This window comes from Oncorhynchus mykiss, chromosome 24 (assembly GCF_013265735.2).
Source record: "Oncorhynchus mykiss isolate Arlee chromosome 24, USDA_OmykA_1.1, whole genome shotgun sequence".
NCBI classification, from domain to species: domain Eukaryota; kingdom Metazoa; phylum Chordata; class Actinopteri; order Salmoniformes; family Salmonidae; genus Oncorhynchus; species Oncorhynchus mykiss.
This window is the reverse complement of record NC_048588.1, coordinates 7,543,053-7,778,052: the sequence shown is the minus strand read 5'-3', so window position 1 is coordinate 7,778,052 and position 235,000 is coordinate 7,543,053. Positions and strand designations below refer to the sequence as shown.

Sequence of the window (235,000 nt, the reverse complement as noted above, 5' to 3'; positions counted from 1 at the left end):
CAAAGCTGTTTAGCTTGAAAACATTTGATCATTTGGATCTCATGGACGGTCCCATTCCTCAGCTGTTAACCAAAAAAAGTGGCAGGGTGTCTTGCTTTGTGTCATTAGACAAAAAGCCATCACATTTTCTGCACTCGAGATTAAAAAAAACGCCACTAGAGAAACACAAACAGAGTCCTACAGATGAGAGGACAACAACACAAAGCAACTCATTGACAACCATCTGTGATCATTCCCCCTGGTAGAGACAGTACAGAGACCGAACAGCAGCCAAGCAAACTGCTGCAGAAGTGTTGCACACACACACACACACACACAAAGTGGAACAGACAAAGCCCTCCACCCATCCTTCCTTTCAAAACACATTCAGCTCTAGTCTGAACAACGGCAGCCTGCTGAATTCACACACCCACGTTCACACACGTTCACACACACACACACACACACACACACACACACACACACACACACACACACACACACACACACCTCCAGCCACCAGCCGTATGAGAGTTAAGGTAACGTACCAGCCGTATCCCCCAAAGGATACACTCCTCTTCCTTCTCAGCATTCTGACAGGGGCAATGGGATTGTCACTCTCACTGTTTTTTTTTATCTCGCTCCTCTCTCTTTCACTCTCTCGGTCTTTGAAGAAGTGTAGACAGTCCTGCTCTGTTTCCCTCCTCCCTCACCTGTCCTGCCGCTGCGCACAGTTTGGCACTTCAGCTTCTCAGCACACAACTCAGCTCCACTCCACACAGAGGGGAGGAGAGAGTACGGGGCTGGGAGGGGCCAGACAAAGGGTAAGACATTCTCATCTGTTGTGTGTGTGTGTCTCTCTCTCTCTCAATCTCCTCTTTCTCTCTCACCCACACTGGACTCCTCCCTCACACTTACTTAAACAGATTCCAGCACACACACACCACATATGCCTACGTACGCACACACATCCACACTGACTTCACACTCCCTGTGTATTCACTTGTCGTGTAACTACTGGTCTTTTTATTTGATCTTTAACTCTGCACTGTTGGAAAAAGACGCGCCAGGTTCACTATTAGTCTACACCTGTTGTCTACGAAGCTGTGAGAAAGAGCTGAACTGAAATGTCCCTCACACCCACATTCCCTCCTCTCGGAGTCACCCAACCTGCCCCACAAGAAGGAAGGAAGTGTTGCCACAGCCGGTGTCACTTCCTCTGTTCTGGACTTACCAGGGCGGTCTTCATCAGGAAACAACTTTATTTATTTTTATCAACGTGGCCCTTGCCAATACAGTCACATACGACGACACACACTGTGAATATGTACTGTACATTCAAATGTACTGTTTATTCATTGCTTCAGACATTTCAGACACTGTCGATTTTGCATTTTGAATGGAAGCCTGATCTGGTCTGATTTCCGGCCTGGTCTGATGAAGCCAAGATTGAACTCTTTTGGCCTGAACACCAAGCTTCACATCTGGAGGAAACCTGGCACCATCCCTACGGTGGTGGCAGCATCATGCTGTGCGGATGTTCTTCAGCGACAGGGGCTGGGAGATTAGTCAGGATCGAGGGAAAGATGAACGGAGCAAAGTACAAAGATCCCTGATGAAAACCTGCTCCAGATCACTCAGAACCTCAGACTGGGGTGAAGGTTCAACTTCCAACAGGACAACAGTGCTAAGCATACAGCCAAGATAATGCAGGAGTGGCTTCGGGACAAGTCTTTGTATGTCCTTGAGTGGCCCAACCAGAGCCGGGACTTGAACCTGATCGAACATCTCTGGAGAGGCCTGAAAATAGCTGTGAGCGACACTCCCCATCCAACCTGACAGAGCTTGAGAGGATCTGCAGAGAAGAATGGGAAAAACTCCCCAAACACAGGTGTGCCAAGCTTGTAGCATCATACAGAAGAAGACTCGGGGCTGTAATTGCTGCCAAAGGTGCTGAGTACTGAGTAAAGGTTCTGATTACTTATGTAAATGTTAATTATAAATCAGACAACATTTATAAAATCCTGTTTTTGCTTTTTAATTATGGGGTATTGTGTGTTGATTGATGAGGGGAAAAAACGATTTAATACATTTTAGAATAAGGCTGTAACGTAACATAATGTGGAAAAATCAAGGGGTCTGAATACTTTCTGAATGCATCTACATACAGTACATACTGTAGGAGCTGCAAAGTTGCCGCTCTGAATGAACCAGGACCCGTGAGACAGCCAGGATGTGTAAAAAAAAAAAAATGGCACCCTACTCACTATATATTGCACTACTGTATATAGGGAATAGGTTGCCATTTGGAACACAGCTCTCAATTGGACTGTGAACAAAAGGAGGGTCCTTCCTGCTCCAGCTCTGCCACATTCTTAGGACTAAAATAAACAACTATGATTATTACTTGTTTTCTTTGTCTTGAAATAAAGTTTTTTTTCCAATATTTAACATAAGAAACACCACTGCCTTTTCCACACTGTCTAGTATCTGGTATCACTGTAACCCAAAGTCATTTTTTGTTTAAGTCAAAGTCAATGATACATCTTTATTACTTTAAATATGAATGTGGTACTTGACTCAAAACTAAAGGAGAGGTTTTTTTGATGCAAATTCACTTTTTTTAAATGGGTACAACTTTGTCACAGCAAGTTCAAACAACTTGATTGTAAGGTTTAAACTGTTTAAACATAAAACATGTTGTTATTGATTATGGAGCATTAACCTATGAAGCATTTCTAAATCTAAATCTGTCAGGACAACTAGGTACTCACGTTTTCTTGGTAATATCACATAGAAATTATATTTTGGTTAAGCAGAGGTTAGTCAAGTCATTGTTTACATTCATTTAAGAAGAACAAACTATCATATTTCCCAGCATGCTCTACTTCATGTAGATTTTTTTTTTTTAAATGTTTTTTAATATCTGTGTTTTTGCATATACAGAGCATTCGGAAAGTATTGAAACCCCTGGACTTTTTCAACATTTTGTTTCGTTACATTTGATAGTTGTTTGACATTCATACTATACTTGGTGAGGGATACATCACGGGTAGCCTATACATGAGGGGGATATACTGTACATTGATTGATTGAGTCATCTTATACTACACAAAGATAAATAACATTCAACTAATCCCCATCAGTTTGTTTGATTGTTTTGCACCCGCGTCTGAAACGGCTGTTCCAGATTAAATGGTTTAGGTAAATGGTTAAATGGTTTAGGTAAATGGTTAAATGGTTTAGGTAAATGGTTAAATGGTTTAGGTAAATGGTTAAATGGTTTAGGTAAATGGTTAAATGGTTTAGGTAAATGGTTAAATGGTTTAGGTAAATGGTTAAATGGTTTAGGTCTCCTCACAATGTTCCTAACCCTGGCAATCATTACGAATGCAGGTTGCGGTTGAATACAAATTCCAACTGTTTTGGATATGGTTTTGCAAAATTCCGGGGACATTTTTTAAAGTTACCAGGTTTTCAAGAAATACCGGTCATTTGATTCCTGGAAACGGGAGGAAATAAGCAGGAAATCCTTCAACCAGGATTTTGTGAAAATCTTGGAATTGTGAGAAAGTTACTTGAATTTTGCAACCCTACTTGCAGCCCTGGTGTGGCCTGTAAAACTAGGCCTCAAAATAAGGCCTTATGAGATGTGTAATGAGATGTGTAATGAGATGTGTAATGAGATGTGTAATGAGATATGAGATGTGTAATGAGATGTGTAATGAGATATGAGATGTGTAATGAGATGTGTAATGAGATGTAATGAGAGGTGTAATGAGAGGTGTAATGAGATGTGTAATGAGATGTGTAATGAGATGTGTAATGAGATGTGTAATGAGATATGAGATGTGTAATGAGATGTGTAATGAGATATGAGATGTGTAATGAGATGTGTAATGAGATGTGTAATGAGAGGTGTAATGAGAGGTGTAATGAGAGGTGTAATGAGATGTGTAATGAGATGTGTAATGAGAGGTGTAATGAGAGGTGTAACGAGATGTGTAATGAGATGTGTAATGAGATATGTAATGTCTCTTCTGTAAGAGTTTACAAAAGAGTATTCTAAGTGCAATCAACTTCATATAAAACATTTCTTAACGTCTGTTTAGAGTTCAAACCGCTGATAACTTTTGTATTTAATGATCAATGAGCTTAAAGTTAAATGTATCTCCATCCTTTTTTGACTTACTCAAACATTTAAAGCTGATACAACTCAAATCTCGACCCCCCTATATGGTCACAGTGACTCGGTTTGAGTAATGACGACAAAATCGCATTAAGGAACAACGTTCCCCTCAACGTCAGCAAGACAAGGGAAGCTGATCATGGACTACAGGAAACGGAGTCCCTGTCCACATCGACGGGGCTGAAGTGGAACGGGTCGAGAGCTTCATGTTCCTCTGTGCCCACATCACTAAGGAATTAACATGGTCCACACAAACCAACACAGTCGTGAAGAAGGCACAACAACGCCTCTTCCCCCTTAGGAGGCTGAAAAGATGTGTCATGGTCCCTTAGCACCTGAAAAAGTTCTACAGCTGCACCCTTGAGAGCATCTTGACTGGCTGCATCACCGCCTGGTATGGCAACTGCTCGGCATCCGACCACAAGGCGCTGCAGAGGGTTGTGCGTACAGCCCAGTACATCACTGCCATCCAGGACCTCTATACCAGGCGGTGTCAGAGGGTTGTGCGTACAGCCCAGTACATCACTGGGGCCGAGCTCCCTGCCATCCAGGACCTCTATACCAGGCGGTGTCAGAGGAAGATCAATTAAATGAGATGAGCATCACTTGAACTCCAATCTGCAGCGCTCCCAGTGAAACTGTACCTCCGTCTGTCTGCCTTTCTGTGTTTTAGATGAGCCAGACTGGATGCCCGGCGCCTTTTCACATTATGACATGAATCACCACACAACGCTCAAGTAGATTGTTATTGTCTAGTGGACGGACATGAGCTGTGTCAAAAAAACAAACGAGGCAGATAAACTCATCAAATGTGTCGTGTCACAACTATTGTGTCAAATGTGTTGTGTGTCAGTTGTACAACCCGAGGCCCACTTTCCATCTGTAATGTAATTTCTGCTTGAGCCGACATATTACGCAGTGTTTACTATGAATGCCATCTCCGCAGCTGAGGGGACGTTGCTTAAGGCGCATTATCGGTTGTACAGTATAGCACGGCTTTAGTTACCCCAGTAAAAATTCACATGAAGGAGACCAGGCAAGCTCTGACCTGATGACACATTCTAAGGTGTACACTTCAACACGGGCACAATGTACTGTTGTACTGTACAATACTGGCAGGAAGGAGCTCCTTATCACAAGCTACTTTTACAGTATAGCAGCCCCACACACTTCAGCATATTTGAAGAAGAATGGCCTTTTCAGTTCCTTGACACACATGCTTCAGATATATGATCAGAAACACCCTGAGGCTACAGTGTAACCAGCAACACCATCAGCCCGTTCACGAAACCGACCCAATGCTTTCGTCCCCAAAAAATAACTTATTTGACGTGAAAGAACGGGACTCAGCCACTGTCATTCAATTCCTTTTGTCCTAACTGCCATCCTATTCCCTTATTGTGCTGGTCAGAATTAGTGGACTATGAAGAGAACAGGGTGCCATTTGGAACTGTCCCGTCTAAGCCACTCCCCCTCTATACAAACCAGCAGTCCTGGCAACCCTTCATTAGGCACACCTGGACTTCATCACGTCCCTGATTACTTCCCCTTTATTTAGCCCTCTGTTGTCATGAGTCCTTGGGTGCTGTTGGTTTGTAGAGTTCAGTACGCGGCTCATGTTTGTTTCGTTTGTATCTGGTCAGTATTAAAACTCGCCTTCTGCACCCGCGTTCTTTACCCGGCGGGTACTTTACGGGAACACACACCGTATAAAGCGAGTGCGTTTACACCACGTTCACGTAATCATCCCACAGAGGGTACAAACTGCCAGAAGTACGTTGAAGTCCTGAGCCAATTAGATGCAGTAATGGATTAACACAGTTTCTAATATCTCCCCAGTGGTGTGTGTCCTCACACATTACTAAAGGATGTAAAGACGTGACACGTGGTCAAATAGAATTGTATTTCTTTGCACATGGCAGCACGCGCAAGACGGGATACATTGTTCAAGGCAATATGAGAGTGCTTTTCCACTCCATTCCTGTGTCTCATTATTTGGGCCAGGAGTTTTTCCTGAGCACATGACCTGACCAGAAACAACATCACAAATGAGCTTCACAATGCCAAATAGCCAGCGTCAGAATTCCCTGACACCCAACGGAGACAGCCATCAATAAACCTTTGTTCCAATGTCAACACCATCAGACACTCAGCCTGATGCCTGCCTGCTCTGTAGGAGTGAGTGACAGTGACAATGCTCAGTACCGATGTTTCAGACTGTCTCTTGTCATGGTGTCTTTTTGTCTAGCTTAGGTAAGCAGCTTTATCAAGGCTCTTTCTATCAGTCTCTCAACCAGAGTTTTACCCCACCTCCTGCCACTGGAGATTTAAGAGTCATGGGGGGACAAGCAAAACAGAGCAGGGGGGGGGGGGGGGTCTGAGGGAGAGAGAGAAACAGAGAGAAAACCAATAGATAGAGAGAGAGAGAAAGAAAAAGAGAATCTGGCAAGGGCCAGGCGGCACTGTTGCATTGCACTCAAAGTACATCCTAAAGTAGAAAGGAAGTGGGTGAAGGGAGGAAGAGAGGGAGAGGGGGACAGACGGAGGAGTGCCGGAGATTAGACTTTAAAATCAGGCGGATACAATATGTTACATGAGTGAGCAGTGAAACCCTCATTGACACATATGGGCCAAGCCCTTAAATACGCAGTTGGACGTTAATTAAACCAGCTTTTAACATGTTCACAATGACGTTGCACCTGAATATATACTGGAGGCAGTATGTATAGTTATGCCAATAAGCTTGGAGCTAAATGGACTGCGGTTTTGCAGTGCTGAATAGGGTGTTGTGTTGATGTCTGGTGGATTGATGGCCTTGCCTTTTCTCTCTCTCTCTCTCTCTCTCTTGTTTCTCTCTCTCACACACACTCCTCTTTCACACACTCCTCTCTCACACACACACACTCCCTCCCCCAATACTGGAACCCCACCCCCATACTGGACCCTCAACACTGGATCCCCCATACTGGACCCCCATTCCACCCCTCTTTCCTGCCACCTCATCCCCCTTTTCACCACCTCATCCTCACCCTTTCATTCTCATCACTCTTTTTCCTTTATTTCATGCTAATCTACATCTCTTTATCTTAAATCGCCCTTCAACCCAATACTGAACCCTTACAAAAAAGGGTTCGCAAAGAGTTCTTTGTGGAGGGTATATGGTGTTACATGGAGCCTTTTTGGTAGAACCTTTTTGGTTCAAGGTAGCACCTATTTTTCCTAAGAATGATGTCTGACAACTTTCCTCCTTTCTCCCTCACGCCGACCTTACTTCCCATTTCACCCTTACTCTTTCCTCTCCCCTTTTCCCTCCTTTCATGTGTTGATCCTCCTTTTGTTACCCCTGTTGATCCTCTCAATACCCGTGTTGATCCTCTCGTTACCCGTGTTGATCCTCTCGTTACCCCTGTTGATCCTCTCGTTACCCCTGTTGATCCTCTCGTTACCCCTGTTGATCCTCTCGTTACCCCTGTTGATCCTCTCGTTACCCGTGTTGATCCTCTCGTTACCCGTGTTGATCCTCTCGTTACCCGTGTTGATCCTCTCGTTACCCGTATGCGCATAGAGCCCAGCGATTTTCTCCACTGATCTTTCATAAGGCCCAACCATACGCCCACACAAACTGCCTCTGTACCAACCACACACCACCACCATGTCACTTTCTACTGAGCCTTTTGCCATGCTCATCTGGTATTCATTCTTCCAGACAGAACACACTGATGAGAGGAGAGAAAAAGTACCTTTAAACCATTCAATAAGCAGTTTTGCTGTTTTTCGTCATTATAGCAAGATGGGTGGGAACGCAGTGCCCTGCCGCTCCAAACACACACACAGCACACACACACTATGTGCTGGATAGCCACATATTATGTGAACGATGAACTTGAGATTTGGAGAGACAACTGCCCTCTGACTCATCTGACAGCTTATCAAAGTTTGCGCTTATCCCCCAGGAGTGAAAGTGAGAGAGCAAGAGAGAGAGAGAGAGAGAGGGGGGGGGGGGGGGGGGGGGGGGGGAATGTGAAAGAGGGAGAAGAGATGAAAGAGCCATTCAGGGTGAAACTAAGATAAAGGACAGGGAGAGGTGAAAGGAGAGAGATACAGCGAAAGAGAGACAGAGAGACAGAGAGACAGTCAGAGAGAGAATTGAATGAGGGAAAAAGGAAATGAAAGATCCTGAGATTGAATGGAAGCCAATCAAATAGGGGAGGGAATGACAAGCAGGGCGGTGAGGTGGAAAATGGAGCTAGCGGATGAAGAGAGGTTAGAGAGAGAGAGGATGTGAGAGAGGACGTGAGAGAGAGAATAATGAGAGGGAGAAAGAGATGAGGATGACAGATGGAATGAATGAAAAGAAGAGGATCACACGTAGAAGAGAACGAGTGCACTCCAAATTGACCTTTAGACATCCAGGTACAGTGGATTGGGTGCACTCCAAATTGACCTTTAGACATCCAGGTACAGTGGATTGGGTGCACTCCAAATTGACCTTTAGACATCCAGGTACAGTGGATTGGGTGCACTCCAAATTGACCTTTAGACATCCAGGTACAGTGGATTGGGTGCACTCCAAATTGACCTTTAGACATCCAGGTACAGTGGATTGGGTGCACTCCAAATGTACCTTTAGACATCCAGGTACAGTGGATTGGGTGCACTCCAAATGTACCTTTAGACATCCAGGTACAGTGGATTGGGTGCACTCCAAATGTACCTTTAGACATCCAGGTACAGTGGATTGGGTGCACTCCAAATGTACCTTTAGACATCCAGGTACAGTGGATTGGGAAAGTATTCAGACCTCTGCACTTGTTCCATATTTCATTATGTTACAGCCTTATTCTAAAAATGATTCCATAAAAAATCTACACACAATAACCCATAACGACAAAGCGAAAACAGGTTTTTAGAAATGTTTGCATATGTATATAAAAACAAAACTTCGTTATGACAATCGAAATTGTGCTCAGGTGCATCCTGTTTCCAATGATCATCCTTGAGATGTTTTTACAACTTGGAGTCCACCTGTGGTAAATTCAATTGATTGGACATGATTTGGAAAGGCACACACCTGTCTATATAAGGTCCCACAGTTGACAGTGCATGTCAGAGCAAAAACCAAGCCATGAGGTCGAAGGAATTGTCCATAGAGCTCCGAGACAGGACTGTGTCGAGGCACAGATCTGGGGAAGGGTACCAAAAAATGTCTGCAAAATGGAAGGTCCCCAAGAACACAGTGGCCTCCATCATTCTTAAATTATAGAAGTTTGGAAGGACCAAGGCTCTTCCTAGAGCTGGCCGCCCAGCCAAACTATGTAATCTGGGGAGAAGGGCCATGTCAGGGAGGTGACCAAGAACCTGATTGTTACTCTGACAGAGCTCCAGAGTTCCTCTGTGGAGATGGGAGAACCTTCCAGAATGACAACCATCTCTCAGCACTCCACCAATCAGGCCTTCATGGTAGAGAGGCCAGACGGAAGCCACTCCTCAGTAAAAGCCCATGACAGCCCGCTTGGAGTTTGCCAAAAGGCAACTAAAGGACCCTCAGAACATAAGAAACAAGATTCTCAAGTCTGATGAACCCAAGATTGAACTCTTTGGCCTGAATGCCAAGCGTCACATCTGGAGGAAACCTGGCACCATCCCTACGGTGAAGCATGGTGGTGGCAGCATCATGATATGGGGATGTTTTTCAGTGGCAGGGACTGGAAGACTAGGATTGACGGAAAGATGAACGGAGTCAAGTACATAGAGATCCTTGATGAAAACCTGCTCCAGAGCGCTAAGGACCTCAGACCGGGGCCAAGGTTCACCTTCCAACAGGACAACAGCGCTAAGCATACAGCCAAGATAATGCAGGAGTGGCTTCGGGACAAGTCTCTGAATGTCCTTGAGTGGCCCAACCAGAGCCGGGACTTGAACCTGATCGAACATCTCTGGAGAGGCCTGAAAATAGCTGTGCAGCAACGCTCCCCATCCAACCTGACAGAGCTTGAGAGGATCTGCAGAGAAGAAAGGGAGAAACTCCCCAAATACAGGTGTGTCAAGCTTGTAGCGTCATACCCAAGAAGACTCAAGGATGTAATCTCTGCCAAAGGTGCTTCAACAAAGTACTGAGTAAAGGGTCTGAACACTTATGTAAATGTGATTTTTTTTTAAAATGCTTTGTCATTATGGAGTATTGTGTGTAGATTGATGAGACATTTTTTTTATGTTATCAATTTCTGAATAAGGCTGTAACATAACAAAATGTGGAAAAGGTAAAGGGGTCTGAATACTTTCTAAATGCACTGTACAAATTAAAAAGGGGGAGAGGGGCTTTATATATAGCCTTGTCCCAGATCTGTTTGTGCTACCTTGTCAACTGAAAGACCATAGGAGTTGGCAAGGCAGCACAAACAGACCTGGGATCAGGCTAGGCTGTACAGGCTTACATCAAGTATCAAAGTCTCATCTGCTGTAATTTATAGAAACACGATGCCTGCTTAGAAACAGCCAACACTTTACCAAACATCTAAATGAATCTGTGGAGCGTATTCCTTATCTATGCCAGTGGAGGCTGGTGGGATGAGCGATCGGAGGACAAGCTCATTGTAATGGCTGGAATGGAATAAATGGAACGATATCAAACACATCAAAAACATATGGATAACACGTTAGACTCCTTTTCATATATTCCATTACAGCTATTACAATGAGCCTGTCCTCCTATAGCTCCTTCCATCAGCCTCCACTGATCTACGTATCACCTCCCATAGCTGGAGGCTGGCTGGCAGAGATCTGAGAGGCAGCAGTACACCTGAGAAGATCCCATTATAGGTCTATTTCCAGCTGTCACCAAGAGGATGGCGATAAAGAAACCATTACGTTGCAGAACATTACAATGGGAGATTTGCATCTACAGTATCACACACACACACAGACACGCACAGTGACACACACACACACAGTGACACAAGTGCACACACAGTGACACACACACACACACACACAGCGACACACACACACACACAGTGACACAAGTGCACGCACAGTGACACACACACACACACACACAGTGACACACGCGCTGTGACACACACACACACGCACAGTGACACACACACACGCACAGTGACACACATGCACGTGACACACTCACACACATTCTCTCTTTAGATGAATGACTGGGTGTATATATTAGACAGAGGAAGCTCAATCTGCACTTGATGTACCAGAACGTGGCTAATGCTGTTAATTTCCATTTCCAGAGATGAATCTGTGTAAATTCATTTTTTTTAAAAAATGGGCTGGCTTTCAAAAGCTAAGAACACTATATTCCCTCTGTGTCAATGGAAGCTTCTGAGGGAGTGTGCTCATTAAGACACACACACAAGCGTGTGCATGGAATCACACGCACAATCATACACACAGATTGAACACACACACACACACACACACGCACATCTGCATAATGTTAGCATCCGCAAAATGCCTTCACACACACGCACACGTGCACACTCAGAAGTAAACACTTCTGCACAGCCAGTGCCTTTGATATGACTGGCAGCTAAGCGTTCCCACGTTCTCTCTTTCTCTCACTCTGTCTCTCTCTCTCTCTCTCTTTCCATCTCTCTCTCACAGCAGCCAGTCTGCAGCTGGCGGTGCTCTCACACTGACGAGCACACAGCAACAGTTTAACACGGTCTCTCATACGTACTCATGCCACCACCCACTGTCTTCTTGTCACAGCAGCCAGAGAGAACCAAACAGGAATATAGTGTATATGACACGACTTCTATAGTACTGTCCTCCTCAAGGTTCATGTGAAAGCTTACCTTGACTCGCCCACGGATCCCTTGCATGCTGTAGAGAACATGTCTTAGCGAGTGGCTGGTCCAACATTAGCGGATGGAATGGCAGAGCATGAGAGGACAGGGGAGATTGACTGAGATGCGTGAGTGAGAGAGAGAGAGAGAGAGAGAGAGAGAGAGAGAGAGAGAGAGAGAGAGAGAGAGTGTGTGAGAGAACGAGAGAGTGTGTGAGAGAGCGAGAGAGAGAAGGAGAGAGCGAGAGAGTGTGAGAGAGGAGAGAGCGAGAGAGAGAGAGCGAGTGTGAGTGTGAGAGAGAGAGAGAGAGAGAGAGAGAGAGAGAGAGAGAGAGAGAGAGAGAGAGAGAGGGAGGGAGAGAGAGAGAGAGAGAGAAAAGCGAGAGAGTGAGGGAGAAAGAGAGCGAGAGAGAGAGAGAGAGACTGAATGCAGGATGCGTGGGAAGATGTTGTTGCCATGGTGAGGGATACGCCTAAGCTCATTCCTGGTTGGGTGATGACCTAGAGGAGAGGAGAAAAGAAAGGAAGTACTGTGACATACTGGTTGAGGTCTTCAGTACCTTCACCTTAGTCACAGTTCAGTGCACAGACACTCACACCCCCCCAGGCACGCACGCACACTCCACGCACATGCCTCACAGCCAAATGAGACTGCACAATGAGGTAGGGGGGGGGGGATACAGCATTGAAATCAACGACACCAAAAAAATACACACACTCTTATATCCACACCCTTCCACATGCACATACACAGACACACACACACACATACAGAAACAGATACATACACAGACACACACAGAAACAGATAAATACACAGACACACACACACACACACAGAAACAGATACATACACAGACACACACACATACAGAAACAGATACATACACAGACACACACACATACAGAAACAGGTACATACACAGACACAGACACACACACACACACACACACACACACACACAGACACACACAGAAACAGATACATACACAGACACACACACATACAGAAACAGGTACATACACAGACACAGACACACACACACACACACACACACACACACACACACAGACACACACAGAAACAGATACATACACAGACACACACAGAAACAGATACATACACAGACACACACAGAAACAGATACATACACAGACACACACACATACAGATACATACGCAGGCACATGCACCCAGGCACGTTTGGCACACACACAAACAGGGGACCCATAAATCAGCTATTTCAACGAAGCTGCCTGCCTTAGTATATGTATGCCCAAAGAGCAGACCAGCCACAGCAGTGTCCCATCAATACTCTAAACAGAGTTCACACAAATCAGCCACTCTAAACAATTTGCTATTGGTTTTCCCTGTGGCGTTGTAAGAGCTTTCTGGTAATAACAGAGCATGACCCCTGATAAGGTAGTGTGTGTGTGTGTGTGTGTGTGTGTGTGTGTGTGTGTGTGTGTGTGTGTGTGTGTGTGTGTGTGTGTGTGTGTGTGTGCGTGTGCGTGTGTGCACGTGTCACACAGTGAGCGGAGCAAAGCCTTCGGGACATGTTTAATCAAATCTACTCCCCAAACACGCGTCACACACACACACACACAGTCAGTCCGTTTGTTTAATGCTGTGTTCTTTCGGTTTATCTTCTCTCCTCTCTGATCTCCAGGCAGTTTAGTGTTGGGGAGAGCCTTTGTGAGTTCTAATTGGTGCAGGTTCTGGGGTTGCCTTGGAAACCCTTTTGATAGGGTTCTCCGGAGGTCCACCAAAGGTTTGGTTATTGTATAGTATAACGAAACCAAACACTATACACAATGTGACCTTACTATACAGAACACGATGTAACCTTACTGTCACCACACTCAAGGTGTCAAAGTGGAGAGACATTTAAATGAACCAAGCCATCAAACGGACAATAACGTGCAGCACTGCTTTGTCACAGCCATGATGATGTAACTAATGGCCAGCAGTGTGCAACGTCTTTGGTTCATCATAGGTTTGTAATGCAGCACGAGTCGATCCACCCAAATGAGAGATACTATGGTCAGTACAACAACCTATATAGTGGCGCAGTGGTTCTAAGACACTGCATCTCAGTGCAAGAGGCGTCACTGCAGTACCTGGTTCAAATCTAGGCTGCATCACATCCGGCTGTGATCCGGCTGTGATTGGGAGTCGCCATAGGGCGCTGCACAATTGGCCCAGCGTCGTCTGGGGTAGGCTGTCATTGTAAATAAGAATTTGTTCTAAGCTGTATTTCTACTTAGTTAAAGAGAAGCTACAGAGCTGATTTGAAACGACTACAATTCAAATGATATGACTGGAGTAATGATTTGTTGTTGAAACCTTTCCAAAATACTGAAGCATACTGTACGCCATTAGATATCAGCAGTGAAGGGCGAAACGATATGCAGCACAGCTGCCTGGCTGTATCGTAAATGTAAGTACTAGTCAAATGAGATTCATCAAGGTTGAACTGTGTGCTTTTAATAAGGTTATGTCAATTGTGGTAGAACCATAAAAGCGCTCCTGTGTGCACAGTCCGGGGTGTAATATAGAGAGGTCCATCCCATCCTGTTCTTTAACCTTTACTAAGGGGAGTGGAGATGAGAGACGGTTGTCAGACAGGAATACTGGAGTCTATAAAACAGGCACATTGAGTTGGAAAACGGGTAGAGGACACGAATACACTAGAAAATACAATCACCCACTATTGTAGAGACAATCAATCCCCTCCTGGATAAAGATCCCTGCTGCCTTCATTGGTTTTGTGCGTCAAGTCATTCAGTTTTTTGTTCTTGTTAAAAGAAATGGCGCCCTATGTGTGCACTGCCGCTAATACCGTATCCCCCAGTATGGTACAGGGACGGTATGAAGGTATGAAAATATGGATACCGTCCTACCACTGCTCTGTGACTGAGAGAGTTGAGTAGAGCTCTACCCTTTCTCTGTGACTGTGAGTGTAGAGTCCTACCCTTTCTCTGTGACTGTGAGAGTTGAGTAGAGCTCTACCCTTTCTCTGTGACTGTGAGGGTAGAGTCCTAACCTTTCTCTGTAACTGAGAGAGTTGAGTAGAGCTCTACCCTTTCTCTGTGACTGTGAGAGTTGAGTAGAGCTCTACCCTTTCTCTGTGACTGAGAGAGTTGAGTAGAGCTCTACCCTTTCTCTGTGACTGTGAGGGTAGAGTCCTTCCCTTTCTCTGTGACTGAGGGTAGAGTAGAGTCCTACCCTTTCTGTCTGAAGAATATAAATAAGAAAAGTAATGCCATAATCAACATTACCCTGGTTGACACATGTCACACTCAGGCTACATCCTAATTGGCACCCTGTTCACAATTTAGTGCACTAGTTTTGACCAGGGCACTACGGGCTCTGGTCAAAAGTAGTGCACTATAAAGGGAATAGGTTGGCTTTTTGGATGCAGCCTCCCTCTATTTCTGTTGGGAGATATTCTGAGACATACTGTCAGTTCACAGGCTCTCCATCTCACTGACATGTGCACTGCACTGTCTAGGGTCAATCACCCTCATAACATAATGTTTACTAGACAGGCAAATGGGGGCATGGACATCAATACTGTCATAGCGTCATACATCAATGGAATACGAAACAGCTCTCTCTCTCTCTCACACACACACACACACACACCCACACAGACATGCATGCACGCACCAATAGCCTCGGAAATCCCTAACCTATATTGTTAACATTGTGGGAGCCAACCCCTCTGCCGAGGGAGGCACCAGTGCAGGCACGCACACACAAACACACACACACAACAGGCACACACACACACACATCCGCACACGCAAACGCAGGTACACACGTGCACACACACATACACGCTTAAAGGTCCAGAACAGTGAAAATCATGTTTTTCATGAAATTGGATGATATTTAGATGACACCAGTTCAAAGTAGGGTGACTCAAGTATGAAAATGACTGTAGCTGTTAAATTGATAAAGTGTGATCGCCTCCCCTGTGTTAAACACTTGGGTTCAGGAGGCATGCATTACCAAGGATTTACTTGCGGCTTTATGCAACATAAATGTCACATAAAGCCGGAAATGTTATACACCAATGGTAGCGTCTTATCATGCTTATTTATTTCAATGTATACCGCATCGCATGTGCGCCTACACCTTGCTTTGGCTTTGTTTACAAATCTTAAGTTAGCTACTAGTAACTAGCTCCAGCAGAAAGTACTCGCAAAGACACTGGTAACCTTTCATTTGTGGTGTGACTGTTAGCTAGCAAGCTTCTTACCAGCATGCTTGTGTTGTGACTGGACGTCATATTGTAAATTTAACGTTACACTATTTTCGGAAAAATGACTACATCCGACAGCAGTGGCTGCTTCTCATTTCGGGTGGATGGGTGGCTTTTTATCTTTTTTTTTAAATTGATTTTCTTTTAGGAACCTTAACTTTTGAAAGTCAATCCTTGTGATTTCTTTTATTTTTAACTTTTAATGCTATTTTATGTTTATTCGGAAAAAAATATACATGTCGTGATGTCTTATGTTTGTATTGTATTGTAATTTGAAATGTTATATCAATTAAAAACAAAATAGTACCCGCAAAACACCAGTCTCAACGTCAACAGTGAAGAGGACTCTGGGATGCTGGCCTTTTAGGCAGAACACCAGTCTCAACGTCAACAGTGAAGAGGACTCTGGGATGCTGGCCTTCTAGGCAGAACACCAGTCTCAACGTCAACAGTGAAGAGGACTCTGGGATGCTGGCCTTCTAGGCAGAACACCAGTCTCAACGTCAACAGTGAAGAGGACTCTGGGATGCTGGCCTTCTAGGCAGAACACCAGTCTCAACGTCAACAGTGAAGAGGACTCTGGGATGCTGGCCTTCTAGGCAGAACACCAGTCTCAACGTCAACAGTGAAGAGGACTCTGGGATGCTGGCCTTCTAGGCAGAACACCAGTCTCAACGTCAACAGTGAAGAGGACTCTGGGATGCTGGCCTTCTAGGCAGAACACCAGTCTCAACGTCAACAGTGAAGAGGACTCTGGGATGCTGGCCTTCTAGGCAGAACACCAGTCTCAACGTCAACAGTGAAGAGGACTCTGGGATGCTGGCCTTCTAGGCAGAACACCAGTCTCAACGCCAACAGTGAAGAGGACTCTGGGATGCTGGCCTTCTAGGCAGAACACCAGTCTCAACGTCAACAGTGAAGAGGACTCTGGGATGCTGGCCTTCTAGACAGAACACCAGTCTCAACGTCAACAGTGAAGAGGACTCTGGGATGCTGGCCTTCTAGGCAGAACACCAGTCTCAACGTCAACAGTGAAGAGGACTCTGGGATGCTGGCCTTCTAGGCAGAACACCAGTCTCAACGTCAACAGTGAAGAGGACTCTGGGATGCTGGTCTTCTAGGCAGAACACCAGTCTCAACGTCAACAGTGGAGAGGACTCTGGGATGCTGGCCTTCTAGGCAGAACACCAGTCTCAACGTCAACAGTGAAGAGGACTCTGGGATGCTGGCCTTCTAGGCAGAACACCAGTCTCAACGTCAACAGTGAAGAGGACTCTGGGATGCTGGCCTTCTAGGCAGAACACCAGTCTCAACGTCAACAGTGAAGAGGAGACTCTGGGATGCTGGCCTTCTAGACAGAACACCAGTCTCAACGTCAACAGTGAAGAGGACTCTGGGATGCTGGCCTTCTAGACAGAACACCAGTCTCAACGTCAACAGTGAAGAGGACTCTGGGATGCTGGCCTTCTAGGCAGAACACCAGTCTCAACGTCAACAGTGAAGAGGACTCTGGGATGCTGGCCTTCTAGACAGAACACCAGTCTCAACGTCAACAGTGAAGAGGACTCTGGGATGCTGGCCTTCTAGACAGAACACCAGTCTCAACGTCAACAGTGAAGAGGACTCTGGGATGCTGGCCTTTTAGGCAGAACACCAGTCTCAACGTCAACAGTGAAGAGGACTCTGGGATGCTGGCCTTTTAGACAGAACACCAGTCTCAACGTCAACAGTGAAGAGGACTCTGGGATGCTGGCCTTCTAGACAGAACACCAGTCTCAACGTCAACAGTGAAGAGGACTCTGGGATGCTGGCCTTCTAGGCAGAACACCAGTCTCAACGTCAACAGTGAAGAGGACTCTGGGATGCTGGCCTTCTAGGCAGAACACCAGTCTCAACGTCAACAGTGAAGAGGACTCTGGGATGCTGGCCTTCTAGGCAGAACACCAGTCTCAACGTCAACAGTGAAGAGGACTCTGGGATGCTGGCCTTCTAGGCAGAACACCAGTCTCAACGTCAACAGTGAAGAGGACTCTGGGATGCTGGCCTTCTAGGCAGAACACCAGTCTCAACGTCAACAGTGAAGAGGACTCTGGGATGCTGGCCTTCTAGGCAGAACACCAGTCTCAACGTCAACAGTGAAGAGGACTCTGGGATGCTGGCCTTCTAGACAGAACACCAGTCTCAACGTCAACAGTGAAGAGGACTCTGGGATGCTGGCCTTCTAGACAGAACACCAGTCTCAACGTCAACAGTGAAGAGGACTCTGGGATGCTGGCCTTTTAGGCAGAACACCAGTCTCAACGTCAACAGTGAAGAGGACTCTGGGATGCTGGCCTTTTAGACAGAACACCAGTCTCAACGTCAACAGTGAAGAGGACTCTGGGATGCTGGCCTTCTAGACAGAACACCAGTCTCAACGTCAACAGTGAAGAGGACTCTGGGATGCTGGCCTTCTAGGCAGAACACCAGTCTCAACGTCAACAGTGAAGAGGACTCTGGGATGCTGGCCTTCTAGGCAGAACACCAGTCTCAACGTCAACAGTGAAGAGGACTCTGGGATGCTGGCCTTCTAGGCAGAACACCAGTCTCAACGTCAACAGTGAAGAGGACTCTGGGATGCTGGCCTTCTAGGCAGAACACCAGTCTCAACGTCAACAGTGAAGAGGACTCTGGGATGCTGGCCTTCTAGGCAGAACACCAGTCTCAACGTCAACAGTGAAGAGGACTCTGGGATGCTGGCCTTCTAGGCAGAACACCAGTCTCAACGTCAACAGTGGAGAGGACTCTGGGATGCTGGCCTTCTAGGCAGAACACCAGTCTCAACGTCAACAGTGGAGAGGACTCTGGGATGCTGGCCTTCTAGGCAGAACACCAGTCTCAACGTCAACAGTGAAGAGGACTCTGGGATGCTGGCCTTCTAGACAGAACACCAGTCTCAACGTCAACAGTGAAGAGGACTCTGGGATGCTGGCCTTTTAGGCAGAACACCAGTCTCAACGTCAACAGTGAAGAGGACTCTGGGATGCTGGCCTTTTAGACAGAACACCAGTCTCAACGTCAACAGTGAAGAGGACTCTGGGATGCTGGCCTTCTAGACAGAACACCAGTCTCAACGTCAACAGTGAAGAGGACTCTGGGATGCTGGCCTTCTAGGCAGAACACCAGTCTCAACGTCAACAGTGAAGAGGACTCTGGGATGCTGGCCTTCTAGGCAGAACACCAGTCTCAACGTCAACAGTGAAGAGGACTCTGGGATGCTGGCCTTCTAGGCAGAACACCAGTCTCAACGTCAACAGTGAAGAGGACTCTGGGATGCTGGCCTTCTAGGCAGAACACCAGTCTCAACGTCAACAGTGGAGAGGACTCTGGGATGCTGGCCTTCTAGGCAGAACACCAGTCTCAACGTCAACAGTGAAGAGGACTCTGGGATGCTGGCCTTCTAGACAGAACACCAGTCTCAACGTCAACAGTGAAGAGGACTCTGGGATGCTGGCCTTTTAGGCAGAACACCAGTCTCAACGTCAACAGTGAAGAGGACTCTGGGATGCTGGCCTTTTAGACAGAACACCAGTCTCAACGTCAACAGTGAAGAGGACTCTGGGATGCTGGCCTTCTAGACAGAACACCAGTCTCAACGTCAACAGTGAAGAGGACTCTGGGATGCTGGCCTTCTAGGCAGAACACCAGTCTCAACGTCAACAGTGAAGAGGACTCTGGGATGCTGGCCTTCTAGGCAGAACACCAGTCTCAACGTCAACAGTGAAGAGGACTCTGGGATGCTGGCCTTCTAGGCAGAACACCAGTCTCAACGTCAACAGTGAAGAGGACTCTGGGATGCTGGCCTTCTAGGCAGAACACCAGTCTCAACGTCAACAGTGAAGAGGACTCTGGGATGCTGGCCTTCTAGGCAGAACACCAGTCTCAACGTCAACAGTGAAGAGGACTCTGGGATGCTGGCCTTCTAGGCAGAACACCAGTCTCAACGTCAACAGTGAAGAGGACTCTGGGATGCTGGCCTTCTAGACAGAACACCAGTCTCAACGTCAACAGTGAAGAGGACTCTGGGATGCTGGCCTTCTAGACAGAACACCAGTCTCAACGTCAACAGTGAAGAGGACTCTGGGATGCTGGCCTTTTAGGCAGAACACCAGTCTCAACGTCAACAGTGAAGAGGACTCTGGGATGCTGGCCTTTTACACAGAACACCAGTCTCAACGTCAACAGTGAAGAGGACTCTGGGATGCTGGCCTTCTAGACAGAACACCAGTCTCAACGTCAACAGTGAAGAGGACTCTGGGATGCTGGCCTTCTAGGCAGAACACCAGTCTCAACGTCAACAGTGAAGAGGACTCTGGGATGCTGGCCTTCTAGGCAGAACACCAGTCTCAACGTCAACAGTGAAGAGGACTCTGGGATGCTGGCCTTCTAGGCAGAACACCAGTCTCAACGTCAACAGTGAAGAGGACTCTGGGATGCTGGCCTTCTAGGCAGAACACCAGTCTCAACGTCAACAGTGAAGAGGACTCTGGGATGCTGGCCTTCTAGGCAGAACACCAGTCTCAACGTCAACAGTGAAGAGGACTCTGGGATGCTGGCCTTCTAGGCAGAACACCAGTCTCAACGTCAACAGTGGAGAGGACTCTGGGATGCTGGCCTTCTAGGCAGAACACCAGTCTCAACGTCAACAGTGGAGAGGACTCTGGGATGCTGGCCTTCTAGGCAGAACACCAGTCTCAACGTCAACAGTGAAGAGGACTCTGGGATGCTGGCCTTCTAGGCAGAACACCAGTCTCAACGTCAACAGTGAAGAGGACTCTGGGATGCTGGCCTTCTAGGCAGAACACCAGTCTCAACGTCAACAGTGAAGAGGACTCTGGGATGCTGGCCTTTTAGACAGAACACCAGTCTCAACGTCAACAGTGAAGAGGACTCTGGGATGCTGGCCTTCTAGACAGAACACCAGTCTCAACGTCAACAGTGAAGAGGACTCTGGGATGCTGGCCTTCTAGGCAGAACACCAGTCTCAACGTCAACAGTGAAGAGGACTCTGGGATGCTGGCCTTCTAGACAGAACACCAGTCTCAACGTCAACAGTGAAGAGGACTCTGGGATGCTGGCCTTCTAGACAGAACACCAGTCTCAACGTCAACAGTGAAGAGGACTCTGGGATGCTGGCCTTTTAGGCAGAACACCAGTCTCAACGTCAACAGTGAAGAGGACTCTGGGATGCTGGCTTTTTAGACAGAACACCAGTCTCAACGTCAACAGTGAAGAGGACTCTGGGATGCTGGCCTTCTAGACAGAACACCAGTCTCAACGTCAACAGTGAAGAGGACTCTGGGATGCTGGCCTTCTAGGCAGAACACCAGTCTCAACGTCAACAGTGAAGAGGACTCTGGGATGCTGGCCTTCTAGGCAGAACACCAGTCTCAACGTCAACAGTGAAGAGGACTCTGGGATGCTGGCCTTCTAGGCAGAACACCAGTCTCAACGTCAACAGTGAAGAGGACTCTGGGATGCTGGCCTTCTAGGCAGAACACCAGTCTCAACGTCAACAGTGAAGAGGACTCTGGGATGCTGGCCTTCTAGGCAGAACACCAGTCTCAACGTCAACAGTGAAGAGGACTCTGGGATGCTGGCCTTCTAGGCAGAACACCAGTCTCAACGTCAACAGTGGAGAGGACTCTGGGATGCTGGCCTTCTAGGCAGAACACCAGTCTCAACGTCAACAGTGGAGAGGACTCTGGGATGCTGGCCTTCTAGGCAGAACACCAGTCTCAACGTCAACAGTGAAGAGGACTCTGGGATGCTGGCCTTCTAGGCAGAACACCAGTCTCAACGTCAACAGTGGAGAGGACTCTGGGATGCTGGCCTTCTAGGCAGAACACCAGTCTCAACGTCAACAGTGAAGAGGACTCTGGGATGCTGGCCTTCTAGGCAGAACACCAGTCTCAACGTCAACAGTGGAGAGGACTCTGGGATGCTGGCCTTCTAGGCAGAACACCAGTCTCAACGTCAACAGTGGAGAGGACTCTGGGATGCTGGCCTTCTAGGCAAAACACCAGTCTCAACGTCAACAGTGAAGAGGACTCTGGGATGCTGGCCTTCTAGGCAAAACACCAGTCTCAACGTCAACAGTGGAGAGGACTCTGGGATGCTGGCCTTCTAGGCAAAACACCAGTCTCAACGTCAACAGTGAAGAGGACTCTGGGATGCTGGCCTTCTAGGCAAAACACCAGTCTCAACGTCAACAGTGAAGAGGACTCCGGGATGCTGGCCTTCTAGGCAGAGTTGCAAAGAAAGAGCCATATTTCAGACTGGCCAATAAAAATAAAAGATTAAGATGGGCAAAAGAACACCAACACTGGGCAGATTAACTCTGCAGAGAAGGCCAGCATCCAGGAGTCACCTCTTCACTGTTGACGTTGAGAATGGTGTTTTGCGGGTACTATTCAATGAAGCTGCCAGTTGAGGACTTGTGAGGTGTCTGTTTCTCAAACTAGACACTCTAATGTACTTGTCCTCTTGCTCAATTGTGCACCGGGGCCTCCCACTCCTCTTTCTATTCTGGTTAGAGACCGTTTGCGCTGTACTGTGAAGAGAGTAGGACACAGCATTGTATGAGATCTTCTGTTTCTTCAATTTCTGACTGACGAGTTTCACAAGAAAGTGATTTGTTTCTGGCCATTTTGAGCCTGTAATCGAACCCACAAATGCTGATGCTCCAGATACACAAATAGTCTAAAGAAGGCCAGTTTATTGCTTCTTTAATCAGGACAACAGTTTTCAGCTGTGCTAATATAATTGCAAAAGGTTTTTCTAATGATCAATTAGCCTTTTAAAATGATAAACGTGGATTATCTAACACAACGTGCAATTGGAACACAGGAGTGATGGTTGCTGATAATGGGCCTCTGTATACCTATGTAGATATTCCATTAAAAATCAGCCATTTCCAGCTACAATAGTAACTTACAACATTAACAATGTCTACACTGTATTTCTGATCAATTTGATGTTATTTTAAATGGACAAAAAAAATGCTTTTCTTTCAAAAACATGGTTATTTTTAAGTGACCCCAAACTTTTGAATGGTAGTGTAAATATATATATATTTTAATGAATTGGGTGGATGGGCTGCACTTAAAATTACAATCATGTCACGAGTGTGCAGTGCACATTTTGAGAGAAGTTGCTTTATCTTTTGAAGGGATAACATGCGATGGGTATCGCCAGGAAGCAAATTCTGAAGACGGATGCTAGAGCGTCATTGACTATTGATCTTGCAAGCGCTGACCATAACGTACGTTTCAGAGTTTGATGAATCAGACACGGCAGCCAACATTTTGGGGAGATCGGGGGTGGGAAAACATTGAGTCAAAATAGTTGCACAGATACCGGAACTTGTGAATTCAATGTAGACTTTATTACAAACGTAACAGAGCCGAGCCCTTCTATGGAAAAGACTAAATTCTATATTACAGAGTCCTGCCTTTATAGTGTTCTGTCTTTGCACAATGTATCGAGTCTCCTCCCTCTATATGTAAATAGCTTATTTTGACCTTTCTCCACCATTATCTTTCCATCTCAGTTCTTGCTTGTTATTAACGCCCACATCTGACAGCTGTATAGGTTATGATAGTAGCGGGGCCCTGGTCCAATATGTTCCATTCCTTATATAGCCATTCTGTCTCAGCTCTTCAAAGTGGACAGTCTAAACACTGCCTGCTAATATTGGAGTCATGAGTTTTGCATGTGTTTTGCTACCACAGAGGGGCTAATGTTAATTCATGCCACTGTGGCTGCTTTGACTTGTTAAAAGTATATTTTCTGTTACTGTACCGTTTTTGTTTCTCCATCCCCAAGCCCCCTACATCGAGTCTGAGATGAAGGAATGTGGTCCACAAAAGGAGTTGCGATGTGTAAAACATTAGCATCTGTAATTTACCCTGGGGAAAAAAATCCTATTTTGCCCTTCAAGTGTGTGGGTTGTGTTCTGACAGTTGATGTAGCTGGTGTCACTGGGGCTAATCACTATCCCTCTCCTTGTGTCTTTCCACTGTCATCAAGCAGTAATGATAGACATTTCAGAAAATTCGACATCTACTCTGTCTGCACGGCTTCCCAGGCAACCACCGCAGCAGGAGCAATGTGATACAAAACCAGCTTTCCATAAAGGTAAAGAAGGGGGATTTGATGTGAAGCCTGTGAAGACAAACCCAACTGTACTGTAAGTCATAGTTATTATCAATTGATCATTAAAAGGCACACAAACTTTTCCAAATACAAACATCGAAAAGTTCAACAAAATAGTGCACAACCAAATACTGCATATTTCAAATTGAGTACTTCGGAAATACCGTAAAACACATTGTAAATACCGTAAAACACATTGTAAATACCGTAAAACACATTGTAAATACCGTAAAACACATTGTAAATACCGTAAAACACATTGTAAATACCGTAAAACACATTGTAAATACCGTAAAACACATTGTAAAATCACTACATCAATGAATTGATAGCGTCAAAAGGAAATTAAATTCACTATCCACTTCAATTTTTTTTCTTCCCCCTTTTCAAAAACATTACAGGCTGCGTAGACAGGCTCCTGGATCCCCTCTTCAGTGAGGTGACCCTTGACCCACAACTGTATGTGGGGAAGCTGCGCGAGCTGTCCATCCCAGGACCCCTGTTTGCCCAGTGTGAGACGCCTGACAAGGAGGAGGCTATAGCTGGATTTGTCTCCCCCTTCAATCTTGGGAGATGACTGAAGCCAAGTGGTTGACTGAAGGCTGTTTGATTGGAGCGGGGGTACATGGGTCCTCCTCCTCTCCCGCTTCCCTCCCCATCAATCTCTGTAGTTGGTTGATTTCCCTAAAACCTAATGCCTGGATCACACCGGCAGCTTAAATGCGCAAAATGGAACGCAGCATCATCTGGATAAGTGTGCAACAAAAGAAAAACATTCCCCTTCTGCTACCATTTCTGTCAAGCCGTCTACGCGGACAGTTTGACGTATTCGTTCGATAGATCCAACGTATGCACCACACAGAACGCACTGCAACTGAATGTACTTCTGGTGCATCAAAACGCAATGACGCTGTCAGTGTGATCAAGGCGTAAGTAATCCACTTTTACGTGATCTGACATGACATTTTGTTACTTTGCATAGTTTTTTTTCAAGCATTCGGATGGGTGAGTGTTACAAATTGTAAGAATCAATGGGTCCTGCACACTGTAGGGTGGCCGGGGGCCTATATCAGGCTTACGGCTCTAATTATTATTATTTTTAAATTTAAAATGATGTCTCACCATTATTTATCACCTAGGCTATGCTTGCCTATTGTAAATGATCAAATAAATGTCTGATCAATACATAAAACTCTGAACAAATTGCCATTTATAATGCTAATGCAGAGGCACCAATAAATTGTCCAGTACACTTATTGTATGCTGTCTTCATGTATACTGAACAAAAATATAAACCCCAACATGCAACAATTTCTAAGATTTTACTGAGTTAAAGTTCATAATATGAACTGTAACTCAGTAAAATCTTAGAAATTGTTGCATGTTGCGTATTCCCTGTCATGTGAAATCCATAGACTGGGGCCTAAATGAATTTATTTCAATTGACTGATTACCTCATATGAGTCAATTTAAATTATTTTCTCATATTATCAGTCAATTGAAATGGATTTCACATGACTGGGAATACAGATATGCATCTGTTGGTCACATTTACCTTTAAAAAAAAAGTAGGGGAGTGGATCAGAAAACCAGTCAGTATCTGGTGTGACCATTTGCCTCATATAGCAAGACACATGTCCTTCGCATCGAGTTGATCGGACTGTTGATTGTGGCCTGTGGAATGTTGTCCCACTCCTCTTAATGGCTGTGGGAAGTTGCTGAATATTGACGGAAACTGTAACACACTGTCGTACACGTCGATCCAGAGCATCCCAAACATGCTCAATGGGTCTGGTGAGTATGCAGGCCATGGACGAACTGGGATATTTTCAGCTTCCAGAAATTGTGTACAGATTCTTGCGAAATGGGGCCATGCGTTGTCATGCTGAAACATGAGGTGATCGCGGCTGATGAATGGCACGACAATGGGCCTCAGGGTCTCGTAAAGGTATCTCTGTGCATTCAAATTGCCATCGGTAAAATGCAATTGTGTCCACTGTCCGTAGCTTATGCCTGCCCATACCATAACCCCACCGCCACCATGGGGTACTCTGTTCACAACTTTGACATCAGCAAATCGCCCACACGACACCATACTTGTGGTCTGAGGTTGTGAGGCCGGTTGGACGTAATGCCAAATTCTCTAAAACGACGTTGGTAGAAAAAGGTACATTCAATTATCTGGCAACAGCTCTGGTGGACATTCATGTAGTCAGCATGCCAATTGCACGCTCCCTCAACACTTGAGACATCTGTGGCATTGTGTTGTGTGACAAAACTTAATATTTTAGAGTGGCCTTTTATTGTCCCCAGCACAAGGTGCACCTGTGTAATGATTTAATCAGCTTCTTGACATGCCACACCTGTCAGGTGGATGGATTATCTTGGCAAATGAGAAATGCTCACTAACAGGGATGCAAACAAATGTGTGCATGAAGTTTGAGAGAAATAAGCTTTTTGTGCATGTGGAACATTTCTGGGATCTTTTATTTCAGCTCATGAAACATGGGACCAACACTTCACATATTACATGTATATTTTAGTTCAGTGTAGTAACAAAACAATAGAAATGCAATTGTGTATTACTGCTGTTTGTCTGATATCCAACACGTGATCAGCTCGTTGACCATGAGAGTATTTTGCAGAGAACATGGGTTGAGGCAAACTACTTAGTCAATTGTTTCCCTTTGTTGGTTATTGGGGTCAGTTAGGATGGGGCCTGAGAGGAAAGATAATCAGATAGGGATAGCCAGGCCCTACCTACGCACTAAAAAGGCCCATGCATGCACAGTAAAACAACACAGCATCACATTTCAAATTATACCTGGTTTGGATGCACTTGAACATAATTAGAAAAAGTGTTCATTTCCAACGATGTTGGGTAGCACTGCAATGGCACCCCTAAATTAGGTTATTACCGTAATTGCGTCGCAACAGGGTCCCCACAGACGGGTTATTATAGGCGATTTGGTGACGCGCCTCTCACAGCTGCGGAGGAATGGAGAGGGGGAGTCATGGAGTCGATCCTTTCGGTTTCTATTACGATGAACAGGCAAGTGAAACTCCGACTTTATTCACAACCTGTACTTCCCATAGCTCCGTGAAATCAGCGACATTAACGGGTCCAAATCGCGCGATTAGCTTCAAAATAAAAGTCTTATTTTGAACACAATATCACAAATTGTAGGTAGACTATATTTGACCTGTTTCGCAATGCAGAGCTTGAAATATTTTCAAAAAGCAGACATTGAATATCACTTTGAGCATGTTTAGGTTATGAATTCAATGTTGGATGGTATATCAATACAGAGGAAGGAAACCGCTCACTATTTTGCAACAAGGCACTAAAGTAATATTGCAAACAAATATTTCAAAGCAATAAACTTTTTTGTCCTGAATACAAAGTGTTATATTACTGAGTAACTACCACATTTTCAAACGTAGTGGTGGCTGCATCATGTTTTGGGTAAGCTTGTAATCATTAAGGACTGGGGAGTTTTTCAGGACAAAAAAAAAGAAACAGAGACCTCCCGAGTGGCGCAGCAGTCTAAGGCACTGCATCGCAGTGTTGCGGCGTCACTACAGCCTGGGGTTTGATCCGGGACCGGGAGTCCCACACAATTGGCTCAGCATCGTCCGGGTTAGGGGAGGGTTTGGCCCGGGGGACTTTACTTGGCTCATCGTGCTCTAGCAATTTCTTGTGGTGGGCAGGGTGCCTGAAGGCTGACTTTGGTGGTCAGTTGAATGCCGTTTCCTCCGACACATTGGTGCGGCTGGCTTCCGGGTTAAGCGAGCGGGAGTTAAGAACCGCAGTTTGGCGGGTCATGTTTCGGAGGACGCATGACCCGACCTTCATCTCTCCCGAGCCCGTTGGGGAGTTGCAGCGATGAGACAAGTTCGTAATCATAAAATTGAGGGAAAAAAATATTTTTAAAAACAGAATGGAGTAAAATCCTAGAGGAAAACCTGGTTCAGTCTGCTTTCACCAGACACTGGGAGATGAATTCACCTTTGAACAGAACAATAACCTTTAGGCCAAATCTACACTGGAGTTGCTTATCAAGACGACAGTGAATGTTCCAGAGTGGCTGAGTTACAGTTTTGACTTAAATATGCTAGAAAATCTATGCCAAGCAGTGGTGATTTTAGCATGTAAATCTTGGTGGGGCAAAAAAATGACATCATTATGCATGCCAGCAAAGCCACTACACAACAATAAACAATACATGAATTGCACTATAACGGTGACTGTTAGGGCCTACATAAAGCTGTCCAACAGCAGAGTCCCAACAGCAGTCCCAACATCTTACCACTGCTACACCTGGCTATCAGCGAAGCCTTGTCTGGCAGCGAAACAGTTAATTCAGCTTCATTTACTGCCTTTTTGAAAAACATATGTGGTTCCTGACAATTTAGATATACAAACTATGGCATAAGGGAACGACAAGCGGATAAGAGGCAATTTGATTAAGACATTAATGAGCTAGTTAGGATGGACGTCAATATAACTATTGGTTCAGCACTTTTGAAATGTACAGCGACAGATTTCCGAACATGGGCCGTTCTTACATTGTTCTCCCTGTACACCAAGTCAGAACCGTAGGATAAATAGCGGTGCATATAAGCAGACAATGAAAGCTCTTACAATATTCAATGATTACATTTCTCTAAAACAGGCTATATCGTGCACCACAAATTCAGAACAGTAGGCGAAATTAAGAGGGGAAAAGGGACCAAATTACTAGTGTAAGGCACATGGGCTACTAACAGGTTAATACACAACATACACGTAGTATTACTTGCTTAGCTACAGTATACATACAGTACTGTGCAAAAGTTTTAGGCAGGTGGGAAAAAAATGCTGTAAAGTAAGAATGGTTTCAAAATAAATATTTATCAATTAACTAAATGCAAAGTGAGTGAACAGAAGAAAAATCTACATAAAATCCATATTTTGTGTGACTACTTCAAAACAGCATCAATTCATCTAGGTACACTTGCACAAAGTCAGGGATTTTGTAGGAACATAGTCAGGTGTATGATTAAACAATTATACCAAACAGGTGCTAATGATCATCAATTCAATATGTAGGTTGAAACACAATCATTAACTGAAACATAAACAGCTGTGTTGGAGGAAGAAAACTGGGCGAGGAACAGCCGAACTCAGCTAGCAAGGTGAGGTTGCTGAAGACAGTTTACTGTGAACAGTCATACCCCATGGCAAGACTGAGCCCAGCAACAAGACACAGGGTAGTTATACTGCATCAGCAAGGTCTCTCCCAGACAGAGATGTCAAGGCAGACAGGGGTTTCCCGATGTGCAGTCCAAGCTCTTTTGAAGAAGCACAAAGAAACGGGCAACGTTGAGGACCGTAGACACAGTGGTCGGCCAAGGAAACTTACTGCAGCAGATGAAAGACACATCGCGCTTACTTCCCTTCGCAATCGGAAGATGTCCAGCAGTGCCATCAGCTCAGAATTGTCAGAAAACAGTGGGATCCTGGTACACCCATCTAGTGTCCGGAGAAGGCTGGTAAGAAGTGGCCTTCACGGAAGACTTACGGCCAAAAAGCCATACCTCCGATGTGGAAACAAGGCCAATTTTAAATGCATTTCAGGTTACCTCATGAAGCTGGTTGAGAGAATGCCAAGACTGTGCAAAGCTGTCATTAAGTCAAAGGCTGGCTATTTGAAGAATCTCAAAAATTAAATATATTTTGATTTGTTTAACACTTTTTTTTTGGGGGGGGGGGGGTTACTACGTGATTCCATATGTTATTTCATAGTTTTGATGTCTTCACTATTATTTTACAATGTAGAAATAGTAAAAATAAAGAAAAACCCTTGAATGAGTAGGTGTTATAAAACTTTTGATGGTAGTGTATGTTGCATTTGCTATAGGCCTATTGTTAACCTTTTTTGTTGGTGACACTTTGATATCTTGACAATATGCAGCTGCTTTAAGGGCAAATCCACAGTTGAAACAATAACAAAATGGACACCCCACCTCTGTTTTGGTAAAAAGCTGAGGGATGGGCCTGAAGAAATGTACCCACTCTCAGATACATATGATTCGAACCATGTTATGAGACTATACTATAAACCATCTAGTTTTTCAAAAGTATCTGTAATCTGATTACAATACTTTTGTTGGTAACGTAACGGATTACAATTACCGTTTACATTTAATGTTTACAAACATTGGAGAAAAACAAGCTTATATTTTGGGTTCTCATGGAGTGTGACAGTTAATATAAGCTCAGGCATTTATAAGTTATATTATATATATACACACCCATTGATTATTGAGGAATATAATTTATAAATGCCTCATGAGTTTATATTAACTGTCACAATTTATAAATCCAAAGATTGGATGTAACAACTACAGATTGCCCCTTTACGTATATCAAAAGTGTGCGCGTTTGAGCATGTGTCCATTAGGCCTATCGAGAAAAAAAAATGTATCAGCATGAATTATATTGAGCAATAAAAGCCCTATTTGTATTCGATAGGCTGGAATCCGAACTATGCAGCTGTTGCAGGAGCGCATTAGTCACTGGCTGTCCACTAGTTTAAAAAACAATGATTGATAGGCAGTTTAAACCTCTTGAATTCAACCATTATTGGGTTCAAATACACATTTAGACTTGTGAACAGCCATCGACAGCAACCACAATCCCTAGGCGCAAATAGCTAAATGAGAGCGCAGCAGTGTGATTCACGTCAATTCGTTATGTAGATATCAATAATACGTGATCTCCGTAGACTACATCACTGCTGTCATCCTTACCTCCAAGCGTTTATTAAAATTGGATAATCTTTGGATGCCGACAGCAGTCGCACCATTGTTCAGACATAACTTGGACTGTAGCCTACAAAAGCCTATTTCTGCTCTTTTCCCTCGATCCATCAAACCCATTTGGTGTACCATAGTGGTCTGATTTGTAGTCAGACTCGTTTAGGTGGAACAAATTTACATGTGCGCCTTTTTTCAATGCTGATTTGAATGTCATTGAGAAAAATGAAGTGTAAAATGTTTTTTTTTCGCAAACATCCTTTCTGAATTTAAAAGTAATCCTCGAAGTGACCATCTAGTTTTTCAAAAGTATCTGTAATCTGATTACAGTATTTTTGTTGGTAACGTAACGGATTACAGTTACCGTTTTTTGGTAATCCGTTACACCCCAACCCTGCTAACGCGTTAGTTCTATTAGCTATGCTGACTGTGATGTTACTTTAGCTAATATCAATCCCTCCAGGATTCAGCGATCGCATAATTCAATGCAAAAGCAACCAATCGAGCGCATATTATGCGAGAGCTCGCAATGTTGACCAATCCCCGCACTTTTAGCGCATAAAGGGTCCAATCGAAAGCGGGTTCGTAATTTTGATCATTTACTGCACTGTTACGGTGGAAAATGGCCCAATCCAACCACACGTGGACAAAGTTTTTTTCTCCTGGCCTGTCAGCGTATTCGCTTGCGAAGAATGGGTGATTGTTGATGGCTGACAGGCAGTACAATGAATAGAAATCAATGATGGCTGACAGGCAGTACAATGAATAGAAATCAATCTCATTTGCCAACAAAAATAACGTGCAAAACAATTTCCAAATGTTTTTGAAAACAAGAGAAAGTGGACAATAAACAGTAACTTCGAATCAGCAAAGCATATGAGAATGTCAGAACAGTTCCCACAGCAGCGGCAGATCATCATGATTGAAGTGGTAGCAGGGAAGAAAGAATCAAGGTGAGTGGCGTTTTACTCAGACGTTTAATCCGCGAACATTGGCTTCAGTAGTGTGGGCCGGCACTCTGCTCTCCCCAGTCTGTCTATGGAGAGCGCTGCTCAAAGCACTGAGTGAAATTGATCAGTTTTGCCGTTTTTAACTCTCTAAAACTTAATACGGATCACGAAAGCACAATCTTTCTGGATTTAAAATTGTAATACTGTTTTAAAAGTACATATCAACCACAATACACGTTGACGAAAAAATAAACACTATATCATGTGTAAAAGTGACCTTTTTGAAGTGTGTGGCTGACTGTACTTTCCTGACAGGCTGCATGAGGGCATCTGGTATGAGTATGCTAATGAGTATGCTAATGTTGGCCCCAGAGTAGCCTTCTGTCTTTTTGGCGAGCGTACGCAGGTCTGCGTCACTCAGGCTGTGAGTCGTGTTGCCCAGGTGCAGCCGGAACATCTGATGTCAATGTGCTTGAAGACGTTATTCCAGATGAAGGAATGGTAGCTCTCTGGGTGATTTCCTACGAATACTTGCATAGTTTGTTTAGAATGTAAACGCTCGTCAGTGGTGACAGTAAATTTGTGCAGAAAAAAGTATTTTATGCGGTCAATCTATGGTGTGACACTGGATCTTTATTAGGAGAGGTTCTAAGGATACTAAAATGCCCCTCTTGTATGGTGACAACTTCCCCACAGCTTTATTACAGACAGGAAGACTCCTCAGTTTCATCTGCTGTCTGGGTGGCTGGTCTCAGACGATTCCGCAGGTGAAGAAGCCGGATGTGGAGGTCCTGAGCTGGTCTGGTTACACGTGGTCTGCGGTTGTGAGGCTGGTTGGACATACTGCCAAATTCTCTAAAATGACGGCGGTGGCTTATGGTAGAGAAATTAACATTCAATTCTCTGGAAACTGCTCTGGTGGAAATTCCTACAGTCGGCGTGTAAATTGCACGCTCCCTCAACTTGTGGCATTTGTGGTGTCAAAACGGCACATTTTAGTGTCCTTTTATTGTCCCCACCACAAGGTGCACCTGTGTAATGCTGTTTAAATTAGCTTCTTGATATGCCACACCTGTCAGGTGAATGAATTGTCTTGGCAAAGGAGAAATGCTCACTAACAGGGATGCAAACAAATTTGTGAGAGAAATAAGCTTTTTGTGCAAATGGAACATTTCAGGGATCTTTTATTTCAGCTCATGAAACATGGGACCAACACTTTACATTTCCATTTATATTTTTGTTACGTATATATAGATTATTTTTTCAATAAATGTATGTTTATGTAACTTTAAACAATATTTGTTTTGTGATTTTTAAATCAGAAAAACGTTCTATAACAGCCAAGTAACATTTCGTCAGGTGGACTTTTATTTAGAAAATTTGCCGTATGATCACATGACCTCAATGTCGTTACGTTCACAATGCTATTTCCCATGTCACCAGTTGGGCTTAATGAATTTGGTTTCAATTGCTAGGTTGGGCGTAGCTACTTCTATTTTGGGGTTAGAATTTACATCTATCCCGCGATGGCAGACAAGGAAGAAGAGAGAACCCGTATCTGTGACCAGTGGTGAGACAATTAAACATTTTAATATAAAAAAAGAAGTGTTTTAAAAGTTCAAAACAAACCATCAAAGTAGTGGATATGCTTCAGCATGAATTTGAAGGATATACATCGGCTACTCGTTTTTCTAAAGACATAGTTTGTTGAGAGTGTTCACTTCATAATAACATACATTGTCAATAATATTGACTGGGCTACCATAATTTCAGGTTGAGGCATTTCAGCCAATACATGGCATGAAATCCTAATCTTTGAAAGTGAAAATGCTTGCACAGACCACAGTAGAGCTGGCCTTGACATTCTCTTCAGCTCTATGTTCAGTTTGTTCAGAACATACATGAAACACACACACACCACAAAAGTACCACATTTTCATACTTGAGTAAAATTAAAGGTTCCAAGGTAGAAAATGACTCAAGTGACAGTCACTCAGTAAAATACTACTTGAGTAAAAGTTTTGATTAGTATTTGGTTTTAAATATACTTAAGTATCAATAGTAAATGTAATTGCTAAAATATAAAGGGAAATTCAGCTGAAATGTGTCTTCTGCATTTAACCCAACCCCTCTGAATCAGAGAGGTGCGGGTGCTGCCTTAATCAACATCTGGGCCTGGGGAACAATATATATATACACACACACACACACACAAGTATCAAAAGTCAAATTATAAATAGCTTATACCGTATAAAGCAAACTAGACAGCATAATTTTCCTGTTTTTAATTTTATTTACGGCTAGCCAGGGACATGCTCCAACATTTGTGTTTAGTAAGTCTGCCAGATCAGAGGCAGTAGGGATGACCAGGGATGTTCTGTTGATAAGTGGGTGAATTAGACAATTTTCTTGTCCTGCTAAGCGTTCAAAATGTAATGAGTACTTTTGGGTGTCAGGGAAAATGTATGGAGTAAAAAATACAATTTTATTTAGGAATGAAGTGAAAGTAAAAGTTGTCAAATATAAATAGTAAAGTACAGATGCCCAAAACAACTACTTTCAAGTATTTTTACTTAAGTACTTTAAACCACTGCACACACAAGCCTGTGGTCTTGTGGCGCCTCTAACACTTATTCTGTGCTTGTGTTCAACTGTCAGTCACAAGGAGGTGGCTGTGTCCAACTTTGCCTTGCACGAGTCCCACTGCCAGCGGTTCCTATGCCTGTGTCCAGACTGTGATGAGCCGGTTCCCAGAGAGCTATTAGAGCAGCACCATCAGAACCAGCACAGCCAGGTAAACCACTGCTGTAATGAAACCAGGATCACTTCCAAATACTTGAGTAGATGTTGAGGGATCAAGGCCCCCGATTTTTGTATATTTTCAATATATTGTCGCTCTGTCACTCCCACAGGTGAAGTGCACCAAGTGCGACAAAAAGGTGGAGAGTTGCCAGCTCCTGGACCATGAGGTGAGACTATTCAACGGTCACCGGGATTGCCACACACACACACACACCATGATGATGCCGTTTCAGTAAAAGGAGTTAGTTCCTCTACATCAGGGGTGTCAAAGTCAAATGGACGGAGGGCCAAATAAAAAAATCAGCTACAAGACGAGGGCCGGACTGTTCGAATGTTCATTGAAAAATTTTTAAATGACGCATATAGTCTAGTGAACCTAATTGAACCTACTGAAAACCTAACAAATATATTACAATATGATCAGATAAATAAAGCAATATTTTCTTATGGCTCTGTCAGTAATCTTTAATTTTCAACAGACACAAAAGACAAATTTCCTTTATATAAATATCCCCATAACATGAACATTAAATGAAAGAAACCGGTATTCAAGGCACCATCAGTAGACTATATTTTCTATTTTAGCAAAAGTGGGCTAAATTTACTTCAAAGAAAAAACAATAATAGCAATTTTCTATCATCCACTCAACTGAAATATTTTTAAAATATAATTGGATTGAAATACAAAAAAATAAAGTGCAAAAATCTATTAATCAAAAACAACACTTTGTTTAAGGAGAAGTAACATGCAGTGAAAACAAATATTAAATTTTAACTTTTAAACTTGAACTGAGTAAAAACTCTAAATATGTGATTGCACAGTAATGTTCACTTGTTTGAGGTTGAGGGTGATACTTGGTGGTGTCCCATCTTTTCCACAAGTTCATCAATGTTCGGGGTAAGGCTCTGAGCTGAAGAAATCCTCAGAATTGAGTGGAGGTGTTCAGCAGTAAGTCGACTTCTGTGTGATGTTTTGTTCAGGTTCATCAAAGAAAACAGTTGTTCACACAGGTATGTGCTGCCAAACATAGACAACGTTTGAGCAGCCTGGATGCGCAGCTGGGGCATTGTGCCGGGGAGGAAACGGGCGAACTCCGCAGCACCCACTGCCGCATATTTTGCCCTCAGTGCATCATTGCATTGGAGGTCAATCAACTCCATTTGGAGGTTTGGTGGTGAGCTTTCCACGCCAACAGCAAATGGGTTACCGAGCAGTTCCAACCTGCTTTTTTGTGCTTCAAAGTCAGCAAATCGGCGTCGAAAGTCAGCGGCAAGCATACCTATTTTATCAGCCAACTGTGTGCTCGGGAACGCACTGGTAGAGAGCTTCTCTTTCATGGTCTGGCAGCTGGGAAAGTGGCTCAAATTTTCTTTCCGCATCTGCGTCTCCCACAGAGTCAGTTTGGTTTTAAATGCCTTCACTGTACTGTACATATCAGAGATGACACGATCCCGACCCTGCAGCTGCAAGTTTATTGCATTCAGATGACTCGTAATGTCACACAGAAAAGCCATTTCACACAGAAACATTTCGTCTCGGAGTTGTGTTGTGTCTTTCCCTTTGCTGTCCAAGAACAGACAAATCTCCTCACGAAGCTCGAAACATCTTTGAAGCACCTTTCCCTGGCTTAGCCATCGCACCTCTGTGTGATAAGGCAAATCACCATGCTCCGTTTCTAACTCCGTCAGAAATGCCTTGAACTGGCGGTGATTCAAACCTTTGGCTCTGATAAAGTTAACTGTGCGCGTGATGATGCTCATTACATGCTCCATTTTCAAGGCTTTACCGCACAACGCTTCCTGGTGTATGATACAATGATAAGCTGTCAGCTCACCTGTCGCGTTTTCCTCTTGCATCTTTTCCCGTATCTTCGCCACCAGTCCGCTCCTGTGTCCACACATCGCAGGTGCTCCGTCGGTTGTCAAACCCACGAGTTTTTCCCAAGGCAGCTCCATCTCATTTACACATCTTGACACCTCTTCATACAAATCATGCCCCGTAGTTGTGCCATGCATAGGACGTAAAGCCAAAAACTCCTCTGTCACGCTTAGGTTGGAGTCCACTCCGCGGATGAAAATTGACAACTGGGCAATGTCAGAAATGTCGGTGCTCTCATCCACAGCCAAGGAATATGCAATAAAATCTTTTCCCTTTTTCACAAGCTGCTCTTTTAGATTGATGGACAACTGGTCTACTCTCTCGGCAATGGTGTTTCTGCTCAGACTCACATTTAAAAAGAGTTGCCTTTTTTCTGGGCAAACTTCGTCACAAACTTTAATCATGCAGTTTTTGATGAAATCCCCCTCCGTAAATGGCCGGGCTGATTTAGCGATCTCTTCTGCCAAAATAAAACTGGCCTTGACAGTTGCGTCCGCGTGTGTGTCCGCGTGTTTCGTTTCATAATGTCGTCTCAGATTATACTCTTTCAGTACCGCCACACTTTCTCCACACAGAAGACACACAGGTTTTCCAGCTACCTTCGTGAACATATACTCCGACTCCCACCTTGTTTGAAACCCCCGGTTCTCAGTATCCACCTTCCGTTTTGCCATTTTTGATGGGTATCTGAAAGTTAATTTTACTGTGATGCTGACGACTGCTGTGCCAATAAATATTGAAATGAAGCAGCCTACTGCTCGGTGCGTCACCTTTGCATTGTGGGAAATGTAGTATTGGTGCGTGTAAAAGATCTGCGGGCTGCCGGCTTGCTGCGGGCCGGTTCTAATAATAAATCAAGATCATCCCAGGGGCCGTAAAAAACCTTCTTGCGGGCCGGATGTGGCCCGCGGGCCTTGACTCTGACATATGTGCTCTACATGATCGTCATAGTCAAACTGTATTTGATACAGGTGTATAATAACGACTGTTATACAGAATGAATCACACCCCCCCCCCCCCCTCCTCTCTCTGTCGGACTAGTGTAAGGCAAGGCTGCAGCGCTGTGAGTTCTGCCCGGTGGAGCTGCCGCTGTCGGCCATGGCGGAGCACAGCTTGGCGTGTGGCAGTCGCACCGAGCGCTGCTCCGACTGCGGACGCTACATCACTCTGCGGGACCAGCCGGACCATGGTCAGATCTGCCCTGACCTCAATGCTCCCGATAACCCCTCCCCGCCGTCCTCCAACGGTGATGCTAACCCCTACAGTTTAAGTTGATTTGCCATATGTAATATTCAACACATTGGAAAATGGGAAATCATAATCACTATAGAGTCAGATGAGATTGATACTCTGGTGTTCAATGTTATGTTATATTCAAACTGTTTTCTGGATGCAGGCAGGCGAACGGCAGTGGTTTGCAGGAGCTGCATGAGGTCCTTCCCATTGGAGGAGATGGCGGAACATCAGGTATGTTCTTATTCAACAGCATGAACCCAAGTCATCGTCGTCAGATCACTCCTCCTCGTTTTGCCCGCTTCCGGTGCCTGTATTAAGCCTACTTCTGGACAAACAAGTATTCTCAATGCATTCTCCATGGAAAGAGGTTAGTGTTTAAATCACTTGTTCCATTCTCTTCCCCCACTGCTAGCTGGAGTGTAACCACACATCAGAGGAGTCTAAAGGTGATGATGATGAGGAAGATGGCAGCCACAAACAGGAGCAGGCCAGTCCTCGTTTGACCAGTTCTATGAAATCTACATTGTTCTCAGCCCAAGGCAAGAGGCAGGAGGGGGAAGTTGACCAGATCAGCACCTGTCCCCACTGTCACCTGGCTCTCCCCGTAGTCACACTACGATGGCATGAGGTACGGCTCTGTCCCAAAAACACAGTACCCTTCTGGGTTGGGTCAATTCCATTTCACTTCATTCTCCAACCCTGGAATTGACCCAAACCCTGGTCCCCTTTTTTAATAATTTAGAGTGATGAAAAACTCTTTTTTTCTCCTTTCAGGTCAAATGTCAGATCCATGTCAACTTGAAATGAGAAACGTGCTCAGAACCTCTGAAGGAACACTCCATGGTGAATTGGCATAGTGGAGGACAAGTTAGTGATGACGTGATTTATTTGAGCAAATTGCAAGTTATTTTTCGCAGAAAATCTGTATTTCAGAGGCAGTTGAGTTATTTCTGGTGATTGGACGGGTTGGGTAACAGCAAGAGATGATGACTTATTACATTAGTCAGGATTCTTCTCTCTACAAGAGGACAAGAATCCTATTTTACCACTGTTGTACAATTTAGCAATAAGGCCCGAGGAGGTGTGGTAAATGGCCAATATACCACGGCTAAGGGCATATATCACAAACCCATGAGGTTATTAGTGCAGGAAAGATACATGTTTTGTCATACCTGTGGTGTACATTCTCATATGCCACGGCTGTCAGTCAATCAGCATTCAGGGCTCGAACCACCCAGTTTATAATACATTGTTTACAACAGAAATACAGTGTTTTCTCCATTAAAGTTGTACATTTTAATATTGGTTTACAAATGTACATAACTGATTTACCCCCCCCAAAAAATAATTGCTGTAATGAACACACAAGGAGATTATATTTTTTCATAATAGTTCCAAATGCTGTGAGCGTTTTATCTTCTCCTATTGTGATGTCACAAGGTGTCCCTTTTGGTTTCACGGTAACAACAATAAAAGCTATGAAGGTTCCAGAGCTTCAGTTTTGGTGTCTAGTCATTTCTAGGTGACAAGTGGGACACATTGATGGCGACCCAACAGACACACGCATGTGTCCTCTGCTTCTCTGTGGTACAAGTTAACTCCAGAGTCACATAGTATACATTTCAGACGACAGGCTATTCATCTTTACATTTGGTGGATGAATATTGAGAGACGTTAGTGGTTTGGCAACACTTCTTCCCTGTCAATGGATTACCCCGAGGATCCAGGGGAACAGTTATCGGAGAATAAGAACGAAGAAGAGGGGGAGGATAAAGGAATAGAGATAATGGATGAGGAAGAAGGCGAGGTGGAGGAAGATACAAAGCCTAAACTGGGCTGGGCTAATCTCCCGGACGTGTGTCTGCGGCAGGTGTTCTGGTGGCTGCGTGACCGCGACCGTGTCAAGGCGGCCCTGGTGTGTCGCCATTGGCACCACATTATGCGCTCGCCCTCCCTCTGGAGGGTTCGAAACTTCAACTTCTCCGGCCGCATCTCCAGGACCCGCCGTTCGGCGCTGGAGACGGCCGTGTGTTACGCCAAGACCTACGGCGCTTACCTGGAGGATCTGGAGATCCGCTTCTCCCACCCCCTCAACTCTCTGGTGGCCCGGCGCTTCCAGCAGACGCTGAGGACCTTCCTCGCCGCGCTGCGTAAAACCGGCGGCCAACTACGCCGCCTAACTGTCAACCACATGGCGCTGGACCGCGCCGCCTGGTGCCGCAGTGTACGCAACTCCCTGGTGCGCAGCCTCGCCTTCTACCTGCGCCGTGAGGGCTCCCGCCTTGGCTACTTGAGCCTGCGGGGGGCCCGCCTCAACCTGCCCCAGGGCCTGGAGGTACTGGAAGCCGTGGCTGCAGCTCAGCAGCACATCCACCTGGGACGCCGGCCCGGCATCACCCACCTCAACCTGGAGGACTTCTTCTCTCAGCCACTGGCCGTCTTCGTCAGCCCCGCCTTCCCCCAGGTCATGAACCGCTTCCAGGGCCTCTGCACCCTGACCCTTAACTACAGCTGCCTGTCGGACGAGCTGCTGGCGGCCCTGTCCGCGGCGTGTAGGAGCCTGGGCGGGGGAGGGTCCCTGCAGACGTTCACAGTACGATGCCATATCCACGAGCCCCACATCCAGGTGGTCTGGGGGGATGCCTGGTTCCATCTGGCTCAGCATTGTCCCGACCTTCGGGTGCAGATCACAGTGGAGCGGATCCTCGACGTGGACAAGCTGGGGAGGATTCTGCTCAGAGAGATCCCGCTGCGCTTGCTCAGTCTCACCAGCTGCTACTTCAGTGAACAGGACTGGAGTGCCAAGCCTGCCCTTACCAGCCTAGTGCCCTGCTACAGGAGCTGTTTACAGGTGAGGATTGGTTGCTCTACCCGTTGTTAGGTTCTAAATGAACCTTAGAAAATTCACGGACGATTAGTAAAGCTTAAACCAAGTTTATTTCCCCATTGGGTCAATACAACTGCATCAGACAAATATATTTCCACCAGTGGAAATATATATATATATATATATCTATCCCCTCCTCCCTAAACATAACTTCCTGCCTAGCAATAAAGATGTAAAGTGATACAGGGAATAAACTGTTCCTTCTCACTTAATGTGACCTCGACCCCCTTCATCACTAATCTACGGCTCTCCACCCTTATCAGCCTGCCACGTGATCGTTTCCCCATGCACTCAGTACATTCCAAGCTTAATTGCACCCACCATATACATTCCTCCGACATATAACCACTAACTTCTGGTGTAAACCCTCTACTATGGCACCCCTCATTGTCTCTAGCATAACTAATGATTCATAATATTTAAAAGTTCAGAAATCCGGACCCATCGCCATCGATACACGGTAGTAGTCCGTTATAGAGCAATGATGGCCCCGGCTTGTGTAGTGATAAAGTATGTGCAGTATACATACAGTTTACTCATGTACCCACGTTGCCTTTTTATAGCCATGCAGTTCAGACTAAGCCTAGTCCTGGAATAAGAGATTCTCCATTGAGAATGTGTTTTATTCCAGGACTACGCTTAATCTATGTCAGGAAACCGGCCCCAAGAGACATGACTCTTAAGGGATGGATTCAATCCGTATCGCAGAAGTATCCCGGGAAACTTCGGGTTACAGCTCGATTTAAAATGAAAGGCAATGTTCCCGCGTTACTGCATCCACAGTAAACGCTGCATATGTCCGCTCAATTGGAACCGATCTTCACATTTTCACGCGGCTCTTCCCGCGATATGGATTGAATCCAGCCCTAAATTGCCAATAGGAAGTCGGTGGCACTCAGTCCTTTAACGACATGAATCCGTCTCCACCTCAATTCCTTGGTGTAGAAATTGACCCTGGACCTGAACAACAGCCACGAGTCTGTGGACGAGGAGCTGCTGGAGGTGGTGCTGCTGTGCAGCCGGCTGGTCTACCTGAAGGTCTGGGCCTTCCTGGACATCAGCTTCCTGGACCGGCTGCTGCAGAAACGCCTGGAAAAGAAGATCATCCTCAGGACCATCAAGGTGAGCCAGAGCTCTGGTGAACTAGGATAAAGCCATACACACCTGCGTACCAATCTATGTCCTGGCATTGAAGAGATTTACTAACACAAGCTCCACACAGATCCACACTAGCCTGCTGTGTCCTCCTGCCCAGTGAACTGGGATGTTGCAGGCATTTTAACGTTTGTTTGGGTCATTAATGAAGACGGCATCAAGCCGGGCAGTCATCTTTGTCCGTTCTTAAAGGACCAGGTCACATTTCCTTCCTTCTTTAAACGCTACTGATGACACTGTGTTGCACCTAGCTATAGCAATGTGCTTGACTGTCTTATGTGAGCAATATACTGTGTGGTGTATAAGCTGCTTGTGTTTGTGTCCCAGGTGCGCATCTACACCAACAAATATGAGACTCAGGATGAGGATGGGCAACTGGAGGAGGTGTACTCTCGCTACAGACAACTCATCAACTCTGAGCTCCACTACCTCGCCATCTCTTACCCCATGCTCTGACTCCTGCCTAACAGACACATGGGCCCAAATAGACAGCTTTACAAAATATATATATAAAATAAATAATAACACAATTTAAAGTAAGAGGAAGGAAACTTCAATTTGATACACAATCATGGATGGGTCTGGCAAATACAGCACACACACGGTGCCATCACTGTAGATATAAACACACGCTCCACAATCTGATCCTCCTTTTCTTCAAACCCAAATATTGTATTAAAATTGCTGCAAACAATACAAGCACTCCAGCTTTCCTTCATAATGTATACCTCATATTTTATTCATCAGTGAAAATGCTAGCCCCGGGGGGGGGGGGGTCACTGGGTTGACACCGAGCAATGGGAGGCTACTACAACTCATGGCAAAACATTCAATATGTCATTCACAATACATTTAGAAGAGTCTCTTCACCAGAGATGGGTGTATCTACTGAACAGAAACGACTTGAAATGAAAGCTGTGATATCCTGTTTGTGTAGCAAAATCATGAGTATGGTGAATCTCTAATCAGTGGGTTGTGTTAGGATAACTAATCTTATACTTCATACAGAGCTAAAATAGCTTGAGTTGTAATGGAAGTGAAAATAGTGGTCAGAGACCCTAGACAAGTCGGAAGAGATCAGTATAGTCGACAGGATGGCCACGCGCAGGGCCTCCAGGTTCCACTCCTGGCTGGCCACCTCTGACAGAACCTTTTTAGGGAGAAAGGAGGGGAATCATTCCAGTAATTAATCATGGGGAATCATTCTAGTAACACAGTGCGACAGGTAGCCTTCGGCCAGTAACCGAAAGGATTCTGGTTCGAACCCCTTAGCCGACTAGGTGAACAAATCTGCTAACGTGCCCTTGAGCAAGGCACTTAACCCTAATTGCCCCTGTAAGTCACAGGGGAATGGCCTGGGTTATGCATATAAAGTACGTTTTTCTTCACATTGCTGCTGACCTTTGCCAGGTGGTCCACTAGTCCTTTGGCTGTATTGGTCTCCTGGACCTGAAGGAGAAGGTCTCCCACTCCTCTGGTGTCAAAGTGGTACTAGGATTGGATGGATTAAATGTTTTCCTTTTTTTTGTTCAGTGTGTCATGAGGTTAACCTGTAGAAAAGGTTTAGATACACCTTAGCCAAATACATTTCAACTCAGTTTTTCACAATTCCTGACATTAATCATAGTAAAATGTCCTGTCTTAGGTCAGTTACGAACACCATTTTATTTTAAGAATGTGGGATGTCAGAATAATAACAGAGAGAATGATTTATTTCATCAAATTGCCAATGGGTGATACGGTTACATGCACTCAATTAGTATTTGGCAGCATTGCCTTTAAATGTTTTAACTTGGGTCAAACGTTCCGGGTAGCCTTCCACCAGCTTCCCACAATAAGTTGGGTGAATTTTGGCCCATTCCTCCTGACAGAACTGGTGTAACTGAGTCAGGTTTGTAGGCCTCCTTTCTCACACACGCTTTTTCAGTTCTGCCCACAAATTTTCTATAGGATTGAGGTTGGGGCTTTGTGATGGCCACTCCAATACCTTGACTTTGTTGTCCTTAAGCCATTTTGCCACAACTTTGGAAGTATGCTTGGGGTCATTGTCCAGTTGGAAGACCCATTTCCGACCAAGCTTTAACTTCCTGACTGATGTCTTGAGATGTTGCTTCAATATGTCCACATAGTTTTCCCTCTCACGATGTCATCTATTTTGTGAAGTGCACCAGTCCCTCCTGCAGCAAAGCACCCCCACAACATGATGCTGCTACCCCTGTGCTTCACGGTTGGGATGGTGTTCTTCGGCTTGCAAGCTTCCCCATTTTTTCTCCAAACATAACGATGGTCATGATGGCCAACAGTTCTATTTTTGTTTCATCAGACCAGAGGACATTTCTCCAAAAAGTAAAATCTTTGTCCCCATGTGCAGTTGCAAACAGTAGTCTGGCTTTTTTTTAAATGGCGGTTTTGGAGCAGTGGCTTCTTCCTTGCCGAGCGGCCTTTCAGGTTATGTCGATATTCAACACGTTTTACTGTGGATATAGATACTTTTGTACCTGTTTCCTCCAGCATCTTCACAAGGTCCTTTGCTGTTGTTCTGGGAATGATTTGCACTTTTCGCACCAAAGAACGCTTCTCCTTCCTGAGTGGTATGAAGGCTGCGTGGTCCCATGGTGTGTATACTTGCGTACTATTGTTTGTACAGATGAACGTGGTACCTTCAGGCGTTTGGAAATTGCTTCCAATGACGAACTAGACGTGTGGAGGTCTATAATTCTTTTGATTTTCCCATGATGTCGAGCAAAGCACTGAGTTTGAAGGTAGACCTTGAAATACATCCACAGGTACACCTCCAATTGACTCAAATGATGTCAATTAGCCTATCAGAAGCTTCTAAAGCAATGACATAATTGTCTGGAATTTTCCAAGCTGTTTCAAGGCACACTCAACTTAGTGTATGTAAACTTCTGACCCAATAGAATTGTGATACAGTGAATTATAAACAATTGTTGGAAAATTGACTTGTCATGCACAAAGTAGATGTCCTAACCGACTTGCCAAAACTATAGTTTTTGGAGTGGTTGAAACACAGGTTGGAGTCATTAAAACTCATTTATGTAAGTAGGGTGGTTAGAGGAGGTTTTAAACTGACCTCTGCTGGCTGAAGGGAATAATGCTTCCAATGGACCTACTGTATGCAGAATGCACCGACTGTCCATCACAAGGCACTGTGACAGGCCTTCTATTTCTACCTGTAAAATTAGGAGTTCTGCTGCAGGTCAAACTGCATGCTGGGTGAAGAGAAGGGATTATCTTTAGTTTGAAATAATGACATTTCCTACTGCCCCACATTACACAAAGACAAAGTGCCAACGTTTTAACCTGGTACTGCGAGTGCTGTCTGACTAGTCACGTTGTCAATATTCGGGGAGGTGTTTGTGAGGATGGAGCAGAAACTATCAATCTGCTCTGCATGGAACTTGTCCCATAGGTCCTTCCCTAGGTAGTACTTGCTGAGCGGTTCAGTCTGGAGCCAGAACAGAAACCTGCATGAGAAGCATCGCAGAGATAGTGAGACATGATCGTATGTGCGTGTGACAAACCACTTCCTCCCTTCACCCACCTGATCTGTTCATTGGTCTGCTCCAGGGTGCGGTTCAGCAGTGATGGCACTCCCTCGATCACCTCCCTCTCCTTCAACAGTTCCCGCTCCACCGCGTCATGTACCAGGTCAATGGAAACACGCTTCTGCCTGAAACACACATATTGATGGAGTACATACAATCACTTCCTAAAGGTTGCGAGTTTGAGTCTCATCGCGGACAACTTTAGCATTGTAGCAAGCTTTCAACTACTTACTACTTTTTAGCTACTTTGCAACTACTTAGCATGTTAGCTAACCCTTCCCCAAACCTTAAACCTTTTAGCTAACCCTTCCCCTAACCTTAAACCTTTTAGCTAACCCTTCCTTAAACCTTTTAGCTAACCCTTCCTTAAACCTTTTAGCTAACCCTTCCCCTAACCTTAAACCTTTTAGCTAACCCTTCCCCTAACCTTAAACCTTTTAGCTAACCCTTCCCCAAACCTTAAACCTTTTAGCTAACCCTTCCCCTAACCTTAAACCTTTTAGATAACCCTTGTAATTCGTAACATTTCATAATAAATGCAGTGTCCTGGATTTATGTACAGAATAATAAGAAATGCTCTGAGGTTGCACTGAAGGATCTCCTTATCTGTTGGTCTTAATCTGGTCTTAATCTAACTCTAGGTCCCTGTTTTCTCCTCCATATATTTACTTAGATTTGTGTGTATTAGGTAGTTGTTGTGGAACTGTTAGATTTCTTGTTAGATATTGCTGCACTGTCAGAACTAGAAGCACAAGCATTTCGCTACACTCGCAATAACATCTGCCAACCACGTGTGTGTGACCATTCAAATGTATTTGTTGGAACAGTGAGCAGACTCCTTCCCACCTAATTCTGTATCACTGCATTTTCCGACTGACTGATTGAGAGTTTACTTCTCACCTCTCAGTCAGGCACTGCAGGGCGACTGAGGGGCTCGGCACACCTCTCCATGGCTCTCTCCAGCCGGCTTTTACAGGTTATCAGCACCTTCATCTCCTGGACAATCTTCTCCAGTTTCTGGTCCAGGTCTGACTTCCAGAACTTGATGTCATAGATTCTCTGCTCTGAACAGAGATAGGATGGTAGGAACGGCGTGGTTGGGTATTATGGGGGGTGGTAATGTATGTGTTATTACAAAGTGGAACAGACAGACCATTCAGTTGCAGTAATGAATCAACCACTACTTTGACAAGAACGTATTCTGTTATACTCTCTATTTATTGATGTTTGCCTTACCCAGTCTCTTGTTGACATTCCGTTGCATGCGTTTGGCTGCCATGCCACTCTCCTCTATCAGCCTCTTACTCTCAGCCGTGAGTCTCTGAGCGTGAATGCTCAGCCTCAGCACTCTCATAATGTATTTGGTTTGCAAGCCTCCATTCTGGTGGTAGGAACTTGGGCTGTGGGTCCATCACCCTAGACATTTCTCTGCTGCAATTCTTTCAGCCTGAAGGGGGGGGGGGGAGTATTTCCTTTCAATAAAGACAACAACACAAATGTCACATAAATAGCAATTGGCTACAGTAGCTAACTAGTATCAACAGAAAATGGATCTACACTACAGTAACGTTAGCAAGATAGAGAGTTGTCATAGAAAAATTAAAAAACTTCAGCAAACTAGCTAACTAACGGGGCTTGCAAGATGCCACTAAAAAATAATTAGTGAACCAAATCTCTCTTCTTACCATACCTTTACTGTGCGGTGTGAAACACCGTGTTAAGTTGCAACAATGTTGCCTGTCTTGTATGCAATGAATGAGCTCAAGGAAAGGTTGTAAACAAACGGTTGCTAGATCAACGCAAAACACATTGCAATCTTGGCGGGGCCATCGACCGCGGGAAATGTAAAAGGTCAGCGACGTGTACATTTGGATTATATTTGCATTCTAACAACATCTGTACGAGGCAATTTGCTCGATAGCTTGCTATTTTAGCAACGATGTCATCCAGCAACTAAAACAACTTCGCCGACAAGATAGGCAGAAAGGCTGTGTTGCTCCAGAAAGGACATGGAGATCAGTAAACTGAGGAAGTCATTGGATGAGCTGTCTCGTCAGAAAGAAGAACCATCAGAATCTGAAAATAGCAAGCGTGTACTAGAGAAAATCCTGTCACTGGAGACTCTACAGGAGAAGAAGGTTCAGCAGCTACTGGCCAGGGACCAGGAAATCTACTATTTGCCAGCAGGCCCATGTGGCAGGGGGTGAGACAGTGGCCGGTCTGCAGGCCCAGATAGACCACTATGTCGGGGAGGCGGAGCAGAGACACAAAAAAAAACTCTTCCAGTCACTCCAAGCCGAGACAGAGGACGTTAAGAACAAGCTGGTGTCCATGTCTGCTAAGTGCCAGGAGCTGGCGAGTAGCAGACCTGGCGCTTACTGTATACTGTAAGGAACATTGCTTCAAGCAAATGAGTTGATCAATCTATTTATTTTATAAAGCCCTTCATAACTGTTGGAACTATTTACTTTTATATTTCTCTCTGATGCTTTTATGTTTTTCCTCTTTGACTAAAGTGTAAATCAGTTTACTGGTTTAAAACACTTGAGACTGTTGTGAATTGTTTTTGTTCCCGAATGTCCGTTATTATTGTCCTCCTAGTATAAATCTTCTAAATACCCGTTCATAAAATGTTTTTAAAAAGCTTTTATTTTATATTAAATGTATAGTTCTTGTTCCAACCAATAACATAAAACAGTGTAGACTACATTGTATCAAAGGTTTAAAAATGACTTGTTGCATTTCTATTCCAGTCTAGTGATAAATGACAGGCATCATTTTTTATTTCAGCTTTAAATAGGTTACAGTATAACATTTGTTTTTATTCATTTACCACATGTTACTGAGAAAATAGAGCACTCCTAATTTTCAATATACTGTAAATACAGAGTCAATGTACAAGCGTTTTCAATAAGCAAATAAAGATTTTTGAACAGGTCTCGCTTATGCTGAAATTGGTCAAAGAAAAAGTACAAGAAGTTCTATAGATTAAAAGTTGATGCGTACAGAACAAGACTTGCATATTTTTTAAGAATAAGAACAATATAATCATTTTCAAACACACGAATAGATAATCAAATAGGAATTCTATAGTTGTGTACCAAAGCATCCATTGAACAGTTATCGACTGGTTGTTAACATTGAGGCACTTGTTGAATCCACTGTTTTCTTAGATATCTTTTCATCCCCAATCACACTTACTTGAACCAAAATCACTTCAATAAATACCTAAACCAGTAACCTTTTACGCACATCTATAAAAAGGGCACGGTCATGAATGTGAACAAGAACAAATTGTGCGATATATTTCTCGGAATGGCATAGCACAAAGCGTTTTGTTAGCAGAGGGAAAATGTAAATGTATCAACCATTATTTAAAACAATGTCATATTCATGCATTAACAATACCATTATATGATTGGTCGGATTCTCAAGTGAAACAGCCACGACTCTGAAGTTAATGTTCGACTTCTGTACAACCTACCTGGAACATCTGACAATGTCCAATGTGTTCTGTATCAATCCCAGAGACAAAACAACCTCTCTTAAAACGACACTGCCAATATCTCTCTGCGACTGATTTTAAAAGCGGGATCAACATCTGAACTTAAATAAACGCGAAGGTTACTGTTGTTACTGTTGCCACAACTGGCAGCGGAGAACAAGACAGAAACAGTTATGATTCATTAAAAACAAAGTGCACTGGCCCACAGTTAGGTAACAGTTAGGTAACATTCCATGACTTCAGCAGCACCACAGCTTGCAGACAGGCCACCAAAGGTCAAATGTGTAACAGCATCGACGGACAGACAGTGTTAAGAGGTCATGTCTGGTCCACTCACAGGTCCTAACTGGCCTTTTCAAGGCCGTCGATGTTCTCCGGCGCGAGACCTTCCTCAACGGCCACCTTGGACTCGTGTACCTAAAATCAGACGGAGACATTTCTACATTCAAACTTCAAATGGAGAATCTCCAATATTTTTAGTCCAGGAGTTCTAGGACTAGACAGAAGCTGCATCTAGAAAACTGGCCCAAAATGTATGTGAATGCATGAATGTTAGTATGTATATTCTTCTATGTCTGGACTGTTCTTGGTGGCTTACAGTAAACCTGCACTTACCTTAAAGGGTGAGCTAATACCCACAATGCATTGGAGCGTACTGCAGTAATAGCAGAGCACGCACTCCCCTCCCAGCGCCGGAATCTCATCCTTGCTCACATAGACCTGGGTAAACACAGAAACATATTCAAGCATCTCCATGTCATCAAACACAAAAAAGACACGCGCGCGCAGTCATATTACCTGGGTGAGCTCGTCATTAAACGAGACCTCATCATCCTTCACCCAGGTGTAGGTAATGTAGTCCGAAACACTCCTGAATCCCACCTGTAACACACAAACACAGACCTGTTAAAAACTACACAGACCACACTTCTATGATTCAAAAGAACATCGGAGGGTTACGTCGACTCTGACCTTGTAGAGGCCGATCCAGTCCCAGGCGCTAGAAGGGAAGGGCTGGAGGGGGCTGTAGATCACCATGGCGTCAAAGTCGGCGCTCCATTCACCCTCGGCACACACGCGCACCAACGGCGTCTCGTACATCTTCCTCAACTACAGTGTGGGGATAGACAGGAGGGAACGGCAGAACAAACGGAGGGAAGAGGTAGTCAGGATTGGCTAGAGGGTGAAGGAGCATAAAGCAGTATATTTGCATCATACGGTTTCGTTATAAAGAGTCACGTTGGAAAAGAAGATCAGGGCCTGTATTCAAAAAGCGCCTCAGAGTAGGAGTGCTGATCTTGGGTCAGTAAGTGTCGCCTCTTAGATCACAATGAATAACATTATATGGACAGGAAGGAACTGATTTTTAGATCAGCACTGGTACTCTTTAAGACTCTGTTCATACGGTCTCAGATGTGGGAATGGGAAATGCCGCTGCCTCAGTCACCTCCAAGGTAAAGATACCGATGACAGGCTTGTGGTCGCTGACGCCGTACTCCATGTTGCTGGTGTATGAATCCTGCTTGAGTTTCAGAGGGAACTCTTCCTCCTCCTGCTGATTCTTGGTGTTCTTCTCATCCAGACCAGAGTCCCTGTCCTCGTCCTTCTCCTCCTCTGGGGGTGGCTCTTTAGGCTTCACCCTCCACAGGATCCGGTCTGTCCAGGCCGGCTTACGCATCTTACCACTGGGCAGACAGACAGACGGGCGGACGAGAGAGGAGACACGGATTTAGTGAGAGAGCGAGAGAAAATAATGATTAAGTCACAATGGGAGAGATGGAGAGGAACCGGAAAACGGACAAGCGAAGAGATTTAGTGAGAGACAAACAAGATGTGGAGAAACAGAAAGACTGAGTTCCAAATGTATATCACTTAGAATGCATGCCCAATACATTGAATAATTCTAGCAGTCTGCTAGTATGGATATTTGAACAAAGCCTGTGAGAGAATGACATGAGAGAGTGTGTTTAGAGATGGAGAAAGTATGACGAGGTATCTCATAAGGTAGCTGGATTTCTTTAGCGTTTCCACCATCTCAGTGTTACTTCAGTCTGCTCTACATGATGGATCAGATTCCGCAGTGCTTTGTATCCTTTCATATTCCTCATTAGTCGTCTCTCATAGCGAATTCGTTTTCCATTCTGTCTCACTGGGTGACTCATACAGTGAGTGCCCTCTCTATTGTACTGATTAGTGCACAGAGGTGGAGACCGTAAGTATTGACACTGACACACACACAAACAGGAATAAATACATAATGTACAGCTAACAGTGCATTGGAAAGTTTTCAGACCCCTTGACTTTTTGCACATTTTGTTACGTTACAGCCTTATTCTAAAATTGATCAAATGTATAATTTCCCTCATGAATATACACACAATACCCCATTATGACAAAGCGACAACATGGTTGTAGACATTTTTGCAAATGTATTAAAAAAAACAGATACCTTATTTACATAAGTATTCAGACCCTTTGCTATGAGACTAAAAAATTGATCTCAGGTGCATCCTGTTTCCCTTGATTAACCTTGAGATGTTTCTACAACTTGATTGGAGTCCACCTGTGGTAAATTCAATTGATTGGACATGATTTGGAAAGGCTCACACCTGTCTATATAAAGGTCCCAGTTTGGTGGCAGCATGTCTATATAAAGGTCCCATGAAGCATGGTGGCAGCATCATGCTGTGGTGATGTTTTCCAGCGGCAGAGACTAGTCAGGATCGAGGGAAAGATGAACGGAGCAAAGTACAGAGAGATCCTTGATGAAAACCTGATTCAGAGCGCTCAGGACCTCAGCCTGGGGTGAAGGATCACCTTCCAATAGGACAATGACCCTAAGCACACAGCCAAGACAACGCAAGAGTGGCTTCAGGACAAGTCTCTGAATATCCTTGAGTGGCCCAGTGAGAAACTGGACTTGAACCCGATTGAACATCTCTGGAGAGACCTGAAAATAGCTGTGCAGCAACGCTCCCCATCCAAACTGAGAGCTTGAGAGGATCTGCAGAGAAGAATGGGAGAAACTCCCCAAATACAGGTGTGCCAAGCTTGTAGAGTCATACCCAAGAAGACTCGAGGCTGTAATCTCTGCCAAAGGTGCTTCAAAGTACCGTTTATTTTATTTTATCAATTTGCTAGAATTTCTAAAAACCTGTTTTTGCTTTGTCATTATGGGGCATTGTGTGTAGATTTATGAGGGGGGAAAAACAATTGAATCAATTTTAGAATAAGGCTGTAACCAAATGTGGAAAAAGTCAAGGGGTCTGAATACTTTTCCGAATGCTCTGCATATAGCGATTTGTTACAACTATTTAATGAACAATCCAAGCGGCAGGGAAGAAGGTTGTGCTGTATATAACCAGCAACCATGCCTGTTATAAACTGACAGCGGCTTACGCCCACACAGAGGCAATGGTACAGTCGGCTAGCAAAGCTGCTCTCTCTCCGTATGAGGGCGAATGGTATTGTGGGAGTTAAATGAATTAGGCTTAACAAATCCAGAACACTGTGTCCACTGAGAATGGCAACCACCTCCGCACAATGCTGATACGCTTCAATGGGGATTTTCCACCGGCTTCATCTGGAGAATAAAGCAACTTTGATAAACCGTATGTACTGTTAGAGACAACTGTGTTAGCTGTAGAAAACCCCAGAAGCACACACACACACAAAGAGAGAGCAAGGACTGGGGTTCTGTAGGCACCATTTTGTGGGAGAGAGGGGCATTTTGACTTTCCATTGCAAAAATCTATCCGTCACTGCCTTGCAACCGTTTTAGTGGGCTTATTGTGAAGGAGCAGAATACTGCTTAAGGGGGATTAGGGGGGGGGGGGGCATTAAGAGAGGGGTGTTTTGAGCAGCTTACTGGAAACCAAACCATGTCCCGTGGGACCTGTGAAGTCAAAAGAGAGCAGAGTTGAGCATTTGAAAAAAATGGTGTCTTGTAAGGAAAGCAGGAGTCAGCTCAGCAAAAGCAAGCAGGAAAGAAGACACGAAAGTGACAATGCTGAAAGAGTGATGCTTTGTCGAGCCAAAGAGTAATACACATCAGGAGAGAAAGTGTGTGTGTCAGTGACTGTGTCTGTGCACGCATAACTCGATATGTGTGCGAGTATTCCCATACGCCTGTGATTGCAAGTCAGCCATTACCTGCTGTCATAGCAGTCAGAGAACCTGTTGAATTTGTAGGTTGGTTGAAAGTCCAGAGGTCCCTCGTCAAACTCCTGCAGGAGAGCCTCCGTCTTCTTCATCATGGTCAGCTGATACAACCACACGGAATGACAACAAAAGCATTACATTCAACCTCCTCAGGAAATACGATGGCGGCATCCCAAATAGCACCCTATTCCCTTTATAGTGCACTTCTTGCACTTCTTTTGGATCAGAGCCCCATGGGCCCTGGTCAAAAGTAGTGCACAATGAAGTGAACAGGGTGCCATGTGTACATCCCATGTCTTACATGCGTGAGAACAAGACAGCTAACTGTACGTGTGTAAAATGAAAAGCCAATCTATGTATAGTATGGTCCAAGATAGAGCAAAACAAATGCATCCCTCATGAGTCTGACCTGGTCTTTGCTCCACAGCAAGTTGAACTTATGGCTGGTGATGCAGTTGCGCAAAAAATGCATGCCGTGATCTTGGATGCGGAAGTTCAAATCCCCAAACCAAAAGACCAGCCTGAGAGAGAGAGAATGAGAGAAAGAGGGAATGAGAGAGAGAATGAATGAGAGAGAGAGAGAGAGAATGAATGAGAGGGGGAATGAGAGAGGGAGCGAGAGCGAGGGGGGGATGAGAGAGAGGGAATGAGAGACAGGGAATGAGAGAGAGGGAATATGAGAGAGAGAGAGAGAGCGAGCGAGAATGAGAGGGAATGAGAGAGAGAGAGAGAGAGAGGGAATGGGAGAGAGAGAGGGAATGAAAGAGAGGGAATGAGAGAGAGGGAATGAAAGAGAGAGAGAGAAGGAATGAGAGAGAGAGAGAGAGAAGGAATGAGAGAGAGAGAGAAGGAATGAGAGAGAGAGAGAGCAAGCGAGAGAGAGAGAGGGGCCAATGTGAACATTCAACACAGAGAGAGCACAGTAGTGCTTAAAATCATATCACAAGCAGATGTCAAGCTCCTCCATTTATAATACCGAAGCAGCAACTGTGTGAATATAGGAAAACACACTCCCTCAACTGCGTTTAATGTATACTGACTTGTGGTCGAGGATGTGCGGCGTCTTTTTGGGGTCAAAGGTCTGCGTGTCCAGGATGTACTCGAACTCGTCGACGCGCTGCGAGGCGTACTGCATGTGTGCCGCCAGGTGACAGTTGAGGAAGCAGAGCATGTGGCCGTAGAAAGACAGGCGGATGGACACCCCGCCTTTATTCCCCTGTTGGGCGCAAGGTCAATCAATCAAATTTATGAAAAGCCATTTTTTTACGTGAGGCTCACACACAATGCCTTATAGGTGCATTTATAACACTTTTAGTGCATTATAACACTCGCTATAAGCGGTCATAATAACTAATAACATCCACTGAGCCTGATCTTACCCAGTAGCCGGAGATGCCTGTGCGAGAGTAGGTGTCCTGGATGTCTCTAATGAATGGAACGTGGGCCAGTTTGGAGAAGAACAGCAGTAGGAGGCCCTGCATGCGGATGGAGGACACCTGCAACACAACAAGACACCAGACACCCTGAGATCGCTTCATCTAAACCTGGGCTATTTTCAGACTCTTAAGTATCCTGAAGAAAGACCAGGATGAAAAGGCAAACTCAGAAGTGTGGAAGCGGAGTGGCACAATAGAAGCTAATGATATTACTTTGAAAGACAAGGAGGTGAAAATAAACGGAGGACAAACTACGTTGGGAGCACATTCTTCTGTTGCTTCAGACTAAGGTTGGTGGCATGAAACTTGATCAAACCGGTCTATGGTGCTGGAAGTGGTATGGTTAGGTGTTATGGTGCCATATTGTCCTACTGTTGTTGTACCTTCAGGTAGCCTCGTGGTGCCAGGCTGGACATGAAGAGATGGCTCCAGGAGTCCTCAACGGCCATGTCTATGATGAACCTGTGAGGAGCAGAGTACACCTCCTGGAGACTAGAAAACACACACACACACACACACACACACAGGTTATAACTAATAAACTTACTGAAGCATTTTCACCATGCCACTTAGAAAGAACTTTGTAAACTTTACACAGTAAAAAACAGATTTTCCTGTCATGCCATTGTACTGTGTCTTAATCAATATCCAATCAGCATGCAGTAGCTCCGCAACCCCACCCAATCACGTAGAGGTCTGGGGTCTTTGGGAAGTCCAGGTGAAGCAAGGAGCTGATGTCATCTGGAGGATCAGCTGTAGCAACATTCCACGTGACCATGTGAAGCCTGGAGGGAGCGAGAGAGAGAACGAGAGAGGGGTTAGAGAGGGGGCGATGGAACGCAAGAGAGAGGGAAAGAAAGAGGGAGCGAGAAAGAGAAAGAGAGTACAGCAGATTATGATTCACTTGCACAGCAGCTTTCCACCAAACTCATTTGAGCAAAAGCCTGACAAATGGGACTGCAACTTTCAGAAGTTTATTTAGTTACACAACAACATCATGTTTAGCCAGTCTTGAATGGAACGTGGTGGTTGATAAAGCCTATTCACATCTCTAACCATAGCCTATATCAATTCAGATACTGTGAATGAAGAACACTTCTCAACGAGGAACTAAGCCAATCCCTTTCCATGTCCTAAGCACAGAAATAAATCAAACACTGAACATTGACTTATGATCTCTATGGTCCTAACACCATAACCTTTCAGTTTTGTTAATAAAAGGGCATTGTGTGTCATCCAATCAAAACAAAGGATAAGCGTGCCAGAGATCACGATCCAGAACGGAAGAGACACACTGCCTGCTCTGAGCTCAAGAGGCTGATCAAACAAGGGTCCAAAGCCTAAAATCAAGACATGAAAAATGTGTCTAACTTCTCAACCAACTCAGACCCTCTGCACTCAGATAAAGACAGACAAAATTGGAATAAAATGGAGAAGTTATTGCTGGACATTTTAGTCAAGAAGAATCATTAGTATCCAGTCTTACGATACTTTATGTTCATCAACTAAACCCTTGCAACGAAGAACCATATGCAATGCATTTGGATTGAAAACAAATCATATGACGTTATAAAGACAGAGGAAGTGGAGGTCAAGTTGAAATAAGGCCAAAGAGAACAGAAAAGAGGAACTCTTTCCTATCATGTCCACCTGAAGTTCTCTTTCTTGAGAAGGTTGGCCCTTTTACCACAGATGAGGAAGGTGTTGTCCAAGCTGCCTACCACATGGTCATGGAGCTGGGGCGAGGGGTCCAGGTCATCCACGCAGGTCATGAGCTGGGCAAGGCGCTGGCGCAGCAGTAGGTGGCTGCCCGAGGACTGGGTGGCAGAGCTGGCTATGCTGTCCGAGCGGACGCGCCCTACGAGCGAACCGAACAACCGGCAGACCTCATCCATTGTGTGTGATCTTCTGGAAGGAATCTCAGTGTCGGGAAGAGAGGAGGAAAATATGCAGGACTAAACTGATGCGATGAGAGGTTCAGAAAGGCAGGTGATTCTTGTTTACATGGGGAACATTTCACTGCAGATCACTAGTTTCTCCTTTAATGGAGATTTGGATACTTGAATCTTTGCAGAGGTCATAGGCAGGGTCTTCTACAGTGGTCCAACTACAGATGTATGTCCTTGGCGATTCTTTCTTGTGCCAAGATCCATCAAAGGGAGACCCTCATCACAGCACTTCCCCTTGGCATCATGTGTGAGTCTGAATCTGATATGAAAGACCATACCGAACTCCTGCTGTCACCAAAGCACAGAAAGGGCTACAGATTCACCAAAGGTCCTGTCTTAGAATTCCTTACGGTATAACAGGTGGAGGAAGAGCAGCTAGGACATATCTCAAGACTATTGTACGCTTCCAGCCTCTGGAAGTGAATGAGAGACATAAGAGTATTTTTGGAGGGTCTGAAGTAGACTGAGAAGGATTGGGGGCTAAGCAGAATCAAGAAGGGGCCACATGAGACCCACTATGTGAAAACCAACCCCTTAATGTTAGAAAATGTATCTTACTCTGTAATAATTTGCTTAACACCCGTCCAGAATGAGGAAACTCTGAGCAAGGCTTAAAGAGAAAGACAAAGTGGCAGTGGTGGTGGTGGACTTTGGGGCCCAATCATCTGCTTTATTGAACTTTCCTCTGATTTGGAAAGAGTGGCATGGATTATTTCTCTAATACAAGTGGGAATGCAATGCACTGGCAAACCTAATCACAATAATACTAATTTATTGTGCTCTCAGCTTTGTATTGGGTGCTGGCACTGCCAGACAATGTGAGGTTAAACTGTGTTCTGTCTGGAGGAAAACAGACCTAATAAGGAAATAGTAAGCCTGTGTTCATACACTAGAATGACATTTTTGAATTGCCTGCACAGATATCAGATAACCAACAATCCAACCATGTGCAGTTCTTTGTCAGGTCAAATGCTATGCTGCCTGTATTGCTGAATATGACTCGGTGTGCGGTGTCCATTGACCGTAAACAAATTAAATGTGCAGTGTCTCCTTATGCACAAAACATGCTCTCTAATCAAAGTTGTTAGCCGGAGCTCATATGACCACAAGGGGACATTCAAACCTGAAAGTGTCTTCGTCGCAGCAGTTCTTCTCCATGCTGACTGAGTTCTTGACTTGTGACTGGGGGTCTTCCTTGGTATCATCGTCATTCTCCATAATCTCACCAGCTGCAAAATCATGGAATTATGATAGTGTTAAAAACAACAACCTCAAGGAATCGTTACAAACAACAAACTTGTGATATGAAAGCACAGCAATATGTTTTCTGAATAAAATTGTAAAAAGTATTGAATGTCAAGACAGGAACCCTAGCTTGCTAGCTAATGTAAAATAGGGTCCACTGCTCATAACGTCATTTCTAGTGGTGTAAAGTACTTAAGTAAAAATACTTTAACAAGTACTACATAAGTCGTTTTTGGGGGTATCTGTACTTTACTATTCATATTTTTGACAACTTTTACTTCACTACAATCCTAATGACAATATTGTACTTTTTACTCCATATATTTTCCCTGATACCCAAAAGTACTCGTTACATTTTGAATGCTTAGCAGGAGAGGAAAAATATCAAATTCACGCACTTATCAAGAGAACATCCCTGGTCACCCCTATTACTGCTTCTGATCTGGAGGACTCAACACACATTTGTAAATTATGTCTAAGTGTTGGAGATAGCCTCTGGCTATCCGTAACTTGTTTTTTTTTAACAAGAAAATGGTGCCGTCTGGTTTGCTTAATATAAGCAATTCGACATTATTTATACTTTTACTAGTACTTTTGATACTTAAGAATATTTCAAAACAGATACTTTTACTCAAGTAGTATTTTACTGGGTGACTTTCACTTTTACTTGAGTCATTTTCTATTAAGGTATCTATACTTTTACTCAAGTGTGACAGTACTTTTTCCACCACTGGTAATTTCTGATATCAATATTTGCTAACCTGACTCCCCTGCTAACTAGCTTGATAGTTACAGTATAGTAGATGCATGCAAACAACACTCTCTGAATTGCAAACGTTCAACGTTACATTGTGTTCTCTGAATTGACATTTCTGAACGTTAGGAATGTTTTTACACATTAGATGAGAAGTTAGCTACCCAAGTTATTCGCTAGCAATTAGCGTAGTTCCTTTAAATTAGCTAGCTATTGTATCTGTGTTTAGGATTACAACCGATTAAAATATAGAACAAATAATACATGTACAATGTTCTTACTACCTGGCAATGCCTGTTGTTTTGTCGTAGCCTACTCTCACTCGGATTACAGACATTTGCACGAAAAAAAAGACAATTGGGTGAGATTACGCAACATTACTTTGTTTACGTTTTGCACATGCACTTCCTCAAAGAAGAGCTTCTACTTCTATGGTGCTTTGGCAGCCCGCAAACAAGCATTAGAGGAGAATGCCCCCACCTACTGTATGGATGGTAAACTATATAAAAAAAATATGCATTATAGGAGAGGGATAACAACGTCATCATACAAAAATAAACACATTCCAATTCGAGTCACATCCCTGTGAGGGCAGAACATCCGTTGACAGGATTATATGCAACGCCATGGCTGTAAACTCAGAGTCCCAGAAAACGTTCTGCTGCACTCACAATGATTCCAATTTTCTCTGATTTCTTCGTTGTTTGTGCTGTGAAGTTCATGACCATTGCAATAAATGCTACGAAGTCCACCCTTTCCACAAGTAATATATCAGGAGCCCTTGATTGCCGAGGAACATTCACTGGTGCAGTCTCCACAGTTGCAGCATATGACCTCAGCTGACATTTGATATTCCTCCCATCTGCATACACTTGATACATGCCCAAATCTTTGTAGGGGCTTGTGCACAAAAGCACTTACATGGTATGTCATAAAGCTTCACATGAGAAGGGAGAGACTTATCAAAAACAATAATTTGGATGAAGTGGGTTTCCTTACTCCATCCACCATACATGTCAGTCGGCCTGCACCAATCACTTCACCTACTTCCTCAGGTATATCATCTGCATCCCGAGAGATAACCCCCTTGACCGGCGCCCTGCTTTGGAAATACATATACAAAACATTCAATTCAAAAATCTTTTTGAGGCAGAATGCAAGCTTCTTCTGTTCCGCGGACACACAGAAAATCTGATTAAGATCAGCTCTTGTGACTCTCACATATGCCACCTCACTCGACGCATCCATGACACGTTACTCTTCGTGACTTCAAACGGATCCCCCGGGTAATATTGTTCCAAAACTCCTACTATAAACAAATCTAGGGATATCTTAGTTTCTATCACAACTTTACTGAATTCGCTTCCTTTCTTTTTCACGACTGTAGCCCATTCGTTCTCACGCTCATCTTTACCCACCCGCCATCACTTTCAAACAGAACATACATTTCCGTCAAATCAAAGTTTATTTGTCACGTGCGCCGAATACAACAGGTGTAGTAGACCTTACAGTGAAATGCTTACTTAAGTAAAGCAAGTAAAGAAATAAAATAACAGTAAAAAGACAATTGAAAATAACAGTAGCAAGGCTATATACAGACACCGGTTAGTCAGGCTTATTGAGGTAGTATGTACATGTAGGTATGGTTAAAGTGACTATGCATATATGATGAACAGAGAGTAGCAGTAGCGTAAAAAGAGGGGTTTGCGGGTGGAGGGACACAATGCAGATAGCCCGGTTGGCCAATGTGCGGGAGCATTGGTTGGTCGGGCCAATTGAGGTAGTATGTACATGCATGTATAGTTAAAGTGACTATGCATATAAGATAAACAGTAATCTTCTCTACAGTACTTCCTCAATGATTGAGGGTAAGTGAGGTCAGGTCAGTGGGACCATTCTAGCCAATGAGAGGGCAGGTACGCGTGTGAACAACAGGCACAACAAAGTCGTTTTTCTCAAAGTTGGCGAAATGCTTCGTGCAACCTCTATTATCAGTAAATGTTTAACTGACCAAACATTACAAAACCTCTACTCTATCAAATAATTTAACACTCTCGCATAGACCTCCATACAAAAAAGGGCTTATCTCACATGGACAGATTTTGGGCTGGGTAAATCCTCTCGCCTTTTAGTCCCTATTACAATTTAGACAAATGTCTGAATGGATGACATACTGACTGGCTGAACTGAATTAATTAAACATTCAAATATGTTGGAATTATGAGTTGCATGCATGCGCTGCACTTTTTGTCTAGTAGGCAAATAGGCCTAGATTAGGGTATGACTATGGCTGCATGGCTCCAGAAGAGCATCTCTTTGAGGGGGGCTTTTCCGAAGGCGCTGCATGGAGATCACAAGCTCTTCAACTGGGCAGCCGTATCGCAATGGAGGGAATAGCCTATAAGAAGACTACCTAAGACTACCGCAACAGAGTTATTGTAAAGTGTGTGAATAAGCTTATGCCAGACGTAGCCTACGTTTAATCTTTCCGTTGTTCATTTCAAAGTCCATATGTTCATGACCCGATTAATCTAAATCATGTCAAATGATTTTAAATTCATATTAACCCCTCCTACAAAATATGCTTTGGCAAGATTTTGAGTGATGAAATGCACTACCGGTCAAAAGTTTTAGAACACCTAGGGTTTTTTTATTTTCTTATTTTAACTATTTTCTACATTGTAGAATAGAAGTGAAGACATCAAAACTATGATTTTTTTTTATTTTCTTTATTTAACCAGGCAAGTCAGTTAAGAACAAATTCTTATTTTCAATGACGGCCTAGGAACAGTGGGTTAACTGCCTGTTCAGGGGCAGAACGACAGATTTGTACCATGTCAGCTCGGGGGTTTGAACTTGCAACCTTCCGGTTACAAGTCCAATGCTAGTCCACCACTAGGCTACCCTGCCGCACACATATGGAATCAGGTAGTAACCAAAAAAGTGTTACATCAAAATATATTTTGTATTTGAGAATCTTCAAATAGCCACCCATTGTCTAGATGACAGCTTTGCACACACTTGGCATTCTCTCAACCAGCTTCACCTGGAATGCTTTTCCAACAGTCTTGAAGAAAATCCCACATGTGCTGAGCACTTGTTGGCTGCTTTTCCTTCACTCTGCGGTCCCACTCATCCCAAACCATCTCAATTAGGTTGAGGTCAGGGGATTGTGGAGGCCAGGTTATCTGATGCAGCACTCCAAGACTCTCCTTCCTGGTAAAATAGCCCTTACACAGCCTGGAGGTGTGTTGGGTAATTGTCCTGTTGAAAAACAAATGATAGTCCCACCCAGCGCAAACCAGATAGGATGGCGTATCACTGCAGAATGCTGTGGTAGCCATGCTGGTTAAGTGTGCATTACATTCTAAATAAATCACAGTGTCAACAGCAAAGCCCCCCCCACACACACACCATCACACCTCCTCCATACTTCACAGTGGGAACCACACACGTGAAGATCATCTGTTCACTTACTCTGCGTCTCACAAAGACACGGCGGTTGGAACCAAATATCTCAAATTTGGACACATCAGACCAAAGGAGAGATCTCCACCGAATGTCCATTTCTCGTGTTTCTTGGCCCAAGCAAGTCTCTTCTTATTGGCGTCTTTTAGTAGGTGTTTCTTTGCAGCCTTTCGACCATGAAGGCCTAATTCACGCGGTCTCTTCTAAATAGCTGATGTTGAGATGTGTCTATTACTTTAACTCTGAAGAATTCATTTGGGCTGCAATCTGAGGTGCAGTTAACTCTAATGAACTTATGCTCTGCAGCAGAGGTAACTGTGGGTCTTCCTTTCCTGTGGCTGTCCTCACGAGAGCCAGTTTCATCATAGCACTTGATGGTTCTTGTGACTGCACTTAAAAAAACTCCAAAGTTCTTGAATTTTTCTAGATTAAGACATGAAGGTCAGTCAAAGTAATGATGGGCTGTCTTTGCTTATTTGAGCTGTTCGTGCCATAATATGGACTTGGTCTTTTACCAAATAGGGCTAGCTTCTGTATACCCCATACCTTATCACAACAACAGATTGGCTCAAACGCATTAAGGAAAGAAACTCCACAAATGAACTTTTAACAAGGCACAGCGGTTAATTTAAATGCATTCCAGGTGACTACCTCATGAAGTTGGTTGAGAGAATGCCAAGCGTGTGCAAAGCGGTCATCAAGGCAAAGGGACGCTGTTTGAAAAATCTCAAATGCAAGATATATTTTGATTTATTTAACACTTTTTTGGTTACTACATGATTCCATGTGTGTTAATTCATAGTTTTGATGTCGTCATTATTATTCTACAATGTAGAAAATAGTTAAAACCCTTGAATGAGTAGGTGTTCTAAAACTTTTGACCGGTAGTGTACAGTTAAAAAATTTGTGTCAAAGACTCCAGTGGTCATGCATAATTCACAAATCCACCAAACATCTATTATTTCATTATTCCTGGTATATACTACTGGTTATGATTGTAGACAGAGCCAAGAGAATGGGATGGTGCAATATTGTATTAGTCATATGGTGATAAGGTGTATGCATGGGGATGTCCACGTCACCCAGAGATATGCCCATGCTGTGGAGATGCACCTAGCAGACTGAAACGTCACTGTTGTACGGCATAATACAGATAGTACTATCTAGACTTGCCCTGGCAAACAAATCCATTACATTAGCTCCATAAATGTGAAGTTAACTCAGCTGAGTAATAGAGACTTTACTTGAAAACGTGCAGGATTCCTCTTTCTGGTTTCCCTGACTACAGTTTTTAATTTTAAATACTGTGTTTTTCTTGTTCGCATAGCACTCCTCAAAGGGCGTTTGGTGTATGTTTTTTTTGTTGGCGAGAAGTGCCAAAACTCTAAAAGGTATGATAGTCCGTAATCGTAACACGGTGATTGTATGTTCACAGATGAAATTTCACGTTTACGTTTCATGCATGGCTTTTCTTACGATCCTAACAATTTAATGTATGGATTCTCTTACGATACGTACATTCAACCTTTTGGCAGCTAGCTGGCTCCATAAAAGCGGCATCATATAAAGACAGCAACTATGCATCAAAATCAGATTTATTCCTCTCTGTCCCAAGCTACTTTAAAAGTTGAATCACTCCACTCTCCCATTTATCATCAACATAACAATATTTTCTCCATTTATCATCAACATAGCAATATTTTCTCCATTTATCATCAACATAGCAATATTTTCTCCATTTATCATCAACATAACAATATTTTCTCCATTTATCATCAACATAACAATATTTTCTCCATTTATCATCAACATAGCAATATTTTCTCCATTTATCATCAACATAACAATATTTTCTCCATTTATCATCAACATAGCAATATTTTCTCCATTTATCATCAACATAACAATATTTTCTCCATTTATCATCAACATAGCAATATTTTCCCCCTTCAACATACCTTCTGTGGCGGTCCTTGACTTACAGGATGACAGGATCGAGCCTTCTCATCAAGCAGCCTGCTTCTGTTCAGTCAGTCTGACTGTAGTCTAAATTGGTGTCTATAGATCTACAGAAAAAGGTGTGGGATTTGTGCAAGTGAAAAGGGTGACAGGGTGAAATAAGTGGGATCAAAATGCGTTACGGTTAGGACACCCCGCTGACGTGAGTTCCATTTTGAAAAACCATATGAACAACGGGTTGTTAAGAGATTTACTTATCGTGATCTTTTAAACCATTTCTGTGAAATTCTTTGACATAAAAGGATGTAAAGAAAATCAAGCAAGTCAGGAAAAATGGGAACACAGCTCTTGCACCAACGAAAACAATCACAGAACACAAAGAGTATAAATATACTATTTTTTATATTGAATAACATAGGTTGTATAGAACAATAAATGTTGCTCAATCAATTAATCAGAGAAAATGACCCTGTGAATTAATACAGAAAAATACAGTACAGGACATGATTTATTACTCAGAGACCAGGTATATTGTTCCATATTTCCTGCCCCAAAAAGACGTACACCCAAAGCCATAACACTACAACTGGTTTTCAGCCTGCTGATTCAGGTTGGCCTGCTGATGCAGATTGTCCCCGGGCAAGAACAATGCACTGTAACCAAGAGGGAAATACAGAGACATCGTAGTACTTTGATAGACAGGAGTGACCCACAAATTCAGGTTTGTCCACAAAACACATGAGGAATTAAAGACAATAGAAAATACTATCACTACAACTCAAAAACAAAATTCCCATTTAAAAAAAACTTGACAAGTGACATAATTAATTAGGAATGTGATGGCCACCAGAGGTAAGGTTACTGTGGACCTCTGGGCTGCTGGGACCTCTCCATGGCTTGCCTGGACAGTATAGGGGTCTGCATGCAGCCATATCATTTCCAAGTACAAGGGCAGGGCAGAGATGCTGGTGTTTCAGTAACAGATCTGAAAAAGTGGAACGAGAGAAAGATGTGTGACCGACTTGATTATAATCTATAAAATGCAAATCTGCAAGATAGACGAGGCTTGTTTCCTTGTGCACAATTATAAGAGGACTTATTGCTTGAAGATTTAGAGCAGGGACCATCAACTAGATTCAGTCAAGGGCTGATTATTTTCTTGAGCAGATTGTCAGAGGGCCGAAACATAATTCCAAATACATTTGTAGACTAAAAATATACCGCAAGAAGCCCAAAAAGAATATAACTAACTAAAACAATTATTTCAAACCTTGCTTACATTTGTATAAGATCACACACATCTTTCTATTACGCATGGAAATTAAAATGACTTGGAGATGATTTGCTGTTTTTTACAGTCCTATGTCCAACTTTTTTTCCCTTATTGGCGAGAAAGTTTTCCTTGCTCAGAAAACTTGTGGGCCAAATAAAATCAAATGTGGGACAAAATTGGCCCGCGGGCCACTAGTTGGGGAAACGTGATAGAGTATGAGATCTGAGCGATTACACTATGACACTGATAACACTGTAGCTGACTCATATGGGGTAAGGTGCACGTCCTGAGCTCCTCATGTGTGTCGTGTTCGTTTGGTACCAAGCGGAAGAAAATTAACTTACTCTAAATACAGGGAATGACATACCTGGACTTGTCCTATTAGAAACGCTCATCATTGTTTTCTGTTGCAAATTGCTTTAAAGCATTTTCCATTACGTGCACTAATGAACACCTCCCTGAACTCAGTCTCAATTCCCACTGACCACCAGACAGAGCGGTACTCACAATCACAGCTGCACAGCCTCAGTCCTCTGAGGCAGAACTCCCTTTGACTGGATCCTTCTCCCTCATCTGACACACACAAACACACAGATAAACACAGACACTCAATAAGTAGGATATCCAGGACAACACATTTCTGATGCCTAATGACAAAACCAATAAGACAGTAGTACTGTACATCTCATTCGGAGTTAATTGATGCCAAAGACCAAACAAATGTACAGTAAATTACCTCATCCAGCTCTTTTTGGGTCTCCTCTTCAATACGGCGAATGTCCTCCATTGTCAGTCCGATCCATTTATCAATCAAACAGAACAGCTGTCTGTGGAACTTTGTAAACAATCGCTTCTCTTGCTGGAAATCAGAAAGGGAAAGAAATTAGACAAAACAATTACTTCCAAAAAAATATTAGTAATATCAGCATTTATTATGTGCAACTTGGAGTAGCATGTCTCTGGCAAATCACTGTCTGTCCACTAGAGGACAGAAAACACTTTTTAGTCTTTATTGTAAACTAGTCTTTTGTCACACCCAGAGACTGCACAGCTTCGGATATCTTATTTCTCAGCCAACTCTGTCTACTAGTTTCTTCTTCAAGGGTTCCAGGCCGGAGTCATTTTTTTGCATGAACATAGAGCGATATGAAAATACTGGACTTTGCCTCTGTACTAGCACTAGGTTTGAACTGGAGCACTTAAAGATGTAGGCACCATAACGGAATATTATGCAAATACTGGAATAATTGACAAGTCTCCTACCGCACCTTCTGAATGAAGTTCTCAATTTTGTTTTGGACTCCCCACCATTTGAAGTTGACTGTGACTAACTTATAGGCACACATGTGAGGAGAGTTTGTGTTGCTGGGAAGCTCTTTCTGCAGAGGTAAAGACAAGTTATTACAACCTCAAGCAGAGGCAGAACAGTTGACAACACATAATAGAGCTTCCGAACCAGAATAGATACAGCCAGAGTCATATGTCAAGAGAGTTTAGGCCAGGTTTTAGAACGGACGCCATGTCGGAACCTTCATTCTCAAGCAAAACAGCGCAGCGAATTTCACGAACGTTTTTACTTATTAGCATTTGGGATAATGTGTATCCAAGTTGGTACGGTGTTGTGTTGGTGTCAACAAATTGCATATCTGCTTTCACTGGACATCTTCATAGGTTTGGAAGAAATGGAGGAATATTGGTTTGGGTAGTACCTTCCAGTTAGGCCCCAGGGGGCCCCTGCCTGTCTTCTCTGACTTGAATATGGCAGGATCTTCTTCTGGCTTATAGTCCTGTGTGGAGCAGAGTGAGCAGATGAGTAGGATGCAAAGATACCAGTGTTCTATTTAATTCTATTCAGATAACTGGGTCGTACTCATTAGGGAACACCGTAGCAAAATGTAGTAGAACATTTATCAAGTTAAAATGAAGTGTTGTGCCTTAAAAATAATTGGTTTTGGGAAAGTTCCTGCAGATTTATGGCAAGTTTGTAAACTTCTGGCAACATTTTGTGGCAAAGGTTTACCACTAGTGCTGAATCAGCGAGAAACCTTTGGCAACAACAATATTTATTGCAAATAGTGGCAAATCATTCACTAGAGTTTTTTTTCTGGCAAACAAGAAGTATTTGAATCTGTGGCAAACCCATAGACATTAAGGGAAAACCTGTGGCAACAATATTTATTGCCACTAGTGGCAACAGTTTACCAGACAGAAGTCGTTTCTGGTAAATAGAGATGAAACCATATGGAAATTTCATATCACGATTATAGTGAGCAAAATGATCACGGTTATCAGTATTATCGCAGTATAGTTCAAATGTGCTGGAAAATGTTCAAAAAGTACTGATACAAACACTGAAATCAGTTCACCAAGTTTTATATTGAAAACTAACAAACAAAATTAGCAGGACTATGCACTTTGAGTGCATAAACATTAAAATAATAGCATTAAATATGGCACCATGTGGCCATGAGGTACAAGTTTCTCTAGAGCAGGTTTAAATGAACACAACCTTAAGTAAATCAAATGTGCATATAAAAGCAACACAAGTAAAGCAACGTGCATGTAAGAACAATACAACCATATGTAAACAAATCCAATGTGCATGTAAGAACAATACAACCATATGTAAACAAATCCAATGTGCATGTAAGAACAATACAACCATATGTAAACAAATCCAATGTGCATGTAAGAACAATACAACCATATGTAAACAAATCCAATGTGCATGTAAGAACAATACAACCATATGTAAACAAATCTAATGTGCATGTAAGAACAATACAACCATATGTAAACAAATCTAATGTGCATGTAAGAACAATACAACCATATGTAAACAAATCCAATGTGCATGTAAGAACAATACAACCATATGTAAACAAATCCAATGTGCATGTAAGAACAATACAACCATATGTAAACAAATCTAATGTGCATGTAAGAACAATACAACCATATGTAAACACATCTAATGTGCATGTAAGAACAATACAACCATATGTAAACAAATCTAATGTGCATGTGTTGACATTAAAATAACACAAAATATATAAACAAATCAAATGAACAGCAGTGATCGATTGTCCGTTCTCTCCTTCATAACGAAATAAGGTGCTGCTGGCCTAACATCCTGGACATCCTTTGCTTACTTGAGATTGAAATGTAAAAATGTCAGCATATTTACTTGGTCCGGTTTAAGTAGTGATCTGCGAGGGGAGACAATGTGCCCGCTGGCACTGAACACTGATGGCACGCTGGTTGCTGAGATGCAGAAAAGCTTCCTGGCAACCCTGGCAAGGTGAGGCAGCTCTGATGCAGAGCCCCTCCACCACACCAGTGGATCCTCTTCTGCTGGAATGGGTGGCAGAGACAGGTAGACCTTGATCTATTCTTTCACTCTGTCTTCTGGGGTGGTCAGAATCTGACCCTCTGCCCCGCTCTGCTGCCTTAGGGTTATCTAAAAAGGTCCTATTGAAGTTGGGGTCAATGAAACAAGCCATGTGCATGACTCTTTGCCTTCTCTGTGTGTCTGTTGTTAAAGTCTTCTCTCATTACCCTTTTCATCTCCTTGGTCAGGGATGGCTCCGTATCCTTTTCCACCAGAACATCACAGGTGCTGTGGTCCAGGACAGGTTTGATGGCTGACAGTGTCACTCGTGTCTCTGAGGCAAGTGCATCTATAAAAACGTTCTCAGAGATTTAAGCAGCTGGCACAGATGGTCCATGACACTTATGTCGGCATCCTTGGGCATCAGATTCCATGTTCCTCGTTCTCTAGCCAGTGTCACACAGAATGGCTGCTGTTGGCTGAGGAAACGCTCACGCATCTTGTGTGTAGATCCCCCATCCGGGTCACCACATCATGGATCAGAGCCTTCTGGGGCATGTTGAGGGCAGCTTGCTTTTCTCTCAGTTCTCTCCTCTTCCAGCTCCGTGAGAAGCCTTGGACCAGATGACGGCAGGCCTTGGCTGCTGTGTCAACGCTCTGAATTTTCAGAGCCTTTGAGGTGGCCAGGTTCAAAGCACCCAAGCCACAGATCTGGGAAATCTTCAAAAGCCTTGATCATGTTTGTTGCGTTGTCTGTGGTTATGCAGACCAGGTCTTTCTTGTTGATCCCCCCCCCACTCTCCAGGCATATTCTCAAAAACTCTGTTGTGAGCCGAGTGATCTTCTCAGAAGAACTGTGTTTCCAGGCAATTTGATTCCAGTTGCCAGTCTGTGGTGAGGTAATGGATAGTGAAGCTGATGTAGGGTTGACCACCTCCGCTTTCACTGGTCCAGAGGTCAGTAGTTGCAGCAAACCATATGCTTTGAGCCAAACCTTTTCCAACATCAGCTTTAACCTGGTTGTACAGGTTTGGGATTTCAGTCTTGGAAAAATTTTGCGATGGCACTTTGTAGTGAGGCACGGCAACCTTCTTCAGCCTCAGAAAGCCAGGCCTCTCAACAATTTGAAATGGCATGACCTTTGCAATGTAAATATGAAAAGGGCTGCAGTGAGGTCCTGAGCATTTTTTGACATGGGTGCATAAGCAGCCTGCCATTTAAATGCTTGCTCAGTGTCTGTGTCACAAGTTCACAACTGTAGATGAGGGACCAGTAGCATCGCTGGGTTTGCCTGCTGCACATCCACTCTGTAACCAAGGGAAAAGAAAATGTATTACTTTTATTACTACATTATAATTATTATTCACTCACACAATCATCTCTGTTGCATTTGAGTATATGCAATGAGCCCATGCACAATTTACATAAATACAAACGAGTCTTAAGACAGTGATAGTAATTGCAATGAGCACAGCAATTGACATAAATACAGGAGTCTTGTATAGGAGTCTATAGTGTTTCTCCTGTTGAAACACTTACAACCAAATCGACGTCTGACGGATTTTAAATGAACAAAATATATGTTGGTTGGGTGACTAAACTACATAAGGTGTTATCGTGTGCAATGGGTAAATAGAGAGTGCAGATACACGACGGGTACAGCAGCAGGACAACGTGCAGTGTTTTTACAAGAGTAGGTAACACTGAACGCTTCCGTTAAAATGATTGACAAGCTATTAGCAAGTTTGACAGACAAACCATGACATTTCCCCCACATCATGCATTGAGCTAAAAGTTAACTTACCTTGCATTCGCTATAAAGTAGCGGGTGGTGATCACGAAGATGACTCAAGAGATTTGAAGTGTTGTCCCCTTTCGCAGCTATTTCTTTTTGCTGCATGTTCTGCAGACAGGGTGACCATCTTCGATTAGGTTTCCCTCAGCACTCTTGTAAAACCCAAAATACGACCACACTTCAGATTTGGTCCTCTTAGAAGGCTGAAAAATCTCCCGAGCGCTGTCACTGCCTTCCCGCATGTTTTCACACAAAATAAAATCCACGCTGCATGCTGCGCCAGACCGTTGCTAACTTTGGTTGATGCCGGACAGTATTTACCATATGAGTTTTTCAAACCGTGGTAATCAAACACGGTTTTAATGAGAATTAAAATTTGAAACGGTAATACTAACCGTCGGGAATTTTACCGTGGTTTATCGTGAAACCGGTAACCGTTTCATCCCTACTGGTAAACACATTGAGCTCAAACAGGGTGGAAAATGCTAACTAGCTACCGATGTTGTCAAGTGAGTGTTTTAACTTAACTTCATAATTGTGCAAGCTAATTGATGCCTGGTAAGCATGTCATGTTTTATGGGATAGTGTGAAACACATTTTGTTGCTAGCTAGATCAGTTTCAATCTGTCAGCACCACTGACTGGCTAGTTTACCCAGAAAGACTCACAGCTGTAATCGCCGTTGAAGGTAATTCTAGCATGTATGGACTCAGGGGGTTGAATACTTATCTAATCAAGATATGCAGTATTAGGGTTTTACTTCATGTTTTTTTTATTTTTAAATGTGACTTTCTTCCACTTCGACATTAAAGTATTTTGTGTAGATTGAAAAAAAATAAGAATTAAATCAAATTTAATCCCACTTTGTAACAAAATGTGTAAAAAGTCAAGGGGTGGGAATACTTTCTGAAGGACCTGTAGTACGTTTAGTTCTCTGTGAGAAGGAAGTTCATTTAAATGTATCGACACAAACCAAATTGCATATACATTTCAATGTTGTTAATACACAAAGTAATCAAAAACCTGTTTCAATTTGCATTTTCATAATCAGTGTGAAGCAAATTTGCAGCAAACAGAATGTTCGCCACAAGTTTCCCAGTATTGTTTTCCAGAATTTCATAAGTCGCTGCAAATTTGTGGCAACAGTTTGCCACGAAAGTCATTTCATTTTAAAATATGAGCTGGCCACAAATTTGGCCAAAGATTTGCCACAACTATTTGCCAGAAGCCTGCTTTCTCAGTAAGGGAATTTCTATTGGACAAGTTCAGGCAATCCCTCCCTGTTTCAGTCATTTTTTTACCATTTGCTGCCTTATGAATGCAACCCTGATGTGTCTGGGTTTAGAACAGTAAAAGAGTTTCAAAGAATGCTTATTGCTAACAACTTGTTAGTACATTCACACTGATCAATCACTGCCATCACCTTGACATCCACTTGGCTTTTGTCAGCGATGTCAATGTAGACTACTTCAGTCTTCTTCCACTGATCTGGGTCTAGTCCATGTACCTATGCAGGGAATCATTTATAGTAAGTTACCCACTTCAAGAGCTAAGAATGCCTCACTAGTAGTCACTACATAGACTAGGTATAACATGCCTGGTTGGCCTTGGGGCCAATTACATTTCAATCCACTCAATTCAGGAAATAAACTGAAAAGCAAATTCTAAATCCAATTTTGAGGGAAACTGAATTGAAATTGGCCCCAACCCTGATTACATAGCACTTTGATACATAATGTGTACATGTTGTTTCAGTGTCATCACCAACAGAGCAGGCCTGAGAACTAAAAATGCAAACACGAGAAGGGTTTCCGTATCCTTTCACCAAGTCAGAGGATGGACACGGAAATTACATGGAATGAAATGACGTCAATGTGAAGTGACTGATTGGAGTCTGATCGATAAAATAAAAAGGGGAAATCGTTAAATTAAAGGACTAGTGACGTCCGCCAACTGAATTAAATGTGCCGGTGGTCCATGCTTGACATGGTGTACATTCAGACTCATTACATTAGCTGCTCACTCACATTGTCCTGAACCCCCATGTCGGGCTTGTGCCACGTCTCAATTTTAATCAGAAAATTGTCCTTCATGTATTCATTCTGCGGGAGGAAGGGAAAATAATAACAAACGAGATCAATCAAGTGTCCAACACATACTGGGTTCAAAGACTATTTGAAATCATGTCAAATACTATATGTGCTTGATTGAGCATGCTGGCTTAATCAATCTATAGAATAGTCCTTAACCAGTAAACCCCATCCTGGGCTAGAGCAAAAATCCAAAGTATTTGAAAGATTTCAAATAGTATTTGAACCCAGGTCTGAAACTGAAAGTAATACATTTATTTAACCTTTATATATGGACTATAAGTGATTACATCTTGAGGCATACATCAGCTATGAGCAGTGGTACTGGTCATTTAAAAAAAAAAAAAAAAAAAAATATATATATATATATATATATATATATATATATATATATATATATATATATATATATTTTTTTTCACCTTTATTTAACCAGGTAGGCCAGTTGAGAACAGGTTTTCAACTGGCCTACCTGGTTAAATACCAGTGTGACCTGGACAAGATAAACGCAAAGCAGTGCGACAAAAACAACAGAGTTACACATGGGATAAACAAATGTACAGTCAATATCACACAAAAAACATGCACATGCATGTGCGTACACACACGTTCACCCTGGCAAAACGAGTGTCTGTCTTTCTCTGTGTTAAGTCAGCCCCATCCGCTTCTCTCCTTTCCTTTTGACAGGCAAGGTTACCAGCTCCTCTTTCACCATGTTTACAGCTGAATAGTGTGCAAGTAAACAGTAACATACTGTATATGTAAATGTATAGAAGAAAACAGTACTTACTGTAATAACTGCAACAGGGGAAGAGATGGATATGAGGAGACAAAGAGAGTAAACAATGTTTAGGGGAACAGACGTTCAAAATAATATCTCAATAGTTGCACATGTTAGAAATTGGCTAACTCCTTGTCAATCAAACTGAGAAGTTGTCTATATACATCATTAATACCCAATGCCTGGCAATTGGTCCAGACATTACATAGATTCCAATAGCATGTCCTCACAGTGCTGGCTGCTAGCGTGTATACCCAAATTAATTATTCAACATATTCTCTCGCTACAGAAGGGCTAGGTAACAAAGAGCAGGGGACTTACCCGTCCGACAGTAGGGGTAAGCATTCCAGGCCTTCTCGTGGATGTTAAGAGCAGTTGATGGTGCCAGAATGCGCACATAGTTTGGCACTTTACTGCAGAGAAAAAGTAAGATATTATTATTTTAGGGTCAAATCCATATGAATTCAATCACTTTTTGACCACATCCCTTTGACCTCAACCACCGCACCCAATTGAACGCACCCAATTGAACAAAACTTTCCCACACATGTTTGCCAATGGTAGAAGTGGTGAGAAAGTGCCCTTTTGGCCCTAAATGCCAAAAGAGTCAGGAGATAGGAGGTGCTCAAAGTTCACCCTATTTAAATATAGCCCACCCTACCATGAGAGATCCGTGTCTTCATCACTGAAAAAGACAAACGGTTGAATTTGATATACACTGAACAAAAATATAAACGGACATGTAGTGTTGGTCCCATGTTTCATGAGCTAAAAAAAAGAAAAAATCCCAGAAACGTTCCACATGCAAAAAATTGTATCTCTCAAATTTTGTGCACAAATTAGTTAATATCCCTGTCAGTGAGCATTTATTTTTTGCCAAGACAATCCAGCCACCTGACAGGTGTGGCATATCAAGACGCTGATTAAACAGCATGATCATTACACAAGTGCACCTTGTGGTGGGAATATAAAATGACACTAAAATGTGCAGTTTTGTCACACAACACAATGCTACAGATATCTCAAGTTTTGAGGGAGCGTGCAGTTGGCAAGCTGACTGCAGGAATGTAAACCAGAGCTGTTGCCAGCTAATTGAATGTTCATTTCTCTACCATAAGCTGCCTCCAACGTTGTTTTAGAGAATTTGGCAGTACGTCCAACCGGCCTCACAACCGCAGACCACGTGTAACCACGTCAGCCCAGGACCTCCACATCCGGCTTCTTCACCTGTGGGATCGTCTGAGGGTGGGGTAGTGAGGGGAGCTGAGGAGTATTTCTGTCTGTAATAAAGCCCTTTTGCGGGGAAAAACTCATTCTGATTGGCTGGGCTGCCAAGTGGGTGGCCCTATGCCCTCCCAGGCCCACCAAGGCTGCACCCCTGCCCAGTCATGTGAAATCCATAGATTAGGGCCTAATTTATTTGACTGATTTCTTAATATGAACTGTAACTCAGTAAAATCTTTGAAATTGCTGCATGTTGCATTTATATATTTTTTAAATATTATATATATATTTTTTTATATATTATATATATATTTTTTTATATATATATTTTATTTTTAATTTTTTTATATTTATATTTTTTTCTCAGTACAATTTGAAAGCATATAAACAGGGTTGTCAAACTATTTTATAATTTCTTAAAGATATTTTTTATTTATAAAAAGTGGAAATCTGCAGTTCAAATAATAAGAACACCCCACCAATTTCTCGTGAAATAGCTGAGGGATAGACATAACCTATGGATGCAAGGACTGACCATTGTAGTTTTAACCATGTTTTGAGGCTATACAGTATTTGTTTCAAATTATATTGTTTACAATGGAGTAAAACAAGCTTATATTTTGGGTTCAGTTGAACTGAGCTCATGACGGATTTATGAGTTACATTCTTCAAGAAACAATGGGTATATACTGTACCATTGGGTGATTGGATGGATGGGAGTCACTGGGTAGATGGATGGATAGGTGGATGGACCAATCGTACCTGTGCAGGTGATATATCTTGTGGGTGTACTGGCCCTTCTCTCCGTCCTTCTCATAGGGTTCATTCTTCAGCACCTCCACCCCTTCTCCTCCACCCGTCTCATTCTTACTGGTCTCAGCCACAGAGTACAGCTGCCCCACTTGGTACTGTGGAGAGGGAGAAAGAGGAGTGACCTACAGTTACACACAGACTAAATAATCCCCATTGTTCACAAGTTGCATTAACAGACAGCTGCAACCACTTCAGTGGGCACATCCCTAACCATTCACTCCTCAGAGCACCTGGACAGGGACAGTTTTCCATATTCACCACTGGCCGGGCGTTCCTTGTGCATTTAGCCCAGATAGACACCAACTTCAGCTTAACAGCTCAACAGGATAACAGTACTGTCAGCAAGCATAAGAAAAATACTGTAATAGCCATCTGTGGCAGTTTTTTGGGGGGGATGACAGTCTCTCTGCCAACAATTCCCTTGTTAAATGCTCACCAATGATTTCAGGGTGTAGAGCTCTGTCAAAGACCTTTGGCAGGTGGATTACTGTCTCCAACTCTACTGTACCAGCCTAGGCAGCACACCCCATCCATCCACCACCACCACAGGCCTTGAGTCACCCAGCAGCAGTCGATGACGTGGCACGCAACCGCAGGTTGCTGTGTGCAGCGTGACTGCAATAAAGTTGTCCTGGAACGCGGCCACTGTGCGTCAGGGAGCTAGTGACCCACAGGGAACTGGTGACTCGCTTGCTGCACATTGACACTACTCAATAACCAACAGCCAACTGACATTTAAAAACACAGAATAGTTTGTGCCGGGCTGATTAGATAAGTAATCCCAAAATGAGATGCTTTCAACAGGTGAAACAGCTCTGTTTGGAGGAAGATGGGGTACAATCACATCCTCTACCGAACAGTGTTATTTTGGTGGTTCCATCTCATGCGCGAGTAGGTGGTTAGGAATGTGACGACACGTGTAAAACCAGCATTTCACTTATTGTTCCCCTGCGTGCGTGTGACTAAAAATGTCCATCTTCCTCAGGCTGTGGAAGTTTTAAAGTTACGGCCCATTTTGTACAGAGAAATTGGCATAGCAGGCAATTTAACCAATCACAGCCCTCCTTTCACTTGTATCATTGCACATCCTGCAAATCACCAAAAGAAGGCAACTATTTTGAATCAAAGTAGCAGAGACCTCATTCTGGAACTTCGATTTGCATGTAGAGTATATTATGTTCAACAATATATTGAAACATTTGCCAAATCTAAAATGGTTTATGCTTATTTTTTTCAATATAAAGATAGAAAATGTCCTCCAAAAGTACATTTCTATGGTATGTTTTTGTTCCAATGAGGAATCACCCTTATGTAAGGCTATGAATGGAATGTAGGGTTATGATCCTTGATCTGGAATCTTATTTTGGGGGAAACTTAGACTTAGATTTAAGTCAGCTTTAAAAAAAAATAAAAAAAAATTAAAGAGCGAGCGGGGAATGATGCTGGTGACTAGAACTCTGAGAACAAATGGAGAAAGAGAGGGAGACTGAGAAGGAAGGAGAGAGAACGGTGGAATCAGCACTGTTGCTGATAAGTTGTTGCCAAGATGGAATGCAAGATTATGTCTGATGAAAATAAATCTGGTGGAACATACAAGGGTCATTCCACCTCAAAAAGCACAAGAAATAGGATTGACACCCACCGTCTCAGATTGTTCTGAAATCGCTTGTGTTGTTAGAAACAGATAAGATTAGTAGTGCTGAGAGATTAGTGATTTTTGAGGTCGGTTGGTTTTGGTTAGATTCTAAAAAAAAAAATATCATGATTTTGGTTTTGATATTTTAAATGCACTTTGCATTATGTGAGTTGAAAGCTGTAACATAGAATGACACAGAAATACCAATGATGGTAGGGACTGCCCATGACTGCTTATCACTTACTAATCATCAGTTATTCACACTAATACAATTATTTAATTGTGTATATTACATTAGTTTTATTTGATTACTTTATGTCATTCCAACTCATATGACAAAAATCACTATTTTAGTAGTTCTTCAAAGTAAATAAGGCATATTTTCATGACTGCTGAATAACAACTATCAACCACTTAGATCATGTATTTTCAGGTAGAGATACCTCAAAGAAACTGCTCTCTATGTGTCCCCTCTTGATTGCACATTCTTCAGTCTCTTACGGAGCAGGCATAAAGTAAACAGACTGGACAAGGAGCCACGCAATGGATTATGGCCATTGTAGTTAATTATCACATTGTCTGAATAACATTGGCCTTTTGGAAACTACAACTCCCTATTACATCGCACAGTTTGGACATGATCTGATTTATCTCTAGAGAAACTGCCGAGAAATGTGCGCATTGAGCTCACAGAAAAAAAACAGAACAAAATGGATTTCAAATAATTGAACCGACATCAATAAGTTGTTTAAAAAGCAAAAAATAACCAAGTTAATCTCTCAGCACTAAGGATTAGCATTCCTTGCTGTCATACCTTGACAATAAAATGGTTACAGGGTAAGGAAACCCATGTCATTTTGTAATTTGGGTGAACTATCCCTTTAAGTTCTTCAAACTTTTTTCACCTAATACAGGAACAGCAGCATCTAGTAGTCAGAACCTGGTAATATAAGGATGTAGGATGGGCCATAAACCTAAAAAAGTTAGGTCGAAATCAGATATCAGGTACTATATTTATCAAACATTATATGAATCCTATAAACTAAATTGGCCAATTTAGGTGCAATCAATTAGCTTAATTTCTCAGAGATGAAATTTTATTTCAACAAAATAATGTTGCAGGAATGCTAATCTTATTGGTTTCTAATTACAGAAACGATTTCAGAACAATCTGAGATGGTGGGTGACATGGCTTTCTGAAATGACATGGAACAACCCACAACTACTGACTTAACTGCAAAGCTTCAGTCAGGAATACGGTGCTCCGTTTTAATTAATATGGCTAATATTATCTGCCAATGTCCAGCCTGACTGTGTGTGGCCGGCTAAACACTGCAATCGTGAACATAATGGAAACCATGCCAACATCCTGTGCACACACATCATCATGAAAGGTGTGTGTACAAACAGGAACTTGAAGGTTAGAGGAACATAATGCAGACCAACTGCTTGACATACAGACGGCCCTGATTCCTCAAGAGCACAGGCACGTTAGGTAACGGGTTGGCCCCGTGAACGTTCCGCTTTTGCGTTCATGGGGCTAGGTAATCGTTGACCTCAATTTGACCGTTGAGTCAGAAAACGAGAATGTAGCTTGACCAGCTTGATAGGTGACATGAAGCGAGAGTTCAAGACACAAATAAATGACACTCGGTCGCTACTTACCTCTTCCACAGATATGGGGAGGATGACTCGACTAGAAGAGAGAGAGAGAGAGAGAGAGAGAGAGAGAGAGAGCGCAACATCACATTACAACACCTGCAGCTCATGACTAATGTTATTGCTCATCTAATTTATCACTTGATTTATTAGTTCCCGACTGACAATTCTCTGATAGCAACTGCTAAGAGTATGTTAATCAAAACACGTTTAGCCTAAGACCTGGGACGATAAATCTGAAATAAATCGACACCGACCACTTATCGCAGGCATTTCGCTTACATCGTTCATGACGATAAGTAGCCTATACTAGAGAAATGTGAAGTTTGAAAGAAAATAAGCTAGCTAATAAGAGGGATTGTTAATGGGACAACTGATGGCGAAAACCATCAAACTAGTAGTAGTTTCATGGATAAAAAAAAAGTGGTGCACATTAATGTTCTTTTTACCGTCAAGTCGGGCAATTTATCGCGTTATGGATTATTGACCATACTGTCCTGCTCTACCTATCAACTATGAACATTGCAAGCCTGAACGTGTTACTGATTCTAGCTGTAATATTGTCAGAGGAAATTGAAGCCCGGTGTAGATTTCTACTATCAGAAAAGAATTCGCTTTGGCCCCATCCTCTGCCAGTCTACAATAGGCAATAATCACCACCTGTCCCCAGTCTAAGTAGCACTGAATATTTCATTATAAACAGATCTGGGCGTAATGAGAGCCAAGACAGGCACCATACTAATTCTACGGTATTGATACAGGCAGGTTTGGGGCATCAGGATGACACGTTGATATGGCAGTTGTTGACTCTCGTAACCAATGAGTTAGATGACATGTCATGCAAGTGTATACTCTGGATTAGTTTGAGATAAAAGGCACACCCTTGTATGTTTTTTTAGTAGGCCTGACGATGCATGGGATGATTATAATTAAAGTTATGGTTACAAAGTTAGTGGCACTTTGTCAGTTAAGATACATTTTGGTAACTGACAATACATTTCCATTTTGGCAAATGTGTTAATGATTATTTTTTACTTAATGCATGAATTCAATGAGTCTATCCATACAGTGAAGACAGGCAACAAGCAGTCAATAGCATTGACAAACTTGACATTTTACGCAAAGACAACACAGCGAATACCAACTTGCACGTGTTTTTTTGAATTCCCAAATGGTAAGTAGGCTATACTAGACTAACAGAGAAAATACTATAAACGAAGAGGATAATTGCCACACAAGACATTTTCCCAATGGTTTGCCTGTGTATGACATCGTTCTCCTGCGTGACACGTTTTAACTAAACACCATATTTTCCCAAACATTTTTACTTACAATTCTTTAATGAGCATTTTGGTAGTGTTGTCCGTGTATATGCAGCATTCAGATGTCTAGCTTACTGGTTAAAAACTCAAAACGGCGGAGGTATGTTTGTCCGTCTGCGACCCACGGTCTCCGCGGTTTTGCGCTCCTATTTTTCTTGAATTCACTTCCTGACAGATGCCGAAAGGGGCGCGGCGTCACCTCAAGTCAGTCACCTCCATTCAGTAACCTCATCCTTATTCGAAGCAAAACATACAGACCTGAAACAAACACACTACACCATGGTTTGCGCTGATCACACATGAAAACCAGTATGTTATTTAACCACATGCAAATTCTTATTTTACTGGTGAGGTTATTTTTTGTTATGCCTGGCCTGGACCACATGCACAGAGTCATGTACATAGTTTACTTATGGAAAACTGTAAGCTCTTCAATTGAAGTCTACCTAGGTCAAATGTTGTGGGGGTTTTAAGTGGAGTGCATTGGTTTTTTAAGTTGTTTCACCAGTCACAGTGGTTCAGTTTCACTGAGCCCAAATGTTATTCCAGTCCTCCCAGTTTCACTCCTCATTCAAGCTTCTTGGCTGTGACAGTTGGTGGAGGGTGAACTCAGTAACCCCCCCGTGTTTTCGTGTCGGTCTTTGGAACAGGTTAGTAGCAACCTCAGCAAGTCAAACCAGTGGTTTAGCCTTCAATAAGCTTGAGCAAGACTAGAGCAACACAAATAATAATTGTAAAGACTGGAACGGAATAAATGGATTGAATCCATTCCATTACAGCCATTACAATGAGCCTGTCCTCCTATAGGTCCTCCCACCAGCCTCCACTGCTGTACATGTGTGAAACACTCCTATTACCATTATGATTTTAGGTGAGAGTTGAAAACATGCATTGTTACTGTATTGTGCTTTTCACTTGAACATTAAGGTTTACTTTAATTACCCCACAGCAATTAATCCCCAGTGGTCAAGCAATCATCTAAAATACCTACATGTGTTTTGGCATCATGTTGTTCTTCAAGTATCACTTCACTCCAACTCTCTTAATTGGTGTGTTAACAACACCCAAGGAAAAATAGTAGTGAATTGGGCAGCTGAGTTGTGGTGTAGTAGTGAACTGTAATAGCCTGTCCTCTGGTGGAAACAACATGACTTTATAATGAAACACAGTAAAGGCCCTTTTTCTTTTTGGAAAGTTGCCAGCCATTACAGGCATGATTAATGTCACTTCTCCTGACTGCAAAAATGTGGCTAATATGAAACCTACAATAGCCTAACCCTGAGAAATGGAATTTCCCCCTAGGGTGGTTGGATTTAGGAATGACTGCAGTTGCGAGGTGGCATTGGCAGGCTTCCTCCACTTAAAGCAGACCATCCATGCTTTCTTCTGTCCATTATATTGCATACAGCTGTAACATGGGATATGTCATGTTGTTTAACATGCATTAAGAGTGATTGAAAATCCACCACACTTTGAGGAAACGTGCAAAAACGTCAAACAAGGTCAAATAATTACAAACGGACACTATATTTTACAAATTAAATTGTTTATGTTTTTCATATATAGATTAGTTTTTCTTCTCATTTAGAAAATGACTCAAAATGTCAATAACAATGGCTATAATGTGATATAAAACAAAAACTGAGATCCAATATACAGTATATAGACATGAAATATTGAAACAAACACCAAAAAAGAGAATGTAAAACAACAAAATAAACATTTGAGAAAAAAAAACAAGGTACAAGTCAGGGAAAAGCATTGGTGTTTCAGCTGAAGCTCCCGTTCAATGTCTAAAAGTGACACACAAACCATTAAAACACTCTATCCAAAAACCACTGCTCGTCTTTCATCGTCAGAGAATAGCCAATCACACTTTACATCCCAGGGAAGGGCATAGTAGTAAAAGTATGTCACATCTAGAAAATAACTACGGTGATGGCATTTTGAGTAGAATGACCGTTTTAAGGTATGGCAGTGTAAATAGTGCTGATTCTCCCATACTGAGGGAATGCAGATCATTCCAACCCCACGTTCACTGTGCTGGAGTACAGTATAGCATCATTATCAGAATCCACCTGCAATCTCTAGTCACATGTTCAAGCCACGAGAACCAGTCTATAGGGCTATACATGCTTTTTCTCTTTTCGCTAAATACATTCATGTAAACGACAAGTAGAGTGATGTTCAAAGTGAGGATGTCTAGACCTGTTTCTCTATCAGTGTGTGTGTGTGTGTAGATCCTTGAAATCGAGTAACCCAAACAGACAGGCCCAAACAGCAGTCAGTAGCAAGGAGCCATTCTATATTGAGGGACAGGGACCTACTGGATGGTGCATACAAGAGGACAGACTAAGACCACCTGCGGTAAGTAACAAAAATAACAGTTTCTTGCAGTTCCGATGTCATTACTCTATTAATTTTTTAAAAACTACTGGGAATACATTCTATGCTAACATGCAGAACCAGCAAGCGGTGCACTGTCTATTATATCTATTATTGTTATATTTCAGTGCATGCCATTCAGAAAAAATAGCATTGAAATCCTGATACGAGGACTACGGTGCACATGTGCCATTCAGTTCTCACGTATTTCATTCCTGAAGCTTTTGGGGATTCTAGCATTGTCTCTCAGTTCCATCGCCAGTATGTGAAGGATCTCTTGGGTGGGTGGTTTGTGTTTGGGTGAGACTGCAGTGGAGAACCAGGTGTGTCAGTGCAACAGTTCAGGATAGGGGTTTGGACATGGATGGATCAATGTGACGGGTCATGATGAGAGAGGGCGGTGCACCGACTTGCCGTATCGTATCCGCATCTCAAATCATCTGAACATAGAGGCAATCTGCTGGTTACATGGCTGTCTTTGGAAGTGCTTCTGTGAGTGACTGAGGAAAAGCAGGTGTCCCGTCCAGTCTAAACGCTGCGTCTGCGGACGTAGAGCTACATCAATCAAGTTGCCACGCTCTCTCTCCGGTGTCTGTTACCCGCAACAGATCATTCAAGAACATAATCTCCTATCATGACCTGCCTGCCCGCCCACCTGGGTCCCAAGATCACAACATTCACAACAGCTGCAAGAGTGTGGATTTAGAATCAGATATCATATTCAAGCATCTCTCCGTCTCCCTTTTTTTGATTTGAAAAGTGAATCAAAGTTGAAGTTGGAATTCGATAATTCAAGTAATTTGTCGCTACAAAGTGAGGCTTTGTAAGTGAGACCATTGATAGATGCAGAATGGCCACTACCTGACCAGTACATCAAGAAAAATGAGTCCATGTTCCTGTCATTGAGAAGCACCTTTGTAATAAACATTACATTATATCAATCCACATTCTTGCATTGTGTGTGTGTATGTGTGTGGTTGGACAACAGTGGTGTTCACAGAGTTATGTGTTGCCGGGATGAGTAGAGGATTGCTCAGCAACTCACATAAGTACTTATTGCTACAGCGAATCAGAATGTAATTCAGGTACTGTAGAACAGTGGCAGAAATAGGCCCATAGCAACCACAGTTCACCTTAAGCTACACATCTCCTATCTTAAACCATTTATCGTAAAACCATTTGTACTAAATCACATTTGTCTTGAAACAGAACAAAAGGTTGAACAGCATGTCAGTATCATTTTGCAGGTAAAACACAGTTGATAAAACTATTACTTTTTAAAAACCAGGTCTCCTGACAAAAACAACATCTGGTCATCACAAATAAAAAGAAAACACACCAGGTCAATAAGAAATTCATTTTGCACGACAAAACGGACTGCCAAGACAAGACCAGTCAGTGGTCCTGTCAGTGTACCCAGTGAGAGTGATGTAGGACCATGCATTGGTGCTTGATAACCTAGCCTACACTCTTAGGGGGGAAAAAACTTGTTATCTAGACCCTAAAACAGTTACTCGGATGTCAAAGGGTTCTACCTGGAACCAAAAACGGTTCTCTTATGGGGACTGCCGAAGAACCCTTTAGGAACCCTTTTTTTCTACAGCTGTGCTGTACCTTATGTTGTTGTGGCACATTATTACCGGTAAGAGGCTTGTTTCAACCTGTGCCATGCTTTTGTTTGAAGCACAGCCACTTTGCACAGTCACATAGTATTCCCTAGAAGTAAAACGCTGGCCTGCACACTGCTCACTGGAAACCCATTGGCCGAATCACTTGCTCTCAGCTCAAATTGACTCAAAGCAAAGCTATTGCCTCGGGCTTTTACCTAGAGTGCTGAGTGTTACAAAAAACATGCCTTCGCTTTCTAGTCTCCTAGAGCTGTTTGAACAGTCTTAAAACGACAGCTTCTCTGTGGCTTTATCACTCCACGCCTCTGTTATCCTCAACAACAAAAGAGTCACAAGGTTTGGTCTTTGAGACACTGGAAGGAACACTCGCTAGATGAGAAGGTTACATCGACTAGCTTCTAAAAGTTGCATGAGGTTCCATTCTTACCAATTCATTTACAATGATGACTATCCCCAACACTGCAGAACGTTATGGGAACGTTACAGAACTAAATGGGAACGTTATGGCAGGATGAACTCTTAGCACCATTTGGAGTACTGGAGCTTCTATACCGCCTGTTTCACTCCTACCTCCAGTCCAAACTACTTGTGACAACAGAGAGGCATTGACATGTAACAACCACAGAGAACAATACAGGCCTATCGCCAATAAACGTTTCGATAACGTTTCAATAACGTCCTAATCATTAAACCAGTTTTCAGGGCGTGAAGTAGAAGACCCCAAGTGCAGCACGAGACGGTGCGAGACTAACTTGGATCAGAATTAGAAAGTGAGGCGATACTCGTCGTCGTTACTGGCATCATTGAAAACACATGTAAAAACACTGGTGGCCTGGGTATTGTAATTGCCAGGAGGAGGACGTCATCTGGAGGTCTTTGACATGGCGCTGAACGCTTGCTTCCTCTCTAGTTCTTTTCGCAGGGTGACCGAAGAATCAGTGTCCTCTTTTTGCACTGACAGGCAGGAGTGAGCATGGCATCATTGACAAAAAAATGAAATGAAAAAAAATGATAGAGCACTGAAACAAAGAGGAGACTGGAAGGGAGGAGAAAGTCGTGGAGATCCTCCTCCCTCTTCTTCTCTCCTTTCTCCTCAGTTCACAGACCCGCGGTTGTCCTTTCTCATTTCAGTGGTGAGAAGATGAACACTGTCCATTTGGTGGTGTGTCCCTGGAAAAGGAACCGCGCGTGTGTGTGTTGAAGAGGTTTCACAACGTGTGTGTTGTTGCGTGTCTTTCACAGTGTATGTAGTCAATGGTGTTCTGGGGAGTGTAAAAGTGTGTGCGTTTATCATAGTAGTTCTCTGAGATTGGTGAACATATACTGTAGGTTTGACAGAGTGTGTTTGGCAGTGGGCGTGGTGTGTGTGTGTGTGTCGAGCACTTGTATGTATGTGTTTGTATGTATGTCTGTGTCTGTGTGTGAGGGGGAATGTAAGGGAGTTGTGTGTGTGTGTGTGTGTGTGTGTGTGTGTGTGTGTGTGTGTGCGAGAGAGAGAGAGAGAGAGTGTATCGTCTGAGTGCAAGTGCAGACGGTAGAGGGACCAGAGTTGGTGGGTGAGGTTGCGATTTCATCATACAGTTCAGTCACACCTGGGACCTCTCCCCTCCTCACACTCTCCGTTCCTCCTTCTCGTTGTTGAAACAAATCTCCGTCCGTCAGTCTGTCTCTCTAGATGAAGGCCTCGGGCGTGCTGCCGTTGTTGATCTGGACGTAGATCTTGGGGTCCTCCTCGCGCTCTTGCTTCTGGCGTTGGAGCTGGCGGCTGTAGCAGAGCAGGTAGAGAGGCAGGCAGAAGCCCAGCACCGTCAGCCCCAGCAGGCCCACGTTGACCTGCGCACAACCACACACAGGAAGTGACATCAACAGTGAGAAGAATGGAGGGAACAGCGGTGTTGTTTTCACATCGGGACGGCAGTGTGTGCTATGACATGCACTCGGGGCAGATTGCTTTAGAACAAGGTGGCTGCTACACATCAGTCGTATCCAGGAGCCTTTGCAGCATTATGCTCATGGCACATTAGTATACTGGAAAGGGTGAAAGGTCATTGCTCTCTTACCCATAGGGGGTCTCCCTTCAGGGGGCCCATCATGGCCATGAAGAGGGGCTGCTGCAGCAGGGCAAACAGGGCGCTGATGAGGGACTGCATGCCTGTCAGACTGCCAAACTGAGACGACGGGTACCTAAGGAGGACAACCAGCATGAGGCACTTGTGTGGGAGGGACTGTGCACGCGCACACACACACACACACACACACACACACACACACACACACACACGAGACACTTACACAGCAGCATAGAGCCCTCCAACTGCAGAGTGGATGAATCCTCTCACAATGGTGTGCAGAATAAACGATAGAATCTGAAGGCAGAGAAGAAAAGAGAAATAGTTCAACATGATGTGTTCCAGAATCTACAGACCCAGAGCATGCATGGTGAACTGTCCCTCCATCCTAAAATGGAGTCCATGTTTAATAAATAAAGTCTTGACAGAGATGTTCCCAGAGCTGGGTTGTAAATAACTTGCATAACTTGTAATGACACAACTGTCCACCAGGGAACACTGTTGCATTAAACAATGGATCAGCTCACAATAACATGAGAGTCACTCTCCCTCTTTCTTTCTCTGCACCAAGATCTCTCCCTTTGGCTATAGGAGGGCTTTACAAAACACTGGGAAAGCACGCGGTGAAATGTGTGCTTCTCCACAGCCCCTAGAGGAGAGGAAAGAGAGAGCGAGATGGAGGAGAGGAAACAGAGGGACGACTTACCTGGAGAGGGAGGCTGGGGACGAGGCAGGTGACCCCGAAGCCCATCAGTAGCAGGTTGGTGAAGATGAAGGCCCGTGTGGCGTTGGTGATTTTCTGGATCTGTCTGTCACGACGCTTGGGCTGGGTAAGATCTCTATCAGAGGGGACCTCACATGTTACACACATACTCCCTGGTTATACAAATAACATAGTAGTGTCCTGTGGATGCTAGGGGAGTATCTGGGAGGCAGGGGATTGCTCTGTTGGAGTGTGTGTGTGTGTGCCTGCGCATGAGTGAGTGTGTGCGTGCGAGCTCGGGTGCGTTTGTGCGTGTGAAACTCACCTTTTACCCGGCTTCGCGTTCTCATCCTCACACTCTTTGAGTTTCCAGTCCATGATGTACCCGATCACTGGGGCGGTCATCAGACAGAGCAGCTGCAGCACTCCGAAAATGGAGGTGTACACACTCACTGTGAACGGCAGGAGAGACAGAGACATGTTATTGCCTCCAGAGCTTACACTCACACATTTTCAAGACACGAATGCACGCGCACACACACACACACACACACACACACTCACACTCACACTCACACTCACACTCACACTCACACTCACACACACACACACACACACACACACACACACACACCTGTGTTCAAGTCTCTGTCGGACAGCGACTCGAGGATGTTGTTCATGGCTCCCATGTAGAAGATAAGTCTCAGCTGGGTGACACACATGGTGATCAGGCTGAGCATGAAAATAGGACTCAGGATACTCTTCATGAAGGACTGGGCTGTGGACACACAGGAGGAGAGACAGATTAATGTCAACAACAGTACCTGACCTTTTACTCCAGTAAAACTGAAGTTTAAACAGTGATGCTGCGTTCAATCTCAGAATGCAGAATAACTTGATTTATTAATGGAGGACGATAGACAGGATTATATATATATATTTTTTTTTTATCAAATTGGAGTGAGGTTTTTCCTGTGTGTACTGTACAGGATATGCCTTCTTTCATGTCCTCCACATGCCGTGATGGAAAACTACCAGGGCATAGCTGCTTCACCTCAGGAACAACATGGAGGTAGGGAAACAGGGAAGCTCGGTAACACGATGGCAACATGTGGGGGCCCGTGCTGTAAGCAAGGGGCCTGGGGCCCTGGTCCGTTAATCATCTACTGATCTCAAAGCTGTAAAAGCTGCCACAGGGCAGTGGAAAAGTCTTAATGGTCACGCCACAGATGTGTCCAGCGTTTATTGCCCAGCGATGCAGGTATCTCTCCAATGCTCTGGAGACGGGACCATCGTTGACATACTGGCTGGACAAGGGGCTTACAGGCTGGTACATTACATTAGAGCAGGTGGTTCTAACAGTCTGTCTCAGTCTATAACACTGGGTCTCCCCTGTGTCCTGGACCCATAATATGAGTTAGAATATTATTCACAAAGCGTCTCAGAGTAGGATCTGGGATCAGTTTTGTCTTTTAGATCACCATGAATTAAAGGGGGGGGGGGGGGGGGATCTGATCCTAGATCATCACTCGGGTTTACATTCTTGACTGGCACACTATGTGACCACACTTGTAAGGACACACCGTGATCATTTTCAAAATACCTAGCCTACACTGGCAACAGTCGCCATGGCCAGTGTTGACTTAGATACAAAACAGTCCCTTAATGGTTTGGCTGATATCAGAAGCATGTGGTGGAATTATTGTAATCAAAAAGAGAGACTTTTGGATTTCTTCAAAACAATCAAACTGTATCATTTCATTACTGCAGCACGGGAGCTGGTCGGTAACCACCCCTGGAGGGGACCACCGAGAACTCAACCAGCTGGTTTGAGCCACAGCATTTTATAGCAAAGTCCATCCTCCTTCAGTCTACATGACACACAACAGATGTATGGAATGGGTCACAAGAGCCATCTCCCCCAGGTACCCCAGTACAGAAACATTAACATTAACTCATGCTCTGGAATGTGGTATCACCCCAAAACATTGTGCATTTCCTGTCCGTGTCCCCAGAGGCCCACTTTCAGCTCACACGGACACAATAGAGTTATATGAACCCTCTATTCTGTTGCATAAAACAACCATTTGATGCAATTACAGCACTATAACATAATCTTTCAACTTTGCTCTCACAACCGATCCACAAACGAGGTCCCAGGCACCAAGTATTTTTGGGTGAGCCTTCTTTGAAAGGGAAAAAACTCCTAACAACCAAATAAATCCCCACCATCACATGCATCAGATTGATGAGTGGACAAACACAGATAATATATATATATAAATAAATATATAAATAAATATATATATATTTATATATATACAGATATATAAATAAATAAATATTTTATATATATTTATATAAGAGAGAGAGAGAGAGAGAGACAAAAGAGAAAGAGAGAGGCTTGGGGAGTTGGCCCTTAGCAAGGGGCCCCTTGAAAACCTCCTGACACGTGGAACTTGTCCAACAGAGTTACAGAACCGCAGGCATCCATCCTGTGTGTATAATGACCCCCCTCGGACCTTACTGACTGCTACCTGCCCTCTGGCCCGGCCCCACCACCGCCACCCGAGCAGCACTTCTTGGAATGCGGTCTGAATCGATTGCACGGTCCGTTCGGTACCAAAGAGAGCCTGCAGAGAACCACAGGTTTCCGAGCCCGAGGGAGTGCGGAGGGAGCACAGCGGAGGTGAGGAGGGGTCATGTGGCTGATTTGAGGGTGTTTTGGAGGTTTGTGGCTAATTGCAGTGTACAGATCTGGGTTAGTGAAGGCAAAGTGCATAGCCAGTTGTGCGTTTGCAGGATTTAATTTGGGAGAGGGAGGATGGCCTTGGCGACCTCAGCGCCAATGACAGCGCTCCCTCAGACAAGCTGGCGGCTGGGACCAAAACACTGGCTGGTGGGCGAGCCCACTCTGAAACATCAAAATTGCACTGATGAAGTCAGAGCTCTTCTTTACAAAAGTTGTAGAGTATGGAATAACAATCCATCATAGAGGAACAGTCGACCATATGCTAGATCTAGGCCTGTATCCAGGATCAGTTTAGCCTATTATATCGTTAAAAATATGATTATATGAAAAAGGGGGGACCTTATCCTAGATCAGTACAAGATACAGGCCCAGATCTTGCATATGGTCGATTGTTTACCTCTGTTTACCCATAAGGCAGGGCTACAATGATCCATTGCATTGTTGTGTTGGATCTATTTTTGTCTGTCAGTCTGCTCCTATCTAAATTCTACACCATGGCTGGAGCAGGATATTGTGTTGGTGAAGTGGTTGGACAGCTTAACATCAGACAGGTTTCTGGCAGACATGTCCTTTGTTGTGTCCAGATTATTCAAAATGGTGTAACAAGGAAACTGGCAAACTGGCTTTTGGCCTCATGAAGTATGTATTTGTGGAGGTTCAGTGCTTGAAACCCATTATGGCAAATCCATTTAGAGAAAGAAGCCCATCACACTCGGTGTGCACAGAAAATGCACAATGTATTTTCCTACTCTCGATCTGAAAGACATCAAAAGCAGTCATATTCTCTGGTCTGGGATGAACAGATGTGGCCTGGCCAGACACTTACATTCCTCCTGAGACTTGCATTGGACCTCCAGGTCAACGGTGGAGAGACACAGCTTGTTGCCCTCCTGTTGGGCCAGCTCCTTGGGGTTTTGCTTCATGCTGTTCCCCACGCTGAGTCGTCTCCCCACCGTGGTCACCTGGCGGTAGAACTGCTTTCCAGTGATCTTATGGTCAAAGCCCAGCCAGCTGAACTTGATCTTCACACTGAGGGAGATAGGGAGAGAGACAGACCGAAAGGCAGGGAGAGGGAGGGAAAAAAACAGCGAGAGAGAGAGGGAGCGAGCGAAAGGGAGAAAGGGAACGGGGGAGGATGAAAAAAAAACAGAGCAAAGAATGAGACTACATCCAGGTGAATGAGAGCAAAGCCAGCTGAGCTCCTCATCTCATTAGATTTCCTTTTTTACAGGGCCTCAAGCCTTCGCCATGCTGCAGAGGAACGTGTGCTGGGGGATGTAGTGTACTGAGCTCCAAGGAGAATGGAGACTCTATGGAAGGCCTTAATATTCCTACTTCAGCTTAAGTTGTTGAACCTCAAGTCCTAGTATTATCCCCTAAACCTGTTATTGTTGGCTAATATTAGAAACTGTCTGTCTATTAGGTTATAACTAAGGATATAACCAATGATATAAGGAACAAATACTAGTAATACTAAACTAATATTAGGTTAAGGGGATGTTTAGGAGCGTGACGTTTAGGAGTGTGATGTTTAGGAGCATGATGTTAAGGAGAGTGATGTTTAGGAGTGTGATGTTAAGGAGAGTGATGTTTAGGAGTGTGATGTTATGGAGTGTGATGTTTAGGAGCGTGATGTTTAGGAGCGTGATGTTGAGGAGCGTGATGTTATGGAGCGTGATGTTGAGGAGCGTGATGTTATGGAGCGTGATGTTGAGGAGCGTGATGTTATGGAGTGTGATGTTATGGAGTGTGATGTTATGGAGTGTGATGTTATGGAGTGTGATGTTAAGGAGCGTGATGTTATGGAGCGTGATGTTGAGGAGCGTGATGTTGAAGAGCGTGATGTTGAGGAGCGTGATGTTATGGAGTGTGATGTTATGGAGTGTGATGTTAAGGAGCGTGATGTTGAGGAGCGTGGTGTTGAGGAGCGTGATGTTTAGGAGCGTGATGTTACGGAGCGTGATGTTGAGGAGCGTGATGTTATGGAGCGTGATGTTATGGAGTGTGATGTTATGGAGTGTGATGTTAAGGAGCGTGATGTTGAGGAGCGTGATGTTATGGAGTGTGATGTTAAGGAGCGTGATGTTGAGGAGCGTGATGTTATGGAGCGTGATGTTGAGGAGCGTGATGTTATGGAGTGTGATGTTATGGAGTGTGATGTTAAGGAGCGTGATGTTGAGGAGCGTGGTGTTGAGGAGCGTGATGTTTAGGAGCGTGATGTTGAGGAGCGTGATGTTGAGGAGCGTGATGTTATGGAGTGTGATGTTATGGAGTGTGATGTTAAGGAGCGTGATGTTGAGGAGCGTGGTGTTGAGGAGCGTGATGTTTAGGAGCGTGATGTTGAGGAGCGTGATGTTTAGGAGCGTGATGTTTAGGAGCGTGATGTTGAGGAGCGTGATGTTGAGGAGCGTGATGTTATGGAGCGTGATGTTGAGGAGCGTGATGTTATGGAGTGTGATGTTATGGAGTGTGATGTTATGGAGTGTGATGTTAAGGAGTGTGATGTTGAGGAGCGTGATGTTGAGGAGCGTGATGTTATGGAGCGTGATGTTGAGGAGCGTGATGTTGAGGAGCGTGATGTTATGGAGTGTGATGTTATGGAGTGTGATGTTAAGGAGCGTGATGTTGAGGAGCGTGGTGTTGAGGAGCGTGATGTTTAGGAGCGTGATGTTGAGGAGCGTGATGTTTAGGAGCGTGATGTTTAGGAGCGTGATGTTGAGGAGCGTGATGTTATGGAGCGTGATGTTGAGGAGCGTGATGTTATGGAGTGTGATGTTATGGAGTGTGATGTTATGGAGTGTGATGTTAAGGAGTGTGATGTTGAGGAGCGTGATGTTGAGGAGCGTGATGTTATGGAGCGTGATGTTGAGGAGCGTGATGTTATGGAGTGTGATGTTATGGAGTGTGATGTTATGGAGTGTGATGTTATGGAGTGTGATGTTAAGGAGCGTGGTGTTGAGGAGCGTGGTGTTGAGGAGCGTGATGTTTAGGAGCGTGATGTTACGGAGCGTGATGTTGAGGAGCGTGATGTTATGGAGCGTGATGTTATGGAGTGTGATGTTAAGGAGCGTGATGTTATGGAGTGTGATGTTAATTAAGGAGCGTGATGTTAAGGAGCGTGATGTTAAGGAGCGTGGTGTTATGGAGCGTGATGTTGAGGAGCGTGATGTTGAAGAGCGTGATGTTGAGGAGCGTGATGTTGAGGGGCGTGATGTTAAGGAGCGTGATGTTATGGAGTGTGATGTTAAGGAGCGTGATGTTGAGGAGCGTGATGTTGAGGAGTGTGATGTTGAGGAGTGTGATGTTGAGGAGTGTGATGTTGAGGAGCGTGATGTTATGGAGTGTGATGTTATGGAGTGTGATGTTATGGAGTGTGATGTTATGGAGTGTGATGTTATGGAGCATGATGTTGAGGAGTGTGATGTTATGGAGTGTGATGTTATGGAGTGTGATGTTTAGGAGTGTCTTACGTGTAGTCCATATCCTCAGGTCCAGGAAAGGGCTCCAGGGGCCAGTTGAAGAAGCAGTTGATGAAGACGAGGCCAGCGCAGGCAGCCCACACCAGCAGGATGGTGATGAAGGTGGCTCCTAGGTCATAGATGACCTGATGAGAGAGGAAGCAGGGACCAACAACCACAACATTAGCTCTATGTCTGACCTTCACACTGACATGCGGGAATAGGAAAGTAGAGTCAAATTGGTAGCCCTGATAGTAGAAAGTATAGTTAGCCTTGATAGCTAACCTCCATAATGGTGTGCATGGTATGCATGCATGTGTAGACTAGCTAAGTAGATGTGCGTGTGTGTAAGCTACCTTGATCCCAGGGAAGGTGACAGCGGAGGATGCATACGATCCAATCATGAGAGCGATGAAGGTGGAACGAAGATCACCAAACATATTGGGAAGCTGAGGAGAAAAACACAAGAAAGCGACAGGATATACGATTAGGCCACGCTTAAATCAGATCAATGCATTCACTTGTGTAAAAACACACGCATAGCCATAGAGACACGCACGCATTAAACAAAAACAGTTTTTCCAAAAATGTAAGGCATGACATCATATTAGGAAATCCTGACTGTGTTTTTTGGAGGTTGTTGACATGGAATGAGTAATGTGGGCGGAGTCTTGGTGATGCTTTCCCCACACTATTTATGGCAGTGAGAGAAAGTCCAGAGCAGCCTGCATATTTAGTCCTCTACTTGAGGTTAGAGCACAGGTTGTTCTCAACTCAACTGCTAACTGTAAACAACTGTCCTTGAGCAGAGAAGTAGGGAGCGAGGGGGGGAGGGAAGGAGAGAGGGAGAGAGACAGAGAAAGAAACAATTAAAAAGGGGAGAGCAACATCTGTCTGGCAGACTAGGCAGCCCTCCATATCTCTACTGTGTGTGCGCTTGAATCTCCCGTGACAGAGTCGGGGAAGGGAAATGGAGGGAGAACAACAACAACAAAAAACTGACAGAAACACACCAAAAATGTACTGACTGAGCCATTCACCAGCGCAACAACTCCTGAACATAACTGTTTGATGGCACATCCATCCATCCACCCTCACCACAGGTTCCCTGCTTGTTAGAGCCGCGGAGGAAATCTCTCACCCCGTGCCGTGGCCTCCCCAGACGTCATTACCCTCCACTACTAATTGGAGCAAAGGTTAACGGCAGAATCAAAACATCTACACTAACAATCACATTCCAGTCCTCCTGGAGAAGTGAAATGAGCTGGAAACATCTCTATTGTGACATTTACAGTAGGAGTGAGTAAAGCTCTACTGCAACTCAGCACTGGTGCCTAGTTAGCAGGATAAGAAGAGGTGTGTGTGTGTTCATGTGTGTTTTACTATCCTTGTGGGGACCAGAAGTGGGGAGATTTCGCCAGTCCCCACAAGGAAAAAGCGTATTTTAGGCTTTGGGGTTATGGTTACAATTAGGATTAGGCTTAGGGGTTTTATGGTTAGGTTAGGGGTTAGGATAAATAGGATTTTGAATGGGAATCAATTGTTTGGTCCCCACAAGGATAGTAAAAACAAACATGTGTGTGTGTGTGTGTGTGCCTGTATTATCAGGCTGGCAGACAGAGGAGAGAAACACTGGTCTTATGCAAGGCTACCTCTCCACCATCTCTCCTAGCACACTACCTACCTCCACCTAGCACAGCTTCAATCAGCAGTGTTGGCTGTGGAATTACCCTGGACTAAACTAGGCTGAATAATGTGCTTGAGTGTCGCCAGGGATTTCAAATCAAATCCAATTTGATTTTTCACAAGACCTTACTGTGAAACGCTTACTTTACAAGCCCTTAACCAACAAAGCAGTTCAAGAAATAGAGTTAAGAAAATATTGACTAAATAAACTAAAGGGAGAAAAAAATCTAATAAAATATAACAATAACCAGGCTATATGATGTGCTTTCCATTGCTCTGCTCTCCTCAGTTCACCTATTTCTCTGTCACCACCAGACTGTCAGTGTGTCACCTGACTATAACATGACCACAATGACCTCACTGAGTCAGTCACAGACAGACCGACAGACAAGCAGACAGACAGACAGACAAGCAGACAGACAAGCAGACAGACAGACAGACAAGCAGAGCCCCAAAAAGATACTAACCTATATCCCAGTCACCCTTTGTCTGTCTGCTCTGCTAATATTGTTGTTTACCAGGTTTGGATGTAATGGAACGAGTTCACCTGCCTTTGATCAAATTAAGGACATGCAGGGGGAAAGGGGAAAATAATGAATTGTCAACAGAGGGTACAGCCTAAAACATCAACAGCATCGGAAGGTCCAAACCAGCTCACAGCCTAAAATGCTGCATTTACAGTAGGTGCCTCATTAGTTTTAGTGGTCTGAAGTCAGTTTGACTGGGAGTTGCTGTGGTGGTTCCAAAACAAACCGCCACAAACAAGATTCCTCCATCTTGTTCACGTGCAGAAACAAACCACATAATTATGTCTTATAGCTATGACATAATAAGAAGGATATCCAGCTGTCAGCTGTAATGAAGGAGGTAGACGTACAGCCTGTGAGGAGAGGCTCATGTTGGGAAACAGGATCTGTGTACACCTAGAAAAAAAAAAAGCCTTGGGACGCTACGTTGTAGAACATTTCGATAGAAATACTTTATGTGATGTAGAATAAGGACGTCAGCACTAATAATGAAATTTGTCTCTGCAACGTTGAACATTGCTTGCCTAATGAACCTGGCCCTGATAGGAGTGCAGCCTTGAGTTTGTCTTCCTAATCTGCCTGGCCGCCGATATCGGAGCACTTCCTGAATTGGGCACCATCAGGCATGACTAAATACAGTGTCTTCTAGAGAGAGAAACAACAACCCAGGGCTGGTTAATGATTGGCCAACTCTTCACCTGAGACATTACCTGTTCCTGTTTCATGAATACTGGCTCTGTCTGCGTCCCAAAATGGCACCCTACTCCCTGCCTAGTGTACTACATTTGAAGTCCCTATGGACCCTGTACAAAGTAGTGCACCATACAGGGAATAGGGTGCCATTTGGGGCACAGACCGTCTCTGTTAGCTCTGCTAGAGCCAAGCCGAAAAGGCAAGGTCAATACAAATGTGACTGCATTCACCTACCAAGCTCTACTTGGCTCCATTATGGGATCTGGAACAGTCATGCAGATAAAAGATAAAAGTCTGTTTGTAGAGTGTTGGACTATGAGTAGCATCTAACTCCATAGGATGTACTGGAAGCTAAACCATGTTGCTATGTTGTTGTGGGGGAGCAACAACTTTATGGGCAATCATTTAATCAATACAGGCTGATCACTCCGGATCTATAAACTGCAGCCAGTGCCGTGTCTGTGCCCTGAACAGGTAAGAAAACGTCTACAATGCACTTTCATACCCTCACTAAGCTAGGTGCTAGTACTTATCACTTGAGACGATTGAGAAAATCCCTATCTGAAATGCTGAGTGATGTTTGCAGTCAGTAAAGAATGCCTGTGGTAAGCAGTGATCCTCTAAAGCAGTGGTTCCCAAACTTTTCATAGTCCCGTACCCCTTCAAACATTCAACCTCCAGCTGCGTACCCCCTCTAGCACCAGGGTCAGCGCACTCTCAAATGTTGTTTTTTTGCCATCATTGTAAACATAAGAATTAGTTTTTGTCACAACCCGGCTTGTGGGAAGTGACGAAGAGCTCTTATCGGACCAGGGCACAAATAATAATATAATAATAATCAATAATTTTGCTCTTTATTTAGCCATCTTACACATAGAACCTTATTTGGTCATCGTAAATAGTGAATAACTCACCACGGGTTAATGAGGGTGTGCTTGAAAGGATGCACACAACTCTGCAATGTTGGGTTGTATTGGAGAGAGTCTCAGTCAAAAATACTTTTCCACACACAGTCTCTGCCTATATTTAGTTTTCATGCTATTGAGGGCCGAGAATCCACTCTCACATAGGTACGTGGTTGCAAAGGGCATCAGTGTTTTAACAGCGTGATTTGCCAAGGCAGGATACTCTGAGCGCAGCCCAAACCAGAAATCTGGCAGTGGCTTCTGATTCAATTCAATTTTCACAGAACCGCTTGTTGCAATTTCGATGAGGCTCTCTTGTTCAGATATCAGTCAGTTGACTGGAGGCAGGGCATGAAAGGGATAACGAATCCAGTTGTTTGTGTCATCCGCTTTGGGAAAGTATCTGTGTAATTGCGCATCCAACTCACTCAGGTGCTTCGCTATATCACATTTGACATTGTCCATAAGATTGAGTTCATTTGCACACAAAAAAATCATACAATGATGGAAAGACCAGTGTGTTGTCCTTGTTAATGCAGATGTAACAGTAGAACTTTAGACCGTCCCCTCGCCCATACCCGGGCTCGAACCAGGGACCCTCTGCACACATCAACAACAGTCACCCACGAAGCATCGTTACCCATCGCTCCACAAAAGCCGCGGCCCTTGCAGAGCAAGGGGAACGACTACTTCAAGGTCTCAGAGCAAGTGACGTCACTGATTGAAACGCTATTTAGCGCGCACCGCTAACTAAGCTAGCCGTTTCACATCCGTTACACAGAGAAGACCTCCAACTTCTTAATCATAGCCTCAATTTTGTCCCGCACATTAAATATAGTTGCGGAGAGTCCCTGTAATCCTAGATTCAGATCATTCAGGCGAGAAAAAACATCACCCAGATAGGCCAGTCGTGTGAAAAACTCGTCATCATGCAAGCAGTTAGACAAGTGCAAATTATGGTCAGTAAAGAAAACTTTAAGCTCGTGTCAATACTTTGCCCCTTGATAACCAGTGCACTTCTGTATGTTGTAAAAGCGTTACATGGTCGCTGCCCACATCATTGCTTAGTGCAGAAAATACAAAAGAGTTCAGGGGCCTTGCTTAAACAAAGTTAACCATTTTCACTGTAGTGTCCAAAACGTCTTTCAAGCTGTCAGGCATTCTCTTGGCAGCAAGAGCCTCTTGGTGGATGCTGCAGTGTACCCAAGTGGCGTCAGGGGCCAAATGCTTGCACGCACGTTACCACTCCGCTATGTCTCCCTGTCATGGCTTTTGCGCCATCAGTGCAGATACCAACATGACAAGCAGCTATGTTTGGCTACATTCAGACCGTTAGTGGAATTCCCACGAAAGAGTAATGGTTAATGTGATTGGATGTTAATTATTGGACTAGACTACCTGTATTGGACATTGTGTTGTTATTTCACTGGACACTAGTTTAATTTGATTTTTGGCAGTAAAACGAGGCTACTCAGGCACGGAAAAAAACCTCACTCAAATGTATAGCCCTGTTGGAGAATATAAATGTGAATATAATTGTGAATGTGAATATAAACTTTTTGAAAATGTGAAGAAAAAATTATAATTTTAATGATTTGGCGTACCCCCGGCGGCACTGCACGTACCCCTGGGAGTGTGCATACCCCAGTTTGGGAATACCTGCTCTAAAGCCATTAAGGGAAGCAGTCTTATCCTATTCGCATCTAAGTAAATACTACACATTCTACACTTTCCATATCAAAATGTTGCTAACAAGGAGAAGTGCTGTTTGGGGTTTAAGGCTGGGTTTCTGTATCAGCACTTTGTGACATCTACTGATGTAAAAAGGGATTTATAAATATATTCTATTGATTGATTGCATGTGTGTCTCAAATGTGTGCAGTTCTACTTGAAAAACAAACCCTAGACTGGGTTCATCCGATTCTTCTGTGTGACGGCAGCAATGATCGTTATCTCGAGTGCAGCAGGCGGAGACAGAGGGAGACAAAAGTGGGAGAGAAACGAGGAGAGTGAAAGAGTGGAATAACTAAAAGCCTCTGAGGCACAAAGGCCAGAGAGAACAGACAAGGAGGATATTGATAGAAGGGGGAAAACAGAGAAGTGAAAGAGAGAAGAGGGGCTGCTGTTGCGTTAAAAGCTTCACTGCTTACTGGACAGCCAAAGGAAACCAGTACAAACCGGTCCAATCCTGACAGGACGGAACGCCATCATAAAATGAGTCAACATGCTGTGTCCCTGACGACCACACGCAGACAACACCAGCCTGAATATCTCCATCTCTGTGCCATCTCTGTGCTACCACTCTGTCTCCCGTTCTCATCAACACTTTGTTTTGCATTTCTGGCCTTGCTGTGAATCTCTATCCACCCCTATCGAAACCTAAAGCTAAGTGCATGGTGAAAACAACATCATGTGCAGCAGTTGACGGCCTTTTAATAAGTCAATCAACATGACCCTGAGATCAGTGCCTCCACAGTCTATTAGTGTCATCAAGCCCCAGTTAGCAAGTAAACATCTGATGGCAGGACATTTTACAGGCAGGGGGAGGTCGGTGTATGTGGTGGTGACCCTGTCTGAGTAGAGAGGAGCTATCATTAGTCTAGCCTGGACCAAGATCTATTTGTGCTTTCCTGGCAAGAGAACATCATATGTAGATCTGGGACTAGCACCAGTTTCACTTCACCTTTGACATTCATCTCTCTACCTCTCTCCGTCGTTCTCTTTCCAAGTGCCAGGAAGCAGTAAATAAACTAAATCTATGTTTATCGAGCCAGACTGAAACTTAATTCCCCCCGAGGACCTAGTGACACAGAACCCAGAGCGGGATTGGGACCAATGAAGAAGTCCTAAGATAGAAAGGATTAGTGTTTCATGCAAAACATGACTCAGAGATAATAGAATCATCATAACAAGTGTCGCAATGTACAAGAGGAGGAGCGCTGTGTGTGTGTATGCATGTGTGTGTGTGTGTGTGTGTGTGTGTGTGTGTGTATGTAAGTGTGGGAGGAGTGCAGAGAGAGGGGTTGGGGGGGGGGGTCTGGTTGAGAGAGAGATGGATAGAGGATGGTTAGGAGATATCCGCAGTGGTGATTACTAATACTATAGTGGACTGAAGGAGAGATTGAGGTCAAAGCTATTAAAGGGAAGTGGGAGGGAGGGATGGAGAAGAGAGAGGGAGAGACAGACAGCCTGCTGCTGGTAACCGGAGAAGGGGGCAGACAGAGATAGGCTAGGCAGTTTACTGATAGAAAACAGAGGTGGGTAAAACAGAGCTCTCCTCTAACGCCTTGGGTTCTCCTCCACTTGTTTTTCTGCAGCTGGGACACAGAGTGCTGAGTGTGCAATCAGAGAGATGGAAGGAGTGAGGGGGCAAGCTGCCAAACCTCCCCCTTTTCAGCAAATTAGAAGAGTCAGGAAGAAGAGAACACATAGAAACAAAGAAAAGGGGTATCGTGTTGCATACCTTTCTTTTTGTGTAAATCTACAATCCAGACGAGAATAAACCTTAACACAACTGTCTGTAGGGGACCAACTCAATGAGTTCAGACTGATTGAATGAGATACAATGTATCCATTTGGCTTTAGTGCAAAAAAGGCTACATTTGAATTAAAAAAAAATATATATTTTCCTCTGTGACAACCTTTGACCCCCACACCCGGGAGGAGAGTGGCGAAGAAGAAAGTTTGGAAGAAAAAGGTCCGGCTGTACAAAAACACCCGGAACCCGGACCAGCAGTGTAAAACACACTGTTAGTCGGATCAAGGAATTACCACCGTGAGGTTACTGCAACAGAACAGCTGAAACAACACCAGTTCCACACCAGACCAGTTCCTTGACACACGCACACACGCACCCACACACCACATACACACGTGAGGCAACTAAACGGCTATAGCATAACAGGCTCAGGCATGCTTGCGTGGGGAATGAATGAAACCAGAGAAAATTAAAACAGTGGGGAGTGGGGGAGGCAGAAGAAACCAGTTGGGCAGCTTCTGGGTGTCGTGGTAGTGTGTGTGTGTGTGTGTGTGTGTGTGTGTGTGTGTGTGTGTGTGTGTGTGTGTGTGTGTGTGTGTGTGTGTGTGTGTGTGTGTGTGCCAGCCAGACAAACAGACAGAGCCCCTCTGAGCCCCTGCAGTGGGGGGTGGTGAGGAGGCCAGGGGGCAGGAAACTGTCAGGAAGGGGTTGAAGGAACCCCAGCAGCGCTAAGTGTGACTGACTTCCTACTTCCTGTTTGTCAGCTCAGCATACAGTGTGTCTCTTTTCTCTCAAAGTGCTTGTTGTGAGTTTCTTTGTCTGTGTTTAGGGGCAGATAAACAATGAAACAATGAAATCACGTTATCTGTAAACACCATTGTGTCAGTGAAACCCGTCCGAACATTTAGTCTAGCTGCCAGTGAACCCTGGCAGTCTTGGGCCGGCCAATCAAAGGGCTCTGTCAGGATGATGAATAAGTAAGGAGGAGGTGTCTTTTTGTGGCTCTCAGTTGGACCAGAGCACAGTTGAATAATAGATTTGTAATGCAGGGTATGTCTCGCTTTCTTTATTTTCTCACTCTCTCTCTCCATCCCTCTGCATGTGGCCTCCCTGTGACGCAGCACTTTCTCCGTGCTGACGACATCACCATGTCCCACCCGCCCACCCCGCTCTCGTCGCTCCCCTCTCCATCCCCACTCCTCTTCCCACTCCTCTGTCTCCCTACTCCCTATTCCATCCTAGCGCACTCCCCCCTCCTCACCACTGTCCCCATCCCCACCTCTCTCTGCTCCCTTCCCTCTCTCCCTACTCCCGCCATAGACATGCATCCTCGCTCACTCCCCTCGGTCCCCTCCCCAGCCTCTCCCTGCGGTACAGGAGAAGACGCCACTTACCGTGAGGGAAGTAAAGGTCATGCACATTCCTCCGAACCCGTTCAGTGCCAGAGCAAAGAATATGAGGATGGACAGATCTGGACAGGGAAAACACATGTGTTAAGGAGACGGGATGGAACAGACACACATACTGTACTAGAGTAGAACGTGAGTAAATAAAAAGAAAGAACGAAGAAATATGCATACTCTTGGGGTCGCTCGATCCATAAGCGATCAGGATACAGGAGAAAGCAAAGCAGGTACTGAAATAACAGAACAGGTTGAATATGAGGAAGGTTTATTCATACGATGACACACCAAAGCCAAGTCAGAAACAGAACATAAAAACTGCAGCAGGAAGTTGCGGCCACTAAAAAGTATTCAACCCTGTACCGAGTTATAGGTTTTGTGACAATCGCAATAAAACATTAGAGTGCCGTGTTTGCATGTGCAATATGCTGCAATTATTCTGACAACACCGGGCGCCATCCCACTTCTGACACCAATATAGCTCATTTTGGGTATAGCCCCTGCCGGGACTCGAACCCGAGTACAGAGACTGTCACCCCAACACCTTTGCTTAAATGATAGTGGCCGCAACTGTACATACTACCTTGTCTCCGTTCTACTACCTGCCGAGCAGCCGGAGCTTGCGTGGGCCATACTTGTCCATGACAATACCCAGGGGCAAGGTGATGGCACTGAGGAGGAAGGAGCCCACAGTGAAGGCCAAGTTCAGCATCTCATCCTGGTCCTTACAGATGGGCCAGCCGTTCATCTGGAGGTACTCCTCCTCCGCCACGGGGCTCTGGGTGATCCCCTCCGCATCCCCAACCTGGACTGGCTCAGACTGGTTCTGACTGGTGCTGTTACCTGGAGGCACAAGGGAACTGAATTGAACCTTCAAATTCAACGTTATGGTCCCGGAGGGAAATAGATTTAACATCATGCATAGAAGACATTAAAAAACATACATTAAAAAGGGATTCCTGGTGTTTCGGTCGAGAAATTAAGCATGATCCGATTGGAAAAGACGACCCATAGATGAAACGATCACACTAAAGTTTCTTCCTGAAACTTTACATTCTAGTTTGATTAGATAGAATGTGCCTATTGGGAGAACGTCATGGACCATCTGAATGACGAAATGCTTCTGAGGGTTGTTTGGGATTGGATTGCAGCATTTCTTGGGCAAGTGTTCTAAGAAATGTCCTGCCTCACCGGAGGCCACCGATTTCAGAGGAAACATCTTGAAAAGTAATCCATCTCAACAGCACGTGTCTATTTCTGTTTCACTTGTGTCTCGTGTGTCTCTTTCCCGAGACAGTGTGAGCCATGGACAGGTCAGGTAAACAGAAAAAGCTCAGTGAAAGATACTGCAACCAAACTGCTGGGATCAACAAGCTACTCTGAACTCCCAAAGCAAGGCAAGTCCATGGCAACCCAACCCCCTTAGCACCCCCAAATGTTCCCAAAGTGAATTCCTAAGAGGATAGAGACAGTAATCATATCATCTGTTAGTTATTTCCGCCTATCATACTTAATAGCACTGTTTGTTATAAGGACTGGAGACCAGTGCCTTGGTTATGAGGCAGGTTACTGTCGTTGTTATGGAGAGAAAAATAACTGTAGCCAACACCCCAGTCTCCATGGGTTTAACTCAGACCAAACAGAAGACTATGACATTGACATTGAAAAGTCTCATAAAACATTATTGTTGTGGCCTACGGGAGCTGTAAGGCATTGAGTAAGGGCCTGGGAGGAGGATAGGCTGCATGACAAACGGTTATTTTTTCAGTGCTATTCTCAGGTGACGTCACGTGACTTTGGACAACCTCTCCAAAAACCTTTGGTAACACAAGGTGTTTTTCAAGCAGTCTTGAAAAGCAGGTTGATGTTTTCTTGAGAGTGAGGCTGTGAGTAGACATGGCTGTATTATATAATATGTAGGTTATAGGTCATAGATGGTAGTTAACACATAGGTTAGCAGAAGGCCAACGGCAGCTGGGCCTGCCTGGCTGGCGGGCTCTTACTGCTGAGCAATCCAGACAACGTGAGCCTGTGCTGCTGCTGCCGATCCAATAAGGGAAGCGCCCTGAGTGACGCTGAGCACAAACACTGTGTTAGCGCGACAAAGAGCTTATAACGCCTTCAAACAAAACACTGTTCACTTCTCTGTTTTGAGGGTTTTCAACATGATTCTAATGACTCGCAGAACATCCAGAGCCAATGAAATCATATGAAACAAACTAGCCCGGGCCCTGCTTTCCAGCTACTATGTGCCTGCAGCTTTCTTCCTTGTAATTTAGAGAATAAGAACATTCAGACTCTCAGGCCATGCTCTAACAAGATTATTACATCACCAACACAATAAGAACACAATGTGACATGTGTCTTCTTTAACCTGATCATCCATCAATGGGAAATGGATGTGTTTCTTACACATGTCCATAGATGCCGTGTCAATCGCAACGCGTCTGACCCGATCACTTACCAGTGATAAATGTAAACGGCTGACAGAATCCGACGGACTAGCTTTGTTGCCAGAAAATGGTTGCCATCGGCGTAGAACGTCTGCATTTCCTCGCGTTAACTCATCAGAGGAAGAGAGATAACCAGCTGACAGTATTTTTTCGGCATCATAAGCCTTTCAAGCACTATCTATTTCAAAGCAGTGAGCAGACAGTAGATTCATCAGCTCCAGATAATGCGCTAATAACACTGACACGACACTGATTAAAATAGCTGGAAAAGCTAGCTTGGTGCCAGATAAAAATATATATAATAGTTTTATTGTCACATACACAAGATAGGTTCAGTCAGTGAAATGTGATTTTTACATGGTCAACCATAGTAGTACAGTGGCCTTGGAGCAAATGAGGGTTAAGTACCTTGCTCAAGGTCTGTTTGTGCTGTCTTGGCAACTCCTATGATCAAGCCAAACAAAGGTTGACAGCACAAACAGATCTGTGACCAGACTAGTTTAAGGAAGCCGGTAAGGCTGAGTTCTGTCAGGGAGGTGGTTGCGGTCACAGGGTGGGTGAAGGTGAGGGGTGAGCGGGGAGAACCCTCTGCTCTCTCAAGTCTCGGCTGAAATAACACTCATTCCACACTGGCCCTAGGGTCTCGTGTTTCCTGCCAGTAGCTAGCGACATGAGATGCCACAAGGCTCATAGGGCCTTATGCACTGACACAGACACTCCAACCTTGTGCCCCTGCCATAGACCTGACCTTAAATCACAGGAGGGGACGGGGAAGGGGGTCAAAGACAGACACACCACACATGATAGAGTTATGGAACGTGCTTTTCCAGGTTCCATGACAGGAAAAAAAGTGACTCTGTTCTGTTTGTTGGCAGCCTCGTTAAATAAAGGTTAAATAAAAATAGAAAGTGTCAATTAAGTTTTAATAGTACTGGCACTGGATGCTTCATACTGAAAATAAAAACAAGAGGTTTGATATTTCCCGTACAATATGTTCTGTCCACGTTGTCAGTGAACCATGCCTTAGCTAAACTGAGTGTAAACCCAACTATGTCAACAGTACACACCTTACAGTGTTAAACCAACAGACGCGAACCGATCGCTGCAGCTGGTACATAGTCCATCTGTCAATAGCCCACCCAATCTACCTACATCATCCCCATATTGTTTTTATTTACATTTCTGCTCTTTTGCACACCAGTATCTCTACTTGCACATCATCATCTTCTCATCTATCACTCCAGTGTTAATCTGCTAAATTGTCATTATTTCGCTACTATGGCCTATTTATTGCCTTACCTCCTCATGCCACACTGTATATAAACTTTATTTTTTTCTATTGTGTTATTGACTGTACGCTTGTTTATTCCATGTGTAACTCTGTGTTGTTGTTTGTGTCGTACTGCTTTGCTTTATCTTGGCCAGGTCGCAGTTGTAAATGAGACCTTCTCAACAAGCCTGCCTGGTTAAATAAAGGTGAAAAAATGTAATATATAAAAAAAATGTCACGGGGGATGATGACAGTTCAGTTTATGTGACGAAACACAAGCGCTATCGGAGAGAGAGAGGTGAAGGGACTGGGAGGCAACGGTGTTGCATATGGGAGGAATGCGAGCCTCACACTTCACAATGTCAGCCTAGCCACAAACTTTCCCAGTAGCAGATAGGTGAGGAACCAAAACAGAAGCAGCCCACGGTCCAATCTCAGATCCTTTCAATGGAACCAATGATATGGGGACCAAGGTCACCATGACACCAAACACTTACATAAAGGACTCTCAGCAATCTGATTGACAGATACCTTTTGAATGCATTCATTTATTTTTTTAAACATACGAGAAGACAAGGATGGAAGAGCGTCAAGACTGACCTGATCTGCATAAATCAAAAGGCTTATTCACATGTTAAACGCTGCCTGGAAAATAGAAAACACTGTGGCAGATGATCAGAGGACTCCTGAGTCGATCTCAGGCCATGTTCTAATGATATTAGTATATGTTCCAGTCCATCACAGGCCATGTGCTAATGATATTAGTATATGTTCTAGTCCATCACAGGCCATGTTCTAATGATATTATTATGTTCTAGTCCATCACAGGCCATGATGCTGTGCTTTATTTGTCCTATCATCTCAAGATCTCGGTAATGACGCATATTTTCGGCCCACTGCCTCCCTAAGTGTCTGTGTATTTGAAAGATGAAAGGAGGACAGACGAGTCATAGACTATGGGAACAGGGAGAAAGAGCGAGAGAGAGCGCGAGATAGAGAGAGAGAGAGAGAGAGAGAGAGAGAGAGGAGAAAGATCCAAGTCACCGGTTTGCTGTAGCATTTAGATGCAAATAAACCAATAAAAGATGCCCTTATGAGCACCTGGAAATGTACCTGGTACTTTCATCCCACCACCCCATGGTTTCATTCATCATCTCTGTGATGTGGGTGATTTAGTGGAACCATCAAATCCCCACAGAGAGAGAGAGAGCTCTGAATCATAGCTGCATTACAGGCTTATTAAACAGGCTGACTGCTATTGATGTGTTTTTTGTCTCAAAGCTCAACTTTGGCTGGGCTGGAAACAACGCAAGTGTCTTGGACAATGATATAATAAATCCCTCTCGCACACTTTCAACACTAGCCAGGCTGTATAGGTGTATTTTCTAAAAAGCCACTTGCTGTCCTTTATGGCAACATCATCAAAAAACTGTTCAAAACCCCCAATTATGTCATATGCAGTAGTTGCTCTGGGCCTGTATTCGTAAAGCATTTCAGAGTAGAAGTGCTGATCTAGGATCAGGTCTCCCTGTCTATGTCATCTTAGTCATGATCTAAAAGGAGAAACGGATCCTCTATCAGCACTCATACTCTGTGACTCTTTGTGAATATGGTACTGGTTACATTTGCATTGAAGTAGACAAAGCCCCTCAGGAGGAACTGATCATGTCAAATGTAAGTGGAAACTCATTCAATTCCTCTGCTCAATGTGATTGGATTAGAAACCCCTCACCCCTTCATCCGATCCTCACCCACAGAGCATCCCTTTGATCTGAACATTCTATCACATCCTTCTATTGTAACCCCCAATGAAATAACTTACGGTATTGTTCTAAAGAGCCCCATTGAAGTGTTGCACCATTCCAACAAACGCGATTGAATTAAAACTGCACAGACACATAAAGTCCTCTTCAACTCACAGTAGTGAAATAGAAACACCTTTTGTTGCTGAAGGAAATAAGCATAATAAGTAGGATAGCTTAAAACACACTTAAATCTTTGTCAGACCTTCCAAGCCCAAGTGATACCCGTTCACCTGTCTCACATGCTGAAGAGACGTTTCAGTTGAATACATTCAGTTGGACAACTGACTAGGTATCTCCCTTTCCCTTCCCCCCAATACTAGATATAGGGGAAAAAATGCTAGAAAAACAAAGGTTGCTAAATGTCACAATGAAAACAAGTATTTAAAGCAACAAAAACTACGCATTCACTGAAGCAACAAAAACCTTCCATCATTCTCTCATCTACAATACTTATATAATAACACAGGTATAACACATGTAACAACAGTATTCCCTTTTTGGGGTTTCCTATTCATTGTAATAAAAATGGCCTACAACGTAAAATAACATTGAGCACCTGGAATAGTGTTATACTGTATAAATCAGACCAATTGTCTCAATTTCCCAACCACCTAGTGACAAAACAGGATATACAACACAGAGCATTATGGGTATCGTAGTGCATCATGATACACAGCCTTACCAGGTTCTCTGCAGAGGTAGGAGTAGAAGCCTTCAGACTTGAGCATGATGAGCAGGGAGCCCCAGCCCAGCAGCACAGCAGAGAACAGCAGGTTCTCTATGACCGCTGTCACAGCCATCCACCAGCGCCTGGAGAAGGCTGTGGCCAGGGAGGGTGCCATCTTCACGAGGAGACGAGGGGCACAACGAGGCTCGTAGAACGAAGGAGGGCTGGTGGCCTGGAAGATAAGGTCGATACATATTAAGGGTCAGGTCTAAGGGTGTGAAGAGACACATTTGATAGTTGTTTGACATTCATACTATAAGAAACTGTATATGAGTTGGTGAGGGATACATCAGAGGTAGCCAATACATAAGGGGGATATACCTACTTACATTAATTATGGTATGTGTACAGTAGAAGACGAAGCTATCAGCCTTTAAGTCACTGGGTTTCCCTTGTCTTTATCCCTGTACATAGCCCACCTATAATTTAGCCCAAACAACTACCTCTTTCCCAACTGTATTTAATTTATTTATTTATTTTGCTCCTTTGCACCCCATTATTTGTATTTCTACTTTGCACATTCTTCCATTGCAAATCTACCATTCCAGTGTTTTACTTGCTATATTGTATTTACTTTGCCACCATGGCCTTTTTTGCCTTTACCTCCCTTATCTCACCTCATTTGCTCACATCGTATATAGACTTGTTTATACTGTCTTATTGACTGTATGTTTGTTTTACTCCATGTGTAACTCTGTGTCGTTGTGTGTCCAACTGCTTTGCTTTATCTTGGCCAGGTCGCAATTGTAAATGAGAACTTGTTCTCAACTTGCCTACCTGGTTAAATAAAGCTAAAATAAAATAAATAAAATCCTTGTAGGTTAATAATTTGTCACTATTACAAAACAGCTGAGCTCTTCAATGAGAGTGCCTGGACTACAAAACCCCTCCTACTCATGTCCCAAAACACCGCACCAGCTCCCTCTGATTGGCAGATAGTTTCCTGGACCTCTACCATTGGCTGCATATTAATAACGTTACCAAGGATGACTCCACGTGAGGCCAAGATCCCGCCGGTTCGAACCAGTGCGGCGCGAGATTCTCAGCAATGAGAACGTTTTGTTCCCATCTTCACCCGACATCAATACCTGCCTATGGGCTAACAGTGTTACGTAATATATAATGACGAGGATACGTTGCCCGTACTAAGCCTATGTTTCAGGCTACATTTTGTGATACATTCATATTTTATCAAATTCATTCCCAAATAATTGTATGACCAGCGGTGAACAACAGACCCACTGGCCAACTAACCATTAGACATGCATTGCATACTAGATTAGTCTATGAGGTGGTATTCGTTTTCTCGTGATTTCACAGTCATTTTATTTTTACTACATATAGACTATTAATGTTAGTTATTTTATTGATATGTGTGAAGGTCAGGTCCTCAACGCTATTGACAATGTGTATTAAGCCTATATTTGGAATCGCCGTGTTCTTGTGAGGTTCTTAAACAATAGCAGCATGGTGCGGGAAATGAGCAGCCCTGTAAACTGGTCTGAGCTGGACTGAAATATATCAGCCCTCTCAATGCGCCTCCTGCACACCCACCCCATCTCTTTCGCACGAAGATCAGCTGTTCAGTATCGAAAACACAGCACGCAGTGCATAGGAATAGTCTTCACTGTTCGCAACAAAACTGCAATTAGCCTACAGCTTCCATGCAGTTTGACAAATCTCAACGTCCTTTGTTGCTGCTGTTTTGGCAGCAACGATATTGTATGGTTTCACTATTATTATGAAGCACATTTCCCCGCAATGTTATTGTTATTACTAAAAAGATTAATAAATGGACACACAGGTAAGGACAGTTATCTAATATGGATGTGCTTCGTTGCAAAGCAAATATCCCTATGGACATTAAAAATATAAACTCTTAAACTCAATCTGTAGAAATGCAAAATTGACAGTGTGAAAAAGTCAACTGCATGCTGTTATTTCCCTAAAATAATTGAAAATAAAGCGTTGCAAACGGTGTATAGGCGACTCAAGCAAAACACCATAAACAAAAACATAACTGGGACGATCACCCTCTTAAATCACGTGCACTAGACAATATGTAACAGTAAAGTTGCTCTATTGAAAACTAACAGCACGACAACAAGCAACAATAAACACCTCATGTAACAACATCAAATTCATAGTATAATTGACTCATTACGGTCCTTGATAGGCCTATACACAGTCATGTTAAGAGAACTTTCAATTGGAACATTGTTGCATGTTTTGTCTCGGATAACCAGTCTACATCATTTCAGGCCCGGCTACGAAGATATGACAAAATATAAACAATATTGCATTTCTGCACTCAGTGTAACATAGCTTTTTATTTATATATACACATATATATATATATATACACATACATTCAGTGATCAATTTTCAATAAAAGCAAAGTGGAGAATTTACAGATTCCTCCCCTTAGAATAACAGTAGAGCATCCCTAAAGTGCGGTACCATACCTGAGTGTCTGGAACCAAGAACAAGGTCGCCTGCCTCTCCACTGACTGGACTCTTTGTATTAAAGTCTATTGTTGTTATTCTCAAAACAACAAATAACATCTATATATTGTAGATTGTAGACTTGACTCAATCTTTCGTTTCTTTGCATTAACATTTATCTTTTCAACGCCGATTCCTGCTTTTATTTTCGCACCGAAAGCTGCACAAACAAGCCTGCGTCTCCATTGGCCAGGCCCCGAGCTAGAGAAGAGCTCAAACCAATCAGAGAGCGCTTAAATTATTAAATAAATGATTGGTACAAACAGCCAGCTAATGTGTTGACACAGAAGACGTGGGTGTTGTGGCAAATAATATGAATTTAAATAAGGACTTGCACGCATTGTTTTATTTTCAATTACATGTCGAGGTTTGTACATTGCCTAGTCTAATTCTAAATAAAACAAAAATAGCAAACTTGTTTATGGTTGAGTTAAATGGGAAGCATTTTCCCGATGTTTTTTAAAAATATTTTCAGACAAACTTTTTCCAAAGTGCATAACAAAGGGAATGTGAGTTTCTACCTTCACAGGTGACAATTTATAGAATTCCATTTGTAGTAATAGTAGCACTGTCCCTGGGCATCACAAAAATCACCTTATGATTTTTCGTTTTTCTATGGAAATGGGAAACAAAGGATAATGACATGTCCCCATGGACCAGACTAGGAAGGATGCAAACGAAAACACTGCAGAAAAGTTTAAATTGATGGTGACATCTTGTGGTAGAATAAAGAAACACTCAACTTAATTGTCACCGTCAACTTAATACATTTCTATATTAATTCTAAGTAGTGAAATTTAGTTGGCTACCAACAAATTATTGTTAACCCATTAATGCCCAACTTTGTTAGAGTGAACATGATCATCTAATTTGCACATATGACCCTAGCCTTCCAGTTGGTCATGTGTATGCAGGTCTATTGCCCTCTGCTGGCCATCCATGGAAGTGCTGTTTAAACGTTTAAACTCGTTACTTGGAGGCGTTTCTGACAACACAGGAATGCAACCTGTTGGAAAAACGTGTAGACCTATTGCAGACGATTTCATTGACCTGTGGCTCCATTCATTGACCTATTACAACCTGACAACCAAATATAAACTCTTAGTTGTTTGAACAAAAATAAGAATTAAATACTAATAACATCTTTCATACCATGTATATGTGCAAAAGTACCATATCACACAAATTATAAACAACCACATCATCCACCAATGATAAAGTACTTGGAGTCTATCATCAGCAACAGGAAAGGCAGATGAAATCAGATGCACACTTTGATGTCCAGATGAGATGTGCTCCTGGCGAACTCCTTCAGCTTCCTGACTCCCTCCTTTGATAACTTGTTGTCAAACATCCTGAGCAAAGAGACAAAGTCACAATGAAATATCAACATATGTAAAATATTATCTTGTTCAAATAGTAGGAAACTGAGCAGATAACAGTATCAATGCTGAGTCAACTAAATGAAAGATGGTAAGGTTACAGATGCTAAGATGTTAAGGTTACAGATGCTAAGATGTTAAGGTTACAGATGGGGAGGCAGGTAGCCTAGCGGTTAGAGTGTTGGGCCAGTAACCGAAAGGTTGCAAGATCAAATCCCAGAGCTGACAAGGTAAAAATCTGTCATTCTGCCCCTGAACAAGTCAGTTAACCCACTAGGCCGTCATTGAAAATAAGAATTTGTTTTTAGCCGACTTGTCTAGTTATATTTCTTATATTTCATACATATATACATATATTTCTTTAAATGCATACCTCCAGATTGAAATCAAATGTTTTATAAGAAATGTATTAATTGGAGCATATATATATATTTTTTTCACCTTTATTTAACCAGGTAGGCTAGTTGAGAACAAGTTCTCATTTACAACTGCGACCTGGCCAAGATAAAGCAAAGCAGTGCGACACAAACAACAACAACAGGGTTACACATGGAATAAACAAGCATACAGTCAATAACACAATAGAAAAAAAAGAAAGTCTATATTCAGTGTGTGCAAATGGCGTGAGGAGGTAAGGCAATAAATAGGCCATAGTAGCGGAGTAATCATATTTAGCAAATTAACACTGGAGTGATAGATGAGCAGATGATGATGTGCAAGTAGAGATACTGGTGTGCAAAAGAGCAGAAAAGTAAATAAAAACAATATGGGGATGAGGTAGGTAGATTGGGTGGGCAATTTACAGATGGACTATGTACAGCTGCAGAAATCGGTTAGCTGCTCAGATAGCAGTTGTTTAAAGTTAGTGAGGGAAATATAAGTCTCCAGCTTCAGCGAGTTTTGCAATTCGTTCCAGTCATTGGCAGCAGAGAACTGGAAGGAAAGGCGGCCAAAGGGGGTGTTGGATTTGGGGATGACCAGTGAGATATACCTGCTGGAGTGCGTGCTACGGGTGGGTGTTGTTATCGTTAGCTGAGATAAGGAGGAGCTTTACCTAGCAAAGACTTATAGATGACCTGGAGCCAGTGGGACTGGCCGTGAATATGTAGCGAGGGCCAGCCGATTAGAGCATACAGGTTGCAGTGGTGGGTGGTATAAGGACTTTGGTGACAAAACGGATGGCACTGTGATAGACTGCATCCAGTTTGCTGAGTAGAGTATTGGAAGCTATTTTGTAAATGACATCGCCGAAGTTGAGGATCAGTAGGATAGTCAGTTTTACGAGGGTATGTTTGGCAGCATGAGTGAAGGAGGAAGCCGATTCTAGATTTAATTTTGGATTGGAGATGTTTAATATGAGTCTGGAAGGAGTTTACAGTCTAGCCAGACACCTAGGTATTTGTAGTCGTCCACATATTCTGAGTCAGAACCGTCCAGAGTAGATGCTAGTCGGGCGGGCAGCGAACGGTTGAAAAGCATGCATTTGGTTTTACTAGTGTTTAAGTGCAGTTGGAGGCCACAGAAGGAGTGTTGTATTTCATTGAAGCTCGTTTGGAGGTTAGTTAACACAGTGTCCAAAGAAGGGCCAGATGTATACAGAATGGTGTCATCTGCGTAGAGGTGGAACCCTGTGGTACCCCCATAGAGACTGCCAGAGGTCCGGACAACAGGCCCTCCGATTTAACACACTGAACTCTGTCTGAGAAGTAGTTGGTGAACCAGGCGAGGCAGTCATTTGTGAAACCAAGGCTGTTGAGTCTACCGATTAGAATACGGTGATTGACAGAGTCGAAAGCCGTGGCCAGGTCGATGAAGACGGCTGCACAGTAATGTCTTTTATCGATGGCGGTTATGATATCGTTTAGTACCTTGAGCGTGGCTGAGGTGCACCCGTGACCAGCTCGGAAACCGGATTGCACAGCGGAGAAGGTACGGTGTGATTCGAAATGGTCAGTGATCTGTTTATTAACTTGGTTTTCAAAGACTTTGGAGAGACAGGGCAGGATGGATATAGGTCTGTAACAGTTTGGGTTTAGAGGGGGATGACCGCATGGTATAACATGGTATAACATGGTATAACAGAGTGTGTGTGTATACTCCTCACCAGAGATGTTCCAGAGTGGTATTCTCAGTCAGTGCTTCCATGAGGAGTTCTGCTCCCTTATCAGTAATCTGGTTGTCACGGAGCCTGAGGAACACAAAAACAAGTCTGTTGCTAATAATGTTTTACTTGACCAAAAGCCTATGGCCGAGGATCAATCCAAGACAGATTAATAACCTAGGTACAGTGATAGTGCACATCTGCGATCGTTTGAATCCTGGCCTTATTCTTGTAATTACCTAGTGTGAACTGACATGAGAATGTGAGAGAACATGACCACAGATGTGTAACTAGGCTGTTTTTAACCGCAAAGGATGATATCTTTGATCTCAGTGCTTTTCCATCCTCACCTGACATCTTTAAGTGTATGATTGGTCCGCAGTAGATCCGCCAGATAGCCCGCTCCCACATCGCCAATGTGATTGATGGCCATCCTTAAACCATGGAATGATGGCAGACAATGATTGGTGAGAGACTGCTTTATAATATTTTTATTATAGTTTTATTGAGTACCTGTAGCCTATCAGAGCATTGATATCCTGTGTTACCTGAGGTCGACCACTGTGTGGTTGTCTTTCAGTCCTTCTGTAAGCACCTTGAGTCCCTCACAACCCAGTCCTGTCCCCACCACCCTGGAAAAGGAACAATTCCACAGGGTTGTGTTCATTAGGGCATGCCATGGAAAACATTTTAAACCGCTTCGCAACAGAAAATGAAAATGAGTGCATGTAGTCCCTCCAAGGTGGTGATGTCAGTTGTCCTATCCAACTATTCTCTCTGCTTCAATTAGCCCTTATACTGTCCTCACCACAGTCTCTCGACACAGCAGTCTGGGCTCTGCAGGGCACAGGCTAACACAACTGCCCCCTCTGGACCCAGTGGATTCTGCCCTAGCCTTTATGAGGAACGAATACAGGAGATAAATACACAGGGTTTTCATTCTCACGTATCAAGAAACAAATACTGTTTGGAGAAAAATATAAATAACTTAATTTTTGTGTTTGGATTAAGCCTGATTTAAGGTGTTACACATGACTTAGCCCACCTGAGGGTGCTGAAGAGAGGGAGTACAGGCAACAGTCTGCGCAGGCCCTCTGCGTCCAGCCCCTGGGCCTCCAGATTCAGATCCTGCAGGTCTGGGATCAGCTGCAGCAGGAAGGCCAGCTCGCTCCAGTCCCTCTTGGCTGGGCCAGACTGGTCTGGGACCTGTTGCTGGGCCAGGACCTGCAGCCAGGCTTGTAGACGCTGCGCCAGGCCTGGGTCCTGGGCCTCGTACAGGCAGTGGCACACGTTGACCTGCCTCTCTGGACTCAGTCTGCCACATTGGAGCTGGGAGTGGAGCAGGCTCAGGAGAAAGGGAGGGGTGAAAGGAGGAGGAGAAGGAGAGGACAGGGATAGAGAGGAGGAAGAGAGAGATGGGAATATTTGTGATCTGCCTGGGAATAGTCCATCCAGGATGACACGGGTTTGAGGTACCAATAAGCCAGATACAAATCTAAGGAGAAAAATACAAAATAATCTACAATTAATGGAGAGAAAAATAAGTTAAGAGAAATTTTCTGAACGTTAATATGGGATGAAGTTAATTACAAAACACAACACTACTTTTGTCTATGTTTTTTTATGCACATATTATTTGACCTGCAGAAGAGGTCCATGTGACCAGACTGATGGTGTCCACCCCAGGAGAAAGCCTTCTTGATGTATCTGCGCAGGAGCCGTCTGGGCCTCAGGAGCTTATTAGCAGTGGAGGTTAACACTTTGTGCAGGGCGACTGGAAACATGGCTACAACGACGGCTGACTTGAGGCCTAAGAACGGGTCTGAGCCGGAGAGGGCCTGCAGGACGTAGTACAGAGCAGCCAGGAACTCCTGTACACTAGTGTGGAGGAAGTGGAAGCTCCTCTGGTAGGTGAGCGAGGCCCGGTCCTCTCGGAGGATCTCCACCAGGAAGGCCTTGGACAGCCCGCTGCAGTCCAGGGAGAAAGAGCTCAGATCAGCCTGGTCGAAAAGGAAGCGCCGCTCCAGTAGGCCCTGGAAGGCCAGGGCTCCCAGGTCTCTCAGCATGGGCCGCATCTCATGTAGGACCCGCGGGGCCTCCTGGAGACGCTGCGGGCTGCAGCCTTCCTGACTGCGGCCCTCTCCGTGGAACACCAGGACGGACTTGAGGAAGCAGCAGTAGATCTCTGTGATGGTGATGGGCTTGACATCGGCGCTCATTAACGTCACACTGGGAACAGTGGAGGAGAAGATGGAAGGGGTTGGAGTGGCTTTGTCAGCGCCGTTGTTGGTGGTATCACTGGAGCCTGCTGGCGTTGTCCTAGCTGTACTGGGCAGAGTGGTGGTGGTGACTTGGCTAAAGTAGCTGGGGGCTCCGTCACGGAGGGCAGTGGAGACGATCCAGCAGAAGGCCGGTATACGACACATGAGCTGGAGGGGCTGGTAGGAGGAAACGTAGCCCCACACGGCGGAGGCCACCAGGGGAGAGCTGCAGCTCTGCTCAAAGTAGTGCCTCTGCTGGTCTGTGGAGAAGCCCAGGACGCTGTAGAGCTGGGTCACCAGCAGTGGAGGGACCTTGGAGACGGCGTGGGGCCGTGATGTGACCAGGATGGAGATACCGGGGAGGAGGTGACCCTTGATCAGGTTCACCACCATCTCCCCCATGCCCAGCCTCCGCTCCGGATCCGAGCACTTGGGACTCCGTTCAAAGTCCAGAGGGAAGCGGAACTCATCGAGCCCGTCCAAGATGAGCAGGATCCGACCGGGTTGGGAGTCAACGACCCGGGCCAGAACAGGTTTGAGGTGGCTGTAGTGCACCAGAAGAAGCTCCTGCAAGCTCTGTGGCTCACTGAGCAGATTGAGCTCTCTGAAGGATAGGGACAGGACTATCTTCTGGGAGTCAGAGTCCCTGGCCCACTCATAAATCAGCCGTATAACCACGGTGGTCTTCCCACTGCCAGCCACCCCCGAGAGCAGAGTCATATTGTCTCCTGGAACAGACAGCAGACTCTGGCAGACATCTTGAAAGGTACAGACCTGGTCCTGGCTCCGGAAGGCATCACCCACCATGGCTGCCTCATGCTGGTGGTACTGCAGGGGAACAGAGTAGCCCACGCACCTGGACAACGTAATATCTGTAAAGGAACCAGGCTCATTAACGCTCTCTGAGCTACTAGTCCCGACCCTAAGGTAATCAACGGGACCGTGCTGCCTGCCTAATATGTCCTTGTGTTTCCTCAAGTGCTCCTGCATGTTGGTTGGACCAGAGTCACTGCTGCTGGTTCCAGTGCCCTCGGGTGAGATAGCAGCTAGCATAGACCCTGACTCTGTGTTGGCTCTCTGTGACTGTAGAACATGAAAGAAGGCTCGACAGGCTTCCTCTCCACGCCCGTGTAGCACATCCAGCAGAGTCCTCATGCAGTCCCTCTCCCCCGGGCGACCTCCCCCTCTCACCAGGCTGAGGTCCTCCTCAGTAAGAGCCCCTACCTGATAAAGAAGCTCCTGGAGCTGGGTAACATTTTGGCTCCAGCTCTCCACCAGTTGCACACGACGCTCCTGTAGTTCTATACTGCGTGGCCCCACCGCCATTATGGGGACTGGGGAGACTCACTCTTGCGGTGACTGGTTTACCAGAATATATTTGTCTATTGCCCACTTATTCAACAACATACAAGACTCGCAGGAGAAGTGGTTTGAATATGGAAGTGGTTCTTCCGCATTCCTTTCTGTAAATCGAGGCGTTGTTTACAGCATAAAATGGAGCAATACAGGTCCACATAGTCGCAGTTGTAATTTCAGCTAAAAACAGAAAATAACATTAATACATTTTATTATGACTTCAAAACCGGATGTAGGCTTAAAAAGAATCATATGGCATGATAATATTAGTGTGACATTGTAGTTTAGGCTATAAAACAAACTTGTCAACTATAAATGTTGTGTTATTGAATTGTAATTATTAAGTCAACATAACTAGAAAATAAATATATATTTATTTTTAATGGTGTAATATCGGACTTCCCAAAACAGACTTTAATCTGCTGAGTTTGCAAGATTCCATAATAACCCGTTGCCACTAAGATAAATGTAATTTATTACACGTTATAACATGATTATTACAATAAAAGTTATGGCATCAGTGTCAAATGTGTCAAAAAAGAGTCAGAACATAAAAGGTAGAATGATTGCTAAAAATAAACTTACCCCTTTTGAAAGTGAAACTCAACTTTCCCGAATGACGAACCACTGATATACCTAGTCTAGTCTATAATTGAACATTGATTAACCACCAATGCCATGTTTTTAAATAACAGTTCAAAACTATTATTAAAACCTGGTGTGTTGGTTTTATACACCTATAGAGCAGAGAGACTATTCAAACTCAAGACTGGAGATAATGTCAAATTCCTCATCACAGCTGAGGAGCGTCACTTCGTACAGTCCCTTGAGATCAAAACGTCATTTCAACATGTTGCAAGATAGTAGGTTTTAGCAGTTCTGGCTTGGGACTTATAAAGACCGCACAGTAAAATTCAGAGTAAAGATTTGCATAATCTAGTTTTACTGTTAAAATGCATCAAATTATCAAGGAAGGACGTTTGTAATGAAGGACCCAGACAGAATAATATCATTTAAAGTTTATTTTTTACATTTTATCTTTAGCGTGATGGTCTAATTCTACATGATGGTGCATACAGACACTCAGGACTGATAACTTGTGTATTGTAAATTATTAAAAAATAGGATTTGGTTTGAAGACAGGCTTTATATAGAAACTTCTATGACATTCTAAAAAGGAGGAATCCGATTTTTTGGGTATATATATAGTTTTTCCTCTGGAATTAGTGACATTGTCGAGGAGGTATTTGTCATAGAATTCCATACAAAATGGGTTGTAATTTCTATTAAACTCAAGGCACATTAGCAACACACATTTTTTTTGAACAAGTCTAAATGAATGTTACACTTACAAATCCTCACTTGGCTCAAATATCTTATTAGAGCACAGAACACAATAGCGCGGTCCCAGATCTGTTTGTGCTGTCTGGCATTGGCAAGAGAGCACAGACCGATCTGGGACCAGACTAACCAAGCACACATCTTCCGCCATGAAAATAATAACACTTTAATTGACATATAATCATACAACAGACAATTAACAGACATTTCATCAACTATTGCGTCTTTGGCTAGCGTCAGTGCAGTAGCACACCTTTAAATTAGGCATATTGCACCTGTCATACCGTTCTTTCACTGGGTTGCCAGCTGTACACAGCTCAGAGGTTTGGTCATAGGAGGATGGGGGGGGGCACTCAAGAGGCAAAACTAAGGAAGAAGCAGCACAGAAACGTGAAGAGTGAAACGTAGCTCAGAAAGTCTGCTGGGGAGAGGTGTGTAGATTAAAACTAACATCTATTAACTGTAGTGTCACGTGGGTTATACCAACACACCTCTGGTTTGTTAAAGATAGCTAAGTGTTGCTGAGGATGTTACCGTTGATCCATGTGCTTTCTGTGAAGAACACCCGTGGCTATGATGTATATGCTATGACGTAGGTATTAAAACACCAGGAACAGTCTCGATTGCATTTACTGCAGTGCATGGGGCTCGATTGCATTTACTGCAGTGCATGGGGCCTCTTCTCTCTTGAAGGCCTGTGTTCAGAAGTGCCAATCAAAACATTAAAAACATTGTTGAGAGGGCTGGGCTTTCGGTTGTCGATACGCCAGAAACAGTGAGGCTGTATTGTAGCGTAACACCGTGGACAGATTCTATATCAATATGTAGTGCATTCGTCTGTACCATCGTCCCTGTCACAAAGGATAGCACAAAAATCGTCGTCGGGAAAGTAATGGTAAATGTGTTAAAAGACGCAGTGAACGTTGTCCCGACTACTACTATAGCCTGACCAGAGCTGCTACACTTACCCAGAGTACGGAAACGGCAGCCTGGAAACGCGACACAAAAGGAAAGCACATGGATCATAGCGTGTTTTCCAAAAAGCTTCAACTCTAGAGGTCTTTCTCTCTGAATCGTCTTCTTCCAGGCCATCCTGAGGGTATACAAGACATCTGGCTCTAATGGAGGAGTCAAGGTCATCCCCAAAGTGTCATTGTTTAATTGGTGTATCAACATATAAATAATCCATTAACAATAACTTAGTAAAGGAGAAAGGCACAATTGTTGGGTGGAAAACAAGAGATAAAAAGCAAAGACTATTCTATTCTTTACTACCACCTCCCACCCCCCCATTTTCTTTCTCTTGCCTTTTTCCTTTATCTCTATTATACATTGTAAAGACCAGTTTCCATTATAAATCAATTATAAAAACACATTTCTCATCACCAAAATGCTTTGGTTTACGCTTCCATTTGGGCTCCTCCATGATATTTACATTAAACAATGATTTAGAGATCTATGGCACTGCACAGACCAAATGTACTCCACATTCTGGCCAGTATGCTCTGGGTCAAAAGGTCACACAAGCACATGACTTTTCTGCTAATATCCCTTCGGATGGAAAACCTCAAGAGCATTGTGTCCGAGTCGACACAAGTTTGAAAAAAATAACTCTTCCTTATGACCTCTACCAAACTCCCTGCTCCTCGATAGCTCAAAACAAACGTAGCCTCTACATACCATCAGCCATGTACGTAATTTCCACTATAACAAAAGCCTCTGCCCCCAAACAGTTAAGAGTAGTATCAGAGAGGGTGCAACGTCTACATTACTGAACAGAGAAAATATTGTGAAAAAATAATGACGGAAAGAAAAAGAAAAAGGAGACCCGATACACCCTCATTGACTGCTTGTTCATGTTCCCAAATTAAGCAGAAGTAGTGCAGGGAAAATGCACCAAAACATTGTTATTCCTTGGCTTCATATAATAAAATCGTAATATTCAAATAACAAGCATTAATCCCCAAAATATATAAAACATAAATATCAATTAATTAAATCGCTTGACTTTCTCTTAATTGGAAGCACATGCCCGTTCCTGTACCGAGAGCTGGCATTTGATTGGCTTAGGCAGAGAAGGGTCTGCGGTTGTGATTGGTGAATAGGAGCATATTCCAGGAAGGACTTCCTTGGCGTGGTCAGATGATCAGCCATGTCTATCATCTTGAGTTCAGTCGAGGGGCAGTCTGAAATAGTTCAGGGAAGACATCAGAGGTAACCATTACAAAGAAGTTACCTTAACTTTAACTCAATAATTGATTGGTTCTCTTTACAATGTAAACGTGCAGAACAAATGGTCTCTACCAGAGATACACCTACAATGAAAATCAATGTACAGTTTAACAGGGGGCTGTTAACAAAACAATCGTGTCCTGTACGTCACACAACAACAACCAGCTTTAAAAAGTCAAGTACAGTCAGCTGATATAAATACGAGTGCAGGACTCCAATAATCAATCAACTCTGACTCCAATCATGCAGTATTGATGTTTCAACCTACTGTATTAGTCCTGTAGGGGAGGACTGACGCTTTATATCCCTCCGTTATTCCGACTCACCACTGAGAGGTGGCCATTCTTCGCCTTGGCAACCAGCAGCTCAGAGCCAGAGGTGAAGTCTATGATCCCTTCCTTACCTTGGCCCATCGTGAAAGTTATACTGGGATAGAGAGAGAGAGAGAAAGAGAGCGACAAAGAAGAGATGCAGTTCATTTACAGTCAAAACATATTTTTCTAACAAATTAAACTAATCGGATTGCAGATGGTGATGGTGTCTATGAATTCAAGTCCTGTCAGCTGGTGGTAGAATTCCATGAAAGAAATTTAACCCCAGAATGTCAATTGTGCATAGTTTATATTAATATTAACAATGACCAGTTTTTCGATGAAAGCTGACATGCAGCTGAATAACACAGTACATGGCTTATCTAGTTCCGGGTCTCAGTATCTACAAATAGACTATCCAAATTAAGTGATACCTACACCACAAACAGAATGACACGCCATCAAATCCACCATCCGACCACGACCCGCTTCAGTGCAACAACTCACCTTCCCTGGTTGATGTTGATGCTGTTGACCTTGTCGGCACAAATGGCCACTTTGGTCAGGGTCTCGATGATGTGGTCACTCTGAAGCACCACATCTCCCTACAGACCAGAGGAGACCGGAGAGGAGTTACATCTTCACTACAAGCCCGTCCCAGATCTGTTTGCGTTTGGCGTGACAATGACATTAGGTGTTGGCAAGAGAGCACAAACTGACCTGGGATCATGCTACTTCACTGCTACACCTAACAGAGGCATCGGTTAAGTACGTAATAGCCGGTGTGTCATGGGGTTATGGCCATGGGGTTAGGACCATGTTATGACTGTGTAAGACAGCGCTGAGGTCAGCCTCACCTTCTGTTTTTTGTCTTCAGTGGGCACGTGCAGTACGAAGACACCATCACTGAGAGAGCTGACTGAGATACCTGAGGCCGGAACAGACAGACAGAGAGAAATGGTCATTGGGAGAACTATGAGCATCACTCAGACCAATTCAGTCTGTAAGGACCCCAGACAACAGTAACCCGGGGCTTGGGTCCATTCCGTTTCCATTCAATCAATTTAGGAAGTAAACAGAAATTTCAATTGAAACGGCATTTGACCACCAACCCATCCTCGACCCCGAACCATGTGACCGCTGACCTTTGAGGGCGGCGTAGTCGATGCGCTGCTTGAGCTTGGCCTCCTCCACGATGACGGCACAGTTGGAGGTGAGCAGCAGCTGCCTTGGTCGCGCCTTGTAACCCTTCCTGTCGTACTTGGTCACTGGGACTGCATACTGAGGAGAGGGAAGGGGACATTATTAGTCTTGTAACCCTTCCTGTCGTACTTGGTCACTGGGACTGCATACTGAGGAGAGGGAAGGGGACATTATTAGTCTTGTAACCCTTCCTGTCATACTTGGTCACTGGGACTGCATACTGAGGAGTGGGAAGGGGACATTATTAGCCTTGTAACCCTTCCTGTCGTACTTGGTCACTGGGACTGCATACTGAGGAGAGGGAAGGGGACATTATTAGCCTTGTAACCCTTCCTGTCGTACTTGGTCACTGGGACTGCATACTGAGGAGTGGGAAGGGGACATTATTAGTCTTGTAACCCTTCCTGTCGTACTTGGTCACTGGGACTGCATACTGAGGAGAGGGAAGGGGACATTATTAGTCTTGTAACCCTTCCTGTCGTACTTGGTCACTGGGACTGCATACTGAGGAGTGGGAAGGGGACATTATTAGTCTTGTAACCCTTCCTGTCGTACTTGGTCACTGGGACTGCATACTGAGGAGAGGGAAGGGGACATTATTAGCCTTGTAACCCTTCCTGTCGTACTTGGTCACTGGGACTGCATACTGAGGAGTGGGAAGGGGACATTATTAGTCTTGTAACCCTTCCTGTCGTACTTGGTCACTGGGACTGCATACTGAGGAGTGGGAGGGGGACATTATTAGTCTTGTAACCCTTCCTGTCGTACTTGGTCACTGGGACTGCATACTGAGGAGAGGGAAGGGGACATTATTAGTCTTGTAACCCTTCCTGTCGTACTTGGTCACTGGGACTGCATACTGAGGAGTGGGAAGGGGACATTATTAGTCTTGTAACCCTTCCTGTCGTACTTGGTCACTGGGACTGCATACTGAGGAGTGGGAAGGGGACATTATTAGTCTTGTAACCCTTCCTGTCGTACTTGGTCACTGGGACTGCATACTGAGGAGTGGGAAGGGGACATTATTAGTCTTGTAACCCTTCCTGTCGTACTTGGTCACTGGGACTGCATACTGAGGAGAGGGAAGGGGACATTATTAGTCTTGTAACCCTTCCTGTCGTACTTGGTCACTGGGACTGCATACTGAGGAGAGGGAAGGGGACATTATTAGTCTTGTAACCCTTCCTGTCGTACTTGGTCACTGGGACTGCATACTGAGGAGTGGGAAGGGGACATTATTAGTCTTGTAACCCTTCCTGTCGTACTTGGTCACTGGGACTGCATACTGAGGAGAGGGAAGGGGACATTATTAGCCTTGTAACCCTTCCTGTCGTACTTGGTCACTGGGACTGCATACTGAGGAGTGGGAAGGGGACATTATTAGTCTTGTAACCCTTCCTGTCGTACTTGGTCACTGGGACTGCATACTGAGGAGAGGGAAGGGGACATTATTAGTCTTGTAACCCTTCCTGTCGTACTTGGTCACTGGGACTGCATACTGAGGAGTGGGAAGGGGACATTATTAGTCTTGTAACCCTTCCTGTCGTACTTGGTCACTGGGACTGCATACTGAGGAGAGGGAAGGGGACATTATTAGCCTTGTAACCCTTCCTGTCGTACTTGGTCACTGGGACTGCATACTGAGGAGTGGGAAGGGGACATTATTAGTCTTGTAACCCTTCCTGTCGTACTTGGTCACTGGGACTGCATACTGAGGAGTGGGAGGGGGACATTATTAGTCTTGTAACCCTTCCTGTCGTACTTGGTCACTGGGACTGCATACTGAGGAGAAGGAAGGGGACATTATTAGTCTTGTAACCCTTCCTGTCGTACTTGGTCACTGGGACTGCATACTGAGGAGTGGGAAGGGGACATTATTAGTCTTGTAACCCTTCCTGTCGTACTTGGTCACTGGGACTGCATACTGAGGAGTGGGAAGGGGACATTATTAGTCTTGTAACCCTTCCTGTCGTACTTGGTCACTGGGACTGCATACTGAGGAGTGGGAAGGGGACATTATTAGTCTTGTAACCCTTCCTGTCGTACTTGGTCACTGGGACTGCATACTGAGGAGAGGGAAGGGGACATTATTAGTCTTGTAACCCTTCCTGTCGTACTTGGTCACTGGGACTGCATACTGAGGAGAGGGAAGGGGACATTATTAGTCTTGTAACCCTTCCTGTCGTACTTGGTCACTGGGACTGCATACTGAGGAGTGGGAAGGGGACATTATTAGTCTTGTAACCCTTCCTGTCGTACTTGGTCACTGGGACTGCATACTGAGGAGAGGGAAGGGGACATTATTAGTCTTGTAACCCTTCCTGTCGTACTTGGTCACTGGGACTGCATACTGAGGAGAGGGAAGGGGACATTATTAGTCTTGTAACCCTTCCTGTCGTACTTGGTCACTGGGACTGCATACTGAGGAGTGGGAGGGGGACATTATTAGTCTTGTAACCCTTCCTGTCGTACTTGGTCACTGGGACTGCATACTGAGGAGTGGGAAGGGGACATTATTAGTCTTGTAACCCTTCCTGTCGTACTTGGTCACTGGGACTGCATACTGAGGAGTGAGAGGGGGGGGGGGGGGGGGGGGGGTCGAGGAGCAGCATTAACCTCTAGGCTGGACCAGCCATGCCACAGACACGATCAGGGTTAAGAAGCAGTAACACATGAATATACTGTACTGAGTATATATTAAAAAGACAAGTATGCAACCCTACATAAATCCAAAGTAGAGAATCGAATGGGCATCTAAACACACTAGTACTGTACTGACCTTCATCTTCTCACTGCCAAGTGACTGCAACACCTTGGGGTTAATCTCCTCTCCATCTGAGGAGAGAGAGGCACAGGAAGAACGTTAGGTGTGTGTGTGTGTGTATATACACATGAACGCATGCGTGTTTATCAAGGCACTTACTGAGTCTTGTGCCCATAAAGAGCTTTGGGACACTTTGGGGGTAGTTGTCCTTCTTGTTCTTGAAGATCTCACTGGCCACCATTTTCTGCTCCAACTTCATTGACAGACAGAGAGCGAACGGACAAACAGTTTGGAGAGAAGTTATATTGGTGAAGTAGAAGGCCAACATCTGAAGTTCTGAACTCGTATTGGTGAAGAGCTATGAACACACACTCATTTGTAAGGACATACAAAATGTACCACTATAGTCAATAATACGCTATATACCTGGTGTTTCCACTCTGGGTTGATCCTCTTGCAGTAGCCCCACACCATGTTCTGCATGTACAGTTTACGGAGCTGCTCCGACGCCTATTGGATGGAGAAGGACTCGTCACGTGCCATTTTAACAACTCAAAACGTGTCATCAAGAAAAATGCCTCAATTCAGACAGACCTGTTTCACTGTCGCCTACATCAATGGTTGCAAAATGTTACTAAGTGATTCCATGTGTGTTATTTCATAGTTTTGATGTCTTCACTATTATTATACAATGTAGAAAATAGTAAAAAATAAAGAAAAACCCTGGAATGAGTACGTGAGTTCAAACCTTTGACTTGTACTGTGTACATATCCCATGAATACACATTAGACATGGCAAAACATATAGAATTGCAAGAAAATGTGCTTTAAAACTGCAACATGCTCTCTGCACCGCATGACAAAACGTGTAGAATTGAAGGAAATAAGCATTAAACCTGCAACAAGTTCTCTCTGCCAACAAGAGGGGTGTGAACAGTTTGTCACAAACCGTGCTTGTGCCCAGAGAAACAGACGTGGTGGGTGCTCAATGTTCCCCAATGTTGGACGGGGGGGGGGCTGAGTGGAAAAGGTCTGGGAACCACTGACCTACATCATAATACTGTTCAAATGTGATTGAGACGGTTTACTGACTAGTTCTGTGTCTCGTGTAATGTTGCGTTACCTCGATGAGGGCGGTCGGCGCCGTGGGCCAGCTCTTGTCCAGGACAGACTTGGGGAGGTTCCTGCGCAGCTTCATCAGGAAGGAGTAGCGCACATAATCCAGGAAGTACTCATTCTCAGGACAACGCTCATTGTGGCGGTAGATGAAGCCCTTGATGAACCTGAGAAGACACAGACAGAGAGCTTTGTAAACACTCCTTCAGCAACACATTGATAAAAAGAACTTCTACACATCAACGCAACACCGCAAACATCACAGTGGCCCCAAAAACGTGTGGATGTCGTCTGGGTAAATACATATTTCTCCATATGAGTAGAACTCGTAAAAGTAATCCAAGGGAGCCCATTGAGCCGAGAGCGGTGTCACAAGCTAATGAATATTCATGAACTTTCTTTCACCCTCCTAGTTAAGTTAAACTCGTGCCCAGTAGAGCCCCACCTGCGGATGGTGTTGGCGGCCTGCCTCTTGCGCTGTGCCCTCCTACAGGCCAGGATGCCCCTCCACCACGCCTGGACCACAACCGCTGGAGAGGGACACACAATTTACCAATTTACTTATTATTTCACCCGAGTTCATGGAGATCCAGCGGCGAGAGAATCAAGACCCGGGCCCGTCTGTATCAAGCGTCTCAGAGTAGCAGTGCTGATCTAGGATCAGGTCCCTCCTGTCCATGCAATCTTATTCATTGTGATAAAAACTGATCTGAAGCCTGCACTCCTACTCTGAGAGGCTTAGTGCAACATCCAACTGAACAAGACAAGAGTGATCGAATAGACATGCACAGTGACTACAGAAGAGCTAAATGCTTGCTGACACGGACGTAGAGGTTAAGGGTAGCCCTCCTACCTGATGATCTGAGTTTGCGGTATTTGGTCTTCTGGTTGTAGCCCTTCCAGGATGACTGCAGTTTGCTGGCTGAAGAGAGAAAGAAAGAGAGAAAGAGGGAGAGACAGAGAGACAAAGAGAGAAAGAAAGACACAGAGAGAAAGAAAGACACAGAGAGACACAGAGAGAGACAGAGAGAGACAGAGAGAGACAGAGAGAGACAGAGAGAGACAGAGAGAGAGAGAGAGAGAGATGTTCAGAGGGTTCGGATACTACAGTCCGGAGAGACAGCAGGTGACGGCCGTCAACTAAGACCATGTGATACGTGACTCTCTCACCGAGGCTGTGTTTCCTCGTTTCCAGCGCGTCCTCTGTGGCGAACAGGGTCTTTGGAAAACGGATGAAGATTTTGGATCTGTAAAAGCAAACGGAGTGCCACTAAGCTGGCAGTGTGCCTTTATACAACACACAGGGGAGGGATTTAGTTCAGCCCTGACGAGATAATGGACTTTAGACTTTCCCTGAGAGGAGGCAGAGTGCAGGATTAGATCAACACAAAGTGGACACTGAACTCCTTGGAGAGATGAGATGTAGATAAACTAATGGGAGATACATGCATGTCACTAAAATTAGCACGTGTGTGTGTGTGTGTGTAACGCCATGACTGTTTTCACTGGATAAGGGTCTCACCTGCCCAGTTTGTACTCCTCAGGTTTGTAACCCAGGTGTTTGACCAGTGTGGAGACACCGTCTGCCAGCTTGCCCTGCCAGCTAGGCCAGGTCTCCGGGCACAGGGACTTATACCTGCCAGGGACAGACAAAAACAACACACACTGGTATATTATATGCAAAATATTACATTTAGGTTATATCACTAACTTTGAATAGTTGTGGAGATTCGTCAATCCCTTGCAGGTGTATTAATTTGCTAACATAATTATTTCATCTGCCATTGAGTGAACCTATAATGCCAGTGAACTACATTCAAGCCTGATAGAGGCAGGACTAGCTCCGGGCCAGGCAGGACTAGCTCCGGGCCAGGCAGGACTAGCTCCGGGCCAGGCAGGACTAGCTCCGGGCCAGGCAGGACTAGCTCCGAGACATAGTCACCTCTGGAGGAAGGTTTCATAGTGGCGGCGGTAGGCGAAGCCAGCTCTCCTCACGCGGAGGTTCTCCATCAGACCCAGGTACTTCACCTGATGCCTGATGAGAACATCGTCGAACCGTCCTGAGAGAGAGAGGTGAGAGAGAGAGGTGAGAGAGAGAGGTGGAGAGATGAGAGAGAGGTGAGAGAGAGAGGTGGAGAGATGAGAGAGAGGTGAGAGAGGAGAGAGAGAGAGAGATGAGAGAGAGAGAGAGAGAGAGAGGAGAGAGATGAGAGAGAGGTGAGAGGTGAGAGATGAGAGAGAGGTGAGAGAGGAGAGAGAGGTGAGAGAGGAGAGAGAGGTGAGAGAGGAGAGGTGAGAGAGGAGAGAGGAGAGAGGTGAGAGAGGTGAGAGAGGAGAGATGAGAGAGATGAGAGAGAGGTGAGAGATGAGAGAGAGGTGAGAGATGAGAGAGAGGTGAGAGATGAGAGAGAGGTGAGAGATGAGAGAGAGGTGAGAGATGAGAGAGAGGTGAGAGATGAGAGAGAGGTGAGAGATGAGAGAGAGAGGAGAGAGAGGTGAGAGAGAGGAGAGAGAGGTGAGAGAGAGGAGAGAGAGGTGAGAGAGATGAGAGAGAGAGGTGAGAGATGAGAGAGAGAGAGAGATGAGAGAGAGAGAGATGAGAGAGAGAGAGATGTGAGAGATGAGAGAGGTGAGAGATGTGAGAGAGGTGAGAGATGTGAGGGACCACATTAGCCTAAGTTACAGTAGTACATAACTGGTGAGATTGCAATACATTGTCATTGACATTTTCCATTTTTGCTTCTGTTGAATGGTTTGTTGTTACAGTTGTTAGCAGTAACACGTTACGCTTATTCAAGCAAAACATAGAAAAACACAATCGATCCGACTTAGTCCCAGAAAAGCAGACAACGGACAATAAGGAGGGTAGGCGTGAGGAGAGAAAGAGCAACAGTAGGAAAGACACAGAAGGCCATCTATTGACAAAGGCCAGCTCGATATACTGAGCAACGCAGTGTGAAGCACAGTGGTGCCATTGATGTCACTGAACACAATCAAAACGCAAGGACAGATTTAAGAAACGTAGACACAAAAACAGACAAGATATTATTTTAAAGAGTTATATTGAGCTGGCACAGAAAACCTACGTGTGGTAGCAGATGGCATAGTTAACGGCTGAGAGACCATTTCACAGTTTTAAAGCTAGTTCCCGGCAATTTTACATATTTTGTCAAGGGGCTGAGAGAAAAACTGCAGTTTCAAAGCTCATTTCCACCAATGGCTTATGCCGGGTTCTTATGCGATCGGAATTACTTAAACATAACAAAATCAAAACGGGGGCCACGAGCTATTTTTAGAATTTTTGATTCGGTCTAGTTTTTATTTTGGTGACTGTTAGTTCTCAGAGATGATATTATTAAAAAAATATATTAAGACGTCGTCTACATATTTTATATCTGGTTTAAGTCGTTTAAGTTTACACTGAAAGAGTTTTTACCATCCCGAACAATAAATGAACATGTATACATGCAGCGGTGCGCCACTGCTAAATGCATATAGGTGAAACACTGTATTCATTAGGCACCAAACGGAAGCAAAATGTACTGGAACAAGGAGGGACTACCATGACCAAATCAGAAAAGCTCATTTTAGTTTTCCGCTGAACGTTTTGAAACATTTTGCTCCGGTGTGCCTGAATGAATACGACCCTGTTGACAGCACGGTGCGAGCAACGCATCGGTTTCCTTCCTACCTGCTTGCTTGGCATCGTTGGGCTTGATGCAGCGCACGTACGACGGCTCCTTGGACATCAGGATCTCCATTAACTTGGCCAGGCTGGTCTTGAACTGGGTCGCTGCCTGGAGGCAGAGACAGACACAAAGAAAGAGAGAGGAAGAGAGTGAGCACCGAGCGAGGGGTGTAGAGAGGAGAGGTGCAGGAAGAGGAGAGGAGCAAAAAGGACGGCTGCTGGCTGGACCGAGGCCGGGACTGGACAGAACACAGGTCCCAGTGTGAAGTGACAGGGTTGGGGGCAGTGACAGGGTTGGGGGTAGGGACGGAGAGCGAGAGCGAGAGAGAGGGCGTCTCGTCAACAATGAACACAATCAGTCAACGGACTCGACACCAGCGACCAATGGGCCTCCACTGTGTGTGTGTGTGTGGAGGGCAACCGAGTGTCAGGGCATTCCTCAGTGTGTGAGCGGGGAGCAGAGATTCCCCGGTCACTCACTCGACACTTCAGTGTGGAGGGAGAAAGATCCGCAGAGCATAAACAAGAGGCTGTTTGTAAGTGTGTATGAGACAGGACGTGTGTGTGTGTGTGTGTGTGTGTGTGTGTCTATATATATATATATATATATATACACACAGTGCCTTGCGAAAGTATTCGGCCCCCTTGAACTTTGCGACCTTTTGCCACATTTCAGGCTTCAAACATAAAGATATAAAACTGTATTTTTTTGTGAAGAATCAACAACAAGTGGGACACAATCATGAAGTGGAACGACATTTATTGGATATTTCAAACTTTTTTAACAAATCAAAAACTGAAAAATTGGGCGTGCAAAATTATTCAGCCCCCTTAAGTTAATACTTTGTAGCGCCACCTTTTGCTGCGATTACAGCTGTAAGTCGCTTGGGGTATGTCTCTATCAGTTTTGCACATCGAGAGACTGACATTTTTTCTCATTCCTCCTTGCAAAACAGCTCGAGCTCAGTGAGGTTGGATGGAGAGCATTTGTGAACAGCAGTTTTCAGTTTTTTCCACAGATTCTCGATTGGATTCAGGTCTGGACTTTGACTTGGCCATTCTAACACCTGGATATGTTTATTTTTGAACCATTCCATTGTAGATTTTGCTTTATGTTTTGGATCATTGTCTTGTTGGAAGACAAATCTCCGTCCCAGTCTCAGGTCTTTTGCAGACTCCATCAGGTTTTCTTCCAGAATGGTCCTGTATTTGGCTCCATCCATCTTCCCATCAATTTTAACCATCTTCCCTGTCCCTGCTGAAGAAAAGCAGGCCCAAACCATGATGCTGCCACCACCATGTTTGACAGTGGGGATGGTGTGTTCAGGGTGATGTGCTGTGTTGCTTTTACGCCAAACATAACGTTTTGCATTGTTGCCAAAAAGTTCAATTTTGGTTTCATCTGACCAGAGCACCTTCTTCCACATGTTTGGTGTGTCTCCCAGGTGGCTTGTGGCAAACTTTAAACAACACTTTTTATGGATATCTTTAAGAAATGGCTTTCTTCTTGCCACTCTTCCATAAAGGCCAGATTTGTGCAATATACGACTGATTGTTGTTCTATGGACAGAGTCTCCCACCTCAGCTGTAGATCTCTGCAGTTCATCCAGAGTGATCATGGGCCTCTTGGCTGCATCTCTGATCCGTCTTCTCCTTGTATGAGCTGAAAGTTTAGAGGGACGGCCAGGCCTTGGTAGATTTGCAGTGGTCTGATACTCCTTCCATTTCAATATTATCGCTTGCACAGTGCTCCTTGGGATGTTTAAAGCTTGGGAGATCTTTTTGTATCCAAATCCGGCTTTAAACTTCTTCACAACAGTATCTCGGACCTGCCTGGTGTGTTCCTTGTTCTTCATGATGCTCTCTGCGCTTTTGACGGACCTCTGAGACTATCACAGTGCAGGTGCATTTATACGGAGACTTGATTAGACACAGGTGGATTGTATTTATCATCATTAGTCATTTAGGTCAACATTGGATCATTCAGAGATCCTCACTGAACTTCTGGAGAGAGTTTGCTGCACTGAAAGTAAAGGGGCTGAATAATTTTGCACGCCCAATTTTTCAGTTTTTGATTTGTTAAAAAAGTTTGAAATATCCAATAAATGTCGTTCCACTTCATGATTGTGTCCCACTTGTTGTTGATTCTTCACAAAAAAATACAGTTTTATATCTTTATGTTTGAAGCCTGAAATGTGGCAAAAGGTCGCAAAGTTCAAGGGGGCCGAATACTTTTGCAAGGCACTGTATATATATATATGAGTCTGCGATTGTGCATCAGTGTATGCTTTGGGGTACATTGCAGACACGCATGTATTGGTGCGTGCCCATGGGCGTACCTATGACCTTTGCCCTCTGAGTGGTACTACAGGGTAATGGCTGTTCTCACCGTCTCAGGTCTCTTGCTGTCCTTCAGCTCCGCCCGGTCAAAGCACTGGGTCAGAATCTTATTATCAGACATACACATGACCTGTGGATGGACAACGCACAGAGAATGAGTACAGCTCACTACGACCTGAACTATCACACTGTTCCACACACACACGAGGAAAGAACACAATCTCAGAGTCTGGTCTATTCTCCAATCATATCATCCATCTACTATCTTAATCCTTTCCCCTTTTGGCCTGAATTCTCCCTCTCACCTCTTTCAAGTTCCTGAAGAGGAGGTCATTGTTCTTGTCCAGGAAGCCTAGAGGGGGAAGAGAGAGCGGAAGAGCACATGCACTCCGAGTAAGGTTGGGGGAAAGAATGATTACACACACAGTGACAGACCACTACAGAACATCCTTCCTTTCCCTCTGGTCTTCTCCCTCTTGCTTCCCCCTAACAATTGACGCTGCGCCACACACACACACACACACACCGTTGACGTTGTAGTTGACCTCTCCAGCATAGTGCAGCAGTCTGAACTCCTCTCGGCCCATCACCTTCCGGGTCTTTCCATCGGCCAGCTTGTGACTACGAGGAACAAACCAACAACAAGTGACCATTTGTCAGGGCACACCATAGACACCGTAGCAAAACATTTTGCAACGGAAAAAGAAAACAAGCTTTTCTTATTAAAAACACTTTCAGGTAATCCCTCCCGGTTTCAACCTGTTTTCTTCCATTTGGTACCTAATGAACACGACTTATGTTTACAACGGACTAATGGGAGGAGTTCTCCTTTAACTCGTGTGCATTTTGTTCCCAACAGATATTTAATTTTTAATAGTTATGCACTACTGCAGACCAAGCATTACAACTTTGTTGATTCACGTAGTGTCTACGGGCTTCTGTGTCCTGACAAAGTCAACTGACCGCCAGCTCTCACCACGTCTCCTGTTGCTCTGTTAGCAGCGGGAGGTTTGGACGCGTGCACTCGTGTGGGCGTAGACTCACGTTGTCAAGTGGGCGTGGCCTCCCACAGTATTCTCCAACTTCTCCAGGAAGGTGATGTCACTGGCGTCCCCTGGCCTCAGGCACTCCTCGTCCTGAGAGAGAGAAAGAGAATGAAAGAGAGAGAGAGAGAATGAGAGTGAGAATGAAAGAGAGAGAGAGAATGAAAGAGAGAATGAAAGAGAATGAAAATGAAAGAGGGAGGGAGAATGAAAATGTAAGAGAGAGAGAGAGAATGAAAGAGAGAGAAAGAGAGAATGAGAGCGAGAATGAAAGAGAGAGAGAGAATGAAAGAGAATGAAAATGAAAGAGAGAGGGAGAATGAAAATGTAAGAGAGAGAGAGAGAGAGAAAGAATGAAAGAGAAATACATTAGATGGACAGTTGACTGTGACAGCAGGACATACCAGACGCAGAGGGCCAAGAGGCGAGAGAAAGGTGAAAGGTCAACTTGAAAAGGGTTACGTTATAGCTTGAAACGGATTCTCACCAGAATGGAGATGATGCCTTTGAACTTCTCCTCCACCAGATCACAGATGATCTTGTTGTTGAAGTACTGCACGGGCTCCCACTGTGAGACAGCGAGGAAAACAACGGCATCTAAAAATGGCTTGTTTAGGAGACGGAACTGTCCTACAATGTTAACGGTTGGGAAACAAAACATTTACAGAATGCTGAGAATCCGGGACAAGGAGGACAATCTGAACCCACATGCTATGCATACGGTCAAACAAACCTTCATGGCTGTTTGCTGCCGCGCACACACACACACACACACACACACACACTTTATTAACAGGTTTACCACCACATCATCATCATCAAACACAGCCCACATTACACGTTGTACAATAACGTCCCCTTTGACGAATGACTGACTGGGCATGAATCGCTCGGCCCTCTGCACTCAGCTCCCTCATGGGCCCGTATTCACAAAGCGTCTCAGGAAGAGTGCTGGTCTATGATCAGCCCCCCCCTTTTCATATAATCTCAGTCATTATGATCTAAAAGCCTAAACTGATCCTAGATCAGCAGCACTCCTGTTCTGAGACGTGGAGCGGGCAACCAATCCCCGTGTAGACAGTCATACAGAGCTGACAGGGAGAAGGTGGAAGGAGAGGGACGAGACAGAAGAGAGGGAGAGGGGGAGTGGTAAAGGGAGAAGGTGGAAGGAGAGGGACGAGACAGAAGAGAGGGGGAGTGGTAAAGGGAGAAGGTGGAAGGAGAGGGACGAGACAGAAGAGAGGGAGAGGGGGAGTGGTAAAGGGAGAAGGTGGAAGGAGAGGGACGAGACAGAAGAGAGGGGGAGGGGGAGTGGTAAAGGGAGAAGGTGGAAGGAGAGGGACGAGGCAGAAGAGAGGGAGAGGGGGAGTGGTAAAGGGAGAAGGTGGAAGGAGAGGGACGAGACAGAAGAGAGGGAGAGGGGGAGTGGTAAAGGGAGAATGAAAAGATGGAGGAGTGCAGCAGAGGGAAGGGAAGGTCCCTCCGAGACATAGGGTTGAGAGGGGAGGGGATGGAGATCGAGACGGCCTGGTAGGAGAAAGAGAGAGCAGTCTCACCGTGATTCCCTCCGCTTCGTACTCATCTTGCTCGGACTTGAGGGTGAGCTCGATGAAGAGCTGCTGCAGCTTCTCGTTGCAGTAGTTAATGCAGAACTGCTCAAAACTGCGACACACACACACACACACACACACACACACACACACGATTACAGGTGAACCGTTAGACGACGGTAAATGGTAAAACGCTGTGGAAAATACAACGGATGATGGGAAAATGAGTTCTATATTCCTCTGGTACCTGTTGTGCTGGAAGACTTCAAAACCATAGATATCCAGCAGGCCAATGACTGAAGCGTTCTTATAGGTCTCATCCTAGAAGAAGAAATGACAGCTTTCATGAAGGAGCAATTCGTAAACGTCTCAGCGACAAAGTAAGCCAACAGACTCAGAATAAAACGAGTAGCTCGTCATTGGTTAACGTGCATACTTAAACACAGCCGAAATGACAAACTCACAGCAGACATGGACTAGACGCATTACGGTTAGAGAGTACCTCACAGCTCAAATATGCACTGACCTAATCCCCATCAGACAACAGCCTGTACAGAAACGCAGTGCCGTTGAATGAGCGTTACTGCTCTGACACGTAGTACTACAACACATCCACAAGGGGGAGCCCTACCGCCACGGTCTATGAAATGGCCAGCTAATAGGTCAAAAGTGCAGGCTGACAGGAGGGTGAGAAGACTAGGGTAGATTTAGGGATATCAGGCCAACAGGGGGGGGTCAGCGGTGAATGGGGCGTTAGTTTGTGTGTGTGTGTGTGTGTGTGTTACCTTGTAAGCCAGGGAGACGTTGATCTTGTTGACAAGCCAGGTGAAGGTGCGGCCGTACACGGCTTTAGACAGGGCGTCCCGGGCCGACGACGCCTGCTCCAGGTTCAGAGGGCTCTTTAGCTGGAGGACACACACACACACACACAGATCAGACATGGAGACACACACACACACACAGATCAGACATGGACACACACACACAGATCAGACATGGAAACACACACACACACACAGATCAGACATGGAGACACACACACACACAGATCAGACATGGAGACACACACACACACAGATCAGACATGGAGACACACACACACAGATCAGACATGGAGACACACACACACACACAGATCAGACATGGAGACACACACACACAGATCAGACATGGAGACACACACACACACACAGATCAGACATGGAGACACACACACACACAGATCAGACATGGAGACACACACACAGATCAGACATGGACACACACACACACACAGATCAGACATGGACACACACACACAGAGGACAATGGAAACAGTCCTTTGTATGCCGTTATATATGTTGACTATAGAACGTCTCTCACCGGGCGTCCTATAATAGAACACTGGCGTAGAGAAGGTTCCAGCCTACCTCTTCCCCTTTGGCGATGATCGTTTTGTGTGTGAGCGCTTCTTTCAGGACCAAGCCATCCACACCGAGTAACTGCAAAACGTCAACAGCAAAAATATCAACACAACACCAGCGTCAATGTTATCCATCCTACCGAGACAATGGGCAGTGGAAGTACGGAGCTAGGGGAAGAGCGTAACGACACGGTACATGATTGACTGAGTGTAGTAGGAGTAGTGTTTCCATGGGTACACTGTAGTAAGTGGGGGCGGGGGGGGTCATACCCTCGCCAGGTATTTGATCTGTGTGTCTGTAGTGATGTAGGCATTGCCGCTGTCTTCTCCTCCATACTGAATGTTGCCCAAGTGAAGAACGCTGGCAATAATGTTTAACAGCTCCTAGGGGTGGGGGGGAGAGAGAGAGAGAGAAGCCACGTGAAGATTAGGCATGATAAGATAACACATTTTATTGCGATGCGCTAAAAGACAACGCTATCTTGATGGCTGAACATATTCAACTATATTTGATAAAGCCTAATCCAACTAAAAGGGGGCCAACCATCCTCCCCCCACATGCAAGCATATAGTGAAGTTGGCCTCGTGTGTGTGTGTGTGTCAGTACTGTACAGTGCTCTCCCCCCCTTTCTGAACTGATACACACTGAGCTCTGGCCACAAGCCCAGACTACAGTCATGAAAGTGCAAGAGACACTCGCACAAATCAGCTCTTTCACCACGACCACGCCCTCTCTTCACCCCCTGTAAGATAAGATCCCTTCATTGGTCAATGCAGACAGTCACACAACCGCAGCACAAAAGGTGCAGAAACAAAACAGAGGGCGGAACCCAAAGCACAGACGTGATTGGTCAGACAGGCAAAGGGAACCCGTACTCAGTAGTAGTATTCGAGGTGGCACACCTCAGTGGCTGACGTCACGTCTGAGTGTGGCAACAAACAGGTTCTTACCTCCACCTCGTCCTCGCTGAAGCCGATGACAGACAGGGCCTTCCTCACCACCTTCCAGTCGCTGCGGTCGTTGATGGAGCTCACCTTGGGACAGTTCCCCTGAGAGACCCAAAAACACCACATGGCTACATCAAAACCTCCCTCGACCAAAGCAGCCGACCGCTGAAATCGGTGTCGGTAAACAGGAGACAGGCGCTCGTGTTCGTCAGGCGAGTGCAAAAGAAAGTTCAATCAGAAACATCCACCAAGGTGAAGAGATTTACACATGTTTTTTTGAGAGACGGGCAGTTTGATGTTTTGCATGGTTTCTCTTCACAGGCTGTACATGTATGCGTACTAAATTGTAGATTCAGCACACACACACACACACACACACACACACACACACACACACACACACACATACGTTCATTGGCTGACTAAATCAGTGCGGACGCGCGTGTGTGTGTGTGTCTGTCTGTGTGTGTTTTTGCAGAAGTCTTGTAGGTCTCAGTGGGGGAGGGATAGACAACTGCTTCACCTGAGAGCGTCTCTATAGCAGCACTAACAACACACTGGGTGCATTAAACAGGCTCCCACTGGGCTAGAGACAGCGCACGGTAGAGAGAACGTCAGTGAGAGAGATGGATGGACGAGAGAGAGAGAGAGAGAGAAGGCAGGGATAACTGCAGCTACAGACACACCTCTTCCTGCCCTAAAAGAGAGACTCGGGGATAAATCTCAAATCACACACGATTGCATGACTTTTGACCTGAGCCCCAAACAGCTAGACAGACTCTGGTCCAAAAGTGAACCGTGTCCCATTCCAGACCCAACCATAAAGCGAAGCTCTGGTATCCCCCACCTTGACGAGGTACTGGTACTGCTGGGGGTTCCTCTCCAGGCCCAGGCGCCGCAGCAGGTCCTCCTCACCCCCCTCAATCAGCTGGTAGAAGATGTGGAAGTTCCTCTCGCCGTGGTTCTGGTGCACCACCCGTGACTTCTCCAGCAGGTAGTTGAGGATGTGTCCCCCCACCGGTGCACCCTGCCGCCGGGAGAGAGGGAACCGGAGAACGGGGGAGGAGGAGAGGTGAGGCAGGGATACTGAGACAGACACAGAGCCACATGCAGGTGTACACGCCCCCAGGAAACGAACGAGCCCCATGGACAGTACAGTAACGTAGGAGTGGAAAAATAAAGCATATTGTACAAGTTAATATGGAAGGACTGGCAGTGGATATGTACTGGTTTCCCCCTTACCGGAACATACTCGGTCATTGTGCGCGCGCGTCTGTGTTTGTGACCACTCACCTTGAAGTCAAACTGGATGTCCATGTATTTACCGAAGCGGCTGGAGTTGTCGTTGCGCAACGTTTTGGCGTTTCCAAAAGCCTGGGATCACACACATAGGGAGGAAGAGAGGGAGGAAGAAAGGCAGAGAGGAGGGAGACAGAGGAGGAGGGAGACAGAGGAGGAGGGAGGGAGAGAGGCAGACAGAGGAGGAGGGAGACAGAGAGAGGGACAGAGGAGGAGAGAGGGACAGAGGAGGAGAGAGGGACAGAGGAGGAGAGAGACAGGGGAGGAGGGAGACAGGGGAGGAGGGAGGGAGACAGGGGAGGAGGGAGGGAGACAGGGGAGGAGGGAGGGAGAGAGGCAGACAGAGGAGGAGGGAGACAGAGAGAGGGACAGAGGAGGAGAGAGGGACAGAGGAGGAGAGAGGGACAGGGGAGGAGGGAGACAGGGGAGGAGGGAGACAGGGGAGGAGGGAGACAGGGGAGGAGGGAGGGAGAGAGGCAGGGAGAGAGGAAGAGAGAGAGGAAGACAGAGGAGGAGGGAGACAGAGGAGGAGGGAGACAGAGGAGGAGGGAGACAGAGGGAGAGAGGCAGAGAGAGAGGCAGAGAGAGAGGCAGAGAGGCAGAGAGGAGGGAGACAGAGAGGAAGAGAGGCAGAGAGGAGGGAGACAGAGGAGGAGGGAGACAGAGGAGGAGGGAGGGAGAGAGGCAGAGGGAGGGAGTGAGAGAGGCAGAGAGGAGGGAGGAAGGGAGGCAGAGAGGAGGGAGGCAGAGAGGAGGGAGGCAGAGGAGGAGGGAGGCAGAGGAGGAGGGAGGCAGAGGAGGAGGGAGGCAGAGGAGGAGGGAGACAGAGGATAAAAGAGGGGAGGTCCACAAAGAACGAAGAGAGAAAAGAGTGGGAGACAGGAGAGAGGACGAAGAGGGGGAGATGGAAGAGGGGAGGAGGTAGACCGATGTGTTAAAGTGGGGTCAGACGGTCAGGTGTGTCTGAGACACTATGGCTGAGACACGGGGCTAGATTACAGGGCAGGCAGTCAGTTAGTCTGTCTGTCTGTACTGCTCTGTTGTGATCCTCACACATCTTCTCCCCATCTGAACCCCACTATCCCAGCCAACACACCTCAACACAGTACACTACATGAGTAGAGACCCCCGCTCACACTCCAGGAGAGGCCGCATATACACACACACACACAGAAATATAACGTCTTGTTTTACACTGGACCAAGCCAGGCACATGCAGCGGATGACGTGGAACCCCCCCCCCCCCCCCCCCCGGCGGTCACCTCTAGGACAGGGTTGGACTGCAGCAGGCGGTCCTTGACCGTCTCCACCTGGTCGCTGGCGGGACAGGTCACGGCGTAGTACTGCAGGATCTTCTTTGAGGCCTCCGTCTTGCCGGCACCGCTCTCCCCCGAGATGAGGATGCACTGGTCCCTACGCTCCGTCCGCATGGACCGGTACGAGTTGTCAGACACCGCGTAGCTGGAAGGAAGGAAGGAAGGAAGGAAGGAAGGAAGGAAGGAAGGAAGGAAGGAAGGAAGGAAGGAAGGAAGGAAGGAAGGAAGGAAGGAAGGAAGGAAGGAAGGAAGGAAGGAAGGAAGGAAGGAAGGAAAATAGAAAGAGAGAAAGCATGAGTCAGTCAAGTCCTGTGGAGGAGGAAGAATTTGTTTGAAATTATTTTGCCTATATATTTTTTTGATTGTCCTCGCCATTTCACCGGGTCAAATTCCTGGTCCATACAAATGTACTTGGTGAATAAAGATGATTCTACCCTTTTAAATAAGATCCCATTTGGTAGGTGTGGTGGTCACACAGTGAAGTGAGCTACGAAAGGTCCTGTTACAACAGGCTCCATGTAATATCAGAGGGGCGCCATGTTTATTCAGCCCGTTTTGCCCACACGACAGGGGTGTGGGATTCAGAGGGGTGGGGTTAAACGTGGAAGACACATTTCGGCTGAGTGCATTCAGTTGTGCAACTGACTAGGTATCCCCCCTTTCCCCTTCCCTTGAAACATAGAAATCTCCTCCTAGGAGGAACACCCCTCTGGTACCACCTTGCACCATCAACCCAGCCTTCCTCCTTTCAACCCGTCGCCAATTTATCTCTGTCCCTCCCGAGGAGCAGCGAAGCCGGGAACATTGAGCACATGGAGGACTCTCCAATAATACAGTCCATTGTTCGTCCGTGGTCAGAGAGTCAGAGGAACCGGCCAGGAATTAACCTCTTCGCCTAGCAACTCAAAACAAAACAGGCTCAACGTAACGTATGTCGAGCAGACACTCTGGAAACCTCTCCGTTACATAACTGTTAGTCCACGACTGAGTCAACTGGGATGGGAGGAGGTGGAGGAGAAGGGGGAGAGGTGGTGGGTTGGGGTACCCGGGTTCAGGTTACTCACACGTGGGGAGAGACCTCGTAGAAGTTAACGCCTCGGTAGCGCTCCATGTGGTTCTTGGTGTAGATCTCCAGATCCTTGTAAGGGTTCACCGACACCAGGACTGAGCCGATGTATGTCTGAGAGACAGAGACAGACAGACAGAGAGACAGAGACAGAGAGAGAGAGACAAAGAGAGAGAGACAAAGAGAGAGAGACAAAGAGAGAGACAAAGAGAGAGAGACAAAGAGAGAGAGACAGAGAGAGAGAGAGACTTCAGGGTGTCTGAGGTGACAACACAGTGGGGGAAACGCTGGGATGCATCTACACAATTTAGATGTGATTTTCCAGCAGGCACAAATTCATTAGGTCAGCAACACGTTATGCAACAGAACACAAAAGAAACAAGTGTTGACCCAGAAGGTGAGAGTAATTGGGGTAGGCGTCTTACATAGATGAGGTTCTCCTTGAAGCGCTTGCGCAGGTTCTCGATGAAGGCCGCCTCGCTGGTGTGGTTCTCCAGCAGGACAAAGTCCTGGACACCCACCCGGTCCCTGGCCGTCAGGGCACTCTCCATGCTGATCCGCACCCCGTCACTCCCCACAGCCTGGAGGGAGGGGAGAGGGAGGAGGTGGTTGGCAAAAGGAAGCAATTCTATAAATTGGTGAGGCAAAGAGACATTCTAAGCAGACCCTGGTTAAGTTGAAATCAACGTTACGCGCCAGCATCTCCCAGTGCGTTCATTTATTCCTGCAAGTAAGCGCTCAGAACAGCCCCGGGAATCTAGCTACGTACCTCAAGACACACACTATGACAATTTACGCTTCACAAAAAAAGGTACCCATTTCCACACACACTCAATAACATACACAGACAGAAAGTGATTGTAGAAACTGGAGTTCTGCAGCGTTCCACACCAAAGAGCTCTCCTCAGAAAGCAACTCATTTTGTAAGCCTATGAACGCTACAACTAGAAGCGGAGGAAAACCCAAACCTGAAAGAAAAAAGTTAACGCTTCGACCAAAGTCTTAAAAAGGCCCCACCCAATCTAAAATCCCCAGTCTAAAAATAACACTTAACTTACATCCTTCAGCTTGTCAATGCGTTCGCCCAGAAACCTGTTTTCTACGATGGAGACTTGAGTTTTACGCACCAGATCGCGGATGTTACCTAGATCCATGGCTCACTATCACTACACAGTACCACACAGATCTGTCACCACGCTCTGGACGCATCAACGAGGCAGGGAACGCACCGATGATTATCACACACGGGTCCACACGCAAATGTTTATTGTTCATTGTCCATGTTCATTACAACACACACACACCACACACACACACACACACACACACACACACACACACACACAACAGAGCAGCTGCATGTGTTGTTGTTGCGTTATTGACACAGTAGGGCCTCGGCTCAGGGGATGGAGAGGGGTGCTCCTCCTCCTAATTAAGGGCTAGGTGAGGCAGCTGTGGACAAGACGGCCTGTAGCACAGAGGAGAAAAACAGAGAGAGAGAGGAGAGATGAAACGGACAGAACAAGTGTAGCGGAGGAGGGGAGGAGACTGGAGTGTGGTGCCAGGAAACGATTCCATTCCTTATCCATCGCCATCACCAATGTTCAAAAAACAACTCCCTGCTTCACACGGTACCCTACCCTGCTCCCCCTTCCCCCTCATTCTTCTCCCTCATCCCTCCTTCCATCCTCCCTCTCCCTCCTTTTTGCAACAGGGAGCTATAACGAGAGATGGTGAAGTGAAGTAGTCCCAATAGTTGTCCCAAATGGCACCCTGCTCCCTATATACTGCACTACTTTTAACTAGATCCCATAGGGCTCTGGTTAAAAGTAGTGCACTATGCAGGGAATACGGTGCCAATTGTGACGCAAACCCTGGTCGCGAAGGGCTCTACACAGTCTATGCAAAACGGAGCAGACGGAGGTCCGTTTGTCTTCCATGAATGCAGCCGCACAAATACACGTAGAACTTCATAAGGAGCGAGGCAAACGGACCTCTGTCGACTCCATTTGCATAGACTGCGTAGAGCCCGTCAGACTGAAATCCTAAGGAATTGCCTGGGCTTGAGGAGACTCCGCACACCAACACTTAATTACAACATCTCATGTCGTTTTGCTTTATGACTTAATGGCGGGCGAGTTGTTCCAGCTACAATCACTAATGTGATCATCCTGTTGCAGGAGAACTTTCCTGCACTGCAGTACATTTGAAGATTAAAAAGACTTCTGAAGTTCGGAATTTCCACTTTGAAATTTCAGACTTGATTTTCCTCGTACGAAAGATGCATCAGCCCTTGCAAAAATGTCCATTAATTATAATCCACATTTCCTGTTGCTGCAGGTTTATTTTCCTACCGTAGCTAACTGGCTCAAATTAAGATGCAACACCTGTAATCTTTACAGGGTGATGACTCAAGCTTTCACACCAGCCTCTAACTCTCACTTCATTCACACTGTATCCCTCCGAGGGTCTTCAGGTAGTTTGTGGTCCCCACCACCCCTCCATCTCCTTTCTCTCCTTCACCGTCCCCCCTCCCCCCTTCAAGTCGTAGGCCCGTATTCACAGCCCCAGAGTAGGCGGAATGATCTGGAATACTTTCTGCCTTTTCAGATCATAACGAATGGTATGGAGAGGGGTGACCCGGTTCCAGATCAGCACTTCTGACTCAAAGGCTTTTGGAATACGGGCCCCGAGTCTTGGTGGGCTGTCGTTTCACACAGCCGGAGGAACAAAGAACCTGCAGTTCCTGAGGGAAAAAGTGGTCCGTCTCAGGGCGGTGCTGCGCTGAGAGAAGTCTCTCTCCCAGGGTTCGTTGGGCTCGTTAGCAAGAAGCCTGTTATCTGGACATCTAAATCGCTCCAACAGCCAGGGGAAAGCCATAGCAATATAATTATGGGTTAGCAGGTAGCCTAGTGGTTAGAGCCTTGGGCCAGTAACCGAAAGGTTGCTGGATTGAATCCCCGAGCTGACAAGGTCGTTCTGACCCTGAGCAAGGAAGTTAACCCACTGTTCCCCGGGCGCCGAAGATGTGGATGTTGATTAAGGCAGCCCCCCGCACCTCTCGGATTCAGAGGGGTTGAGTTATACGCAGAAGACAGCAAGGGGAAAGCCATAGAAATGGAATTACTAGAATGGACTTCGCCATCTAAGTGAATGATGACATGATGGGTGGGTGGGTGGACCGTACTATTAATTCCATTTCTATGGGGAAAGCATTTCAAGAAACGATGGCACAGTGCCAACGTTCTTCTTAACACAGGGAGGGAGTTCTCTCTGACAGGGAGAGGAACCCCTTTTCTCCCGCTTTTGGTTTCCCATTCTCGCAGACTTCTCCCAACACCACCTCTCTCTCCATTATTTCATTGTTCCTCAAAATGGGGCTTTTTGCAGTTGTGTTTTCCTGCCTCCCCACCCTCTGCCCCTTCCCACCACACGTCTTTGTTGAACACACCAACACCCCTGCGCTCGTTACAGTACTTGCCGCTAAACAGCATGCGGTCACCTTTTCCAAATCCTGTGAGGAAAACAAAGGAGCCGGGAGCCCGACTAGGCCCACTGCTGTGTTCCCTCTCCCTTACACACTCACTCACTCATCTGCACAGAGCAGTGAACGACCGGGTGCGGCTCAGGGGAATTAATGAGTCTGCTGCATAACCATAAAACAATGCTTTGCCCTTTGCCTGACCTTTGCAGTGTCCTTTGGTTGCTTAAAAAAGGTCGAAATTGTGATATAAACTCAGCAAAAAAAGAAAATGTCCTCTCACTGTCTACTGCGTTCATTTTCGGCAAACTTAACGTGTGTAAATATTTGTATGAACGTAATTTTCAACAACTGAGACATAAACTGAACAAGTTCCACAGACATGGGACGAACAGAAGTGATATGTGTCCCTGAACAAAAGGGGGGGGTGGGGGGGGGGTCAAAAGTAACAGTCAGTATCTGGTGTGGCCACCAGCTGCATTAAGTACTGCAGTGCATCTCCTCCTCATGGACTGCACCAGACGTGCCAGTTCTTGCTGTGAGATGTTATCTCGCTCTTCCACCAAGGCACCTGCAAGTTCCTGGACATTTCTGGGGGGGAATGGCTCTAGCCCTCACCCTCCAATCCAACAGGTCCCAGACGTGGTCAATGGGATTGAGATCCGAGCTCTTTGCTGGCCATGGCAGAACACTGACATTCCTGTCTTGCAGGAAATCACGCACAGAACGAGCAGTATGGCTGGTGGCATTGTCATGCTGGAGGGTCATGTCAGGATGAGCCTGCAGGAAGGGTACCACATGAGAGAGGAGGATGTCTTCCCTGTAAAACCCAGCGTTGAGATTGCATGCAAAGACAAGCTCAGTCCGATGATGCTGTGACACACCACCCCAGACCTCGACGGACCCTCCACCTCCAAATCGATCCTGCTCCAGAGTACAGGCCTCGGTGTAACGCTCATTCCTTCGACGATAAACGCAAATCCGACCATCACCCCTGCTGAGACAAAGCCAGGGGCGGCAGGGTAGCCTAGTGGTTAGAGCGTTGGACTAGTAACCGGAAGGTTGAAAGTTCAAATGTCCGAGCTGACATGGTACAAATCTGTCGTTCTGCCCCTGAACAGGCAGTTAACCCACTGTTCCTAGGCCATCATTGAAAATAAGAATTTGTTCTTAACTGACTTGCCTAGTTAAATAAAGGAATAAATAAATAAAACGCGACTTGTCAGTGAAGAGCACTTTTTGCCAGATCTGTCTGGCTGTTAGTGTCTTAACGACCGTTCCACAGGTGCATGTTCATTAATTGTTTATGGTTCATTGAACAAGCATGAAAAACAGTGAAGTTACCTGGATTTTAATGAATTATCTTTGGAAGACAGGGTCCTGAAAAAGGGACGTTTCTTTTTTTGCTGAGTTTATATAAGTAAGGCATATGGACCAAGCAGCGAAATGGGTTAATTTGCATTTTCAGCATCTTTAAAGTCTGAGGCATAACAGCTATGACAAATGAACATACCATCCATTACAGTTACAGTGAGTGACTTGGAAGTGGTTATGTTTCTATTTTGAATCAACTGTAAGTGGTCCTTAGCCATGGTATCCTGTTATATTATCACATAATAGAGTTTCATGTTATAAACCTTTTCAGATTGTAGTGGGGGGGTTGAAGAGTTAAACCATGAATAAAGGCTTCTTTATAGAAAAGGTCACTTCTTGATCATATTTCCTCGGGTAAATGAGCTCAGTGGAAGAGTAAGACTAATGCTGCGTTTATTTTAGACGAAGGAAGCAAAAACATCATACCAGTCGGCATAGCAGCACAAGAAAGCCGGTGATGGCAATAGCAAGCCAGCACGACTGTATCCGTTGCTATGGTGATTTCAGGCAACACTGCGAATCAACATCCGGGAGAAAACAACTACGGAAGACCACAAAAGTTGAAATCTTTTTGGACGGCATTCACCGCCAGCCTCAACGATATTCACCGTCGGTCTCTCATTGAAAACAATTACATCCGGTTTGCAGTCTACCTCGTGCCACCTAACCGCAGCGTTAGAGTAAGAACAGGGAGGGATTTATGTCTGTTGGAAAGTGGAGAATATTTCCCCCCCTGTTCCGATTCAGCCAGCGTAACAAATAACACATATGCGTGTAATCTGATCCTACGGAGAGCATGGTTAGCCACTCAGAGTTTTACCCCTTTGAACACAGCCACTATGAATCAGTTGTCTGACCCTCCTCCGCTCTTTCGTCTTATCAAAAATGGAGGAATGCCGAGAGGGAAAGAGAGCGAGCACAGATGGATACTTTAGTTGTTTTCACAGACATGGGATCACACACCCGACTACATGTTGTGACTCACTACAGAACTGACAGGGGACAGCAGTCATGGTCTTCCTCAAGGTTGTCGGCTGACTGAAGCTTCTGGGTTTTCCATGACAGCATGTGAGGTCAAAAGTGGCCATTTAGCAAGTTAGCATGGAAGCTAAATGTTTTTGTTTTTTTAAACAGTCAAGATATGTATCAAACCACAACACGGTATCCTGCGCACTTTCACTTTTAAAGCATCACTTTCGGGTGTATTGTATATTTGAACTGCTATTAGTGCATATATCGTGTGTTCTAATGCATGGCTTGTTATAAACGCTTAGAATGCATTACAAAGCGGGTATTCATAGGAAGTGTTACTGTAGAAATCTTTCACACGGAAACACACAGACTGAGAACCTACTGAAGTGAAATCAATAAGGGTTTATGATGACAGACTTGGGAAGAGCTGTTTTAAAGAGGTCTAAGGAGACCAGTATTTGCTATGACAAATCCCCCCCATTAAGGCTTGGAAAAGATGGGCATGTGTGAAGGTGTGCACATGCACGTGTGTGTATAGGGGGAAAGGACAGGTGTGACAATAGCTTGAAGTTGGCAGGTGACAACATTCTCCATCTCCCACTCAAAAAATAATAATAATTTTCCCCTTCAAAAAAAATTAATATTCCCCTTCAAAAAGAACAAGTTCTAAGATTCATGTCCAGCCCAAAACACAGACCCAACCGAATGTCCGGCCCAAAACACAGACCCAACCGAATGCCCGGGCCCAAAACACAGACCCAACCGAATGCCCGGCCCAAAACACAGACCCAACCGAATGCCCGGCCCAAAACACAGACCCAACCGAATGTCCGGCCCAAAACACAGACCCAACCGAATGCCCGGGCCCAAAACACAGACCCAACCGAATGCCCGGCCCAAAACACAGACCCAACCGAATGCCCGGCCCAAAACACAGACCCAACCGAATGTCCGGCCCAAAACACAGACCCAACCGAATGCCCGGCCCAAAACACAGACCCAACCGAATGCCCGGCCCAAAACAGACCCAACCGAATGTCCGGCCCAAAACACAGACCCAACCGAATGTCCGGCCCAAAACACAGACCCAACCGAATGGTGGGAGGGCATTTCAAGAACCCCAGTCAACAGGTTCAAATCAATGGCTCCGTTCTCTAACTTTCTCTCTGCTAAATGTTTCCTGTAACGCAAACTAGTCCTTTCCCCACTACAGCAGATCAGCCAATTAAAAAGAAAAGCAACCGTACAGCCAATAAGAGGCAGCGGTGACTGATTCAGTCTCTCAGGGGGACACTCAGTGTATTCTGTAATCAGTGGGTCTCTGTGCACCAGCCCCTAAAATTAACAGCATTTCCTCTCAATGAGTTAATTAAAAAAAATCAGGAGCAACTGACAGGGAGAGAGATGGAGGCGATAGCAAGGTCATCTATTGCAGGCTAAAGTATTGTATACAATGAGGGTCATATAGAGTGAGTAGCTTTCATTGCAGTCTCAAAGAGTGCTGCTTTCAAGGAGAGACTAGCAGGACACAGGAATGATCGGTCATATTGCACCTCAAAAATCTAAATATTTGATTAACTCCACGTTAACTAGTCTGGACAACGTCTAATGCACTACTTGCAAGACGTGAGACCCTGGGAATGGGGCACCTGGTTTTTGCAACAAATAAGAAAAAGACGTGGACTAGGCCCTCGTAGCTCCGGTCAGTTTTCTTCCGTTTGGGGACTAGTGAATACGACCCTGTTCAAAAAGGGGCTCGTCCACATCTTCCTTATTAAATGCTGGAGGTTTCACGGCAGCTGGAGGTTCACGGCAGCATTGGTTCAGACACACACACTAGCACTCTTTCGATAACATGCGGTGCCCTTGAAGTTAACTAAACAAACCTATGGAAACTGTACAAATCATATTTGGTCTATCAAAACGCTATAACATACAACCAGGGGTTGAATTGGGATTTTGACTGAGGTGGTGAAAATATCACTCAAAATCGACAGGTTTTCCATGGGAAGTGTTTCAAGTGACCACACCAGTCAAAAGGGATTTTAAAGCAGGCTGAGGAAAAGAAATAAAAAAGATGAGACGGAAATGATTTGAAATGAAATGATAGGTTTAAGTAAATGGTGGAAACTTCCTAGCCTATGCCTTGACCAATCCAATAGGAGTAGGGAACAAGTGCACACTTCGGGAAGAACCAGATTATTGGGACACTACCACAGTCTTCCCTCCCAGTCCCCTCCCCCAGAGACTCGGTCACACACAAAGATGATTCTATCTGTATCATTATAGTGTCTGTGGCAGCATGGGTTGAGGCTACAACTAATAGGAATCCCCACCAAGTTGACTACTTTAAAAGTGTCCGAAGCAGGTCAGAAGTCCTCAATGGCAATGCCCATGCTAAAAAAATAAATAAAAAACGGGTTAAATCCAAGATGAGTCATCCATCTCTCTCTATGGAGTCCCCAGGCTGAGGAGGTGACAGTGACCGGAAGGTATGCAGTGGGGTTGGGGAATACTTGGAGAGCTGCCTCGGTACTGTGACAGACTGACATTAATATCCTCCCTCGCACTCCCAGTCAGCGTCTAATAATCCAGGCCCAGCCTCACAACACAGGCCTGCCGTCACAACACAGGCCTGCCGTCACAACACAGGCCTGCCGTCACAACACAGGCCTGCCGTCACAACACAGGCCTGCCGTCACAACACAGGCCTGCCGTCACAACACAGGCCTGCCATCACAACACAGGCCTGCCATCACAACACAGGCCTGCCGTCACAACACAGGCCTGCCGTCACAACACAGGCCTGCCGTCACAACACAGGCCTGCCGTCACAACACAGGCCTGCCGTCACAACACAGGCCTGCCATCACAACACTGCGGCGGTGCAAACACACCAACAGATAACGCCACATAGATACCGCGTTGAAATTAGAACTGGGCCGTATTCAATACAGAACACTCAGAATACTCACTGACCGAAACCTCCAACGACCGGCTCCCTCTCCATTAGAAGGGAACAGCCATATATATTTGCTGCCCTTAGATGCATGTCCTTCAGCACCGCCACATGTACACAATTTAAACAGAAGCGCGCACACACACAAGCACACACCACACACACACACACACGACTCAGCATGAAACGTGTACCGTTGTGATGCAGAGTGCTGCTTCCAAGTTCCAAATGCCTTTGAGCAGAATGAGTGAGCAGTTCTTCTCTTACCGTGGCTCTGTACTTCATCTCTCTCCTTCCTGTTTATTGGTCGGCTTTAGCAATTGTTTAATGCTCCCAGAATGTGAGTGGTCCACTTCAGAGCGACCGTGCAATGTTTTGTTTTTACAACTTCTCTGGAGCCATGTGTAGGAGTGACCCAGCTGCCACCACCTCCCCTCTTACTTATTTTCTCCCTCTCAGTCACTCTATACCTTCTTCTTGCACTCTCTCCCTCCCTCTTTCTAGAGGAAGCAGTCCGTGTAGAGTGACACACTCCACCCTCCTTTTCTCTCTCCCTCGCTCCTCCAGCACAGGGCCCAACCGTGGAAGGTGGTGAAGTAGTCTCTCTCTCTCTCAAAGAAATTCCACAAAAACATCTTCAAGCACACACACACATCTGGACTTAACCACCCCTGGAGAGAGAAACGTGTCCCTCTGTACAAGGAGAAGGGGGCCTGTGAGGGGCTACGGGAGAATACAGGATGACTCACACCGAAAGCCAAAAACGGTACTTGACTAATTGTTTTATGAAGTACAGCTTCCCTTCTTCCTTCCTCTCCCTCCCTCCCTCCTTTTAGAAGACGGTCATTTAACAGGAGTAGAACATTCCACTACTGCCATGATTAATGTTGCCGAGCAGCTCACAGTTTCTTTCCCACCCCCACGCTGACAAGAGACTAAGTAGGATTCCATCGTTAACGTTACTCTGATAGATCTGTTATTATGACCGTGGGCTTGCGACCCAAACGCCATCCTATTCCATAGGTCTCTGGTCAAAAGTAGTGCACTGTGTAGGGAATAGGGTGCCATTGGGGACACCGTCCATAGTTAGTTGAGAGCAGTCCAGCGGTCTGAGACTGAACACAACACGAGCCAGTTCACCGTGAATCAAATAAATAAGCGATTAGTAATATTAGCTTAAACATTAAGATGTTCTATGCTGAAATCGCTCCGCCATTTCCTGGTTGCTAAAATGCTAAGATGGTTCACTTATTTTCAGTTTGTGTGGAAAAAAACAGCTTGTATAGTTTAGAGCTCGGTTTCTCAAACTCGGTCCTGGGGCCCCATCTGGGGGCACATTTCCTTTTTTGCCCAAGTACTACACAGCTGATTTAAACAACAAAGTCATCATCAAGCTTTGATTATTTGAATTCGCTGTGTGGTGCTAGGGCAAAAACCAAAACGTGCACCAGGTGGGGGGGGGGGCAGGACCGAGTTTGTGAAACCCTGGTGTAGAGAATCATGGTACCGTCTAAACCGCTGTAAAATACAACGTCCTATAACTAGCAATATTGGATTTCCGATTGTTTGAAGCTGGTGTACGAAACCTAGTAAAAGTAAAAGACGCAAGAACGAAACTTCAAAACGGGAAGCCGTAGAAGTAGCGCACATAGAACAGATCAACCGCTTCGTAGACTTGCTTTCAATGAGAATGGCAACTCTATCACACACACGTCTACGTGAATTTGGTCCGGTCCCCCAAAAAGTGACATATTGCGGCTTTAAAGTGATAGTTCAGCAACATTACATAGGTTTCCTAATATATATCTATATGTATATCTATATCTAGAGAGATTATATATATATATATATATATATATATATATATATATATAAAAGATCAGTGTGGAATAACAAGATCAGTGTGGATTGCAGTCTCTTCTTGTCCATATGCTGCTTTTAAGGTAAGGAAACACTCTAGATTTGCAATATCCCTTTAACAAGCTCCGATTAAACCCAAAACGGAGGATTGACATAGATCAAGCCTGGTCATGGATTAAAAACGATGCTCCGTAGAGAACCTCCATTGAAAGGGTTGATAGTCCACTAGCAGACTTAATCTGTGTCCAGACATCTGGCCTAAAAAGTGGAAATGAGGCAAATAAAATGAAAAGCTCAGAAAAAGCTGAATTGTGACAGCGGCGGTGAGCTCCAGAGTTAAGGGGTGGGATGGCGGTGTTACTGGCAAGGCCCAGGAAATCCCAACTTTATGAGAATCATTAGCAGGTGTCAGTGTTTTCTGTCTGTGGAGGTGCCTGGTGACTTCAGCAGACAGCCAAGCCACATGTAGCCTTTTCACACAGTCGTTCTGAACCAAAATGTTATATCTGGCTCAGGTGTTTTATTTTCAGCGCGGCTCTAGCGGATGCGTAACCAGGCCAGCGCACCACAGCTTGGTTTCGCTCTGTTCAGTTCGGCTCAGTCGTGTGAAAAGCCCTCTCGGTTTCAGTCTGTTTTTCTCCGTTTCATGCCTAATGAACAGGACCCAGGTGAGGATGTTGGGGGTTGGTGGCTCTCCCTTTTCTGCCCCCACCCTGCAGACAGGTCCCAGCGTTCCCCAGGCCAGCCCCTAACACAGCTCAGGTAAAGCCCTGGCCATATTCACCCTGTCGTCCGCAGCCTTGAAGCCCTGCCTGCTGCTGACGCTGAGCTCCACAGCCCCCTCTACTGGACAAGCCCACTGCTCAGCTGGCAGTAGTAGCATGTGATAGAGGAGCCAGTCAGAAACGAGAACTTCACCTTCACTTTTCAAAACATACTCTTTCTATAGTTGTCTGTACTCTCCAATATATGCTACAGAACGACGCTCAGGAATTGTAGCCTATACCAATTTCTCTCCCCCTGTCTGGGCACAACCAGAGACCCCGCCTGCAGGAATCAGAGAAATGTTTTCCAAACGGTGTGAGTTTCCCTCTCTCTCGCTCTCTCCACCCCCCCCCCCCCCCTCTCACATGGGCACCGCTGGGCATGAGACTGAACAGAGAATGAAGGAAAAAAGAAACAAAGAAATGGACAGAGAGAAGGAAAAAGAAAACATCACAGACTTGCTCAATGCTTCATTGGCATACATTGTGGCTGTACATTGTGCACGGTAATGCTGATGTAGCATATCTGTGCAGAACAGAGAGGAGGGGGGGGGGGGATATCCATCTGTCCTGGTTGTTAATGCGTTCCTCTCCCACAACTTTCAGGACCTCAAGGCCTCTAGAGAAATAATTTCTAATACTTTATCTGTGCCTGATTGAGCTTGTCTGGCACAACGGTACCAATAGAGGTCCCAAACCCCAACCATCTGCCACTCCAGGCAGGTGAAAGCAAACACTCCCAAGTATTTGAAAGATGTCAAATAGTATTTGAACCCAGGTCTGCTGCCTAGGACCAATTCAAATTCAGCCTTGACGGCCCGGCTGTAATTCGCGCTGTTGTCAAGGGACTGGAAAGGGGACGTAACCTTGGCAACGCAAAACAACACAAAAAAAACAAACCTTATCAAGAGTCAGGCAACTCTTTCTTCACATCTGTCTGATATGCAGACTTATGTAGTGTCCTCTCGTCTTCCTTTCATTACACCACCTTCTATTCTGTCGCTCAATACTCCCCCCTCACATTCCTGCTGGATAAAGTTGGACATTTAAAAAAATAAAAAGAGTTTGACGAATTGAAGAGACTCATTTTCAAAGATCGACTTTGTGCACCAAGTGTGTCTGAAGTGAGGACAACCTGGGTCATTATGAAGTTTAAACAACGGCAGCCAAGCACTGTGCCAGACTGTCTCAGTTCAACAGTGTTGCCAGAACCTGGGTTGGAGCTAGCACAGCAGAGCTCACACACTGCAGGACATACTGTACAGACACACACACACACTGCAGGACATACTGTACAGACACACTGTACAGACACACTGTACAGACACACACACACTGCAGGACATACTGTACAGACACACACACACTGCAGGATATACTGTACAGACACACTGCAGGACACACTGTACAGACACACTGTACAGACACCCACACACACACACTGCAGGACATACTGTACAGACACACATCTGGTAGAGAGGAGGACAGTAGATGCACATGGTGACTATGGTCCAGCTGCTCTCTCATTGGTTCCCAGAGTGGAAACACTTCTGGTCTCCAATCACACCACTTCAGGGAAAACTGACCAAACAATGCTGAGGGGAAAACACACAACCCCCAAGTCATGGGACCCAGCATCCGTGGGAAATAAGCAATGAGAACTTATTTTCACTCTTACTCTGAGGAACCTTTATCTAGTTTCATTCTCTTCCCCTCCCCTATTTCTTTATTCCGCTATCACTTCCTCTCCCTCATCTAGGCCCACCATACCATCTCTCTCCCTCCCTCATCTAGGCCCACCATATCTCTCTCTCCCTCATCTAGGCCCACCATATCTCTCTCTCCCTAATCTAGGCCCACCATATCTCTCTCTCCCTCATCTAGGCCCACCATATCTCTCTCTCCCTCATCTAGGCCCACCATATCTCTCTCTCCCTCATCTAGGCCCACCATATCTCTCTCTCCCTCATCTAGGCCCACCATATCTCTCTCTCCCTCATCTAGGCCCACCATATCTCTCTCCCTCATCTAGGCCCACCATCCTTCTCTCTCCCTCCCTCATCTAGGCCCACCATCTCTCTCTCTCCCTCCCTCATCTAGGCCCACCATCTCTCTCTCTCCCTCCCTCATCTAGGCCCACCATCTCTCTCCCTCCCTCATCTAGGACCACCATCTCTCCCTCCCTCATCTAGGACCACCATCTCTCCCTCCCTCATCTAGGACCACCATCTCTCCCTCCCTCATCTAGGACCACCATCTCTCTCCCCCTCATCTAGGCCCACCATCTCTCCCTCCCTCATCTAGGACCACCATATCTCTCCCCCTCATCTAGGCCCACCATATCTCTCCCCCTCATCTTGGCCCACCATATCTCTCTCCCTCCCTCATCTAGTCTCTCTCCCTCATCTAGTCTCTCTCTGTCTCACTCTCATAAACCCACGATTCCCCTCCTCTCTCTCTCTCCCCCTGTTGTAGGCAAACCCATACCGCTGGCGGGCGAAATCGCTCAGTGATGTGTTTCTGGCCAGGAGGGTTCGGGGTCTATTTCCCCCAGTAGCAGAGCTGCATAACGACACAGCAGACACTAATAGTCTGATCACGCAGCCGGAGAATGGAAAATAACCCTAGCGACCATCGATACGGACAGGAGGGAGGAGACTGGGAAACAGCTAGATGGGGAGATGATACTGCTTGAATGCGTAAATATTCGCCTAGTGCTACAATTGTTCAAACGTGACTATTAGAATGGTTAATGAGGCCTGTCTTCCTGTTTTTCATTCCAAGGCTCCAGGAGACACGGGTTGAGTTCCAGGAAGGCGAAACAATGCTGTCGCCTGCCAGATGTCATGTCATATAGCTCCGTTTGTTGCTGCATGCAGCGCATCTACAATTAAGTCGTTCTGGAACGTGGCCACTGTCTCCATCTCCCGAGTGGCGCAGCGGTCTAAGGAACTGCATCTCAGCGCTCGAGGCGTCACTACGGACCCTGGTTCGTTTCCCAGGCTGTGTTACTCGGCCGGCCGTGATTGGGAGTCCCATAGGGCGGCGCACAATTGGCCCGGCGTCGCCCGGGGTTAGGCCGTCATTGTAAATAAGAGTGTGTCCTTAACTGACTCGCCGAGTTAAATAAAATGTTGAATCTATTATGGCCGGTCTGCCGGGCTATAAAATGCTTGAAATGAAGGAGGGTTGAAATAGGAGTGTGCTGCTCTGTGTCTGACGGTAAATGATGGTAGGTGTCAGCGATGCGTTTGGGCATCAGGCCCTGCTGAATAGAACATGGTGGACGGATAAAGCAAAGCAAGGCTGCCTGACTCCCTCTGTAAACTCAGCTGCTCGGCGGAGGGGCGGGGTAGTATTTACTGTGCACACGGTGCCGGATCTCATCCTCAGTGTGTCAAATCAAATCAAAATGTGTCACATACACTTGTTTAGCAGATGTTATGGCGGGTGTGGCGAAATGCGTGTTTGTGCACACGCATACATTGGTGTGCGGTATGCTTGTGTGTGTGTGTGATTATTTTTGCTTGTCTGTCTATCAGTTGAAAGAACAGGGAAAGGTGGAGGGAGGTCAAGAATCTATATTTTGAGGGACGGTAACCTTCAGTTTGCTAAAGAACCAAATGTGAGGAGGCTTGACTGGAAGAGAAAGGGGGGAAGAGAAGATGAAAGACCACTGTGATGTCAGGTCAGAAGAATGTAAGTCATGTGGGCAGGAAACAGCCAGTTAAAAAAAATAGTTTTTTTTTTTTTAAATAAGAGGGAAGAACACAGAGAGAGAGAGAGAGAGAGAGAGAGAGAGCAACAGAGAGAGAGAGAGCGCAACAGAGAGAGAGAGAGCGCAACAGAGAGAGAGAGAGCGCAACAGAGAGCAAGAGCAACAGAGAGCGAGAGAGAGAGAGAGCGAGAGAGAGAGAGAGCAACAGAGAGCGAGAGGGGAGAGCAACACAGAGAGAGAGAGAGAGAGAGAGAGCAACAGAGAGACAGAGAGAGCAACAGAGACAGAGAGACAGAGAGAGCAACACAGACAGAGAGAGCAACACAGACAGAGAGAGCAACACAGACAGAGAGAGCAACACAGACAGAGAGAGCAACACAGACAGAGAGAGCAACACAGACAGAGAGAGCAACACAGACAGAGAGAGCAACACAGAGAGAGAGAGCAACACAGAGAGAGAGAGCAACACAGAGAGAGAGAGCAACACAGAGAGAGAGAGCAACAGAGAGAGAGAGCGCAACAGAGAGAGAGAGCGCAACAGAGAGAGAGAGCGCGCAACAGAGAGCAAGAGCAACAGAGAGCGAGAGAGAGAGAGCGAGAGAGAGAGCAACAGAGAGCGAGAGGGGAGAGCAACAGAGAGAGAGAGAGAGAGAGCAACAGAGAGAGCAACAGAGAGAGAGAGAGACAGAGAGAGAGCAACGGAGACAGAGAGAGAGAGAGCAACAGAGACAGAGAGCGAGAGAGAGAGCAACACAGAGAGAGAGAGAGAGCAACACAGAGAGAAAGAGAGAGAGAGAGCAACACAGAGAGAGAGAGAAAGAGCGCAACACACAGAGAGAGAGAGCGAGAGGGGAGAGCAACAGAGAGAGCAAGAGGGGAGAGCAACAAAGAGAGCAACAAAGAGAGCGAGAGGGGAGAGCAACAGAGAGCGAGAGGGGAGAGCAACAGAGAGCGAGAGGGGAGAGCAACAGAGAGCGAGAGGGGAGAGCAACAGAGAGCGAGAGAGGAGAGCAACAGAGAGCGAGAGGGGAGAGCAACAGAGAGCGAGAGGGGAGAGCAACAGAGAGCGAGAGGGGAGAGCAACAGAGAGCGAGAGGGGAGAGCAACAGAGAGCGAGAGGGGAGAGCAACAGAGAGCGAGAGGGGAGAGCAACAGAGAGCGAGAGGGGAGAGCAACAGAGAGCGAGAGGGGAGAGCAACAGAGAGCGAGAGGGGAGAGCAACAGAGAGCGAGAGGGGAGAGCAACAGAGAGCGAGAGGGGAGAGCAACAGAGAGCGAGAGGGGAGAGAGAGAGAGCAACAGAGAGAGAGAGCAACAGAGAGCGAGAGGGGAGAGAGAGAGAGCAACAGAGAGAGAGAGAGCAACAGAGAGAGAGAGAGCAACAGAGAGAGAGAGAGAGAGAGAGAGAGAGAGAGCAACAGAGAGAGCAACAGAGAGAGCAACAGAGAGAGAGAGAGAGCAACAGAGAGAGAGAGAGAGAGGAGAGCAACAGAGAGAGAGTAACAGAGAGAAAGAGAGAGAGAGAGAGCAACAGAGAGAGAGAGCAACAGAGAGAGAGAGCAACAGAGAGAGAGAGCAACAGAGAGAGAGAGCAACAGAGAGAGAGAGCAACAGAGAGAGAGAGCAACAGAGAGAGAGAGAGAGAGAGAGCTCAACAGAGAGAGAGAGAGAAACCGAGAGAGAAAGTGAGAAAGTGAGAGAGAAAGAGAGAGCAACAGAGAGCGAGAGGGGAGAGCAACAGAGAGAGAGAGAGCAAGAGAGAGCAAGAGAGAGAGCAAGAGAGAGACAGAGAGAGAGCGCAGCAGAGAGACAGAGAGAGAGCGCAACAGAGAGAGAGAGAGAGCGAGCAACACAGAGAGAGAGAGCAACAGAGAGAGAGAGCAACAGAGAGAGAGAGCGCAACAGAGAGAGAGAGAGAGAGAGCGCAACAGAGAGAGAGAGCGCAACAGAGAGAGAGAGAGAGAGCGCAACAGAGAGAGAGAGCAACAGAGAGAGAGAGCAACAGAGAGAGAGAGCAACAGAGAGAGAGAGAGAGCGCAACAGAGAGAGAGAGAGCGCAACAGAGAGAGAGCGCAACAGAGAGAGAGAGAGCGCAACAGAGAGAGAGAGCGCAACAGAGAGAGAGAGCGCAACAGAGAGCAACAGAGAGAGAGAGCAACAGAGAGAGCAACAGAGAGAGCAACAGAGAGAGCAACAGAGAGAGAGAGAGAGAGAGCGAGCAACAGAGAGAGAGAGAGCGAGCAACAGAGAGAGAGAGAGCGAGCAACAGAGAGAGAGAGAGCGAGCAACAGAGAGAGAGAGAGCGAGCAATAGAGAGAGAGAGAGAGAGAGAGAGAGAGAGAGAGAGAGAGAGAGAGAGCAACAGAGAGAGAGAGTAACAGAGAGAAAGAGAGAGAGAGAGCAACAGAGAGAGAGAGCAACAGAGAGAGAGAGCAACAGAGAGAGAGAGCAACAGAGAGAGAGAGGGGAGAGCAACAGAGAGAGAGAGGGGAGAGCAACAGAGAGAGAGAGCAAGAGAGAGGAGAGCAAGAGAGAGGAGAGCAACAGAGAGAGAGAGCAACAGAGAGAGAGAGCAACAGAGAGAGAGAGCAACAGAGAGAGAGAGCAACAGAGAGAGCGAGAGAGAGAGAGTCTACTAGACCCGGCCCATCACAACACAGCTCTACTAGACCCGGCCCATCACAACACAGCTCTACTAGACCTGTCCCATCACAACACAGCTCTACTAGACCCAGCCCATCACAACACAGCTCTGACCACTACTCCAGGGTCGGTCAGAACACTGCCCTTCAGGGAAGTAGACCACATGATGCAGTCCAAACCATTTATCAGTCAGATCGTCAGCCTACATATGCTGAGGTAACCTCTGGCAGAAGACCCCTAGAACAATCAGAGATAGGAGAGGTGCGCCAACTACTGCAACTAATATGCAGACTACTGAGCTAGACAGTCCCTTTAATTCACACACGGGCACGCACGCGCACACACACACACACAAACACACAGGGTTGCAGATTGCACATAAAATAAGTACAGTGCAATCTTATTCCATTCTTATTCATTTGTTTACAAATATTCCTAAATGTATTGACACCGGTATTATAATAATTATTATATGTAATGGTGTGTGTGTGTGCGCGTGTGTGTGTGTATGTATGTATGTATGTATGTATGTATGTATGTATGTATGTATGTATGTATGTATGTATATATATATATATATATATATATATATATATATAGTATTTTTTGTTTGTTTTTGTTATTTTCGATGTACTTTACTCAAACCAGTGAATATCACTTATTATAAATGAGATCATTAACTATCAGCTCTTGGAATATCCAGGGCCTATACTCTTCACATTTTGGTTATAAAACAACTAATCCAGAATTGATTAAAAACATCAAGGGACAGGACATCATAATCCTACTGGAAACATGGTGTCGTGGAGACATAGATACTCAGTGTCCCTCAGGCTATAGAGAAAGTTTACTACCATCAATCAAACATAAAAATGTTAAACGGGGCCGAGACTCAGGTGGAATCATCATTTGGCATAAGCAGGACTTAGCACTGAATGAAATGAAAAAAGGTACCACTCACATTTGGCTAAAACTTAACAAAGGTACAATCTATTGTGACAATGATGTATACATATGTGCAGCTTATGCTCCTCCTTCAGATTCATCATATTATGATGATCAGTTTTTTGACAATCTCCAGACAGAAATCATTACATTTCAGGCGCAGGGTAAAGTGCTTCTTTGTGGAGATTTCAATGCAAGAACAGGTTCTGAGCCTGACTACACTGATCCGGGAGGTAACCACCACATATTTGGACACCACTCCTTGTACAGTAGCCCTATTATAAATAATAGAAACAGTCCTGACCAAATACTGAACAAAAATGGAAAAGAGTTAGTACATCTCTGTCGAGCCTTAGGCCTGTACATGCTTAATGGTAGAATCAGAGGGGACTCTTTAGGTCAGTTTACTTACTGCTCAGCTCTTGGGACAAGTGTAGTCGATTATGCCATCACTGACATTAGTGCATTCACTGTCAGACCACAGACACCATTGTCAGATCACAGTCAGATCAACGTGTTTCTGAAGAAATTAACCGGCAATATTCATTCAAAAAAACAGCCCAATAAACTTTACAACATAAACCAATCGTTCAGATGGGCTCCAAACAGTGCAGAGGCATTCATTGAAACATTGAACTCAAATGAAATGATGAACTCTATACAGTTTTCAATAACTCACAGTACCAAAACAATAAAGATGGTGTCAATTCAGCTACCCAAAACATCAACTGCATATTCCAAAAAGCAGCATCGAAAGCAAATTTGAGAAAACCAAAGCAATGCAACATCAGAAGCAAAAATCAAAATGTTTCTGACAAATGGTTTGATAATGAATGTAAAACAATTAGAAAACACCTAAGACAAATGTCAAACAAAAAACATAAGCAGCAAAACAACCCAGAGCTACGATATGAATACTTTGAAACTCTGAAACAGTATAAACAAACACTGAAATGCAAGAAATTGAATTATACCAACAAGACACTTGATGAAATTGAAAACGCAATTGACCAAAATCAGTTCTGGGACATGTGGAACAATTTAAGCACATCAAAGCCACAAGAATTAGCCATACAAGATGTAGGAATTTGGAAAACTTACTTTGATAATCTATACAAAAACATCCCACAAAAAGACTTACAACAGAACCAATTAGAAATTAAAGAAAAATTGAACATCCTTGAATCAGTCATTAAAAACAACCAAAATCCATTAGATTACCCAATAACCCAACAAGAACTAAATGAAAAGCTCAAATCTATTAAATCAAAAAAGGCTTGTGGTGTAGACAACATCAGAAATGAAATGCTGAAAAACAGCACACCTGAGTTGCAAAATGCTGTGCTTAAATTGTTCAACATGGTTTTAACTTCTGGCTGCTTCCCTGATGTCTGGAACCAGGGGCTCATCTCCCCTATCCACAAAAGTGGAGACAAATCAGACCCCAATAATTACAGGGGAATTTGCGTCAACAGTAACTTGGGAAAGATTTTCTGTAGCATTTTGAATTCAAGAATTCAAACCTTTCTTCAAGAAAAAAATGTAATAAGTAAATGTCAAATTGGCTTTCTCCCTAACCATCGCACTACTGACCATATATACACCTTACACACACTAATTAATAAACACGTCCACCAAAAAAAAGAGGGCAAAATCTTTGCTTGCTTTATTGACTTTAAAAAAGCATTTGATTCGATTTGGCACGAAGGGCTATTCTACAAAATTCTACAAAGTGGGCTTGGTGGTAAGGTGTATGACTTAATAAAATGTATGTACACAGAAAATAAGTGTGCAATAAAAATCAAAAACCAAAGAACAGAATTTTTTTCACAATGTCGAGGTGTGAGACAAGGCTGCAATTTGAGTCCAAATCTTTTCAACATTTATATCAATGAATTAGCAGACATGTTGGACCAATCTCCAGCCCCAGGACTCACACTATTTGACACAGAGGTGAAATACCTGCTATATGCTGATGACTTGGTACTTCTATCACCAACCAAAGAAGGTCTTCAACAAAACATTAATATTCTGGAGCAATATTGCCATAATTGGGCCCTGGCAGTAAATTTCCAAAAAACTAAAATCATGATTTTCCAAAAAAAAACCAGGTGTCAGAAACAAAAATGTAAATTCACCCTGAACAACACCTTAATTGAACACACAAAAAATGACACCTACCTTGGTCTGACCATATCTGCATCGGGAAACTTTAATATGGCAGTGAAGGCACTCAAAGAAAAAGCCCGCAGAGCAATGTATGCAATAAAAATGAAATTATTCAAAATCAACATCCCAATTAGAATTTGGACTAAAATATTTGACAGTGTAATCCTACCAATAGCACTTTATGGAAGTGAGGTTTGGGGGCCACTCAATGAACTGGATTTTAAAATGTGGGACAAACATCCAATTGAAGCCCTACATGCAGAATTCTGTCGGAAAATTCTACAAGTCCAGAGAAATACACCAACTAATGCATGTAGGGCAGAATTGGGCCGTTTTCCAGTAATAATGAAAATACAGAAAAGATCATTAAAATTTTGGCTACATCTAAATTCAAGTCCAAATTCGAGTCTGCAATTTAAAGCACTTCAAGCCCAAGAGCTGAGCCCAGAAACGAGCCCTCTCAGTCAGATGGTGTTGGACCTCACCAACCAAGCTGACACCAGCACTGCTTCAAAAGAAAGAATTCCAATAAACAAAATCATGAACCAATCAAAGGAATCATACTTACAATACTGGAAAAACGAAACAAAATCCCAAAGCCGACTAAATTGCTATCTGACCCTAAACAGAGAATATGAATTGGCTGATTATCTCTACTCTGTCAGAGATACGAAGCAGAGACAGATCCTTACCAAGTACAGGCTGAGTGACCACCGATTGGCAATAGAAACCGGCAGACATAAAAAGACATGGCTACCCAAAGAGGAGCGTGTATGTGGTCACTGCATGACAGGGGAGGTAGAGACAGAGATGCACTTTCTCCTTTACTGTGATAAATATTCCTCACAAAGAGATTCATTATTCACAGAAATGACTACATATATTCCACATTTTTACAAATTGAACCCAGAGGAAAAACTAAGAATACTCATGGGCGAAGGAGCAATGGCTCCTCTTGCAGCCAAATATGTATTTTCCTGCCATAGCCTGAGGGACACTGAATAATAACATCTGCATAGTAAACAGTAACTTACTTATTATTACTATTATTGTTATTACTATAATTATTAATGTTTACTGTAGACTTACCATTTTATTGTTATTATTTTTGTATTTAATTTTGTATTATTATTTACTACCATTTTATATTATTATTTGCTATCATTTATAATTTTGTTACAATGTATATTGTATACATTGTTGCTTTGGCAATATTGACACAATGTTTTTCATGCCAATAAAGCAGCTTGAATTTGAATTTGAATTTGAGAGAGCAAGAGAGAGCAAGAGAGAGCAAGAGAGAGCAAGAGAGAGCAAGAGAGAGCAAGAGAGAGCAAGAGAGCAAGAGAAAGAGAAAGAGAGAGGAGAGCAACAGAGAGAGAGGGTGAGAGTAAGAGAGCGAGAGAGAGAGAGAGAGAGAGAGGAGCAACAGAGAGATTGAAGAGGAGATAGCAAAAGACAAAAGACGAGGGGAAGCTCAGAGAGCTGTAGCCTCAGTGTGGTCAGAGAGGATGCTGATGAGCTCATACTCTCAGCAGAGAGAGAGCACAACAGAGAGAGAGAGAGAGCAACAGAGAGAGAGAGAGCAACAGGGAGAGAGAGAGCAACAGAGAGAGAGAGCAACAGAGAGAGAGAGCAACAGAGAGAGAGAGCAACAGAGAGAGAGAGCAACAGAGAGAGAGAGAGAGGAGAGCAACAGAGTGAGAGAGAGGAGAGCAACAGGGAGAGAGAGCAACAGAGAGAGAGAGAGCAACAGAGAGAGAGAGAGCAACAGAGAGAGAGAGAGCAACAGAGAGAGAGAGAGCAACAGAGAGAAAGTGAGAGAAAGAGAGCAACAGAAAGCGAGGGGAGAGCAACAGAGAGCGAGAGGGGAGAGCAACAGAGAGAGAGCAACAGAGAGAGAGAGAGAGAGAGCGAGAGAGAGAGCAACAGAGAGGAGAGAGAGAGCAACAGAGAGGAGAGAGAGAGCAACAGAGAGGAGAGAGAGAGAGCAACAGAGAGGAGAGAGAGAGAGAGCAAGAGAGCGAGAGAAAGAGAGCGAGAGAGATTAAGAGAGCGAGAGAGAGATTAAGAGAGCGAGAAAGCGAGAGAGAGAAAGAGAGCGAGAGAGAGCAAGAGAGCGCAAGAGAAAGAGAGAGCAAGAGAGAGAGCAAGAGAGAGAGAGAGAGAGAGCAAGAGAAAGCAAGAGAGAGCAAGAGAGAGCAAGAGAGAGCAAGAGAGAGAGCAAGAGAGAGAGCAAGAGAGAGAGCAAGAGAGAGAGCAAGAGAGAGAGCAAGAGAGAGAGCAAGAGAGAGAGCAAGAGAAAGAGAAAGAGAGAGGAGAGCAACAGAGAGAGAGGGTGAGAGCAAGAGAGCGAGAGAGAGGAGCAACAGAGAGATTGAAGAGGAGATAGCAAAAGACAAAAGACGAGGGGAAGCTCAGAGAGCTGTAGCCTCAGTGTGGTCAGAGAGGATGCTGATGAGCTCATACTCTCAGCAGAGAGAGCACAACAGAGAGAGAGAGAGAGCACAACAGAGAGAGAGAGAGAGCACAACAGAGAGAGAGAGAGAGAGCAACAGAGAGAGAGAGAGCAACAGAGAGAGAGAGAGAGGAGAGCAACAGAGAGAGAGAGAGAGAGGAGAGCAACAGAGAGAGAGAGAGGAGAGCAACACAGAGAGAGAGAGGAGAGCAACAGAGAGAGAGGGGAGAGCAACAGGGAGAGAGAGAGCAACAGAGAGAGAGAGAGCAACAGAGAGAGAGAGAGCAACAGAGAGAAAGTGAGAGAAAGAGAGCAACAGAAAGCGAGGGGAGAGCAACAGAGAGCGAGAGGGGAGAGCAACAGAGAGAGAGCAACAGAGAGAGAGAGAGAGCGAGAGAGAGAGAGAGCAACAGAGAGGAGAGAGAGAGCAACAGAGAGGAGAGAGCAAGAGAGAGAGCAAGAGAGCGAGAGAGAGAAAGAGAGTGAGAGAGATTAAGAGAGCGAGAGAGAGAAAGAGAGCGAGAAAGCGAGAGAGAGAAAGAGAGCGAGAGAGAGCGAGAGAGCAAGAGAAAGAGAGAGCAAGAGAGAGCAAGAGAGAGAGAGAGAGAGCAAGAGAGAGAGAGAGAGAGAGAGAGCAAGAGAAAGCAAGAGAGAGCAAGAGAGCAAGAGAGCGCAAGAGAGAGCAAGAGAGCAAGAGAGCGCAAGAGAGCGCAAGAGAGAGCAAGAGAGAGCAAGAGAGAGCAAGAGAGCGCAAGAGAGCGAGCAAGAGAAAGAGAAAGAGAGAGGAGAGCAACAGAGAGAGGGTGAGAGCAAGAGAGCGAGAGAGAGAGAGAGAGAGAGAGGAGCAACAGAGAGATTGAAGAGGAGATAGCAAAAGACAAAAGACGAGGGGAAGCTCAGAGAGCTGTAGCCTCAGTGTGGTCAGAGAGGATGCTGATGAGCTCATACTCTGTCATGACATAACGCTGTCTCTCTGGTGACTCAGTGTAATATTGACACGGGGGTGGCTTGCAGACTCACCCACAAATACACCCAAACTGACGGGTTTCTCCCTCTGACTCGCTCTTGGGTCTTGTGAATCATTGTGGGGGCACCGGGGTGTGAGTGTGCTGTTGCTGTCTACTTTTCCCATACACAGCAGAGAGAAGATGTTTCCACGGTGAACAGGCCTGACAAGCCTGAGTGACCGTCTAGTACAGAGCATCTGCTGTCGGAGGCAGCGGACCTGGAGCAAGAAAGTCCCCACAAGCGCAGTCCCCCACCAGCCTCCTCTGAGGGAGCTCGTTATGCACACGGAAAGTATTGGACAGAGCAGATAAAACACGGGAAACAAACAAACCAGGAACGAAGATCACGAGGCAGGCCCCACTGTGCGACAGAAGGGACGTGACTATTGGTTCAGCAGTGTGACGCTGCTCATCTGCAGAACAGAATAAAAATAAGCCTTGTCCATCACCTGGGAACATCAGCAAAATGTACTGCACCTACAGTACACAGGTGGCCCATTTCCAGCCCCCAGGTACCTCTCTGCAGAGGATTCTACCGCTGCCGACGACGTTCATCCGATCACCAAGGAGAGTTGGACAAAGCAATGTTACGGCAGCTCGCTTGCTCGGGTAACGGGAAGCAAACAGGCCAAAAAAAAAAAGAGTGCTGTCGCGCACACGTGCACACAGTCTGCACAGTCTGCACATCTGATTGCCTCTCCTTCTCGCCAAGATACACCCTGCCACACACACACACACTCCTTTTCTGCGGAGCCAGCACTTTGGGCCGTGCAGGCACTTCCTGAAGTGTCTCCGGTATTCCATAAAGACGTGAACCCAGCCAACCAGCTGAACCGGACTAGCCCTCCTCTCCCTCTCTCCATCACCACAGCAGAAATGAGGAGGAGGAAGTGGTTTCAGCGCACACACACACACACACAAGCAGTCTCTAAAACTATCAGTGGAGATTCCTCTGTGCGGGCGAGGTGAAGGGGGCAGCCGTGCACCTCGCAATAAGGCCACACCCTGGTCTGGGATCAGATTTTCTCACGCTTCCTGGTTTAGAGGCTACACTGCTAAACTGATCCTCGGGGACAAGTGATTAACCACCATCTTTCCTCCACCGATCATCTCAGTTGAGGCGAGTCTGACCCTGGCTTCAGCACAACAGGTCAATGGCAAATCAACCAACAAAGGCAATTTCTCTCACTCACACAGCAAACAAGCCTTTGGAGTCAACAGGGGCGAGCTGAGACTCGCAGTGGGAGGACCTCCCAACAGCCTTTCACCATGTCTTTTGTCCCCGTCCCAATATCTGGGAGACTGCCGTGCACACCAGCTGGAACTCATAAAGTACAGTACAAATAGGGCAGATGAGCCCGTCCTCCCTCCCTCCCTGGTCTCCTCCTCCAGGCTAGAGGGGCCCTCTCAGGCTTATTTATACCCACACAGCCTTATATGGGCAGCTCCCGCTACCGGCAGCAGGCTGAGGGGTATGAAGTGCAATTTACATACACACTTCCATCCCTGGTCATCTACGCTCCCTATGATCTATAGCGATCGAATACCAATACTGGCAACACACCCTTTCCTCAACTCCTCCACTCAGTCCCCTTTTCCTTGTCCCTCCATCCTCCCCGAGCTAAATATGCGAGGGAGCAAGGACATTTCCTTCCTCTCCGGCAGCGCGGGGTGAAAGGTCGTGTTTAGAGATGTTTATGCTTTGCTTACTGTCACAGATCCACTGTAAACGGAGGGAATCAGAAGCACTTGGGGCGAGTTGTCAGAATGTCTAACGCTGCCTTTCCTGTTCCCTCGGTGTGGCTTCTCGTGCCGATCCGACACCAGTAACACCTGCCCTGCTGCCCGAACAAAGGACTACAGAACGGATTTGGCATACCGCTGCCAAAAATCCTCTGTCCAATTCCCTCTACTCCTCTCCGGCACTAGATCTATCCTACAGCATATCAAAACAACAGAACCAATTCTCCCCGCACATATATCTGTCATTTCTCCTCACTTCTCTAACCAAAACACTGTTACAACATACCACATTGACTCCCAGCTGCAGACGGTGCCAGACATGCAGCACACGGCCACACCCAGACAAACAGGCTCCGACTATCGCTAGGCTGCTCATAGGAACATATAGGACAGGACCCTAGGGACAAGGGGACAGGAGCCTAACAGAGCAGGGCCCGTACTCATGCAGGGTATCCGAGTAAGAGTCCTGATCTAGGATCAGGTCCCCTCTCATTCAATATGATTGGAAAGGCAAAACTGATCCTAGATCAGCATTCCTACTCAGAGCTGCTTTGTGAATATGGTTCAATACTAGAGTATCCATATTGTCCGAAGCAATGACACCACACACACACACACACACTAGATAAAGGCTTTGGAGAAGGGAGAAATGTAATTAAACCCACCATATGATGCGAGTTGGTGTGTGGTTTGACTTTGCAATAAATTCAGCAATCTAGGACTGATGAAACTTCAGACTTAAACAGGGGCCCCCACGGAGCAGGTATAAGCAAGCACAGCCTCTTTCCCAAACGGAAGCTCTCAACAGTCTGGGGACAAACGCACTTCACATTGCAACGTCTCTGGAATCTTGTCCCCAACCAGCCACAGAGCAGAGTCAGGGGTCAGGCTGCTTAGATGACAATAAACAGACAACAGCTGAAGCAATGACACACACACACATATCTTTCCACACACACACACGTCTCTGTGGCAGGTCATTGGTTATTATTACTACCCACGAATGAGCAGGCAGCACTGTAATCATGACAACACAATGACACACAGACGAGCGCCCTCCCCGCCGTCTCATTCTACGCATCCCCCCAATTACTGGACACACACACACACGGCAGAGAGAGAGAGGGCCTGAACACACAGGGCTTAGCTGGCTCCTCTCCTAAGGGGCCAGTCAGGACAGAGTTAGAGGATCAGATGACTGCTGACAGGAGCTTATTGTGAGACAGGCCTATAGGCAGCAGCTTGCGGGTGGATCACACTGAAGGAACCGCCCCGTGCACTAAGCAGGCTATCCACCCAAGCACATAGTTAAACCCAACCTGGACGTAGACTTGGGTGTGACATGAATGTCCCGCTGCGTGTCCCATAGAGTGAGGTGAGGCTATAGTGTGTGTTTGCGTGGGAGTTCTGTACGGACAGAGGTGTGTGTGTGTGTAGTGGGAGCAAAACATAGGCCATGGGGGTGAGGGATCCTTAAGAGATGATGCCAGGTGTCACTCCATTTTTGTTCCACCTCCTCTTATCAAGCCCAACCTCCTTGGCAGTGTTTGCATTCGCTCACTCTCTCCCTCACAGCCGGGCCAAGCGCTTATCACGCCCTGCTCCGCTTGAAACAGAAAGACTCACAGCGGTCGCAGCTGAATGAAAAGCAAAAAAACTATTATTTCATAGAGTATGTGACAGTACACTGGAAGGTTTTGGAAAGTCTCGTTTGAACAGGTGATACATCAAGTCTATTCTACATGCATCAGAAGAGATAAAATGAGGCCTGTTGGTGCTGGCAGAGGAACTTTGCAATATCCTTGTCTAATTCAGAGCGCTACATTTAATTGATCCTATCAGTGGTAAACTCATTGTGCTCGTTTGACTAATGGGTTCGCCAATCCAGGGGCTCTACTGTAATGGCGTTGACATTCATCAATCCATTACCATGACAGACAGAGGAGACACTTCCTACTAGTTTAACTATACTACCCCCCCCCCCCCCCCCCCCCCCCGGCTGGCGTTCAGATAGAATGGTATGACGTAGAACAACCAGGCTACAATCATGCCTCTCTGACAGCTGGCATATGGAATCACATCATCTTTACTCGTGACCTTTATCTGCAACATTCCACAACGTCGTGTCCTGCTGAACGCAGCCCTGTACAAATCCATCTGGCCTGAATACTTGTTTTCCGATGACCCCCCCCCTCCTACACCACGTTGAGTGATTGACAGTACAGGGTTGGGTCAACACAAGGACACACCTGGTTGGGTTTGCCGTCGGCTTACAGCCCAGGCAGTCATGGAGAGTACCTGGGCAAAGGTTAACGTGCAGGCGGCCTGACAGGCTGGCCAATCAGGAAGAGCGGGGGGGGTTGCTGGCCAATGTCCCAGCGTTGGCAACCACACTGAAAGGAACTAAATTGAAGTACAGTCACTGTATCCAACGTTCCTTGCTAGCCTGGTCCCCGATCCGTTTGTGCCGTCTCGACAAAGAGGTGGCGATGACATTGAGGAGTTGGTAAAACAACACAAAACAGATCTGGGACCAGGGTATATCCATGCCTGGTCAGCTTCTCAGAGGACCACAATACACACAACAGGTAGGTGGACAGGTAGGGCTCTAGCTGGTACACAGAGTGTGGGAAAGAACACAGTGGGACACAACAGGTAGGTGGACAGGTAGGGCTCTAGCTGGTACACAGAGTGTGGGAACGAACACAGTGGGACACAACAGGTAGGTGGACAGGTAGGGCTCTAGCTGGTACGCAAAGTGTGGGAACGAACACCATTGGGACACAACAGGTAGGTGGACAGGTAGGGCTCTAGCTGGTACACAGAGTGTGGGAATGGACACAGTGGGACACAACAGGTAGGTGTGCCAGCAGAGAGGGAACACACAGGCCATTTACAGGCTATGAGTGTTGTACAGTCATTGGGTAAAGAAGTACAGCCGGAAGGAGACCAGTATCGCGGCAAGGAAACAAAACACAAAGTGGATTTAACTCCTTTTGGGAAAACGGCCCTGATATTGGAAACAAACATCATTCTGCTGTCACCCAGAGTCACATGTATTTTCTAAGTTAAAGCAATATAGTACCTGAAGCAGGTTTTTAAAAGGACCCAAGAGTGGTCTGCATCGTGTTTTCATTTTTGCCATGGACAAAATATTGCGATACTGGTATCGTCACAGCCCAACAACGAGGTGCAGGTCCACAGTGACAGGTCCATAAGGCTACAGGTTATCTACCACAGAAAGGGGCCATTTTCTTAGTGAGCACATACCTCGTTCATCTGAGCGGAGCAGGAGGGCTGGAATACAACGAGCCACAAAGTTAATAGAATAAGTAGTTATGAAGCCCCAGACATGCTTATAGCAGGTTATAAAGCCTTGTTCGTGCAGGCTTTGAGTAAAGGGTTACTGAAAGCAGCACTGAAACTACAGGAGTCTCCAGTCTGGGCAGAAGGCATTGCGTCCAAGTGTTGCCCATTTATTAGAGAAGACGTGGTGATTATCGTGATACAAGGACGCACGCACAAACCATCACTAAAATGCTTGTATCCTTTGCACTCCAGTCAGTGAGCTCAAAGTGAACAATGAACTAAATGTTCATTCATAAAAGGCTTTTTAAACTCCTATATCACAATAATACCACAATTCAATCATGGCATCATACCCAGGGATGTTACAGGCTTACTAGGTCAACTGGTACCAATTCCTATGTTTAGTTTAACGGAGCAGAAGTACCACAGAGTGAAGGATTAGCGATGGAAAGCGGATCTCTAAGCCACACCCCCTTTCCTTTCTCTTCCCACAGCCCTTCACTCTACCCCTGTCCGTCAGGTTTATCAGTGTGAATGTGTGAATGTGTGTGTGTGGGGGGGGGCTAGTGTAGGTCTCGAATTCTGAGACACATCATACTCGACCAGTCATGCTCACTAGGCACGAAACGGAAAGAAACCTGGACAAAACAGGGAGGTACCACCTGAAACCGTCCCATAACAAAAAGCCCATTTTCCTTTTCTGATACACATCATTAAGCAAAGCTGTGTTACTGTGTGCCTCACAACGAACACAATCCAGGTTTGACTGAGCCAGAAGGGTTCCCCAGTCTGATAGTAGTTTGCTCCTGATAGGAAGCGAGACTTGGTAGCAGGGCGGGGCCCTCTACTCTTCTTAGGCCGGGACATTTCTGGTGGAAAAGCCACAGCTAAAAGTAGATCGTCCAACCGGCACAGTTCATGACTCATGCAGCACTCTACATTGACTCACTACCAGACTCGCATTCTACCAGACTGACTCAATCCATAAATACACTCAACAACCCAACGCTGGACTTGGACTGAAATAGGTGCCGGAACTCATTTTGGGTTCCGGTACTGTTTATATTTAGATGCAGGATCTCCACAATACTTTTGAGCTAATATTCTAGAAGAGGAACAGGAGCTGGAGGAGTAGAACATTTGAGGTGATGGTACTCCGCTCCGGTGAACTCCTGCCCAGGTCAAGCATGGCCTCCACCTCTTCTTCGTTCTCCAAAAGCGCTCTCATACACATACCTCAGACGTCTGACCAGTAGTATGTTGACGCGGGCGAGACTCAAAGCAAAAGCATACGTTCTCTCCCGCGCGCCTCACTTGTCACCCACTGCTCTCCTCGCTCTCTCAGACTTGTCATAGGAGCTCCCAAATCAATAAGTAGTGTGTTTCTCCCACCATCCCCCCCCCCCCCCCCCCCCCCCCCCCCCCCATCAGTCGGTCTCCGTCGTTCTTTCCCCCTCCCCTTCCTAGACCACCATATACTTTTGCTGTCTAAATAGAAACAGGCTGTGGCCCAGACTCCATGTCCTCCTCCACCAACTCATGGACGTTGGCAGATCCACTCCCACCAGGGTGTGAATCAGTGTGGCCTCGCTGTCTACCACAGTATTTGGGTGGTTTATTAGGATCCCCGTTAGCTGTAGCGAAAGCAGCAGCTACTCTTCCTGCGGTGCACACAGAAAAATGAAACATGACACAGAAGCACATCGACGTGGCTGTTTTCAGGGCAGCGTGTCCCAGACATGCCCCATCTCTCGGTTTTCAAACTCCGGGCAGAATGTGTGTGACACGGCACACCTGTGAAACCATAGCTCGCTGAGAAAGTACAGTACTTTTGCAAGCTGTCCCTAGGTCCACTAATTCACAAGGCCTGGACGAATGTTGTCGAGACCTTTTATCATTTGACCAAGAGCTTTCCTATTCTAATACATAATCTCCCTCCTCATCCCCTCTCAATCTTTGTTCGTCAGGCTCTAGTACAAACGTTCATCTGTTTCAACTAACAAGGTAATCCAACAAACTGCAGTGTTGGTGACTTTGGTGGTGAGTGTTTCGTGGGGGGGGGGTCAGAGGTTGACGAAATGGTTTAGGGCAATCAGCCAGGCAGCCATGTTGGCCATGTTCGAGTAGTAAGCCTTGAGGGTTTCCCGTTAGAGTTGGAAGAGGCCAAGGCACTGAGGCAGGTGGAGCCAATAAGTCTCCTGGGGTAAGGCTCTGCAGCACCGACAGCTGGTTCTGTGACGAGAGGGTCACAACAAGACGAGGTCTGCAGAGCCGCCCATGTCACCACCATTGAGTTCACACACAACACATATTGGCTGGTCACATGTAGCAGCTGATGACAAAAGCATTTGCTGTTGTGGTGGTGGTGGTGTGGGGGGGGGGGGGGGGGGGTCTTTAAATAACATAAAACAGAATTGCCCAATGGCAAAGCGATACATGCAAAAAGGATATTATGCAAACAATGTGGTGGGGTCAAGCAGAGGGTTATATTTGGCTCTGTGAACGCCGCTGTCAGAATCTCAAGCTTTGTGAGACAGAGCTGGGAGGTGCCTAAATATCAGTAGAGTGCAGACAGCTGGGAAAAAGCTCAACCCCGGAATTATTCTGCTTTGGGCTAAAACTGGAATCCTTGTAGGAGGACTTCTTTTTAGGGAGGGAGGGGAATCACAGCATCCCTCTGAGCTAGTCGAATGGAAAGTCTTGGCTACAGTTAAACAGCAGACAAAATATCCCCAAGAAGTTATGTGGGAAAAAAGTACTGACAACAACACTGATTGGTTTTAGTGCTTGCCTAACTCAACAATTGAACAAACGATAAAAAAAATAATCGCCATGATGAAGCTGCAGGTTTATTTGTTTTTAGTACTGTATCTACACATACACAGCCATAAAATGTGAGTGGAGAGCAATGCCACATCTCAAGCCTGGATACAGTCGTGGTTGGACAGGTGGACACTCACAGTCCTGTTGACATAACCCCAGGTCACCCAAGACACTCACACAGCTACCCACAAACCACCAGGCAGCTTAGTCTAGTTAGCCCATTTAGTGATACTACACAAACGATCTGGTTTTAACTACTACGACAAGTATTTTAATTCTCCAATGTATGGGATCGTGAGGCTATTAGGAGTGGCTGGCTGGCTGGCAGTCAGGACAGGGCATGGATTGGCAGTTGTTACATCACGCAAGGCATGACTGCCAGCCACTCCTAAATAGCCTCATGATCACATACATTGGCGAATTAAAATTCTTGTCGTAGTAGTTAAAACCAGGTGGCCTCGTCGCCGACTTGCTACATTGTCACAAATATGAAGCACGCAAACTTCTTCCCGCTACAAAATAACTTCGTAACTGCCTGTTTAGAAAACGGGGCCGAAACAAGGTACCTCAAGATATACATACCTTCAATTAGCCGAAGTCGTGGTTTACTTCGCCCCGATGTCTCTTCGCCGGTAGGCTACAAAAAGACAGCAGTCTGTTCCGTCTCTCGTTGAACCCAGATTCAACTCCCGTCTCGATGTGACCAGTCCTTTCAGCGGTTCCTCGTTACTGATCCAACAAGCAACTACAATCTGGCGGCTGTAATTCTACTGAAGGTTTTTTCTCCACCGCTTTTAGTAGCCTAGATTATCCACCACTTTTCACCTATTTCAAATGATCTTACGCTTTATTTTAATTTTTTTAAGAGTAGCGTTGTCTAGCAAGTGCACTTCAAGTATACAACAGCAGCAATTTTAAGCCATAACAAAAAAATATTATTATATTATTCTGAGTATTTGAGTCCCCTGTTGAGTCGTGGAACATGTCAGTAATTTCCTCTCCCTCTTTCAAACACGCAACAGCCCTTATGCTGCGTTCATAACCTATTGGGAACGTGGTAGTTACCAGTTGTGAAGTCGTAAATACAAGTTGGATGCATTCACGTGCTTTGAACTCGTTGAAAAAACGCCGAGTGGCTAATGATCAACAAGCTGCATTAACCATTAACTAAAATAACAGCTATCATGCTTGTAAAAGCAAAGTGAATTCTAAATGCCTGTGAAACCTTAGCCTATGTATTTTTGTTTAAATGTGTATAAAGTTTGTCTGTTATTTGGTATATTGCGTTATATTCGTATAAAAGTCATGGTTGTAAACAAATGATCGTGTTCCAAAAACATATAATAGATTGCTTTTTTTAAATATTTTTTGTTGTTACAGTAAACTGCTGTTTTCAAAAGGTAATTTTCTTAGAAGGTGACGACAGAGGTCAGCAAGTGGGAGAAGTTGGAGCGCAGAAGTTATATGCGGCATTCACATGCTAACTGGTTATAGTTATGCACGTTCCGCGTTCAACCAGTTAGCAAGATAGACATTTCGGAGTTTCCTAGTTCCAACCAGCACATTACGGGGCAATAGACGACTTTCCCACTTGCAAAGTATGACTTGGAAGGGCATTCAAGTGAATTTTCCCCAGTCGTATATGGTAAATACTACCTTCACACTTGGTTATGAACACAGCATAGATACCAGGAAGTTCTCGAGACCCATCCCACAGATTTCAGGAGTAATATAATTTGTTTTACATCAAACTGTTTTCAACAGGCGTAACACTAAATAGGCTATATGGGAAGTAGTCTATGCAATGTTTGCATTGGATAGCCCTGTGTGAACCTAATGTTGCACTGTGAGAGCACACTTCCTTGCTTTGATTAGCCAATTCAATGTTTGCCTATATGGATTGTATGCCTATAGGGAGGGATGTTTGCCTATAGCTCCTACCCTAAGAATAACATATGGGTTGAGAGTGCCTGTAAATAGTGTTGTACTGGTGAGAATATGCCGTTAAATCCTGAACGAGAAAAGAAAAACCGCCGACGGCATTCAACTCACTTTCCCTTCGCTGACTTTGTAGTAGTGTTCTTCTCCCCTCTACTGTCAGTAGACCTGTCACTACACCTTCTGTCCGCGTCCTACCATGCATTGCGTGGTTGGTTCTTGGAAAGGGTGTGGCCGCCATGCGACTTTTTAATCAGATCTGTGGCAGCAAGTTCAACAATTTGATATGTTAATGTTATTCTAGTATATTATGCACATTCTACTGTCATAGTAGACTACAGGTCTGAGGCTTGTACACCTTAACGAAAGTCCACTGTCAGCATTGCTTTATTATTGTCAGCATTTTTAAATGGTGCCATATTACACCACCTCTTCCCATGTGAAGGTGACCTTTGCAGTTCAATTGCCTGCCTTTATGTGATAATGGACTGCAATATGGCACCCCTGCCAGAAGGGGTAGTGATCGATTCAGTACTGTAGCCCACCTCTCTCACTCTCTCTCTCTCACACACACCACCCAGATTTGCTAGCCCTCCTCACTCTGCTTTAATTATGCTGGGAGGAAAGGTTGTATCCTGTTGACAAGGCCCTGTTCATTGGAAAGACAGACTGTACTCCAGGGAGTGTCTCTGTCTCTCGCCACAGAATCTGTGTGAAACTGGAAAAGGGCATTGTTCCTTTCGCGATAAGGAATGAGAAAATGGTGTATATGATATGCCTACTCATTAACTCGTACACTACTCTTGTGCCTTCAGATCACAAGTCCACATGTTCTATCTCACACACACACACACACACAAACACACACACAATCAGAGGCACAAGAGGGTGATGTGACCATGTTGGGATGCATGTTCTGTCTTTTCCTCACCTACATTCTGTACCATTCCCGTAATTAGCCATTCCTGCTCACCGAACGAACACGAGGCTCAAACTGAACTTGATAAAACTACGATTTATCAGATGACGTTAATAACGTCTCACCGGTTGGACGCTATAGATCTCAATCTATTCCTAGGATCCAAGTTGGTCAAAGTTGGTTTGTGTACGAGTCCAATATTCCCTTAACCTCCACTGCTTTCTGTGGCACAGCCTTGTTGTTTCACCATATGCTGTCTGATTTAAAGCCCCACACCCTGCATTCCTTAGATTGTGTGAACTGGAGACTCAGTCCCACCCGCTCGATCACCACTCTCTCACATTCACCAGGAACTTGTGCAATCCCCATTCCATAGGGAAACATGTAACCCTTCTTTACATTGATAATGTGCTATGTTAATATCATTATTTAAGTGGCAATCGGCCAATCAGTTGGTTTGGATTTTCTTATTGTTTATCATTTGTTTATTCAAATGGCCTTTCCCGCCATTCATTTTCTGCTGTATACTTTTCCGAATCTGTATTTACATTGGATGGTGTTTTTCACGCCTCTCCAAACACACTGAAGTAGACAACACATTATGAGCCCTGTGTAACATTTTTCACTTGGCACTCTGCTGGACCGGCATGCATAATCAACATCAATGGCCTAGCAGGTGTTTTCTGACTGCGGGCACTGAGTGGAAAAATCGAATGAGGATGATACTCTGTCAAGCCAACTATTTGGCACAAACAAATTTACCGTACATAGTCGAGCCGCTTGGAGGCAGCTGAGGGGAGGACGGCTCATAATAATGGCTGGAACGGAGCGAATGGAATGGCATCAAACACATGGAAACCATGGAAACCATTACCACAAGCCTGTTCACCCCAATTAAGGTGCCACCAACCTCCTGTGGTCAGGGGAAAACCAGAGTGAGCGGCCAAGGTGAACAACTTTTTCCCCGTGCACATTGAACCTCTAAAATGACACATCAGCTCTACTTCCACACAGGCAGATCCTAGCCTGGTCCCAGACATGTTTGTGCTGTCTTGCCAAGGTTGGCAAAGTTAGCAAGAGAGCACGAACAGATCTAGGACCAGGCTAGGGAAATCCCACTCTAGGATAGCTAGTTATTTCAAGTGTATGAGGAGTGATCAGGTTGAATGGATGGACTCACCTTGGTGCAGCTGTGGCAGTAGCTCTCTCCATTCTTCCCAGGGGACAGGATGATCTCACCTGTAGGGATCAACTGGATCCTCAGCTCCATCGTGGTCGCTCTCTCTCTCTCTCTCGCTTTCCTTCTCTCTTTCTCGATCCCTCGCTCTCTGCCTCTCTCTGTCCTCCGTCCACTTACTCGGGTCCTTCTGACGGCGTAGCAATGAATTCAACCCCCCCCCCCCCCCCCCTCGCACGTTTGTAAAAATTCCTCCCCTTAACGTCGGTGAGAGTAATAGGGAAGTTTCTGTTACACTGTCAAGAGAAAGAATGAAAATTAAAACTAAAGTAGAAAAATATGATTTTACTGGCCGCACATGCAGGGATTTACATGTGTGCTTCTTTTCTCAGTTATCTAACGAGGCCAAGACAGTCAAAGCACAAGGATGTTTCCTGCTTCTGTGCAGAGTGCTCTAGTGCGAATTTCCCCTTAGCAGGCAAAGGATATGTGTTGATGGTCACAGTGTCAGGCTCTCTTTCCACAGCCGGCCCCGCAGTATAATTGATGTCCCTGCACACCAGATCGCTGTGGCGCAATGCACTCTGGGTTGGCCCGGGTATCAGGGCTTCCTCCTGGACCCATGCATCCTGTCTCGGACGTTCCCAACGTTCACAGGGTAAACACCAGAGGAACCTTCTCTCTCCTCATGTTTCCCCTGGCTATTTGAATTACATTTGTATTTTTTTATTTAACCTTTATATTTAACTAGGCAAGTCATTTAATAACAAATTCTTCTCTACAATGACGGCCTACTTGTAAAGCCCCTTGTACAACTGGGAGACACACGTAAACACCACATGCACCCCCCACCTCTCCAAAAAAAAAATAAGAGACTTGTGCCTCTTGTGTGTCTAGTGTCTTCAGTTTCCTCTTCCCAAGTGATACACAAATTAATGTACACAGGCAGATGGTCAGAGGGTCATCAGACAGAGGCTGGAAGCAGAGACATTGTGACCATATCTCTGTCTGGGGTGACAGAATGGTATATATATACAAACACACAGACGAACCCATTGATCTTTGCTGTGACACTGACTGCCCTCAGTGCCCTGTGACCCCTCCCAAGGTTCCTGTTTGTTCCTTCGTACAGCATCTTCTCAGCATCCTCTCAGTCACACCCTTTAAAAGCTGCCCTCCCTAGACCACTGACGTCCAGGGATCTCAGCAATGCCACCGCACAAAATTAATGATCAACACTGATATGGGTTGAATATCAATGATAGATTGAGTTTTGCTGAGTCTGGAGTTGTAGCATGGATCAGGGTGTATGAGTGGCGAAGGAAACGCGGCTCTATATTACTGTATGTTTTGGGTCGTCAATATGGTCAGTCAGTGGTGGGATTTGTGGTGAGGGTGAGAATATGTATAGAAACTGATTGTGGTTGTGTTGAATAGTGTTTTGGGGAAAGTGTGTGTGGTGTAGTGGGCTGTGGGCTGTGTCTCTTCTGTAACTTCTGTGTTACTGTTCCTTCTTATCCTCCATCACAGTGTTCCCTAGATGTGTGTGTTCATCGCCATTTGTGTACGGCCTTGTGAACATGCAGATATGTGTGTGAGAGCATGGCTGTTTGTACAGTGCATTCGGAAACTATACAGACCACTTCCCCTTTTCCACATTTTGTTGCTTTACAGCCTTATTCTAAAATGGATTTAAAAGCGAAAACAGGTTTTTTGAAATCTTTGTACATTTATTAAACATAAACAACAGAAATACCCTATTTACATAAGTATTCAGACCCTTTGCTATGAGACTCGAATTTGAGCTCAGGTGCATCCTGTTTCCATTGATCATACTTGAGATGTTTCTACAACTTGATTGGAGTCCACCTGTGGTAAATTCAATTGATTGGACATGATTTGAAAAGACACACACCTGTCTATATAAGGTCTCAGAGTTGGCAGTACATGTCAGAGCAAAATCCAAGCCATGAGGTCGAAGGAATTGTTCATAGAGCGCCGAGACAGGATTGTGTTGAGGCACAGAACTGGGGAAGGGTACCAAAACATTTCTGCAGCATTGAAGGTCCCCAGGAACACAGTGGCCTCCATCATTCTTAAATAGAAGAAGTTTGGAACCACCAAGACACTTCCTAGAGCTGGCCCAAACTGAGCAATCGGAGGAGAAGGGCCGTGGTCACTCTGACAGAGCTCCAGAGTTCCTCTGTGGAGATGGGAGAACCTTCCAGAAGGACAACCATCTCTGCAGCATTCTACTAATCAGGCCTTATGGTAGATTTGCCAGACGGAGGCCACTCCTCAGTAAAAGGCACATGACAGCCCACTTGGAGTTTGCCTAAAGGCAACTAAAGGACTCTCAGACCATGAGAAACAAGATTCTCTCGTCTGATGAAACCAAGATTGAACTCTTTGGCCTGAATGCCAAGCATCACGTCTGGAGGAAACCTGGCACCATTCTTTTGGTGAAGCATGGTGGTGGCAGCATCATGATGCGGGGATGTTTTTCAGTGGCAGGAACTGGGAGACTAGTCAGGATCGAGGGAAAGATGAATGGAGCAAAGTACAGAGAGATCCTTGATGAAAACCTGCTCCAAAGCTCTCAGGACCTCAGACTGGGACTAAGGTTCACCTTCCAACAGGACAACAGCGCTAAGCACACAGCCAAGACAATGCAGGAGTGGATTCGGGACAAGTCCCTGAATGTCCTTGAGTGGCCCAACCAGAGCCTGGACTTCAACCCGATCATCTTTGGAGAGACCTGCAGCAACGCTCCCCATCCAACCTGACACAGGTTGAGAGGATCTGCAGAGAAGAATGGGAGAAACTCCCCAAATACAGGTGTGCCAAGCTTGTAGCGTCATACCCAAGAAGACTCGAGGATGTAATCGCTGCCAAAGGTGCTTCAACAAAGTTCCAGAGTAAAGGGTCTGAATACTTATGTAAATGTGATATTTCAGTTTTTTTCTTTTTAATACATTTGCCAAAATGTCTGAAAAACAGTTTTTTCTTTGTCATTTATGGGGTATTGTGTGTGTAGATTGATAAGAGGGGGTAAATGATTTAATACATTTTAGAATAAGGTTGTAATGTAACAAAATGTGGGAAAAAGTCAAGGGGTCTGAATACTTTCCGAAGCACTGTACATGTGGTGGTAGTGGGCCCTTGGTGTATGTCTTCCTACAGTGTCTGGGGGCTGCTGAGATGGGAAGTGACAGTGACACACATCCTTTGACCTGTGACATGCGCCCGAGGTATTCCTGATATCTGGGCATCAACAGGAAACAGTGGCCTTGACGCAGCAAGACCTCAGCCCGGGCTCAGCCTAGCAGACTGTTGTGGATGAGAAGAGAGAAGAGAACACACACTGACGTCCCTGAAACATACTGGGAAGAGTAAGAACTGTAACAGAAGGCAGCTAGAACCAGAAATGGACATGAAAAAAGATTCTGAGAGCAAAAGGGGTTGCAACTCAAAAAAAGATTCAACACCAAAAGTAATGGCCTTTTAAATTACCCTCTATGTAGCATGACCTTGCTTATGCATTTACATATTGTTTATGAAGACTTATTGAATGCCCTATAAAGCCTTTATGTGTTGTGGTTCGTTGAAAGTGTGATCGCTAATAGTGTACTTTTCTGAGACGTTTTTCAAGCTCAAGGATATAGTTTGTTGTTTACACTGATCACGGATAAGATATTGTGAGTTTCCAAAAACAATGCAGAAGATAGTTATTAATTAACAGAAGACAGGCTCAAGGTCCTTTCCTGGCTGAAGGTTTCTACACACACTTCCTCTTTCTCAATGCTGTCCATCCTTCAACACACAAGGCGAAGGAGGCCCAACTCTCTCTCTCTCTCTTTCTTTCTATGCTGGTCTAAACTATCTTTCATGTCCTATCCGCTCACACTGTCAGGGTGATATGAGGCGTGTGTGTGTGTGTCACAACCTGCAGCTGTTACAGTAGTGTGTGTCAAGGTGAGCCAGGCGCAGTGGGAGAACTCCTACACGACGGGCCAGTGTTCCTGAACTAGGCGTGGACACAACTTGTCACTGACAGAGAAGTCTTTAAAGGAAGTAGAGAGGAAATCGCATCCTGTTTGTGTGAGAGTGAGAGTCAGGGGCTAATCTGTGAGTAAAGGGCACGTGGGCATGGCAACGAGAAAGGGCAAGGAGGGATATGGCAGAGGTTCAAAAATATACTCTGTACTAAATCAAATCAAATGTATTATTATAGCCCTTCGTACATCAGCTGATATCTCAAAGTGCTGTAAAGAAACCCAGCCTAAAACCCCAAACAGCAAGCAACGCAGGTGTACAAGCACGGTGGCTAGGAAAAACACCCTAGAAAGGCCAAAACCTAGGAAGAAACCAGGCTATGTGGGGTGGCCAGTCCTCTTCTGGCTGTGCTGGGTGGAGATTATAACAGAACATGGCCAAGATGTTCAAATGTTCATAAATGACCAGCATGGTCAAATAATAATAATCACAGGCAGAACAGTTGAAACTGGAGCAGCAGCACGGCCAGGTGGACTGGGGACAACAAGGAGTCATCATGCCCGGTAGTCCTGAGGCATGGTCCTAGGGCTCAGGTCCTCTGAGAGAGAGAAAGAAAGAGAGAAAGAGAGAGAGAATTAGAGAGAGCATACTTAAATTCACACAGGACACCGGATAGGACAGGAGAAGTACTCCAGATATAACAAACTGACCCTAGCCCCCCGACACATAAACTATTGCAGCATAAATACTGGAGGCTGAGACAGGAGGGGTCAGGAGACACTGTGGCCCCATCCGATGACACCCCCGGACAGGGCCAAACAGGAAGGATATAACCCCACCCACTTTGCCAAAGCACAGCCCCCACACCACTAGAGGGATATCTTCAACCACCAACTTACCATCCTGAGACAAGGCCGAGTATAGCCCACAAAGATCTCCGCCACGGCACAACTCAAGGGGGGGCGCCAACCCAGACAGGAAGATCACATCAGTGACTCAACCCACTCAAGTGACGCACCCCTCCTAAGGACACCCCTCCTAGTTACTGAAGTAACTAACAGGAATAAGCTAGCGCTATCTCCCAGGGGTGACTGGAAATAGCCATTCCTATTTTTAACACTAAAAAGGAAATCCCTAATATTTCCATGCCGTTTGTTCCTTCAGTCTGTTCAAAAGTAGTTATCAGCCTCCGACAACGCAGGATTCAGGAGCGCCGTTTCCACAGGAAAGCACATGACGCCAAATAGGCTACCACTCAAGCACCAGCCCAAAGAACTGTCCTCACACTACATTTCCCTAAAAATATTCAGAACGTACTTAATAAAATGTGTATTTTAATTAGATGACATTGTATTTTGGGGCTGTATTTAAAAAAATATTTCTTACATTTCCCCTACAGTAGGTTATTTTTGCCTTAACTTTGAATGGGGCCAAACTCGTGCCAATTAGAGCTAATCTTTTTTATGTTGCGCTAGCAATTGCTGCCCTCTGGTGGTTTCAGATAAAAACACAGCTTTATTCACTCAAATGAGTCTTAAAATGAATGGGAAATGAATGATGTCGTCATGGTATATCTACTGTACACACACATCTAAAGCCTCCACTGAAGTTAGGAGATTGAAAACACACACCAACAATTAAAACCAGAATCCACCAATGTACAGCTCAAGAAGACTACAAGCAACTAAGCAACTATAGGCCTAAGCCAAAAGGAGGTAGTAGCTACAGTGCCTTGCAAATGTATTCATCCCCCTTGGTGTTTTTCCTATTTTGTTGCATTACAACCTGTAATTTAAATAGATTTTTAATTGGATTTAATGTAATGGACATACACAAATAGTCCAAATTGGTGAAGTGAAATGAAAAAAATAACTTATTTTAAAAAAAAAAGGAAAGGTGGTGTGTGCACATGTAGCCCCTAAATAAGATCTGGTGCAACCAATGACCTTCAGAAGTCACATAATTAGTCAAATAAATTCCACCTGTGTGGAGCCTAAGATGATCTGTCACATGATCTCAGTATATATACACCTGTTCTGAAAGGCCCCAGAGTCTGCAACACCACCAAGCAAGCGGCCCCATGAAGGCCAATTAGCGTGCCAAACAGGTCAGGGACAAAGTTGTAGAGAAGTACAGATCAGGGTTGGGTTATAAAAAAATATCAGAAACTTTGAACATCCCACGGAGCACCATTAAATCCACTTGACTGGTTTAAGGGGAAACATTTAAATGTCTTGGAATGGCCTAGTTAAAGGCCAGACCTCAATCCAATTGAGAATCTGTCGTATGACTTAAAGATTGCTGTACACCAGCGGAACCCATCCAACTTGAAGGAGATGGAGCAGTTTTGCCTTGAAAAATCCCAGTGGCAAGATGTGCCCAGCTTGTAAAGACATACCCCAAGAGACTTGCAGCTGTAATTGCTGCAAAAGGTGGCTCTACAAAGTATTGACTGGGGGGATGAATAGTTATGCACGCTCAAGTTTTCTGTTTTTTTGTCATATTTCTTGTTTGTTTCACAATAAAACATATTTTGCTTCTTCAAAGTGGTAGGCATGTTCTGTTAATCAAATGATACAAGCCCCCCAAAAATACATTTTAATTCCAGATTGTAAGGCAACAAAATTGTAAAAATGCCAAGGGGGGTGAATACTTTCGCAAGCCACTGTAGGTGAGTAGTCTCCATACACACTAGGTAAACAACACATTACACACAGAAGGAAAAACAGTGTTTTGAGAAGGACTGAAGTACGAAAGCTGAGAAATCAAGAATAGTCAAATCAATTTTTAAAAACTCAACAAACTTTTTGAAAAGGCATGTTTTAGTGCTGCAGTATACCAGATAATGATTGTATGAAAGAACAGCATATATTTTTTGTCCCAATGCGGAAGTGTTGCCAGCACTGATGAGCCTGGTCTTTGAGTGTTTCTCTGCGTTATGAAAGGCAGATTAAAGTGAAGAAGTGCAAAAAGCTGAATTAAGTGCCTCTTTCAATCAGGCTCCATTCAAATGTGTTTTCTGTTAGCCAAATAGACTGGACATTAGAGGAATCACTCACGTATTGACTGTACACATCAGATACATCGACTGAGTGTACAAAACAGACACACCTTCCTAATATTGAGTTGCAACCCCTTTTGCTCTCAGAACAGCCTCAATTAGTCGGGCATGGACTCTATAAGGTATCGAAAGTGTTCCACAGGGATGCTGGCCCATGTTGACTCCAATGCTTCCCACAGATGTGTCAAGTTGGCTGGATGTCCTTTGGATGGTGGACCAGGCACTTAAATATTTTGTACTGCCCATTCACCCTCTGAATGGCATACACACAATCCATGTCTCAATTGTCTCAAGGCTTAAAAGTCCTTCTTTAAAATGTCTCCTCCCCTTCATTTACACCGATTAAAGTGGATTTAACAAGTGACATCAATAAGGGATCATAGCTTCCACCTGGTCAGTCTATGTCATGGAAAGAGCAGGTGTTCATAATGTCTTGTATACTCCGTTTACAACATGCTTAATGATAAAATCAGTCTCCTATTTTACATGTCAACTATCATCTACATCCGTCCTAGGTCTGATGAACAGATCTCAGGTGGAGGGGGGGATGGGAAAGTGAAGAGGAAAACAGAGTGTGAGGAGAAGGAAAGTATTCCCAGCAGAACTCCTGCCCGTCAGTCCATTAATATGTGACACTCAGGTGAGGTCAGACATATTCCCAGCAGAACTCCTGCCCGTCAGTCCATTAATATGTGACACTCAGGTGAGGTCAGACATATTCCCAGCAGAACTCCTGCCCGTCAGTCCATTAATATGTGACACTAAGGTGAGGTCAGACATATTCCCAGCAGAACTCCTGCCCGTCAGTCCATTAATATGTGACCCTCAGGTGAGGTCAGATATATTCCCAGCAGAACTCCTGCCCGTCAGTCCATTAATATGTGACACTCAGGTGAGGTCAGATATATTCCCAGCAGAACTCCTGCCCGTCAGTCCATTAATATGTGACACTCAGGTGAGGTCAGACATATTCCCAGCAGAACTCCTGCCCGTCAGTCCATTAATATGTGACCCTCAGGTGAGGTCAGATATATTCCCAGCAGAACTCCTGCCCGTCAGTCCATTAATATGTGACACTCAGGTGAGGTCAGATATATTCCCAGCAGAACTCCTGCCCGTCAGTCCATTAATATGTGACCCTCAGGTGAGGTCAGATATATTCCCAGCAGAACTCCTGCCCGTCAGTCCATTAATATGTGACACTCAGGTGAGGTCAGATATATTCCCAGCAGAACTCCTGCCCGTCAGTCCATTAATATGTGACACTCAGGTGAGGTCAGATATATTCCCAGCAGAACTCCTGCCCGTCAGTCCATTAATATGTGACCCTCAGGTGAGGTCAGATATATTCCCAGCAGAACTCCTGCCCGTCAGTCCATTAATATGTGACCCTCAGGTGAGGTCAGATATATTCCCAGCAGAACTCCTGCCCGTCAGTCCATTAATATGTGACCCTCAGGTGAGGTCAGATATATTCCCAGCAGAACTCCTGCCCGTCAGTCCATTAATATGTGACACTCAGGTGAGGTCAGATATATTCCCAGCAGAACTCCTGCCCGTCAGTCCATTAATATGTGACCCTCAGGTGAGGTCAGATATATTCCCAGCAGAACTCCTGCCCGTCAGTCCATTAATATGTGACCCTCAGGTGAGGTCAGATATATTCCCAGCAGAACTCCTGCCCGTCAGTCCATTAATATGTGACCCTCAGGTGAGGTCAGATATATTCCCAGCAGAACTCCTGCCCGTCAGTCCATTAATATGTGACACTCAGGTGAGGTCAGATATATTCCCAGCAGAACTCCTGCCCGTCAGTCCATTAATATGTGACACTCAGGTGAGGTCAGATATATTCCCAGCAGAACTCCTGCCCGTCAGTCCATTAATATGTGACCCTCAGGTGAGGTCAGATATATTCCCAGCAGAACTCCTGCCCGTCAGTCCATTAATATGTGACCCTCAGGTGAGGTCAGATATATTCCCAGCAGAACTCCTGCCCGTCAGTCCATTAATATGTGACCCTCAGGTGAGGTCAGATATATTCCCAGCAGAACTCCTGCCCGTCAGTCCATTAATATGTGACACTCAGGTGAGGTCAGATATATATATTCCCAGCAGAACTCCTGCCCGTCAGTCCATTAATATGTGACCCTCAGGTGAGGTCAGACATATTCCCAGCAGAACTCCTGCCCGTCAGTCCATTAATATGTGACACTCAGGTGAGGTCAGATATATATATTCCCAGCAGAACTCCTGCCCGTCAGTCCATTAATATGTGACACTCAGGTGAGGTCAGATATATTCCCAGCAGAACTCCTGCCCGTCAGTCCATTAATATGTGACACTCAGGTGAGGTCAGATATATATATTCCCAGCAGAACTCCTGCCCGTCAGTCCATTAATATGTGACACTCAGGTGAGGTCAGACAAATTCCCAGTTTGGGATCATCATGATACAAATGTCTTACCTGTTTTCTATTTCTCACAATGCAATATACATACAGTCATACCTGTTTTCTATTTCTCACAATGCAATATACATACAGTCAACGGATCAGCTTTTGACAGCATAAGCACACAGTTGTCTGAGCTGGAGAATGCTATATGACTGCTTTATTATGCGTTGAATCCTAACTGAAGGGTTGGCACTGTCTTCAACAATCCTGACAGTCATATTCATCCAATAACAGAGAGGTAAACACCAACCAATGGAGGCAAGGGTGTGTCCATCCAAGAAGATATGTCGCTTTGACCTGCCAATGGACTTCAGACAGCTGGAGAATGCGTTGGATGGATGTGCCCCAGATCAATTCAGAATGTGAGATCTATCTTTCATTCATTTGGTGGAAGTGCGAGGACTTCGGAGGTCATTCTCTTGTGCCTTTCTGTGTGTCCCAGCCAGGCCTCTCTCCACAGGGCTATCTCCGCAGGTTTCTGTCGAGTGTGTAAGCGAAGAAGCAACCTCTACAGGAGACTCTTTGAGAAGTTTGATAAGGACAGGGATGGACTGCTTTCTCTCAAGGTAAATCCAAATCAAATGGCATCATGTAACGTGGCTCCCCCCACCGCAGTGGATGGCCTGAGAGAAGCCCTCACCAGCAGTCACCGACCCAGCAGAAACAATTGTTAGACTGACTAGTTTAAGGATGAAATGTGAGAATCTAAATCCCTTTAAAGTGTATAATCCTGTTACAAAATAGTTGTGGACAATTCTATATTGAATAACAATTTACAGACCACGTACAATGGGCTGTGTCTCTGTATTGCAGGAAATGGAACGTGGCATATGTGACCTGTACATGGCAGATGTCACCTCCAGCGGCTGATGGTATTGACTGAAAGCAGATGCAAAATCACACGTTGACTGTGTGTCATTCTGCGCAACATGTGCCCCCGTCTGAAAGATTATTTCACTCTGCGTTAGTTTAAGTCAGTCTTGTGTTTGACACATGATAACCAACTGTCAGATGACAAAATAAACACTTTCACATAAAAGAAACAATCAAGAAAAGACCAGCAAATGTACTTATATTTTTGAAAGTTATCACTATTAACAGATTTAAATGAACACTTCAAATGAACGCTTGAATTATCAACACTGGAAATACAACTGAAAGTTTGTTCGGAAAGACGACATGGAGGAATATTGTGAAAAGGACCGTTTAGAAGAGGCAGACATTTCACCTCCAACGACTAGACTGTTGTTAATGATTTCAAGACGTACATGTGTTCGAACAAAACCGAGACCAGCACCTCAAAGGGATGTACTAGGCCCAGCAATCTCACGTACCAGACTTGATAGGGCTTTCTTTATAGACACTGTGGCTGTTCATACTGGGGGCCCTGTAACCTAGTTAGGGTCTTACAGTAGTCACCTGTCATCGGTGTCACGGTGACAATTCATGTGTTTTTAGGCTTATTTGTCCCCTTTCATTTTAATAAACGTGTCAAAGCCAACATTCTTGTAATGTGGGCCCACGTACAGTGTGTTCGGGAAAGTATTCAGACCCCTTGACTTTCCACATTTTGTTACGTTACAGCCTTATTCTAAAATTGATTAAATAGTCCCCCCCCCCCCTTAATCTATCTACACACAATACCCCATAATAACAAAGCAAACACAATTTAAGAAATTCTTCACATTTATTAAAAATACAAAACTGAAATATCACATTTACTTAAGCATTCAGACCCTTTACTCAGTACTTTGTTGAAGCACCTTTGGCAGAGACTACAGCCTTGAGTCTTCTTGGGTATGACGCTACAAGCTTGGCACACCTGCATTTGGGGAGTTTCTCCCATTCTTCACTGTAGATCCTCTCAAGCTCTGTCAGGTTGGATGGGGTGCGTCGCTGCACAGCTATTTTCAGGTCTCTCCAGAGATGTTAGATCGGATTCAAGTCCGGGCTCTGGCTGGGCCACTCAAGGACATTCAGAGACTTGTCCTGAAGCCACTTCTGTGTTGTCTTGGCTGTGTGCTTAGGGTTGTTGTCCTGTTGGAAGATGAACCTTCGCCCCAGTCGGAGGTCCTGAGCAGGTTTTCATTAAGGATCTGTCTACACTTTGCTCCATTCATCCCTGTTGCTGAAAAACATCCCCACATCATGATGCTGCCACCACCATGCTTCACTGTAGGGATGGTGCAAGGTTTCCTCCAGACATGATGCTTGGCATTCATCAATGTAACTCTGTGTCACACTGCTTTGCTTTATCTTGGTCAGGTCGCATTTGTAAATGACTTGTTCTCAACTGGACTACCTAAAGGTAGAAAAATTAAATGTAAAAAAATTCAGGCAATGGGTTCAATCTTGTTCTCATGGTCTGAGTCTTTAGGTGCTTTCCGTCTGGCCACTCTACCATAAAGGCCTCGACACAATCCTGTCTCGGCGCTCTACAGACAATTCCTTTGACCTCGTGGCTTGGTTTTTACTCCGACACGCACTGTCAACTGTGGGACCTTATATAGACAGGTGTGTGCCTTTTCAAATCATGTCCAATCAATTCAATTTTACCACAAGTGTAAATAAGCTATTTCTGGTCATTTTATTTTTATACATTTGCAAAAATGTCTTAAAACCAGTTTTCTTTGTCATTATGGGGTATTGTGTGTAGATTGATGAGGAAAACCATGTATTTAATCCATTTCAGAATAAGGCTGTAAGGTAACAAAATGTGGAAAAGAATCAAGGGGTCTAAATACAAATGCACTGCATTAACCTGCCATACCTGCTTAACTGGTATACAAGTATAACACGATGTGTATGACAACTGCTAGCAAATCAATGCAATCCATCATTACAAAATGTTTTACCTTTCAATAGAAAGCTCTGATGAGAGATTTGGTGTAGGGGGCCAACCAACCATGAGCCCTGTGGTGGTGAGTAGACTAGGGCTTTATCTCCAACCTTCCACCAGTGTTTCTCAAATGACAGGGGCTTAACATGGCCCACCGTAAATAAATGGGCATACAGCCAACAGGCAAGCTTCCATTTTGTGAGTCATTTCTAACTACGTTCAAAAAAAACAATACCATGGCTTTACTCCGATGCTTTTTGAAAAGCCCCCCAAAAAGAATTAAGAAGCATGAATTCATCGTTTGATGTAATCAACACCAACAGACATTTCGGTATGTTTAATTTAGATTGTTTAATGTTAATTCCATGCTGTGTTTCAGTAAGAACAATACAGATTGTGGCTCCAGTCAGATATCCAGTAGTACAAATTAGCTGTAAGTTACACATAATGAAGCTAGAAGAAAAGGAAAACATTGAGCTATATAAAAGGAGGGGAAAGAGGCAGAAAATTAATGAACTCATGCAGGCTTGAAATCATCTATTTAGAACCCTGTCATCTTGCAACAGAAGCCAGTCGAGAACTGTCTGTTAACGCAACGCTTCCTCTGATTTTTACGGCTACCAGCCCTCATCTGAAATCAGCAAGTATTCGCAATACAGTATTTTAGCACAACATACAATCCAAAACATCACAATAGAATCACTATGGTGTAAAAGTTAAGCATTTTGCTCCACGTGGATATCAAGAATTTTGCCAACTTCCTCTGATAAACTAGGTTCACGAAAGAGGACTTTGTTTAGACTTGCCCTTAAAAAGGATTAATGATTTGCATCTCTCACTAACAGAAATATTACAGCTCCCACAACTAATAGACGTATCAGTAATAAAAGTTAATTTCTGTAATTACATTAAGAAAAAGAAATCTCAAAATACATCCAGCAACTGATAAAATATTGAGGAAAGAGCATAAACAAAACAAAATTAAAACAATACAATAATGAAAACAAAGAATTTTTTCAGAACCGCGTGTACCAAGAAAAATAAAATAAACCAGGGACTCTTTGCCTTTCCAAAATTGTATTTATTGTCTCAATTAAGTGGTATTTATATTTGAATTGAATTAAAGGGCAAAAAAACAAAAACAAAAACAAATAATAACAATGACTGATTATTTCTAAGACCATGTGGCCAGAGAGCTGCTGAGAGCCGCGGTCACTTGGGCGTGGCGGCCACAGTTTTTTGTGTGTGGGGGTGGGGTGGGTGGGGTCTCAGGTTGGCTGTAATGTCTCACTGGGGCTCATCCTCCACATCTTGCAGCGCCTCTTTGTTCTGTTCTTCACCTGCTTGAAAACAAGAGAAATGGACGGTGAGGGCTGGGCTTTCAGGTTATGTACACCAGAGACAATCCTCAGTCTAGGTGATCAGACTCAGTGGCCAAACATCAAACATATTGAGATGCTGTGGAAGTATTGCATTACTCCGGTGCAAGTTTTAATCTACAGTCTCCAAAGTTACAGGTGGACAGGCCGAAGTGAGCCCAGCAGTGGTTTCATTCAGTGTGTCAAACATCTTAGCACATGCAGTGAAACGTCAACCACCATCTACAACCTTGTAGGCCATATCAAAAGAACTACTGCAGCGCTTCAATCAAATAAAGACAACTCTTATAGTAATTAAATAGCTATAAACTGAAACGTCCTATATAGGCCCTACTTGACGACAACCTGACAGATGACTTCCGTTTACAATTGAGAAGCGTTTGATTTGTCAATTTCCCCATAGCCTACTCATTCCATGATTTATAAGCCATTTAGCGAACACCGTGACATCCAATCTTTAAATCCCTCGACAGATCTGCCCAAGACTCACCTGCACCCCAGTATTCTATTCCAACACAAGCCACTCTATTGTACTGGCATTCTGTCGTTAGTGAGACAGTTGTCTAGTTGTGTCATGCTACAGGACGCCAGGCAGACAGAATGACAGAGCAGAGCGATTATGGGACTGGATGTAGATGTATGTCACCCAGTCAAAGACAGACAGGATATCCCACACAGCCTCAACAATTGGTGCCATGCTGTTAAGTCCTCCAGTCTCCACAATACACGGCTCTGACAATAGCTACGGAGATCAAGCACTGTACGTCAACGGATCAGGCAGGCGACTACAGAGCGCCAGACTCTACACACAAACCCATGTTCTAACTTGGTGAGACACCTCGCAGCCCCACAGAGAAAGATAGTTACCGTGTTACCTACAGAGCTGTTCTTTACTGGACCTAAAATGGTTCCAGCTGAAAGACGATACTCGCTCACCAGTATAAAAAACAAAACAATAATCGGTCAGCTGTCCAAGACATGTGGAAATCATAAGAAAGAGACATTCGCTCCAGGTTACCTTCAAACTAAATGCATTACTGATACACCGGTGCTAAAAAAAAATCACTATGTAGAAAGACAGATTCATACATACAACTTTCCCGGTGACACAAACCAAATGGGTGAGCGGCATTGCAGTGAGTTAGTAGTGAAGGGGGACAGAACAAATGATTCAAACCAAGGGAAGGGCAGAAAACACTTACAAAGTACAGATTATGGGAAATGAACAGCTGTTTTGCTCCTTTAGGACTCTACACAGATGGAAGGAGAGAGGAGAGATGAGTTGGACGTTAAGATGAAGGTTAAAAAAGCTACAGCTCTAGAGGGCAGAGAGGGGACCACTAAGCAATGCAGAAGGAAGTGAAAGGTTGAAAGGCACAAGGTTGGGTTAGAGACGTTAAGAGTGTGTGTAATGATCCATGTCAGCAGCTTTGAAAAGAGCCAAATTACCAACAGCACACACCTATAGGAAACACAGTGCTACTCTTTTCTGGTAGGATAGCATCCGTTCACAAACGTTGTAATGGGCATACAAAAACAAAATAGCAGAGGCAAACTGCTGTAATATTGTAAATATACCTCAGACTGGAAGAAATTAAGGAATTGAGCATGTCCCCTCAAAGCAATTTCCCCATTAATAACATTACCAACTTCCTCCATGCATTGGAAAAATCCAGGTGGGTGAGCTCTCACTCACGCTTACCATCTCCCTGCATGTCTGAAGTCCATAGTGTCAGGTTGTCACGTAACAACTGCATGATTAGTGTGGAGTCCTTGTAGCTTTCTTCGCTCAGCGTGTCCAGCTCTGCGATGGCGTCATCGAACGCAGCCTTCGCCAACCTGCAGTACAAAACACTGGTCTTATGTCGCACTCGTGTCAAGGAAATAAGTCACCTTACTGAATCGTTTGAGCACACATGATCAACAGCCTAATTAGAGCTCTAAATTAGAAGTCTATTGAGGAGAGCGGTGCGAGGTACTTGCCTGCACGCGCGGTCGGGCGAGTTGAGGATTTCATAGTAAAATACGGAGAAGTTAAGAGCGAGGCCTAGGCGAATGGGGTGTGTCGGTGGCAGTTCGATCATGGCGATGTCGCTAGCAGCTTTGTAGGCGACCAAACTGTTCTCTGCAGCCTCCTTCCGGTCGTTCCCGGTGGCAAACTCAGCCAGATACCTGTGGTAATCGCCTTTCCTGAGGGAAGAGCAAGACAGAGAAGAATCAGCGGGCCATCGTGGTGTAAAAGACACAAAGGCTCCGTGAAAACATGGGTCCATGTGAAAAACAACTATGTTCCCAACTCAGGGCCGTGACAACCTAAAACATCTAGGGGATAGGTCCGATTCAATGATCAACGAATGGAGTAAATGTTAGAAAAGCAGGAATTCCTGATTTAGCAGGAAGAACCACAATCCCTGTTCTATGCTTATTCTAGAGCCATTAGAGTTGTGGAATACTGTTTTAATCTGGTTGTTTAAAAAACTGCAATAACCATCTATCAAGCATCTATTCCTAAACAACAAATCGACAACAAAAGCAGAGGCTCGTACATTTTGTAGTAGAAGACCTTGGACTCTCCCGTATTAGCAGCTGGAATAAGGTGCTTGTCCAGTACATCAAGAATGTCATTACAGATTGACTTCAGCTCATTCTCAACCTGCAGGAGAGAGAAAAAAATAACTCAATGAATGACCAGCCACTGACACAATGTTAGGCACAACACGCAGCAATACACAAATGGTATCATTCGGGTGAATTAGCCTAAATTATTTTATAATGTTCAACATTTTCTCCAGTGGAAATGCTACCATATTGCTTTAAGAGGGCTGCAGCTCAAATGCCTCTCTCATCATGTCAGATCTCTCTCGCACTACACTAATGCACTCAGAATGACTCATCCTTCTGGGCTTACTCACCGTTTGCCTGTATTCCCGGATCATTTTCAATTTGTCTTCTCCACCCTTGTTTTCTTCCCTTTGTTCAATACTGCTGATTATCCTCCATGATGCTCTCCTCGCCCCAATGACATTTTTGTAGGCCACTGATAGTAGGTTTCGCTCCTCGACTGTTAGTTCCACATCCAACCCGGCCACTCTCTTCATGGACTCCACCATTTCTGTGGGGAGGAGAGAGGAAGTCATTGGTGCTGAAAGATCCGATCCAATGTAAAACTAGGGGACAACATTTGATGACTTCACATTACAGACCTTTCTTATGCTGAAGTTAAAGATTATAATTTCTGTATTCACAAAGCATCTCAGAGTAGGTGTGCTAATCAATTTTGCCTAATCGACCATAATTCATATGATTATAAGGAACAGGTGAGACCTGATACTTGCTCGGCATGCCTACTTTGATGAGCTTTATGAACACAGGTTCTGGATAATACAATCTTGGGAGGTAGCATCTGCATGTAGGCTTACATTTTGCATGAACATACACCCAGTGACAAGGTACATAATCATACCTTTAAGAAACCGGTAGTTACGTCAATGTCAAGAATGAGAGCCGCACGTCTGAAGAATCGCGTTTGATTTGGGAGTGAAATGAAGCTGGTTTTTATTTCGGGGCAAATCAAAGTTGCATGTGGCCAGGGTTCCGTAATCTGACACATGATCATGCCTTGTAATCACACATCTAAAAACAGCTTCATGCCAATTGACAGACATGTTCTCTCTAACTGAACTACGGCAAAATTGCTTATCATTGGGGCGTCGGTTTTATTTAAGGTCAGCCGTCGATACGTCACACCCAGATAGCAGGCTAAAACGTTGGACCACGAGAATGTTCGCAAACGTGGGTATTTGGCTGGCCAACAGATGTACATAGTGATCTCATGTTATATTATAGCTAGTAATGTAGTATAAACTTAAATTGGCTGACATTGTTCGGGAAAAGTAATCCCCACATAGGTCCTGTAGCACAGCTAACGTTAGTTTGCTAACGCGCTAGTTAGCTAGCTAGCCACCCCCCCCCCCACCACCACCACCACCACTTGCTTACTAGCTACCTAGCTCTCGCACCATCGATAATCCGCCATTTTGTATTCTCTTTAAATTATCCATATCTTTGAACAAATCTGGACAGTTGAGTAGCTATCGTATTGGCTAATTAATGCTAGTAACACGGCTCCCTAGTTAAGCCAATGCGTTAGCTCAGGCTAACTAGCTAGCTAACGTTAGCGCACTGACATCACCATCCTCGCCCCTGCAAGAGGGAGGAGGGTGAGTGCAAGTGTTAGCTATGTTGGAAGCTACTACCGTTAGCTAGCTGGAGGGGACAACGGCGAACATGTCCCTCCATCGAATAATACATTTGTATATCTTACCGTCATATCTTTCCGCCTGCTCGGCGAGTTTTGCCTGATATACTAAATCGTCCCGGTCGCCCATTTTGTTGCGAGTGGCGAAGTTTAGTTTAAACTGACAAATTGATAAAAAATGCTCGACAGTTGCTGCTACTAGGTCAATCTGTCGGCGGGTCCTGTGAAATCAACGGATAGATCAGTGGCGTTTCCACCCCACCGGTTGTACTGGAGTAAAAAAAAATGGCGAAAATCTCAATCCGGGAACCTATCACCCCCCACTGAGGATCACCCCTTCCCCATAAAACCCCCTCCCATTCTTGCAGGGCATGGCAACCAGTGTCTCGGGATTCCAAACATTTACACCCACATTATTATTATCATGGTGAGCGTTATCACACACACACAAAATGTAAGCTGATAAGGCTTTCTCAATCTTCTTATCAAGAACATCTGTAAAATGGTATGGAATCAGCTTGATTCCTTTTTGGTATTTGCAGTGGTATTGTTAACAAACACGCCCCCATGAAGAAAATTAGATTTAAAAACAGGTTCAGCCCCTGGTTTGACAGTGATCTTACAAGAGTTACTCCACCTCAAGAATTGCATTTGGCGAAAGGCTCGGCACACGCATACTCAAGCTGACTGGCTATCGTTCAGGCAAATGAGAAATAAGTGCACTCAGGCTATCCGGAAGGCCAAAGTTAGTTACTTTAAGGGGCAGGTCTCTCTCTCTCTCTCTGTGGGTCTAACCCCAAGAAGTTCTGGAAAACAGTTAAAGACCCAGAGAATAAACTCTCCTCCTCACAGCTGCCCATGTCCCTTAATGTTGATGATGTGGTTGTTACTGACAAGAAGTACATGGCTGAGCTCTTTAATCACCAATGCATTATGTCAGGATTCCTATTTGACTCTGCCTCTTTGCCCGTCCAACATTTCCTCATCTTCCACCCCTTCTAATGCGACTATCCCCGATGCTTCTCCTTTTCCCCCTGCCCCGCTACAAAGTTACTCCCTGCAGGCAGTCACTGAGTCCGAAGCGCTAAAGGAGCTCCTTAAACTTGACCCCCAAAAAACTTCTGGGTCAGATGGTTTAGCCTCTTGCTTCTTTAAGGTTGCTTTTTAACCTGTCTCTCATTCCTGGGGAGGTTCCCATTGCTTGGGAGGCAGCCACAGTTCGTCCTTTATTTAAAGGGGGAGATCAAGCTGATCCTAACTGTTATAGGGCTATTTCTATTTTGCCCCGTTAATCAAAAGTGTTGGAAAAACATGTCAATAATCAACTGACTGACTTTCTTGATGTCTATAGTATTCTCTTGGGTATGCAATCTGGTTTCTGCTCAGGTTATGGATGTGTCACTGCAACCTTAAAGGTTCTCAATGATGTCACCATTGCCCTGGATTCTAAGCAATATTGTGCTGCTATTTTTATTGACTTGGCCAAAGCTTTTGAGACGGTAGACCATTCCATTCTTGTGGGCCAGCTAAGGAGTATTGGTGTCTCTGAGGGCTCTTTGGCCTGGTTTGCTAACTACCTCTCTTAAAGAGTGCAGTGTATAAAGTCAGAAAATCTGCTGCCTCAGCCACTGCCTGTCACCAAGGGAATACACCTAGGCTCAATCCTAGGCCCCAAGCTCTTCTCAATTTGTATCAACATAGCTCAGGCAGCAGGAACTCACTCATCCATTTATATGCAGATGATAGTCTTATACTCAGCTGACCCCTCCCTGGATTTCAAGAAAAATGCTCTACAAACCTTTCTTAGTGTCCAAAAAGCTTTCTCTACCCTTAACCTGGTTCTGAACACCTCCAAAACAAAGGTCATGTGGTTTGGTAAGAATTATGCCCCTCTCCCCACAGGTGTGATTACTACCTCTGAGGGTTTAGAGCTTGAGGTAGTCACCTCATACAAGTACTTGGGAGTATGGCTAGAAGGTACACTGTCCTTCTCTCAGCACATATCAAAGCTGCAGGCTAAGGTTAAATCTAGACTTGGTTTCCTCTATTGTAATCTCTCCTCTTTCACCCCAGCTGCCAAACTAACCCTGATTCAGATGACCATCCTACCCATGCTATATTACGGAATCATAATTTATAGATCGGCAGGTAAGGGTGCTCTCGAGCTGCTAGATGTTCTTTACTATTCGGTCATCAGATTTGCCACCAATGCTCCTTATAGGACACATCACTGCGCTCTATTCTCCTCTGTAAACTGGTCATCTCTGTATACCCGTTGCAAGACACACTGGTTGATGCTTATTTATCAAACCGTCTTAGGCCTCACTCCCCCCCCCATCTGAGATGCCTACTGCAGCCCTCTCATCCTCAACAAACACCCGTTCTGCCAGTCACATTCTGTTAAAGGTCCCCAAAGCGCACACATTCCTTGGTTCGCTCCTTTTTTCAGTTCGCTGCAACAAAAACACTCAAACTGGACAGTTTCTCAATCTCTATATTCAAAGACTCAATCATGGACACTCTTACTGACAGTTGTGGCTGCTTTGTGTAATGTATTGTTGTCTCTACCTTCTTGACCTTTGTGCTGTTGATTGTGCCCAATAATGTTTGTACCATGCTTTGTGCTGCTACCATGTTATGTTGTGTTGCTACCATCCTTTGTCGTCACGTGTTGCTGCCTTGCTTTGTTGTCGCCTTAGGTCTCTCTTTATGTAGTGTTTGTTGACTCGTTGTGATGTGTTTTGTCCTATATTTCTTAACCCCAGGCCCCTGTCCCCACAGGAGGCCTTTTGGTAGGTCGTCATTGTAAATAAGATTTTATTCTTAACTGACTTGCCTAGTTAAATAAAAAAATAAAACACGTGAAACAGGCTGGCTGTGACATCTTTAACAAGTCTGGGACCAAGTTTTAGTAGAAAGGCCTGTAATAATAATCAGCTGTCTGGATATTTAAATACAAATAAACACGAGTAGGGCAACTGGCTTTTTGTAAGTATGTTATGCATGACAAGTGAGCCAAATTATGAGAAAAGGCAGTGCAGTTTGATCTCATCAATTTATGACAATCAACAAGATTGCTAGGGTACAGTATTTTCATTTGCCAATCCTTTGACTTTATTTACTATGTATATCTTAACACATTACATGCTACAGAAAATAAAAAGGTCATTTCAATTGTCTTAAAATAATATATAGTGTTATAATACAATGGCACATTTTGATATCACAATTTCCATTCGCGGTTGCCAACCAAGCCCCATTATGAAAGGTAATGACTTACACAGGGTTACAAAAATACAATACTTTAGAATATTTATTGGCATTAAAATAAGAGCAGATTACATAAGCAACAGGCATGCACTGAGAAAATGAATGGAAAATGCAGACATGATTGAACAAATGTTAATACTGGAGTAGCTGATTACAAAAGGAACTAACTGTAATCACTTACATTACCAGCAAAAATATTGTAACCATCTTACAAATAGTCTTGAAAAACTAGATTGCTTCGTGGATTACTTTGAAATTCAGAAAGGGTGTTGGCGAAAAAAAAAAAGAAAAAAAAATGACACCTTTCTGTTTTCTCAATGACATTAAAATCAGCATTGAAAAAAGGCGCAAGTTTACAGTTGTTCCACCTGAGTGAGTTTGACCACAAGTTAGAGACCATTATGACGACACACCAAATGCATTCGATGGTTCCTTTTTATCTGCTTCTAATGCTTATAAATGGGAAAGTACTCAAAAAAGTAACAAAGTAATCAGATCATGTTACTGAGTTTGAGTCATCCAAAAGATATTACTGACTACAATTTGACAGGTAACTAGTAACATCTAGAAAGTAACCTACCCAACCCTGCCCATAAACATAGGTTGTGGCATTAATTGGCAAAACAACAATTACACAGAGAAATGGTACCAGTTTGTGGGCAATGGGAAAACCCCTTTTGTTCACGGACAATCCAATCGTTAAAAGGTTATATATTCTATTAATCTGGACTATGCAGTGTATTTTTGACGAGGTACTACATCATTGGAGTTTAACTCGTATTACCATAATCATTTCTGTACACTTCACACCCTGATAATGCTTTTAGATTTTTCACAGCTGCTTTTTGGGGGGCTAAATTACCTTCATTATATATTTTTAAAAGCCACAGACAATGAACACAGCAGAAATTACATATTGGCACAATAAAGGCAAGAAAAGGGAGGGGTCAGACTTGATAAGTAATTGTAAAAAAAAAAAAATGGCTTGAAGTGCATTCTGAAAAAACCAAAACACATTTCACCTATAGCAACCTCAACACAGACTACTGTATTGATCAACACGGGCTAAGGCTCAGAGGCAGCCTAGCACTTAGGTTCTCCCAGAACCTCTCTGCCTAATGCTGTTGCAGTGCACCCTAGTGGCCAGTGCTACAGAGGACAAGGTCATCCACTTCTCAATTCACCTCCCCCTAAATCTGTGGGAAAGCACTCAAGGAGGTGAAGTTATCCATGTGAATATCAGGGGCACATTCAGTGGGGTGCAAAGTGTAAGAACGGTCAGATATAGGTGTAATTCATAGTGGACCAGAGATACTCATCTGCTGTGCACAGTAAACTCCTTTGCATCTAACATTTGTGATGCTGTGCCAGGGTGCAAACGTTGTCCTATTTCTACATAGAGACGGAAAGATTGTCATGTGTCAACAGGTGGAATTAACTGTGATCTCTTATCAACAGAGAACACCTACTCAAAAGTTGACAATCTTAACAATAGTATGGTGGTTTGTGGATACACGCAAATTAAGTGTTTTTTTGCTCGCTCTATTACACTAATTAATACGGACAGACATCAATTCTCAAAATATAGTGGATGACTGGAATCTAGAACAGAAAAGTGAGAACAGTCCGTGTCAATGACCTGCCTTGACCTCGTAACCAACGTGTACAGGAGGACAAGTAGATGCTACCGTAATCAGTTTTGAATCTTGCAAGGAGAAAGCCAAGTCATACTAATATTGAGCATTAACTCATATGAACATGTTGTTTTAACAGTCTATCTTTGGCTATGCTATTATATGGTATGGCAGAACATATGCGCGACCCTGGCTGATCATACACAAAAAGGCATCTCCACTGTTAAGAACAAGGTGAAAAGTTAACAGTGTAAAAAATATATTTAAAAAAATGTTGTTTCAGTGATTCAGAGTGGGAGTGGAGCAGACAAAGACTTTAAAAAACACAGACAAGCAATGTAGGACAGACAAACAAATAAGAGATTTAGCGCCTGACAATACCATAAGCAGACAACATAGCTGACACATTTGATGAGATCTCCGTAATAGTGGTGGACTGGCAATGTTACTTCTCAGAAAAACAACGCAGAAAACCCCCCCCAAAAAACACGATTTTAGCATGTAATGGTCATCAACAATTTCATAATGATATGTTCTTTTTTTCTTTCTTACAAAAGACTACTAGTTACTTGGTCGTGGATTTGTAGCGAGGATGATAGTTTTGGGTACAATGTAGTGTTAACCTAACGGCTCTCCTTGACAGTCAGAGAAAGTGTTTCTCCGTGGGTCTGTGTATACGATTCCAGTCCAAGAGAGCATTTCTACCCTGCTTTCCCTCTCCCTGAATAGCTGTCCACACACTCCCCCTCTTCCTCTTGGTAACACATAGTCACTGTCCTCATCCCCATCAGACAAGGCCTGAGTCTTTCTTTAGAAGGGGTATATGTGGGTGTTTTGATAGAGCTGGCCATGGTGCTGAAGTGGTATAAATACTGGTGTTGTGAGTGAAGATGACACAGCGTAATGATTATCTTAACGGGACCAACTGAGGAACAGGAAGTGGCCATGAGGAGGCTGCTGATTGGCACAGGGGCGATGGTGGCAGGAGAGGGAGTGAGTGTGTGTATTTAAGAGCAGGGTAAGGGATGGGAGGAGCCCAAGGAGCCCAGTGTCCACTCTCAGCTCACCTCGTCCTCTGGGTTATTATGGTCCAGCAGCTTAACGTGGGTGAAGGGGAAGTGGCCGCGCTTGCCTTTGCACTCGCCCTCCCACTGGCCGTTCACGTTGATCTTTGTCACCTTCACCATGTCGCCCACCTGTTGGAGGAGAAGGACTCGTCAAACAGACAGACCTGGGTCATGTTCATTACGGCACGCAACGGGAAAACACTTGCAAACGATTTTCAACGGAACACAAAAATGGGCCTTTCTGACTAGACGAGTCCAGGTAGACGCTCGCTGTTTCAGTCCGATTGGTGCCCAACGAACACTGTGTTCACCCTGTAATGACCTTGTTGAAGTAGTTGCAGCATTTGTGAAACTTTGTATCGCAGCAGTTCATTTTGCCTCGCAAACACAAACCAGTACTGCAGAGGTCCATTTGCTGGTTCACCCTGTCGGCCTCTTCATTACATTCTTCTAAAGAGAGTGAAGTACTCTCATCGACTAAGATGTGACCAGGAAGTGTGTGCGGGGGGCTAATCATTAAACCTATATACCTCCTGAGTCATACCACTGGCAAACACCTTCACGGAGGGTAAATATCCTGTTGGTGATTATCGGAGCGCAGTGCTGACGGACTCTCGGGTGAATAGAAAATCTAAACTCTCTGGGACCCAAAAGTATATAAAAGTTTGGCAAAAAGTCTTTGACATTAGTTTTTGTATTTCAAAAGACAGAGGCAAAACAGACTACTTCCACCCGGTAGCTGATTCCGTCAAGACAGAAAGTGAACATCATGCATCTGTTTCACTGTCCCTTCTTCCCTCTCTCCAAGCAGGTAAAAAAAGAGGAGAGACGGGAGCAGCTGAGACTGCTGGCTTGTCGCCCAGAGGCCGCTCTGGCTCAGAGTAATGTCATTAGAGAAATGAAAGGAAATGTTCCTCTACACAAAGTATTTCCTTCCCACAACGATCTCCACTGTGGAAGCCCTCTTTCCCCTTCCGGACAGTTAGTTAAGACAGTCAGGGAGGGAGCCTCTGGCAGCTTTCTCTAATGAACTTCAGAGCAGTTGGCTATTGATTTCACTGACTGACCACCACTCCCCATAGACTGGTTCGTATTCATTAGGGCACGCCCGTAGCAAAACGTTTTACAATGGAAAAATAAAACAAGCATTGAAAGTCCCTCCCGGTTTTAGTCGGTCTTCTTCTGTTTGGTGACTAATGGACATGAACCAGACTGACTAGCTTGTTTTAACAAGCCTAGCGACTGGGAAACGGAGGGGCATGCAACTGGTTAAGAAGCTGAGGAGGAAGTCACAGGCAACGAGTCACAGAGGCCACATACCAACGCCTTCATTCCTTCCAGCAGTGAACGGAAATGGAAGACATAACTTGGAATGACCTACTGGGAGGGAACCTAGGGACTTCTCTAGATTATGACTTTACAGAAGGCATAATAAAAAAAAAGTGATTTGATTCCCTTGCTCTCAATCTTGACATAATGCCAAAGGAAATCTATGTTTTACAATACCAATAATGATTAGCCTCATTGCACTGAAGGCTGTGGACAAAGGAAAATCCAAGACAACATAAAGAGGATCAAAGAATCTGACAGAGGGATGATGAAAAAAGGGAAAGAGGAGACGAGAGCACAGCTAGGTAGGTACCTCTAAGGCAAGGGCGGTCTTGTCATAGGCATTGGGCACCCTCTTCTGGATGGCCCTGGCAAAGACGGGTCCGTTCTGCAGGTTGGGCAGAGGTGTGGGCTGGGCGTACTGGCTCGGGTCTAGCAGAGGAGGGCCCTGAACACTGGAGCCATCTACACAGCCCACCCCACCGGGACCCCCTGCTCCAGGGCCCCCCGAGGTGGGAGAGGCCGGTCGGTACTTCTCCACGTAGGGCACAGGGATCATCCCGGCACGCCCCTCTAAATTCTGAGCATTCCACCACTGCTCCTCAGGCCTCTCCAGGACCCGCAGGATGTCGCCCTTTCTGAAAGGAAGGTCCTCGTCGTCGTTGCCTGGGAAATCAAAGACGGCACGGACATACTCGTTCTCCAGCCGCTGCGGCGGGCCGCCAGCACCTGCGCTGACCAAGAAAGAGTGTTTGGCCTTGTTGATGGGCTCTATCAGAGTGGTGGTGTCCAGGTAGTGGATCTTGTAGAACTCCAGCAGCGAGTGGAGGGCGTCAAACTCCTGGTCCCCTATGCGGAACTGTGGAGGCGCCTGGCCTGAGAGAGGAGGGTGGGGAAAGAGGGATGAGTAGAAAAGGAAAGAACAGAAACCATTTCAATGGCCAAAGGTATTAGGCCTTATTCATTGCCATGTGAATTACCACATTTATGGCCCATAAAAGGCAGTCGACTAGATATTTGACGTCTGGTTAATCCAAACGTCACTGTTTGGTTGATTCACGTGTAGGAAGTTAATCTAAAGTTATGTTCCAAATAAAGCCAAATCAACGTAGTGTTCTTGCTGGATTCATCTTTTATCATTGGGTTGCATGCGGATACCCTGAGTTTTGAGCTTCTTTATTCTGCAGCCCCAAAACATGTCTCTCTTACCTGCGCCAGACTGCCGGTTGTTGCTGATGCTGTTGATTATGTAATGCGAGACTTTGGAATTCTCTGAAACTGACAGCACGTAGTCGCCTGGACTTGTAATTGAGTCTCTCACCAAAAACACTCCGTGTCTCTGTCCTTGTAAAAGTGAAACTGCCTCCTGTCTACTTAATCTACCCCAGTACCAACTTGCACGGTCCTCTGCGTCAAAATTTCCGGCCATGACTCCCACTCCAAAGTCGAGGCTTCACGGGCCTTCCCTTTTCCTCCCCTTATCCTCAAACAGCATTCAACTCATACAAAAACTTTAGCGCGGAGAACACGTTTGGAAAATAGGCGACATTCGCAACTTGCATATGCCCATCAATTTAAAATCCACAAGCCGGTCCTCGAACAAAACGTGTCTGACCGCCTGAATGAAATGATATGTCGATTATAACTCACCCAACCCAGTTGTAAAACAATACAATTTTGAATAAAACCTTGTAACTTGCCACAAGTAACTTCAAAAAATGAAATGGCGGATCCGGGGAAACAAAACTGACCCCATTAGCCGGATATGACGTTTATATAAATTACGTAGCAACGTGTCAGATGAGGGTGTCCATGTTGATAAGGTCAAACATTACTTTATTTTTGATAGGATATGAGATAATAATAATAACAGTATACCTTGTATTAATTAATCCAACCCATGGATTATCTAACTTGTGGTCTATTTGATGGCCCATAAATCCAAAATATGATGTGCTTTAGGCCTGAAGGCCACTGATTTCGGCAATTATGCCCGACTACATTTATTTTTTACAGGTTTGTCAATTAAGAACAAATTCTTATTTACAATGACGACCTACACAGGTAGGTAAAACAATATCATACAAACAACAGTCAAAATACACATAATGCACAGTCAGTAAAACAGTCAGTAAAACATTCAGCAATAGGCAGCATTTAAGAGGCAGGGTGGAAACACATGCAGTTATCAGTTAAAGTTGCAATATGTAACTTTTTGGGCGACCAAACCAAATTCACATAGAAATACGAGTTATAGATCTGGCAATCGAGTTGAAAGCAAGTCTAAGAGGCAGTAGATATGGTTTATGTGGCAGGGTAGAGCGGTGGACTAGTAACCGGAAGGTTGCAAGTTCAAACCCCCGAGCCGTGTCGTTCTCCCCCTGAACAGGCAGTTAACCCACTGTTCCTAGGCCGTCATTAAAAATAAGAATTTGTTCTTAACTGACTTGCCCTATATAAAAATCAATGCTTCATGTTCTGAGGTTTCATTTTTGCATCTTTTACTTTTGGTTTTGTACACCAGCTTTAAACAGCTAAAAATGCAATATTTTTGGTTATATAATACATATTTCACAGCGGTTTAGATGGTACAATGATTCTCTACTTGGTTGTTTTGTCACATTAACTGAAATTTGGCAAACTATTAGAATTTTAGCAACCAGGAAAAGGCAGACCTATTTCGGCATAGTGCACCTTTAAAATTTCAGACAGTTTGTTTTTAAAAGTACCAATGAACACAAAAGAGCTTAGTTTCAGTGTTTTTTTAAGGATGGTCCAGTCTCTAGCTGCGGAGAATTGAAAATCAGTTTCACCAAAGATACAAGGGACTTGAGGATTGCCAGGTTTATATACAGTGCCTTGCGAAAGTATTCGGCCCCCTTGAACTTTGCGACCTTTTGCCACATTTCAGGCTTCAAACATAAAGATATAAAACTGTATTTTTTTGTGAAGAATCAACAACAAGTGGGACACAATCATGAAGTGGAACGACATTTATTGGATATTTCAAACTTTTTTAACAAATCAAAAACTGAAAAATTGGGCGTGCAAAATTATTCAGCCCCTTTACTTTCAGTGCAGCAAACTCTCTCCAGAAGTTCAGTGAGGATCTCTGAATGATCCAATGTTGACCTAAATGACTAATGATGATAAATACAATCCACCTGTGTGTAATCAAGTCTCCGTATAAATGCACCTGCACTGTGATAGTCTCAGAGGTCCGTTAAAAGCGCAGAGAGCATCATGAAGAACAAGGAACACACCAGGCAGGTCCGAGATACTGTTGTGAAGAAGTTTAAAGCCGGATTTGGATACAAAAAGATTTCCCAAGCTTTAAACATCCCAAGGAGCACTGTGCAAGCGATAATATTGAAATGGAAGGAGTATCAGACCACTGCAAATCTACCAAGACCTGGCTGTCCCTCTAAACTTTCAGCTCATACAAGGAGAAGACTGATCAGAGATGCGCCAAGAAGCCCATGATCACTCTGGATGAACTGCAGAGATCTACAGCTGAGGTGGGAGACTCTGTCCATAGGACAACAATCAGTCATATATTGCACAAATCTGGCCTTTATGGAAGAGTGGCAAGAAGAAAGCCATTTCTTAAAGATATCCATAAAAAGTGTCATTTAAAGTTTGCCACAAGCCACCTGGGAGACACACCAAACATGTGGAAGAAGGTCCTCTGGTCAGATGAAACCAAAATTGAACTTTTTGGCAACAATGCAAAACGTTATGTTTGGCGTAAAAGCAACACAGCTCATCACCCTGAACACACCATCCCCACTGTCAAACATGGTGGTGGCAGCATCATGGTTTGGGCCTGCTTTTCTTCAGCAGGGACAGGGAAGATGATTAAAATTGATGGGAAGATGGATGGAGCCAAATACAGGACCATTCTGGAAGAAAACCTGATGGAGTCTGCAAAAGACCTGAGACTGGGACGGAGATTTGTCTTCCAACAAGACAATGATCCAAAACATAAAGCAAAATCTACAATGGAATGGTTCAAAAATAAACATATCCAGGTGTTAGAATGGCCAAGTCAAAGTCCAGACCTGAATCCAATCGAGAATCTGTGGAAAGAACTGAAAACTGCTGTTCACAAATGCTCTCCATCCAACCTCACTGAGCTCGAGCTGTATTGCAAGGAGGAATGGGAAAAAATGTCAGTCTCTCGATGTGCAAAACTGATAGAGACATACCCCAAGCGACTTACAGCTGTAATCGCAGCAAAAGGTGGCGCTACAAAGTATTAACTTAAGGGGGCTGAATAATTTTGCACGCCCAATTTTTCATTTTTTGATTTGTTAAAAAAGTTTGAAATATCCAATAAATGTCGTTCCACTTCATGATTGTGTCCCACTTGCTGTTGATTCTTCACAAAAAAATACAGTTGTATATCTTTATGTTTGAAGCCTGAAATGTGGCAAAAGGTCGCAAAGTTCAAGGGGCCGAATACTTTCGCAAGGGACTGTAATTGCTGGATTTCAGGTTGCTGTTGGTGGTGGGGAGTCTTAGTTGTGAGCTGATATAAAGGGGGGTCTTGCCGAGGGGGGATTTGTATATGATTGTGAGTCACCGGGTTTGACATCATACATGTAGGGATGGCCAGTCAATGGATTAATACGTCACAGTGATGGGTTTTGTTCAAACGGCCAGCTTCAGTAATCTGTTCTAGCACATTCTACTGGTGTTTTTTTTTTTGTCAGGCAGCTCAGCCCCCTTTCAGAAGGTCCAAAATGTATTTTAGTTCTTATTGGTCAAGGTCACGCCAATTATTATTATGTTAGCCTATCAGCAACCTAGATTCCCGGGACATTCAGTGTAAGACCCCAGCACTGACAGGGCAGATGTCAGACATGTTCTTTCCCTATCCTGACAAGCACTGCATTTTTCCTCCTGCTACTCATCCTCCTGCATGAGGTCACATACTTTTGCTGTTCTGATGTTTTATTGTGTGTGCAGCTAAACATCCATAATCTGTCAGTTTCAAGAGTGCTCAGACCTGTGTGTGTGTGGATATTTTCTGTCCATTAAAACCCCTTAAACTGGAGTACTGCTTCTTTGTTGTTCTAACCTGACAGTAGTGGTTACTACCGGCCTAAAACCAGCACCTACGGTTTCCCTCCTATTTGAATGGTACTTAGATTTGACAACCTACACATATTTTTCATGGCCCTTGGAGCCGAATCCAGTAACTCCTACAGCCCAAGAATGCCAGTTAACATACAAAATCCTCCACAAGATGTGGTCTGTCCACGACGACCAGCTCACCTGCCACAATATCTTGATAATTACAAAGATGGCTACGAGTCAAGGCACAGACCACCACACATAACAGCACACCACTCTTGCTAGGGGGAACAGCTAGAGGGCTTTCTTGAGCACTTGAGATGGAATACATCCTGCAGTCCCCTTCAATGACTCATCACCGGTCCAAGTCATCACCCAGGCTGACCAGCAGAATAGAGGACAGAGACTCAGACGTTTTACCGGCGGCTAATTCACCAGGTTCCCACCTTAGGCTAACCTCAACCAGAGATTGGCAAGATCAGCATCGAATCTCAACCAGAGATCACCGGGATCAGAATCGACCTGAGCGTGGACCGCTAGTGACGACTGGAAGGCTCACTGCGTTTACACAACCAGAATGACGAGACTGATGAGCTAATAGAAGCAGTCAGGAAAACGGAAGGTTCCTACAGACCACCTGACAACTATCGCCAGTACTTAATTGATGGACACTGTCACAGGCAGTCCTTCAACAGTTGTCTCCTCTTACAACTGAAAGATGTCTCCGAGGGGGAGAACGAGGAGCTGAGCCACCAAGCTGCCCAAGAAGTTGATGACTTGGACCGGTGATGGAGCACCCCTCCACTGTGCTGGTGGAGCACCCCTCCAGATCCAGCCTGCTCAGTCCCTGGTACTAAAGTTAGTAGTGGGGCCTACTATACCGGCTCCTGCCATGGAGCCACAGCTCGCCACTCCCACCACTGTGTTTCAACCAGCTCCTGTGTCTTAAGGAATTTTATAATCTGACTTCCCTATGGGGCCGTCTATGGAAATGGTCTTTCTGGGCCGGGCGTCAGTTTAACTGTAATACCGAAGCAAGTCTGTAGGAGAAGTCGAAACTGTGCTTCTAGACCGGAACTCTGGCCCCTTGGTCTCAATTGACTTTATTTCACTTGAAAGGGAGCTGAAATGCAGCAGTCATGGTAAAGAAACGAGAGTTGTCTTTGGGGGAGGTTTAATGTGCGTGTCTCTTGTGTGTGTTTGCACGTGGCAAGCAGTCTATGGTTTGTACATTCACTCTCCCAAAATAGTACACAGTCACCCTTCTAGATAACTTGAAATAGTCTCACCGGGTCTTGTGTCCTGAAGTCGCCTAGCCAACTTCTTTCGCCAATTAGATTCAACCAGCTGGTGTGCAACCATGGTAAGGTTGGTTTGACGTTGGATAGCCTATCACCGAGGCTAATTAGGCAATGTCAATATATTACAAAGTGTAAATGGGACAATATTTTCAAGTTGCCGATCTTTTAGTTGTCTCATTAAATGCATTCAATATTTGTTTATGAATTTATACAATTTATGGTAGGTTTGAGGTTTTCTGTCATTGAAATTTGGAGGTGTTGGCATTAATAATTGACTGATAATCCTTAACTTGCCCCATAGGGATGTCATCAAATGTCAAACCAAGTTAACCATGTGTATTGCGATTTGGTCGCACTGCTCAAAAAAATAAAGGGAACACTTAAACAACACAATGTAACTCCAAGTCAATCACACTTCTGTGAAATCAAACTGTCAACTTAGGAAGCAACACCGATTGACAATAAATTTCACATGCTGTTGTGCAAATGGAATAGACAACAGGTGGAAATTATAGGCAATTAGCAAGACACCCCCAATAAAGGAGTGGTTCTGCAGGTGGTGACTACAGACCACTTCTCAGTTCCTATGCTTCCTGGCTGATGTTTTGGACACTTTTGAATGCGGCCGGTGCTTTCACTCTAGTGGTAGCATGAGACGGAGTCTACAACCCACACAAGTGGCTCAGGTAGTGCAGCTCATCCAGGATGGCAGATCAATGCGAGCTGTGGCAAGAAGGTTTGCTGTGTCTGTCAGCGTAGTGTCCAGAGCATGGAGGCGCTACCAGGAGACAGGCCAGTACATCAGGAGATGTGGAGGAGGCCGTAGGAGGGCAACAACCCAGCAGCAGGACCGCTACCTCCGCCTTTGTGCAAGGAGGAGCACTGCCAGAGCCCTGCAAAATTACCTCCAGCAGGCCACAAATGTGCATGTGTCTGCTCAAACGGTCAGAAACAGACTCCATGAGGGTGGTATGAGGGCCCGACGTCCACAGGTGGGGGTTGTGCTTACAGCCCAACACTGTGCAGGACGTTTGATATTTGCTAGAGAACACCAAGATTGGCAAATTCGCCACTGGCGCCCTGTGCTCTTCACAGATGAAAGCAGGTTCACACTGAGCACATGTGACAGACGTGACAGTCTGGAGACGCCGTGGAGAACGTTCTGCTGCCTGCAACATCCTCCAGCATTACCGGTTTGGCGGTGGGTCAGTCATGGAGTGGGGTGTCATTTCTTTGGGGGGCCGCACAGCCCTCCATGTGCTCGCCAGAGGTAGCCTGACTGCCATTAGGTACCGAGATGAGATCCTCAGACCCCTTGTGAGACCATATGCTGGTGTGGTTGGCCCTGGGTTCCTCCTAATGCAAGACATTGCTAGACCTCATGTGGCTGGAGTGTGTCAGCAGTTCCTGCAAGATGAAGGCATTGATGCTATGGACTGGCCCGCCCGTTCCCCAGACCTGAATCCAATTGAGCACATCTGGGACATCATGTCTCGCTCCATCCACCAACGCCACGTTGCACCACAGACTGTCCAGGAGTTAGCAGATGCTTTAGTCCAGGTCTGGGAGGAGATCCCTCAGGAGACCATCCGCCACCTCATCAGGAGCATGTCCAGGCATTGTAGGGAGGTCATACAGGCATGTGGAGGCCACACACACTACTGAGCCTCATTTTGACTTGTTTTAAGGACATTACATCAAAGTTGGATCAGCCTGTAGTGTGGTATTCCACTTTAATTTTGAGTGTGACTCCAAATCCAGACCTCCATGGGTTGATAAATTGGATTTCCATTGATCATGTTTGTGTGATTCTGTTGTCAGCACATTCAACTATGTAAAGAAAAAAGTATTTAATACAAATATTTCATTCATTCAGATCTAGGATGTGTTATTTTAGTGTTCCCTTTATTTTTTTGAGCAGTGTATAATAAATGACACTAGAAAGCATGTTTCTGACTCATGTCGATGCCACACAGGACATTTTCAAAACAAGATGCTGCTTTCCAGAGGCAGTCGCTCTTTGTTTTCACTTTTATGACGTTTCCAAAAGTGACCACCTGATGTCAGTATAATACCAGAGACCCAAAAGAGTGCCAAAAAAATGTGTTTTCAATATAATTTTCTGGGCATCATTCCAATGGTATCATTAGAAAAATCAAAACTGGATCTGGTGTAGTTCAGTTGGAGCAATAGTTCCCTAGGAAGTGGCACTCACAAATGTCCTTTGAAGTACCTACTTTAAGTTTAAAAAAATTATTTCCAACCACCTTTTCTTCCTCATTCCTCACTAAAAAAAGATTAAGAAGGCATTTGTGGTTTCCCTGAATATATGTCTTAGGCATCTGGGGTTTTCCTGAATTTGCATATCTGGACTGATGCGATGGAAACTAGCTACATTTATTGTGGCCGCCTAGTGTGAGACGACCCAGATTGCCTGGCAAAACCCTGACTCTGGAGCACTATGTTACATCTTCTGGACTCTGGATGGATCGTGCAGAGAATCACAGAACAACTGGTCTGCTAGGGGGTCAGCAGAGCAGCACCTGCGCCCCATCTGTGTGTCCACCTCCAACTCTGTTACCAACTCAATGCGTCTAAGTCTTTGTTTGCTCATTGTCTGTGCGAGTGGGAGAGACAGACTGCTCTAGTTATTGATCCAAGAAATAGCACTGAAACTCCATATATGGGAAAAATGCAAAGTTATTCTGGAAAAAAAGTGCTTTGGGAGGAAATTTGGAGCTGAAGTCCAAGGCAACATTCCAAAATATTTTCAGGCAGAGAATTAGGGATTACTTACTGCAGCTCACTGCTCAGGCATTTTATTCATAATCTGTTACAATATAATGAGACAAAGAAGAAGGGAAAGACTGATAGTATAATAATAAAGAAAACATGCAGAAAAATAAGAAACAGATATGTTTACCAGAATACAGTATTTAAGGTTTTGATTTCATCGCATTGGCAAGACAGCAAGTCACTTGGATTTCATGGAAATACACAGAAGTTTCCTTTCCAATTCATCACCTAAACTGAGAGAGCAAGGAACAGAGAGAGAGACAGAGAGACAGAGAGAGACAGAGAGAGAGAGAGAGAGAGAGAGAGAGAGAGAGAGAGAGAGAGAGCGAGAGAGATGATACACTCAATATCATAATAGCGAAATTCAAGTACACACAAGTCTACAAATTCCAGTTCACACCTTTGGTTTATTTGTATTTTTGATTTTTTTTTAAACCCAGGCACATTTAGCTTGTTTTGATTTAATATTCCACTAATAATCATCCACTGGTTTGGGAGGGGAAATTGCAGTCCTGTGGGCAGTAACTGTGGACAGTTAGGAGAGAGTTGCCAGAGATTCCCAAACAAACAAACAAAGATTCCCAAACAAACAAGTATACACTACCGGTCAAAAGTTTTAGAACGCCTACTCATTCAAGGGTTTTTACTATTTTCTACATTGTAGAATAATAGTGAAGACATCACAACTATGAAATAACACACATGGAATCATGTAGTAACCAAAAAAGTGTTAAACAAATCTAAATATATATTAAATTTGAGATTGTTCAAATAGCCACCCTTTGCCTTGATGACAGCTTTGCACACTCTTGGCATTCTCTCAACCAGCTTCATGAGGTAGTCACCTGGAATGCATTTCAATTAACAGGTGTGCCTTCTTAAAAGTTAATTTGTGGAATTTCCTTTCCTTGTTATTGCATTTGAGCCTATCAGTTGTGTTGTGACAAGGTAGGGGTGGTATACAGAAGATAGACTTTTTAGTAATTGACCAATTCCATATTATGGCAAGAACAGCTCAAAAAAGCAAAGAGAAACTACAGTCCATCATTACTTTAAATGTCAAGAAATTTGGAGGTTTCTTCAAGTGCAGTCACAAAAACCATCAAGCGCTATGATGAAACTAGCTCTCATGAGGACCGCCACAGGAATGGAAGACCCAAAATCAAATCAAATTTGATTGGTCACATACACATGGTTAGCAGATGTTAATGTGAGTGTAGCAAAATGCTTGTGCTTCTAGTGTACAGTGCAGTAATATTTAACAAGTAATCGAACAAATTCACAACGACTACCTTATACACACAAGTGTAAAGGGATGAATAAGAATATGTATGTATACATATATGAATGCGCGATGGCCGTGCGGCATAGGCAAGATACCGTAGATGGTACAGAATACAGTATATACATATGAGATGAGTAAGGTAGGGTATGTAGACATTATTAAAGTGCCGTTATTTAAAGTGACTAGTGATACCTTTATACCTTTATTAAAGTGGCCAGAGATTTGAATGTGTATGTTGGCAGCAGCCTCTATATGTTAGTGATGGCCTTGAGATAGAAGCTGTTTTTCAGTCTCTCAGTCCCAGCTTTGATGCACCTGTACTGACCTCGCCTTCTGGATGATAGCAGGGTGAACAGGCAGTGGCTCGGGTGTTTGTCGTCCTTGATGATCTCTTTTTGGCCTTCCTGTGACATCGGGTGCTGTAGGTGTCCTGGAGGGCAGGTAGTTTGCCCCAGAGTGACCTCTGCTGCAGAGGATAAGTTCATTTGAGTTACCAGCCTCAGAAATTGCAGCCCAAATAAATGCTTCACAGAGTTCAAGTGATAGACACATCTCAACACCAACTGTTCAAAGGGGGCTGTGTGAATCCGGCCTTCATGGTCAAAAGGCTGCAAAGAAACCACTATTAAAGGACAATAATAATAAGAAGAGGTTTGCTTGGGCCAAGAAACATGAGCAATGGACATTAGACTGGTGGAAATTTGTCCTTTAGTCTGGAGTCCAAATTAGAGATTTTTGGTTCCAACTGCCGTGTCTTTGTGAGACACGGTGTGGGTGAATGGATGATCTCCACATGTGTATTTCCCCCCGTAAAGCATGGAGGAGGAGGTGTTATGGTGTGGGGGTGCTTTGCTGTTAACACTGTGATCTATTTAGAATTCAAGGCACACTTTACCAGCATGGCTACCACAGCATTTTCCAGCGATATGCCATCCCATCTGGTTTGGGCTTAGTGGGACTATAATTTGCTTTTCAACAGGACAATAACCAACACACCTCCAGGCTGTGTAATGGCTATTTTACCAAGAAGGAGAGTGTTGGAGTGCTGCATCAGATGACCTGGCCTCCACAATCCCCCGACTTCAACCAAATTGAGATGGTTTGGGATGAGTCGGACCGCAGAGGGAAGGAAAAGCAGCCAACAAGTGCTCAGCATATGTGGGAACTCCTTCAAGACTGTTGGAAGAGCATTCCAAGTGAACCTGGTTGAGAGAATTCCAAGAGTGTGCAAATATGTAATCATGGCAAAGGGTGGCTATTTAAAGAATCTCAAATCTAAAATATATTTGGATTTGTTTAGCACTTTTTTTGGTTACTACATGTGTTATTTCATAGGTGTGATGCCTTCACTATTATTCTGCAATGTAGAAAATAGTCACAAAAAAAATAAAAAATACTTGAATGAGTAGGTGTTCTAAAAGTTTTTACCGGTACTATACAAAGAAACTGCATTATCACATCTCCTCAGTATGACAGATAATATGTACTGAGTTCCAGAGAAACGTCTTCCAATTCTTATCACTGTTAGCAGTGTCTCTGGTGACTGTTACACACCGTCTGGGGGACCTAGGGAAGCAGTTGAGTCTGTACTCCCAAAACCAGCCACCGAGACACAAGAGACGGCACCCAGACAGACAAAGCACTCGCACAGAGAAATTCATCGGAGACACAGTGGAACACAGACAGTGAACTCGTCTATGACATCTCCTACAGGCCCACATACACACAACGTTGTGTTCAACTGGACTCTCCCTGAAATAAGAAAGACTTGAATGAATAAGACATGTCTCAGATAGGAGTAGCCCGGGTGAACAGAATACACGCTCTTCTCATTTACAGTATAGTAACCACATTATCAGCACAAATGTCTATCTGTTTTGGGGGATGATAATAGTTTTGAGGAATTACACTTCCCAGAACTGACATTGAATATCTGGACCCAATTGCATTCACCTCGGCTGACACATAACCCTTAAAGGCATAAGGTACCTCACATACACAATTAACAAAGGAGATGAAGCGCATAATCCTAATTCTCAAAGCGTTTTATTAGACCGTTGTTACAAATGGGGAAACATACGCTGTGCGAGAGCTACATATTTACTGAGAATGAGGGAATGTTCTATAGCCGTAGCCTAGAGACAGTCCATGTTAGATGGCATTGTCGTAACCACACAACAAAATCCCATTAAACGTGTTGATACAACGGTTATAAGTGATACGTGCACTCGACATGACTGGCAGGGATAAAGGGAACAAGTGAGGCTGCTAAAGATGGGTTGTTATAGCTCCTGTCGCCGTAGCGCCGGTCACCGTAGCACCTATGCCCTTTTCCTTAGCCTAAACAGTAACAGACTCCTCCCTCACATGCTTTACAATCATGAGCCTTATAGTCAGCATATTTTAACCCGCCTTACAACCAATTTTTTTTTTGTTGGTTTCCATCAATTCTTTCCGCCAATAGCACTTGTTTAAAGGTACTCTCGCTGCACTCAGATCACATCGGAAATCGACACACTGGAGCACGCATATGCATAAAAAAATACTGGGTAGGTAGGATTGGTGAAAGAGAGTGCTGGTCAGAGAGATAGAGAGACATACTGTAGTATCAGAGGGAATTACCGCTCTTCTTCTGTCTTTCTACCAGTCTGTTTGTCTGTCCATCCGTCCATCCGTCAGCCACCTGTCTGTCTCTCTCTCTGACATACAGTCTCTCCACCAACAGGGGAGCAAGTGACAGGCACATAGGCATTCCTCCATCTATAGGACAGGGTGAGCAGGGAGTAAAACCTGAACGAAACATCCCATACGTGCCAGATATGACATAGCCACATGTACATTAGAAAATGTTTATTTGTTTTCTACATTTGATATATAATATATCTATTACTCTTTACTACAGAGGATTATAATCCTAATTCATAATGAAACAACAATAAGAGTTATCACAAACGTCTGCTTTCAACCTGGATTGTCATCTCCCTAAACTGTGCATCCGTGGACGAACAGTCCACCCAGATCAGTTGGTTATTCCGGAACCATTCCAGTCGGTTGAGATGACAGAGACCCTCCCCCAGATGTCCAACCCAGGAAACAATTTCCGGTTACCTATGCAATCCAAGAACGTTACCTAACGTTATACGAATGTTCACTGCTTGCTGGTACTGCTCTCTTCTCATTCTAGACAAAACGTGGGAGGGGAAGTTCCAAGCAGAGTGGACCGGGGTTCTTGCTCAGGTCAGGGGGTCTAAGTGATCAGTCCCCTCCTCTCCTTCTTCCTCCTTCATCAGTTCAACCACTCCAGAAGAATGCTGCGATTGGCTGGAGCACGACAAGTGGGAAGACTGACTCTGTGTGTCTTCCTCCTCTAGCTCCGCCCTCTCCACCATCTTCTTAATTCCCTGTCCCCGTGTCTCCTCCCTCCTCTGCTCCTCCATTGTCCACATGCTGTCCTCGATCTCGTCCTCCTTCCCCTGCACCTCCAGGTCAAAGTCCAACAACTCTTCCATCATCTCCTCAATCTCCGTCTCTCCGTCCATCTCCCCCTCCACCTCCGACCTCAGCTCATCCATGCTCTCTGTCCTGTTGATGTCATCCCTGTCATCGTCATCATCCCCCACCCTCCCCTCGGGCTCGCTGGCCTGGCTCTCACCAAACTCCAGGATGGTGGGCAGGTTGCCCTGCTTGGGGCAGCGCTTCCTCAGACTCACCAGGAAGGGCTGGGGCAGGGAGAAGATGTCCACGTTGTTTCCCAGGTCGATCCACGTGACACTGGGGAAGCTGGCCGGGTCCTTCAGGCTGTCCGTCAGCTCCTTGAGGACGGCACGGGTCAGCCTGTTGCCGTTGAGGGCCAGGGTCTCCAGGCGGGGCAGGGCGGCCAGCGTGGGCAGGAGGAGGAGGAAGGCGTCGTCGGTGAGCTCGGTGAAGCCCATCTCCAGGCTGCAGATGATGGGCGCGTGGCGCTGCAGGTAGGCACACAGGCGCTCCATGTCACGCACCGTCAAGGGGATGCCCGAAAGGTCCAGTGCCCCGTTAGGGGGAGGCGTCGACAGCATCACCTTGAGACTGGGAGGGAAAGGGGGGGGGAAGAAGTAATCAGTTACATGTCGTGTGCGTGTTGACCAAACTGTAGGTAAATCTATTCAATATCTCCAATGGAAAATGTGTATGCAAATTGTCATTTTTCCAAGCACAAAACATGGTAAAGGTCCGTATATCATACAGTCAATAAAACTATCAGGGTGAGCTATCTCCGAGAGCAACATCCCCCTGACAGGAAGGATATTACATTAGTAGACCGTTAGAAGAGCCTGTGATGAGACAAGGACAGCAGGAGCATGGAGCCCCAGGCATAGCGACAGGTAGGCAGATGAATTACATGACTATCTGTAATACGGTTGTTTTCACCATTTCCTGACACTCTGCTGAGGGGCAGAGGGGTGAGAAATGGGTTCACCCACTTACATGGGAAGGTTAGCAGAGAGATGATAAGAGGAGGAGAGATGGGGAGAGAGAGATGTTTAAGTTTCTGCATAATTAGTAGTCTGCCCGTCCGTGTTGCGTTTCAGTTTTCAAATCTGTCCATATGATCCAAACAAGCAAATGCGATGAGATGTGAACTGAGGGAGATTTTCTGCCAACCTCACCGAAACAAAGAAGTGGCTCTCTGTTGCACAGCTAGAGTGTTCACGCATTTTGGCATAAGCTTGTGTCTTAATACTGTGGTTGACACTCAGGTGTGGAGTGTCTTTCAATTTGGTCACTATGATGTGAGTTTGGATGATTTCAAAGGGGTCTTTTTTGACACCAGTCAACAAGCAGTAGACAATGCCGTGGCCTTGTGGTTAGAGTATTTGCCCAGAGATTGGACGTTTGGGAGTTCAATGCCAAGTCATACCAAATACTGTAAAAATGGAACCTGATGCGTCTCTGCTTGGCACTCAGCATTAGGGAAATAGATTGGGGGTAAGGTCCTGCGATAGACTAGTTCGCTGCCCAAGGGGGTGTACTTGTACATCAAGCCGCCATATGCTATAGAAACAGGAGATGCCACTACTATGAGCTGTTCCAGCTTGCACAAGCCAAGGCGACTTACTTTACAACAAGAAGTAAAACGCTGAATGGCAAAGTTGTTTGCTCAGTTTGGAGACTCTCAACCTAAAAATGACCACAGAATGAAATGAAAACTAGAAAGAAAGTGGAGATAAATAAAAAGAAAGTGGAGATAAATAGAAAGTGGAGAAAATAGAAAGAAAGTGGAGATAAATAGAAAGAAAGTGGAGGTAAATAGAAAGAAAGTGGAGGTAAATAGAAAGAAAGTGGAGGTAAATAGAAAGAAAGTGGAGGTAAATAGGTAAATAGAAAGAAAGTGGAGATAAATAGAAAGAAAGTGGAGATAAATAGAAAGAAAGTGGAGATAAATAGAAAGTGGAGGTAAATAGAAAGAAAGTGGAGATAAATAGAAAGAAAGTGGAGATAAATAGAAAGAAAGTGGAGGTAAATAGAAAGAAAGTGGAGGTAAATAGAAAGAAAGTGGAGATAAATAGAAAGTGGAGGTAAATAGAAAGTGGAGATAAATAGAAAGAAAGTGGAGATAAATAGAAAGAAAGTGGAGGTAAATAGAAAGAAAGTGGAGGTAAATAGAAAGAAAGTGGAGGTAAATAGAAAGAAAGTGGCGGTAAATAGAAAAAAAGTGGAGGTAAATAGAAAGAAAGTGGAGGTAAATAGAAAGAAAGTGGAGATAAATAGAAAGAAAGTGGAGGTAAATAGAAAGAAAGTGGAGATAAATAGAAAGAAAGTGGAGATAAATAGAAAGAAAGTGGAGGTAAATAGAAAGAAAGTGGCGTAAATAGAAAGAAAGTGGAGGTAAATAGAAAGTGGAGATAAATAGAAAGAAAGTGGAGGTAAATAGAAAGAAAGTGGAGGTAAATAGAAAGAAAGTGGAGATAAATAGAAAGAAAGTGGAGGTAAATAGAAAGAAAGTGGAGGTAAATAGAAAGAAAGTGGAGGTAAATAGAAAGAAAGTGGAGATAAATAGAAAGAAAGTGGAGATAAATAGAAAGAACGTGGAGGTAAATAGAAAGAAAGTGGAGACAAATAGAAAGAAAGTGGAGATAAATAGAAAGTGGAGATAAATAGAAAGAAAGTGGAGGTAAATAGAAAGAAAGTGGAGATAAATAGAAAGAAAGTGGAGGTAAATAGAAAGAAAGTGGAGGTAAATAGAAAGAAAGTGGAGATAAATAGAAAGAAAGTGGAGATAAATAGAAAGAAAGTGGAGCTAAATAGAAAGAAAGTGGAGGTAAATAGAAAGAAAGTGGAGGTAAATAGAAAGAAAGTGGAGATAAATAGAAAGAAAGTGGAGATAAATAGAAAGTGGAGGTAAATAGAAAGAAAGTGGAGACAAATAGAAAGAAAGTGGAGATAAATAGAAAGTGGAGATAAATAGAAAGAAAGTGGAGGTAAATAGAAAGAAAGTGGAGGTAAATAGAAAGAAAGTGGAGATAAATAGAAAGAAAGTGGAGATAAATAGAAATAAAGTGGAGGTAAATAGAAAGAAAGTGGAGATAAATAGAAATAAAGTGGAGGTAAATAGAAAGAAAGTGGAGATAAATAGAAAGAAAGTGGAGGTAAATAGAAAGAAAGTGGAGGTAAATAGAAAGAAAGTGGAGGTAAATAGAAAGAAAGGAGTGAGTCCAGATAATCCAGACCTCGGGGGGACAGAAGAAGAAAAACAACATGTTCCAAAGTGAAAATACACTCACAGCAGAAGTCTTGTGCTTGGCAGTGAATAAACTCAACTGAACAAAGGCCTGCTCTGCATTTTATGCCATAAAAAGGCAGAAGTGAGATCAGACTTGAACGTCTTCCAGGTACAAACAATACAAACAATACAATGCATGTGAGGCAGAATTAGGTCTTGACCCCAATTATTACTCAACACCCCCCCCCCCCCCCCCCCCCCCCCGCCCCCCCCCCCCCCTCCCCATTTTCTTTGCTTAATTAGGAATTTACCGTAACAATAGTAAATCTCCCTCCCAATGGCTGTGTAGTGCTAGGATGTGAGCCAAAGAAACGCATTTATTAGTCGGTCCAGGCATAGAAATACAAGAAGGGACTAATCACAGAACATTGACTTGAACGTGAATATCCGTTATAATTCTAATTCTATGGGGTCAAGCACTCAAATCCGTCAACAACATTGAGACATGGTGTAGTCCCACTTATGCTGCTAAATCAGTCCAGATCTTGTTTTGGTATTAATTACTTAAAAACAAAACGTTTTATAATTTCTCTCAAACGAATGGATTTTTATGGGAATTGGGTCGTAGCAAACAAATGGAATTACTAGAATGGGAAAATCTTTCAGACAGTGTACAATTGACAGTACAGTCATGTCTACTCTCAATATGGCTGACGGCCCACCCAACACGGAGCGTTGACTGAAATATCCGTTCCATGTATTATTTGTCTATGAGTCGAAGTCAATGGTCCCTGGGTTATGACCTCATGATGAATCTCTGGCTCCCTTTCAGCATTCTCCCTGTGACTTCTCCCCTGATAGTTTTAACTAACAAATATTTTTTTTAAAGCAGAGCAGAACGTAAATAGAAACAGATGAAACCGGTGTACAGGACATCAATCCCACACTATCAGCCTGGCTCCCGACCAGAATCCCACGCTTTAGACTGGAGCAACGCTGAGCCGAGTTCTCTGCCTCTCAGACACGGGAGTCAGGACCTCAGGGCTCAGATACTACATACCGCAATGGGGACCTTTCTCGAGAAGATCCGACTAACAACACACATTAAATCCCACGCTTTATGCTAGAGCAACGCTGAGTCGAGATCTCTTCCGCTCAGACACAGGAGTCCTTAGGGCTTAGATCAAATCAAATGTTATTGGTCACATACACATATGTAGCAGGTATTATTGCGGGTGTAGCGAAATGCTTGTACCACATACTACATACCACACGGGGACCGATCTAGCCAACCGAGACATTTTGCTCACAGTTTTATCCTTTCTTTTCATTTGAACCCAGTTTCAAAATGTAAAACACACTTCCTCTGTTTAAACCCCAATAACAAACAAACTATATCACATGAATGTGTGTTTACGATAATAAGAGTAAATCACTGTTTACCCCTCAAGGAGAGACAATAGATTATATCTCAAATCAAATCACATCACATTTTATTGGTCACATAGACATATTTAGCAGATGTTATTGCGGGCGTATAGAAATGCTTGTGTTCCTAGCTCCAACAGCGCAGTTGTATCTAACAGTGTAGTAGTATCCAAAAATGATTCACAACAACACACACAAATCTAGAAGTAAATAAAAAATGAATTAAGATATAAATATTACATTGAGCAGAATACAGTATATACATATGAGATGAGTAAAGCAGTATGCAAACATTACGTAAACATTATTTCAGTGACTAGTGTTTCATTATTAAAGATGATCCCTCGTATAGTAGCTCCAGTCTGCAGATCCACCCTAAAATCCCTGTCGAGTGAGCTTCACATAAATCTCTGACCCTTGGTGACCTGGTGACACCATTGTTCAGTGACATAACGCAACGCTAGTGACAGCACAGTGCCATTGCAATATAATGAGTGTGGTATTAAATTACACTTTAGGTGTCAGCTAGTCCATTGGCAGCAAAGATGATATCACTTTTCCCCTGTGTGTGTGTGTGTGTGTGTCTCACCTTATCCTGGTCATCTGTCTCTATGGGAGACGGGCAGAGCTACAGTTGGCCCCCCATTACTGCTTCATTATCTCTATCACCACATTCAACTCTACTTCTCAGATCATTACAGTGGCCACTCATTGTTTTGTGTAGGCCTGACATACACACACACACTAGTCTTAATTTGACAGTTGCTTACTTGGTGGCTAAGCATCTGTTCTCTCATTCATCACTGTCAGTTCACACAGTCTTGCTGCAGGGAACAGCGCTGTTATTTCTAGTTAGCTGATCCTCACTCCAATGCATAGACTGCTTAAAGCCTTTAAATTCTAAAGAACAACAGCTAGTATCCTTTTTTTTCTTCATCTAAGAACATTATCAATTAGCATAAAAATGCAGTGCACAGTAACACTGTGCACTGACATGCACAGTGTTACTCTACAATAGGACCCAGGCACTGACATGCACAGTGTTACTCTACAATAGAACCCAGGCACTGACATGCACAGTGTTACTCTACAATAGGACCCAGGCACTGACATGCACAGTGTTACTCTACAATAGAACCCAGGCACTGACATGCACAGTGTTACTCTACAATAGAACCCAGGCACTGACATGCACAGTGTTACTCTACAATAGAACCCAGGCACTGACATGCACAGTGTTACTCTACAATAGAACCCAGGCACTGACATGCACAGTGTTACTCTACAATAGAACCCAGGCACTGACATGCACAGTGTTACTCTACAATAGGACCCAGGCACTGACATGCACAGTGTTACTCTACAATAGAACCCAGGCACTGACATGCACAGTGTTACTCTACAATAGAACCCAGGCACTGACATGCACAGTGTTACTCTACAATAGAACCCAGGCACTGACATGCACAGTGTTACTCTACAATAGAACCCAGGCACTGACATGCACAGTGTTACTCTACAATAGAACCCAGGCACTGACATGCACAGTGTTACTCTACAATAGAACCCAGGCACTGACATGCACAGTGTTACTCTACAACAGGACCCAGGCACTGACATGCACAGTGTTACTCTACAATAGAACCCCGGCACTGACATGCACAGTGTTACTCTACAATAGGACCCAGGCACTGACATGCACAGGGTTACTCTACAATAGGACCCAGGCACTGACATGCACAGTGTTACTCTACAATAGGACCCAGGCACTTCAGACTACGTGACAAGAAGGAGTTTTCATCACTAGCAAACCGTGTCACAATAACCTTCTCAAATGACATACTGGTGGGTGACAGTAAACTGGCCTTAGTGGTCTATGCACCCAGTCCAAAACCCAGTCCATAATCAACGACATCAGACTCGATCTGACAAACAGTAGAACGGACAAATAGAACACATCTCTCCTGAGAGAGAGAGAAACACAGACACCGTACAGAGGAAGGACGCCCACGTGGTAGGTCACAGAAGCAGGGGTGTTAATCACAACACTGTACATAAATCTCCAAAGTCCATTGTGATTACCGTAGAAGTACAATGACCAGAACAGTCATCATTTTAATGATATGGTAATTGCACTGTCCTGTCAGAGCCATGTAAATATAATTATATTTCTATGGTCAGAGCCGTATACAGTGCTAACGTGATTAGAACCCTGTTGTCTGGGCTACTGCGTAGGCGTAGTATTGTCCCTTCTACGGATCCTATTTCTATGGTGATTACGCTGTGGAACAATAGCAGGCGATAGTAGAGCTCAGAGCTGTAAAGGTAAGAGAGACTGGAGACTGAGAGAGAGCTGAGGAACATCTGTACCCCAGTGTGTGTGGTGTGTGGTGAGTGTGGTGTGTGTGGTGAGTGTGGTGTGGCACTGAGAGAACAGGCTCAGGCAAGAGCTCTGGGGATATAAACACCACCGCTGGGCCCCTGTAATAACCACCTCCGGGGTCAACGGACCCATTACACGCTTTATGGAAACAGTTACACCATAACACACTTTGGAAGTTGTTACACAGGAATATACACACATACACACATGTACGCACACGCGCACACACACATGCACACATGCACGCACACACATATGCGCACACACACATGCACACACACACACACACAGTCACACACACACACACACACACACACACAGTCACACACACACACACACACACACACACACACACACAGTCACACACACACACACACACACACACACACACACACACACAGTCACACACACACACACACACACAACATCATCAGTTGTATACTGTGCAGCAGCTGCGCCGTATACAGCACAGCTATGAGAGAAGATCTGCAGCACTGATGGGGAGGGTGCAGCACACACACACCCATCTGTGGCGCTGTCATTCACTGACTCACTTAGCTGAGTAAATGTGACTCCCATTCATCAATGTACTCACGGGTAGAACAGTTAGAGCTAGGGGCAGAGTGAAGGCTTCTGGGAGTAGATGATGAATGAAAAGACGAGATAAGGCGCGCATGTACACAGATTTGCTCTAGATTAGATTTATACAGAAACACACACGCACAGTCACACACACGCACAGTCACACACACACAGTCACACAGTCACACACACACACACACACACACACACACACACAGGATGTCTTGTTTTAGTCGAGTTAGACTGGACCAAGCCTGACACATAGCATGTCTTGTTTTAGTCGAGTTAGACTGGACCAAGCCAGACACATAGCATGTCTTGTTTTAGTCGAGTTAGACTGGACCAAGCCTGACACATAGGATGTCTTGTTTTAGTCGAGTTAGACTGGACCAAGCCAGACACATAGGATGTCTTGTTTTAGTCGAGTTAGACTGGACCAAGCCAGACACATACACCAGATTATGTGGCATTTTCGTGACTTCCTCTGATTTGTCCACTGAGGAAGGAACTGGGAAATCAGGGAGGATGAAACGATGATTCAGTCCGATCCTTCGGCCCAAGATGCCACGTCAAGCCTTTTATTTGCACAAACTAATCACATTGATTAACAACAAAAAAGGCCTGCCCCGTGCAAGCCTGCAGTTTTTGCGTGTAGCCCAAAGAATGCGCCAGTCCACACTGACCCAGAATTACATTAGGAAATGAGAAACGTACATTTGACAAACCTTCGCACATATAAATAAATAATCATAGCTTCTTCTGTGTGTGCATGCTGTCTTTGACCAAACTTTCTCTCTAGCTCTAGTGACCCATCAGAGGGTACCACATACACACACACACACACGTAGGCGCGCACGCACAACATGTCCCCTGTCTCCTCACCATGCTTGCGGCTTCCTCTTCAGTATGCCCTGCCGTCTCCACTGTGAGTGTGGGCTCAGGTGATAGGTCAGCTGGCGACACACCTTCTCCATGGCACCCAGAGAATCCTCCCCCTGACAGAGAGAGAGAAGGAAAGAAAGAACGTAAGAGGGAAAGAGAGAAAAACAGACAGCGTAGGTTAATATTGGCTGACAGGGGAGCAGAGAAGCTGAGTTGTAGCACACAAACACTTCTTCCTTCGTCTGTGATGACAGGAGAGGAGCTGAGGGACTGGGTTATATCTGGGTTATATCTTTCATGCCGTCCCTAGGAGGGTTGCGTCACTTGAGTGGGTTGAGTCACTGATGTGATCTTCCTGTCTGGGTTGGCGCCCTCCTTTGGGTTGTGCCGTGGCGGAGACCTGGAATGATGACTCCTTGCTGTCCCCAGTCCACCTGGCTGTGCTGCTGCTCCAGTTTCAACTGTTCTGCCTGCGGTTATGGAATCCTGACCTGTTCACCGGACGTGCTACCTGTCCCAGACCTATTATTTGACCATGCTGGTCTTTTATGAACATTTGAACATCTTGGTCATGTTCTGTTATAATCTCCACCCGGCACAGCCAAAAGAGGACTGACCCCCCCTCATAGCCTGGTTCCTCTCTAGGTTTCTTCCTAGGTTTTGGCCTTTCTAGGGAGTTTTTCCTAGCCAACGTGCTTCAACACCTGCATTGCTTGCTGTTTGGGGTTTTAGGCTGGGTTTTTGTACAGCACTTTGAGATATCAGCTGATGTAAGAAGGGCTATATAAATACATTTGATTTGATTTGATTTATAGCTCAGGCCCTGGGTTATACCATGTTCTCTCTCTCTCTCTCTCCCCCCCACCCCGTCCCTCCCTCCCTCTCTTCAGAAGCACTACGTATCGACGCCAGGTTTACACTAGGTTTACAGGTTTACACTACACAGGTAAACACAACCCACAGGGACATATAACACATTTTACGGAGAACATGGAATGCTCTTACCATGGCCGTCAGAGGAAGAAAGTGAAGGGTGGCACGGGTATGCAAAGATATTATACAGGTCATTATTGTCTGTGAGGTCATATCGACGCGCTATTGGTTCATCTCTGCTATTCTGCACCTAGGTCATCGTCCCAGAAGGCCAGTACGTGCTGTTGGTGGTAAGATCCCTAGGAATGAAAACGAAGCCATTATATGAGGCCACTTAGGTTTCTTATTCAGGGAGAGATTGGTAAGAGGTTCAAGGGTCTGCCCTGTTGCTGCTTTGTTCCCAGCGTGTGTGTGTGTGTGTGTGTGTCTGTGTGTTTCTATGTGTGTGTGTGTGTTTATTGTTTCCAGCTCCCTGCCTGTGTCCTCTGGAGGTAAGACATATTACATTATTGATGTCTCCACTTTCTCCTCCACTAGTTCAGCGAGCCCTACTGACGTGGTAACTATACCAAGCATGTGTACCGCCAAATACACATCTTGTGGATTATATGATTGTGTGTGGATGCCTGTAGTACAGTAACACAGGATTTTATAGCTCTTGCAATTTCCTTTGAGCCGATGTGGTCCCACAAGTGCTAGCTGTAACAATATGGTTACACATACTGATCAAATATGAGATATTTACAGTCATTCGTTAGTAGCCGTTCAAAGTATCTATCTCAATTTGGCTGTGTGATAAACCTGTTTGTGGTGTCTCTCTGTCTGAACAGTAGTCTGTGGGAGAAGGGGAACAGGAGGTATCGACCAGTCTGTTACTGATCATCAATACTCTGCACTAACTCACCATGTCCCAAATGGCAACCTATTCCCTACATAGTGCACTCCTTTTGACCTGGGCCCATAGGGATCTGGTCCAAAGTAGTGCACTACTTAGGGAACCGGGTGCCATTTGGGATGTGTCCTCTCCCCACTGATCTGATACAGGCAGCAGCAGGCTAGCAGCATATGCTGGGCTACCGAGGGATTCCTCTCCATGCTGTGTCCACTGGCCTAGATATGTCTACAGCAACCAGCAGACTCTGTCTCAGACTGGCACACAGGCAGGACAGGACAGGACAGACAGATAGACATGTACAGGATGACACTGTACTGTAGAACAACACTGTTCTGGTAGTAGGGAAGGGAGAGGCTATGCTTTTCCTCAGAGACATCTATTTACATATATATGGGGCTCTGGTTTTCCTTCAGTCATGTTGCTATCTTTCAGCTGTATAGCACTCTATCAAAATGAAACGTCGCACACACACATAAGCACACACACACACACACACACACACACACACACACACACACACACCTTGGGATGCAATCTGCACTGTAAACCTCTCTCCCGGTTCTGTTCTATTTGACTACCTGACCTTCACAATAAACATGACAAGGACAGATAATGAATTCAATACCTACTGACTCCCCACTGTCTCTTCTCCTAAGACCCAATCAAAACCATCTCAAAGGAAGTGCAGTACGGTCAGTATGCATTCCCGTGTGGTATGGCTGGCTGTGTGAGTGTATATATATAGCTGTGTGTGTGTGTGTGTGTGTGTGTGTCACTGTGACACAGGGCAGAGCTGCTCTGCTCTCTGTCCCTGCAGACAGGCTGCAGTCCCCTACTGACAGAGGCATCAGAAACTCAGCACCTCACCGTTGGGCCTCACAGCACTCTCCACTCCTCTCCTCTCTACACTCCTCTCCTCTCTACACTCCTCTCCTCTCTACACTGTGGCAACTGAGCTGCCACCAACTCTGCTGGAGTATTGAAACACATCATCCTGAGATGTTTGGAAACATTACAGTACATTGCATAGACCACTTAGTGTTGTACAACACCTTGCCAGGGACTGGGAGCACCAACAGAAAAGGTAGAAAACACCGTGCTTCTACACCTGCATTGCTTGCTGTTTGGGGTTTTAGGCTGGGTTTCTGTACAGCACTTTGAGATATCAGCTGATGTACGAAGGGCTATATAAATACATTTGATTTGATTTGATACTTTGGTGTTCCGTGTTTTGTGCAGAATTAGATACCTTCTCTTTTGGTGACGTTTCCTTTCTGTAATGCTTCTCAACATCATTATGATGTTTTAAATCCTGTTTGTGGAGAAGGACATACTTTTTCTGAAGTGTTTTAATGTTTAATATCGTTTTATATATTTGATCATTTGCCATTAACATACCTTTCGGCAGGCATTGTCAAGCACAGTATTCAAACCACCAGCAGTAACTGGAGGTTGAACTGCAAGAACTGAGGATTCTGCACTTGCCTCTTCCATTGACAATCTTGAATGTGGTGCTGTCCTCACTGAACCTCAGTTTGCCTGATGACTTTGAAAGCTCTGATCCATTACACCTCATGGCACAACAAGCTTAATACGAATATAGAAATATACAGTGCCTTGCGAAAGTATTCGGCCCCCTTGAACTTTGCGACCTTTTGCCACATTTCAGGCTTCAAACATAAAGATATAAAACTGTATTTTTTTGTGAAGAATCAACAATAAGTGGGACACAATCATGAAGTGGAACGACATTTATTGGATATTTCAAACTTTTTTAACAAATCAAAAACTGAAAAATTGGGCGTGCAAAATTATTCAGCCCCTTTACTTTCAGTGCAGCAAACTCTCTCCAGAAGTTCAGTGAGGATCTCTGAATGATCCAATGTTGACCTAAATGACTAATGATGATAAATACAATCCACCTGTGTGTAATCAAGTCTCCGTATAAATGCACCTGCACTGTGATAGTCTCAGAGGTCCGTTAAAAGCACAGAGAGCATCATGAAGAACAAGGAACACACCAGGCAGGTCCGAGATACTGTTGTGAAGAAGTTTAAAGCCGGATTTGGATACAAAAAGATTTCCCAAGCTTTAAACATCCCAAGTAGCACTGTGCAAGCGATAATATTGAAATGGAAGGAGTATCAGACCACTGCAAATCTACCAAGACCTGGCTGTCCCTCTAAACTTTCAGCTCATACAAGGAGAAGACTGATCAGAGATGCAGCCAAGAGGCCCATGATCACTCTGGATGAACTGCAGAGATCTACAGCTGAGGTGGGAGACTCTGTCCATAGGACAACAATCAGTCGTATATTGCACAAATCTGGCCTTTATGGAAGAGTGGCAAGAAGAAAGCCATTTCTTAAAGATATCCATAAAAAGTGTAGTTTAAAGTTTGCCACAAGCCACCTGGGAGACACACCAAACATGTGGAAGAAGGTGCTCTGGTCAGATGAAACCAAAATTGAACTTTTTGGCAACAATGCAAAACGTTATGTTTGGCGTAAAAGCAACACAGCTGAACACACCATCCCCACTGTCAAACATGGTGGTGGCTGCATCATGGTTTGGGCCTGCTTTTCTTCAGCAGGGACAGAGAAAATGGTTCAAATTGATGGGAAGATGGATGGAGCCAAATACAGGACCATTCTGGAAGAAAACCTGATGGAGTCTGCAAAAGACCTGAGACTGGGATGGAGATTTGTCTTCCAACAAGACAATGATCCAAAACATAAAGCAAAATCTACAATGGAATGGTTCAAAAATAAACATATCCAGGTGTTAGAATGGCCAAGTCAAAGTCCAGACCTGAATCCAATCGAGAATCTGTGGAAAGAACTGAAAACTGCTGTTCACAAATGCTCTCCATCCAACCTCACTGAGCTCGAGCTGTTTTGCAAGGAGGAATGGGAAAAAATGTCAGTCTCTCGATGTGCAAAACTGATAGAGACATACCCCAAGCGACTTACAGCTGTAATCGCAGCAAAAGGTGGCGCTACAAAGTATTAACTTAAGGGGGCTGAATAATTTTGCACGCCCAATTTTTCAGTTTTTGATTTGTTAAAAAAGTTTGAAATATCAACAAAATGTCGTTCCACTTCATGATTGTGTCCCACTTGTTGTTGATTCTTCACAAAAAAATACAGTTTTATATCTTTATGTTTGAAGCCTGAAATGTGGCAAAAGGTCGCAAAGTTCAAGGGGGCCGAATACTTTCGCAAGGCACTGTACTTTTCTTTCTTCAAACACGAATACAACATTGTGTAAAAGAATCATAAAGTCCTCCTAAAAATTGGGGGCCGCAATCCTCTAAAAACAGAGTGATGTGGCAAGATAGGAAATGCATGTTAATTAAAACCAACGTTTTCCAGTGACTTCAATCACTCCCTTGTCTCTCTCTTTTGTTATCCTCATGAAATTCAAATGAAATTAACAAATCATTGAAACGACTTGCACACATAAAAAAATATATAATAAAAAAAAAGAAGATATTTGGAGGTATTTTGACACTTTATTGAGACAGCTCTGTTTTAAAACCCATTCAGTGTATCAGAACACTTCCATTGGGTTTACATTCAAACACCCTCCAATCACCAGATCTCAGCTTAGGTGCACTACTTTTCATGGTTTCATTACACAATCATGGCGTTTTGAGACTTTCTATTTTTACAGTGTACACTAAGACACACTCTCTCTCCCTCTTCTCCCTCCCTTCCCCCGCACCACCCCTCCACAGGATTGATCTCTCAGCTACTCTCCCTCTTCTCCCTCCCTTCCCCCGCACCACCCCTCCACAGGATTGATCTCTCAGCTACTCTCCCTCTTCTCCCTCCCTCCCCCCGCACTACCCCTCCACAGGCTTGATCTCTCAGCTACTCTCCCTCTTCTCCCTCCCTTCCCCCGCACCACCCCTCCACAGGATTGATCTCTCAGCTACTCTCCCTCTTCTCCCTCCTTCCCCCCGCACCACCCCTCCACAGGATTGATCTCTCAGCTACTCTCCCTCTTCTCCCTCCCTCCCCCCGCACTACCCCTCCACAGGCTTGATCTCTCAGCTACTCTCCCTCCTTTTTCCTACCTTCTGTGCTTTCTTGCTTTTCTTCCCTCTCTCTCTTTCCACTACACCAACACATAAATCTGTTTCTCTCATCTGTACCCAGAAACAAAATGGTCTCTTTGTAGTGCAGGTGGACTACTAGTTTCCCCATGGTGTTACGCGTCGTCATGGTGTTATCAATAACAACCTTCCATCGCTCATCCTTACTGTTCACCACAAAGCCTAAATGTGTTTTCTTGCATGAACCACTCAGCACAAGCAGTTCCCTCACAGTACAAACGCAGTTCTTTGAATTGAATTGAATTTGGTCAATTGTTACAGGGCTGAAAACGGCAGCAGTCTGGGAAAGAAGAAGAGAAGTCGACAATAAACACCTGGGTTCACAATCTGCCAAGCTATTATTTATTTTTTTTAAGTTTGGGTTCAAATTGTGGCCAAGCAGAGCAGCAAGAGGAGGAATGTGGGCTGAATCAGTCTTTCAGACACATTTTCTACAACTTTCAAGTTTTATTATCAAGCGCACAATTACAGTGAAAGGACTTTCTTCCAAGCTCTTTCCCAACAATGCAGTAATCAATATCAGTAGTACCATATAGAAAAATAAAGACCACTGGTTACGACACAAATAGAGATGTTTACCGTCTGTGTGTGTGTGGTAATATTATGCTGGACTCGCTCCATTGTGAGCAGTAGCAGCAGCACTGAGGCTTGGAAGGCTGCCAGTATTTTCAGTGTGTGACTCATCCAGGAGAACAAGGCACCGCTGGTCTGTCTGTCTTTCGTTTTCCCCGCTGTCTGTCTGTCTGTCTGTCTGTCGGTCGTTCCCCTCGCGGTCTGTCTGTCCGTCGTTCCCCCCGCTGTCTGTCTGTCTGTCTGTCGTTCCCCCCGCTGTCTGTCTGTCTGTTTGTCCGTCGTTCCCCCCGCTGTCTGTCTGTCTGTCTGTCCGTCGTTCCCCCCGCTGTCTGTCTGTCTGCCTGTCTGCCGTTCCCCCTGCTGTCTGTCTGTCTGCCTGCCTGTCTGCCGTTCCCCCTGCTGTCTGTCTGTCTGTCTGACGTTCCCCCTGCTGTCTGTCTGCCTGCCTGTCTGTCTGTCGTTCCTCCCACCGTCTTTCCAACCATCTCTCTCTATCACTCCCTGCAAGACATGCGTCTCTCCTTCCACAATGACTAGGGAAATCTGTCTCTCTTTCCTAGTTGCCACATCCATCTATCCACCACTAACTCCTTTCATCATCTCGCTCAGTGAGCAAGACCGAAGCATGATTGTTAGAAAAAGCTTAGGATTAGGCATGGGTGTAATCAAAAGGTATAATCCTTCTTTATCCATCATAACTATCTCAATATAATAATATATAGATTCAACTAAAACAGATTGAAATCCTTATGGGAGGCTGTTTTTCAACGGCAGGTCATTTGAATCCTTCTGGGCATGATTGTGTTGTTATTAATCACATACAGTATGTGGGTAAATGCAGAGATGGTATGTTATTCATGCCTTGTGGAGTTTTGAGTCGGTCTAATTCAATCTCTGACTTAGGCTGTTAATGAGACTCACTGAGGAACAGGTGGATGAGAGAGAGAGAGACCCTCCTCACATCCCTACGGGCATTCATGTGAGTGCATTTAGATTTCAGTCACAGCATCTCACCAGCTGATCATCAATACACTGTACTCAGTGGCGACCCGTCAGTCAGGGCTGGTGGGGCAGATCCCCACCTGTTTTGAGGCTCACATTTTTTGCAAAAAAAAGGGGGTAGCCTGTTTTGCATGTTATTTTGGCATTAATACGTGTCACATATCAGTTTGCAAACAATGTAAGAAAAAATAAAATAATTGAGTTTAATAAAGCCTCCATACAAACATGGTTTATTTTTCTTTCTTGAGAAAGGCAGCTCCAAAATGCAACCCAGCTCAGTGCTTTCTGTGGTGGTGGGGCAGCCAGCCCCACCCCAGGGGTTGGTAATGGCTCCAGGTCATTGGTCACAGATAAAACAACGTCAAATCACATTATATCTACAGTAACTTTGATTGGACTGATCATGTCAACATCACAATTTTCAAAATCTTAGCTAGCAGTCATTGTCATGAATCAAGTCGACAATCTACTGGCAAATCCTTTTTAATCCTTGTTATATGGAGAGAAACATTGAAGAGAAATTATAGATAAAATGTATCGGTGCTCATCGGCCATTGGACATAAACATTATAAACAATGAGTGGTTTGGAAGGAATCAGTGGCTAACTGCAAGCATTGCAACGCAATCATTAGCCTGCTATTCAGTGGAATGGGTGTGTGGTCCAAGTCTGGGTTTAAGGTTCTCTTTTCCAAGCTTAAAATGATAAACATTCAACATTGGCCATGCTGTCAATCCAGCATGACTTCTGCCTCGCTCAAAACAACTGGAAACTCAGAGCTGGGAAATCTGACTTGAGTTCAAGATAACTGGGAACTTGGGAAAAAAAACACTACACACTACCACCAGAAGATCAATGACATCATCGTGATTCAACCTTTTTTTTTGTTTTACGAGTTCCCAGTTGTCTTGAAAGCACCATAAATACAGAGAATGTCAGAATTTGATGACAAAGTTTGATGTCACCTTCCTGTTCAAGAGAGCACAACTGTCACGCCCTGATCTTAGAGAGCTTTTTATGTCTCTATTTTGGTTTGGTCAGGGTGTGATTTGGGTGGGCATTCTATGTTCACGGCTGGTTTTCAGATTGTTTATTGTTTTTGTCTGCGTCACATAAATAAAAGGAATATGTACGCTTACCACGCTGCACCTTGGTCCACTTCCCTCAACGGCCGTGACAACAACACAACAAGGTGAGTCCTAAAATGAATTGTATGCTTCTGCATAAATTATTTAATATGCCAGGGAGATATGTACAGTGCCTTCGGAAAGCATTCAGACCCCTTGACTTTGTTACGTTACAGCCTTCTAAAAATGTATTCAATTGTTTTTTACCTCATCAACCTACACACAATACCTCATAATGACAAAGCAAAAAGAGGTTTTTAGTAATTATTGCTAATTTATAAAAATGTTGAAACTGAAATATCACATTTACATAGGTATTCAGACCCTTTACTCAGTACTTTGTTGAAGCACCTTTGGCAGCGACTACAGCATCGAGTCTTCTTGGGTATGATGTTACAAGCTTGGCATACCTGCATTTGGGGAATATCTCCCATTCTTCTGTGCACTTCCTCTCAAGCTCTGTCAGGTTCGATGTGGTGCGTTGCTGCACAGTTATTTTCAGGTCTCTCCTGAGATGTTCGATCGGGTTCAAGTCCGGGCTCTGGCTGGGCCATTCAAGGACATTCACAGACTTGTCCCGAAGCCACGCCTGCGTTGTCTTGGCTGTGTGCTTAGGGGCGTGGTCCTGTTGGAAGGGGAACCTTCGCCACGGTCTGAGGCCCTGAGCGCTCTGGAGCAGGTTTTCATCAAGGATCTCTCTGTACTTTGCTCCGTTCATCTTTGCCTCGATCCTGACTAGTCTCCCTGTCCCTGTCGCTGAAAAACATCCCCACAGCATGATGCTGCAAACACCATGCTTCACCGTAGGGATGGTGCCAGGTTTCCTCCAGACGTGACGCTTGGCATTCAGGACAAAGAGTTCCATCTTGGTTTCATCAGACCAGAGAATCTTGTTTCTCATGGTCTGAGAATCCTTTAGCTGCCTTTTGGCAAACTCCAAACGGGCTGGCAAGTGCCTTTTACTGAGGAGTGGTTTCCGTCTGGCCACTCTACCTGATTGGTGGAGTGCGGCAGAGATGGCTGTCCTTCTGGAAGGTTCTCCCAACTCGACAGAGGAACACTAGAGCTCTGTCAGAGTGGCCATCAGGTTTTTTGTCACCTCCCTCACCAAGGCCCTTCTCCTCCGATTGCTCAGTTTGGC

General features: G+C 44.7%; 11 protein-coding genes and 1 pseudogene across 24 annotated transcripts in view; 2 read left to right on the top strand and 10 right to left on the bottom strand.

The window, feature by feature from the left end:
- The window catches only part of LOC110503310 (rap1 GTPase-activating protein 2), a 106,361-nt gene extending 94,250 nt beyond the window's left edge, over window positions 1-12,111 (bottom strand). Inside the window, exon 1 of one of the 2 annotated variants that reach the window (XM_036962066.1) lies at window positions 11,986-12,111. In XM_036962066.1, coding sequence (XP_036817961.1) covers window positions 11,986-12,026 — 41 coding nt within the window. In that variant the 5' untranslated portion in view covers window positions 12,027-12,111. Of the gene's footprint in view, window positions 1-527; window positions 753-11,985 lie in introns of those variants that run through there. The other variant, XM_036962065.1, reaches the window with a different exon arrangement.
- Window positions 12,112-31,921: 19,810 nt separating this feature from the next.
- On the top strand, window positions 31,922-39,600 carry LOC110503654 (XIAP-associated factor 1). Of its 2 annotated transcripts, none has more exons than XM_036961313.1 (7): window positions 31,922-32,196; window positions 34,852-34,987; window positions 35,106-35,162; window positions 37,916-38,120; window positions 38,271-38,341; window positions 38,523-38,738; window positions 38,885-39,600. In XM_036961313.1, the coding sequence occupies exons 1-7, from the start codon at window positions 32,120-32,122 to the stop codon at window positions 38,915-38,917; spliced, it is 795 nt and encodes a 264-aa protein (XP_036817208.1). In that variant the 5' UTR covers window positions 31,922-32,119; the 3' UTR covers window positions 38,918-39,600. The 2 variants fall into 2 exon arrangements, with proteins under 2 accessions (XP_036817208.1, XP_021437766.2); XM_021582091.2 differs by lacking the exon at window positions 31,922-32,196 and adding an exon at window positions 33,626-33,763.
- Window positions 39,601-39,746: 146 nt separating this feature from the next.
- Window positions 39,747-42,920, top strand: LOC110503655 (F-box only protein 39). Its single transcript, XM_021582093.2, has 3 exons — window positions 39,747-40,961; window positions 41,943-42,119; window positions 42,480-42,920. Exons 1-3 carry the CDS (start codon window positions 39,816-39,818, stop codon window positions 42,606-42,608), a joined length of 1,452 nt encoding a protein of 483 aa, XP_021437768.2. The 5' UTR covers window positions 39,747-39,815; the 3' UTR covers window positions 42,609-42,920.
- Window positions 42,921-43,152: 232 nt separating this feature from the next.
- Window positions 43,153-47,162, bottom strand: LOC110503309 (annotated as a pseudogene).
- Window positions 47,163-48,352: 1,190 nt separating this feature from the next.
- On the bottom strand, window positions 48,353-60,159 carry LOC110503653 (inositol polyphosphate 5-phosphatase K). 3 transcript variants are annotated; one of them, XM_036961310.1, is made up of 14 exons: window positions 59,993-60,159; window positions 59,771-59,873; window positions 57,896-58,001; window positions 55,504-55,608; window positions 55,207-55,315; window positions 54,767-54,883; window positions 54,428-54,603; window positions 53,797-53,908; window positions 53,379-53,488; window positions 50,674-50,911; window positions 50,199-50,336; window positions 50,025-50,108; window positions 49,842-49,946; window positions 48,353-49,643 (listed from the first exon to the last, which is right to left on the bottom strand). In XM_036961310.1, the coding sequence occupies exons 2-14, from the start codon at window positions 59,784-59,786 to the stop codon at window positions 49,569-49,571; spliced, it is 1,491 nt and encodes a 496-aa protein (XP_036817205.1). In that variant the 5' UTR covers window positions 59,787-59,873; window positions 59,993-60,159; the 3' UTR covers window positions 48,353-49,568. The 3 variants fall into 3 exon arrangements, with proteins under 3 accessions (XP_036817205.1, XP_036817207.1, XP_021437765.2); XM_036961312.1 differs by lacking the exons at window positions 59,771-59,873; window positions 59,993-60,159 and adding an exon at window positions 59,443-59,713; XM_021582090.2 differs by lacking the exons at window positions 59,771-59,873; window positions 59,993-60,159 and adding an exon at window positions 59,056-59,220.
- Window positions 60,160-64,580: 4,421 nt separating this feature from the next.
- Window positions 64,581-80,309, bottom strand: LOC110503651 (phosphatidylinositol transfer protein alpha isoform). 2 transcript variants are annotated; one of them, XM_021582088.2, is made up of 13 exons: window positions 80,132-80,309; window positions 78,806-78,836; window positions 75,454-75,599; window positions 74,129-74,152; window positions 73,789-73,880; window positions 73,477-73,484; window positions 72,624-72,698; window positions 72,020-72,103; window positions 67,181-67,258; window positions 66,740-66,850; window positions 66,208-66,330; window positions 65,979-66,044; window positions 64,581-65,183 (listed from the first exon to the last, which is right to left on the bottom strand). In XM_021582088.2, exons 1-12 carry the CDS (start codon window positions 80,146-80,148, stop codon window positions 65,997-65,999), a joined length of 837 nt encoding a protein of 278 aa, XP_021437763.1. In that variant the 5' UTR covers window positions 80,149-80,309; the 3' UTR covers window positions 64,581-65,183; window positions 65,979-65,996. The 2 variants fall into 2 exon arrangements, with proteins under 2 accessions (XP_021437763.1, XP_021437764.1); XM_021582089.2 differs by lacking the exon at window positions 74,129-74,152 and having other exon boundaries at window positions 80,132-80,303.
- A 1,341-nt stretch (window positions 80,310-81,650) lies between these two features.
- LOC110503649 (large neutral amino acids transporter small subunit 4) lies at window positions 81,651-110,776 on the bottom strand. Its single transcript, XM_021582086.2, has 14 exons — window positions 110,529-110,776; window positions 108,019-108,235; window positions 102,411-102,651; window positions 101,986-102,041; window positions 101,800-101,876; window positions 93,473-93,565; window positions 93,129-93,262; window positions 90,485-90,687; window positions 87,541-87,684; window positions 87,232-87,358; window positions 86,910-87,042; window positions 86,427-86,500; window positions 86,195-86,318; window positions 81,651-85,967 (listed from the first exon to the last, which is right to left on the bottom strand). The coding sequence occupies exons 2-14, from the start codon at window positions 108,176-108,178 to the stop codon at window positions 85,806-85,808; spliced, it is 1,728 nt and encodes a 575-aa protein (XP_021437761.2). The 5' UTR covers window positions 108,179-108,235; window positions 110,529-110,776; the 3' UTR covers window positions 81,651-85,805.
- Window positions 110,777-110,903: 127 nt separating this feature from the next.
- On the bottom strand, window positions 110,904-118,576 carry LOC110503648 (nucleotide-binding oligomerization domain-containing protein 1). Its single transcript, XM_021582085.2, has 8 exons — window positions 118,254-118,576; window positions 115,693-117,848; window positions 115,097-115,546; window positions 114,860-114,946; window positions 114,600-114,683; window positions 114,402-114,485; window positions 114,055-114,138; window positions 110,904-111,923 (listed from the first exon to the last, which is right to left on the bottom strand). The coding sequence occupies exons 2-8, from the start codon at window positions 117,636-117,638 to the stop codon at window positions 111,830-111,832; spliced, it is 2,829 nt and encodes a 942-aa protein (XP_021437760.2). The 5' UTR covers window positions 117,639-117,848; window positions 118,254-118,576; the 3' UTR covers window positions 110,904-111,829.
- Window positions 118,577-118,675: 99 nt separating this feature from the next.
- LOC110503647 (unconventional myosin-Ic) lies at window positions 118,676-177,756 on the bottom strand. Of its 6 annotated transcripts, none has more exons than XM_036961249.1 (32): window positions 177,549-177,756; window positions 141,713-141,868; window positions 141,286-141,401; window positions 140,168-140,366; window positions 138,900-138,980; window positions 138,454-138,633; window positions 137,610-137,708; window positions 136,929-137,042; window positions 136,666-136,737; window positions 136,042-136,161; window positions 135,504-135,577; window positions 135,263-135,368; window positions 134,194-134,274; window positions 133,708-133,799; window positions 133,190-133,284; window positions 132,969-133,015; window positions 132,713-132,793; window positions 130,327-130,432; window positions 128,578-128,695; window positions 128,158-128,271; window positions 127,806-127,882; window positions 127,489-127,557; window positions 127,081-127,165; window positions 126,643-126,802; window positions 125,946-126,029; window positions 125,679-125,772; window positions 125,535-125,590; window positions 122,698-122,833; window positions 122,410-122,480; window positions 122,060-122,157; window positions 121,568-121,667; window positions 118,676-121,195 (listed from the first exon to the last, which is right to left on the bottom strand). In XM_036961249.1, exons 1-32 carry the CDS (start codon window positions 177,636-177,638, stop codon window positions 121,169-121,171), a joined length of 3,198 nt encoding a protein of 1,065 aa, XP_036817144.1. In that variant the 5' UTR covers window positions 177,639-177,756; the 3' UTR covers window positions 118,676-121,168. The 6 variants fall into 6 exon arrangements, with proteins under 6 accessions (XP_036817144.1, XP_036817143.1, XP_036817148.1 ...); XM_036961248.1 differs by having other exon boundaries at window positions 121,510-121,667; window positions 177,549-177,755; XM_036961253.1 differs by lacking the exon at window positions 177,549-177,756 and adding an exon at window positions 174,094-174,584 and having other exon boundaries at window positions 121,510-121,667.
- Window positions 177,757-190,228: 12,472 nt separating this feature from the next.
- LOC110503644 (14-3-3 protein epsilon) lies at window positions 190,229-195,895 on the bottom strand. 4 transcript variants are annotated; one of them, XM_021582083.2, is made up of 7 exons: window positions 195,601-195,895; window positions 194,189-194,388; window positions 193,823-193,929; window positions 193,260-193,466; window positions 192,979-193,115; window positions 192,479-192,526; window positions 190,229-191,240 (listed from the first exon to the last, which is right to left on the bottom strand). In XM_021582083.2, exons 1-6 carry the CDS (start codon window positions 195,662-195,664, stop codon window positions 192,519-192,521), a joined length of 723 nt encoding a protein of 240 aa, XP_021437758.1. In that variant the 5' UTR covers window positions 195,665-195,895; the 3' UTR covers window positions 190,229-191,240; window positions 192,479-192,518. The 4 variants fall into 4 exon arrangements, with proteins under 4 accessions (XP_021437758.1, XP_021437757.1, XP_021437754.1 ...); XM_021582082.2 differs by having other exon boundaries at window positions 190,229-191,237; XM_021582079.2 differs by lacking the exon at window positions 192,479-192,526.
- A 2,675-nt stretch (window positions 195,896-198,570) lies between these two features.
- Window positions 198,571-204,594, bottom strand: LOC110503643 (adapter molecule crk). The gene is made up of 3 exons (XM_021582078.2): window positions 204,044-204,594; window positions 203,148-203,710; window positions 198,571-201,634 (listed from the first exon to the last, which is right to left on the bottom strand). Exons 1-3 carry the CDS (start codon window positions 204,261-204,263, stop codon window positions 201,497-201,499), a joined length of 921 nt encoding a protein of 306 aa, XP_021437753.1. The 5' UTR covers window positions 204,264-204,594; the 3' UTR covers window positions 198,571-201,496.
- A 10,085-nt stretch (window positions 204,595-214,679) lies between these two features.
- LOC110503642 (leucine-rich repeat-containing protein 75A) overlaps window positions 214,680-235,000 on the bottom strand; it is a 31,251-nt gene continuing 10,930 nt past the window's right edge. The window contains exons 3-4 of the mRNA XM_021582077.2: window positions 225,271-225,383; window positions 214,680-217,360 (exon numbers count right to left, since the gene is read on the bottom strand). Of these exons, the coding sequence (XP_021437752.1) occupies window positions 216,529-217,360; window positions 225,271-225,383 (945 nt within the window). The 3' untranslated portion in view covers window positions 214,680-216,528. The remainder of the gene's footprint in view (window positions 217,361-225,270; window positions 225,384-235,000) is intronic.

Coding starts and splice junctions, on each gene's coding strand:
- LOC110503654 (XM_036961313.1), top strand. CDS start 32,120: ATGAGAATGTCAGAACAGTTCCCACAGCAGCGGCAGATCATCATGATT. Junction 38,121..38,270: donor CTCCCCGCCGTCCTCCAACG/GTGATGCTAACC, acceptor TTCTGGATGCAG/GCAGGCGAACGGCAGTGGTT. Junction 38,342..38,522: donor AGGAGATGGCGGAACATCAG/GTATGTTCTTAT, acceptor CCCCACTGCTAG/CTGGAGTGTAACCACACATC.
- LOC110503655 (XM_021582093.2), top strand. CDS start 39,816: ATGGATTACCCCGAGGATCCAGGGGAACAGTTATCGGAGAATAAGAAC. Junction 40,962..41,942: donor GCTACAGGAGCTGTTTACAG/GTGAGGATTGGT, acceptor TCCTTGGTGTAG/AAATTGACCCTGGACCTGAA. Junction 42,120..42,479: donor TCATCCTCAGGACCATCAAG/GTGAGCCAGAGC, acceptor TTTGTGTCCCAG/GTGCGCATCTACACCAACAA.
- LOC110503653 (XM_036961310.1), bottom strand. Junction 53,489..53,796: donor TGCTGTGGAGCAAAGACCAG/GTCAGACTCATG, acceptor TGGTTGTATCAG/CTGACCATGATGAAGAAGAC. Junction 50,912..53,378: donor TCTGACTGCTATGACAGCAG/GTAATGGCTGAC, acceptor CTGTCTGCCCAG/TGGTAAGATGCGTAAGCCGG.
- LOC110503651 (XM_021582088.2), bottom strand. Junction 75,600..78,805: donor TCCCCATATCTGTGGAAGAG/GTAAGTAGCGAC, acceptor CCCTCTCCACAG/TACCAAGTGGGGCAGCTGTA. Junction 74,153..75,453: donor AAGATATATCACCTGCACAG/GTACGATTGGTC, acceptor TGTCTTTTTCAG/TGATGAAGACACGGATCTCT.
- LOC110503649 (XM_021582086.2), bottom strand. CDS start 108,178: ATGGCACCCTCCCTGGCCACAGCCTTCTCCAGGCGCTGGTGGATGGCT. Junction 102,042..102,410: donor AAGCTCCGGCTGCTCGGCAG/GTAGTAGAACGG, acceptor CTGTTATTTCAG/TACCTGCTTTGCTTTCTCCT. Junction 85,968..86,194: donor TGAAGGGAGACCCCCTATGG/GTAAGAGAGCAA, acceptor GGTTGTGCGCAG/GTCAACGTGGGCCTGCTGGG.
- LOC110503648 (XM_021582085.2), bottom strand. CDS start 117,638: ATGGCGGTGGGGCCACGCAGTATAGAACTACAGGAGCGTCGTGTGCAA. Junction 114,684..114,859: donor TGCTGTGTCGAGAGACTGTG/GTGAGGACAGTA, acceptor TTCCTTTTCCAG/GGTGGTGGGGACAGGACTGG. Junction 114,139..114,401: donor CATACACTTAAAGATGTCAG/GTGAGGATGGAA, acceptor TGTGTTCCTCAG/GCTCCGTGACAACCAGATTA.
- LOC110503647 (XM_036961249.1), bottom strand. CDS start 177,638: ATGGAGCTGAGGATCCAGTTGATCCCTACAGGTGAGATCATCCTGTCC. Junction 136,162..136,665: donor TCATCGCCAAAGGGGAAGAG/GTAGGCTGGAAC, acceptor TGTGTCCTCCAG/CTAAAGAGCCCTCTGAACCT. Junction 135,369..135,503: donor GAAGTCTTCCAGCACAACAG/GTACCAGAGGAA, acceptor TGTGTGTCGCAG/TTTTGAGCAGTTCTGCATTA.
- LOC110503644 (XM_021582079.2), bottom strand. CDS start 195,664: ATGGGCGACCGGGACGATTTAGTATATCAGGCAAAACTCGCCGAGCAG. Junction 193,467..193,822: donor AAGGTCTTCTACTACAAAAT/GTACGAGCCTCT, acceptor CTCTTCCCTCAG/GAAAGGCGATTACCACAGGT. Junction 193,116..193,259: donor TCGCCCGACCGCGCGTGCAG/GCAAGTACCTCG, acceptor TTTGTACTGCAG/GTTGGCGAAGGCTGCGTTCG.
- LOC110503643 (XM_021582078.2), bottom strand. CDS start 204,263: ATGGCCGGAAATTTTGACGCAGAGGACCGTGCAAGTTGGTACTGGGGT. Junction 203,711..204,043: donor CAACCGGCAGTCTGGCGCAG/GTAAGAGAGACA, acceptor CTCCTCTCTCAG/GCCAGGCGCCTCCACAGTTC. Junction 201,635..203,147: donor AGACCGCCCTTGCCTTAGAG/GTACCTACCTAG, acceptor CTCCTCCAACAG/GTGGGCGACATGGTGAAGGT.